The 226,423-nt window shown below is 49.7% G+C and overlaps 1 protein-coding gene across 4 annotated transcripts; it reads right to left on the reverse strand.

Moving 5' to 3' along the window:
* Window positions 1-11,663: 11,663 nt before the first annotated feature.
* ESRRB (estrogen related receptor beta) lies at window positions 11,664-173,386 on the reverse strand (the record flags this gene model as incomplete). Of its 4 annotated transcripts, none has more annotated exons than XM_084240794.1 (7): window positions 11,664-11,908; window positions 16,578-16,847; window positions 24,628-24,789; window positions 25,242-25,352; window positions 43,645-43,761; window positions 65,711-66,120; window positions 173,248-173,386. In XM_084240794.1, coding segments are annotated over 7 exons (1,317 nt in total). The 4 variants fall into 4 exon arrangements, with proteins under 4 accessions (XP_084096920.1, XP_084096918.1, XP_084096921.1 ...); XM_084240792.1 differs by lacking the exon at window positions 173,248-173,386 and adding an exon at window positions 114,462-114,623; XM_084240795.1 differs by lacking the exon at window positions 173,248-173,386 and having other exon boundaries at window positions 24,628-24,819; window positions 65,711-66,116.
* Between the last annotated feature and the right edge of the window lie 53,037 nt (window positions 173,387-226,423).

Here is a 226,423-nt window from a genome sequence, read left to right on the forward strand (position 1 = left end):
TCCAGAATTTTCAATCTTTGTGGTAAAGTCAAAGACACACTGAGAGTTTGAGGCTGCTGAATGAACTGGAGTGGAGGCTGAAGAGGCAGAGGGCGGGCTGAGGTGGGTCATCTGCACGGATGCCTCTGAAGGAGGGTCTGGCCTGGCCTGGTGGCTGCCTCCTCTTGGGGGTCAAGAGGAACCATGGTGGTCCATTGCTGGCCTCTCTCTCTTTGCCTCCTCAACCCTCATGGAAAAGCAGACATTTTGTTGGGAGTAATTACCATCGCCATTATCAACAAACATGTACTACAACTACGAACTTTGGAAAGATGGGGTTATAATTAAAATGAAAGACACTGGTAAATCAGAATTTCGTCTCTGAACCTCCAGTTATGTGGGCCAGTTGTTTGGAAATACAGGTGGTATATCACCACTGTCCCAGAGGAACCTGGGCCTAACTTGAAAAATAAGTTAATGCCTCCTCCCATTAGGTACCTTGTCTATTTGATGCATGAAGTTGACCTGACTATAGATGAATACAAATTCTGAACACCCAGAATTTGTATTCATTTCTCAGAATTACTTGGAAATGGTCTTTCTCCTGTTGGCAGGGTTATTAATTTACTACTGGGGAGAGGTTGCAACTTCTGTCCAGGTGGCTACCGATTGCTTTCCATGGTCTTCTGAGATGTCCCTTTGCCTACGACAGTGTCTCTGAAGACAATTTCATTGATGTCAAAGTTCAGCCCACTGGAGACCCTCTCCAGCTCACTGTGTGAGTGACTGCATGGAATTTCAGAGGCAGGCTTGCTGGCTACCTGAGAGTCAGACAGACTGCACTCACCTGTGCAGTACTTTGGGCTGTCAAATGGCTTCACTATTGTTACCAGCGCTCAGATGCACAGAGCTGTGTCCTGGTTAATTAATTCCCTTGTATTGACATGTATTTTTAAAGATTTATTATTTATGTATACAAGAACTGGGGTACAGGCCAGAGGTGCAGGGGGTGAGAGGATTCACCAGAGAGGGAGCAGAACAGGCAGATATACTGAAATACACTGCTGAGGGGAGCAGCAGGTGAGGGGAGAGGTCTGCTGTGCTATATGGGTTAGCTTCCTGGCCAGCCAGGGATCTAAGTCAGGCTGCAGTGAATGGCAATAGCTTGATAGCACTGTGTTTTTAATCCCTGCACCACCAAAGAGGCTCTCTGTATTGATATTTTTTATAATCCATGGCAAATTCTGACATGTCCTGCTTCTATAGACTTATAGAGTGGGTTGCAGAGCCTTACGACAGGTAAGTGTAGCTCTGTGGGATTTGGGTTGGTGTCTATTCTTTTCATGTCAAATTGAAAGAGCTATAGCATGGACTGTAGTCATCCAAAGGACAGTGCCCAGTGGAGGACAGGTCACTGCCTGGGTTCTTCACACATGTGCACAATTGCAGGATCTTTCAGGTTCATGGAACAACAACAATGGGGTTTATTGAACAGACAGAGGAATCAAAGTGCTCTCAAGACCACAATGGCTGGCTAGCTCACCCCAGATAGTGTCCACTGTGTCCAAAATTCCCAAGCAAAAGATCACTTATCTAAGATGGTGCCGTCCTGCCAACAAGCCTAGAGCTCATGGCACACAGGCAAGCAATGGGCCAAGATTCGACTCACCAAAGCTGGAGGTGCTCAGAGGTGGGGCCCCTGAGATGACACTGCAGCAGCCACAGCCACAGACTGAAGGTCAGGATGGGCAGCCCCGGACCCTGGACCAGACAGCAATGGAGGCAGTAACACCAGGAGGTGGTGCTGGATGATCAGAAGCAGTTATCAGCTCTCAGAGGTGACCGGGTGTAGGGGCAGGAAGACCACAGTGCAGGCTTTCTAGGATCAGCAGACCCGGTAAAGAAGGAATCTGAGTCCTCAGTAGTTTTTGCAGGTCTTTTATTGGGATTTAGCAGGTGCACGGCAGGCAGGGGTGCTGGCTGGGGGGCTGGGAGGCTGGCAGTCCTCCCAGCCCCCAGCAAATCGTCACTTTATCTGTGCTCTCTGGTGTTCTCTCTGCTTCTCTTCTTCTTCTCTCAGCTTCCATTCAATCTTGGCTTCTTCTTGGCTTCTGCTGGAGTGCCCATGACGCTGCCCTTAAAAACCCAGTCTCTCAGCCCAGGTGTATCCACTTCAGGTGCCCGCCATCAGGATGCATTCAGGAGCACAGGGTTCCCTCATCTGTCCTAATGGCGGGAGGGCAGGAAAGCCTGACATTTTTTCCTTACCCTACACCGGGGCAGAGTGTCAAGCACCCATCAACAGTGATGGACAGCACTGGCCAATGTGCCGGTCACCCAGTCTCCAAGAGGTGTCAGAAACACCATGTTAACAGCACTTCATGAGTTGTTGGCCACACAAACAACAAACAGCTCTTTGAGGTCCCGGGCCCAGGGCCTCTGGTTCTTCTTCCAGGTCAGAGGCAGGGCTGGAGGGCGGCAGCCCCCAGCCTCAGTGAAGCTCTTTGGCTTCTCTGTGAAGCTTTTCAGCCCCTCTTCTTTCTTCGGAGGCCAGGGACAGAGTGAGCGAGTCCCAGTCTCAGAGAGAGTGAGTAAATCAGTATCCCAAGGTCACTCCTGCCCTCCCTGATAACCTCTTTCCGGGTCCCCCACCTACAAGTCTGATTGGACCAGCTTCAATCCTATGGCTGATTGGGCCATTTGCCAATCAGCTCATAGCTCACACCTGATCCTCCATTCTGCGATCCAGACACCAAATCCACAGGCCTCTCTACTGCCTGCAGCTGGAGGAGCTGCAGCACTGGAGCTGGCCCTGTGGGCCCCATGCTCCCCGCTGAAGCCCTGAATCAAGGGCTGCATGCCCTGGGGTGGCGTGGTAGGGGAACCACTGCTGTCCACCATCACTGCTGCCCTCTGCCTGCACCCCAGCAGGACCGCTGGTGGCAGATGGTAAAATGCCCATCACCCAATGCTGCTTGCACTGCCCACAGGCTGTGCTCTGGGGCTGAGAGCCAGAGGAGGGGCTGCCCACAGGCAGCAACTCTGGCATCCCAGGTTTCAAAATTATTTTACAACTGAGGCAAAATAAAATACAGGAGTAGGTGAGGTTTTCAGTCTGCCTCCACCCTACACACTGTGCTAACAAAGGGTTTACTCACTGGCTCAGCTGCCGGCTCTTCATGACATGTGCCGATCGAGTCCTAGAAATTCACTGATGTGTGTGTAAGGTCAGGGCTGGATACAGTGCAGGTTTTCTGATCCCATGCAGACTCTGAGGAGTCAGAGTCCTCAGTAGTTTTGCAGGTTTTTTATTTTGGGGTTCACCAGGCATATGGCAGGCAGGGGTGCTGGCTGGGGGGCTGGGAGGCTGGCAGGCCTCCCAGCCCCCCAGCAAGTCTTCACAATATCTGGGCTCTCTAGCGTTCGTTCTGCTGCTTCTCGGCTTCGGCTTCTACTACTGCTGCTGCTGCTTCTGCTGCTGCTGGCGTCCCCATGACGCCGCCCTTAAAAGCACAGTCTTAACTCAGCTGAATCCCATCTACCTATGCCCACACCCTATTTCAGGTGCCTGCCGTCAGGCATGCATTCAGGACAAGGATCCATCATCTATCCTGATGGCGGAAGGGCAGAAAAGCCTGATATTTTCTTTACCCTACAGTGTGTTTGAGGATGTCTATGTGAGTGTGTCTCATCATGTTTAAAAACTCACAACTACAGGCACAGTCTGAGAAACCAAGGGATTTGTACATAGTGACATTCAGTACTAGCAGCAGGCTCACACTCAGGCTCCTGAACCCAGCCTACCATTGATGTGCAAGAAGCTACTGGAGAAGATCCAAGAGCTCAGGATCTAGAACCCCAAGGGAATCTGATTGCTGAGCTTGGTTCCATTACTGAAGGTTTGTGGAGAGAACTGAAGGGTAGGCTTATTGCATCCATAAGGCAGAACCAGGATGGGGGGGTAGGGTAGGCAGAAATGAAAGGATGGCAGAGGCGGGTTCAACTCAGGACTCAGTGGTTAGTTGTTTTTAAAGTTAGAATGGGAACAGCCTTTACAAAAAAGCTCAGATCATTCAAAAGTCTTAAGAAGATTATTTGAAATACAAATTTACGTCTTCAATCATTGCTGATAAAAGCTACTCTGTATAGATGGTGCTGTAAAATATTTAAAATTTATAACAGTCTGAACCCTACAAACAGTTATCCTGTACACCAGGCAAAGACTTTAAAAATCACATTGAAATGGATTGTTCCAGGTGTAGGGTTGCCAAATTTTCAGATAAATAACAAATAATCCTGTGCAATGTTTGGGACAGGCTTATACTAAAAAAAAAAAAAAAAAAAAAATTATTCCTGTTTATCTAAGGTTCAAATTTAAGTGGGCATCTTGAATTTTACCGGGAAATCTCACCAGGATAAGTCTTGTCTATGAAGCTACGCAAGCCGAGTCTGGAGTGCTGTGTGGAAGGCTCTGGCAAGATGATTGATGGAGATATCAGAGGGTGGGCTTGTGTTGAAGAGCCCCATCCCACCCACCCCACCCAGCATTCTGTTTCCCCCATTTCCCTGGGGCAGAGTGTTCAAGGGAGAGCACTCACCCACTTACTGGGGAAAGATTTAATTCACTGTCCCTGAGCCCAGCAGCTCCTAGTTTAGAGTTTTGTCCTTCAATCACCCGCAATAGTGGCTTGCAGCCCGTAGCCCACACCCAAGAGCAGCTACCCTGGGGGCAGGGTGCAGGTGGCTGAGCTGGTCCCCATCACTGGGCACAGATGTGCCCCCCCTCCCCGGCTGAGCTCCCTCCATCACCACCCCTTATCAAGCCCCTCTTGTGGGTGGCGAGCTGTCACCCACCCCTGCACTGCTCCCCGGGCCTGCCATCACCACACACTCGATTAGGGGATCGGGTGACTTACAGGGGCTTCTCTTCCCCAGGGTCATTATTTGCATAGGGTGATGGATGCAGAGATGTCATCTAAACACATCTGCACTTTGCATTTTAAACAAAGCAATTTCCAGAGGAAGCTGGAGGAGCTTTGTCTCCTTCCAAGAAGTTTCCTCTGAGTCAAATTCTCTTTCCTCTTGGCCAGTTCACTCCACATCTGCCCCAGGTGTGCCTCCTCCGCTGGCCTCCTGCTCGCTCCCACATCCCACTCCACCCCAGGGTGGAGGCCCCAGCATGGAGCCAGGCAAGGACCTACCAGCTCCCTCCTCTGTGCTTGACTCTGGTACCCCCTTCCCATGTCCACCCTGCAGGAGACCTTAGCCAGTACCAAATGCCTATGAGACATGGTTTGAGGGACACAGTGTGAGCTCCAGACACCTCTGTCTGCCTTCACCACCCAAGACGCAAGCCAAGGATTGCCCACTGAGATCCTCTGTGTCATGTCTGGGGACATAGGACCCCTCTGCCTACGCTCTGACCTCTGATGGTACTGCTGAGAGTCCTCTTAATGAGGTTAAGCCTCCTCCCAACCCCCACCCCTCCGGGGACCTGCCGGATGCTGATAGAAATGTCACCTTAATATTGGCCCATAAGGTTAGGCTGATGGTTTTTTTCTCCAGATAAGTGAGAAGGAATTTGTAGGCAGTCCCCAAAATTTTGTCCCCCGCAATGTGACGGCCAACGTGTTTCATCCCAGGTCAGTTAGGCTCCTTTCTTTCAACTGTCAAAAAGTGGCATGAGAGCCTCAGTGGTGGTGCAGGGTTAAAGTCTCAGGCTCTCAAGCTATCACCAGCCACTACAGCTTGAGCTTGATCCCCAGCCAGGGAGCTACCCACGTGGCGCACCAGACCTCTCCTGTCTCGCCTGCTGCTCCCCTCAGCAGTGTATTTCAGTCAGTCTGCCTGTTCTGCTCCCCACTCTGTCTCTGGTGAATCCTCTCAGTCCCCACACCTCTGGCCTGTACCCAGTTATTGTATGCACAAATAATTTTTTTAAAAGTGGCTTTAAAAGGTGATTACTTGCCCTCTTTGCTCTCAAAATCAAGTTTCTGAGATGAATTTTACTATACTGCCTTTGAGACTAGAGGGTGATGGAGGGCGTTGGCTAAGTGTGAGGAGAACTCACAATTGGTAAAGACGATCAGCGAGAACATGAATCTTTGAGGGAAGTTCATTCCTTGTTTTCCAGTTGGCCAAGCCTATGTATGCCTCCTTGGTGTCTCCCCCTGGACATTCTATAGCTTCTTAAAGTTATCAAGCTTGATTTCCCACCCAGCCCCCAGCTTGTCTTCCAGAGCCTCTCAACCTCAATGGATGACAAACCTACTCTTCTCGCTGCTGGGGCCAAAAAACTTTGGAATCACACACGTCTCCTCTCTTCCTCCCGTGTTCCACACCTAACTTACCAGCAAGTTCTGGTGCCTTTGAAATAGATGCAAGACCCATGCACTTCTTAACAGCTACTCTTCTGGCCCTGGCCCAAGCCACAATCTCCTCACCAGCGGTGTTCTAGTTGGTTTTCCTGCCTCCTGGTCTGTTATGCTCACAGCAGCTGAAGGCGCCTTTTGACGTATGTGACCATGTTGCTCCTTTGGCCAAAATCTTCCTCTTAGGAGTTGAAAGCCACACTTACCATGGCTGCATGCCCCATGTGATTTACCCCACTCCCTTCACATCACCCATTCCACTTCAGCCATACTTGTTTCCTATACTTGTGTCCTTGAAGCTCACCGGACACTCTCCTACCTCAGGACCTTTGCACGAGCCAGCCCCTCTGCTTGGGGAGCTGTTCCTTGTAACATCTTCCTTGAGGAAGCTCTGACCTCCCCTTTCAATGTTATATCTCACCCCCCATTCCTGATCTCTTATATTCTGCTTTTTTCCCCTCATGGAACTTATCACATTCTAACAAAGTATATGATTTGGTTACTTATTGCACTTATGGTCTCTCTTCCTCCCACCAGACTTCATGTTCCACTAAGACAGAGTGTGCTTGTTCCTTTTACTGATAGTCTCCAAAGCCAGAACATGCCTGGCACAGGGCAGACCCTCAGAATATATTTGTTGAATGAATGAATGACCTTTTGTTGTGCTTTTCCCTTTTCTTAGAAGATTTTGCTAACACAAAAGGGAGGATATTTGGAGAATGAATATATATATATATATATAGTCTTTTTTTAAAAAATGAGGTAATCTGATCACAATTATCTGTAGGAATGGAAGTGGTATAAAGAAAACCCTAAAATACAGAGAATTCAGTAAATGTTTCTATTTTGATTGCATTGTATGTTATGTTGACCCTCTTTCCTAAAATTATTTTTTAAGATAATAGCATGAATACCAGATGTATTTGTCTAGGCATGTGTGCATGTGTGTGTGTGCATGTGCGTGTGTGTGCCCATAGGTAAACATACACATGCAGATGTAGCAAAGATGACTGGGAAATTGCCTAAAAATAATCCATACTGGGAATGTTCATTCCCCAACACTTAATACATTTTATATGTGAAGGTTGCTAAGTATTTAATTTAAAGACTACCACGTGGGGCTTACCTTCCAGGAAGGTCCTATCTTCCTGATATCTGCCCTCCCTGGCTGAAGCTTCCAAAAGCTTCAGGAAACTTATAAACTCATTGAAAGTCAACCAGATGCTGAGCTGTCCACGTTTGCGGACTATGTGGGTATCAAGCTTGGCTGGCTATCTCCTGTGTGGCCAAGGCTGCCAACCCTACCCTTCTTGTGTAGCAAGCAGCTAGACTGGAGTGGGACCAGACCTTCCCCAAGCTAATCACAGTGATCCATCAAGAGATAGGCACAAAACCACTGGGGTTCAGAACAAAGCTCAGATAATGCCCATAGTTGTAAAAAGAGATTTTCTCAGCCCATGATATGAATTAAAAAGCTGGCAGCCATACTGTTACCATGAAGACTAGGTTGAGGACAAAATACACAGAACAGGGTGGGACTGAGACTCAGAAAAGTAAAATCAGAGCCCTCCCTGGTGGCGCAAGGGGTTAAGCACCGCACTATGAAGCAATCCGCAGCCTCTGCAGCATGAGTTCGATCCCCTGCCGGTCAGGGAGCAACCCACATGGTGCAGCAGACCTCTCCTGTTGTGCCCACTGCTCCCCTCAGCAGTGTATTTCGGTCAATCTGCCTGTTCTGTTCCCCACTCTGTCTCTGGTGAATCCTCTCACCCCCTGCATCTCTGGCCTGTACCCCAGTTCTTGTATGCATAAATAAATAAATCTTTTTTTAAAAAAAAAGTAAAATCATAGTCCTGTTGACCTTGTGAACCCCTGAATCAAACCCTGCCTGATGCCTGCCCCATATCGGACTTCACATATATTCAAGGCAATAAGCCCATTAGTCATTAGAAACCGGGTCCCTTTTACTTGTAACAAAAGGAATGCTGATACAGTCCTCTTTAGAGGATTTCTCCCAGGCCCTTTTCAGCTTCTCATGGTCCTGAGTATGCCTAGTACACGTGGGCCTGTGCTGTCAGCTGTAAGTGAACCTGAGCACAGATGCATTTCAAAATCCTCAGGCAATGCTTTGTTTTGGTTCATGACACTATTTCTCTGGCATTGATGAAAATGAGTGCCACACCCTTAACAGTCACAGGAAGCTGCTCAGACTGGGAGCAGGTGCACTTCTCAAGCCGTGTGCCTGGGTTTTACTATTGAACATGTCTTTTGGTGCCCACATGAACACACAGAGAACGCTGAAGCCGAGCGGGTTCTCCCACGGGCCTCTGCTAGCATCAGCCTGGGACCTGGGGCAGCGCCGTCCAGGGGACAGCAAGGCTGGCAAGATAATGTGTGAAGACACTCTCAAGTAGGCCGTTCCTTATTTATTAGATTCCAGATACATGGGGCCAGGGCGGAAGAATCCTAGGGTGTTTGATTTACATGGCAGGGGGTGGGAGGGGGTCTTTGGGAGAACACACACAGAGGCAGAAACAGGTACAGGTGGGTGATGCAATGAGGGACTGCCATTTTAAAAAATATATACATCTTAAGAAGCCATTCCAGCCACATTATCATCATCAGAAAATAAAACAATCTTTCCACATAGTGCTTTTCTTTGGTGCTGTTCCGTGGCCTTGGGCCCGTGTCTTCCTACCACGAGCTTGTCACCACTTCCCCCACCCCCCAGGACCAAGTTCTCCCATCCGCTGGGGCGGGGCGGAGGGAGTCTGGAGGAAAGGGTTGCAGTGTAGGTGCAGTGTCTCTGCCAGGGACTCCCAACCAATGTCTTGCTCTGATTTTGTGACATTTCTACTTGATTTTTAAATCGTGGCCCGGGAAATAGCCAGTTTTCCTGGATGCAAAAACTGGGGGCCACTATCGAGGTTTGCATGTGACAAAACCAGTCTGAAAGCTTTAGAGGGAGGGCATGGGGACCAAACAAAACCCAGCCAATACCACCTTCTCCAGGGTTGGATTTTTACATTTTATTTCTTGGTTCGTTTCAATGATCTGTATCGTGAGAGTACAACCGAGAAGGGCTATTTCTTCTTACAGATTTTCCAGGAACAGATGTAGGGGGGTCCACTGGAGTTTCATTGTTTGGGGTGTCAGGGTGTCCTAAACTCTCCTGTCGCCATCCCCCACTGACAGAGCCTCCTTCCAGGGAGGGCCTGAAGCTGCTGAGGCTGCAAGTTGGCTCCTAAACTCCCTCTGAGCATCCAACACATGGAGCATGCACCAGGGCCTTACCATGGACAGTCCCCAAGTCTAGTGCAAAAGCAGCCTTTGCCTCCCTGGCAACAGGCCTTCATCAGGACCACGGTCCCCTGCTAGCGGGGCTCTAATCCCAGGGTACTCACAGAAGCACTAGGTGCATCAAAGCAGAGCGTGCCAAGTGCCCACACTCTTCAAGCCAGTGTTACTCCAATAGTCACAGATGCTTCTAGGAAAGATGGGCAAATGCTGGTGGTGCAGGAGCCCCTGCCATGGCTGACAACCCCAGTCCTCATGCCAGGGCAGGAAGTGACACTGCAGAGCACAGGGTCACCAGGGAGGGTGCTGCCCCACACCGTCTCAAGCACACAGCACCATGACTCAGGAGGCTCCCACAGAGCCAGCCCCCAGTTTTCTCACCATGAGGGGGCTTTCTGGTTCAGACCTCAAGGGGTAAAGACTCAACACTAACTGTCAGTGACTCTGGACTCGGAGAAGGGCGTATGTGTGGGGACTCCTGACATCTGACGTGTTCTAGTGAAGACATCAAAGCACCAGTCTGCAGCTGCTGGGCTTCAGCCAACCCTCCTGCCCAGGTAACCGTGGCACGTCGCAACATGGAAATTTGGGAGGAGAGGTGTCTGGGGGCACAAGCCTGGTGAGGCAGAACCAACAGCAGCTGTTGTCCACGGAAAATCTGGGAGGCCATGGAACATGGCACCTGGCCCCCTGGTGTACCAGTGATGCTGGGCGGGCGGGCTCCACAGGCCTCTCAGGTGAGGGGCATTGGGCTAGGATAGGTGTGGAGTCCGCAGCAAAGTGTCTCAGATGTGGGTGCCCTGATCCCTAAAATAGCTGCTCTGAAGGGGCATTTTCCTTCAGGCCTAAAACCCCTTCACCCTTGGGAGGTCTTCTCTGCTGCTCTCAGCCAGTGGGGAGCCATGATGAGGGTGCAGGGCTGCCTCTTAAATAGGTTGGAATAGACTTTCATGATCAGCCCCAGAAATCTGGTGTTCACCTCTCTATTTGCCCAGGACTGAGGGGTTTCCTGGAACACAGGCCTTTCAGCACTAAAACCAGGAAAATCTGGAAAAACTAGGGTGGCCAATCCAGAAAGCTAGGCCTTTCCATGCTTGGCAGACATTGGCACGGCTCCCCCCGCCATTCTAGGACTGCCGGTCTAGAATCGCGTGCCCAGGGTACACTCAGATGGGGCCAGGCCCCACACATTCCCACCTGCCGCCTGCTCCGGACCTGCCCTGGAGTTGACAGAGGGAGAGAAGCAAGCAGAGGAGGAATCTGGGGTGTTGTCTGGAGGCCCTCTTTTCTGTGCCAGCACCATTCCCAGCTGCAGGCTCTGAAGTCATCCTGGCTGGCTGAACCCACTTCCAGTGAGCCCTGAGGTAGGGGCAGGAGCAGCAGGGGACTCCAGGGACAGGCGACAGGGCAGGGGCCGGTGCACCGAGGGCCAGGTGCCCAGGGCAACAGCAAGCCAAGGCAGCTACTCTTCTGTTGGGGAGCCCAGGCTGGAGTGAGAGGAAGGATGGAGTGAGGGAGTCCTCTGGACTGTGGAAGGCGATGAGCTTCTTGAGGGGCCCCAAAAGCCCTCAGAGTAGACAGGACGTTTGGAAGAAAGTACCTGCTGTCTGGCCCAGGCGGTACCAACCGGAGTGTGCCTGAGCCCTGGGCACTGAGCACTGCCCACCCAGGCCCTAGGGTGGGGGTGGAGTGAGGAAACGCATATGGTTGGTGGAGAGAGGGGGTGCTGTCTCGGGGGTCTCCAGTCTCAGGGGAGTCAACCCTGGCCCAGACCTAAGCACTGCCCATGGAGAAGGAAAAACACCCCAAAGAAAAAGCCAGTGATGGATGAGCCCAGGCCCCACCTCCCGCCCGATCTCCCAGAAGTCTGCACGCAGCGGGAGGCGAGAATCCCCTTCCTCTGGGACAGCTGGAGGCCACGATACAGGGCTTGAAGGGCGAGGCTGGTGGCCGTGGAGGGCTCCGCGGGGGCCATCCGTTTGTCTGTCTGGGGGAGCGGGTCCGTGTGCCGGGCCATCAGACCTTGGCCTCCAGCATCTCCAGGAAGAGTTTGTGCATGGGCACCTTGCCCTGCAGCTTGACGCTGTAGAAGTGCTGCACGGCCTTGGCGGCCGTCTGCCGCAGCAGGGGCAGCGTCAGCAGCAGCTTGCCCGTCCTCCGGGGCTCCTCATGGCGCTGGCTCAGCTCGTAGTCCTGCAGCGCCTCGTGCAGCAGGTCCTGCAGCTTCTGGACGGCCTCCAGGTCCTCAATGTACATGGAATCTACGGGCACAAGGGCAGGTCAGTGGCGGCCCTGGAGGCTGGGGTGCCTCGGGCCTCTGCTTTGCAGCCTTCAAAAGCCTCACTTTACAGAAAAGGAAACTGAGGCTCAGCATAGTTAAGCTACCCATCGAGGTCACCGAGGCCAGTGATGAAACCGGGCTCTCTATCTGCAAAGGACCGTTGGTTGGTGAGAAATCGCCACAAGGAGGCAGAAGACCCCGAGGGGCTTGACTGTCAACAAACCAGGCACTACCCCGAAGGTGCCAGGTAGACTCCAGAGGCAAACTGGGGAGCTGGAATCCTGCAGCCCTCATTTTAGGCAAATTCTGTAATTTCTCTGACTCATTTTTCTCATTTGTGAAATGAAACAGTCATGCCTCCCTCCAGGGGTTAAAACAGTTATTAGAGGTCAGGATTTAAATGAGAATTTGTCACAAAGCAAGTGCCTGTGTAGTAGTATCATCACCATGACCGCCACCACCATCACCAATGCCACCACTACCACCGCTGCCACCATCACCATCACCACTGTCATCACTGCTATTAATGCTGCTACTGCTGCCAGACGCCAGCTCTTCGGTGCAGTCAATCACCTTACAAAACAAGGGTTATGGAATACAGAGATAAAGGGACCCTGTGTCTGGGGGCCCTGTGGTAGGGTACATGGTGATGGGCTGAGATGGCATGGATGACATGTGGGACACAGGGGTAGAGGAATCTGGGTGGGGGCTGGTGGTGTTGAACTCAGGCTATAAAGGTTCAAAAGAAATTTACCTAATACTCAGCAGGTCAGGGAGGCACCCTTTGACAGCTCAGGTGAAGCCAACAGAATCTCCTAGAACCCACTTCCTAGCCTTGGAGAAAATAATGCACCACTCTGAACTGCAGTTCCTGGTGCTCACCAAAGGTGGGTGGGTAAGGGTGCATGTGAGCCCAGTGAACTTTAAGTTCTGAGTGGATGTCCAAGGAAGGCGGGTGACCTACAGGTATTTGTCCACAAGAGCAGGGCGACCGCTGTGCACGCGAGGCTGGTGTATGAGCATAGACTGCAAAGGGCAGCTGCACCAACTGGCTGACCTCAGTGATGCCCTCTAAGCGTCCGTATCCACACTCAGGCCCTGCCTCCTGCCTCTCTCTTGGGGGGTCGGGGTAAAATGCTAGATAAGGCTTCGGAGTCTTAGATGTTGTGACTCAGGTTCTCTGAGATTATATCCTCTTTTGTAAACTGCTGCAAATAAGACCATATACTCGATTACCAGACCCCTAGTAAAAGGTACCTAATAAGTGTGGGCTATTAGTGTAATTGTGACGGCAGATCAGAACTAGTGCTCTTGCAGGCCTGGGGTATTACTGGCCCCATATCCAAGACGCCTCCCCATTATTCTGCCACTTGTTCCTTTGTGTGTTGGAGAGGAAGCCGGGCTCCACTCCACACTCCCGGCTGTTCATGGAGCGTGCACCCACGACGGTCCCTGTGAGGCTGGGAGCCCCCACCGAGGCTCGCCGCCTGCCTCCAGTCATTCTTCTCCAACCCCCACGCTCCCCAAGGAGGCCAAAATTGGCAGCTGCCTTCGACCAAAAATGAAATAAAATAACATTGTAAGATTAATTTCTTCGCAATCCATCAGCAAGTCTGTATCGATGGCATTGATAAACTGTTAATTACAAAATCAATAGCTATGAATTTTTTCTGCTGTCAGGGAGTCTTGGAGATGGCCAGGGCTGGGGAGTGAAAGACGACCATGGCAGGGTCCCACGGGGCTGTGCTTTGGGGCCACAGCCATCTCCTGTGCTCCCCCAGCCTCACGTCAACCCCTGCATCACACCGAGTGGTCCTATCCTGTGTACCAGCTGTGACACCCATGGTGGTCTTTGGGGCTGCAAGGACCTCTCCAAAGACCTGCGCGGGCCCATCTCTCCTCTGTCACCACTGCCTGGTTGACTTCCCCACCCCTCTGCCTGGACGGGTCACTCCCCATACCCCTCATAGCTTCCTGCCTTGTCCCTATCACATCACAACCCACAGCCCTGGAGCCTCCGCTCTGACCCCAGACGCTTTGTTAGCCTAAGCCCCCAAAGGGCTGCTCTTGACCTGTTTCCTGCCTGCACCTAATTGTTCAACATTGCAGCGAGGGCCTCGAGGGGCACCAACTCCTCCTCCTCCCCCTTGAGCCTCCTTGTACCTGCATGTAAGCTCCAGAATGGCCTGGTAGATGCCACAGGGGCAAGGAGTCCAGCTTCCAGGAGCCCCATCTTCCCTGACAAAGTGTGTTGCCAGACAAAGCTCCTGGTGAGCTGAAATTCAAGGTGTGCTCGTGCTCCGAGCCACCCTGCCATGCTATGGGACTGTCTGGAAGGTTTGGCACTGAGGGTGGGTGGAGGAGATAGCTGAGTGGCCTCCTACCTCATCACGATCCTCTCCCAGCCTGGACAACTTAATCTCCAGGGCTGGAGTGAAGGGGTCAGGAGGGTCCAAAATCAAGGCCATGCCCTCTGGGCCCTGGCCAGCCTGGCTGCCTCTGGCTGTGCTACCCTGGCCCTCTGCCCTCACTGTGTCCCCGCGTCTGCCCATCCCAGCTTCTGGCCCCGTGGCAAGGGCTGCTTCAGATGCAACCCTCTGAAGAGGTGAGCACTGGGGACGGTGAGGCGGTGAGACCCTTCTGTGTGTCACGAAAAGGTAAAGACCTGTCACTGCATTTGTCAAAAATCTACAGAACTAAACAGAGTAAGGTGGGGTGGAAACGATGGACTTTTGTTAATAATAATGTATCAATATTGACTCATTAATTGTAATAAATTGCCACACTAAGGCAAGATGTTAATAATTGGGGAAATTATGTACGGGGCGGGGTGATATAGGGACTCTATAGTATGACCTGCTTGATTATTCTGTCAGTCTAAACTCAAAAAAAAAAAAAAAAAAAAAAAAAAAGCCAATAGCACTAGCATTCTCCAGCAAAGAATACATTCCAATTTCGGGATTTTAAGGTGTAAATGGTCTCTGTGGAAGCATGTAAAAGCTTGATTATTATTTTGCCTAAGTTTATTCATGAAAGAGATTGGAGCTAAAAAATAAAATGCTTCATTCTCTGTATTGGCCCAGGCTCCCCTGCAGCAGAATCTTAGATGGTGTTTCTGTGTGTGGGATTTATGGAAGGCTCACTTTCCAGAAGAGAGGGAGGCGGGTAAGGGCGCGGGGTGGGGAAAAGGCAAGGTAAGGACACAGCCCAGGGGAGTTGAGGGCAGGGAGGGGAGGGGAGGTCTCTGATGAAGAGGGCCGCTACGAGCTGTTGGCAGCAAGACTCAGCAGCTGGGACATGGGTGCACTAACCCGTAAAGGGGTTCTAAGAGGGACACCAACAATGCCCCTGAGTTTGCTATGAAGCCATGTTAGGGGGAACCAGCTGTCCAGTTCTGCCAGGGGCTAAGGCTTTTCCAGACAGGGGCTTTGGTAAAAGCATGATACATCAAGCACACTGGCTGGTTACCCCACAGTCTGTTCCCCACCTCCGGAACCAGCTCTCCCTTGTCTGTGTGATTATGCTTTGTTCCCCGATATCAATAACGATAACAATTGATATTTATTGAACATTTCCTGTAGGCCAAGCACTGGGCTCAAGTGTTTTACATTCAGTGCTTGGAGGGGGTCCTGACTATCCCCACTTAACACACAGTACAAAGAAGGTGGCCAACTTGCCCAAGCTCACGCTCCTACTAAACTTGAGTCCACCTGACCCAGATGTGGAAAATCAACTCTACCACACGCTGCCCCACAGAATGGCATGTGTTTGATGTCATTCTCCTCCTTCTGCATGCCCCCCCAGCACCCAGCATGGTGCCCTACCTAGTGGACACCCTCTAAAAGTGGACATAGTCTACATTCAAGCTCACTCACCACATTCCCCAATGCCCAGGTCCACTCCCCAGATGGTCAAGTCAGAAGTCAGTGGGTGCTGGGGAGACGGAGGAAGGCCTCCTTTGAAGGCCAGACTACACAAGTCAGTTGGAAAAGCTCTCCCCTGCTGCCTGCCTGAGCAGTAGGATTGGGAGATTCAGGGAATGGCATAAAGGGTTGGTTTTGGAATCAGAGGATCTGCATTCTAGATCTGACACTCTTTATCTATGTGGTTCTGTGCAATTTGCTTTTCTTTTTCAAGTCTTCACTTCCATATCCATAAAATGGGGTTAAATTAATAAGAACTTTGCTCACAGAATTTGTGAGAATTAAGTAAATTCATGGCTCATTTAACAAGCTGAGCACTTAACATGTGCCAGGCGTATTGTATGTATGATATAAATAAATCCCTTCCATCGTCTTGTGGATGACTGTCCCTATTTTGCTGGAGAAGAGCTAGCACAGAATGAAACAGCTTGTCCAAGTGGTAGAGGTGGGGCTTGACTCCTAGCAACCGGACTGTAGAATCTGTGTCCTTGGCCAGGCCACTGGCCTGGACGTCAAGGGCTCAACATAGCATGCTGCAAACTAGGGCTTAGGAAGCTCTCCACCAACGCTGGCCTGCAGCACCACTGTTTGCACTCCAGGCCACCCCTGATGCAAGAAGCTCTAGCAGCTTCATGCCCGCTCTACCACTCACAGACCCAGAGCTGTGCTCCCAGCCCACAAAGACCCCCTTAAAGCTCTCCCTGTATGTCCCACACCCACCCTTACCTGAGTTGGCCAGGGCCAGGGCCTTGAGGGTCACAAACTCTTCCTTCTCCACCTTGAGCTTCTTGTACCTACGCACCAGCTGCAGGATAGCCCGGTAGAGCTCTAGCAGCCCTGCGAGGCGGGAGTGCTCCTCGTCCATGATGTAGTCCTCTGCATACACCAGCTTGTCATCATAGGGCAGTGAGCGGTACACGATGCCAAGGATGAGGATCTCCATCCAGGCACTCTGCAGCAAGCTCATCTGGTCCCCCAGGGAGAGGTTTGAGAAGCCTGCAAGGAGTGGGGGAGGGAGATGGTAAGAAGAGGGCAGGTCAGGGCCCCCCCTGGGACCTGACTGGCTTGGGGGGTAGGTTCCCAGGCACCTCTGGATCCTGCCCCTCCTCCCTCTGTTCCTGCTGGACTCAGTGTCCTTCCCGTGGAGAATGACTCAGACCTGAAATTCATGGAAAAGGCTTACATAATAAGGGCTCAGTCAATGTTGACAGTTACTATCATTATTATTGTTAGTTCTGTGGTATTTTTCAAATGTCTGGAGAGGCTTTTTGATTAATTAAATGCACTTGTAATTTAAGAAGTTATTGAATTATAGTAGAATCGGAGGCAGTAGCCTAGAGGACCCTCCTGTCTGAGGGTGGGGGTAGGTGGCCCCGGCTTGCCTCTGTTCAAACCAGGGTTAGTTTTGATGTTTTAAAGTGACACTTGATCTTCGATGCAGTCTCAGCTGTGGGAGACCACGGGTTCCAACCGGAACTGAGGACTCAGCTGTTCCCGGCTACAGAAGGCCCCAGTGACCACAGCCTGGGGCAGCTAAGAGCTCCGGAGCCCCCAGGATCAGGGGTCACTTTCTCACAGGGCAGCTTGTTCTCCCAGGGGTCAGACCTCACTGCCCTGACCATTATTCTCCATCTAATGATGACCCAGCAACCCACGTCTTGTAAGCCTGGACTCACAGAGCTGCCTCCTCACGCTGACTCCAGAGGGGGTGGGTGGGGGTGGAGATGGCTCCAGAATTGTGAGTCTGTCTTGTGCCCTGTGCTGGGATTGCCTGGACTTGAAACTCACACCCCACTCGCCATCTGTAGACCGACCTTGTGAAAGCTGTGCAACTTCCCCTGCCTCAGCTTGCTCATCTAGGAAATGGGTATCTGGGTGCCAGCATCAGAGTCTGAGTGAGACAGTGATCACAGCACAGCAAGGCGCTTACTGAGCTGACTGTTATTAAGAACGAGGGGATGAAAGCCTTCATTTGCAAAATAATAAACTGGAATTGCATGACAACTAGGCAAAGTCAATGAAAATTGAGAGAGCAAGAGGCGGAGGAGGGGAGGAGGAGGAAGCTGATTTTCAAACCTATTGGTCACTAAACACAAGGCTTCAGCCAGAAGTTCCATGGCTGATTCCAGCAGTGACCATGGCCGATGTCCTGGAGGAAGGAAAGTATCAACAGAGCCATTTGATCCTTGTGACATGGGCAGCTGAAATTTCCAGAGAATTTTGCCTCCGAAACCCCGTCTGCTGCAGGGCTCTGGGGCTGGACCTTGAGGACGAAGAGAGACACGAGGGAGGCGGTGCTGCAGGATCCTGAGCAGGGAGGCTGATGGCTGGGGCTGCTACTATGGCTGCTGTCACCAGGGGCTGTGGCATGGCTCTTGTGCCCCCCGGACATGTCGGGGCCTGAGATGGCCCATCACTCTGAGTACCCCACCCTCCCTCATCAGCTACCCTGTGTCTGTAAAAATCATTGTCCCTCCTATTTTCCCATCTGTGAGTGTTTCACCTTGGGGGGCCCTCCTGGGGCGCTCCCTTCACTTGGCAGGCCACCCTCTCCCGTGAGCATCCCCTTAGTCTGCTGATCGACCTGTTCCACCCAAGCCACGGATCACCACCTGGCGGCTGGCATTGTGGGTGAGCGACAAAAGGGCTGGCACAGTTCCACTGACTGACACGGAGTGAGCCTGGATTGATGTGCCTTCTAGGGGACAGGCTGTGACACAGAGGGGTCAGGATCCCCTTGTGGGGAGGGTGTGTGGCTGCCTGTGGTGGCAGGGAGAGCCGGGAGGTAATAAAAGATAGATAGAAATGGACATCCAATTTCCCTTATCGGGCCTCTGAGCAGGAGAGGCCTTGGGCGACATTAATTAACAGATACCAATCAGCCAGCACATGGGGGGTGTGGATGTAGGAAGTGTGGGGCTGCACTGGGGGGTCTGAGAGCAGACAGACTGGGAGGGAAGATGTAGGAGGTGGACAAGCGAAATGAATAGACAATTGAATTGGAAGGAGGCAGAGCGGGAGGGTGAGGTGGGAGCTAGACTTCTGGAAATGAAGACGGAAAGACCTGAGAGGCATCACGGTCACCAGGAGAAGGGCAACAGCAAGTTTCTGCCCCTTCATTCATTCATCTGCTGAGCACCAAAGTGCAAGCCACGGGGGGCATAATGGCAGCTCAGCCGGGGACTGGCTGCTGTGTTCAGCAGCTTACAGTCAAGAGGGAAAGACAGCAAGTACTACGTTACCATGAAGTTTGAGTGTGAGAAAGCTGCGGCAAGATGGAGAGTTCTATAAAAGCATGCAAGGGGAGGGAGGGGATGTCTGGTCCCAATGCAAGAGTTATTAAAGGCTCATGGCGGGAGGGACTTCTGAGGAGCACACAGCAAGCACAGTACGACTGGAAGGACATGGCAGAGCTGGCTGCTCTAAGCTCCCTGGATGGGAGCACGGTCTCCAGATGCTCATCTTCCAGCCTGCTGCTGAGCACTTTTATTGGTGCAAAGGGGCCCAATAAAAGCTCGTAGCAAAGAAAACATGGACAGACGCCCATGAAGCTTGACTCCAGAGTGACAAGGAAAAGCACCAAAAGAACATGGCTGGACCCATGTAGCCCCTTAGACGCAAGTTGGGGTTCAGCAACCTTTACCTGTCTTGTAGGCAAACAGAATCAGGAGCAGGATAGGTGCAGAAGGAGGGAGGGCAGGAGGGTAGCAGTGCCTGGCTGAGTTTTGTGCCACCACCAAAGGAGGTCCTGCAGGCCTGGGTCCAAACCTCTCTTGCTAGGCTGGTTTGAGTAGGTGACTCAGCCCCTGCACCCACCTTCAGCTTCTTCAAAAGAAGCTGGAAATAGCTTTGCAAAACCAAATGCACACACCAAGGTGCTGAATAACGAACAGAAGCAGCTTCATTTTATGCAAGAAAAGCGAGAGATACTTGATATTTTTCTAACATTTGAAAAAAGAAACACGAAGGAAAAATGAGAAACAAAAACTATTATTTGTAGAAGGAAGGAAGGAGGAGCAGGGGAGAGGGACAGAGGCCAGGATTCTGGGCATACATTTCTGTCTAGCTTTGGTTTATGAACCTGTCCGTATTTAACACGTCCAAAAATAAAATCACATCAAGCATAAAATAAAAGTTATGCTCCCTTCAACCTAGCAATCCTACAGCTAGGAATTTCTCCAAGTAAAGTATGTGTAAATACACAAAGATAAATGTGAGGGGGTGTTTGTTAGATCACTTTGAAATGACCCAAATGAGGAAACCACCTCACTGCTAGCGTCATATGGGTACTTGTTAAATAAACGTAGTAAAGGTTATTATTAGTTAAATGAACGGCAGCTCAGAAGTCCATACACAGAGTGAGGGAGGACTGTTGGAGGTGGGGAGAGGCCCAGGAGTGTAAGGAGAGGGTGGCAACCAGCCCAGATGGCCTATCAGAACCTTGTTTCTGGGAACTACTGGCTGTGACCCCAAGCAAGCCCACCCACCTTGCCTGTTGCTGCATCTGTGAATGGGAATGACAATACTACTGACCTCATAAGGGTTGTTTGGATTAAATAAGCTAATATATGAAACATTTAGAACACCGTTTAACATTAATAAGAGCTGCTATTTTATATAGTTCAATGAAAAAAGGAGAGAATACGAATGAAAACACACACACACACACACACACACACACACGTTTCCCAGAAGGATGTGTAATAGGAGGGATTTGCAACAACTCATTCCCAGCCCTCACACTTTCCTTTATTTAAATCCAAACAAAGGCTGAAAGGGGTCCTCCAGGGGTCCTCCCTGCCCTTCAGCAAAGCAACCTGCACTTCTGCTTTTCTAAGCTGGGCTGGGTCTCTGCCTCCATCAAGTAATTAGCAATTCTGGGAAGAAATGGTGCTGCAGGCAGAGGCCGGACTGTGGCCCTGGGAAGGCAGGACTGTCCCCCGCCTGGCTGACCCCAGCTGGAGCTGCCTCAATGCGCATGGGCCCTGCCCAAGCAGGCTGCTCAGTGCCCTTCTCCACAGGGTCTCCTCCTGGACCCCAGTGGCCACAGGAAAGTTGCTTTATCTGCACCAACAGATCTAATAACATTCAGAATCTTCCCAAGCCCCATCCCCCAGTGATTTGACAGCATGAGCTCCTGGAATTTAAAAAAAAAAAAAAAAAAAAAAAAAAAGCACATAATTTGTGGCAAGTGGAGTTCATAATCTGTTAATTTATTATCGTTTCTGTCGACCTGGAGGGCCATTAGCAGAGGTAATAAAGGGAGATGTAATTATAGGATCTGAGGCCACTCCAGACACAGCTGCTGTCACTCGGCAGCCCATATTTCATTGGCCGCTGGCGTTCTTCTCTCCCCAGGGTGAGCCAGACGGCAGCTACCTGGGAGCAGGGTCGCTGGGGGACCCTCCATGAGGAGGCCTCAGGGGGTCCCCTGCAGAGGCCGTGCACTTGTCAGTCTGGGCAGAGCTGGGTTAGTGTGACTCCCCAGGGCCTGCAGGAGGAGGGGCTCCTGGCTAGAGCCACCCCGTGGCTGCCCAGGATGGGAGGAGAATCAGCTAATAACATCTGGATCCTGCCATTCATCAAATGATACCCACTGCCTAACCACGGCACTGCTGGCTCTTGTTCCCATTTCTCAATCATGGGGAATAAGCAGTGGACTTGGGCTTGTCCTCTGGGCAACCGATACTTGGAAAACCAGCCCAAGGCACAAACCAGCACCGCGATTGACTCAAATAAGAATGGCGGCTGCTCTGAGCAAATCCTACTCAGCCCCAAGTTCCTCTCAGAACTCGCCCTTGTGAAAGTGTCCTCCGTGTGTAAAAGGGAGGGGAGTGCGGGGAGGGAGTTTGTGCTCAGATGATCTTTCCTTCTGGCTAAGCCGGTGGCTTAGTGCCCGCATGAATATGTCAGCAGCAGTGTGCAAACTGGTGTCCACAACAGCCGAGTGACCTTCTGGAATCTACCTCCATGGCCCTTGCTCATGGATCCTGAAGGTCTAACTTATGTTCTTCTCTCCCTCTGCAGCTCACAGTGCTCCTCCTAACTCTCCCTGCATTCCAAGGTCAGTCGGTCCTCACTGAAGGTCATGAATAAGATTGTTTTTTTTCTCATCAATATTATAATGAAACATATTGAAGGAAACTACTGGAGCTGCTGTACTGGCCTTATGGCATAGGATAAACAGGAGATGGGAAAAGGGTAGGAGGAGAGGAAATAAGACTGGCTGTAGGGTGACAAACTATTAAAGCAGGGTATGGGGAGTTAATATATTTAATCTACACTTGTCTATTTGAAATTTTTCATGAAAAGATTTTTGGTGTTTTATACATCTCCACCTTATTTCCAAATGGGATACTTGGGGCCAAAATTTACCTAATTCTTTATGGTTAGCAGACACAACTTCTAGCAAGAGACTGTGCATACAGTGAGTGCTCAATAACTGCATGCAACAGCAACAATGAAGTGTTCTCTGTGTGCCAGGCTCCAGGCTAGAAGGCAGAGGGTGCTGAGGAATGAGACGTCATGTCCTGAGCTTCAGGAAAGAGGCATGAACTCCTGGTCAGCTCGACTCCTGAGCAGTCTTAAGGAGTCCGTCATTCTGTCTGTCTGTCTGTCCAGCTACCACAAGGGGCAGGAATCCACACAAATCCTGGGATCTTTGAATGTTATCAATTGTATATCCAATTGTATATCAATTGTATATCCTGGCTTGCATCCTTCCCACTCAATCTCTCTCTGTAAGGGCTAGTGAACAGGTCTTCAGGAGTTTAACTCAATTTGTTTAACTGTATCAGACACTTGATGGGTCACTGTCCTTAATATGAGATTTACATGCAGTGGCAGGAGAATCTGCTAATTCATTTTACCTTTAACAAGGTCAGGCCCAAATAATTTGGCATGCAGATTTATGCAAAATAGGCAAATTAGCGTGTGAGCCAGAAAAATAAGCCCCTATGTTTATTTTCTTGATCATCCTTTATTAAGCACCCACTACATGCTGGGTCTGGGTGAAGTGTCAGCCAGGAACCTGGCGACAGAGGCTCCATTGTGATTGTCATTTCACAAGCCCTGACACTGAAGCTCAGAAAAGTGAAATATCTCGTGCATAGGCCAGGAAAAGGCCAGGACAGGGCTGGGATCTGAGCCAGGTCTGTCTGAATTCAGTTTGAGTCCTTAACCCCCATTCTGCTCTACCCACTGCCCTGTAGCTTTCCCACAGACAAGAGACGACGCTGGGGGAAGCCCGGAAAGGTGCATGCAGGGAAGACAATGCCTCTTCAATTCCACCCCCTCAGGTGCTGTGGGCACGGGTGGTAGAAAGAAGCAGTGGCCCAGGGCACCGCCAGGGGCCACTCCAGAGCCACGGGTCCTGGCAGATCTGCTCAACCCTGAAGAGGAGGGTGTGTGTGGGGAGGGGTGGGGGGCAAGAGTAAGGGGAGCCGTGCCCGATTTGGCCCTGGGTTAGTAGAGCAATCCAGGCTGAGGGGCCTTAAGTACTGGCCTGACCCCACATGTGTGCTGAATCAGCCCAGGGCCGATTGAAAAACTACTGAGTGTGTAATCTCAAGAGGCTGAGCTCCTTAGTAAGGGTGCTCTAGCCAGATTCCCAGTGGGGCCCTCCTGAGTCAGGATGCCCAAAGGCCCCCCAGGGAGTGCCTGCGGAGGGAATTCTAGGCTCCCTACTGCCTACTGGACACCTCCAAGCCCCTCTGCCAGGAAGCTCCCTCCGGTAAGCTGTGCGCACAAAGTCTGAGGTAAGGACTTTCTCACGCACCGCAACCAACAGTGGGTCCTGGCATCTAAAGTCTAGGACCCCGCATTACATAACCACACCCACTATCTTCATCTCAGAGTGAGGACAAGCACAAGGGATCTCCGGGCAGGAAGATGAACTGCCCTGTGTCCCACAGATCGTCAGCCTCCCGAGCCCACGGCGGTGGCTGCCCAGAGACAGCAGGTCATCTCCAGCACATGGAGCCAGGGTGTCAGGACCTAAAAATCAGCTCACATCATTTAGCCAAAACCAGAAAAAACTGAAGGAGGGGTGCTGAGCCACAGGCTTGAGAGAGAAGTCCGTATTACCCACAACATGTTCATGATACCTACTTCCCAAGCCAGAATGACCTTGAATCACAGAATCCAAATCAAGAGACAGGCCTCCCTTAGAGATCAGGCAGGTGGTCTTAGTGCCATTAGCACCGGCGAGAGTTAGCATGCACCAAACACTTCACACGCAGACTCGAATTTCGTCTTCACATATGAAGAAAGCCCTGCTGCTAGCCTGGTTTGCAGGGGTAGGATGACCGGCCCCCAAGATTTGCAGCGAGTATGCAGCTGACAGAGAACCAGAATCCCAACCTGATTCCCAAGTCCATGTCCTTAGCCACTCCACTCCCCCTGCCTCTTTTAGGAAGCAAGAAAGTCGATTCCTCTTCTGCATCATTTGCCAGCATAATTCCCATGAGGTCTGTAAGAAAACTCTGCTCTTTGGCTTTTAAGGATTCACAGAATGTGCTCTTTGAATGTTATCAATTGTATATCCAATCACGCCCCCTCAAGAGTGATAACTGGTTCTGAAGAAGAACAAGCAGTTCCAGAACTCAGCAGCTCAGGAACAGGACCAAACCTTGGGAACACCTGCCACCTCCACCTGCACAGGACGAGGAGCCCAGGATAAAACAGGTCTGGAAGGTGTCACAGGCCTCTGGTTCCCGGCCCCAGGGAGAGGGGCTGAGATTCCCTGGCCAGCCTGTCCCCTGACCCACTGGCTCACCTGGGATGTGCTTGGCCCAGCCAATGATGACCACAAGCTCCCTGTCCGCCAGGTCACAGAGCGTGGTCAGGGCCTTGATGTCGCCCTCTGGCATGCCGGGGGGAGGCATGGCATAGAGCTTGTCCGGCTCTGCCACCAGCAGGTAGGAGACGATCTTGGTCACTGCAACAACCAAAGGGGGAAAGTCAAGGCCTGGGAAAAGACGAAAGGATCAGAGTGGGAAAAGTGGGGGTTCCAAGGAGCCCCAGGAAAGTCAAATGTGGTTGTAATCTCCCCTTTCTGACCGCACAAGGGTGCTGGCGGTAGTGACTGGGCAACTGAGAACTTTCTCTTCAGAGGAAGTTTCCTGGTGAGTTCTCCCAAGCGGAACGTGATTTAGAGGCGGGGCTCATGCTTGCCAGCACTGTGCATCGTTTGCGTCATTCTGTGACGTCCCCTATGGAAAGGTCTTCTGAAGGAAGCCTGATGTATCGACACCAACTCCAGGCACCGATGTCCCCTCCCCGAGACCCACAGTGTCCCACAGCCCAACGGTGGGAAAATGGCATTTCCCCAAGAGATGCGGATGCCCCTGGCACAGATGCTGACAATAGATGGGCCGCCCTGGCACTCACATGGCTTTTTAGTAGGTGGAGAAATCTGTAAGCTCAGGTACGGGCTGCTCTCTGAGTCCAGTCGCCGCTTGTACTTCTGACGGCCTCCACGCACCCGGTCAAGGCGCACACCTGTTGGGGAGGAAAGAGAGACCACTCAGAGCTGTTCAGCGTCACCGGGGTATAAGCACTGACTTTGCACTTCAACACTGGTTGAAGTTGACTCCTTGAGGGGTCATGTCCAGATGGCCTTTCTCAGTCGCCCCTGGCGGGCATCAGGCTAGGTGGTTAGGCCATCCTAAAACAACTGCGTAAGAGTAATGGCCCATCAGGGCGGTCCAGCCTGGTCCTACCTGTCTGGATTCAGGATCCTCCTGAAATCCACCCCAAGCAACTTTCATCCCTTGAGACTTTCTGTCTCCAGAAGGGACTGTACAACAAAAGCATCCTCCCAGAGCTGGGGAAAGAGAACACACTGTACCAGATCGGTGGGCGACTAGGGGGTGCAGTTAAGCTGCCGAGAGAAAAGACATCCTGGCAACACCGCAAAAGACCTACAAGGATTTCAAACATTCTACATTAGAAGCATAAATCTGGGTGGACACTGCTAACTAGAGTCAGTTTCTTGGAGATTCTAGCATGGAGCTCGGGAGTGTCATCCATCTACACCAAGTTCCCTGGACAGGAAAGCAGGTGCCCCTGGTTATATCTGGAAAATCAACCTGAAGTCCTTTGACAGCAGGTGCAAAAACAGGTGTGGCCACCTCCATTTCCAGAAGTGAGGCCCTGTCCTGGAGAGATTGTGAGGTCACCTCATGATGTCCACACTACCTTCTAGAAACCTTTTCCTTTTATTCCTTACCATAAAATAAGTCTTGATTAAAACCCATAAAGGCTCAGAGACAGAGACAGAGTTCTAAGAGAAAGAAGGCTTGGTGATGCCTTCAGTCCCTAAGGGACTGTTACTAGTCAAGTTAGACTTCTGTTCCTGTCCTCAAAAGTCAACAGCAGCACCTTAGCACCCAGTCTTGGCTCTGGCACCTCCCCTGCCAGCCCTATCAGTTCAGGCCTTCCTTGGGAAGAGGCAAGAGAAAGGCAGGAATAACTTGACAACAGGATTTAGATCCTACTCATACTGCTGATGGTTTCTGGTTATTTCTTGGAATGCGCAACTACTAAATTTAAGTTTCTGGATCAAAAAAGGAAGTTTCCAAGAGTCTGAGAGCAACTGAAAGTAAAGTTACCTTGTTTACTGAAAGGACAGGGACAGTCTCTTTAAATGTGATTGCCCTAAAGGCACTTGGGATGGGAAGTGGTGACATTGTTGCCCCCTAGTGCTTCCCATCAGGGTTCAGAGCACACCCTCCCTCTGGAGGGCAGGAGGAGGCAGAGCATCCATGCCCAGCCCAGCGGACTGCCTGAGGGAACTTCTCTTTGGGGTCAGGCGCTGCTTTGCATTGTCATCAGCAGCCTCTTCATTACCCCCAGGTCTGGAGCTTTTGTACTTGAGGTTGAACTTGACCACAGTGAAATATTTTCAAGATGAAGGTCAACCCAGCATCCCACCCCTGCTTCCTATTTAAGGCAGTTCCCCTATTGTGATTGATTTTGTTGGGTGCCTGCGCCCAGCCACCTCAGTGCGGGAGAGGCTTTCCGGTCTACTCTGGAACATAAAGCATGCACTAGTAACAAGTACAGCCAGCTGGCCTAGAATCAGGATCAAATGGCACAAAGACGGAGAAAGGATGAGGATTGGGAGTGGCGCAGGGGGCAACAGCGGTGCCCCAGCAGCAGTAGTCGTGCGGAAAGCCCTGGACCAGACTCCAAAATAGCACATCTCCTGCGCCTGGGCTCTCCAGGGCTCCCTCTGACCCTTGTCTTGTAACAGGGTGGTCCCCAGGAAAGGGGGAGGTTCCAGGTTCCCTGCCCCACCCAAGGGAGAGTGGAGCTGAGCAGGAAGAGGAGAAGCTGCAGAGGAGACTGAGGAAGGAAGCAGGATGGAGCCAGAAGGAGACCTGGAGGAGGCGCATGGAGCCTAGAGACATTTGAAGAAATTGCGCTTGTCTCTTGGTCGTGGACTGTGGTGAGACCCGTGGGGAGGTGACCATGGCAGCTTTTATCTTGATGTTGATTTTGCTCTTTTCCTTCCGGGCTTGTCTGGTTGTTTCTGACCCTTTTCTGTGGGTCCCCACTGGAAGATGCTTTAGACTTGGGGCAGGCTTTGGGGCCTTGCTCTGGGCCAATCCCATTTGGACGGAGTTTTACCCACGAGGGGACGGGTAACTTTGGGTGCTTCACTTAGAAACTAGATTCTTTGCCTTTCCTGTATTGTTTCCAAATTGTATTAAAGTTCCTTCCCATTAAAGTCTCATATGTTTTGTGTTGATGTGGCGGATGGCAGAACCCTACATAGAATAGGCAGGTTTGCGGGGTTTGGGCTGCCCCTCTCCCTGTCCTATAACAGTCTGACTTCCAAGCATGGTCCTTGAACCTCCTGCCATGTTTCCAATGAGCTTCCCTTCTGCTGTGTGAGTCAGAATGTTTGAGGTCACAACTGACCACACCTCTGATTGCATTCTCCAGGGATCCAAGGATATGCAGGCAGGCAGCTTATCGGGGAGGTGGTCTCAGGAAGAAACTCAATGACAAGTTAGGTTCCTGAGGTTCCCATTGCGGGCAACTAAAGTTTAACTTCACTGATGAGCGGAGAAGACAGAGCACTTCGTCACCCTGCAGCAGATGAGGACGTTGGGGTATCTGGTCACCTCTCCCAGCAGTCACTGGCACTTGACATGTCCAGGCTGAGCAGATGGTGGTGAGACAAAGCCTGGGGCAGCATGCACCGGATGGAGTGTGTGTGCTGCCTTCCTTCTCAAATGTGGTCCAAGGCCAGCAGCTTCAGCAGTGTGTGGGAGCTTAGAAATGCAAAAATCTCAGGCCTGGCCTGGTGGCATCAGAGTCAGCATTTGAACAAGGTGATGGTGCATGAGCATCTGAGGAGTGCTGCGCTGCAGCATCCTAGTGGGTGGGGCTGTCTGATCAACTCCGTCAACCTTGGACCTGGAAGGGGACTCCCATCCAGCACAAGACCTAACAGAGCTGCGTGCCTGGAGGACTTGGGCTCACAGCTGCCCCCCTCATCCTCCCAGCCCCTTCGGGAGGGCAGAAGGGACAGGCACACAAAGGTGGGAAGATGCTTTGTCCTTTGAAAGAGTTCAGGGAAGAGCTCCCTGTTTAAAGGACCCCACCCATGCCACGGTCTCAAAGCAGCTCATCCCTGCTTGCTACACCCAATGACCCAAACCTCCCCTGAGCTCTGCTCTTCCACTTGGAAAGCTCACCAGACCAACAGTGAAAATGCTAAGCTTCAAAGTTTGTAAAGGACGGTAAGAATGGCTATTTCCGGAGTCCCTACCACGGGCCATGACCTGCTGTGGATTCACTTTCATGAGGCAGGACGGGCCCCTGCCTGCCCCACCTCACCGACTTCCTCTCCTAGAAACAGTCTCGTGGATGGTCCCCTCCCACCCAGCCCACCAGGCCCAGGCAGTTGTCAGCAAGAGGAGCCCGTCCCTTAGCAAGGAGATGGGCAGTTGCAGGAAGCACAGAACAGTCCTGCCTGCTCCTCCCAGTCCTCGGCACAAATGCTCCAGCCCATGGGATCCCATGATCCAATTACCCCGGGCTCATTCCCATCTTTATGGGTGATGCGGCATTGGCAAGGTTGGCCCTCTCGGTCTTGGTTTTACCAAGTACAGAGGCAATGGTGAGACCAGCTCACCTCACTATGTATGGCTTTGGTGTCAATCAAATGACATAACTATGAGAAAAGTCTTAGTACCTTGGGAAGTGATTCCAGTAGACCAGATACTGTCACCACTGTCCTGGGCACTCACCTGCCGGGGCCTGTAATATCATCAGTTCTTTGATCCAGTAAGTCCTAGAGGGCAGGACCCAGGTCTGCTACGTTTTTCTGAGCTCTCCCTCCCCCCATACTATCCCACAGTCGGGGCTGCTAATGATCATTTAGGGTGGAGGGGTCCTGTGGCATAGACCTGTGGCTCCCCATCCCAAGGACCCTCCTCCCACAGGTGGAGACTGGAACAGCATTGCCACCACCTGAGTAAAGTGGCCTTATCCTTCTGCCCACAGAAATTTTAGAGATTCCCAAAGGCGATTCATACCCTGGCTTCATCTTTGGTGGCCCAGGTTAATAGGGAGCAGCCTTTCCATACTGCCCCTGGCAGAGATGGCCACACCCTTCTTGGGTTCCATCTGTAATGTTCTATTACAGCTACAATGGTCAAAACAACCACCCTTCATAATGCATGTCTTCCTGATGAGTTGTGGACACCTCTTGGGCAAGGACTTTATCATTTATCTTTCTAGCCCAGACTCAGCACCCAGCCCATAGAAGGCATTCAAACGTCTGAATTAAAATACGCCCAGTTAAAATGAAGCCCTTGGTCTCAGAAGTGAAAGCCTTGTGTTCAGTCTTTCCCCAGCTTGCATTTGTTCTTTGAGCCTCCATAAATTCACTCCCTCAGGGCAGCTCATTCCTCAAGCAAGCTTCCGCTGTACTGAGCTCAGTCTGTCTCCGGATCACTTCTTACTTTCCATTCCATCCACTAAAAACTATTTCCCTTCCACAAGCAACACTGTGGATGTGAGCAACCTTGGACACTTCCCTTTCGTGGCCAAGCACCCTTTATTTTCTACACTTACAGTGTGTTCAGGCCGATCACCTCCCTATCTTCATGCATTTGTCTTTATTGATGTGGTATGGTCTGAACTGAGAACAGTCAGGTCCTCAAAAGCAAAGACAATGAACAGAGAACTGAATTCCCTGCACTCACCTAAACAAACATTGGTCAACTATGTTGATACTATCTGCCAATGGGTTTTTATATTTTCTCAGTATGATAGTCACAACTTTAGTGAATAATAAGCCCCTCCCTGAGGTCGTGGTACAGACTAGAGTCTCATGCTGAGTACTGCAGAAAGAGGTTACAGCATGGATCCTTTTAGAAGTAAATCAGCAATTCTGGGCCTCCCCGGTGGCGCAGCGGTTGAGCGATGGGTTGCGAAGCTGCCCACAGCCTCTGCGGCGCCGGTTCGATCCCCGGCTGCTCCCCGGCCACTGGAGGAGGGTCCCACATGGCGCGCAGACCTCTCCTGCTGCCCGCTGCTCCCCTCAGCAGTGTACTTCGGTCCTTCTGCCTGCTCTGCTCCCCGCTCTGGCTCTGGTGAGTTCTCTCACCCTCCCACGCTTCGGACTGTACCCAGTGCTTGTATAAACAAAACAAACAAACAAACAAATAAATAAATAAAACATGCCTCTATAAAAAAAAATAAAAATAAAATAAAAAATAAAAAAAAAGAAGTAAATCAGCAATTCTGATAGCTAGGTGTGACAGACATTATCTATCCAATTTTCATTCCGGTCCCCCCTTCCATGCTAACAGAACCCAGAATCTGTTCATGGAGACAATGTACACTTTACACTGCATCTCTCTGTTCCCCAGTTTCCCAGGTACACAGGACAGATCTTATGACCTGCTTCTGGCCAGTGGGATGTAAGGGGAAATCCATGACAGGGGTGTTCTAGAAATATCATAGCTTTTCTCATAAAGGAAGCAATGTTTGGTGCAGCTATTTTTGCCTTTGTCCTGTCCTAACCTGGAAGGTGAAGCCTGGAACTATGGCAACCACCACGCAATCATGAGGCAACTATGTGAGGACACCAGAGAACACTAGAGAAGAAAGACAGAAAAACTCTGAGCCTTTGACACTACAGCTGAGGAGCCAGTGCGGTGGCAGTGACTGGCACCTCCAAACTCTGGTAGTGAAGCAATGGATCTCGTTCTCCATGCTTAAGCCACTGGCAGGCAAGTCCTCTCTAACTTGGAGCAGAAAGCAATTCTACTGATACAACAGGCAATTACTTTTTAAATTAGACACGTAAGTCTTATAGACACATGCACAGAGAGGAACCTTGAAGTGAGGGTTGCCTTGTTGTGCCTGTTCTTATGTTAGTAAAATCTCTACAAAGTAGACTCAGGAAGTACATGAAAATACTAGTTATTTACAGTTGCTTTCCGGGGATTATTAGATAGCATCATCTTTTAATACTCGCTGGATTTAAAAGTAATAACACTTATGTGTAAAATAGAATTTTATATTTAATAATGCTTATATGTAAAATGTTCCAGATCATTCCAAATACTGTAGTAAGTACATACCATGTCTTAACCACTGCTGAACACTGCTCCATTCCTTAATATTTGCAGGCCAAAATTACAATATTCATGAGTGTGCCATGAATACAAAAGAAATTAAAAATCACTATTATACCGTTCCTAGGAAAATAGTCCTTTGAGCCCAGGACCAGATAAGGAGCTGCCTCCTCCATGGCCAACATAAACCACCCCCTCTCATTCTTTTTTTTTTTTTTTAAGATTTATTTTTTTATTTATGTATACAAGCATTGGGTACAGCCAGAAGCGCGGGAGGGTGAGAGAATTCACCAGAGCCAGAGCGGGGAGCAGAGCAGGCAGAAGGACCGAAGTACACTGCTGAGGGGAGCAGCGGGCGGCAGGAGAGGTCTGCGCGCCATGCGGGACCCTCCTCTGGTGGCCAGGGAGCAGCCAGGGATCGAACCGGTGCTGCAGAGGCTGCGGGCAGCTTCGCAACCCAGCACTCAACCGCTGCGCCACCGGGGAGGCCCCCCTCTCATTCTTATGGACACAAGTAGAAGCAAAAATTCACATCTACTGATTAACTGTCACCTGGTTCAGGCTTCTAAGCATTGCGTGCGTACTGTTTCACTTAGGACTGCAGCAATCTATAAGGGAGTTTCTGTTATTATCCCATTTCACACGGGCAGGGTGAGGCTAAGAGACATTCATTAACTTGCCAAGGCCACACAGGTAGAAACGCAGCCTGACACCAGAGCCCATATTGCCAACCACCCTGTCATCCTGTATCTCTCAAAGTGCCAAGGTCTCCATGGCCAAAGAAAAGCAGCCGAGAGACCCTGAGCCAGGCCCACACTGCACAGCCCAGGAGCATGGCTCACAGCAAATAGGCTTTCGTGGCGCCAGGGGCTGTGCTTCAGAGCAGGGACTGGAGGCAGGGACTCAGCCTTGAAGGGATGGTCTCCTCTGTCGCTGGAGGGAGGATTCTGCCCAGCGGCAGTTTGAAAACGCTGTGTATAATCTGCAGAAAGCCCCTACTATGGGTTCCCTGAAGTCAGAGCCAGGTTCAGAGCTGAGCAAGCAGCCTTGTGCGCTGGTGGGGGGCTGGCTGTTGTCAGTGGTGCCTCCAGTTCCCCACTCTACTCTGCCTCAATCCATCACTGGGGTTCCTAGCCCTCTGGCTTCCAACTAGAATTGCTGCTGGGAGGCACTGCAGAAGATCAGGGCCCAGGAAAGTTGGGGTATTTATTCCTCATTGCGGCCCCCACCTCCCTCCCATTCTGCTGGGCCGCAGTGTGACCAAGACTTTAAACTCTAAATACAGCCACAGTTCTCATGGGTTTCTTGGAGCAATTCCCACCCCATCTCTTCAGACTGGGGTTAAAGCCCCCCCCCCTTAGTTCCGGGGTACATCACCACCTCTGGTTGGTTTCCCCAATCCCACCCACCCCTCTGTAAATAGTTCCTTTCTGGGGATCCCTGGGTGGAGCTGTCTGTTCCTGCCTACTCCTGACCAACAGAGGAGGGAGCTGGGGTGTGCCTGACTACCCTGCAAGGAACGGGGGGGAGGGGGGGGGGTGGGGGGGTGGGGGCGCAAGATCACGTGAACAGGAAGAGTAACCCAGGCCTGGAAGTAAACGCCCAGGCCTTTCTGGCTGTGGCTGTGTTTGTTAAGAGTAGCCACTGTGACATGATCTAAGAGAGCTCTGAGGCAGATGAAAGAAGCACTAGGCTCAGGGTCAGGCCTGGACATAATCCCTGACTCTGCTCCTTACTGCCTAAGTGACCTTGAACAAGTTTCTTCGCCTCTCTGTGCCTTCACTTCCACATCTGTGAAACGGGGATAATAGTACTTATCTCCCAGGATGAAATGAGTCAATACCTGTAAAAGTCTTAAAATATTGTAGACGGCACACAGTAAGTGCTCAACAAATACTAGCTAATGTTACTATTATTAAATACTTTTCCTTTAAGCTATTCTGTGCCTTGACTATATCAGTGTCAATAACCTGGTTGTGATATTGTACTAGATGCAAGATATTACCACTGAGAGAAGTTAGGTAAAGGATATGTAGGAGCTATTATTTCTTATAATTGTATGTGAATTTATAATTACCTCAAAGTAGAAGTTTAATTAAGTATTTAGCTACTTGTGGAAATATAAAATGATGCAACCATTGTGGAAAACAGCTGGGTAGCTCTTCAAAAAAGCAAAATTATAATGACCTAGCAATTCTAGTCCTAGGTGTAATACCCAAAAGAAGTGAAACCAGGAACTAGGACAGGTACCTGTATGCCAATGTTCACTTCATCCAACATTACTCAACAATAACAAAATGGTAGAAGCAATCCAAGTATCCATCAAGAGATGAAGTGATAATCAATGGAATATTATTCACTCCTGAAAAGGAATGAAGTTCTGATACAACTTACCACATGGATGTACCTTCAAAGCATAGGGTAAATGAAATGAACAAGACACAGCAGGACAGATGTATGATTCCACATCCATGAGATATCTAAAACAGGCAAATTTATAGAGAAAGTAGATAGGAAGTTATGAGGGGCTGGGAAGAAGGAGAATGGGGAAATATTGTTAATAAGTACAAAGTTTGTTTTTGAGATAATGAAATAGTTTTGGAAAGAGAGTGGTAATGGTTGTAAAATAATGAATATACTTAATGCCTAACCCTATATACTTAACCCTAACCCTGAATTGCACACTTCAAACTGGTTTTCAGAACGGCAAATTGTGTTATATATATTTGCTACAATTAAAAAAAAAAACTAATAATAATAATATATCTAAAGCCATTGAGTTGTACACTTTAAATGGGTACACTGAATCTCAAGGGGTGAAATTTTTATCTCAGTAAAGCAGTTTAAAAAATTAAAACATACTTCACCTTTCTTGAGAGTAGTGGATGAAATAACATAAAATATGTGTAACAGCAAAATGCTAGGTACTCCATAGTAATTTTTCCCCTTTTATCTGCCTGTTGAAGGTGGTAGGGTCTGGCTTGAACTGCCAGCTTTCTCCAGGGAAGAGAAACACATCCTCTTGGTTACAACCACCAAGGTCAGGTATGCTAAAGAAAACCCCTTAAGATAGGCAGGTTCAGAGAGGTTAAGTATTGTACCCAGGGGCACACAGCTTCTCCTGAATATACCCACCAGGCACTGCAGCTGCATCTGTACAACTGGAGACACACTCTGCCCACTGGCTGCAGTGCCACAGGGCTGGCGTGCTTGTAGCCACTAGGTCCACCCCACTTCCCCACTTAGGATACAGGAAACAGCAAAGAAACTGCAGGGCCAGTCCAGGGCAGAAACTCCTTGGGAGGAGGCAAGTCAGGTTCCCCAGGTCCACAGTCCCTGTGCTGACCTCTAACCCACAGCAGGCACATCAGGGAATCCAGAGCCAGCGGCTGCCACGTCCTGGATCAGATGTCCACTTGCTGACTCGATAAGATCAGGCTTCTGACTTTTTTCTTAATGGCAGTAAAATAAGTCCTGCTTCCCTCCACCTCCCTCCTTTCATCTCGTTTTCCCTCCCAAAGCTGGATGCGATCCCAGTCTTTCGGAAGTAAAAATAGCCAAGTGTGCAGGCAGTTTAGGTTTCTTTCTTTTATACCCAGGCACTAAAAATAACTGGCTAAAGCTCTGCACCTGGCCAGGAGCCTGACCCCGGCTCTGCCCGCACATTTCTCTGCCCTCAGAAAAGGCTGAGATGGGCCAGGGAGGGAAGGGACTCTGAGCTTGCCGCTGTCCAGGTCCAAGAGCAGGCTCCCTCCTGACGCTGCAGTTTTCACAGTCAAGACCCTTCTTTCCCCACTACCCAGACACGCCCCTCACCCCCAATTCAACATCCTTGGTTTACTCGGATGTCAGCAGGCCTGTGTTTGTGCAAGGCTTCACCGTTTACAAAGCTATTTCCAGATCTCCCTTGTCGTGCTTGACAACGCAGAGGGAGGGGAGCACACGCTTATTATTCCCATGTGGGAACTAAGGCTCAGGAAAGTCAGGTGCTCGCTCAAAGTCACACAGCCAGGAAACGTCAGAGGGAGGAGCTGAACCTTGATCTCCAAGTATTTATCTCTTTACCCTTTCACTTGAGACCACAGTCCTGAGGATCATCAGCATGCCTGGAAAGCTTCAAAACTGCAGACTTTGAAGACTTACCCCTTCGAGGTTCTGAGGCGATGTCCAGGAATGGACAATTTTTTGAAATATTCTCTAATAATTCTGATGACCTGCCAGGTCTGGGCAGCACTTGCTCAATCTATTTTACTACGGATACTTATTCATCCCAGAGAACTCAGGGGCTGGTTCCCTACTTACAAGTTCTACTAAACTACAGATGACCTTTCTCCAGGAAGAAGAGAGAACTACTAAAAGGTGACTTGGTACCCTGGACTCCTGGGGCCCAGAAGCTGTAGGTCATGGAGTGAAGGATGCCACAACCCATCAAATACCATAAGCACTGGTCCACACCCCTTGCACTTTATGGGCTTTCCTTTGCCCACCTGCCCTGCAGGGGCTTCTAGGTGACAGGTGAGCTCACCTTGCTGCCTCAGACAGGATGACTTTTTGGTGGTTGCCTCTTTCCCTGGTGCCATATCATCATAATGGCTAAGTGTGCCTCATGCCTGTTCACTAAAAGTCAAGAAAATAGAGCCTTGGGGGTGGATAAACACACCTGCCACTAATACCATCAGGCAAACATTACAGCGTGTAACTATACAGACCCAGGCAGAACAGCTACCACACACCTGGCCTGCACAGTGTGGCCTAGTGGCCCAGCTGTCACACATGCATCTGCCATTAATAGAAACATCTTCAAGCAACAGACTGTATGTCAGGACATAGGCCAACTGCTCCAGGATGAGTACAATCTTCTGAAGTTCTGTGCTTTATACACTTCTCTCCAGGTACTATGTCTCCACATTTCAGCAAGACTGTGCTACCCCTATATTCCCAGCTGCCAAGAAGTCTTCAGAACTGTATATCTGACAAGGGTAGTTATCTCAGTCCAGTTCTCCTGGTCCTTCCTTCCTTCCCTGCCCCTTTGAGGAAGGACTATGAGCTTTGCTACTGGCCAGGCCATCTACACTGGGTTGGGATAGGCTTCTTAGAAGGAATTCTAGCATAACCAAGAAGACTAGATTCCATGCAGCTCTGCAATTTGCTGGCTCTATGGCCTTGGGCAAACCACTTAATTCAGTTGCACCAGATGAGGTATGAAAAACACCCGGCAGATGTACCACTGCCCTCTATTCCCTAGTTGGTGGCAGACATTGCTAATCAACCACCGTTCTTTGGCCTCCTGGTCCCCAGCACTGTCTGGGAAACCATTCAACTCTAGGATGGGAGACTGCCTACCACCGTAGAGCTGACAGCCCAAGGAAAGGCAACTTGCCATCTTGCCTACTGGCTCCTTGGGTCCTCTGAATTCCACCTCTAAAAGTACTTCTACAAGGACAGATCTTAATCTGGTTTCAGGAACCTTGTAGGAATCATTAAGACAAAGGAAAAATAATTTGAGAGGGGCCTCCCTGTTGGCACAAGGGGTTAAGTCTCAGCACGATGAAGCTATTGGCAGCTACTGCAGCATAAATTTGATCCCCAGCAAGGGAGGTGACCCACATGGCGCAGCAGACCTCTCCTGTCTCGCCTGCTGCTCCCCTCAGCAGTGTATTTCAGTCAGTCTGCCTGTTCTGCTCCCCACTCTGTCTCTGGTGAATCCTCTCACCCCCTGCACCTCTGGTCAACACCCCAGCTCTTGTACACATAAATAAATAAAATAAATCTTTAAAAAAAAAATTCAAGATCAGGGTACTGATGGTAATTTTTTTTTTTCTTAAACTGGGAGAAAGGTTATTGGTTGTCTTCATATCGTACATATATTGTTGACAAGTTAAAATGCCTTTCCTCTAAAATATATTATTCCCTTCTTCCAGACTAATGGAGTTTTAGCCAAGCAGATACCGCCCCAGATAAAGACTTCAATTCCCAAACTTCTTTGCAGAGAGGTGGCCGTGAGACTCGCTGTGAATAGAAGGATCATGGGCCACTCTGGGTGGCCCATGATCTGGCCTCAGCATGTCTTCCTCCTGGCTGAGAGATGGAGATAACCGTGTCCACAGATGGAATCCACTTGCTAAGGATGCCAAAGCTGCCAATGCCTGGAACACATGTGACTTTTGAACTGTCAAATGTGGCATAAGAACAAACTTTATCCTGCCTAAGTTTCTGTGTGGGTTTTTTGTTTGTTGGGGAGGTTTCTTTTTTTTTTTTTAACAAAAGCTTAGCCTTAACCCAAATAAAATATACATTAACTATTCCTCTGGATCTACTCAATGTTTACACTCCAGGGATTTTATTTTGTTTTGAAATGGATGCGGGAAGGAGGTTTATTATAGAAAGTGCTTTCAACTTTGGGGGAAAGTTTTACTGAGAAGCAGGAAGGCAAGGTCGCAGTTGTTGGATGAAGACGAGGGGTCAAAATTCAGTATGGGTTTCTCAATTTTATTTGTGTGCTGGCGAAAATGATCCCATAGCAAGAAAGAGGCTGGTGATGCTGGCATGAGAGTAACATCCTTGATAAAGAGAGAGCCGTAGAGGTCAGAGATGAGAGACGACTTGCCTTTAAAAATTCTTTTTCTTTTCCAAAGTACATGAGTGTTCTGAAACAAACCAGCTCTCAGCACTTGAGAGAACAGCTTTGAACAGGAGCTCAAGAACACAGATGTGTGGTGTCAGGTGTGTCCATATCCAGCACCCCAAACACTTTCCTCATTACACACCCATGTGCACATTCACACATTTGGCAGCTCACGAGGTCTTCCCGGGTGGCCTCTGGGGAAGCAGGTAAGTTTGTGGATTTTTTAAAAAAAGATTTATTTATTTATGCATACAAGAACTGGGGCACAGGCCAGAGGTGTTGTGGGTGAGAGGATTCACCAGAGACAGAGTGGGGAACAGAACAGGCAGACGGACTGAAGTACACTGCTGAGGGGAGCAGTGGGCAAGACAGGAGAGGTCTGCTGCACCATATGGGTTGCACCCTGGCTGGCCGAGGATCGAACTCGTGCTGCAGAGGCTGCAGACAGCTTCATAGGTTGTGTCTTAACCCCTGCTTTGTTTTCAGCAAAAGGGTAAACGATTCCCCACTTGACTGCTTCTGTTTTCTCAAGAAAATGTGAGGCAAGTTCATTGGTCAAAGAGTGAGGAGAGAAGTCATAGCAGCTTCAAAACTGCCTTCTGGATCACAGAAGAAAATCAATTCTTTAACATGATAAGGAATATCTACCTCCAACAGTGGCCAACATGCACTTTGTGGCAGAGAGTCAAGAACAAGACAAAAATGGCCACTATTATTTTTCCCAATTTACAGCAGAGGAAGGGGAGAGGTTTAAGCACAAGGCCCAAGGCGCTGCTGAGGGGGGATGTGATGCTGGGGTTTTACAGCATCTGTGTAGCCACTGAAACTGTCACCCAAGGTGGACCTCCCCAGTGGCACAGCGGGTTGAGCGCTGCGCTGTGAAGCTGTCCGCGGCCTCTGCAGTGTGGGTTCGATCCCGGCCAGCTGGTGAGAATCCCACATGGCACAGCAGACCTCTCATGTCACACTCGCTGCTCCCCTCAGCAGTGTATTTCTGTCGTCTGCCTGTTCTGCTCCCTGCTCTGTTTCTGGTGAATCCTCTCACCCTCCTGCACCTCTGGCCTGTACCCCAGCTCTTGTATAAAAATAAATAAATCTTTTTTTAAAAAAAAAAAAAAACTGTCCCCCAAGGCGCTGACACCCCAAACCCCAAATGAGCAGTGAGAATTCGGCACAGACCAGGCCAGAAGTATGACTTCATCCAGTCACCACTCCCCCGAGGGGCCATCAGGTCCACATCCTGAGTGCCCCAGAGGCCACCGGGGAAGACCTCGTGAGCCACCAGACGTGTGAATGTGCACGTGGGTGCGTAAAGAAGAAAGTGTTTGGGGTGCTGGATATGCACACGCCTGACACCACACGTCTATGTTCTCGAGCTCCATTTCAAAGCTGTTCTCTCAAGTGCCGAGAGCTGGTTTGTTTCAGAACACTCATGTACTTTGGAAAAGAAAAAGAATTTTTAAAGGCAAGTCGTCTCTCATCTTCATTCTCTCTTCATTCACAGGGCCAGAAAAGTGGTATTTCTGGCATGGGCTAGAGGCAGAATACTCTATAAATACAAAGCCATTAAATCCCATGCAGCGGGAACCTGATCGGGGCCTCCTTTTAATTTCCTGACATGAGCTGGCCACTAACCCAATTACCCAGAATCCCCGGAGGAGTCCCTCGCCTGCCCAACAAGCACAAAGAGAGTGAGAGCATATTGCATGGATGTCAGCCCAGCTTTCCCTGAAATCAAATATCTTTTAGAAAACACTTGGGGAAAGGCAGGCAGGGGCTGAAGGGAGGAGGAAATGGAGCAGGTCTGGGGGGCGGTGACTTAAGGGAGGTGAAGTGAGGTGAGGAGAAAGTGAAGCATGCTGGGGAAAGCTGCTAAAACCCCCAAACTGTGAAGACTTGGGGGGCCTCCATGAAAGGCAGTGAATGGTGTGCCTCCCTCAAAGATTCCCGGCAGTAAATCCAGGAAGGTTTATGCGGGCAGCTGGGCACTTAACAACGGGCGGCTGCTGAAAGTGGAGTGCAGAGGAAGACCCGGAAGCAATATGCAACACGGCCAGAAAGCTGACGTCTGCGGGGAGACTGCCCCAGGTTGTCCTATCTGGTCCCCGCTGTGACTTGGAAATGGAGAGCAGGTTTTAACACACCTGTTCCGCAGGTGAAGGAGGAGGCCCAGGACTGCAAGTGGGGAGTAATACACAGCAAGAATACCTTCGGAGGCAGGGGTAGGGCAGACACCAGTCCAATAACCTCTTTTCCCTGCAGATACAGACTCTCATCCCCTGGATCTTCTCGAAGCGAAATAGACCCTTGAGCAACACCTGCCTCCCACAGCCACAGATGCTAGAACCAACAGCTGCCTCACGGCAGAGGGTCAGCCAAAGGAAGCCAGCTTCTCACCTCTTTCCCATAGCCCTCGAATCATGTAGCTGTGTCTCAGGTTATTTTACTTTACAAATAGACCCTTCTGTAAGTAGCACTCGGACCACAGCCTCTGGCCAGCAGGAAGCAACAGGATTCAGATGTGGGGGGGAGGTGAGCAGGGAAGCAGCCTTCACATTGTCCGCATCCCCAGCCCCCCCCACCCCCAAGACCCGGGTCCCCAGCCCCTATATTCCATGCCCGAGGCCCACTATGGAACCTTAAAGCGAGGGACTGCCTGGGGAAGGCTGGATTTGCCTTTCAGCATCGTGTTAGAGTCTGACGACAGGCAGAGGGAGTCAGGGAGCCTGTGGTGATTGCGGGTGGGGAGTGGGTGTTAGTGGAAAGGATGGGGAAGGTGGGGGGCTGGGCTCCTGCAAAGGGAGGGGGCACACAAACAAAAGTAGGAGCCAGGGCTGCTGCCAAGTTCCCTGGCAAGGACCCAGGCGCCTCAAAGAGGCTCAGTCCTCCTGAGGGGCTGGTCCCCTCGGAGTTCCAGATCCCAGGATCTCGCCAGGGCTTTGCTGCGGGGGTGGGAACTGAATGGAAGCGCTCGGCTTTGTCCACCGTGGAGCCTCTGTGACATCTCCCTTTGCATTTAGAAATGCCAGCACGGGGTGGGAGAGGGCATTCTGGTGACCACCTTCCTTCTCAGGCAGAGCTCTTGGAAGGGCCTCTTCAGGCTGGGCCCTGGGCATTTACCTCAACATCTGCCCAGCTCCTGCCAGAGGCCCCAGATGAGTGGCTGCCACCCTAGGGTCCCCCGTTTTGCATCCTGTGTCCTGCTCCTGGTCAACCACAGGGTTGTTTACAGCGGGGAGGGGGTCAGTGATAGGACCCACCCTGCAGGTCCTCTCCCCTGCCACTTGTTTCCCTAGGCCGCACCCCGCCGAGTTTCTTTATATTTCAGTATAAATTTGACGGAACATATGGGGGGAGGCAGGATGCTGCCCCTGTGGCTGGGGTCAGCCCTGGAGTCCTCTCTAAGACCCACCAGTGGACACAGCATCCCACTCCCTTCTCTGAGTGGCCAGGCCAGTACCTGCTGTTGCCAATGAATTGGCCACCAGCTTCTCAGACATGAAAGGGTCCCCCATGTCATTTCTCCTTTCTGGGGGCACCACTAGGAAGTCCCCACACTCTCCTCCCAGCACCAGGTGGCCCCTAAATATTCTGTTCAGCATTACAAGATGGTTTAGGGATTTCAAATGGTATCCACTGCTTCCTTATCTCTCCTCCTCCCTCCCCTGCTGTTTAGCTCATAGCAGTGGGGGGCTGAGGGGAGAAAGCCTAGTATTAGAAGCGTCTCCTATCCGGGATCTAGGCCTTTGAGGTCAGCTCGTTTTGGAGACTCTAACTTTTGGGCCCAACTCCCCTCAGACCAGAGCATGACTAAGGGTGGGAGAGTCATCTTGCCCCAACCGCCATGGCCCTACACTCTCACCCTTACAATTCAGGAATACATTGGTTGCCAGGCAACCTCCTTGTACTCTGACTTCCTCAGATACTAGAAAGAAAGCAGACAGGCCACATGGTCCAGCCAGCCCAGGCTGGAGGAGAGCTGGCCCCAGCTCCACTCAGCATCCTGACACCAGCCTCCCAAAACAAGGTGTGGCCCCTGTCCTCACAGACTTCAAAGCAAGGAGTCTTGCCAAGGCTTAGAATTAGAAGCCCTTCTGTTCCCAGCACTTCAAGGGGGAAGGTGGGAGATCAGCCCTAAAGCATGCTTCTGAGGGCCTTTCGGCCTCAGTTTCCTCATCTGTGAAACCAAGGCTGCTTTGCCAGAGGATTCAAGGGACCAATTCAGCCACTAGCTTGGACGACCCTATACTGCAATAAGACCAAAAGTGTGTGATGTTAAAATGGGCCTTCATACATTTTTCTGCAGCTCCCAAACAGCTCATTTTTATTCTAGAAAGAGGGTTCATTCTCAAGTTGACCTCCCGTGAGGCAGCTGGCAAGTGTCTGAAGAGCTGAGTGGCCACCTCCATCTCAAAGGGGTTGAATGAAGCAGATAATGAGAGGCATTTAAAGGCCAACATGCCAGACAGACATAGGGTAGCTGAATTGCTTCAAGAGTTTCTGTTTACAGGTTCAGGCACTGGACAGAGGGAGTGGGGGGCCCTCAACTTCCACACCACAGCAAAGTCCAATTTGTCAGACGGAACATCATAAATTCAGACCTCTCCTCCAGAGGAGGTGGGAGAAATGCCCTGGGGCTCCTACTGGCTGGGCTGGGCTCCAGAAGCCCCCTCCCAGGGAGCAGCTGCATTCCAGACCCACCCCTTCCTTTTCTCCCCCAGCCCCTCCCCATCATCCCATTTCCTGCACACACCTCTTCTCCAGCCTCTCCCACTTCTAGAAAGATTCCAGGGCCCGGAATCCCATAACGTCACTCTGTTCTGTTTTAACCCAAATATCCAGAATATACCATCTCAACATGCAATCTTTCTAAAAACATTATTACTACAATATTTTTTGCATTTCTTCTCCTTTTAGTGAATTTTCAAAATCTGTAACTCACTCTTAGGCTAGAGCTGCTGGTGGGAGGACACACCTCGAGGAGGGGCACCTGGTGGGGGTCGGGGGGCCATACTCCAGGAGGCAGGATGCCGTGTGAGCCCTCCCAGGGCAGAGGCTGCCCCTCACTGCCTCGCTGGGAGGACACGTTAGATGTCCTGGGCAGCAAGTCCTGCTCCTCACACCCCACTTGCTCCAGCCCCTAAGAGGTCAAAGGGTCTCTTAAGCCTTCCCCTGTCAGGGTGGAAGAGGCTTGCCTCCAAACCGTGGCCTTCCCTAGAGTGCCACACCAGCTTTCTGGGGCCATCTGGATTCCCCAAAGGATCCTTCATGGAGAACTTGTAACTTCCGAACCCTGTGTCTCCTTCAGGAATTGGAGAGCCACACAGGAGCCGGAGGCCACAGCTTTCGCGGGGTGTGAGAAAGAGAGGCACCCAGGGGCAGCAGGGTCTTAACCTGGGATGCTCAAGGGGCTGCTCAGCCCCTGCAGAGCCCCTGCAAGGGGCTGTATGCTGAGAAGCTCCATGGCTCTGCATCCTCACAGGGGGCTCAGGACTCCCAACAAGAAGAGTCCTCCCCAGGCTCCTGGCCAACGTGACCCTCCACATGTGGGGGGGCTGCTTACCTTCCTTCAGCATCCCCACTTTGAGGCATTTCATGAAGCGGCAGGCCTGACAGGACTTGCGTCTCCGCTTTGTGATCTCACACTCGTTGGTGGCCGGACAGCTGTACTCGATGTTCCCTGCAACCAGACACAGAGTTGCCAGAGGCTGGACGCGTGAAATGGCCCCTCCCCTCAATGCACACACAGTCCCGGAGTTCTCACAGGTTCTCCAAGTAGGTACTCTGAGGTACCTGTCAATGTGTTTCCGACTCTCCTAAACACGTCCAGGCCTGGGTGGGCCAGGCAGCCACAGCTGGGAAGAATGGTCACGCTCAGTTCTGATGCCACTGCAGGGCTGAGACATCAGTATTCACTAGGCTGGGATTTTATCCCGGGAGAGGACACCCCTGGGCTGTCCAGAAGACCAAGCCTACCACTGTCCTTCAGCCCACCCACCTGGGCCCAACTCATGGGAAAAGCCCTCACATGCCCTGAGTCCTAGGGCCCAGGGTCCAGGACCCAGATCCTGAATCTCACTGCAGAGGCCCAGCCTCCCTGGTTCTGCTGACCTTGAGTTAGTCACTCTCCTCTCACCCATGTCTGTTTCTTCATCTGCAAAACAGGGTGCTAACAACTAAAAGATGACGTAAAATTATGTCTGTAAAACTGCTTTAAAAATTGTAAAGTGGGGGCCTCCCCTGTGGCGCAGCAGTTGAGCGCTGGGTTGCGAAGCTCCCCGCGGCCTCTGCAGCGCCGGTTCGATCCCCGGCTGTTCCCCAGTCACCGGAGGAGGGTCCCGCATGGCGCACAGACCTCTCCTGCCGCCCGCTGCTCCCCTCAGCAGTGTACTTCGGTCCTTCTGCCTGCTCTGCTCCCAGCTCTGGCTCTGGTGAATTCTCTCACCCTCCCGCGCTTCTGACTGTACCCAGTGCGTAAATAAATAAATAAATCTTAAAAAAAAAAAAAAATTGTAAAGTGGGGGCCTCCCTGGTGGTGCAAGGGGTTAAGCACCGCACTATGAAGCAATTTGTAGCCTCTGTAGCACAAGTTCAATCCCCGGTCAGCCAGGGAGCAACCCACATGGCGCAGCAGACCTCTCCTGACTCTCCCGCTGCTCCCCTCAGCAGTGTACTTCGGTCAGTCCTCCTGTTCTGTTCCCCACTCTCTCTGGTGAATCCTCTCACCACCCCCTCCCCATACCTCTGGACTGCACACCAGTTCTTGTATGCATAAATAAATAAATCTTAAAAATAAAAACAAAAAATTGTGAGATGCTACTATTCTATGTGAATGAATGAGTCCAGGAGACAGTTCATTACCACAGAGGGGATTTGCGATTAATTTCCCATGTTACCCCTTAAGTGGATTATGATGATGGTCTGACCCCGAGCTCCCCATAGGCTGTGCGCTCCAACAAGGTAAGAGTGGGTGCTGCCCACCCACCCATCTCCAGTCACACTGAGATCCACCCTGCCACACAGAAGCACACGAGGAAAACAAATGACTATTGAATCCTCATAGCAATTCCATGAAGTAGGTGCTGAGACCCACTGTGGAGATTTGCAGAGTGGTTCTGTGCACTGTAAATATGCAGGTCTTACTGAGGTGGACCCAACCTTCAAGTGCTCCTTGGAGGACACTGTTCTTTTTCGGGGTCTCTTGCTGCAAAGCTCACAGGATGGTTAGGACAGGCTGAGGCTGCCTTTCTTAATGAATATGAGGGTACATCGTCCTGGGTCCTCACCAGTCTACACCCATCTCACAAAACACCTGGTAACACTCCTGGAAGTGAAAGGAAAGGCAAGTGGGGAGGGGAAAGAGGGGGGTCAACAACAGTAGGAGGTACAGACCACACATGGTACTTCTTCATTGTCTCCTTGACTCCTCAGATCTGTCTGAGCCTATAGTTTCCAGACACCAGATTCTCTAGGCTAGTGCTAAGCCCATGTCCACCCACACCCGGACACCCACCTCCAGAGGGAGCAGGGAGAAGTGATGCCCAGACGCTGCCCAAATCCCCCTCCTCGGGCCCAGGACCCTGCTCTGAGACAGGGGTGCTCTGGGGCCCACCTCACCCAGCAAGGAGGCCACCGAGCTCAGAGGGAGCCCCTGAAAAGCCCGCTGGCCCTGGGTCACCCACACAGCCTGGGTCACTCACACAGCCATCCACATTAGCAGAACCCCAGCTACCTTCACTGCGCACCTACTGTGTGCACAATCTGCATCAGCTACCTCAAATCTCAACGCCCCTCTGAGGCAGGCCCATCTGTGCCCCACCTCACAGCTCTAAGTCCCAAGACTTGGAGCGCTGAAGTAAGTTAACCCAAGGTCACACAGAGCCCCTGTGTCAACCCTGCACCCCACAAGGAGATTGGGGAAATCACAGGCCTCTGCTGCTGACCCAGCAGCTGAGGTTGTCAGGTGGCATCTAAAAATCTCCAACGCCTGGATTTTCTGAGAACGAGCACAGCAAAGTGCTTTGAAGTTATGAAATCACAAAGATGGATGATGGTGCTGAATTTAGGTCACCACTTCGACTTGTGTGGCTTCTTGGGAAATGACTCCAGTGGTCACATAATCATGGCAAAATCAAAACAAACAGAAGAGAGAAAACACATACATAACAAATTCACCCAAATCCATCTTGGCTTAAGAAGGCTCTGTAGAATGTGGCCCTGTTCCCCACCCCGCCCCTTCGGCCAGCCTCAGCATCCCACTGCTCTGCGTAAGGATCCGTTCCTGCTCCCCTGGGCTCCTCCCTCCTCACCTGGCTGGCTTAATCTTAATCTTCTCGAGCACCACTCAAGAAGGTGCTCCTCCTCCTCCCCCCTGGGCTGTGTCCTCCCCCTGGACCAGATCCTCTTTGATGTCCATGGCACACAGTAGGTGCTCAATACACGCTGAGAACTACTGCTAGGAGCGCTCACTATGAAGTAGTGTGGGTTCACTTCACATGTATTGAAACTTTAATTTTCCCAGCAACCCTGCAGGTCATCTTTTTCTCCACCTCACAGATGACAAAGAGCAATGACGTGAACCCAGGCAGTGTGGCTGGGTTGGGCCACACTGAGTGAGCTCTCAGGCCCGCCCTGGTGACTCCAGCTGCCCTGGATGCCACTGGCAACCTGTCATTTCACTGGGCTCAGCAGCTGCCTGTCACCCCTTGAGGGGGCATGAGGGATGGTTTCCCAGAGTTGCTGCTTAAGGGGGCTTTAAGTGTCTGCTGATTTGACCCCTATACTCTCCAGGACAAGAAAACTTAACTTTTGCAAGAACTCCAGCCATGTTCTTGAACGTGTGAGGGTCTGTGTGTGTGTGTGTGTGTGTACACCCACACACAAGACAGAGAGATATTTACTTTTGTTCCTTTCAATTTGTTTTATGGCTCTGGCGGCTGGCTGCCAGCAAAGCCGGGCTGGTGGCCTTGCCTTGTAATTTCTGTAAGTGCCTCCAGATAGTGATGAGATTAATTCATCAGAATTCCCGTGGCCTCTCCGGGCAGTCTGGGAGGTCTCAGGAACACACTCCCCATCAGCTGAACGTGGCAGGTTTGGGGATGGGCTCTCTGAAGACTGGGTCTTAGCAACGGCGAGCAGAATTCGGGGTTCTAACCTGGGAGTGCATACAGTAGAGACATACTCAGGCTCCACTGCCGGCAAGTCACCTAACTGCATTGGGCCCCAGTTTCCCCACCTGTAAAATGGACACAGTCCATTCCCAGCTCATAAAGTTGTACAGATTTGGTGACAGAAAGCACATGGGGCTCCCTGGTGGTGCAAGGGGTTAAGTCTCAGCACTACGAAGCTCTCTGCAGCCACTGCAGCTAAAGTTCGATCCCCAGCTAGGAAGCTGACCCACATGGCACAGCAGACCTCTCCTGACTCACCCGCTGCTCCCCTCAGCAGTGTGTTTCAGTGGATCTGCCTGTTCTGTTTCGCATTCTGTCTCTGGTGAATCCTCTCTCACATACACACGCCCGCACCTCTGGCCTGCACCCCAGCTCTTGTATGTATAAATAAAATAAATCTTTTTTTTTAAAGAAGGAACATTTTTTTATTTTTAAAGGCTTATCTTTTTGTGCAGGCCAGAGGTGTCAGGGGGTCGGGGGCAGTGAGAGGATTCACCATAGACAGATTGGGGAGCAGAACAGGCGGATCTACTGAAGTACACTGCTGAGGGGAGCAGCGGGCGAGACAGGAGAGGTCTGCTGCGCCATGTGGGTAGCTCCCTGGCAGGCCGGGGCTCGAACTCTTTTTGCAGAGGCTTTGACAGCTTCATAGGTTGCTTCTTAATGCCTTGCACCACCAGGGAGGCCCTAATAAAATAAATCTTTAAAAAAGAAAAGAAAGAAAGCACACAAAAGGCTTAGTGAGGTGCATGCATTGGCAAGCAAGTTACCGAGCCCCAGGCAGGCTGCCACAGTAGAAACACCAGAAGACTCCCGGGTAAGGATTCTTTCTAGGTGTCAGCCCTGACACTAGTTGCCCATTCTGACACTTACAGACTTTAAGATCACCCTCCCAGATCCTCCCAGATCCAAACCTGAGCATTGACGCTGTGTGCCCCGGGGAGACAGGAGCACTGAGAACCTGACCTGGGTTTCGGTGCAAGCTCAAGGCCAAGGGAAATACCCAGCATCAACTCTCTTTCATCCTGTGCCCAGGAGGAAATCCCAGGGGCAGCCTGATCAGTTGTCTCTGAACAGCTGCAAGGGCTCAGGGATGGGGGCTGCTGAGCTTGATAAAGGGTTCTTGGGGAACCCCCGGGTTCAGAGGCTGCTGGCTAACGTCAGAGCACCATTTTCAGCTGATGATGTGTTGGGGGGGCCAGGCTGGCAGTCACCTGGGTCTGCTCCCTTATTTATCTCCCTCCTAGAGGACAGAGTGTTCCCTTCACTTCCATGGGGCCCACAGTCCTCAACTCTCTGCCCTTCCCTCCTCCCCCCACCAGCTGGATGAGCTCACTCATGCCACTCACTTGCTTCCGCTCTCATTGGCAAGACGCACTGTCTGTGCCTCACCCACAGAAGCCTTCTGCCTGAAGGACAGTTCCACCTGGAAGCCCCTTGGACGTCCTCCACGGAGCCCCTCCGCTCCTCCTCCAACCTACCCGCCCCTCTTACTACATTCCCTGCCTCCGTGAGAGGGCCACTGTTCTGTTCCCCACTCCACTAGCTAGGTCAGAAACCAAGGCGGCATCTGGGATTCTGCTCTGTCCTTTACTCCTGAGATCCCTTCCTACTTTCTCAGCATTTCCTCCTGCCTTCCCCTTCTGCCGCAGCTCCAGCCCTCACCATCTCTTGCCTCAACTCCAATGCACCAGACTCCTCTCATCTCGACTTCCCTTTCAATCAATTTATTCCCCAGGCTGCTGCTGGAGGAACATTGATAGCTTTCCTGTGCAGGGCCTTCCTGGTGGCCTAGGAGTTAAGTCTCAGCACTATCACCCCTATGGCCTGAGTTCAATCCCCGACCAGGGAGCTGACCCACATAGGGTGCAGCAGACCTCTCCTATCTTGCCTGCTGCTCGCCTTAGCAGTGTATTTCAGTAGATCCACCTGTTCTGCTCCCCACTTTGTCTCTGGTGAATCCTCTCACCTCCCCTCTCCCCAGGTTCTCTGGCTAATACCCCAGTTCTCTATCAACCCCCCCCCAAAAAAAAAATCGCATACACAAGTTTTTCTTTGCAAAGCCTGAGCAGCCCTCTGTTCTGCCATGGTGCACAGAGCACATGTCTGCATGCCTGCCCCAAGTCCACCTGATGGCAGCCCAGGAGTAAGGACTGTCAGGAAGGACTAGCAGGACATTACAGACAAAAAATAAATTATTTGTTCTGTAGTACCTCAGAAAGCTTTGGCACTGAAGACTCAAGGGATGGTGGAAAATAGAGCAAGGTATGGGGCTAAAAACAGGGAAATTTGCTGGAATTCGCTATAGCAGGTTATCAAAATATTATTTTTTTCAACATCATTTCATTATGACATTGATGAGAAGAAATAGAACAGTCCAGTCAACATTGAACTAAATATTATTCAAGAACCTGGTTTCATTTTACAACATTTTTTTTTAAAGTCTTTTTTTTTTTTTAATAGAGGCATGTTTTATTTATTTATTTATTTGTTTGTTTTTTTGTTTATACATGCACTGGGTACAGTCAGAAGCGTGGGAGGGTGAGAGAATTCACCAGAGCCAGAGCGGGGAGCAGAACAGGCAGAAGGACCGAAGCACACTGCTGAGGGGAGCAGCGGGCGGCAGGAGAGGTCTGCGCGCCATGTGGGACCCTCCTCCGGTGGCCGGGAAGCAGCCGGGGATCGAACCGGCGCCGCAGAGGCCGCGGGCAGCTTCGCAACCCAGCGCTCAACCGCTGCGCCACCGGGGAGGCCCTCATTTTACAACATTTTACTTAGTCATAATTTCCAAGAACCTGACTATTTTTTAAGTGCTTAGCTACCCAGATCCCCAATCCCACTCCATGAGGCCACCAGTGTCTTCCCACAGCCTGCACAAGAGATACCAATATAATCTCTGAAGAATCTAAGCAAGTGAAGTTCTGGATTCAGGGACTCCTAGTTCAGAACTGAACCAGGGAAGCCGAGGTTGAAAAGAGGATGATTTGAATATTGTCCACCCAGCCCCATTCCCCAAGCCTACCCCCAGAATTCTAGCAGCCAGAGGCGTATTCCACCCCTCCCAATCTGAAGATAGGAATGGGTAGGATTTTTCTCTGGAGGAACAGCAATCAGAAAGAAGACCAACTGATAAAAAATAGCTAATGGAATGTTCCTCCTACACCTATCTGAATTCTTGTCCACCCACCCTACCTTCCAATGCATTTAAGTGAGCCAAGGATTTCCAATACATTTATGGAAAGTTTTCAATATAAAAAACTAATTGAGGGCTTCCCTGGTGGTGCAGGGGTTAAAGTCTCAGTGCTATCAAGCTATCACCAGTCACTGTGACATGAGTTCCATCCCCAGCCAGGGAGTTAACCCACACGGCACAGCAGACCTCTCCTGTTTCGCCCACTGCTCCCCTCGGCAGTGTATTTCAGTAGATCTGCCTGTTCCGCCTCCCACTCTTTCTCTGAGGAATCCTCACACACACACCCCACACACACACCTCTAGCCTACACCCCAGTTCTTGTATGCATAAATAAAAATAAATCTTTAAAAAAAAAAAACCAACTATGCTAGGGCCTCCTTGGTGAAGCAAGGGATTAAGACACAACCTTGAAGCTATCCGCAGCCACTGCAGCCTGAGTTTGATCTCTGGCCAGAGAGCTGCCCACATGGCGCAGCAGACCTCTCCTGACTCGCCCACTGCTCCCCTCAGCAGTGTATTTCAATGGATCTGTCTGTTCTGTTCCCCACTCTGTCTTTGGTGAATCCTCTCAACCCCCCACACCTCTGGCCTATACCCTAGTTCTTGTATGCATAAATAAATAAATCTTTAAAAAAAAAAAAACTAACCTAAATGGACAAACAGGGATAAAGAGGAGATTAATGTAATCAGGAGGAAACCAGGACAAAGCAGAAAGCAAAAACAAGTCTCACAAAGCAATAATCAATACAATGTCAATTTGAGAAGAAATATTGCATTTATAAAACAAGAACAGCATGCAAGAAAAAAAAGTATAAAATGAAGTTCAGAGAAATTAAAAATATGAAAGCCACAAAAAAAATCCCAAAGCATTGCTAAGGAGCTACTCTAGAATGGCACAAAAATCAAAAGAGCTGGATAAGAGGCTTAAAATATGTAAGAATTACATCTGATCAAATACAATGTGACCAATGTTTGGTTCAATATCCAACCATTAGGGGTTTTAGAAAGAGAAAAAGGAAGGAGGAAGGGAATAATGAAAAATTTTAAGATCTGAAGAACATGAATTTCTAAACCAAAAGGTTTGCTAAGAGCCCAGAAAAAAAAGCTGATAAAAGATCTGGACAAAATTACAGATGCAGAGAACAAACAAAGGTCAGGAAAGGGAGGAAAGAGGTAGGCGTGGCTATAAATGGTAGCACCAAGGCCTCTAAGCAATAGAACTAGAACTATATCTTGACACTGTACCTTGAGGGTGTCAGGGAACCTACACAGTGACTAAACTGCATAGAACAACTATATATACAAGAGCTGAAATATGAAAAAGGTTGGTGGATTCTATCCACATCAGTTTCCTGACTGTAACATCGTCCTATATACAAGATGTTACTCTGGGTGGAAGGCATGCAGGATCCTTCTGCATTATTACTACACTAATTCGTAACTCCCTGGGAATCGATAATCATTTAAAAGATAATCATTTAAAAATATAAACAGAAGAATAAAAAGATCTACAACAACAACATAGTGTTTCTAAAAATCATCAAATTTCAATCAGTGAAAAGAAAGTTTCTCAAAACCTTCAGGGAGAGCAAAAAGTAAGCCAAATACAAAAAGGATCAAGAATAAGACTAGTCTCCACATCAGAAACTCTAAGGGAAAAAGCCCCTTTGCATGCACACTCTCAAGCAAGTGTGTTCTCTCTCTCTCACACACACACACACACTCACACACTCACACCATTTTGTATATACTCCCTGCTCTTTTTTCTCCTTAGCCGTCATCACCTGCCTTCATTTATTTACAGACTGCTTGCTGTCTCTGTTCACTGCAGTTTCCTAGAACCTACAACCACATCTGGGAAAGAGGGAGACACTATGCTTTTTCTAAATGCAGGAATCTAGCTTCTGGACAGCAGCACTAGAAGTTACAAGACAAGCAGCAGTGGGTTCCACATTCTTGGGGGTGGGGACAATAATTCTCAACTAGACCTATGCCAGCCAAGTCATGGTATGCAGGTAATGTGTGAAGGGCATCAGTGCTTGACACTGCCACAGATGCCCTTCCAGCCTCCCTGGGAGTAGGTACTTCCCCTAAAATAACAAAGGAAGGGACCAACAAGGGAAGAGGTGGGATCCAGAAGGCAAGAGAAAAGTCCTGGAGAAAAGTCAAGGACAAATCAGGGAGGAAATGGCTGGAGGCAAAGATTTAACTAAGATTGTGATGTAGCCAGATTCTGACAAAAGCGTTGGGATGGTCTGCATGATTGGGATTAACCCTTCCATAACAGGAAGTCAAGAAGCAATGTCAAAATTGCTAAGTCAGTAAGTATAATTGTAAAACCATATTAGTAAGTTAAAAAAAAATAATAGAAGCTTTCTTAGACCCATAACTAAGGATTGAAGGTGGGAGGGTCAGGAGCTGTCATTTTTCAGCTTAAGATTTTTGCTTTTATTCTACTTTTTAAGCTAAGTGCACATGTCATTTTGATAAAAGAGTTAAAAATTTAATTTAAATTTTAACTTTCAGAAATCATCCAAGTTCTCCTCACTGTGTAAAGACTGAAATTTAATCTCCAGGAAAATTCCTACCAGGCCCTTTATTATCTGGCCATCCCTGACCAATCTAGCCTGGTCTCCACCCCGCCACCCTCCCCCTTAGGCACCCAGTTTGTAGGCTGCAGAAGCCACTTTGAGCCCCAGGCTCTCTCATTCTCCCCTCTACCTCCAACTCCTCCTGGCAAATTCTTCCATGTTCTCTGGGCCTCGGCTCTTACCTGGCCCCCACACTGATACCTTCTTCCCTTCTGTTCCAGGTAGGCCTGCCTGTTCCTTCCTGTCTATCCTCTCAGGCCTCATGCGCTACTCCCATCCCTCCGAACCTTAAAGCAACGAGCTTAGTGTCTCCTGGTGGGAATTCTGCGTGCTGTCCCCTCTTCTGAACTGTGTACTTACTAGGGTTAGAGGTTGTTAGGGTTTTCATTTTTATATCTCAAATACAGGGCTTGGCACTTGAAAATATATCAGTTGATCAAGCAAATGAATGGAAAGCAAGAACCTCCCATCCAGAGATTCTGAGAATTCAACAGCAATCTATCTCCCACTTCTCAAATACCATCAGCACCCCTGGGTGCTCCTGAGTCCTTCCTGATGCAGCAGACACCATCACCTCCTCTTAAAAACCACTCCTCTGTTCTATCTCATCTCCCTTACCTCCAAAGGGATGCTGCACCACCGCTGACCATGTGTATATTTGTCACACTGAATCTAAAATGATTGTGATAAGACTGCACCATGATTTTATACACCACCAAGGAAGAAAGAAAATAACCTCCAGGGCCTCCCTGGTGGCGCAAGGGATTGAGACACAACCTATGAAGCTATCTGCAGCCACTGCAGCATGAGTTCGATCCCCAGCCAGGGAGCTACCCACATGTTGCAGCAGACCCCTCCCGACTCACCCACTGCTCCCCTCAGCAGTGTATTTCAGTTAATCTGCCTGTTCTGTTCCCCACTCTGTCTCTGGTGAATCCTCTCATCCCCAACTCCTTTGGCCTGTACCCCAGTTCTTGTATGCATAAATAAATAAATCTAAAAAATAAAAGAAAGAAAATAACCTACAAATTACAAATGGGCCGCCTGTCACCTATCATCTTGGTCTTCTTATTAAAAGAGTTCTTTGTGATTTATTTAGATACAAATTTTGACCAAAGAGCATTCTTGTACTCACATAAGAGAGAAAATGTAAGAAAAACAAACGGATGAAGACTGCTAAATCTTGTGTGCCCGATGCCCCTGAATCCTTTTCAGTCATTGTTTGCATACTTCTCCACAGAAACATCCTCTGGGCCCAACAAGGAGCTGGCATGCTGGGTTCACACCTGTCTCGGATTTCCCCAGGCCACAGGTCCCTTTCTGCGAGTTTCGATGTGCACGTGAAAGCAGTGACACCCCCACATTCAGAGACACGCTTCTCCGAGCTGACAAAATATGAACCCCTCAGGCTCCTTCCAAGGCTCTGACCCCCATCCCATGGGGGTTGCTCCCCTCATCCTCCCGTTCCATCTCCTTGGGAGCTTTCCTCATCAAGGTCTCCAGGAGGGCAGATAAAATCAGATTATTGGGCCCACCTACCCTTCACCCCCAGTTCACAGGTTCAGTAGACCTGTGGTAGGCTGGGAATCTGCACTCCTCCAAGCTCTCAGGTGAAGCTCAGGCTGCCGGTCTGCAGGCCACACTTTGAGAACTACAGCTCTAGCACGTTTCAATAACCCCCATTCAGGTTCCATTCTTAGGTTGCAGGCCCCTGTTTCCAACTCTCTAAGGTAAGTCCTATAGAAATGGTGGCAAAAAGTGAAAGGGGGGAATTGTTAGGGGGAAAGGATGTCCTAAAGCTAATTCCATACAGGCTTTGTGGACTCCACCCCCACCCCAGGCCAAAGCCAAAGACACTGGGAACTCCAAATCCCATCCCCACCAAAGGGAAGGTGGCTGGGACCTGAGGGTGGGGTTAAGCCGCCAGGTTGGTAAAAAGCCAGACACGTGGGCTTTGGAGGGGTCCCCCATTTTCACTCTCCAAAGCTCGCAGCGTCCGGCCAGTTCTGAGAGTGCCTTTGGGTTTCCAGGTCGTGGGATCGGGTAGGACGCATTAAAGACTTTATTTCCCTATTTTCTCCCTGAGTTGTACATTTCCTTATTTCCTTTTCCCTTGTAAATAAACCTTTTATTACCCTTTTGTGTGTGCCTGTGGTGGAGTATTCATAAGTCCCTTGTAAGCGCGCGGGTGAGGACCCACAGCCAGGCAACCTGTTCAATATCGGGGTTGCCCTCTAACAAACCCATCAGATACAACTCATCCCAAACTTTATCCACATGCCAACCCCAGCTCACCCTTCCACTGGCAAAATTCTTCACTCTGAGCTTCTTTCCCCTAGTGGCTGGCCTCTCCCTAGTGGCTTCAATCAATTAGAAATGGAAGTCAGTCTCACATTATGGTCACCATACTCTTTATACTAAATCCACCTTCAAAAGTTTCTCAGACCTAACCTCTCCTTTTAACCCTTCTGTCACGGTTCCAATTCGGATGTCCCTAAATGGACATTAACTAGATCTCTTGACTGAACTGTTCAAATTGCCTCCTAATTGGCATGCCTGCCCCTAGATGCTCCCACTTCTAGAACATCCCCTATCATTGCCAGAATTATCTTGCTAAAAAAGGAGCTCCAACTCATACCCTGCTCAGACACCTTTCTGTTGGAAACTTCCTGTTAAGCTTAACAAAACAGTTGTTAGTTATTTCCCGGTTATCATATGCTGGCACTAGGCAACACACATTGTGTGCACGGCTCATTTAATTTCAACAAGTTCTAGGTGTGGGAACTATCATTATTAGTCCCATTTTACTGGAGGAAATTAAGGCCCAGAGAAACTAACTTGCCCAAGTTGACATACCTGAGAAATTGTAATGTCAGGATTCTAAACTAGGTAAAACACCTCTCAAATCTTAAATATTGCTCAATTCATCCTCAGCACTACCCAGGAAGTGCTTCTATTCCAGTCCCAAGCTGCTTTTCCAGTCTGTCCGCTACCACTGAGCCCCACCTTCCTGGGCCCAGGACTCTCCACTCCTCTGGACCTGGTCTTGCTGTTCTTTCTGCCAAGCAGGTTCACCTTTCACTCCTGCTTAAATGTCCCTTCCTCTCAGAAGCCCTCCTGGCACTTGTCTGGGCTCTGTGCCTCACCTAACTTGAACCCTGGATGAATAAATGAACTGGAATTTATTCTTCCCTTCACTCTCTCAGCACCCTGCAGACAGCAAACAGTATGTGGTTTTAATTGACTCTTGCATAGAAGTGGAAACTGAGGCCAGAGACTCAAGTCCCTGCCCAAGGTCAGTGCTGGCAGGCAGCAGGGCTGGGATAGCCTGGGGCTGTGGACTCCCGCCCATTTCAGGCTTTGTCTCTGCCTCCCCCCCCACCCCCCCATCCCCAGGGATCCCAGGCCTTATTCTCCAGAACAAAAGGCCTGGAGTCTGACCAAGGCAGGGTAACCCATCAATCATCCCCAGCCCCTCTCCTGTGGGAGTTCCCTAACAGGCCTGCACAGGCCCGCTGTGAGCAGAGGAAGTGCAGTGCCAGGGCCTCTTTCTTCCTTGCTCCTTAAGTCTTAGACCCAGGAGCTACTCCCAGTGACCTGCTACTCCCAGTGACCTGCTAGTCCCAGGGATTTGGGAACTTGGGATGGGGTACAGGTGACTTCACCCTCACACAGGCATAGTGGCCATGCATCCTGCATTCCTTAAGGGCTTCCTCTCCAACCAGGAGAAAATCCAAGTGGCTCTCTCCATGGTCAGCCTCCCAGCCCCGTCTCCTTCCACTTTGCCTGGCTTCGCACTCACACCTGCCACACTGGCCCGCCCTTCTGGCCCCGAAGGAGATCTGCTGTGTCCTCTGCTTGGAAGCTAGTCCCAGGGATCCTAAGTGCACCCCCTACCTGGACAGTCACCACCTCAGTGCAGCACACTCAAGCCCTCTGTCTAAATCAGATGCCCGTCCCAAACACCGTAGCCTCATCACTGGTTTCTCTTCTGCAGCACTGTCACTGTGCTTCTTCCTATCATCATACTCGTGGTCTGCCTTCCCCTCTCAGGCGAGTCCACCAGGGTAGGGGCGCTGCTTCCTCAGCGCCCAGCTCAATGGTGAGGACCCAATGTTCACCGAGCAGTGAACAACTGCTTCATGAGCTCAAATGCAAGGCAGGGGCCTTCTCCAAATACTGTGCCATAGAAAGAGAGGCAGCTGCTTTGTATGTGGGCCTCTGTGAGGTTCTCACAGGGAGGGTTCCTATCAACCATTTTATATTGAACAGCACCTTCTGTGGGGAAGACCCACTGCCCCCCAAAGATGGCAATCAATGCTAGTCACCTGACTGAATCAATAAGGAAGGGTGTGAAGAAATCTAGCACAAATTTAGTTATTCCTGGAAATATGGCCTCCAATTACAAAAGCTGAGTGTCAAAATCAATCTAGTAACTGACAGGTGTAGAAATCACAATTGTAAATTGACACAAATGAAGAACTGTTTAATACTCTGGAACTGTACTTAGTGCTCAAAGCAAACTTTTTTAGGGAAGGCAGCACTTCCTCATCCAGGAAGCCTCAGGTAACGTGATTGGAGAGAAGATGGTGTGCTCTTAAGTACTTTGTCAAATAACAAAAAAAGGCCCAGAGGAGGCAAAGGCTCTATCACAGCCATTTGATAACCCCCCTTCACAAAATGTGAATAGAGTAACTGTCACAAAAAATAAGTTTTATATAATGTGATTTAAAATATGCAACTTAAGGGCCTCCCTGGTGGCGCAAGGGGTTAAGCACAGCACTGTGAAGCAATCTGAAGCCACTGCAGCAAAAGTTCGATTGCTGGCCAGGGAGCTACCCACATGGTGCAGCAGACCTCTTGACTCGCCTGCTGCTCCCCTTAGCAGTGTGTTTCAGTCAATCCACCTGTTCTGTTCCCCACTCTGTCTCTCGTGAATCCTCTCATCCCCTGTATACCTCTGGCCTACACCCCAGTTGTCTACACAAAAATAAATAAATCTTTAAAAAAGATCATGTACGCAAACTGGCCAAACTTTTCTGGTATTCCTCATTATGCCCCAACGGTGGACATGGGGAATCACTCTGGGAATGGCCTTCTAGTCAGATTCTGAGAACTTCCTGTGTGCCAAGTACTATGGGAGGGTGTGGGGCTCTGTGAAAACCCAAGTAAATGGAACCCCATCCTTAGTAGCTTGTGCTCTTCTTGGAGGACCAGATAAGTAATACCAATAGGTGCTGGGGTGCTGGTCAAAGATTACAGAGCACCCAGGAGGGGGACGGCTGTGTCAAATGAGAAGAGGAAACCAGAGAAAGCTTCCAGGAGGAAATACTAGCTCATTTGAGACCTGATGCACCAAAATAGGGACCAGAGGCTGAAGGAGGGAAGCAGAGTAGATTATGTGCGAAGTCTAGAAAGGGTGTGACGGGATCCGTGAGAAGCAGGCGAAGAAAACACTTGGCCGACCCCCAGCCTGCAAGGGCGAGGGAAGCCGAGGCTGTGAGGTCAGCATGGGGCGATCCCAGCAGACATCCTCATAGTCATGTTCTGGAGCCTCGATCTTACCCACAGGCAAGCAACAAGAGTGACATGTTCAATTTTTGCACCCAATACTAATGATAAAGGACTGATCACAAAAATCTGCAAAGAGCTGATGAGACTCAACAACAACAAAGAAAATAACCCAGTCAAAAAATGGGCAGAAGAGCTAAAAAGAAACTTCTCTGAAGAGGAAATGCAAATGGCCAACAGACATATGAAAAAATGTTCAACATCACTTGTAATCAGGGAAATGCAAATCAAAACTACCATGAGATACCATCTTACACCAGTGAGAATGGCACATATTAAAAAAACTAGCAACAACAAATGCTGGCGAGGTTGTGGAGAAAAAGGAACTCTCCTGTACTCTTGGTGGGAGTGCAAACTGGTCCAACCACTATGGAGAGCTGTGTGGAGATTTCTGGACCTACTAAACATAGAGCTTCCATAGGATCCAGCAATTCCACTCCTAGGTATTTACCCAAAGGACACAGAAACATCAATTCCAAAGAGCACCTGCACCCCTATGTTTATAGCAGCACTGTTTGCAATAGCTAAGCTTTGGAAACAGCCCAAATGCCCAAAAATAGATGACTGGATCAAGAAGATGTGGTACATATACACCATGGAATATTACTCAGCATTCAAAAAAGATAAACACATGCAATTTGCAGCAACATGGATGGCGCTGGAAGGGATCATGCTCAGCGAAATAAGCCAGAAAGAAAAAGAAAAATACCACCGGATGGTCTCACTCATAGCAGGAATCTAGAAAACTTAAATAAGGGATCAGGAAAATGAATAACTATAAGAAAGTGAAAATCAAAATCAACAAAAAAACTATGAACCAGAGACACTTTTTGGGGGGTGGGGGCCAGGAGGGGAGGGATTGGGGTCAGAATGGGGCATGTGCAGTTGTATGGGGGAATATAAAAATAAAATTTATTATTTAAAAAAAAAAAAAGAGTGACATGTTCAGATGTGTGTAGAAAGGTCTCTCTGACAACTCTAACCAGACCCAGAGTGGACACTACTGTAGTAGTGTCAGTGGTCAGTGGTGGCCTGGACTGAAGCAGGGGCCATGGGCAGAAGCTGTTGGGTTAAGAGACATGGAGAAAGGAATATGAACAGGACATGGCTGCTGTGATGCTGGCTTGGGTTGGGGGGTGGTAGTGTGGGCAAGAAGAAAACTTAAGGGTAAGAACTGGGGTTCTGGCATGAATACTGGGGGAGTGAGACAGCAGAGATAAAGCTTCTGTTTAGGATGCACTGCTTTCTGGATGCTTCCAAGTTCCCCAAATGGAAATGTTCACTAAGTGTTAAAGGGACGTTGTTCAGGGGAGAGGTTGAGAGCAAGAGACACTGGGATTCATTCCAGAGGCAACTGAAGCCATGGGCAGATGTTTGCATTAAGACAGGTCAAGAACTGGGAGGATGAGAAGGGAGACACAGGAAGCTGAAGGTTAAGAGGATCCAGTGTTTATTTAAATCAGGAGATAGTAGAGGTATTTAAATGCTGATGGAAAGTAAGTGACTGTGGAAGAATAAGATAAAACAGAGGAGATGATGCGATGGAGGGTCTCTGGGAGTGGAGAGGAGTTGGATTCAATGCCTGGGAAGAGCTGAGTCTGCAGACAAGTCTTCCAGCACTGAGTGGGTGGTAAGAACTCAGTGTTCAATCGATGAATGATCCTGTGGGTGTGGGAGAGTGGGGAGGGTTGGGGGAAACAGGCTGAGGGAGTTCCCATCTGAGAACTTGTCGTGTCTCCATGAACAGCAGGCAGGGTCACTGCTGGGAATGAGAGAGTGCAAGAGGATGAAGGTTTGGGGGTACAGTTTGAAAAGACCCCCAAATTGACTCCCCAATAGGCCACCTCATCACTTTGGTCCTCATTACTGTTATAGGGCTGCCCCGATACAAAACGGAGTGCCTGCCTGTGGGTCCTCACCCGCGCGCTTAAAAGGACTTATCAATACTCTACTGCAGGCACACCGGGAAAGGTTAATAAAAGGTTTATTTACAAGGGAAGGGATTACCATGGGGGCAGTGTCATTGTCCAGCACCTGGCACTCAGCTCTAGGATCCCGTCACCAGAAAGGGTGCCAGCTCTCAGGGCAGACCCACAGGTGCAGGTTCAGGGACTGGCTGTATAAGCTCAGGAAGGCCCGTGCCCTCAAGTACAAGAATTGATCTGTGTAAACTGCAATCTGCCTAACCTGCAAATTCACTCCAAGCAAAAGTCCTAGAAGGGAACTAGATCATAATCAGAAAGATGTTAATCAGATAAATTGAATAGTTTAATCACATCAGGCTGACCCCAGGTCACTCCCTTCCCTAGGGGTGGTGCCTTGGCCAAGTTGGCCTTCTTTTTCTTTGCCCCCGGGGCTGATCAATCTTCAATGGGAGGGCCTCCCTGGTGGTGCAGTTGAGCACAGCGCTATGAAGCTGTCCACAGCCTCTGCAGTGCTGGTTCGATCCCAGCCAGCCAGCCACTGAGCAACCCACATGGCACAGCAGACCTCTCCTGTCTCGCCCACTGCTCCCCTCAGCCATGTATTTCAGTCAGTCTGCCTGTTCTGTTCCCCACTCTGTCTCTGGTGAATCCTCTCACCCTCCTGCACTTCTGGCCAGTACCCCAGTTCTTGTATAAATAAATCTTTAAAAATTTTTAAAAAGAGAGGAAAAAAATCTTCAATGGGAACATTTTTTCTTCAGATGTGCTAATAGATTCAGTGGGGCTGAGGGTTATTATCTCCTTGGGGTGGAGTCTTGCCCTCCCTTCAGAAAGGTGCCTTCTCGAACCCCCAGCACTGACAACAGACCCCTTTCACAGAACAGAATCATGCAGGCGAAGTTGAAGTAAACACTTGATATGAAGAATGATTTTGATATGAAGTTGATTTGAAGTACCCTCATCCCCCCAAAGTTGTGGTGTAACAAAGTGCAAATATTTTCTGTAAAAAGCAAGAAAACTGTTAAGTGTTTTTGGCCTTGTGGCCAATAGTTCCATGTCACCACTACTCAGCCGGGCACCAAAGCAGTCAGATGAGATGCAAAGGAACAGGTGTGGCTGTGTTGATCTGAAGTGATCTCAGCAGGGGAGGCGGGTGTGAGTGCCACCATTTCCAGAGCTTTCCAAACACATCTGTTTGTGAAAAGATCATTCTGGATAACTACAGGCCTTTGGCCCAAGTTATTGGACTTTTGAAAAATGGTCTGCAGAGCCTCCTTAGTTGGGTGGGTGTCTGGGACTGGACCCTGACACTGAGGCTCCATAGTCTTCCTGAAGACCTGGACCAAGTCTCTTTGGAACAAGGACTCAATAAAGGCTCACTTGGTTCTTAGCTTGTGTCTGTGGGTGTCGAGACAGGTCATATTTTTCCTCTCTATACTTTTCCTAATTTTCCCATGACTTCCATTCAGAAACAACAAAATCAAAATCATCATTAAAGCAAAAACAGTACTTAACAAATAAAAGTACAAGAGCAGGGGCCTCCCTGGTAGCGCAGGGGTTAAAGTCTCAGCACTATCAAGCTATCACCAGCCACTTATGGAATGAATTTGATCCCTAGCCAGAGCTGACCCAAATGGCACAGTGGACTTCCTCAGTCTTGCCGGCTGCTCCCCTCAGCAGTGCATTTCAGTAGATCTGCCTGTTCTGCTCCCCACTCTGCCTCTGGTGAAACCTTTTACACACACACACACCTGCCCCCGCACCTCTGGCCTATACCCCAGTTCTTATATGCATAAATAAATAAAATATATCTTTAAAAAACAAACAAAACAAATACAATTCTTAATAAAAGTACCAGAGCAATCTGTCAGCCTTACAGTTTCCTGTCCCCTGTCCTAGAGAAACCTGTTTCTGGTGATGAAAGTGAAGCTAACATAGAAGCAACAAGAACCGTTCAGTTCTGATTGTACAGGGCTGCTGTTTGATTTTTGACTTCTAGGAAGAGATCATTATCCTATTCAGGATAGCAAATAATTAAGACTATTTACAAAAGTGCTGAGGTCCTACAAAAACAGTGATTCAAAAGAGCACCTGTAAACCTATGTTTATTGCAGCACTATTTACAATAAGTAAAACCCGGAAACAACCCAAATGCCCAAAAATAAGATGACTGGATCAAGAAGATGTGGCATATATACACAATGGAATATTACTCAGCAATCAAAAAAGATAAACTCATGCCATTCGCAGCAACATGGATGGAACTAGAAGGAATTATGCTCAGTGAAATAAGCCAGAAGGAAAAAGAAAAATATCAGATGGTTTCACTTATAGCAGGAATATAGGGGAACCCAATAAGACATCAGTGTAAAAAATAATAACAATACAAAACACAACAAAGTAAAAATAAACAATTATAAACCAGAGACATCCTGCAGGGGAGGAGGAGGGAGAGGGATCGGAGGGAGGGAGGGAGAGAGGAGCACAGGGGAAGGAAATTCTATGGGGACTCAATCTGAGGGGGTGGGGAGAAGCAAAAATTGTCTAAAAAAATTTAAAAAATGATAAATGTTAACATAAAAAAGATGACTTAAAAAAATAAAATAAAGAAAGTGCTGAGGTCCTCCTGATTTGCTGAGGACATGCTCAACACCAGGCCTCTGTTGAGGGTACAGTTGGTTTTCTGGTCTACACCAGCCTCTGCTTTCATAAAAGTTGATCCAGAACTCTAGTTCATTAGGAACAAAATGGAGAGAAGAAAATGGACATGTTTCTTAAAAAGCAATTTTTCAAAAATTGACCTTCAATAATCTGAAATAATGGCAACCTCACCAGGCCATGTCCCATTTGGGAAGAAGACTGCTATTTCACCCACTTAACAGCTTAACCATTGCCTTAAACATCTCATGCTTACTTGTCAAATATCCAATGATATTTGATTGGATATGAGACTGAAGGTTTGCAACCCTGCCTGAAGCAAGACACTTGAAATACTATGTTGTGCTTTTCAAATAGAGACATTCCAGGGCTCCCTCCAGGCGTGGGGGCATAAAGGTGGTAGGAACCAGGATGCATTCATTCACTGTCCTGGAGATTAAAACTGGTACAGTGATGCAAACGATACTCAACAAATAGTTGCTGAAAGATGGTATTGTGGTTCTTTCGGGGGAAGGTACAGGGAACCAGGACCTAGGGAGGACTTCTTTTCTGTTTTGTTCTTTTGCACTGCTTGAATTCTTATCGTATTAATTTTTTTAAGGGTTAAGAAATAAATATTATGTGGCCTCCCTGGTGGCGCAAAGGGTTAAGCACAGCCCTATGAAGCAATCCGCAGCCTCTGCAGCACAAGTTCCATCCCCAGCTGGCCAGGGAGCAACCCACATGGCGCAGCAGACCTCTACCTACTCGCCCACTGCTCCCTTCAACAATGTACTTCGGTCAATCTGCCTGTTCTGTTCCCCACTCTGTCGCTGGTGGATCCTCTCACCCCAGCTCTCGTATGCATAAAATAAATAAATCTTTAAAAAAAAATAAGTATTATGTACAGCTAAAAATTTAAATCCTGTTAAGTCAAAATAATAATACACTGTTTTATTTAACTATATGTAATGACAAAAGCTGCTCTGTAAGATGAAGCAAATTATGCATCACTTATCTTAGTAATAATATTTCAAGTAATATTGTAAAAGTGAAAGTAATAGTTGCAAATGTTTATTTAGTACTTCCTAGTTGCCAGGCAATATTCTAAGTGCTGTGATATATATTAACTCAATCTCCTTAATCAGTACTATCACTTACAAAGGGGAAACTGAGGCAGCATGCCTCAGGGCATTTAGCTGTGAGGTAACAGATGGAGCTGGCTGACTCAGGAGCCTGGGTGGTTAACTATCTACCATATTGTCTTACGTAATATGTAAATATGGAAACCTGGCTAACCCCACTGCCTTCGACTGGCTTAATGAGTAAATGGTCTGCTGAAGAAATCTAAACAGATAAACGTTGAATGAATAAACTGAGTCATGCAGGGAAGCGCCACTGATGCAGAAGATACTCAACAGTATTTGCTGAGAGAAGTTGGGACCATGGCACCTTCTGGGGAGGGCACAGGGAAATGGGGGAGGGAAACACGGAGGACATCTTGGGGTAGCCAGGCAGGGCCAGGGCAGGCTGGGTTTTCCAGGGGGCTGCTGTTTTGGTGACAGCATGGGGTGGGGGTGGGGGTGGGGGGGGGTTAAGGGAGAGTGGGGCTGTTAGGGGGAAAGGATGTTCTGAGCTAATCCCATACAGGCTTTGTGGACCCCACCCCCACTCCAGACAAAAGCCATCAAGACATTGGGAAAGACAAATCCCGTCACCACCAAAGGGAAGGTGGCTGGGACCTGAGGGTGGAGTTAAGCAGCCAGGTTGGATATAAAAACCGTTTTGTATCGGGGCTGCCCTATAACAGGACCAGCTCATTTCAATTACCTGAGTGCGCAGGGCTTTCTATCTATCCTACTGCCAGCACCTAGAACAAAGGCTGAGCTTAGTAGATGCTTAGTAGATGGGAGACAATGAAAGAAGCCAGTTCTTGAGGCCAGCTGAGCGCTGACAGTTTCTCCAGGTGGGACCCTGTCTCCTGAACTTGGTAAAAGCCCTGTCCTTACCCCGGTTTATCTCTCCATGCCTTCATGAGAAGGATTCACTCCCCCAGCCAGTGAAGCCTTCAGCCACCCTGGTGTGGACATCTGGCTGGGCTGCCCTGCAGTGAAGAGGCTGAAGTCAGCCACGCCAATGGGACAGGCTTGACTCAGTCACAATTTAGAAAAATAATCATTTCACCAGCACAATTAACGATAAAACCAAGGCGATCCTCTCTATCTCAAGAGGCCTGGCATGGCAGGTCAAAAAATGCTATTTCCCCTGCAAAAATCAGTTTTTTGCAGGGCACACATTTGAAAGTGCACCCTACACCAGTCAGAGGTACACCTCTGGTGAGGCTTTTGGTGCAGCATCCTGGAGGAGGGTCGGGGTGCAAAAACAGGTGCAGGACTTACCCAGGATCCCAGAATGAGACCTTCCAGGAAACCGAAAAGGGGCCCAGAATGGGGAACCACTGGGTTCCTGTTGAGCCCGAGGGTCCAGGGTGCTAGGAGCTGCACCCGCACCCACACCCAGGCCCTCCCCCCTCGGCACACACCTTGGATGGTCCTCTTGAAGAACGCCTTGCAGGCCTCGCAGGAGGCCACGCCGTAGTGGTAGCCAGAGGCAATGTCCCCACACACCAGGCACAGACGCTTGGGGATGGCGTTGAGCATGTACTCGCACTTGATGGCCGAGTCCTCCATGATGCCGCCGGCACAGTCCTCGTAGCTCTTGCGGCACGGGGCGCCTCCCAGCCCGGCGCCCGCGAACATGGGCGGCGAGTCCAGACCGTTGGCGTGGGCGCCCAGGGCCAGGCCGAAGCCGCCGCTGGCGTCCGACGAGCCGCTGGGGCTGTGGTGGCTGAGGGCATCGATGCCCGAGGACGGGCTGGACGGCTCCGTCTTGATAAAGGAGCCGCAGCTGGAGCCCAGGTGCCGGTCGTCTGCGGACATCCTGCTGAGCAGCCTGCGGACAGAGGGCGGGAAGTCAGCTCCCAGGGCGCGGTGGGTGTGGCGCCCGCCCCAGGAATTAGCTCTGGGCTCCTGCACCATGGGAGGGTTGGCCCGAGGGCCTCTAGGCTGAAGCCCGGGAGATAAAATGCTGGCGGAGAAGGTCAAGTGGTCAAGAAACCGCACAGCCCCAGAGCAGGTTTCTGGTATTGTCACCTGGAACCTTCTGAGTTCTCAAAAAAAACCTACTTTTGATCAAGAAAGTCCAGCTTAGGCACCGCACCCCTTGGTTTGCAAACTGCTGGTTGGAGACAGGCACAAAACCGCTTCCAGAAAAACTATAAAATTGATAGATGGAGGCTACCATTGCTAGGCCCTGGACCAGACCTCACCACCCACTTCACCTGGCACCACTGGGGCATCAGATAAAACAAGCCCAAGCTTGGAAGTTCCCCTGAAGTTAGCCCCCATGGAGGGGGGACCTGAGGCGCCAAGTCACCTGCTGGGGCAAGAGGCAGGGCTGGGGAGGCTGCCCTTTGGGTTTTGGCTTTGCACGAGGCCCAGCTGGAATTGGCTCCCTCCCCGACACGCTCTCTCATTCCCCTTTCCAGCTCCAGCGCAGGCTGTTTCCATGCACCACCCCACCCCACCTCCACAAAGAACTCTGTTTCTCCATCAGGCAGCAGGGGGTACCTTCCCACCCTGACTCCCTGTAGTTCCTGGTGTTCTTTAACCCTATTTCAAACTTCAAGTCCCCCTGTCTCACCCAGAAAGGGGGGAGCATTACTGACAGGGCGGGTCACTGCACAGGGTCTTAGAATGAAAGCCCCTCCTCCCAGAGCCATGCTGGGTGGGTGAGCCGTGGCAGGGGTGTGACCCGACACCTCCCAGCTCTCGGGAGAGGCTAGAAAAGCTGTCAGGGAGGGCTAGAAAAGCTCGAAGTAGGAAAAAGGGGGTGTGCTGTCAGGAGCCTCCAGCTGTAGCCCACACCCAAGACCTCGGGTGAGCAGGGATGGGGGGGTTCAGGGCTTGGAGCGGGGTCCCCCCGGCCATGTGGCCCCAGTGGAGGCAGAGAGGAGGTCTAGTGCTGCCTGAGGAGCAGCTAAGAGGAGAGAGGGAGAGAGCCCAGAGAGGTCGGTAGGTAGGACACCCCATTAGTGGGGGGAGACGCCTCCCTGCTGGGAGGGAGGGTCTCAATGGAGGAGTGTCTACTGGGGCAGCAGTCCGGGTCCTGCTGCCAATGACACTAGGAGGTAGTCCCTGTTTTCTGAGCAGCCCCCTGAGGAAAGGGAAGAGGCTGCCTTACCATACTTACAAAGGCCCCGCCCACCCCAATACCAGCAAATGCAGAGGGAGGGGCCTCCAGTGTCCCTGGCCCCACTAATGATTTGGTACCTAACAGACCTCTCTCCCAGGGATGGAGTGGACCATCACACTTGCATATGTGAGACAAGGAACTCCCAGCCCATGGGGAGTTGTCACCAGAAGATGGGAGCGGCCTCTGATAAACAGAAGAGAGCAGGCAAGCTCTCGCTCTGAAGTTGGTTATCTCCTGGAATGTAGAGTTTGAAACAGAGGCACCTGGGACTCTTTGATTCAAATTGTATGTACCCAAGTCCCCCAAGATGCCTCTCCTCCAAGCCCCAAGTTTCCCTTGCATCTCAGAGGGTGCTCAGATTAGTCTCCATGGACCCTTCTACATCCTGACTCCTGTGCCCTCCTCTCCCTGGGTTCCTCAAGGCCACCTGCCTCCCCCCACCCACCGGCAGTGGTGGGTCCTCAGGAATCGTCATCAGCCTGCAGGGTATAATCCAGAGGGAAGACCTATCTGAGCAGCGTAGGGGGAACATGCACCTCAGGGTCATCTGCCAGAAGGCATCTTCCACAGGGCAGATGGAGGAGAGCCCAGCGGAGCTCTTTGCTATGTGAGCCCCTCCTGTTCGCAGCTTTGAGCTCTGCAGCTCAGATTGTCCCAGGGCCACTGTGATAAATCCTACAGGGCAAAAACACTCCCAGACTCCGGCCCCAAACTCACGAAATCTCCAGAGATTTTGGGAGATACATTTGACATAGACAATAATTATAGCAATGACTAATCAATGAGCATGTATTATATCTGCCTGCTTCAGATCTGTCCCTTAAAGCTGCAAGAAGCATGTTGTCCAGAGGAAGTAGACAGAGAGGCCGAAGCCACGTCCAGGGGGATGGTGGGCCACAGTTTCCCAACTGTTCACCCAGTTTATGGCTCAGCCAACCCTGAAGGACACCCAAAGTTGGCAGGGTTTTCATCCCTCAGCCTCAGTTTCCCCTCCTGCCCTTCTCCTTGGTTGGTTCAGAAGGACACAAAGCATTTTGCTGTGATCTTTGCAGTCAAGACACACCTTGTCTGGACCCCATCCCCAGTGGCTTCCAAAAGCTAAGAAGGAAGCAAAGTTGACCTTGATCTCAGTCAATGTGGAAAGCCAAGGTATGAATTTGGTGTCCTAGTCCCAGCTGAGGGGATCTAACAATCCCATCCCTGTAGCCCTCCCTGTCAATGACCATTATCTTTGTGCCACTAGAATGTCTTTCCAGGGAGAGTCAACACAGATTTGGGGCACCTACTATGTGCCAAGTGCTGATCAGATAACAGAAGATGGTGGGCATGGCCCCCAGTCTCAAGTTCATACTCTCACAGGAAGGAGAGACACAAGAATTGGAAGAAAGGTCTGACGTGAGTTCCCTGCTGTGCCCTTCTGGTCTTGCTTTACACACTCATATTGTAACAGGGTGGCCCCCAGGAAAGGGGGAGTTTCCCTGCCCCACCCAAGGGAGGGTGGAGCTGAGCAGGAAGAGGAGAAGCTGCAGAAGAGACTGAGGAAGGAAGGAGCAAGATGGAGCCAGGAGACCTGGAGGAGGCGCATGGAGCCTAGAGACACGTGAAGAAACTGCGCTTGTCTTTTGGTTGTGGACTGGGTGACACAGATGTGGGTAAGACCCATGGGGAGGTGACAGTGGAAGCTTTTATCTTGATGTTGATTTTGCTCTTTTCCTTCCGGGCTTGTCTGGTTGTTTCTGACCTTCTTCTGTGGGTCCCCACTGGAAGATGCTTTAGACTTGTGGCAGGCTTTGGGGCCTTGCTCTGGGCCAATCCCATTTGGATGGACTTTTACCCACGAGGGGACGGGTAACTTTGGGTGCTTCATTTAGAAACTAGACTCTTTGCCTTTCCTGTATTGTTTCCTAGTTTTATTAAAGATCCTTCCCATTAAAGTCTCATGTGTTTTGTGTTGATGCGGCGGATGGCAGAACCCATTTAAAATAGACAGGTTTGCGGGGTTTGGGCTGCCCCTCTCCCTGTCCTATAACAATTCACTCATTGATTCACTCACTCATTTGCTTGCTCATGCACTTGTTCATTCACTCATTCACTTATTCATTCATATTTGCAGACTGAATGGAGACCCTGAGGAGGACACAGCTTCTCTTCTGTGTTGAAAGTTCCTTCTAGGGACCTCCCTGGTGGCGCAGGGGTTAAAGTCTCAGGGCTATCAAGCTATTGCCAGCCACAGCAGCATGAGTTTGATCCCTGACCAGGGAGCTGACCCACATGGCGCAGCAGACCTCTCCTGTCTCGCCCACTGCTCCCCTCAGCAGTGTATTTCAGTAGATCCACCTGTTCTGCTCCCCACTATGTCTCTGGTGAATTCTCTTACTCCCTGTACCTCTGGCCTACACCCCAGTTCTTGTATGCATAAATAAATAAAAATAAATCCTTTTTTAAAAAAGAAAGTTCCTTCTAGGCTCTTCTTTTCACTCCCAGCTGGCCCTCTGCTGCAGGGCCAGTGGCCGAACCAGACCAGTGGCCACTCATCAAGCTCAGTCATATGCTGGACACCTTTTGTACCATCATCCTGAATCCTCACAGCTGACTGCCAGACACGAATATCCCCATTTTACAGAAGAGAAAAGCTAGAGTTTAAAATTTGTCCCAGGTCACCCGGGTGACAGGAGAAGCTGAGATTCAAATCAGCAGTTTGTCCCAGGCCCAGGTTCTTTGGGTCTTTTTTCTATAGTAGTCTGCTCCCCCAGGGCCAGGCTGCAGAAAGCATCATACTGGGCGGAGGCCCCATGTTTACAATCCACACAAATGCAGAGAAGAGCTCCCAAGTCCTGGACCCTCCTCACTGTCATGTCTGGATCCACAGTGTGAGAGCAGAGAACTTGGGGGCGGGGGGGGGGGGGCACCGAGTCCCTCTGGCAGCCTGGCTTCGCATGCACCCGGTAGGGGAGGGAAGGTGCTGCAGAGGCAGGACCCTCCAGGAAACCAGCCCACTCCCTTGCCATTCAAGATATTTGTTTATCCAGAAGCAAAATGCAAAGGAAGGATAGAGAGAAGGCAGTACCAGGAAAAGGTAGAGAAGCAGTCAGAGGCATCAGAGGAGGAGAAATAAGCCAGGTGTCCCTGGTTGGGACACCGGGTTAGGGAAGATTTCAGGAGTAGCCAAGGCTGAGGAAGGTGTGGCCCCAATGAGGGTGGCTGAGATGGGGTGCAGGGAGAGCACAGCCCGGGATAAGAGAGAGGGGTGGGGTGGCTGGCACTGTGCTCTGGGGAGGGAGACACGGCGAGATGCTCAGCTGTGGTGGCTGGGACACAGTTTCCAACGGGGCTGATGACTATTGACTTTACCAGGAGGCAACAGATACCCGATCTGAGTGGTCTTTGAAATGGCGTAGGCAGAGGCTAAAGTCCCTGAAGGCGCCATTTTCCCCTGGATCCATCTAACAGGAGAGCAGCCAGAGCTGCCCTGGCCTCAATTTCACCACCACCTGATTAGACTTGGCCTCTCTCCTGCCTCAGGGGTGGGCTCTCTGCCTTTGCCAGCAGCCAAGTGGGTTGAAGACTTTACTAACACAGGGAAGTTCTGAGTAAAACCCAAACTGTTGAGTTATGTTGCATAGATCTTGGGAGGAAAAGAAATTCCAGGCCACTAGCAAGAGACAATACATTTTTAAATGGGACCCCAGGAATCTAGCCCCTTCGAAGTGGCCTTCTGATGGGCAGGCAGTAGCAGAGAGGCTTCTGGAAGGGAGGGGCATGGACTGCCCTGATTAACTTGGGTGGCTTTTCTCTACTGACAGAGTTCACCCCACCAGGCGCAAGAAAAAAATCTCGCACCCCTCAAGCTCTCCTTTGCTTCTGTGCTGCGCCAGCCCTGGAGCAGAGGCAAGCAGCTGAGTCACTGAACTGGCACACGACTGGCCAGGTCTACCACCTGGAAGCTGCTCACTAAAGTAAACAGATGACCCTGTGTGGGCCTCAGGGTCCTCCTCTGCAAAATTGGCTCCATGTGGCCCTCCTTCAGAGGCTGCTCAGGGTGAGCATGAGTTAACGCAGGGGAAACAAGTAGGGGCTGGTGCCCAGCAAGCACTCAGTGCAAACTGGCTGCTCCATGATTCCCCAGGAAACGCCTTCCAGGAAACCCAGCGGCCCTTCCCGCAACCAAGGCTCGCAATCTGGAAGATAATTGCACGAGGAGCTTGCCATTTACCAGGAGGGCCAGAGGTTGGTTCAGCAAATTAAGAGGATAAATAAGCCTGAAACGGGAATCCACTCTACAGAAGAAAAATGGTTTCTGAACACGGAGGACTCTTCCATACATTTCTGTAATTAATGTGCCGAGCAGGGGCCACCAGTTCATTAAAGCAGACTGGGAGCCTCCAGCAAGGTTTTATTTGTTATCAACCTGCCCCTGGGGCTTCTGAAAGTAACACAGCTAAACTTCCTTTAAAAATATTATTAAATAATGCAGAATAGGGAAAAAAAATAATGCAGAATGGGCTTTTAATAGGGGGGCAGAAAAGACAGGATCATGTGGCTGGATGGGAATAACTGCCAAGGTCCTAGCATTCCTGAGGGATGTGGATTCCTGGGCATTTATTACCTAGGAGAAAGGAGGGAGAGGGGAGGAGGGAGGAGGGAGAGAGGAGGAGGGAGAGAGGAGGAAGGAGGGAGAGAGGAGGAGGGAGGAGGGAGAGAGGAGGGAAATGGGAGGAGGGAGATGGGAGGAGGGAGGAGGGAGAGAGGAGGGGGGAGGAGGGAGAGGGGAAGAGGAAGGGGGGAGGAGGGAGGAGGGGAGGAGGGAGGAGGGAGAGAGGAGGGGGGAGGAGGGAGGAGAGAGAGAAGAGGAGGGAGGAGGGAGAGGGGAGGAGGGAGAGAGGAGGGAGAGGGGAGGAGGGAGAGAGGTGGGAGAGGGGAGGAGGGAGGAGGGAGAGAGGAGGAGGGAGAGGGGAGGAGAGAGAGGAGGAGGGAGGAGGGAGAGGGGAGGAGGGAGAGAGGAGGAGGGAGGAGGGAGAGGGGAGGAGGGAGAGGGGAGGAGGGAGAGAGAAGGAGGGAGAGAGAAGGAGGGAGAAGAGAGTGGAAAAGAGAGGAAGGACGGGAGGAGGGAGAGGGCGAGAAGAAGAGGAAGGACGGGAGGAGGGAGAGGGCGAGAAGGAGAAGGGGGGAAGAGAAAGGGACGGAGGGAGGGAAGAGCAGCAGAGCAGAGAGGAGGGAAGTGACCGACGATAAGTTATAAACCAAAGGTCATGATTAATCCAGTCCTGTGCAGTCGGAGATCACTGATTACATATTTTTCTTAAACGCAGATATTTCTTTAATCCCCACTGACCTAACCCTGACGGTTCCGAATCAGCCACTGCAGTCCCTGAAATCTTGCACATGTGACTCTTTCAACAGCTGACCCTTCTCTGGACAGACACACGGCCGCACTGACCGAGAGCATCCGAAGCGCTCTGGGATTCTCCTGCAAGCCCTGCAGGCTTCCAGATGAGGAGCTGAGCTGCTCAAAGTCTCTACCCAGAGAGCCAGGCTGGGTGGGCTGGCTGGGGGCTTAGAGACACAGGAGTTGGCGATTGCCTGGGGACCAAGCTGACGCAGACAGAGGCCACTGGCCACGCTCCTGGCCACACCGCTGCCACCCTCAGAACCAGCGCAACCGATCCAGCCTACCTGGTCTCCTCAGGGGTACCCCTTCCGCCCACTTTTTCTCCCCTTGGGGGCCCCTCTGGGACCCAGGACTGCAAAATGACCCAATAGCAAACCGGCTTCAGTGACAGCCTGCCTTCCGCCTGCTAGAGCTCAGGCGAAAATCTGTAATTAAGCATCTTGTCGTTAGAAAGATTAGTCAAAACCAGGCTGATCCCGGACAACTGATTGAAATCTCGTTCCACACAAATTACGGCATAGAAAATAATGATGGGTAATTAGTGCCTTTCAATCGGGGCTTTTTATCCATGATTTTCCAGGCTGCATCCATCATAATGAGAAGAGAGAGACGCTGCCACAGCAGGAGGAGACAAATGGATGCCGGGGGCTGTCCCGCCAGGGTGGCTGGGAGGCCCCGGTCCAGGGACAGAGCTGGGCCACAGGGGACGCAGCTGCTGGCCCAGCCCACAGTTTTGCATGCAGTGGAAAAAGTGGACCTTCTAGGTGAGACCACTTGGAAACTCAGGCCCATCTCGGCGCTGTGGGTCAGCTGCTCCCTGCAAGACCCAGAGGCACCCGGTGACTTCCCTGGACAGACACATGGCCCCACTGACCACCCTGGGCTGGGATCACCACAAAGGGTGCGTGTGGAGGAAGGAGGGCATCACTCATTCAGAAATAGGCCCCTGGACACCCTCTGGGGTTCTCCCTTTCAGCAGTTCTTGGAGAGCTTGAGCCTTCCTGAACGTGTTTTTATTTTTGCCCTGGAGGAAGCATGTGGCACCCACATCCCACCCAGTGCCACGGATCAACAATTTCTAGGCAGTGTTTGCTCCCCACTGTAGCCCATGTGCAGCCACAGAGCTTCGTGGCTGGGGCCAGACTGCCTGGGCTTGCATCCCAGTTCTCTCTCTTACAAGTAATTTAACTTCTCAGTGCCTCAGTTTCCTTGTCTGTAAAGCAGAGATAATGACAGTATTCACTTCACAGGATGGTCCTGAGGATCAGTGAGTTCACAGAGAGGAGTTTGGAACAGTGCCTGGCATACAGTAAGTGCTCACTAAGTGAGCAGGTCTTACCGGCACTCCTTTCTATAACGTGGAGACGGCCTCCACTTACACTCTAAAAAGTTGGCTCCTGGGGCCTCCCTGGGGGCACAAGGGGTTAAGACGCAACCTATGAAGCTAGCCACAGCCACTGCAGCACGAGTTCGATCCCCGGCGAGGGAACTACCCACATTGTGAAACAGACCTCTCCTGACTCGCCTGCTTCTCCCCTTCAGTCAATCTGCCTGTTCTGTTCCCCACTCTGTCTCTGGTGAATCCTTCACCCCCCAGACCTCTGGCCTGCACCCCAGCTCTTGTATGCATAAATAAATAAATCTTTTTTTAAAAAAAAAAGTTGGATCCTACAGCAAGACTGTCTTGGTCCCTCTGTCCTATCATTCATCCATCCGTGCATCTCCCCTCCCACCCAAGTAGTCGTGCATTTGCGTGCCCGCTCTGCAAGCAGGAACGTCCACCAAGAAAGTCCTTTTTCAGGCAAGGGCCTCCTTAGTGGAGCACTATTAGCACCAACCACTTGAACTAAAGAAGCTCCCTCCTGGGAGCCGACATCCCACCCCAGCAGTCTCTCTCCTCCTTGCACCTGTGTGCTGCCGGGGCTCCCCCAGGAATTGCCACATTCTCACAGACCTCCACCCTGCGGACGCAGCTGACTGACCCAGGGGTGAGCACCTGACCCAAGCTGGACCAGTGGGTCTCTCTCATGAGGGCTGTGGTGTCAGGGCTGCCTCTCCAGGGACAGGAGCAGTAAGATGGACAGCTCAAAGGTGAGCAAGGTCACACTTCGCACCAATGTGCAGGGGGGAGAAGATTATCAGAGCTGGCAGCAGAGAAAAGTGCATAGCCCCAGGCCAGACGCCTGGGAGGCTTCGTAGCTACTGGCTGCGGCTTATGCTTCTGGAAGCACCTCTGCTCGGTGGAGTGAGACTGCCGGACTCCTTGGCACTGGAGCGCACCCAAGGGGGGCTCTGACACTTCACCACAAGAGCAGGTCACACACACCCATCCACTCCCCATCAGCCGTTCTCTGTTCTCTTACTCCCGAGTGCTGGGTGCCAGCCACTTCCCAGCCCGGGGAGGGGTTGGTGCGCCCACTGCACAGCCTCCTGCCCTCGAGCAGGGGCGCCATCATATTTCATTGACTTCAAGCTGCACCATTTCCTCCATGCGTTCCCATCTTGGCACTCAGAATGCCTCTGGAATTGATGGCATGCCGTAGGTTCATTTAATCAACGCTTCCAAAAATAATGGTGTCTCACAGTAGATGATGTCACAGATCCAATGAAACATGATAACTAAGACTAGCTGAGCCTGCTGTTGCGTTTACTAAACACAGTTTCATTTTCTTCCGAGGCACCGGAAGACTCATTCCCCATCACCCTCACTGGCCGTCGCAGCCTTGTAACTGGGTCCCGGCCGGGGGAATGTGGGCAAGAGGTGAATCCCTCTTCTGTCTGGCCCATAAAAACCTCCCCCATCAATTCCCACCTCCAGCCCCCTCTGGGTCTTTCCCGGTCTGAGCACACAGGGTCCAGGCAGAGGCTCCAAAGGATGGAGCTAAAGGATCCAGGAAGGGGATCCAAAGCCTTGGGGGTGGCAGAACCACAAACTGGAAGGGGCCTGGGCCCCTGAATGACCGCTTGACAGGCGACCCCACCGAAGTGTTATGGGGGCAAGATGTAAAGTTTTGTTGTGGTAAGCCACGGAAACTGAGCTGAGCTGTCTGTGATAGAGCGAAGGCTCCCACCGCAATGAGTGGAGTAAATAAACAACCAAAGTGTATACATTTGGTCAGTAGCTAATGCTATGAAGAAAGAACAGGGGAAGGGGAGAGAGCCAGAGAACCCTTCTCTAACGAGGTGACACTTAAGCAAGGCCAGAAGAAAGAGGAGGGAGGCATGTAGGAAAAGAAAGCTCTGGGGGCTCCCTGGTGGCCTAGGGGTTAAGTCTCAGCACTATCACTGCTATGGCCTGAGTTCAATCCCCGGCCAGGGAGGTGGCCCATGTGGTGCCGCAGACCTCTCCTGTCAACCCCGCTGCTCCCCTCAGCAGTGTATCTCAGTCAATCTGCCTGTTCTGCTCCCCACTCTGTCTCTGGTGAATCCTCTTACTCTCCCCTTCCCCCTGCACCTCTGGCCTGTACCCCAGTTCTTCTATGCATAAATTTTTTTAAAAGGCTTAAAAAAAAAGAAATGAAAGCTCTGTGGCAGAGGATCTGCAGGTGGCTGGTGTGGCTGGAGGGAGCGAGGGAAGGAGGGAGAGGGAGGTGGGGTAGGAAGGTGGCAGGACAGGAGAGGCAGGCAGGGCACTCAGGCCAGGCCGACATCAAAGGACTCTGGTCTGTCCCTGTCATCAAGCAGCTGCCTGCCTTTGTTGAAGATCCCAGGGACACCCGTGGTCAGAAGGCAGCTGTTTCCACCTCAGAACACTCCCCAATTTTTTTTAAAGTTAGTTGTCAAAATCCAAAATACTTCTTCCCTCTGAAGCTTCCAGATATAGTTCACACAACTCTTCCATTCAGGACCTGCAGAATAAGTCTAAGCTTTCCATACTACAGCCTTCCCTCCAGATTGCAGAAGGCAACTCCCTGCTCCCCGCTGAACCCTCTCCTCTCAGGGACCTACATTCTACCTCCTTAGGGAATAATCCATGGGCTCTGTCTACTCTTCCTAAAGAAGAGCATCAAGACTGAGCATAGTTCTTCAGGTAAGTTCGGACCAGTGCAGAGCAGAGCAGTGACTACACCTCCCTTTTCCTAGACATTATACTTCTGTTCATATAACCCGAAGATGGAATCTGTTGTTTTAAGAGGCTTGCTTACACGGCTGACTTCCACTCTACTCGAGCCATCACACATCTATCTCTTTTGTGTGCTGTTGCTGGGCTTCCCGGCATCCTTCCTTGTGTGATCCCACAGGCAGCATATAGACCCAGTGAGGGAGCCAACCCTTCCATCCACTGCCTGCTCACAGCACAGGCCTTTTCTCTTTGGCCTGATGCATGGCAGGAATGACACAGAAAGCTTAAGACTCCCAGCACCCCTGATACTTGACTCAGTTTTTCAACTTATGCTATCAGGTAGTCTGGGCAGATGAGAGAGACATTTTAACTCAGGAGCACATTTTAACTATTGCAGCTCCGCCCCGGTGATGGTGAAGATGCAGTGATGGTAAGGGCTTGCTCTGTGCAGGCACGGAATCACAGAAGGTGCCGTGCCAGGTTTCAGCCAGCGTGGCGCATCTGTGACAGCAGCGTGCCAAACCTGTACATCTAGGTTTATGTCAGCTCACTTGATGGCGCCCACACAACTCCAAATCACCTGAGGTTGCATTTCTCAGAATGTGCCCCCATTTTGCAGGTGAGGAAACTGAGGCCAGAAGGGGCTAAAGATTGTGGCAGGAGTCACACAGCTGCGAAGTACTGGAGTGAGGGGGAGGATGGTAAGTGACAAGACTCCTGCACTCTAGACAGCCAGGGGCTTCCTGACACACTCCCAGGAAAGCTACCGCAGTTCTGAAGCCTTGGGGGCTGCCTCGCCATCTCTGCGATGCTGCCCCCATCCTGTCCCCCTTGTCACGCCATGCCGGCCACACTGCTTACTGAGTGCATCCGTCATGTTTCCACCTTTGCCCTCTGGATCAAGGGCCAGGCTATGTCTGCTTCCTTCCTTTCTTTCTCTTCCACCGTTCTCCCCTGTCTGAATCACACACAATAGGTGCTCAATAAATATTTGTTGAGTGAACAAGTGAATGAGGCCGTTCGGTGGGTGGGAGATGAGTCCCTAAGACCTGCAGCCCCCCATGATATGACAGTCACAGACCTGAGGCACCCGACAGGCCGGTCTGAGCAAGGGAGCCAGCTGCTGCCATGGGGACGGAGCTGAGACCCGAGTCCAGGAGGCCCACCAAGAGGACCCACATCACCTTCCTGCCCCATAGAACCCCGCCAATCCTGCTTCAAAGTCTTTACGAATAACGAGTGGATTTTTCATACTTTCTGTTTTAGTTTTCAAAGCCCTCAAAACCCTGATTAATATGTTTGAAAGCAACTTAGAGAGGCTAGTGTTTGGGGCTAGTGTCTGAGGCCCTTCATCAAAACCTGGTTTTTGAAAGTTGAAAAGATATTTTAACACAAGAATGGGTGTACTTTATGAAATCCTGTAGGAAATGGGATTAGGAAAAGGTAGCTTTGATTTCAGAGTCAGAGCCCCCTGTAGCAAAGGGTCCAGCCACTCCCTGCCCTTGAGAGAGGGGACCGAATAGGACCCAGGTCACCAGGGTCTAACACACCAGACTTTCCACTTACTGGCTGTGCACCCAGCTGTTTAACCTCTCCATGCCTCAGGCTCCTCATCTGTAAAATGGGTAAAATGAAGATGCCAAGCCTTACAGACTCTTCCTGAGGATTAAAGGGCACCAGTGCTAGCGCATAGTAAGTGCTCAATAAACTTCAGCTGTTCCAATTATTTCTCAGGTCTGGGGAGGGGGGAGGGCAGCTCCTTTCAGTCACAGCAAGGAGGTTTGACAAAAACAACAGCCAAAAAGAAAAAAAAAAACCATACAAACAAAACAGGGTCTAAGAAGAAAATAAGCAAAGGGGAAGCAGAGGTGGGGCCATTCCCATGCTCCTTCCGCCCTGCCCTTCTTTAATCTGGGCCATCAGGAGGGCTGAATGGGCCTGCCCTTTGCAATGCAGTCACTTATCATGCTGCCTCCTCCAGGAGGGGCACTTTGACTATTGATTTGATAAATAAATGGCCTTCTGGCTCCATCAAAATGTTATTTTGCATTTCAATGTCCACTCACTAATGCAAACTTCACTCCTTCAAGATGCTGCTGGCAATGACACCAGCCCTGATGCTGGCTGGAGAGGGGCAGCACCCCCACCCCACCCCCTGCAGACTGAATTGGACTAGGGCCCTCCTTTCCCTGGCAAGTCAGGGGGGCGGGTGGGGAAGACAGCTGAGTCGGAGAGGTCAGGGAGGTGGATGAGCAGAATTGCTCTTGGGGAGTAGAGGGTGGCAGTGGGAAGGGGCTATTGTCATTCCTACCAGGGAAGGTCCTGGTGACTGCAGGGTGCCAGGGTGGGCCATCCCTAACCTAGACAGTGGCCTCCTAGCACCCCAGACCCTCCAGCCCCAGCTTTGTTGAGAGGCCTCCAGTCTCCGCTACATTTCCCTGCATCTCATTGCTGCCTCTGTAAACCAGATCCAAAAAGTCTCCTCAGCTTCATTGGGTAAGGACACCATTTGGAGGGAAAAAAAAAAGACATGAGCACTATTGTATTGTTGAATGGAATAATAATACTGTTAAATTTCCTGTCTTCATAAGCACAGCGCTTTCCATAATGGCCATATTTAATCCTCACAATGACTTTGGGGGTTTCATCCATTTTACAGATGGGAAAATCAATCAACGCAACATAGATTTTGAGTCTCATGGCTCACACAGTTTCTCTGGTATGTTGAAAAGTAAGATCTGGAATTTGAATCTATCCTGACATCCACTGAGGGTTCAGTTACCCTGGGATCTCCCCTCACCCCCCAACAAAATTCAAAGACCATTTCTGGAGAAGTGTGGTGACCCCAAATTCAGTTCCTTCTTTCCTTTCTTGGTCAATCTGGCCTTTAAAGGTGGCAAAGGAGAAAGAACCTCAGTCCTCTTCCTGGTGGGCGCAAGGAAGGACATGAGGTAGATAAAGCTGGTACCATATGTGTGTCCCCAAATTCATATGTTGAAACCCAACTGCCAATATGATGATATTGGGAGACAGGCCTTTGGGAGGTGATGAAGTTATGAGGGTAGAGCCCTCGTGCATGGATTCCTGTCCTTCTAGAAGAAACTCCAGACAGCTCCCTTGCTCCCTTCATCCCCCAGAGGACACAGGCAAGCAAGAGCCAGGAAGCAGGTCATCACCAGACACTGAACCTGCCGGCACCTGCATCTTGGACTTTCAGTCTCCAGAATTGTGAGAAACAAGTCTCTGTGGTTTATAAGTCACCCACTTGGTGCTCTCTTGCTATGGCAGCCCAAATGGACTAAGGCAACAGGCCTAGCAGAACTCTGGGCTGGACCCCCCGGGCTCAGTGACCAGTGTCCAGAGACCAGCCATCAGGACCAAAAGGACCGGGGGGCGGTGAACACAGCCTGCTGGTGGGACACCGGCCGTTCAGAGATCTGGAAACCTGGATACATCTCAGCACCGGGGACAGGCAGGAGATGTCACGGAGAGCAGGAGAGCTGCCAGAGCCATGTCACATGTGTGTGTTACTGGGGAGGGGGCTGCAGAGCTTTGAGTCCTAAATTTATAAAGTTCCAAGTGGATCGGTTAGGAGCTCCCAGTATCAAGGGGCTGGCTGTCACAGGCCACCCGGACCCTTTTTCAGAACCGCTGTGTCCCTTGTTTGAAATGAAGGTAAACCTGGGTATTTGGCTTAAGAGCCAAAATTCTTTATCCTTTGTCCTCACACTGCACTGACCTAAGGTGAGTTCTCCCACACCCAACATACACTCCTAGGTCCTCTGTAAAGGGTGGCTTTGCAATCTTGTAGCAAAATTATAGCTTACACTTCAGGCTTTTGCAAAAATAGTAAACAGCACAAGGGTCTTCCAAGTTCTTAATATGCCCCAGCTCCAAGACTGTGTGTCCTTGAGATATAGTCACTTGCCCTGTCTTGCCTCAGTCATGACTACGTCTCTTTCTGGAAAACGGAGACAGATCTAGCCATCTGCCAGAGAGGCCTGCAGACACACAGCACCTAGGGCAAATACCAAATGAGATAGGAGGGAACACACGGGCCCTCTAGAAAGAAGCCATATCTTGGGGTTTGCCCAGGAAGCAGAACACTAGTCATGAGCTTTTTACTCATGCTGGTTTCATAGGTAACTCAAGGGTTAAAAATGAAATCACCTAAAGAAAAAAAAAAATCCACACCACAAAATGAAGCACTCCTTGTAATACATTGGCCTGAGATAAGTATGACGTGTGCAGATGGGGGGACCCGGGGACCCATAACTCTCCAGTCTGTGTGTTTGCTGAGCCAAGCCCAGTCCTCCTGAAATGCAACAGATGCCTCCACCCCAGGAGCCAAGAGCAGGACTTTGCAATCCACATCCACCCAGAGCTGCCCATCCACCCAGCAGGCTCAGGCCAGGACACCCTGCAAGAACTCCAAACCCGGCTTCCCCAGGCTCCCCAAGTCCCAGCTCTGCCTCCAGCTTCCTCCATGACCTTCTGCAGGTTCCTTACCTTCCCTAAAGCAGGTGAACCCATCTCATTACCACACAGAGTAACTGTAACGATCAAATCAGGAGAATATTTTCCAAAGCTCTGCCAAATGCAGCCTCAAGCCAAATTGTCAGCTTCTCCCCGCGTTCCCCCCGGCCGCCAGCCCGCCCAGTCTGGTTGTTCATAACCCTGGCTCCTGGAGAGGGAGTGAACAGGTGAGTGAACTCCTGGCTCCTGGAGAGGGAGTGAACAGGCTTGGGCCAAGGGTGCCACCAGGAGCCCGGCCACAGATGAAACGGATGAGAACTGAGTCATGAGCACTCGTGGACATCCCAGCTGACAGGTGCCCTCGCCCCCACTGTCACGGGGGAGCACATGGGCTGCAAGTTTTCCTGGTTCAGTGTTACTTTTTGGTTGGGGACAGAGCCAGGATTTGAATCCAGGCCCCTTGGGCTCTTGAGTTCTGAGCTTGACCTCAACATTTCACAGCCTCAATATCTGGATTCCAAGTGGAAATAGGAAGTTTAGAAATGTAATTGCAGGGCCTCCCTGGTGGTGCAAGGGGTTGAGCACAGTGCTGTGAAGCTGTCCATAGCCTCTGCAATGCCAGTTCAATCCCTGACTGGCCAGGGAGCTACCCACATGGCGCAGCAGACCTCTCCTGCCTCACCCAGTGCTCCCCTCAGTAGTGTGTTTCAGTCAGTCTGCCTGTTCTGTTCCCCACTATGTCTCTGGTGGATCCTCTCACCCCCGACACCTCTGGCCTGTACCCCAGTTCTTGTATGCATAAATAAATAAATCTTAAAAAAAAAAAAAAGAAAGAAATGCAATAGCAAAATACCCAGGCAGCAGGCCTCAAAACTCTCAAGGTCATGAAGCTAAGGGGAGTTTGTGAAACTGTCAGAGAGAGAGGAAAGTAAAGAGCGTGACAACTAAATGCAGGGTGGGCTTGCAGCTGGGATCCTCGAAGGGGAAGGGCCAGCAGTGGAAACACGAGTGAAATCAGAATAAAGCACAGAGTTTAATTCATTGTCAGTTTCTTTTTTTTTTTAAAGATTTATTTATTTATTTATTTATGCAAGCACTGGGTTCAGTCAGAAGCGCGGGAGGGTGAGAGAATTCACCAGAGCCAGAGCGGGGAGCAGAGCAGGCAGAAGGACCGAAGTACACTGCTGAGGGGAGCAGCGGGTGGCAGGAGAGGTCTGTGCACCATGTGGGACCCTCCTCCGGTGGCCTGGGAGCAGCCAGGGATCGAATCGGCGCTGCAGAGGCCGCGGGCAGCTTCGCAACCCAGCGCTCAACAGCTGTGCCACCAGGGAGGCCCCATTGTCAGTTTCTTTGCTGTGACAAAAGTGACAAAACATAGATAGCAACAGAAGGATAGTGAGGAGGAAACCCAACAAGGGAGGTAGGACCAGTCTGGCCACTCCTAGTTCTGCTCTGCTCCTTTGCACACGGGCCGTGGCCTGGAAGGCCTTGTCTCCGCCCAAAGTCACAGTGTGACCTTCCTGGTCTAGAGCCACACTGACGATCAAACATTTGAAGTAGTTTTCTCACCCCTACCCACTGACCCCGAGATGAGATAGTTCATCAGAAGCAAAAGCCACGTACTCGGAAGGTGACCTGTGACTATTACAACACAGACATCTCAAACACACACGCGTGTGCACACACAAACATGGCTGGAAACAACCTCCGTGTTGGTAAAAGCGCTGCATCCACCAGCTCAAGTGATGGACTTGTGGAAAGCCCAATGGCAAAACAGCCTGCGAGAAAATCCAGTCCCTGGCTCCCTTTCCACTCTCTCTCCTGCTTCCCCGCCACATGGCCTCCTTGTTCTTCCCCCAGCACACCAAGAGCTTCCCTACCTCAGGACCTTGGCACTGGCTACACACGTCACAATATACAAAGGGTGTGTATGGAAGACAACATTCAAAAATGAAAAGAGATGTGATATTTGCAGAAAATTAGTTGACCTTTTAAAAAACCCTTCCTCAAATTATTTGATTGTGTAACATGGATGCTGGACGAAGCTGTATAAAGAGGATCCACTTCGGTATCATTCAGACTCCATTTCACTCACTTGCTGTGTGACTCCAGGCAAGTAACCTGGTTTCTCCAAGTCGTACATGTTTCCTCTGTAAAACTGATATCCCCTTATTCAGAGAGCTGCTGGGGGGAAGGGGGGGTTCAAAGAGAAAAAACGAGAAGGTGCTTGGCAGGGAGGGGTGACCTCCATCAAGGTCACTTCTCCTGTCAGTCTGTTCAGTTTTGCTTGTTATTTGTTTTGGGCTGAACCCCGACGACGTGGCCCCCTCAACGACTCTTCTGGATTAGGGACTCCCCTCCGAAGCTCTGTTGACCCCAGAACACACTGGAGTTATGAAAGCCGGGCTTGCTGGCAGTCCGTCTCCCCGGCCAGCTCCCCAAAGTCAGGGCTGCATCTTGCTTCTGTCTGGATCCAGCACCACCTGGCTAAGTGCTGGCCTGGCGCAGGCCTCTGGGATGCTGAATGAACGAATGATTCACAGACCACAGCAGGGGGCAGGGCTCTTAGATGGACAAAGCTCTTTTAGTTCAATCCCCTTTTTGCAGAGGAAGAAACTCAGGTTCTGAGAGGTAAATGAATCAAGGAAGGCTTCCTGGTCACTAACCCAGGTTAGAGGTCACTTGGCCCACCAAAGCCAGACACTTGGCTCACAGCCCACTGGGCCCCTACTGTGCACCCCTGGGGCAGAAGCCCTGGCGATGCCAGCAGCCAGCCTGGGTCCTCTCTGGGGGGAGATCCAGGTGGGGAGAGGAGAGGGTCACCAAGGATCACCTTTCAATCAGTGATTGTGCTAATCAATCAACTCAATTAAATCTAGATTTTTTTAAAAAAAGTAATAAACAAAAACAGCAGCAGAAAGTAATGACTAATAATCAAGTCAAATTGGATTAGTTCTGTGCTGACTCGTTGGTGTGGGTGGGGGAAGGGAGAAAGTTCACCGGAAAGAGGGAGAGAAACAGCAAGCTCAGCAATCTGAGGGCGCTGGGCCCTAGGGGGACCCACGGGGCAGAATTCCAGGGCCCTGGAGAATAAAACCCACAGCTGCAGACGGAATGAGTCCCAGCAGTGACCGTGCAGCACGCTTGGCTGATTTATTTTGTCTTCACAGCAACTCTAAGAGGTCAGAACTCTTACAATCCCATTTTAAAGATGGGGAAACTGAGGGGCAAAATAATTTGATCACACAGCTGGGGCAGGGCCAGAGCTTATTTGGACTCCTTGGTCTAACACCGAGGTCTGCTCTTCAGCACATGCCATATGCTTCTGGGGGAGAAGGGGTGTTCTATGTTCCCAGGGATGAAGCACATTGGCCTCATATAAAAACGAGTTACTACTGCCCTGTGTTTAATTTCATTTCCCACACATTTACAGAGTCAAACACAACAGGGACCCTGCCCCTAAAGCTCAGCGGTTCAAAGCAAATACAAACAAGCGGACAATAATAAAGTATTACAAAAGAGTCACACTCCCATATGCATGGGACACCTGAAGTAGCTAGAAGGCCTATCTAGTCCTCCTGAGGAGGTGGGAATCAAGGAAGGCTTCCTGGAGGCAGAGTCACCTAGGCTGTTCTAAAGGACAGGTAGGATGGGAACAAGGCCAATTGAAGAAGCAGGTGTGGAATGGCCTTTGAGGCAGTGATGCCATCATGTTCAAATCACATGAGATGTGAAAGAGCAATACATGTCCAGGGAAGTGGAGGGAGCTTGGGTGCAGCAGGACAGGGCTGTATGGCAGAGGGTAGAGCCAGGACAATGGTAGGTAAGGGCATCAGAGTACCTCTGGATGGAGGCATGTGCAAGGGTTGATTCCAGAAAATCCCTGGGTGCTAGATTAAAGGGGTTAAACACTGGAACTTCGGTAGGGTGGGGGTGCAATCCTGGAGTGTCTGCAGAGTTGGCACATCACACCCCAACCCATGCTGTGTGTCTGCCCCACCTCATGTGCCAGGACCCTGCAGCTGGAGCCACCACACACCTGCAGGGCCCTCCACATCCAGCAGCAGCATCTCAGCAGCAATGCCAGGACTGGATGAACTTCCATTTTCATCAAGGAAACTGAGGCTCCAAGGGATAAAATGACGGTCCTGCTGCTGGCTTAGCCACTTCCAGTCCTGTCCTCTGTTTTTCTCCCATCCACCTTTTCTTTGCAATACAAATGTGTTAGCCAAGCTAGCTATTTAAAGCAACCCCTGCAGCTGATCCTCGTGTAAACGAAAAATCTTTAAGCAAAGCTAATAATCGCCTATAATCCAGCTGTTACATAATTCTGGGATTTACAGCACAGCATCAGGGCCCAGTTATTCTTGTCACTACAAACCCTCCTTGTGGGCAGAGAAAGTCTATCCCTTTACCCGCTTGCCATTCCCCTACTCCCCCCGCCAACTCCCGCCAGGTCAGCCTGCAATTATTCTGCATTCTCAGTGGGTCTCCCCTATTTGATTATTAGCCTCTGGAGGGCAGGGTCCATGATCTTTATTTGTCTTTGTGTCCTCCCACATATAGCACAGTGCAGGTAAACAGCAGGTGCTCAGCAAATACGTTGAGTGAGAACTAAAACTGGTTCACTTTACAGAAATAAGCTTCAGAATATAGATAAGAGGGAACTGAGATCTTGATTTAAAGCAGATAAAATGAAGGGAACAAAAATGGGAAATCATGTTAATTAGGTGTCTCCTGTATGCCTGAAACGACACTAATTCTACTCAAAACCATTCTGCTATGGTTAGAATTATATTTTAATAATATTAGACACTAATAATACTGTGCTATAAGTACATAATAGTAGATACTATACTAGTAATATAAGAACAATCCTATTCTTATGTTCTAGTGGCGGTGACCTGCAGATAATAGATAGACCAGTAATGTACTAGAGGCTAGTAAGGCCAACAGGCACTAATATTTGAGAGTTAACCATGTGCCGGGGGCCATGCCAACCTCTCAACTCAGACCTCCCAAGCAATTGATGAGGTGGGTACTATTATTATAACCTGTAATGAAAGTGGGCATTGACTCTAGGTGCTGATGCCACACTTATTTTGCAGCACACACTGCCACTTGAGTGCACACACACATACACATAAACACACACACACACAGGGTAAGGAAGTGAGTGGAAGGAGGCCATCCACAAGATTCCCAGCAAGCAGGCAGGACTCACTCTCATTTGACTTTTTTATTATCCATGTGATTTTTTTTTCTTTTTAAAAAGGGCTTAAAATGAAATCTATATGCATATATATACACACAGAGATAGGGGCTCAGTTAAGTGGCAAGCATTACAATAACAAGTCCCCTGAACGTTTGCCTCACTCTCTTGGATTGGGTAAATTCATCTTTGGTAATTTTGGGCTACAACCCACCCAGGACCCAGACAGAAACCACCCCGTTCATTCCCTCAGCCTTCTCACCGTCTCCCTACCCCATCCCCCAAAAACCCTCTCCCCAAAGGAGCCCCTCAGCTTGTTGGGCTAATGTATTCGCAAACCAAATTAGGGGCCCTGGTTCCTGGGGAGGTCCCCAAGCCATTGCTAGATGCAGGGGGAATTAGATACCATCTAGTGCTCAAATCTGATTAGGTCCCACCCCCACTCCCCACCCCACATGCAAAAGCCCACTTTCTAATCAATTTTACAAAGGGCCCTCTCCAGATACACACTAATGGTATTGAGCTGAGATCTTTAAACCAAGTCTGCAAGAAGTCTGTGGAGATAAAATGTACACACTGTATGAAGGCAGAAGTCTGTCGCCACAGCATCCTTCCCTCAGGGAGAGGGGAGCAGCAACCCCCTCATCTTCTCTTCCTCCTTCCAAACTGAGTCTACCCCAACTCCTTCCCCTGAAGGTTTCTTGTCACTTAATCTGAGAGACACCATAAGTGTCCAGGGACCGGTGTGGCGTTCTTTCTCCGCTAATCCCTGCCCCCAGAGAGCTTCCCCGCAGTAACCACTATTTCCAAGTCCTCTGTGAATCCTGCCATCTTTCCCCAGATGTCCCATGTGCACAGCTTTCATGCCTCCAAGAAACTGCAAGGGACGCCTGGGTCGTCTAGTCCTATTCAGTGATTCCATCTTTCAGGCATTCCACAAAATGTACTGTGTGCTTTCTTAGAGGACCCAGAGGGATTAATACAGTCCCATCCTCAAGGAACCTAAATGATAAATGACGCCCCAAAGCACAAGAGGTTTACAGAGCAAGGAGCAACCCCTGGAGAAACTGAGGCTCAAGGTGAGAGTGAAAGCAAGAGGACCCATCCCAAGGGTTAAAGAGATGAGGGATGCAACGGGGGCTTAGAACAATGCCTGCTTGGAGCTGAGTACTCCATAAAAGTCACCTCTTTCTCGCTCTCCACTCCCACCAAATTTCTTGCCACTTCCTGAAAACTTAATGGCTTTCACACCTTTATCTGGAATGCCTTTTCTCTCTTCCTTCACGAAGTCTTCCCTGGCGAGTTTCTCACTGTCTACTCCATGTTCCCCCGCCATCTTGCTCAAGCAGCAAAGACTTACTGAGCACCTACTGTGTGTGAGCACTGTGCATGGAGGGGGTTGCTCCTCTTGTGCTTTGGGGCATCATTTATCGTTTAGGTTCCTTGAGGATGGGACTGTATTAATCCCTCTGGGTCCTCTAAGAAAGCACGCAGTACATTTTGTGGAATGCCTGAAAGATGGAATCACTGAATAGGACTAGACGACCCAGGCTACTACCAGCCTGGTCTTTTGCACTCCTTGTGGGTGAAGGCCAAATGGCCTTTCAAACCTGCCTGGTGGACAACTGCAGCCTGAAGCCCTGCCCTGGGAGATTGCCGGTGCATACATGGCCGCATGCCGTGTGCTGCTGGTGTCTGTCAGAGGCCATGAAGTCCGGCATCCACAGTCACCCACCCAGGAGCTGCACCCAGAGGATTCACAAGCCACTTGATACAAGCAAGTGGGAGGATCTAACTGCTTTGGAAATAGCAAACCCACACTGGGCTCATTGGCTTCAGGGCACTCAGCCCCCAATGCCAGAGGCAGAACCAGGCCTGGACTCCTAGTTCCAGCTCCACCCACTAGCCCAGCCATCCTAGGGAGACCCTGGACTTCTCCAGCCAACTCCTCTTCCTCCTCCACCCCTCTTCCTGCCCTTCCCCAGCCCTCTAGCTCCCCACCTCCCCCCACCCCCTTGCTGGAACAGGGTCAGCTCATCTAGTTCCCTAATGGACATGTTGAGGGGCCCCAGACCTCACAGTATGTGCCCAGACACAGAGCCTCTGGCCTGTGGATTTTCCCGAAGGTCTTTACATGATTGAAATAAATAAGAGTATTAATCCCCAAATATGAAAAGGAAAACAGCGAAATCAAAACCTTCTAAATGTTTGATTAAATGTCCTAAGGCATGGCATGAGGTCCACTTGCTTGGTTAACGGTGTCATCATAAACCTCATCATACCTGAAAATAACCAGCAGGGGAGCTCGCCTTGGTAAGAGTTTCTGAGTTGACCCGATGATTTCCAGGAAATCCAGTCAAGTTCAATAACTTCTTTGCATCCAAAAAATTCCAAATGATTTTTAACACTTACAGTCTTCACAATGAAGATCATATTAATGAGGCATTTAGCATGTGTGACAAAATTGGTGAAGATCTTAAAAAAGCCTTAGCTGAGTGTGTGTAGCTTACAGGGACACACTGCGCGTCAGGCTCCAGGCGCAGGGCCCGGGATCAGGGCCCCTGAGCATGGGCAGGAAGGGGCAGTGCTGCCCAGAGACTAGTGCAGGGGACAGAGCGAGAGATCTCCCCAGCAAGGTACAGTCTTCCAGGCAGGCTCAGCCCTTGTGTCCCACCCACCTGCACGCCAGCCCCTGCAGAGGCCAGCCCCCCAATGCTGCGTCCTGCTCCTCCAGGCGGGCTAGGACCCCAGGGTAGAGCAAGACGCCCACCCAGGGCAGGGCTGGGCTGGAGTACAGAGGAGAGGACATCAGTGCGGGGTCCCTGCCCAGGTCCGGGTGACACATGGTAAATTGGAGGGGCTCCGGGCTGAGGGTTGCTCAACCCTGAGGGTGGGCCACAGTCCTGAGCACAGCAGGGCCATGAAGATTCCAGGCTCTCTGCATCCCCTCGGGGATGTGTTCGCGCACACTCAGTGCCGCTCACCCCCTGGCTCTCTAGGAAGACCCGCCAGGCGCATCTGTCCTGCCCATGGCTCAGTGTCCAAATGAAGCTCCCCAGCGCCCTCACCAGGAAATCTGGATGGGTGCACCCTATCCTCTGGACACTGGTGGGCCTTCCTCAAAAAAAGATATTACTATTTTGTGAAAGAAGCCTGATGACTAAACCTCATGTATCGTTTCTGGACTAGCGAGCAGCTTGGCCAACAGACCACTCACGTGCTTGGTTCCAAATGACTTTTGTCTGTCAGAAAAAATGTCAAAAAACATCATTAAGGTTACTCAGGTGGCTGGGCTGGAGCCAGGGGAGACTGAAGATCCAGGAGGGGAAGGGATGGAGGGAGGAGGAGGAGAGTAACTGCAGCTTCCTGAGGGGCGCTGCTGAGGAGGTGGCAGCCCATTGGAAGGTGTAAATTGATCGAAAGCATTTCCTGAAAGCAGTGTGCTTGTTCTTTCATAAAATTGACTCAGTGCTGCGATGTTTTAGACACTGTCTGGCAAAGAAAATAAGGTTCCTGATCTCAGAGAATTTTTATTCTAATGGGAGGGACAAACGATTAACAAGGATAAGGTGAGGGCGGGTAACGTAATGGTAAAATAATGGAATGATATGGTCCGGTGTGGATGAAAGTGCTGTAAGTTGCAGGAATACATTTATTTGTGACACACACACACATCGGTGCAAGTGCACACATGAAATACACTACTGTGGTAACTCTGTGTCAGGGCCAGGCCCCTGGTGGGTGCTGGCTGCTGAAGACACACAATTATATCCACTCAGGCACGCGGGCACACACACACACACACACACACACATCCCTCTTCCTCCATGGCACACGGTCCTGTAAAATAGGACACAGCAACCTTGTTCACTAAGCAGGGAGGCAGACAGCGTGCCAGACACTTGAGAGCACCCAGGCTATGCCATGCCCAGCCATGCCCATCACTGGGCTGGAAGTCCTGCTCCCAATTAGCAGGGTTTTGCTGCCTGTTACCACCTCCACCAGCCTGCAGCTCTGGGATCACCCCTGAGGGCACGGGTCACTCATGCACCAAGAGAATGCGGGGCTGAGTGGGTGCTGTCACCAGCAAGGCAGAGATGGCCCAGGGCACCCCGAGTCGTGTTCTTCTGGAACACGAGCGCATTTTAGGAACACACACATTCTCTCTTCACTGACTGGCATTATGCCAGGCCTCCCAATTTTCCTTCTTTGCTATCAAATGGCATCTTGTCAGTGAACACTCTGTCTGGTTTCAAGTCACTTGTCTGGCTGGGCCTTGCTTCCTTTCTCTTAAAGGACACAGCAGGGAGCAGGCTGGTATGGTTAAGGACATGGTTCTGGAACAGACACCTGGGTACAAATCCTGCCTTCCCACTGGCTAGAAAGTCATAGAAACTCTCTGCCTATTTCTTCTCTGTAAAATGAGATTCCATTTCCTTCCTCAAGGGATGGCTGGGAAGATTAAATGAGAACAAGCACAGAGAGAGCTTAGCACTGAGCTTAGCACCGTTCATGCAGCCTCATGAGCACTCTCAGAAAGTTGTGCTTTGAGTCCTCTTACTTTTGGATGTGGTTTGACCGTGACCATGCAGGAAGGCTCCAACCTGGCCAGGCCACCTTTTCAGAGCTAGCACAGCAGAACGGACAGCGTAGAGAAGAGAGACCAAGAAGCCAGAATTAAGTGTTTGGGGGATGGAGGTCAAGGCAGGGGAAGTTCTGAGGAGCAGTGAGGCTGACCTGGATGTCTCCAGGGCAGTGTTCCCCAATGCATGGTCCTAGGAACCCCATTCCATGGCAGTTTAACAGTTGTCTTACTCCCTCCAGGCAAAAAACACAAAGTGGTTCCATCAACAAGGAAAACACTGGGATGAACAAGTCAAATAGATTTCTTCCCTGCAGGACTTCTCAGAAATTTTCTATACCAGCATGCTATACAGGAGGCCTACAACAGGGCAGAGTGTACTGTCCTAAACTCATGTGACCACAGTGCTGGCTAATTTTGTGTCAATTTGAATGGGCCCCGAGATGCTCAGATATTTAGTCAGACATTATTCTGGGTGTGTCCTTGAGAGTTTCTAGAGGAGGCTGGTATATAAGTCGGCAGACTGTACCCCCTAAGGTGGGTGGGGCTCATCCAGTAGAAAGCATGAGAAGAACAAAAAGGCAGATCAGATCTTCTCCAAAGTGAGAGAGATTTGGACCTCCCTGGTGGCGCGAGGGGTTAAGATGCAGCACTATGAAGCTATCCACAACCACTGCAGTAGGAGGAGTTCAATCCCTGGCCAGGGAGCTACCCACATGGCGCAGCAGACCCCTCCTGACTTGCCCGCTGCTCCCCTCAGCAGTGTATTTCAGTCAGTCTGCCCGTTCTGTTCCCCACTCTGTCTCTGGTGGATCCTCTCACCCAACCACCCCACCCCCCACACCTCTGGCCTGTACCCAGTTCTTGTGTGCATAGATAAATAGATCTTCAAAGATAACAACAACAACAACAACAAAAAAAAAAAACAAAGTGAGAGTCCCTCCTTCCAGCTGCCAGCTGGGACATGGGCTTGTTACTGGTTTTGTATCAAACTGAAACCTTGGCTCTTTCTGGGTCTTGAACCTGCTGGAAGCCGGAGAGCAACAACACCATGGGCACTGCTGGTTTTCAGGCCCGGCGACTTGTTGATTCACCACAGATCTTGGGATTAGTCAGCATCCACAATCACTAGAGCCAGTCCCTTGTAATAAATCTCTATCTGTACCTATACCTCTGGCTGTAAATACATATGCAGGTATAGCTACGTAAAGGGAGCGAGATTTATATACATTTATATATTCGGATGTATGCACGTGAGCGTATGTACACGCTGGATGTATACACACACGTATATTCTTGTTCTGTTGCTCTGGAGAACCCTGACTAACGCAACCACAGAAACTTCCCTTCCCCAAAGATGATCTCGAAGTACTTGAGTTCCTTGAAGCCTTCAGAAAATACTGTAGTTAAGGGTCGGAATCTGTAGGTCTCAAGTCCTACCCACTTCCAGAAAATGGAGCTACCCCCAGCCCAAGCGCCAGGGTGCTCTCTGAAGTATTATATATCACCGGGCAGCTCAGCTCAGCGTGGTATCTTTAATCTGAAGTCTTTCAGGCTGAAAAGATGGAAGCGGGGTTAAGAAGGCAGATTCTTTCACGAGCAACAATTCCCAGTGCCTTTCAGAGTTCCCTTTTTTGTTCCCTTCTCCTTTGACCCAAGTTGAGGGCTTTTTTCTTCTCGATTCCCCGTGAACATCTAGGCCTCTGCAGAGGCCTGGACCTGAACTGCAATCACCACGAAGTGAAGCGAAGCTGCAGGAGTCTTTTTCCTCAGACTCACAGCTGGAGGCTCCCTGCAGGAGGCCGAGCTCAGAGGAGGGTGAGGAAAGATGCTGAGGCCGCAAAGCAGGAAGAAATCTCCCACCTCCCTCTCCACCCTGCGGGAGCAGAGGAGCGCTCCTGGGGAGCTGGGCAGAGCCCCACCTCCTGGGCTCCCCCTTCATGAAGGACAGCAGGGGGGGACACTGTTCCTGTGTCTTCACCTGGTCCGAGCTTCTCTGCACAGCTTGAGGACACCTGGCCGCTGGGTTCTGGGTTCTATGTCAGGGATTCCTTGTCTTTCCATCCCGCGAGATAAACCCCATAGCCACTGAACTTGGGAAGCAATATGAGGGTGACTATTCCGTCAAGTGAGAACATGAAAGAAAAGAAGGACCTCGTGTAACCCTCATTTCAAAATCGAAAACCCCTTCTAACACCCCAGTGAGAAAGGCCCTCAGCTTGAAGAACAAGATTCCACTTGAGAGGAGGGTTTCTAAGAGGCTCGAGATGCTGCTCGATTCTGTTCATTCTGTTCTTATTTGAACAGTCTTTAGACGGGCCGTGGAGACCAGAGTGCGCGGCCCTTGCGCTCTCTCCCCAAACTATGCTCCAGGCTAGCAAGTCTTCAAACCTCTAAATCCCTGCCTTCCTGGCACAGCTTCTCCAGGAGTTTTCCAGGGGGTGGCAGCACAAGAAAAGGGGAATGAAGTAAGTGCCCACATTCAGGGCTCCTCCTGCCAGGCTAATTCTCAAGCGCAGAGGTGCCAGGCTGGGGCCGGGAGGGGTGGCCTCTTCTTTCCCACTTGCCTCCAATTGGACTTTCGGACATTCCAGTGTGTTTGACCCTCCCAGCTGAAGCAGCATGGATTCTGCTGGGTAATTTGCAGGTTTGCCTTGTAGGACAAGGAAGTTGGAGGCACCTGGCCGTGGCTTTAGCTGTTCTGTGCGGAGCAAGGCCTGAGTCTGACTGTGGCCATGTCAACTGACCGAGTCCCCCGACACCTGCATGTGCAGCTGGTTAGGAGCAGCGGGGAGTGAGCGTGAAGTCAGGAGACCCATTGTGACCAACTGATATTTATACACTCGGCAAGAGCTGTCCCCTTCAACCTGGTCACCTTGGGCCTCTCTACCCAGATCCTGGTGACACTGACTACAGTCAAAGCATTTTTGGAGCACAACTTGGGAACCCCCTTCAGAGCCAGGTTATCTAAGAAATAGAGTCACATCCTCACTTTTCGTTGTAATCGAGAATTGCTTTGCTCAGCTTTGTCACCCTGCTAATTCTCTACATGTGCTTCCAAATGACCTTGGCTGCATTAAAAATTAAATCCACCCCCAAGGAAGAAGATTTGCCACCAGTGAGTTTATTCAAAGAAGATGATGCCCATTCAGACACCCTAACAAGTTGTGGTTGATAGCGGCACTGCCAGAGCATGTGCCCCCGGGGGTCAGATCTCACACAACCCTGCCCTGTACCGAACCAGAAGCTGGGAGCTGTCATCTTCCTCCTGCACATGAGAAAATGGAGGTTCAGAGGCTCAGTGTACAGATCTACCAAAGAGGCCATGCTAGGACCTTGGACTCCTCCACTGCGAGCTTCCTGTCAGATTAGCCAAAACATTCATCCGTTTAAATAAAGATGTGTGCATTGATTTAAAATAACAAAGCGGCCATCCAACAAATCAGCCAGCCTCGTCCCCTTGCTCACGGCCCTGGGACCGTTCCCTGCCAGAGAACCAGCCTCCAGTGTTTGGGCCCATTGGCAACAAAGGCCAAGTGGAGCCAGGGGGTGCGGAGGGGCCAGGGGTCCACGCTGCCCCTAACTCCTGATGTCAGCAAGGCACTCTGGGGCCTCAAGGGCCCCATTTGGAAACGACGATTCGAATGATGCCTAACCCACCCCAGCGACTGCACCCTTTCTGTTCTCCCAGCATCCTCGCAACATGACAGCAACGCTGAACTGCAGAACTCAGGACTGCAAAGGTGAGAATGAGCTGAAGAGGCAGGCAGACCCTGACTTGAGTCTGACACAACGGTCCCCAAGCTGATCAACCTTGGGTAAATCTCGCAGCCTCTCTGGGCCTCGGTTTCAACATCTGTACAACGATCAGAAGAGGGTGTCAGCGATTAGAAAGGCTGATTCTGGTAAGATGCATCCCCTTCTCCAGATGGAGGCCCCCGCCTGCCTCAGGTGGTGCCTCTGAGGCTCCGGGGAAGCTCTGGCCTCCTGCCCACTGGACCTGCCAGGTGAGAGGCAGCAAAGCACAGTTTCTTGGCTGCCTTTAAACCCTGCGGGGTAAACTCTCAAAAGGAAGGGCCAGTTTCCACGAAAGAGAGGGAAGTACCCAGGGGAAGCGTGTGTCAGCTGCAGGTGTGCCAGCAGCGTACACAGAAGCGACTCCAGGTGCGAATTCCGGCTTTGCCTTTTATCAGCACTGTGACCTTTGGGGCTGCTACTCAAGCTCTGTGCCCCTGACTTTTCACTTGTAAAATGAAATATCTCTGTGCTTCCTCTGCAGGATGAAGATTCAAAGGCATAAAATGGGGAAAGGATGCAGTGCCGTGCCTGGCACATATCAACACGTAGACAGGGTTATTGACCCAGACTACCAAGTGCAAGCTGGGGCGGAGCCACTGGCCCAAAGTGGAAAGATCACAATGAAAAAGTGAGATGATGTCTCCGATGAGGCCCCACAAAGGCTACCCCTCTGCTCCCCACTGATACGAAATGAAGGAAATTATTCTAAAGAGACCAAGTGCTCAACCCCCTGCCCGAAGTTGTGTCCTCTCTGACATTCCACACGGGTCCACTGTCCACTTACACACCTCCTGCGCCGGGCAACTCACTGCTCCAAGCAGTCCATTTCCGAGCCCCAGACATTCAGGTTAATCCAAGACCCTCTCTTATGCCCAGGTTATTTTTTCCCAAGTAATTCTATTTTGGAATTACTCCAAAGCCAGCAACCTCAGCTTTCTTTAAGAAAATACAGATCTGTGACTAAAGCCGACATTCCTAGGGACGAGGCTGAACTCCACCCTTCTGCTGATGGCCCACACAGGGCATCTGGCGCTTGGCGGCCTTGCGCGGGAAGAGTCGGGATACAGAAAAGGAAATCACTGGGTGGTGCCAGTGATTCTGTTGTGGGGCCTGGCCCTGTGGGACTGGCCCACCAGGCGCAGTGGTCAGGGTCCTGCCCTCTAGGCTGTCCTGGGCCACCTTCTGCAAGGCCCTCCCAGAGGCCTCCCCAGGACGGGGAGGCCCCAGGCACCACAGGCAGCCCCTGGAGGCACCTGTCTGCCTGTGACCTTGAATCCTGAGGCCCTGCCAAAAGGAATAATGAGAAATGTCACCAGACGAGGTTCTTTTTGATGTGTCCCGACCTAGGGAATTGGTGTCAGAAGACACACAGAAAAGCCAGATGGCATTTCCAGGGTCACGATCCACCATGGAGAGACGCCCAGCGCCCCTTTCATGTCCTTTCCTGGGTTGGTCTCTGCCAGGGCGGCTGGAGTGGGGGGATGAGCAGCCGCGCAGACACAAGATTAATGGCTTCCTAGGTAGGGGGGCAGCTCCCATCGGCCAGGCACATCCCCCAGTGACTCCATCGGCCTCGCCATGTGAGGTGTGAAGTGTAGAAAGAACCAAGTGGAGAGGCCAACCCCTGCCAAGCTGGGCAGAGCCCGGCTGCCTCATCCACGGTGCCCAGCCCGAGGGCTAACTCCCTAGCGTGCTCCTCTGAGCAATGGCTAGTGGAGGCCCTGCGGGCTGGCTGGGAATGCAAGGCAGGAGGTGAAGGGGAGCTGGTGGGCAGACAAGACAGCCAGGGCAGAGAAAGGCCATTTCTGGAAGCCGCTAAGAACGCCGGCTTCTAACTTTGTATAAGGACCCTTTGCTTTCTGTTTTTCGTGGGAGGGATTATAAGTTGGCTTGCTTGCTTTGGTGCCCTTAAATTCTTTTTAAATTCAAATTGTTCTCATTATAGAATACATACTCACATACCATCAAAAGGGTAAAGTCAAAAGTAAAAAAATCTTCCCCAATTCCAGAATTCTCAAGCAGATTCCCCAGAGGTAACTCAAATGACAGCTTTCTGTGTCTCCTTCCAGAAGTTTCCAGCGTGTGCCCAGCATTTAGAACTTAAAAAAGCCATGCATGTGACTTTACGATATATTCTGTTCAGCCACCTGCATTTTTTCTACTTAACTCTATTTTGCCTATATTTCTGTTATAGTCCAGAGGGGCCCGTAAGGGCTTCCTTTTAATAGAAAACATTCCTTGATTTCCCATATCATGACCTTGGTGCCTTTATTCCTCATTAATGGGAAAGCTATGTAACAAACTCATACTTCAGGGATACTTTAAAATGAATCTGCATTGTTTCCTTCAACGGCCACAGCAACAGTTTATAGAGCATGCTTGGGGCATGTGGGACTTTGTGAGGGCCTGACAGCACCCTGTGTGAGCATTTTATGAGCGTTACTTTATTAAAACTTCCCAAAACGCTTGAAGCCAGCATGGCACAGAAAGGTTGGGGACTCACCCAAAGCTGCACAGCAAGGCAGGAGGTCAGAGGTGCCAGGTGGCTTCAGCCCCGTCTGACATCCAAAGTCCCACCTCCTCCAGCGTCCCACACGGGGGCTGTCTGTTCTGTGTGTCCACCTGGTGCAGGTGGGAGCCCCTCTCCTTCCTCCTGGGAGTCCTGCTGCTGCCTCCCGGCTCAGCTGTGTTTACCCGCGTGGGAATATTGCCGGGCCCTGACACTGACCTCAGATCAGGGATGGCCAGCTGGGTGCTGACCTTGGACGTGGGCTGCAGTAGCTGGATGCTGCCTGGGGGCACCCACAGGCTGGCAGCAGGGCTTTGCATTCTTATTTCCATGCCAACCATGACTGAGGCAAGAGGACACCAGTCTGAGCCGGAAAACACAGTCCTTACTGCCTCTCTCCTGTCTCCTCCTCTCACGCACTGAGAGACAAGCACCTCACCGCGTGTTTCCACTTTGGTCACCAAGAGCAGAAAACAGCCACGAGAGGCGATCCCAGAAGAGGTGCGTGAAGGGCGCTACAAGCCCGCCTGGGGATGGACAGCAGAAGAGCCTTTCAGAGGAGGAGGCCACTGTGCCGGGGACAATCAGCTCCTCTCCTACCAGTCTCCACCTGTGGAAATGCTTCCAATTCTTTGATGTTGCATTTTCTCATTTACTTTATTGAGAGGATATTGGTTCACAACACTGTAAATGATTGAGGGTAACAGAAGTTCTTTGACTTTTTAAAATCAGAATTGTTTGTCAGTCTGTCCAGCCCGGTGCTGGTTTCAGTCTGGCTCCTGCACTTCAGATGCCACGCCTGGCCTGAGGCAGGTGCGCCGTGTGACAACAGACAGTGGCACGTGGGGTCAGTGATCTGCAGCGCTTGTTCCCAGGGCTCAAGGTCAGGTCCTCAGGACCAGTCCGTGTTGGCCCTTAAAGCAGCTGAGGGCAAAGACAAATGGGGTGAGGTCAACAGGTTCAGAGGGCTTAGTTCCTCACAGAGGGGCAGGCCTGAAGACTCGGCCCGCCTGCTCTGCGCCTCAGCCTCTATCTGTAAAATGAGGGCTGAGGCTCTGAGGAGCCTCTCACGGTGTTGTTCCCCCTTCTCCCTCGGAGAGGTAGGAAGTCCTGCACAGCAGCCACGGGGGCTCCCAGGAGTGAGTCTTTATTACTGTTGTCATAGCAGCAGGAAGAGAAAACTACAAAGGAGCAGGCCTAGGATGACAGAGGCAGAGAAAAGGATGAGAAGAAAGTATGATGGAGGAAGAGAAAAGAGCTGCTGAATCAGAGAGAAACTGGTTTAGCCTGGCGTGGCTACGTCTGCCAGTCTGGCCTCACCTGCATGGCCAGGAGCTGAGGTGACTTTGGAAAGTGAGATCTCAGGCAAGAATAGGAGCACTAGACTGAGCTACCTGGGCACCTGCGGGTCCACCTGCCCTACGTGGGCACCTGCTCCTGGCACATCCTCCAGCTTGGGTCTGTGCGTGTGGGCACAGATTCACCCATACACAGCTGCCTACCAGGGCCACACCCTCCACTTGGGCACTGGGCCTGGCCTCCACCCTCCCTGAGGCATGGTGTGACTGCCTGGGGTTCCTGTTTTCTGGGACTGCACTGATCCTAGGTAACCTTTCTCTTTGCAGTAAAATACCTTTACCTTTATGCAATGTCTACATATCCTATAATGTAAAGCATTTTAGATAAAAACATTTGCAGACCAAAAAATGATCCATGGTCAGGCCACGTGTAACTATTTTTATTACAATTACCACAGGCAAGCAAGCGTCTGGCACAGAGTAAAAACTTGGGTGGTTGCAGGGCCTGAGCAAGTCTAACCACCACTGCTACACATGGGATATCTACTAGAGCCATGTTAGGACACTGTAGGTTAATGAGAACATTTTGATGAGGGGTGCCTGGGAGAGCTAGGAGGTTCCCTACTGTGGTCCCAAGTCAAGCACACAGGGACTCCTCCTGGGACTGTTCTATTGAACAGGCATGGAGTTGTGGGGGGGGGGGACTTGGGGTACACAAGGAAGATAATATCACCACCCCAGGTCTGCTAGCATCTGGCCACAGCACCACCCTGACCACAGGAGGCCTTCCTCTCCACTGTGCCCCAGGGTCAGAGGAAACCAGGCCCTGGTCACACAGGCCCAAGTTCCAGCTCAAACATGCTGACAGCTGTCAAGCGGCTCCTCTCTGCAAAGGCCAAGGCCATCCGGAGAACTGACCCAGAGCTTGTCCCTCACTCTTCCCTGCTCCTCCCGTCTCAGCACAGCAGCCCACCTCACCACTTCTACGTGGCACAGCCATCCCAGGAGGAAGGCCAGGGGGACAGACTCATGAACCACATGCTCCCCCTTCCCGAGCCTAGGGTCAGCTGAGAGGTTCAATTTGGGTCACTCATTCACGTAGTGGGAAAAATGACAGCAGGCCTGGCCTGGAACTACAGGGGTTCCATGAGAGAAGCAGGGGCACATGGCACGTGGTTCTCCAGGCGCCTTGAGTTCGAAGCTATTTCAGGAAGACGGATTTAGACCCACTCTGAGTGGATCCATCATGTCACTTTGGACAAGTCACTTAACCCCTCCAGTCCCCAGGTTCTTCCTCCCTAACGTGGGGTCGGGATCCCCTACTTCGGTGTTACTCTAAAACTAGAGCTCATGCCTTCGAACACCCAATAAATACAGCGCTTCCCTTCCCCTCCTGCACCCCCTGAGGTGCTCAACTCCAGTTACTTAAAATCTATTCACAGAGGCCCTTGGAGCCCAGGACCATGGGACACTGTCCACCAGGCCCCTGGCTTGCCCACACCCACACCCACAACACCTGGCAGGGTAGGTCTGAGAATACAGAGCCCCAGCATGTCTCTGCTCCCTTGGGCATCCTGATTTAACAGCAGCAGCAAGAGCAGGGCCTGGGTGCCCCTTCCTGCTTCGTGCCTGCTGAGAAACACAAAGCCTGAAAAATTATCAGGCTGCAGGCATGGTGCTGGGCAGACAGACACAGAGGGGGTAGAGAATCAGAGTATTTGTTAGTCAAGGAGGCCAGGCCCAATGCATGAGTCTGAGTCTGGGGTCCCTCAACCCCCATCTAGGTCCCAAACCCCTTGGGTACTCACCCTCTCTCTCCCCTGCCTCATGGGCCTCAACATGAATTCGGTTAAGACATTACCTACCCTCTCACCCAGGCACTCTTGATCAGTAAACAACCTGTACAACTATGCAGGGGACGCACCAAACACTCAGCCCAAAGTGCAAATTTTCTCAAAATGTATCCAAGATGGCCCCCCCATGCCGGCCTGTGCTGCACATTCACAAATGAATCAGATCCAGATCGGCCCTTGAGGAGCTCAGGGACAACTCTCATGAAGAGCTGGCAGAGAGGCTGTCTCCTCGGCAAGGCCATTTTCAAGGGCATTTCTCTACAGACCAAGGATTCAGAGAAGGAAATGAGACCTCAGGTGACAAGATGCACCTTCTGGCCCAGAAAGCTGTGCAGCTCCAGCCATAACCTGGTGTCTCTGGGCTGGCAGTAAGCTTCACCCTAAAGCTTGACGGGTCTTAGCATCTGCACTGGCCCTCTCCTGACCTCCCTGTGCCACCCTCGCCTGTCCAATCATGGAGGTGGCTGCTGGGGTCCCATTCCCACACAGTTCACTTAGCATTGAAAGCACTGGGCTGGTCAGGTAGCTGTACGCACAGGAGTCACCGAGCTGGGCCTCCTGATGTCAAAGCCTGTAGCTGCCTATGCAAAGACTTCTGTGGAGGGCAGAGTTGGGTGAGGCCCAAGGAGGAATCTTGGGGAGCTCCAGCTCACTCTGACCTCTCCTGGGCTCTGCTCTCCTGGGAGCTGCAGGCCAGAGCCTCTCAACTTCCCACTTCCCTGGGCCATCCCCAGCATCGGCAGCACGGCCAATGCAATCCCAACTCAACCCGTTCACAGCACATGCACAAACTTGGGAATAAGCCAGAATATTCCCCTCAATGCCAGAGGGACCCTTGGCTGTGCTCCCTAGCATTTTCAGGGAGAGCAGCTGCCCCCTCACATGGTCTTAGGGACCCACTGCAGCCACCTTCAGAGCCTCCCTTCACCCTGAAGCTTGACGGGTCTTAGCATCTGCACTGGCCCTCTCCTGACCTCCCTGTGCCACCCTTGCCTGTCCAGTCATGGACGTGGCTGCTAGGGTCCTATTCCCACACATCGTCCAAACCCACATGCCCTATGTCTGGGGCATCGTCCTCACCACTAGGGCCTCTCCCCTTGGAAAAGTAACGTGTTCTGCTTTCTGTTCTGAGCTACTTCAGTAAGCCCTGGGGGCAAAGGCCAAGCAGGGAAAGGTAATAGCCTCACATTCTGAGCATGAAACGTATATACTGCTCTCTGGAAGGTCATCTGTTTGGGAGGATTTTCAATAGGGACAACGAAGAAGGTTGAAAAGAACCAAACTTATTGAACACTTACTGTGTTCCAGTCTCTGCTTCAAAGACTTTATGTTTATTCATTTTTAATCTTTACAGCAACCCAACAAAAGGAATCGAGGACTCTGAGGCAGAGAGACACTAAGTCACTTGTCCAGGGCACAGGGCTGGACTTGAGGCAGACAGGCCATGCTGTGGGGCCAAACACTTAACAACTGGTTGGGTGAAGGGGACTGACCATAGCAGCTGCCAGTTTCCACGGTGGGAACACTCCCAGCCTGGCCGGTTTCAAGGTAGCAACGTGGCCTCATGGATGCCCAACTGGGAAGAGAAGGGCCATAACTCACCACCCCCTTGCATGCCCACCATGCAGGCACCTTAGATGTAAAATTACTCCAAAAACATAGAATTAAATGTAGTAAAACATTAGGAAGTGATGAGTACTTATTGCCCCACTTTCTAATACACTGTGTATTTGCATACATTTGTGTTAATGGTTGTGTTTAACGATTGACTCACAAAATTCCTGGCTCTCCCAAGCCAGTTTGAGCTGGTTCCAGCACACATTGGACACCAAGAGTTAGATTCAAGTTAACCTGGAGCTCAAGCTTCTCCTCTGACCACTGCATTTACTGCCCAGGGAAGGCCCGGATGCCCAATGGCCAGCTAGACCTGTCCCGTGGGCCAGCAAAGCAACAGACTCGCAGATATAGCCCTTGCAGCTTCCCCCAAAGCTTTCTACCTCCCTCCCTCTTTTTACTCCCTGAAGCTCCCTTTAACCCACTTCTAAGGCCCCTGGAGTAGCCCCACAAGCATTTATTAAGCACCTACTCTGTGCCAGGTGCTGTTGTAGGCACCAGGGACATGGGCACAGACTCACACCCTGTCGGCACATGATCTGGTGGGGAAAGATAGGCACATATGCCAAAATAACAGATTACATTCCAGGCAGGGACACAGGCTAGATTGTGGCTGCAATGAGAGATTAACTCCTTCCAGAAGGGGTCAGAGCAAGGATGGCTTCAGTCCAAGGGGATTACACGAGCAGGATTTTAAAGAATAAATAGAAGTTTTCCAGGCAGGAGGAGTGAGAGGAGGAAGAAACAATAGGAAAGAATAGATCTGGGGTGTATGTTTAGATAACAGTTGTCCAGCCCAAGGAGAGAAGGCTGAAGATAGCTCCATGCCTCGCCTGGGGGCCCTGTGTCAAGGGAAGGAGAAACAGGAAGACATAGGGCATGTGGGTTTGGAGTGTGATGCTGCCATCCGACTTTGTATTGCTGGTGTGAGGAAGCCCTGGGAATGCAAGTCAGACACGGGAGTGGGAGGCTGAGATTCGCATTTAGGAATCATTGGCAAGTTGGTGAAGAGGGAATGAGAGGAGAGGCTGGGTGGGAGAAAATACAGGCTGAGAAGCTGAGATTCAGCTGCCAAGTATGGTGAGGACAGACTCAAAGGCCCAGACCATCTGGGGGCCTCAGGGATCCTGGCTGTGCTGCTGTGTGACCTTGGGTAAGTGACCTAATGTCTCTGTGTCTCTGCTTCTTTGCCCATGAAATGGGGATGGTAATAGGACCTATTTTGCAGGGTTGCTGTGAGCAAGAAATGAGCTAATATAGGAAGTGTTCTTAGGACAAATCTTGGTACATACTAAGTGCTCACTAAATGTCAGTTACTACCATTGTTATTACAATCCACAGTTTGCTTGTGCTAACGCAGCTGGAGGGCTTTTCTCAGACCAAGTTGCCAGGAGATTGGACAAGCCACAGAGGCAGTGAGTGTGTATGTAGGTGTGCACGTGTGGGTAGGGAGGGGTTGCACACTGCACTAGAAGGCAGCTACAGTGCGAAGGAGCATGGAGCATGGCTCCGAGAGGCAGTTCCAAAACCAGGGCTGCTTTCTGAAGCCTGAGTCTGTGCTCACTTCTCCAGGAGCCTGCGTTTCTGCAGGCTCACCTGCTGGGTAGCTCCACAGAGGAAGGCTCTGTCCTGGGACCAGCACCCAGGAGGTGCAATGTCACCGAGGGCCTGTAGGGGGCTCTAGAGCTCTTCCCATACGCTGAGCTATTGAGGGTGCCTCTCTTAAAACAATGGTTGTGAGCCTTTGCTGCTCTGAGAGGCGAGTGCAGAGAGGCTGGGGTTCGCTAGCCCATGGTCAGTGAGCCCCAGTTCATCCACGCTCTTGGCTGGTTCCATTTCAGTTTCAGCCCATTGTCCTAAACTGAGTGGTTTACCTCGCAGCCTCCTAGGGAATGTCTCCAAAGGGTCAGTCTCCTGTCCTCTGTGGGCTTGCAGGGGGAGACCCCTGCTTGACCTTGCTCCACAGTGCAAAGGGAGCTTTCAATTGCAGGAGTCTCTAGTTCTAGCAGTTCAGCAACTCAGGTTCCCAAAACGACTCCACTTACCCCTGTTCTTCCCTAAGGTGGACTTCAGTAGCTGTGGGTGCTATGCTGGGAGACTCAGCATAGCAGATTTATTTACCTCATTGCAGATTTATTTACCTCATTGCAACTCTATCACTAGATCTGGAAATTACTCGAATGCTCTAACTTCTAAGGACATGGTCAACTTAACAAGTCAATATTGGCAAAAAGTTAAGGATTTTCATTTAAAAAACAACTTGAAAAAATTAAACACAATTGTTCTTTTGGCTTTTGTGAAAAGCAGAAAAACTAAGGGAAATGTGTTTCTGAATCAGTGCAATACGAAAAACACCTATGGGTAAGGATGCCAGATTTAGCAAATACTGTATAATAAACCTATGTTAAAAAATTCTTGTTTGAGATCCAAATAACTGGCCGTCCTGTATTTGTTGCACAACTCTACCTAGGAGGATATAGGGATTTATTCAGAGGAAATTTCCTGTTTATCATGCCCTCCTTAACCTGTAACTCCTTCTCTAATGCCCTTGTGTTACCTAGGGAAACCCAAGCCACACTGATCACATTAAACAGAGTAATCAGATCAAGCACCCCAAACCCACTGCTGAGGAAGGCTCTCATTGTGAGATGAAGTCAAAGGGATGAAAAATTACTTCCAAAAGATAACATCTAAAAAGTAATCATATTGAACATTTAATGTGTACCTACTATGTGTCTGGTCCTTGTAAATTACTTATTTAAACTTCACAACAATCCTGGGAGATAGATACTATTAGTGGAAACTAAAGAGTATTTACAAATCTAATTTCTGTAGTTCTTGAAAAGGTATGTACATTTCTGGTCTATTACATCCTAGAAAGGGGGGGCGGGAAACCAAGGACTACATTTTATCAACAACCTGACTTATTCATAATGCAATGCCAGGTCTGTTGCTATTTCGTTATACGCCACTTATACAGCAAACTGTCCTAATTTCAATGAATTATAGCTGGCTTGGGGTATGGGATTAAGTGGGAGAAGCGGGTGGGAAACCCGAACCAAGCATCAGTAAATTCGCCTTACTGCTGAGGAAGACGTGACACCACGGATCACAAACAGCTCATTTGTTGTGAATAAAGACCCCACTCAAGCCACCTCGAACATTCGGTGACAATGACACGCAGATTCCAAATGTTCTCAGTGAGAAAAAACACCCTTTCTCCTAATCCTTCTTAAACTCAACAAGACTGATTGGTTTTTATTATTCATGAATTAATTTTTTACTCGGGATCCAGCGAGGGAATTGAAGCTATCACGTTTCTTGCGGATTGAAGGGAAAAGCAGATCTTGACCTGAGCAGCACAGCCCCATGGCCTGGCTGGGGCTCCTAAGGGGTGGGATGTTTTGTTTGTTAAATTGGTTAATAATCAATTAACAAACCAAAGCTTTAGAAATTTTTTTTCTTTTGAGCAAAAAAAATTGAGTAAGAACATGAGTAAGAATATTAAAGTAGAAATCAAAAAATGCAGATGACCATAGGACCCTGATATATTCCTGTTTATGCTTCCTAGTCTATTAGGCTGATGTATGAACTGCCTATTTCCAAGGTCCCACACCAAAAAGAGAGAGAGAGAGAGAGAGAGAGAGAGAGAGGAAATAGCAAAGGCAGCGCCAATTTCAAAAGCAATGGACAGAGGGGCTGGGAGTCACGGGAGGGGTTAGGGGAATCCAGAAGGGTCAGCCCCCAGTGCCCTCTGCTAATCTCTGGCCGCAGAGGACAGGCTGAGGCACCAGGCGCAGGGACAATGGCCTGGGAGAAGCTGAATGGCCAAGAAGGCGATCAAGGGTAGAGAGGTGACTTTGCCTCTCTCTTCACACCGTTCTTTTCCCAGCTATTCATATGTGCCAAGTCATAACCCCCTGTCCTCTGTGTGCCTTTGGTCTGCAAACCTCTCCAGAGAACTTGGCCAGAGGAACCAAGGAATGAAAGAGGTAAGGGTGTGTGTGTGTGGTGGGGGTGGGGACTGGGAGGCTGAGTATGGCGTGGGCTGGTGCCACCAGAAGCTGGTGGCAGTGGCGTCTGACCTGACACAGCGTCCTCAACAAGAATCATTTCTCCCTCCCTAGTTCAAAGGCAACACACCCAGTGTTTTTCAGGGGGGGGCAGGTGGCTAACACGGTATTCTCCTCAACCCGTCTGTTCATATTCCGAGAGCAGGCAATTTTAGCTCCTGGTTGAATACAGACATGCAACCTCAAGCCTGTGCATGTTCCCCGGAAGACATTTCTGTTCGGAGGGAAGACGCGGCAACCTTTGTCCAGTTGCTATAAGAGACCGGGGCAGAGAATTGCTTTGCGCTTTGGGGGGAGAAAAAGCTACAAGCTGTTCTTATCATTGTCATCATTATTACATCCATGGCATTATTGCTAATATTTCTGTAAAAGCAGTGTTTTTTCTGCCAAAGCTTGTTAGCTTGACTGCTTAGGTAGACAATGTGAACACACCCAAGAGACGAGTGACAAAGAGTAAAGCTAAACGGGAAAGGATAAATACTGCTCTCTGCGTGCGAGCCGAAGGGATATTTCACCATCAAAGGGAAAGGCTTTGTGCCTATCGATTAGGAAGGCAAAAACAAAAGCGTAGACTAGCTCATTTACTTGGCATCACTAAGACCCAAACTAGAGCTCAGAGCAGTAGCAGGTAAGATGAGAGAACTGAAAATTGGCTTTGAATAAAGTTTGGGGCTTCCTGAGCTCCTCACCACACCTCCAGCCCCTCTTACCTCTTTCCTCAGGCAACCGACACAGCCAGCCCGGAAACTGGATGTTAGTGAACAGGAGGTTTTCACCGTCTTTATTTCCACCAAAACACGAGCAGGCCATTGACAGCGGATCAAGGTATTGATGGCTGAACCAGAACAGAGTGGCCAGGAACAGGCGCTCCGCTTTGGGACTTCACCTGATCATGCTCAGCCTCTGGAAATAGCTCGGCCACTTCACACACTCAAACATGCACACACGGACCCATGGAGCCTACCCGTTTTCCCCTAAAACATCTGAAATCTCGGAAGGATGAAAGGCCAAGAGTCATCAAGAGTAAGCTGAATGAAAATAGAGGAAATTGAAGAAGTGGAGACAAAAGAAAATGTTACATTGTAAAATTTAAGCAACATCTCATCAGCCCCTTCCACCTGCCTCCTGCTCTCTGCCCTCAGAACCAGAACAGATGAAAAGGCCAGTGATGTTCAAAACTGCTTTTCCAGGTATCCTTTAAAAAATACACATCAGGTAAGGATGCCAAAAACATACATCTAAGTAATTAGAATTCAAATTTAAAAATTAATGACAAGAAGAATAACACAAGAAACTAATTTACGGATTCAAGTTAATTCCAGCACTTAAAAAAAAAAAAAAGACAGTCTAGTTAAAATAACACTCAGCACCTGGGGTTTTGAAATTCCTAGTTCTCCAGAAAGCTTGACTCTAATTGGGCACTTCACACGCCTGCAGTTTCCATGCAGTATCTCGGGAAACCCTGGTGTTCAGGCATGAGGCTGAGAGCGGGTGTGATTGGCAGGAGAGGACCCTGATATAGTTTTAAATGAAAATTGATCACATTTGAAACCCGAAGATTAAAAACAAAACCTTGTCAGAGTTTGTTTAACTGCCTTTTGACCTCTGGATGACATGACATTGAGAAATAAAATAACATTATTCAGAAAACCATTCCAAGAAAAGGCTCAACCCAGGGACACCGAATGGCAATATTGAACAGAATATTTTAAAGTCTAAGGGGGGGTGGGGGGGGGAGACGGGGGGGAATTCTTTGGGACTAAAAATGCATATAGATTAGAAAGCACAGCCAAATGAAGATAAAAAAAAATTATGTCTCTAACCCCTGGGAAAAACTTTGTTTTGAGTTTAACTGCAGCTCACACAACTCTGAATTTAAGATATTTAGCAGATAGATTTTTTTTCCCCATCTTGTCCAATTCCACACTAAAAGTCCCATGGGCAGATTAACCAGTATGACTTCAGAAACCATTTGACCCTCTAAGCTACAGCCTGTCGATGGCTATATCCAGGGAGAGAGTTGGGAGCCTGGAACAGAGCTGCCCCTCTGAGCGTGGCCATCTGTCATCCCAGAGACGGCAGGCTCCCTTCCCTGCCGGCGCGACCCAGGCCAGAGAGCTGGAGAGAGCCTCTTAAGAAAGCCTGAGCTCCTTCAGCTGCGGGGATAGCCAGTCCGCAGGTCCCTCAGTGTGGCTTTCACGCCATGGAAAAACCCCAAGGCTCAGCAGCCCCCGCTGGAATGTAGACATAGCTTGACCTCAGCCAGTAAGGGGTACAGTAGGCAGTGGAGGGCCGTGTTTAAGAGCAGAGCCCCCTTCCCCTCTTACCCCCACCCTAAAGAGGAACACCCACAGCAATACACCTTCACACACGTGAAACACGCAGACCTTCTTCGGTGAAATCTCTCTTAGGCCCAGATGCAGCTTTTGATGTTTGGGGTTCAGAGATATCCTCTCCGCGAAGGGCTTCAACAGCAACAAGAAAGGGCTTGATACCCCCTTAAGCCATTGCTTATAAACAAAGGTGCTGTTAAGATCCTTTCTATTCTAATCCTGATCAGAACGGAAAGGGAGTCCAGAGGCAGATTCAAGTGCACATGCAGGAGGGGACAGGGGGACAAAAAATCCCCGGAGACCCCATGTTTCCATGTCTGGTTTTTCGGTGTCCTTTGTTGGTTGCTTGGCTGGGGAGGTCTCTGCTCTCGGAAACAAACTGCGCCACGCTTACCGATGGCAGCCTCCCCACACATCCGAGTGGACCTCCCTCCCCAAGCTGGCGGCCCTGCCGCTCACCCACAGAGCCTGGGCCAGCAGGCATCGCTTTCTACTGCCCACTGGGCCTTGGGGACCACGCTGGAGTCCTGAGGCATCCGCTGGAGAACCTTGCTTTCTCCCACTAGGCCCCCGAGCCCCAGGCCAGCGTGCACCCAAAGTCTCCCATCAGATCCTGCCAGTGTCTGGGAAAGAGAAGGAGAAAATGCCCAGCGCAGCCTGCCTTGCAGGGTCACCCTGTCACAAGAAGCCAGGGTCACTTGCCCAGTGGCCAAAGGAAGGAACCCTCCCAGCACCACCACCAGCTACTGGCTTCTCCCACTCACTGCCCCGACAACCCCGCTGAGGAAGGGGACTGGCCCTGCCATGGGTTACCCGGGACGTCTATTTTCCGTGAAAGGTCAGGGGCCTCGCCAGAGCAGGGGGCTGGCTGGCCCGCTGAGGGTTAATCTGCCCGGCTAGCCATCACAGGGGTCACCGTGATGTGCAGAGAAGTTGAGCATCCCGTCCCCCAGAGCTGGTCTGCTAATTACATTTGCAATTATAAATACCACAACCTCCCTGCACAGGGACCAGACCACACCAGCCCGATGGGGCAACCGGGATGTAATCCCGCCCCAGGCCACCCCAGCCACGCCAGGAGACCCTGGGGTCAGGGGAAGCCTGTGGGCCCCTCCCCTGTGAATAACCAGGTGAATGATGGTGCCTGAGGTGTGAGCCGCCAGAGCTGAGGAAGGGGAAACTCACCAGAGAGGAAGCCCAGTCAGGGGTCATCCATCAGCTCTTATGGCACTAAAATGATCTTTGATTTATCCCTAGAAATCAGTGAACGGCTTCAAGGGCAAACAGGTGGAACGTGGGCTCCGATTTACCTGATCCAAACACATCCCCAAGTTGTAGCCTTCATGGCTTCTGTGGTCTAATGACCCCACATTCACAGCCCCCTCCTGGGTCCACATATCCTCCAGAAACTACAGAGACTACAGCAGGCACAAGAGACCAAGCACTCGAGCTAAGCTGGGGCCCCCATGGAATGTTCAGGCAAGAACCATCAGGCTCTAAGATAGAGGCTCCCAACAGAGCTGTGCTGAGTCCTGGCTGATTCTGGTCAAGCTGGTCTGTACCCCAAGGGCCTCACTTCCTGGAGGGACAGAGCACTAAGATTGCAGGTAGGTGTGGGAAGGGATGCAGACAGGGTTTGGGGTGTGGATTGGTCTTAACCTTGCAATAGTGGGTTATGGTCTAAATATCTGCTATTCCTTCCTCTTCCATTAGAACCATAAAAATTTTAATCATGCTGAGGACACCACTGACAGCATCTGGAAAGCAAGTTTTAAAGAGGGGACACTGCAGGACAGCATCAAAAGCATCCTGTCTCTTGTCCAACCCTTTGACCATCTTCCGAATTCCTGCTCATGTACACACCCAACTCCACTGCCCACCCTTCCCACCCTCCCAAATCCCTGCAAAGCTCAGCCTCTCTCTCTCTCTCACCCCTTTTCTTTGGCTGGCTACATCTGCACAGCTCTGTTGAATTCCAAGCACTCAAAAGAAAGTAGGCATTTGCAGGGGACTGAGGAGGGAGATAAACTTTTTCAATGAGTTTAGATTATCTTTCAAAACCCAAGGGCCAGATGTCAAGGACCAGGCATCAAACATTCAAGACCAAGTTCCAGGGGCCCCGGAGCTAGGCTTGGGGACATTCTGAGAAGGCAGAGTTGTGACATGAAATCTCTATCACAGCCACTTCCCCCGCAGCGCTTTCCCCGAAAGTCCCCTCTGTCCCTCCTCTCCCAGCCTAAATGGAATATTTATTGATTACTCCAAATCAATAGAATGAAAAGATTCCTGTTTGGTGGGTCAGGCTGTTTCATCATTGTAAGAATATTTTGAAGAAACATGTTTTCCTGCGTCCTAATTATGGGTCGAGCAGACAGTTGTTTCTAAAATGAAGGGAGCTGGGGAAATTATAAGTTCCAAGAGGAAATTTCCAGTTACCAGGATCTCACTGAGCTGGAAAGGGCCTTCCCAGGAGTAGGGCCTCCTCATTGACCTAATGTTTCCTCCTAGTTTATGGCCTGGGGGTGCTACACGAGTCCAGCCTCCTATCACCCCATTCCCGTCCACAGCCGCCTGCCCGCGCCTGCAGAAGAGCAGCATGCACAGAGAGCTTTATCTCCTAGAGCCCCTCCCTTGGAAAACCAAGACTGATGTCCTCACTCTGATTTATTTTTAAATGTACCATTAAAAATTAATTTCCCCCTTTGTTTTTCTCTGGGTCACTGATTCTGAATTACCATGTGGCATTTTTCCTACGTGTGAACCCACATATTTTACCTGCAGGACAGTTTGTTCTTTGTTTCTTTAACAACAGCAAAGTGGTTATCGGAAGGTGGGGGGCAACCCCCCTGCTCCCTGGGTTTGGTGTCGGGGTCTCCAGCTGTCCCGTCACGGACACATTTATACACCGGTGCTCGCAGGCCAGCGCTCCCACTCCCGTGCTGGCTGATTATATATGTACATAAAATATTGATTAGAAATGGTAATGGAGTCACCTACAGGGGTGGCTACAGGAAAATGAAAATGAAGGAGAGAGAGGTATGAAGGGACAGACGCATCTGTGTGCATGTTTGTGTGTGTGACTGTTTCTCACCTGAGAAAGTGAGAATAACTCCAAAGCGCTAAGAATGCTCTCTGTATGTTAGCAGGGGAGAAGCAGGTCTGGAGAGTTCTTTCTCACTCAAGCATGGTCTGCATAGCCTTTAAGTCTAGGAATGTCATGAAGCCATATGAGTAGAAACACGGAAACCCCCTCAGGTAGAGGTTCCCTGAGAAACACCCATCCTACTGTTCCTCCCACAAACCAAAGAACCCCGTCCTCTGTTTTGCTACTCTGCTGCCAGCTACTTGTCACAAAGCTCTGGGGTTGAGGTCAGAAAGACACGCACCCCCAAACCCACCACACACACTGAGGGCCACAAGCTTGTCCTTGGAAATTCTGCACCCCTGTACCGCAGCAGCTGCAAACCTTCAGCAGGTGGGGGCAGACATACATCTGTATATGGGGCGAGCTCATCAGTGCTTGGGGCTGCTGCCCAGCACATTCCGGGGCTTGGAGAAATGGCATCTCATGGGACACTTAGTTCCTCACCAGAAATAGCAGGTATAATTCTGTTTTTTCCTGTGCCCCGTGGAGTGAGAAGCTAATATTTTGCAAAGAAACCAGGAAAGGCAGGGACTCCAAACCCTTGTCAGTTTGCCTTTATAAATGATTTCCACATCAAACCCTTCCCAGATACTCAGGGCCTCGGTTTCCTCATTCCCCTCTGCTGCTTCCCGACAGTCCCCGTTTGCCCCTATTTCTCCTCAAACTCAGGTCACAGTTGCCCTCAACTCCATGAATTACCCAGCTGCGGAATCCTCCATCTCCCTCTGCTTTCCTGGCGGACACAATGAAAGAACGGACTTCCCCCCTACAAATTCCATATTTATTGTCTGTGACTTCCACCAGGGACAAATACACAGAGATATATTTCAAGTCCAAGTAAAGAAGTCACCTCTGGAGAGAGGGAACCTAAATAATTTAAATATCCAATATTTGTCATACTGGTAATTTTATGTGAGGAAATGTCCCACCAGGGTCAAACATTATTCACAGCCTCACTTCCCCACACCTGAGGTTTCTCTAGGCTGCCTCCCACTATGCTTTAGGACGAGCGGTGCCTGGCACTACCCCCCCACTCCCACCCCGGCCATCCAGGCTGAGAGCCCTGCAACCTCTAAAGAAAATGAAAAGCCACTTTTCAAGCTGATGGAAATCTGAATCCATTATAATTAGGAATTTCCCTTATCACCCAGCTCAATCGCCTTTTTTGGACACTGTCTCAGTATTGGCATCCTCTGTCCAGGGAGATCCTAAAACTAGACCCCAAAGGTCATCGTGGCGACGGGCTCGGGCAGGCCAGCGGCTGGAGACGCTGCTGTGAAGTTGCCCCCTCTCGGGCTGATTCCCCCCGGGTGGAGGTCAGGTCGTCTGCGCAGGGAGGGGAGGTTTAAGGACGCGCGCTGAACCCCACATCATCCAGGGTGTTTGCTTTGTGCATGTGGTGGTTCTCTGGGGAGGGGCCAATGGGACAAACACGCGTGTAGGAGCTGGAACTGACTGTGTTAGCTTAGTTTGCCTCAAAAAAAAAAAAAAAAAAAAAGAGGAGCAAGAAAAGCACAAAGTTAAGCGAGTCCCCAGAACCTAGCGTTACTATTATTATCATCACTATTATTTTCAGCCGTCGGAGGGGCCGCTGCTCGCGCCCGCCCGCAGCAGAAGCCGGGAACCTCCCGGAGCGCAGCGGGGCGCGGGCGCCCGAGGGGGAGCCGGGGCCGGTACCTGGTCAGGTGGGGCGGCGGCGCGACCGCGGGGGGCACCGCCGGGGAAGCCTTAGGGGGGCCGGGGCAGGACTCCAGAGAGCCGGGAATGGTGCCCCGGGCAGCTCCCCGCCTTTGGGCGGGCGGACGGCTGAGTTCGCCACTTTCCCACCCTGCGCGCTCTGCGCATCCCCCGAGCGCGGAATTCAGGGTTCCGGGGAGCTGGGTCCCGCACTCCCGCCGCGGCCCAAACCCGCGCGGCTCGGACAACCGCGGCTGAGCGCGCGGCGAGCGCAGAGCCGCCCCCTCCCCGGCACGGAAACAGCGCCCGCGGCTCCGCCGGGGCGGCCTCCCCAAAAGCCGAGCACCAACTTTGCGGCCGCCACCGCGCCCGGCCGGCCGTCCCCGCTCCCGGCGCCACGCGGGCTCTCTCGGAGGGGCGTGCGGGGCGCACTGCGGGCCCGCCCGCTGCCCGCGCCCCCGGAGCGCCGGGGGAGACCGCGCGCCGCGCTCCCTCGGGGCGCCCCACGGAGATCGCGGGGCGCGCGCAGCGCTGGCCGCCCGCAGTTTCCAAACCGCTGAGGTACGTCCGATTTCGGCCCCAGGCCGGGATCCTTTTTTAGTCCCCAGCAAGGAAATAAATGTTCCAGTCGAAGGGCCGACGGGAGGCTTTCGCGGGCGGGCGGGCCGGGACAGCCCCGCGCACCCCGCACCTGTTCTGGGCTGCGCCTCCCCGGCCGCTGAGACGCAAACATCGTCCGGCCGAGGGGGACGCGCAGACGGGACGAGCGCCTGCGAGAGCGCTGCTCGAGCCTAAAAGTGAGGTTTATAAAACGGGGTGCGGGAGAAGTCGGGGCGCGGGAGAAGTTGGAGTCCGGTGTACCCCCGAGAAGGAAACCCAGCCAGCGCGCGGCTCCCCTGCTCAGAAGCCCCCCGAGTGCCCCCAGCTCCTGCCTGGGAGGAACGCGACACCCACGACAGACAGACACCCTGGGACGGCAGAAGGACAGACAGACGCGCCGAGAGGCTGGGCACCTACTGGTTGTGGTAGCCGAGGGGGTCCGGGAGGCAGAGTTCTGACGCGTCCATCAGTCCCGCGTTGGCATTCCCGGCGGGCGGCGGCGGGCGGCGGGGAGCTGGCCGGGAGCGGGTGAAGGGCACGGCCGGCGCGGGCCGGCGGGGGCAGGGGTGCGGGAGCGCGGGGCGCGCGGCGCGGGGCCGGCGAGAGGGAGCAGAGCCGCGCGCACAGCCCGGCGCGCCCACTCGTGCCCACACTCGAGCCGGCGGTGGGGACGCGAAGCCGCGGCGCGGGCGCGGGCGCCGGGACCTGAGCCCGCTCACCCCACTGTAGCTTTAAGGCTGGAGACTGATGCGCGGGGTGGCTGCGATTGGCTCTCTCCCGGGGGCTGGACTTAAAGTGGCAGAATCGAGCTGGGGAGGGGAGGGGGGAGGGGGGGAGCCGGGGAGCCTTCCCTGGATCAGGCGCCCGCGCGAGGTCCCCACCTCCTGAGGAGCAGGAAGGCGGACTGGGCTGTGCAGCCGCAGGGCCTGCCCTCTTGCCATTAAAGAAAAAAAAAAAATTGCCCAAGTTGCTGGTGGTGGGACTGAGGCAGAGGGGTAGGGGGTGGTTTGATAGATTTGCAGCTTACAGATCTGCCCACCACCTTGTCTCTGCCCTGCCAGGCCCGGAGAACTCACCTCTCAGCCTTTTGGAAGGCATTGGTTTTGCACATTTGGAATGAATGGCATCTCTCCACCCCCAGACCAAGGACAAGAACTCCCTGCACCCCCCCCAACACACACCCACCCCACCACCACTCCTGTCTTAGAAAGTCACTGGCTCAAACTCAGGTTTGGTGCCCGGAAGTGCAAAGGGTAAGTAAGGCCAGCAGGTGAAAGCCAGCGGGACAGCAGAAGAGCAAGATTCCCTTCGCAGCTGTCCTCACCTGGGCCTTGGATTCTGCGCCCCTCTCCTATGCCTAGACGCAGGGGCGCATCTGTGAACCGCTCTCCCTAGGTGTCCACCATGTTGCTCTCTTCTTTGGCAACTCTCAGAAAAGCACCCGGGACGTGGACACAGCAAATAAATTTTCTGTCTGCTTAGAAAAATGCAGTTGTGATGAAAACCACCAACTTCCCTGCCACCTCCACTTCGAGGCGCGAGTAGAAGCTTCAGCACACACACCTGAGTCCCTGGCTACGACACACCTGCAGCCCTGTCTGCTGCTCCCTCCATGAACCCGAGTATTATGGGCTGCCACTGTACCAAAACAAGCTATTTGTCAAGCCCCATCCTTCTTCTGGGGCTTTTCATCTTTTGAGAGGCGCCAGCCACCAGGATAATAATCAATTGGATGATTCAAATGAGTGCGGAAGGTGGGAGGTACAGAATTATTTCAAGGGGGGACAAGCCCCTCGGAGAGACCACCTCCCCCTTCTATATTCTGCAGAAGACAATGAGCAGTAGGGGGATGACATCATTTTATCATCAAAATAATGTCTACATGGAATGTCACTGCAGGCCCGGCTCCAGCACTTGGGGTAAAAGCAGGATGGCCGGGAGTCGCCCAGGTGGGGTCAGCCGCTGGGGAGGGGCTGGGGAGTGGGCAGCGGGGCCGCAGATGATGCTTGACTTGGATAAATGGAGGCGCGTGCAGGCTGGGAAACAGAACCGTGATTTTTCACGTGTGCGGGAGTAGAGGAACGCGTGGGCTTCTCGGGCGTGGGGCTCGGCATCTCACAGAGGGACCGATGAAGATGTCTGTCAGCAGAAACCCCAGCAGCCCCGGATTTTTTTTTTTTTTAACCATATAGGTGCTCCGTTGCATTAGAGACAGAAAGAAGGGCGTGAAGACACTTTGCTCCAGCCTGGCTTCAACATGCCACCATCCTTGCCCACAGCTCAGTGACTGGCTTCCTGGCCTCCTTCTGACCCCCCGAGATCCATTCTCTAAGCAAACAGCAGCCAAGGGGTGCTGGGGAAACACACATCCAGTGGGCCCTCCTCGTTGCACTTAGGGAAGAGGCCCCAGTTTCCCTGGTAGCCCACAAGGAAGGCTTCTGAGGACAGGCTCCGCGTGGCCCTCTGCCTCCCTTCTTAGTCTTGGCACCTGCGTCTAGAGCACCCCACCTCAGACTGCCCCAAACCTTCTGCTGCTCACTGTGCTTCAGGTCATGTATCAGTTTGCAATGACGCATATATAGGGATGAAAGATACCCCCCTCCCCCCTTGGACTGTAAGCTCCACGAGGGCAGGGACCCTGCCTGTTTTTGTTCACTGGAGAACCCCCATGCTTAACGGTACCTGGGGCAGTTGCGCAGTTGCTAGATAACGATTTTGTTCAATGAATCATTAAAGGACAGTAGCTTGGGGTAGAGCGTCAGAGCCTACTAAGGGACGGGCTGGCTGTCCCAGAAGGGAGGTAGACGTCACAGGTTTATGGGATCACTCGGGTCCTTGTTTTGGGGTCGGGGGGCCATTTTAAACTGGAGCCAGAGCATCTTTGGTGAAGCATGAAAAGAAAGAAAGCCTCACAGCCCAAAGGAATGGATCCAAAGGCACTGGGAGCAAGTGAACAAAAGTAAGAGGTCTTGTTGGTGAAAAATCTAGACTAATGCAGGAATGAAGGGAACTGAGATCCTCGCTCTGGGGCACTAGCTGGGGGTCCTCCAGGTGGGAATGGGGTGTCCCCTTTCATACTGTCCTCTACGATGCCAGTCCAGCCTTCTCCCACACCGTCCTGGGGTCCAGCTCTTTCTCCTGCCCTCCCTGGCAAGAGTGAGTCTGTAGACTCTACTAGAAGGGAGATGAGGGCACCCTGAGGACCTAACCCAGTCTGGTAGGTGGTTCCAGGCAGACTTGACCAAGTCACACACTGCTCATGCGCCAGCCTTTCCCCCTCTCTGTTCTCAGCCCGCTCAAGGAGGCGGATGGGACCCTCCCCAAAGCCAGGTCTGTCTCCATCCCTCCAGCCGGAGAAGCAGCAGCGTGGGAGAGCACGGAGGACTCTGGGGCCAGGTCCCAACTACTGCCTGGGACCTTGCCAAAGTCATCTCTGCTCCAGAAAACAAAGGTGGTGCATGTGGGGGACACAGGGTACAGTGGGGTGGGGAGAGCTCTTGGGTTCCTTCAGTATTGAAAATCATTCCATCCATTATCATTTCCTACTTTCACCACTGGCCTACGACAGGTGCTCTTTGTAATCTCTCCCTTGCAAAAAGCCACCCCTCCATTAGCCTATGAATCAGTACTGGCACCCCCAGATGGACGAGTTAGCCGAAAGGGAAGGTGTAAAGGGACAGCAGCTCACTTTGTTCTTATGACAAACCCTTAAAACAGGTATTTATTCCATTCACAGAACCTCACAGCTAAGAGGTGCTCAGGGAACCCTCAAGAACCATCATGAGATTTTCACAAGGAAGGAAATATGTAAATTTGCCTCTGTGGTGAAGTGACCTACCCAAGGTCACAGAGAATAACTGGCAAAGCACGCCGCTGTGGGCTCCGATTTCTACTGGCTCAACTCCTGAATTTTGGTGCATAAGTCTCTTCACTTCTCTCTCCTTCTTGAGTTCGAGCTCCTTCCTCAGGAATATGAAGCCAACAAAAGCAGTGCCATCAGCAACGCACTCCACATTCACACTCGCGCGCGCACACACACATACATACACACACATCACTGGTGTCCACACCCTTCCCCGAATGGTTTCCTGGGGGGTGGGGGTGGGAAGGAAGGACAGGGCGGACACCAGATCCATGACCTGCTGTCCAGTCACCATTAACGCCCCAGGCAGCAGAGAAGCTGAGAGACACCCCCAGACATAATCCAGCCCACTCTGTTCTCCAAACCTGTGTCTCAAAGTCCAGAAACCCCAAAAGGGTGGTAGGTAGCAGAACACAGGTCCCCACTAGCCGGGTTCCCTCCCAGCCGGGTTGGACTGAGTCCTGAGAATAGGCCGCTGCAGCCTGCATCTAGATCTCAGGCTCACCCCTGCACCTTGTGCTCTGTGCTGCCCACCCAGCTCATGCCTGCTGCCACAGATTGGGGGAATGTCTCCACCTTGACAGAGCCTGGCCTTGGCATGCAGTCTCCCTGTCTTTCTGCAGCATCCCCCCCCCCCACTCCCCTACCCCCAGGCCATTTCTGCAAATGTAAGGCAGCAGCCAGCAGCATCTCTGGGGCCTCGAATCCCCTCCAGGGGTGGTGTTGCTCTAAGTCCCAGGGCAAGAGGAGGCTTTTCTCACTGGACAACTGGGCAGAAGCCGAGGGACAGAGTGTGGGCTTGGGGAGAACACAAGGCTTGATGGTTTTGTCACCAAAAGTTAAGACCCAAAAGGAATTTTTGGAGAGCCCCCCACATGCCGCCTAAGTTCAGTGAATGTCAGGCGCTGCCTGAGTGGTCGTGCTATCCCCGTCCCTCATCCATGTTCCCTGGACCCTGGGTCCTAGGTGGGAAGGATTCCTGGAAACACACCAGGTGTGCAGCCACTTCTTACCACCTGCCCGGGGAGGAGAGGTTGGCTCCGTGGAACTGTCTGGATCACCATCCAAGCTCGTGTCTGTTCCACCCCAGGGTGAAGGCTGGGGGAGGCGAGTCCAGGAAGTGCATCCATGGACAGTCCATGATGGTTACAGTGGCCCTGGCCTGCACAGTGAGCCTAACTGGTGCATCTCTGGGGACAGGACTCCGTAGACTCCAGGCCAGGGGAAATATCCCTGACTACATACCTCTGTGGGCCCCCTCTTTTCTCACATGCTCGAATTTGGGGTGTGGAGTTATATCCGTGAGTGGTGGTCAACAGACTGCCAGCCCATTGGCTGGCACACATCCCAAGGCTCGTAATTAACTGATAACACTAATACAATGTCAGTTTGTGCTCTCATAATAGTCTCCTGCTGACAGATAAATGCGGTGCAAATAGGATGGCTTTTCCTGAAGCTGTAACGGGCCATTATTGGGGCAGGAAGGCCCATGTCCTATTAGCACGGGCACCATGACACCGAAGATAAACTAGGAAGGAGATGTCTTCAGTGGAAAATGCTTGGCTCCCTGGCACCGCCACCCTTACCCGTCTCATTCTCTGAAATCCCCACCAGGGGCCTTGGGGTAACTTCCAAGTATCTCAGGGCTCCATTTTTGTCCCTCGAACCTCAGGATTCCGTTATCACCGAACACGACTGAATAGTATATTAAAGTTCTCTGTTCGCCAAAACAACTCCTTCTTCCCGCAGGTCCTAGGCAAGGCGGCAGCTGCGGGGAGCAGACAGGTGGCGGGTCAGGGAGGAACAAAGATCTTTTCCCTCCCAGTCACCAGGAGCATAGGAGCACATCAGAGCTGTAGCGGCTGTGTCCCCTGCTGCAATTTCTAGAAGAAAAAAGAGGAGGAGCAAGAGAGAGAAGAGGGAGGAGGGAAGAGGGAGAGGAGAAGCCGATAAAGGAAGGAGAGGGAAAGAAGACTCTGCCTTGACAGCGCTGGCACCTGAGAGTCACTGAACAACCAGCTCCTGAGCGCATGATCTGCCCAAGGAAATATTTTCCATTACATTAGGTTGTGGGTTTTTTTTTCCCTGTACCAAGAAATTTGACCTTATTTTCTTCTGTGTCACATATTAATTTATCATCCAATTGCTTTTGATTTTTGCCTCAATTTAAGCATAAAACTCAGTTGGTTTCAAATGGCAGCACAAGCAATTTGTTCCTCGCATCTCCTCGTTGGTGAAAGGAAGACTTCTTTTTGGTGGAAGATGGTTTCAACTGCGAATCTCATGGCGAGCATGGTCCCAGCAAGAAGGAACGATTTGTTTTGCAAAGTCACAAACCAAGCCTCTGTGTCCATTTCAGCCCCCCAGGAGAATTATCTCACGGAAACCACACAAGACATGAAACTTTTTGGCGAGTACGCACACATGTAAAGCGTTGTCATTTAGTGAGAAGTATGTCGGCTTCGTCTGTCTTGTTAATATTAATTAAAATTAATTCATTAACATTCCAAAGTGGGAGCATTCAAATGTGTTTTCATTGCCTGATGACTCAATCAAGGTAGAACCCATTTCATGATTTTTCAGGACGCGATGCTTTTATTTTTTGCTCTAATATGTTTTGTGGTAAGGGAAAAATTCAGCAAATGCATCAAGGTTTTAGAAAAAAATCAAATGTTAGAGTTCTATAAACTGTAAAGTGCCGAGCCTCCAGAAGACGTGATTAGCACGACAGCTTTGACTGTGTTCTTTTTTTTTTTTTAAAGATTTATTTATTTATACAAGCCCTGGGTACAGTCAGAAGCGCGAGAGGGTGAGAGAATTCGCCAGAGCCAGAGCGGGGAGCAGAGCAGGCAGAAGGACCGAAGTACACTGCTGAGGGGAGCAGCGGGCGGCAGGAGAGGTCTGTGCGCCATGTGGGACCCTCCTCTGGTGGCCGGGGAGCAGCCGGGGATCGAACCAGCGCTGCAGAGGCTGCGGGCAGCTTCGCCACCCAGCGCTCAACCACTGCGCCACCATGTATGCTCTTACATGAGAAAAGCACTAGCCAGCCGCTGCCTTCCCAGCTCTATATTGGAATGAAGCCGCGCGTATTGGTGTGCCCCCACTCCCCGCTGCCTTGAACCCCGTAATTATGAATGGGTCAGAACCAATTCCACATGAAGGCTCAAGCTTTGTAGCAACACAGCACTTCGGTAGAATTCCCGAAAGTGTTTGCCTCTCCAAGAAGGGCAAGACAAGGCAAGAAGGGGAGCCACAGAAGAAGTAAAGAGAGTTTAGAAAAATGGGGGAGAGGCCATCAACAGTACAAGATTTAATATGGATAAACACCGGTAATACACTTGTCAGCAGTGACCCCACGACGAGGCGGACGGTGGACGAGCTGGGGAGAGCAGCGAAGCAGACAGACATCTGGGGTCAGAGCAGATAGCACATTAAACACGGGCCTCCAGCTCAATGGCATGATAAACACTGCTTTGGGGTAATTCTACAAAACCCAGCCGAGCAAGGCGCAGCAATAATTCCTTTTTACTCCCCCTTACTAAAGGCACAGATGGAATTTTATGCTCAACCCTAAGGGGCTTGCTCTGAAAGCAAACTGGAAGGGTGATGTGGAAAGGGCTTGCAGAAAAGTGGGGAACTGAGAGGCATCTGAACCCCACAAGAGGGACGAGTGCAGGGCAGGCTGGTGCGGGGTGGCCCTGCATCCTTCAAGACAAAGACTTGGGGCACCACCTCCCGGTCGGTGTGGCCCTGGGCCCCTTTGACAGCCTCCTTTTTCTCTTGGTGGGTACTCCCTGCGGGCCCCCAGGGCCACCCCCAAGTCTCCTGCAGAACCTGAAATCTGGCTTCCTGGAGCTCCAGATGATGCACCCCAGGAATTCAGGAGGGTAGCTCCCCGAATCCCTCCTTTCTTGCGCCTTCTGTGCACTGGTCTGATTTCTTATTTATAGACTCTCAGAAAAGGCGCCTGCGCGGCGCCCGCCTGCTCCAGGGAGCCTCCCAGGAGGTGGCCGCAAAGCCGGGGTCCTCCTCGGTGGCACCTCTGCGCGCCTCCCTTTCCCTCTTTCATCGTCCTCAGCGCCCTGCCCTTACCCTCTCAGAGGAAGAGTCAGCAGCTTAATGCTGGCCTCAGGCCCTGTTTTCTAGGGTCCAGGGCTAAGATAAAAACTGAATCAGCAAACGGCTCAGGGCCACTGACTTTCTCTCAATTTAAACCATTTTCTTATTTCCCACCCCCTTCTGTGGTGGGGAGGGACAGCACACAAGGACAACGGCTGGTGGGTCACTTCGGGGAGTCACTACACCAGGTGCAGACTCACTGCTCACAAAGGCCCAGGTGGAGCCTGCCCCAGCCTCCCGCTCAACCCCCCACCCGCCCCGACAGGGGGGCTCGGGTCCAGTTGCCAAGATGTCCACGTCAATGGTGCCCCCCGAATCCCACTGACGTGACCATCTGACCCAACATCCCTTCCCCACGCCCTCTACTTCCTTCTCCCTGGGGGCCCGGAGACCAAGGGGTCAGCACATGCCCTGCTCTCCCTTCTCTGGGGTTTTCTCCCTTCTGAGCTAAGCTGCTTTCTCAGGCGAGCGTCTTCTCTCCACCTCACACCCACCCAGCAACAGCCCCTGTGCTTCTGGCTTCAAGGGCAGGAGAGTCCAGTGGCTTCAGGAGAAGGAGCCGTGATCTCGTACAGCAAAGCTTCTGGAAGCCAGGACTTTCAAATCTCTTTGCTCTGTCATCCTTAGCAGTCCGGCTTTCACCTGCGGCTCGTTGCCTCCTGGCCTAGGTAGCTCCCTCCTGCACCGTGTCCCACTCCAGGCGGGGTGTGCAAGTACACGGGAGGGGGGTTGTCGCTCCTGTGTCTCTCGCTTGCTTTTCATTACTTTGTTTTGACTTGAAGTCAGTCTGGAGGAAGGAGTCCCGCCCCCATGCAGCAGGCCTCCTCACACCTTGGGCCAAATCCAGTCACGTGCCTCCCCTCCCCCAACCCTGTCACTGTCTGAGGAGAACGGAGCCCCGGATTGGGTTAGCTATGTCTACTCCCGGAAGCTGGGGGCCAGACTCACTTTTCCTGAGTTCACTGATATTCAGTGTCAAACAAATCCCTGTTAGAAGAGTTGCTGGGACCAGGGGTGTCTGCCACACCTGGAGGTGTACGCTGCCAGGGGGTGGCGTCAGCCGTGGGTACAATAAGACAGCCATTACCTGTACTAACAAGCAATAATAAGACCTATGAAAACTCAGCTGCTTTTTTGTGTTATCCCCTTGCTTCATCAAGTCAAAATCATGTCAGTGATAAAATACTCCCATTCAAGAAATTCTCTTTGTTGGTCTAAGTCCTAAGCAATCATTGAAGCTACCGCTGAGTCATAAGAATACATGTAAGCGTCAACCTAGCATGTTCTCTTGACCTAGTCTTTAAGACGAATTGGAACCCATGTGGAAGTTATAAAGTCAGCTGTACACACTTAGCTACATGGGTGTGTCAAGAGAAAGTTTGCAAGGCACAGAATCATTCAGGCTTGCTTCAGGTGGAAAGGACTTGCAGAAAAGTGGAGAAGTGGGAGGTATTTGAACCCCACAAGGAGAGAGATGAACATGGGACAGGCTGGGGTGGGTTGGCCCTGGTCTGTATCTTAGTGCTCCACTGGTGTGCAAACGGTATATCCCCAATCAATGAAGACAGCACAGAAAGAACTGGACTCACTTTGATGTGTTTTTCCATGTGATCCCTTGAAGTAATTTGCACTTAAAATTTTATTTATTTTTTTAAAGAGTTATTTATTTATGCATACAAGAGCTGGGGTACAGGCCAGAGATGTGGGGGGTGAGAGGATTCACCAGAGACAGAGTGGGGAACAAAACAGGCAGACTGACTGAAACACACTGCTGAGGGGAGCAGCGGGCGAAACAGGAGAGGTTTGCTGTGCCATGTGGGTTGCTCCCTGGCCGGGATCGAACTCATGCTGCAGAGGCTGCAGATTGCTTCATAGTGTGGTGCTTAACCCTTTGCACCACCAGGGAGGCCCCTGCACTTAAAATTTTAAACTGTGAAACATAGCAGAACTGAAGTGTATGATATCTGTAGGTTCAAACATTAGTTCATTTCTAGGTGACAAATTTTACTGAATTTCAATAGGATCTTTAACATAGAAATTTACTCTGTTTTGAATCGTTTTAGAATTAACAAATCAGGAAAATAATAATTCTAGTAATGATTTGGTTTTCATAATTATTTAATATGATGATTATTAATTATTCCATCATCATTGCCAAGTGTAATTCCATTATATGGAAGAGGCATGCAGGTGTCTAAAGTTCAAGGTCAGACACCACGCCTCCTTTTTTTGCCCAGTTGTTCTTTGTCTCTTTCCACTCACAGAGCGGCTGGTGGTCCTGAGAAACAGAAACAGGGGGACTGGGCCTCCCCTGGTGGCGCAGGTGGTTGAGTGCAGCGCTGTAAAGCTGTCTGCAGCCTCTGCAGCATGAGTTTGATCCCCGGGCAGGGAGCTACCCACATGGAGCAGACCTCTCCTGTCTCACCCGCTGCTCCTCTCAGCAGTGTATTTCGTCAGTCTGCCTGTTCTGTTCCCTGCTCTGTCTCTGGTGAATCCTCTTGCCCTCCTGCGAATCTGGCCTGTACCCTGGTTCTTGTATGCATGAATAAATCTTTAAAAAAAAAAAAAAAGCAACAGGGGGACTGCCCACATTTCTGTGGGATTTTTTTAAGGGAATTTGTCCCCAAGTAGATTAGTAGCAACCATCCCTGATGCCAAAAGTGTCCAGAAGTGCCCTCAGCATCTGTATCCTTCATCATGGCTCCATCTACTCCATCTTCCTGCAGCTGAGTGGGTCTGCCTTTTGTCCAATGCCAGCAATAGACAGAAACTCTACTTCCCATTCATCACATGGCGTGTTCTCTGTTTTGACCTGTCCCTGGTATTGTAGCATTTTCATTTTCTCTCTTTTTCGTTGTTCGGGTGGAGTCATGCTCTGTGCTGGGCGGGGCATTGTTCTGCCGGAGCCCCCTACCACGGAATAGTCAGGCCACTCTACATCCAGGTGGGTATCATCATTCTCGTTTTATCAATTGAGGAGAAAGTTGAAGCTCTGAGGGTAAGTGGTTCAAAACCAGATGACCATCAGAGATTTGAAGCCCATTCTCGCGTCCACCCTGTGCTCTCTGTCCATTCTACCAGGTCACCTCCCCCGAGCACATGCCAACATCACATCCCATGACTGAGGAAGAGGTGGGTAGCCTGGAAGCTTCACACAATGGGAAACTGGGCAAGTCCAGCCTCGGGGGAGTCCATACGGGCCAGACCTCTCCCACCTGCATCTAGCACGCCAGGCTCGTTCCTCAGAACTCTCAGATCAGAATGAGATGTGTTCTCAACACCAAAGGGAGGAACTGAGAGAAGGAATGTAACATGGGGGAGGAAACCAACTGATTTTATGGAATGATGCCAAAGGGCAAATTTTAACTTTCTGTGACTTGGAGAAGGTGAAGGGGAGCCGGAAGAAGAGGAGGAGGTGACGAAAAGAAAGACATCTACTGCCAAGTGAGATTCCCCATTAGGGCCAATTTGCTTGGTTGGAACAGGTTCAACTGGGCAGCATTCTGGAACCAGATGGATAGGCTTGAATGGTTTCTGTAAACACACCCCCAAAATTAGGAGGTCCCATCCAGAGGTAGAATACCTCCCCTTGTAAAATAAGGAGGGTGTGTTATCTCGTTTTCCTTTCCCTTATAGTTTGAAAGGCCAGGGGCTTCCCTGGTGGTGCAGGGGTTGAGATGCGACCTATGAAGCTGTCCGCAGCCACTGCAGCACGAGTTCAATCCCCGGCCAGGGAGCTACCCACATGGTGCAGCAGACCTCTCCTGTCTCACCTGCTGCTCCCCTCAGCAGTGTATTTCAGTCAATCTACCTGTTCTGTTCCCCACTCTGTCTCTGGTGTATCCTCTCACCCCACACCTCTGGCCTGTACCCCAGTTCTTGTATGCATAAATAAATATATATTTAAAGAAAAAAAATAGTTTGAAAGGCCACCATGAGACCCAGCAGCTGGTTTTATTTCCCCATTTCTTCAAACATCAACCAAGGCACATTCCTGTTTGTTCCTTGGGATCCTAGCTTACCTGGCCATTCAGCCAAGGAGCTTTATTTCTGGCCTCAACATGAAAGGATGGACTTGGGGGCGGTGTCTTTACAGAGACTTAGTTCCTTAATGACTCTTCAAGGACAGCCAATCTGCTGGTCAATGGAGAGACTCGCCCAAACACAGGAATGATTTATGCCTATGCAAAAGCATGATTTTAAAGCAATCGTTTTCAAACTTAAAAAAGAGTCTTTCTTCAGGTGAAATGGACATAGAAATATACTATAAGATGTAGCAAAAAAAAAAAAAAAGGCTGTTCTGGCTTAGACAAGTGGATCCTTCTCTTAGTTCTTTAAACCTGCACCCCCAGGAGGGCCATGAAACACTTCCACAGACCCCCAGGTCCTCCCGAAGCATCCATTGAAACTATTTCGAAAAGCAGTGTTCTCAAGCCAGTATGGAATCAACCAACTAACCAACCAACCAGCATCACTACCACCAATCAGACCAACACCTACATCGACATCCTCTTCGGAGGCCTGAAGCCAGGTGAGAGGAGACCAGGGTTGAGGGGCAGTAGAAGTTGCCCAAACACCCTTACTTTTTGGATTACTGTCCTCTCCAATCAGAATGAGGCCAGCCCTATTTAGGTGGCCAGCCTTGCAGCGTACTTGTGAGCAAAGGGCCAAACTTGTCATCACGGTAGTCTGGTTTGATGATCCTTCACCTGTGTCAGGATGTACTGGTGGGTTTCAAATAAGGAATGACATCAGCTCTCGGAAAGTTACATATTGAAAAGCACCCACATTTTGCAAGCGTAGTATCCTTTCTCACTAGGATAGTATTAAATAGCTGGATAGTATTAAATAGCCCTTAAGAATGTCACTTTTGGGCCTCCCCGGTGGCACAGCAGCTGAGCTCCCCGCCCGCTGCTCCCCTCAGCCGTGTACTTCGTCAGTCTACCTGTTCTGCTCCCTGTTCTGGCTCTGGTGAATTCTCTCACCACCACCACCCCTCCCCCGCGCTTCTGACTGTACCCAGTGCTTGTATAAATAAATAAATCTTTAAAAAAAAAAAAAGAACGTCACTTTCATGGGATGAGCTTTCCAGGGAGAATCAAGATAAACTAATGTTTGCAAATGACAAGAAACTCCATGTGCCGAACGGCGTGTCTCCAGGTAAATGTCTCCTGTAGACATGTCTCCCATTTCTTCCCTTGGGGAAAGCAGTTGAGAAGCAGAGCAAAGATGAGCACTGGCTTTGGAGTCTGCTGGACATAGGCCCAAACCCACTCTGGGCCGCACTCAGCTGTATGACACGGGGGCGATAGCTGGCCTCCCTGCCCGTTTCCTGGATCTTGAAAGTGGTTTGTTGCAGGGTGGTGCGTATAAAGCATTTTACACAGTGCCTGGCACATAATAGGTGGTTAAGACACCGATTCTACCCTGTCCTTTTCTGAAAGGAGTTTCTCACCTCAAGTCTGGGGAGGGGAGCCTGCATCTCATGGTGATCTTTGCTTCAATAATATACCTGTCCTTCATGTCACACTCATCTCTCTGCAGTGGAGGCGCGAGCCAGGGCTGACCTGTTCACTGTGATAGTCCCTGTAAGTCCTATTCGCATGTACCCCTGTCCCCCATCTCAGCTCCAGACCCCAGAGCCCCCCCAGAGGATCTGGAGCAGCATCTCAGCTGTGATCAAAGCATGACTCCTGGGAGCTCAAGCACCGCCCCGCTCACCATGAGCAACTACTGCATAGCCCAAGTGTGGAGCACCTGCCCATCACGGGGAGCTGCAGACTCTCATACAATGTCGGGGTCAAGGGCACACAGTCAGGAATATACATTAAAGAGGCCCCCAGGTGTGCTCTGTGTCTTCATGTGATGCAAACATGGAACGTGATGATGGTCAAACACCTCACTGGGATTTGGGTCCTTTGAATTGTCATTCCTGCAGCCTCTGAGGCTCATCCCATTCTTGGACATCCTCTCTTCTCCCACATACCTGTTAATAACACTAGGTGTAGCCCAGAAACCCACCAGATGTTTTTTACTCCCATCTCTTAATCTTGGAGGGAGTCAGCAATATGTAAAAACCTGAACATGGCCACGTCTGCTCCAAAGGACCTTTTGGTGGTACTGGAGAGACAAGGGTTATTTAATTCCCCACAGAGGAAGTCACCTCACTTCACCTCCCCTGCCTCCCATCTCAAGGGACATTGAACGCAGTCACCTTGAATGGCATCAGACAACAGCCCAGGTAGAGAGGGGTGTGGGTCCCTGTTCTACCTGTCTGGTCACTGGGCAGCCAAGTCATCCAGGAGGTGTTGAGCCACCTGCACTTAGGATGCTTGTCCAGGAGGAATCAGGTGATGGCGCCCCCTGCAGGGGGCAGTTGTGTGTGTGGCAGATGCCTTGCCATTCCCAAGCCATTGCCCTGAAGCCTCCTGGATCTTGCCAGCTCACTTGCAGAGGCAGAGGCAGAGGCAGAACAGTAACTCCCATCCCACAAGGGGAAATCAGGAAATCAATAAAGTCAATCTGCCTGCTGTGTGACACTCCTGGGTCCCTAATGGGTGGGGGGTTTGCAGAAGGAAGATATTGAAGATTAACAGCATGTCCTTGGAGTTCAGGATGGAACAGCCCAAACAGGTAGACAGGTGCTTACAGACCTGAGACCAGGGGTGCAGAGCAACAGAGGATCTTTATCATCTGTATGTCTCGTTTCACGCTACGCCATCTATCACAGCCATGCCCCAGATAAAGCAGTCTGAAGAGCAGGCTTGGTGAGGCACCCCAACAAACATAACAATGCACACTGAAGAGAAGGGAGACCTTCAGCCTCCCCCCAGGCCCCACACTGCCACCTCTGCCCACAAGCAAGCAAGAAGAGTTGTCCGTGCGAATGGTCAGTGCCCAGAACACCCACTGGCCCACACTCTGCTGGTGGCAGGGCCACTGCATGGCACAGGAGTCCCACCTGCCCGGGGCTCTCTCTTGCTCACTTGATCTCCAGGTGTCAGCCTTCCACGGGCAAAGCTGGCTTTTTCCCACTCTCCCTCTCTTCTTCCAATTCCCCCATCTGCAAGTGAGCAGGCATGGACCCCAGTATCTTGGAACTGTGGGGAGAGTAGGAAGCAGGAGGGACAAGAAGTTCCTACCAGGAGAAATGCCGTGGAACCAATAGGAGCGCTTCAAAAGCACACGGCCCGCAGTGAGATGCGCTGCCCAGGGCAGGAGTGCCGCCCTCACACACTCGCGGGACACAGATCAGCACCACAGGACTGCGCGGCAGCGAGGCAGGCTGCGGCGGGCACTCCCAACCTGTGGGATCCCCCAGGGAAGAGCGGGCCACTGCCACCCCAGGCCTCCAAGCACTTCATTGGACACTAGGCCCCTGGCCACCTGGCTTCAGCCCTTAGTTTTTCTTTATCTAGGATGTCCCTCGTGGAAAAGTGGAAAAGTAAGGAGAGGCGGAGTCCTAATGTCCTGAATCAGCTGCAGCTGAGGACAGGATCTGCAGACCAGTGAGCCCTGGGGGCGCCGGCCTGTGAGTTACTTTCCTGTCTTCTTGGAGTCCCTGCAAATGCAGTGGGTGCTGCCTCCTGTCTGGATCTTTTCCTGCACTTTCCTCTTCTTCGCTGCACATGCCCACCTACCCCCAAGCCTATTTCCATCCTTTCCCTGCTCTGCTCTTGCAAACAGCCCGGCATCACCCCTGCACTCTGTAGGTGGTTCCAAGAGAGGGCGATGGTGCTCATTGGCTCTACCATGCAGGGGTGTGGGCTCTGGACCTCGACTTCCGCCTTGACCCTTCCATGTAGGAGCCGTGTGTGACTCTGGGTGGGCTACTCAACTCTGTGGGCCCTGGGATAAAGACAGGTGCCCTGGGGATAAGCTGAGAGCTAGGAAACGTGGCATCAACATAGTGCCTGGCTGGGAGTCGGGGCTCAGTGAAGGCTTATTGGTTTTTTCCACCACTAGAAGGCATTTGCTTGTGTTTGAAGACACAAGGCCACGAGTTTTAATCTGCGCCCTCCCCATCCTTAAATGATGTTGCCTCTATGTCCCTGCCACACCTGACAACCCGAATAGCCAGAGGTTTGGGAGGTATCCGCGGGCCAGTAAAGATCAATTCATTCTGCACAGAGCAAGTGCCGGATGTTTGTGGGCACTTTCACCCTCTTGGATGATATAATTTTATCACCAAGACCGAACACCAGCTTCGGTTTTGCAGAAGGAAGACTATGTCTTGGTGCTCATCAGCCATGGTCCTCCCTACCACCAGGCTTGGGACTCTGGGGGGTTATTTTTTTAGGGCACTGGTTCTCAATGTGGGTTCTGCAGACAGCAGTATCCCTTTGTTAGAAATGCAAATTCTGCCCCCCTCCCAGACTTGAGAGGTGGGGCCCAGAAAGCTGTATTTATTTATTTATTTATTTATTTATTTTAAGATTTGTTTATTCATACAAGCACTGGGTACAGTCAGAAGCGCAGGAGGGTGAGAGAATTCACCAGAGCCAGAGCGGGGAGCAGAGCAGGCAAAAGGACCGAAGGACACTGCCGAGGGGAGCAGCGGGCGGCAGGAGAGGTCTGCGCGCCATGTGGGACCCTCCTTCGGTGGCCGGGGAGCAGCCGGGGATCGAACCCAGTGCTCAACCGCTGTGCTACCAGGGAGACCCCAGAAACCTGTATTTTAACAAACATTCAAGTCACCCAGAAGATTCTAATGCACGCGAGGGTTGGGGAATCACTGTTTTAGAGGTTTCACAAATATTGCATATGTAACATTTTTAAGTCTACCTTCTAGCAGCTTGCTCCTCAATCCCAGAGAAAAAGACTTTTAAAAACAATCACGACTTATTTTTAATAAAAGGGCCTGTTGGGGGAAATGCTTCTCGACGGCTGCAGGCTGCAGGTCACGCAAGATCATCACCCTTTTTGCTCTTAAAATTTCTTTTTTTTCCCCCCAACTTTTCATTGAAGTCACAAAGACAGAAGTGCTCACATACCCTAAGTGTAGTGTGCACTGAATTTGCATAAAATGAACACATCCGTATACCCAGCATATGCGACATCACCGGCACCCCAGAGGCCCCCCTTCTAACCACTAACCCTGCCCTCATTGGTTGCTTTTTTTTTAACTGCAGGAATACTCCAAACAAGGAAAATTATTTTGAAGAAGGAAAGTCCCCACCGTGACCACCTCAGTTACACTGGAATCACTTGTTGCTCATCCCTTCCCGCATGTCTCATGCAGGTTTGCACTGTGTGCAGGCACCATGCACACGTGCCCCACGCTGCGCCCTCATCCCCAGAAGCATCAGTTAAAGGGGTCCCACATTCTGTCTCCTCATCAGAGCATCTAGTCACCAGCCCCCCAAATTTAGGCTGTTTCTATTTTTTCATGTCTGCAATGGACTGTTTGGTCCCTTGTTCTTTGGAATTACTACTTTTTAAAAACCAGCTCTCAGAAATGAAGTTGCTGCATCAAAGACCCTGACTGTTTTATTGAAGTTTAAAAAAAATGATTATTTGCACTTTAAAAAATATATAAATCCCATTTCATTTTTGTAATACTTTTGTGCTCCTCCTGCCATTTTAAAATTCTGGATAGAATCAGATCTTTTCCTTCCATCCTCTGTGAACTCAGAAAAACGCTTTGGGTAACATTGGGTGGGAGTGGCAAATGCTGGTAAAATACCCCAGTTCAATGGGTAGCGGCTGGGCAGGGACATCAGGCGTGTGGGGACAAGAGGGGTGTCAAGGAGAGCATAGCCTTCTCTGGGGACCACATCAGGAGGTAGCCACCAAATTCGCAGTAAAGCCCTTTCCTCTCCTCAGAAGCAGCCAAGGTCACCGTGCAGGCTGCAGTGAGGGCGCGTGGGGGTAGACAAAGGAAAGCCTGAGGTAAGTACCCAGGCTGTCCAGGGCCGGCACAGGCCCAGCACGAATGGGGCTGGACAGCAGCACTTATTTATTCATGTGCTGCTGGATCCCCACTCCCAGCGGACTCTCCTCTTCCCCTGGAAATGTGGGCAGCTCGAGTGGCTAGAACATGTCTGACACGCACCCAGAGCTGAGAATCTGAGGAGAGAGCAGTCACCTGGGCCCCGTGAGACTGGCAGGCCCACTGGGCCATGCACCGGAAAGGCAGGCTGGGATTTCGAGAAGTCAGGCTGTGGGTTTACCTGAAAATGTTTGTCATTCTGGAGCGTCTGACGGCGGTACAGAGCCCAGGCTGCAGAGCTAGAGTCTCTGTTTCCTTATCTGTCAAATGTGGGAAATACAGTACCTAGCTCATAGGGTTGCTGTGGGAGCAAATGAGCTAAACCGAGAAAACACTGAGGCGCACTGAATACACCCGCCCCTCCCACACTGTGGGAGAGCTGCTCGGGCTTGAAGACAGTCAGCGGAGACGCAGGGCCTCCTGACCCGTGTGCTGTTACTCACGGCACAGCAGGTGCCCAGCAAGAAATCCCAACCCCTCTCCCAACTCCTGCTTGCGTCCACTCATCCATCCATTTATGGGGAGGCGGGGTGGGGCCCTGGAACATGCCACACCCACAACATCTACCCAGAGCTCTTCGGGGCTCCAACTGGGCAGCGGGCATGGGTGGGACAACCAAGACCCAACTTCTGCTTTGCTGGAGCCCAGCAAGTCTCCTGACCTTCTCCTCCAGCCTCCCAAGGTGGGGCTGGGGAGGAGGCTGCAGAGGAGAGGGCATCTGAACCCTTGAATCCCAGCCACCTGCACCCAGGGTAGAGGGAGAGAAAGCATGTGCCGTGGGCCCCTAGAATTAGAGTGGGGGGCTGAGCTGGCCTGTGTTGACGGGAAAGATGGGAAATGAATGAACAATGGTCTCCTGTGGGCGCCTGCGCCAGGTACCCCGATGCACAGTCTCCCGTATGTAGATTCGGTGCCCCATTCTGCAGGGGAGGAGCCTAGGTAAGTGCGAGTACAGTGCTGGCCAGGCGGGGCAGGCAGAAGGGATCTAGGGAGCGGTGGGGCTCCCCGATGTGGTTCTAGGAACGTGGTGGAGGCGGCGCGGAGGAGACAGCCGCAGAGCAGGAAGAGGAGTCTTGGCTTGGCTGTGAAGAGGGGCAACAGCCAGGAGGAGGCGGTGAGGGGACAAAGGGCCAGGGGGGTCGTGAGAGATGCCAGCCCCTGAACAGACACCACCGGCCCCGTGGGCCCCCCCCCCCCAGCCCCAAGGCTGTTCCTACCTTCCTTCTCCACTCCTCCAGCCCCACCGGTGCCCCGCAGCCTCTGCTCACGTGGCCCCTGCCTCAGCCTGCAGAGAGGCTGCTGGGAAAGGAGGTGCATCCGGGGAGAAAGATGTGCCCAAGATCGGAAAATTAAAGCAAAGGTTGACTTCAAATTCTCTCTGCCTCGGGTCATGCAGACCAAGCCCGGGCCCCCACATGAGTGCCCCTCCCCTCCCAGCTCCAGGGCGTCCCCACGGGCTCTCGTGGGTCCGGCTCTCACCCCCTCTGCGCAGAACGAGCGCAGAACTGTAGCAGGAACATCTCCATCTCGCATTGCGCTCCCTGTGTGGAGGTGGCTGCGTCCCTGACCCCGTGACCTCAGAGTTTCTAGACTGGCACTGACATACCTTTCCTCCCCCGTCAGAAGGCAACGGTGAGCTGTGTCTTCTGGAAAAGGCTGCTGCTGTTTGAGCCTGACTCACCCAGTGAGCCCCTGCTGTGGGCCGGAGCAGCCAGCCAGCAGGCCCAGCCGCCAGGCACCCACACTGTCAGCAGAGGCAAACCCCGGGCAACAGGGGTGACAGGCAGGTGGAGAGACAAAGGTGGAGGCAGGTCCTGGGGGTCACAGGGGGGCAGGGCAGGACTCCAGAAGAGTCTGCAAGCAGATGTCCTGGGTGAATTCTAGATGGAGAGATGGGGGCTGGGGGATGGGGTGGAGGAGCAGGACCCGTTACCCGAATTCAAAAGCAGGGTGCAGCAGGGCAGTGAGGTAGAGACAGCTCAGAGCCAGGACCCAGGTCCCCCTCCTGTGTGACCTCCCCCAGTCACCTGCCTCTCTGCTTCAGCTTCCTCTCAGGTGCTGCTGTGCTTCCAGGTACTGCTGCTGTCAGGATGGAAGGAGCCATACACAGAAAGCTCTAGAACAGCGCCTGGCAGCAACCTCGTGCTGCATAGATGTTAGAGATGAGGACGATGACATCCCCAGGGTGGCGTGCAACACCGGGTCACACAACGGCAGACACGGCCGGGACTCTAGGCCCCGAGCCCTGCGGGAGAAAACCACTGGGATGTCCAAGATGTACTTGTGAAACGGAAGACGTCAAATTGGCAGAGATTTGGCCCTTTCAGCTGCCCGGTTGGTTTCAACATTCTCCTAAGGGGGAAAGCAGTGGGGCGGGGGCCTGCTCAGAGCCGCTGCTCGCTCTGCTGTCTCCTTCTGGCAGGGACCAGGGGGGCACACCTTGGCTCAGGGGCCCGGCTGTCCTCTCTCTCTCTCTTCTCTCCCCTTTGCCTTCCCCAAGCTGGGTTCCGCTGGGTGCCACCGGACAGAGGAAGCGGCAGAGCCAAAGATTTTCTTACAGAAACGACGCCAGGAGGAAGGCCAGGCCGCGGGCACCTGCCAGTGCGCGTGAGGACCCCAGGGCCAGCCCGGCAGGTGGTGAGCGCGGCAGGGCCCGGGCGCGGCGGATTCCAGGCCAGGCGCCACCAGAGGGCGCAGCGGGCCTCAGAGTGCGCAGAGCCGGCCCGCCAGGTGGGCGCAGGTGCGGGCGCGGGTCGGGCGCGGGAGGCCTGGTGCGCCATGGGACCAGGGCAGGAGGAGACACCGGGTTCTCAGAAAGCAGCGCAGAGCTCGAGGGTTACATTTTCCAGTGATCTAGCCCCGAGCAGCGGGGACAGAGAGCTTAGAAAAGTGACAGGAATAATGAAATGTACACATTTCTCATGCGGGAGACACTGTCAGTCAGTCCTCACCACAGCCCCACCAGCTAGGGGCTCTTATTACCCCCACGTTGCAGGTGGAGAAACTGAGCCTCAGTGTGCCAGGGTTGCAGCGCTGGCAAGGGCCGAAGCTGGGACCTCCCAGGGGCCAGTCCCAGAGTCCCGTCTCCTCCCTCCACCTGCGGTGAACCACCCCCTCACTAGCAGATCACTGGTTAAAGCAGCTCGGCTCTCCCTTGCACGGAAGGAGTGCTGTGTGGCTCCATTTCACCTGGCAGGTGGCACCATCCCAGCTGTCCAAAAACCCTCCAAAGGGAGGGTTTGACCTCCACCAGATTCTGATTAACTCACATTTATTAACCACTTAATATGTGCCAGGAGCTGAGCCAACGCATTTGTATAGGTTCTCCTGCAAGATTCCCAGTAATAGAGGAGTGATGCCTGCTCCTTCTCAGGCCCATTTCACAGGAGAGGAAATCTCCCTGGGCCACACACTTAACGTGTAACTCAGCTTCCAGAGCTGCCATCACCATATTCTTTTGTACATTGCACAGACCTTTATGGAGCATCTACTCTGAAGCCCGCACTGTCCTCCAGGACAGATAAAACCCCTTGCCTTCTTGGAGCTTCTGTTCTTCATCAGCTATAGGTAGCCCCTGGGTCATAACGCCATTCTGGTTTCAAGAGAGCTGGTGAGGAGAGGCCACATGCACTGAACAGACAGTAAAATAAGCTTTTCATCTAAGGTCACCCTCTGTGATCATCCTCCTGACCTTCACCTGGAAGGTGGCATATTGGTGATGGTTAAGGGTAGAATTGTGCTCGCCCAGAAGATACGTCAGCCCCCACCCCTAGTGCTGTGAACCTGACCTCATTTGGCAAATGGTCTTTGCAGATATACTCAGTTAAGATGAAGTCATACTGGAGTAGAATGGGCCCTAATCCAATAGGACTAGTGTCCTTACAAAAGAGGCGCACACACACACGCATACATGCACCCACACTTGCACACACACGACAAAGGGACAACACTGTGCAACAATAGAAGCAGAGACTGAACTGCGGCAACTATAAACCAAGGTGTTCCTACGATTGGCGGCCACCCCCAGAAGCCAGAAGAGGTAAGGGAGGATTCTCCCATGAGCCAGCGTGATCCTGCTGATACCTTGACTTCACACTTGTAGGTTCCAGAAGTATGGCACAATTAATTTCTGATGGTTTAAGTCACCCAGCGAGCGTGCTGTGTCATGGCTGCTCCAGGAAACTACTCTAATGTTATTAACTACTTTTTCTCACTGCACCTGGCTTACCCACCCACTTTCCCTCCATCCCCTTGCCACGATGGCCAGGTCAGGGGCATTGTTGTCGCCTGCATTGGCACAAAGCCTGCGGTCTCAGCGTCGCTGACCTCTGCCTGTTCGTGTTCCCCATCAGGATGACAAAGGTGTATCCAGTTGGCAGAGGCAGGGCAGAGAGCAGGCAGGTGTGCCTCCACAACTCACCTGCCAGCCCCAGCTCTGCCAGCCTCACCTGACATCGCCAGAGCCCCACAGCTCTCAAGGGCGAAGGCAGAGGCAGTGCCACGCTCGTCCATCCAGCTGTGTCCAGGTGGCCCATGGCAGTGGCAGACAGAGGCCATCAGCCCCGTGGGGAGTCACACATGGCCTGGTCCCTCTCACCCAACAGTTACCCCATAAAGTGCCTCGTACAGCTGTCCTCATGCCAGGTTCATCCACAGGCTCCAGGTTCTGGGAAGGAGAATATCGATTCACTTGGCTGAGAATATTCTGGCTTGGAAACGCACAAAGTGCCAAATCTGTAAGCTGTGGCGGGACCTGATCCTTCACTGTGAAGCTGCAGTCAGACGTCATGGTGACTTCCGTCCTGGAGGCCGAGGCCCCTGTGGCCCTCACTTTGGATCTCTTGGGGCGCCTGGCTGGCATTGCTGTTACCCTCCAGCCCACTGGGCACATAGGCTTTTTCACGGGCAGATGCCCTGCTCGCTAGGAAGGCAGCAGACTTTGGGAGGGCAGGGGCTGTGGGAATCGGCCCACGTTGGTCAGCGGCTCCCAGTCACAGGAGCCTTCCCACAGCCCCTGCTGCTGAGCCAGAAGACGTAATTCAGGGGAAGCAGAGGTGCCCTCTGGATTGTCTGGTCCTGCTAAGGAGGGAGGGAAGGCGCAGAGTCCATGAAGAAGTCCTTCTGGGCCCGGAGCTAAGCACTGGGCTGGAACCCCCACTGGGGTGGTTCTTCAGAAATGGAACAGGTTGGTGGGTGGCAGCAAGAGTTAGCAGAAGAAAGTCCCATGACACTCACTAAGGGAACACTTGTCTCCCACGTGAACAGGTGCCCAAGAATGGGGAGAAGGTAGAGAGAGTAGTATTGCCTGCACCCGGCTGGCCTGGTTTTCATTAGATCCACCCCAGTCACACGGGTCTCCCTCCCCACCCCCTCCCCCTGCCTCCACTCATGTGTTATTTCATGAAGACTTGATGGTCACCTACTCTGAGCCAGGTATGGTTCCAGGCAAGGGATCCAGCAGTGAGAAAACAGGGAAAAAAATCCTACCTTGGGGGAGTTTACATTCTAGTGGACAAAAGAATCTCTCCCTTTTAACAACTCATTTCTCTTTATTCTTGTCTTACCACCCTCCCAATCAGGAGCCTGAATCATTCATTCTTTGAAGATCTGTCGCTTGAGCACCTACAGTGCGTTGGGCACCATTCTAGGCTATGCACATCTTGGGCCTCCATTACGTGGCCTTACCTTCCTGGGTGAATCGCAACCCAAGAGAACTCCCCTTCTGCCAGACCAGGTCACCTCACTGCGCACAGAGAAGCCACAGGAACCTCTCGATTATGTGAGAATATTGTGTGCAGAATGGAAAGTGGGGGTTGCCAGTAAGCCAAAGTGGTGAGCTAGCATGGAGAGCCCCTGAGAACTTGACATCTCTCCTTGTTTCCCCCTCCACATGCTTTTGGGGACCATACCCCCTGATGCACCCTTTGGAACCCAGTGCCTTCCCTGGTAGGAGTTTCCCCTCCCTCTCCCTCACCCCCAGGCTCTGGACTCCAGCTGCCCCCACCAGGCTCGCCTGCCTGAGCTTTAATTAACTCCACCGGATGCGCTGACTCACTCGTGGGCTCCGTGACCCGCCTGGTCACAGAGGACACCTCCTCAGACGCAATTACATTTGAGGATGAAGCATTTCCTCTGGGCACAGATCGAGCCAGTGAAAGCTTTTCTGGGGGAGTGGTAGGGGGGCCTGTTTGGGGATGACTCACAGAACAAGCCTGGCGGATACCAGTTCCCCAAAGGGCAGCGACTCTCAAACGTTCTCTGTCCTGTGGGTCTCAGGACTCTGGAAGTTTCTCTTCTTGGGAGAAGGAAGGAAGTGTGTCTACCTTGCCAGGTAAAAGGGGCCTGACACATACCTCTCCATAGGCATGGTCAGGCTCTGCTAAAACAGGTAGAAGTTCTTAGCCCTCAGTGGCAACCACAGGCTCCGCTAGCATCACCCACACTGATTGAACACGCTCTCTGTGCCTGTCAAGACAGACGAGATGAAACATGGTCCTTCATCCTAGCCTTGGGGGAAGAGCCAAGCTTCAGCATCCCGATGAGAATGGTATTCTTGGTCCCATTTAATGGATCAGAAAATCAAGGCTCTGGAAGGATGGTGTGAACTGCTTCCCCAGGAGCCTTAGAATAAAATTGGTCAAAAATGATCCTGAGGTCCAGCACAGGTGGCTGGGAGAACAGTCCAGAAAAAAATGGAAGCTGGGGTTCCCTTTCCTAACTTGTAGTTTGAAGACACAAGGGAAAAAAGAAAAGAAACCAGTCTGCTGTGGCTGCGAAGGAAGTGATGTTCAGGTGGGGAATGCGCTGGCCTGGTTGTCCCACATTCAGCCCTTGTGAGCCTCGGGGGCCACCAGGGTCCAGCCTCAACAGCCTGGGGCTGGGGCAGCCCCGTGCCCAGGAGGGCAGTGGGGAGAGGTCATTGTCTGCTTGCTTTGGTGGGATCCAGCCTCTCCTTAAATTGCAACAGAGGAGTTTTCATTTTAATGTTGATTTCCCCAGGTCTGTGCCTTCTCATATCGGTTGTCATTAAAGAACACTGACAAGAGAGTCAGTGGGAAGGAGGGTGTATATTTCATTTTAAATGCTCTCACTTGTCTTATAAAGTTAGTAGGGACATCTCCATCCATCCACCCTTCATCTGCCTTCCATCCACCAACCCATCTACCCATCCATCCATCCTTTCTCCCACCCACCCTACCCTCCTCCATCCATCATCCATCATCCATCCATCCATCCATCCATCCATCCATCCATCCATCCATCCATCCATCCAGATCCTTCCTGTCTAATTATCAGGTGTGCACTGACACAGGCTAGTTTAGGGTCTGCACTCATTCTTAAGCCCCAGAAATTAACCCCAAGTTGGATGAGAAAAGTGATTCTGGAGGGAACAGTCTCCCCAGAGTCCAAGGCTGCTGTGCAGGCAACCAGACCCTCTGCTGACTGTGCAGAGGCCAGGCCAGCAGGGAGGGGTGAGGAAGCCTCACACCCTGCTACAGCCTGGACAGTGGCATCTGGAGATCCAGCAGGCTCGGCTCCGCAGGCAGTGTTTGCACAGGCACGTGCCTGTGAGCGTGTGTGTTGGGGTGATGTTATTCACAGCCGCTGGCCAGCAGTAAATAAGACAGTGGGGCTTGATTCATGAGTTCTGACAGGAAATCTATAGCATGTGGTGTCTATAATCCGCACGCTACGACGGGGCAAAATGAAAGAACAACAGTCCAATTACGAGATCCTGGTTGATCCGGGGGGTATGCCTCAGACCTTGCAGGGCCTTGGCTCAGCCTGGCTGGAGCGGTTGTCGCTGAGTAGGGGGCCCTGGGGGTCTGGCCCTATGGCTAGCAGCCCCCCAGAGCAGCAGCCTAGTGGAGGTGCCCAGGCAGAGCTGGGCCCCCTGGGATTGGGAAAGAGTGTATGGAACTGGCATTCTGTGTTGTTGGGATTTATAAGTATTTATTTGGTCTTTGTCCCTTTCTGGCACAGAACTCCTAAAACTCCTGGAATTCCTATATGATGATAGCAATAAAGGTGTGGGTTGTTATGTTAATAAGGTGACTTGGGAGAACCCCTAAGTCTGGAGGCCAGTTGCCCATGGGGCTGATCTCCTGATAAGAGGGTTGGAACTTTCAGCCTCACCATCACCCCACCCCCCACCTCTGGGGGGAAGAGGGGCTGGAGATTTGAGTCCAAGCATCAGTGGTCAGTCAGGCTGATTTAATCAATCTTGGCCTAAGGAATGAAACTCAGAGAGACCCAAAAGATCCTAAGGCATGAAACCTCATGAAGACCCAAAAGGATAGGGCTCAGAGAGCTTCCAAGCTGATGGTCACGTGGAGATTCGGGGTGAGTGGCACGCCCAGGACCACAGCAGCTCTGTGTCCTTTCTCCATACCTTGCCCCCAGCACCTCTCCCATCTGGCTGTTGTCCTTTCATAATGACCAGTGACCTGGTGCGTGCGACGTTTCTCTGAGTTCTCTGTGAGCTGCTCTAGCTAATTAATCACACCCAAGGAGGAGCTGGTGGGAAGCGCTGACGTACAGGCAGTCGGTCAGAGCGCAGATAACAACTGGCCTTGTGACTGGGCTCTGTGCGAGGGTGGCTGTGGGACACTGAGCCCTCTCCCATGGGGTGTGATGCTCTTCCCCGTAGATGGTGTCAGGATTGAGTTGAACTTAGGACAGCCCGCTGGTGTCCAGAGCATTGTTTGTGGGGTGGGTGGTAAACCCCGCCCTGCATTGAAACTGGGGTACCACAACCTCTTTGCAGTCCCGGTCTGCTCTCCAGGCCCAGGTCAGTTTGCTCAGCACCCAGGCCCCTGGGCATCTTGAGGCCTAGCCCCAGAGTAGTCCCACTGGCAGACAGAAGCCTGCACACTCCATGCTCTCTGCTCCCTGGTTTAAAGCCCCCCAAATCAAGTGTGTTGCCCTGTTGGAGCCAAGGGAGGACACTCTTAGGAGGGGTCATTTCAGAGTCTGACCTTTGGGGTATTCAGAGAAGTCGGGTTCTAAAGAGCTGCTGGTTCTGGTGTGACAGTCCCTTCTGGGACACACGGCAGTTGTTGCCAGGTGCTACAATCACCCGTGTGGCACTTTCCTTCACCCTGGGGACAGGATGGGCAACTAGTCCATCCCTTGACCCGTGACAACAGCCCTGGCAGTGAACTAGATTAACTACATATAGCCAAAATCCATGCCCACCTTAAGAACATGACCTTATTTAGATTTATTTATTTATACATGCACTGGGTACAGTCAGAAGCGCGGGAGGGTGAGAGAATTCACCAGAGCCAGAGCGGGGAGCAGAGCAGACAAAAGGACCAAAGTACACTGCTGAGGGGAGCAGCGGGCGGCAGGAGAGGTCTGCACGCCATGTGGGACCCCAGCCCGGCGGCCGGGGATCAAACCAGCGCTGCAGAGGCTGCGGGCAGCTTCACAACCCAGCGCTCAACCGCTGCGCCACCGGGGAGGCCAAGAACATAACCTTATTTAAAAGTAAGCTTTTTGCAGATGTAACCAAGTAAAGATTAGGTCACATCGGATTAGGATGAGCCCCAGTGTTCTTATAAAAAGAGGGAAATTTGGGGCTCCCTGGTGGTGCAGGGGTTAAAGACAGCGCTATCAAGCTATCGCCAACCACTGCAGCATGAATTCGATAAGCAACCCACATGGCGCAGCAGACCTCTCCTGTCTCGCTCGCTGCTCCCCTCAGCAGTGTATTTCAGTCGATCTGCCTTTTCTGCTCCCCGCTCTGTCTCTGGTGAGTCCTCTCACCCCCCATACCTCTGGCCTGTACCCCAGCTCTTATATGCTTAAATAAATAAATATTAAAAAAAAAAAAAAAAAAAAGATGAGGGAAATTTGCACAGAGACGCAGACACGCAGACAAGAATGCCACAGGAAGCCAGAGGCAGAGACTGGAGCGACAGCTCCTCCAAGGAACCAGGCAAAGCCTAGGGCGCTGGCAACGAGCAGCAGCTTCCAGAGAGGCAGGTACCGATCTGGCCCTGCCAGACACCTTGATTTTGAACCTCTGGCCTCCTGAACTGTAAGAGAATAAATTTCTGTTGTTCGTTTTAAATCACTCGTTTGTGGTAATTTGTTACAACAGCTCCAGGAAACTAACATAGCATCTGGCACAAGTAAGTGCCTGTCAAATGAATGCGCAGAACCCCTGCAAGGTCTGGATCCAAGTCGTGGCTCTCCCATAGAATCAGGCCCCTGATCCTACTCAAGTCGCCCTACAATGCCTTCTCTACTCGGGGGCCAGAGCTAGTGTTTAAAAGCACATATCCAGGGCCTCCCTGGTGGCGCAGCGGTTGAGCGCTGGGTTGCGAAGCTGCCCGCAGCCTCTGCAGCACCGGTTCAATCCCCGGCTGCTCCCTGGCCACCGGAGGAGGGTCCCACATGGCGCACAGACCTCTCCTGCCACCCGCTGCTCCCCTCAGCAGTGTGCTTTGGTCCTTCTGCCTGCTCTGCTCCCCGCTCTGGCTCTGGTGAATTCTCTCACCTTCCTGCGCTTCTGACTGTACCCAGTGCTTATATAAATAAATAAAAATAAATATTTAAAATAAATAAATAAATAAAAGCACATATCCAGGCTCTTCCTCTTAGCGATCTCTGAAAATGGTTCTCTACCCACTTGATTCAGAAAACCCTACAAGTTGTGCAAATCAAGAGGTTCAAATCTCCACGTTCACTTTGAGAACACTCGTGAAGCTGCCCTGGCCATCCAGGGTGCGCACATCTGAATAGCAACCAGGTGTCTGAGGGCGTCCCTCCACAGAAGCAGTGGCTGCCACGCCACTGCGCCAGTGGTGGGTTGGTGGGTGTGCCCAGGCCAACCAGTGGGCCAGTCGCAGGGTCAGTGGCCCGAGAAGAATGCTGAATTTTTACTGCACGGGCGCAAAAATGCAAAATGAAGGCCGAACTTAAGGGTTTAGCTGTAGAGTCTCTGGTCATTGAGGTGAAAAAAAAAAAAAAAGCCTCAAAATGCATCGCAGAACTTACAGAGCACAAGGTCAGATGAACCCCACATGAGCTCCCCCTGCTGTGCTGAGACGATCCTTATTGGGAAAGTGCAGCTCGTTTTGACACCACAAGAGAAGGTTACATAGAAGAAAAAGATGCCCCAGAAGAAGCTGAAGAAACAAAAATGTACGGCTTGGAAATAAATTTGGCATCAAATAAATGCAAATAAAAGTAAAAGCAAAATAAAATAAAATAAAAGCACAAATCTAATTGCAACAGGGAACCTCTTAAGCATATACTGTGTGTCTACACTCTTCCAGTCCTTTACATGAACTAAATTGATTTCATCCTTACAACAAGCTGTGTGGCAGGTGCTGTTACTGACCCCATCTTAAGGATGAGAAAACGGAACCCAGAGAGGTTATGAAACCTATCCAAAGTCGGGGCCTCCCTGATGGCGCAAGGGGTTAAGCACCACACTATGAAGCAATCCGCAGCCTCTGAAGCACGAGTTCGATCCCAGGCCGGCCAGGGAGCAACCCACATGGCGCAGCAGACCTCTCCTGACTCGCCCGCTGCTCCCCTCAGCAGTGTATTTCAGTCAGTCTGCCTGTTCTGTTCCCCACTCTGTCTCTGGTGAATCCTCTCACCCCCCACCACATCTCTGGCCTGTACCCCAGCTCTTGTATGCATAAATAAATAAATCTTAAAAAAAAAAAAGAAACCTATCCAAGGTCACACAGCTGATAAGTGGCGCAGGCACCATTGCAATCCAGATAGACTCATTCCAGAATGTATGCCTTCACCCACTGCATTCACCATCACCCTGTACTTACAATCACATCCTCCGCTGACTTCAATTGCACTTAGAATAAAATAAAACCATGACCAACAAGGTTTTTTTTACATGTTCTGTCTCTGACCTACCGTAGTACATGGCCACAAATTCTTTTATCACTCATCCTACTGAGAATGGAATGGAATTCATGCTGCCCTTGAATTTGGGCTGGCTTAGTGACTAGCTTAACCAGCAGAATGAAGTGGTTCCACTGCTAGATCAGAAGCCAAGCAGCTTGGGATATTTGCACTTGGAACTCATATGCCATGCTGTGAGGGAGCCCAAGCAGTCCTGTGAATAGGCCCAGGTAGAGAGGAACCGAGGCCCTGGCTGCCACTCTCCTCAACCAAGGGCTCAGGCAGCAGCCAGAAGCCTTGCTGGAGATGTGAGCAAGCCATCGGCGCCAGCTCCACCCAGCTTGACAGTATGGGGGGCAGTGACAAACCATCCTCCCCTGGCCTGCCCACATTGCAGATTTGTGAACAAAAGAAATCATTATTGCTATTGAGACACTGTTTTGTTTTTTCCTTTGGGGGAGAGGTTACCCAGGTGGTGTAGGTTACCCAGGACGCAGGTAGTCATGCCTTGGACACCCGCATCATGCCATCAAGGACTTAGAATAAACCACCGGCTCCTCACCATGACTTAGTCACAAGGCCTGGCCTCATCTTTCTGTCCAGCTATCTGGGCCACCCACTCCTCACTTGGCTCCACTCACTTCTGGTCCTCTGAGGTTCAAAGACCCCAGGCCTTTGCACTTGCTGTGCCCTCTCCCTGGGCTGCTCCTGGCACTGCTGAGTGATTCCCATGCTACAGGCCTGAGGTCAAAACGTTCTGCACGGTCTTCCCTGAACACCTGTCTGGAAGCGCCTTGATCTCCCCCGTCCACTCTCTCTGCATCACCCTCTTTATTTCCTTTGTCACCAGTTATTCCATTTGTAATGCTCATTCTTTGTTTACTCAGCCACTGCCCATCTCACAGGCCTCACAGACCTGCCTCACACACCTCACTGCGGGGCGTGGCCACTGCACTCCTGCCAGCGGGGAACTAGGCCCATTTAGCAGTGAAGGCAGCTGAGCCCAAAGAGGCTAAGCCACTTGCCTAAAGTTGCATGAACTGACTGACTGGAGTGAAAGTGGCCAAATTATAGGATCAAAACTAGATTTTTTCTGGCTCTTTCTATGATGGTATGAGAAACACTGAGCAAAAATGAAATTCAGATCGAAAGAAAAGAAAGAATGAGCTGTCAGGAGCACAGGCCAGGGGCGAGGGGGCAGGGCTGGAGGATCCTTCTGTCCATCTGCTGCCCTGGCCGTTCTCCACACCTCAAGCCGCAATCCCTCTGAGGGCACATCAGAGCCTCGGCCCGTCTCTGCCCCTGGTCTCGGGTCTCGGAGTCGGAGCTGCTCCTGCAGGCTGTCTGGGAAGGACGCTCTCCTCAGGTGGCTGGCCACTCTCTGGGCTCTGCCGTCCTTTCCCTGCCTCCTGGGCTCCCCATCCTGCCCCCCAATTGTTATCTGTTAGTACATAGTAATTAGAGATAGGGCATGCTTGATAAAGATTGCCGCCTGCCCCAAGATGGAACTGCCCTCTCGGACGTGTCTAATTAAAGTCCTGATTGATAAGATGAAGAAATCCCACCCGGATGGATGTGGGCGCGCCTCTCCCCTCCTCTGCACACTCAGCCTCTTCATTACGGTGACGAGGGACAGAGATATAAAGGACCCCAGGAAACGCTCCCACAAACCAATCAATATGTCCTTTCGTGCGACGTGCGGGCACGTGGCACAGCTTTCTGAACAGCTCCTGGGGCGCTGGAGACAGCCGCCTGTGCAGCTGCAAGAGGCCCCTGCCTTGGGGGGCCACACGGGGGGAGGGGGGAGGAGCTGCTGCGCTGCTGAGGAGACCCCGCCTGGGTCTTCTCAAGGGCTGCTGGGCCAAGGAGCTAGACAGGCCCAACGCTCCACCTGGCCTGCTTTCAGCTCGACGAGCCGGGGTATTCCAGGCTTGCTTGCTGGGCTCATGTGGACACCGTGTACCCCACACATACTTAAGTTGCCTGAGCTTGGGTGGGCATGGACATAGACATCTGAGGTGCTGCCTGGAAGCCATATGGGACCCCCAATGAGGTGCAGGTGGAAGGAGGAGATGGTGCTCATGGCCACACCCAGCATTCGTGAGCACTTACCACGTGCCAGGCGCTAAGTGTTCAGTTTTCCCATTTCATCCTCACAACGGACCTCTAAGGTAGGTGCTGTTATTCTCCCACTTTAGAAGCGGGGAGCCTGAGGCACAGGGAAGCTAGGAAACTTGCCCAAGCTCACAGAGCTGCAAGTATGGAGAAGGCAATCTGATACCACTGCACATGCTGATGCCCAGGGAGTGGCAGAGTGGACATGAGTGACCTCACCCCATAGCCTGCACCATCCTTAAATAATACACTATTGAAAAGCATTTCTAAGGACCTAGAGAGGTAGACACTAAGTTCATGATTCTCTTGTGGGGAAGGGTGGGCATGCACCGGGGAGACTGCGAGGGATGCATAGAAGCCTCTCTTCTGTGATGTTGCTACTGTTCTAACAACATGTGATCAGTTGTTGGTTTGGGGTGGTAGCTGCGTAGTATTTTCTGTAGCATGCGCTTTAAAATACTATTTTCTTTTAAAAACCTACTCCCCAAAGGAAAACAAAATAGTCTCTCTCTCTGCCAAGGTGGGGGAGAATGCATGTTCTTGGAAAGACACTGCCGGTCCTTCTCAGTTCTGCCCAGGACAGGCAGCCCCGGGCTGAGCTGTGCACTCCAGCGACGAGGACACGCAGGCCCCTACCAAGAGCCCTCGCCGGTCAGTAACAGGTGACCACGGTGTGGGCATGCCAACGCCTTGTCTTGGCCCTCACGCTTGGCTGGGGGCAGAGAGGCCAGGCAGCAGGCTGCCCACCCAGCACTGCCCTCCTCTGGTCGCCAGAGCTCCGGAGGGCTTGTTTCATGCCCACCCTGGCCGGAGCCAGGATCAGGGCCTGATGGAATGACACACTACTGTACCAGCTAATAAATAGAAGTAATTTGATTAGCTTTCTCTAACTGGTGATAAGATCCTGACAAACCCTTTTTAAAGCGTTTCTGGAGCAGGATGAAATTGTTTCATTCGGAGAGTAGGGCCCCCAGGGAGTCGCCTTGAAGCTCCTTTAGTGAGAGGTAAAAATATGCCAATCATTAATGAGGGGAGAATTACGGAGACTTTAATACAATCAGAAAGAGGAGCCCAGAGGCAGCTCGGGAATAAAACCTGCCCTTAAATCAGAGAGAGGCGCTGGAGGGCGGAAGGAGGAGGAGACAGAGCACAGAGAGCAGCAGCCTCGGGCTCAGCTGGGCTGAATGTCCTGAGCCCTGTGGCTTGGTCCCCAGCTCCCCTTAGGGGCTTCTCCCCAAGGCTGAAAGCAAGAGGCAGGGTAGGGTGAGAATGCAGCCCCGGGCATGGAGGGTGACTCCTGGCACAGTCCCCCTTGAAACTATAACCAGGGTCTCAAAACTTCCCAGGAAAGTCAGTGATAGGCTAAGGCCTCCTTTCTAGGGCAGCTGTGGGAACATGAACTCTTAAAAAGTCGTGTCCTGGAGCAAAGAGAACGATCTTTTCTGTTGTATAGAATTCCAGACGAAAAATAGCACCTGCCCCAACACGCACTCCGGTCACCCATGTCCCAGAAAGCTCTGTGGGTCCCAGCGACAGAAGCACAGAGGCTGAGAGGAAGACAGGATGAAGGTGGCACAGGATTTTTCTGGAACGTCCTTGGTGAAGAGGCAGGGGTTGGAAAGAGCAGAAACATCTGCCCCTAACCACCTGCCAGTGACTTTCACAAACCCTGTTGTGCATCTGGAGCCAACAGGGCAGACAGCTCAGGGAGGCAGACTCCATGGTGAGCGCGCTGTCCCTGCCCAGTCAGATGCCAAATATGCCTTCTTCTCTCACTAGGAGGGGAAGCCTCAACCCCAGCAGGGTCTGGGTCATTGCAAGTAATTTCTGCCTCTCATTGACACCTTTGGTCAGGGCATCAGAGGGTGCCCATCCCGAGGGTCTCACTCTCTCACTACATCTCCTTCTATGCTTCCCCTTGTTTGCTGCACACCAGCTATTGATCTTGCTGTGCCCTGAACACACTGATTCCATTCCTACCTCAGGACCTTTGCACTTGCTGCGTGTTCCCTATGGCTGACATGTTCTTCTCCAGACTTTCGCAGGGCTTTCTCCCTCCCCTCTTTCAGGTCTTGCCTCCTCTGTAGTGAGGTCCCCTGGCTCCTTTGCATTCCTGCTTGTCCATGGTACTTTCTTAATTAGTATACAAAATGTACATATTATCTTAGACTTGGGGTTTTTTTTTTAAGATTTATTTTATTTATTTATACATATAAGAGCTGGGGTGCAGGCCAGAGGTAAGGGGTGAGAAGATTCACCAGAGACAGAGTGGGGAGCAGAACAGGCAGATCTACTGAAATACACTGCTGAGGGGAGCAGCAGGTGAGACAGGAGAGGTCTGCTGCGCCATGTGGGTCAGCTCCCTGGCCAGGGATTGAACTCGTGCTGCAGTGGCTGCAGATAGCTTCATAGTGCTTAGACTTAACCCCTTGCACCACCAGGAGGCCCTGGTTTTGTTTTTGACTGTTCCACCACCCCCCAAAATGCACATGAAGGTAAGAGCCATGAAGGCAGGACCTTTTGTCTGTCTTATTCATGACTGTATCCCCCCCACAGAACATACTAGAGCATGTTGGAATAAACAAATAAATGAAGAGTGAGGAGAGACTCAGGCAGAGCCCTCAGTGGCTCTCCTCTCCCCACACTCCTACTCTGGGTGACTGGCTGCTGGTGTCTGTTATCCCAGAGGGGAAGACAATGGAAAAGAGGGAGAGGTGTCAGCTATGAAGAGGGTGATATAGAGCAAGTGGGTAGGGGGCAGTGGGCCCAAGACCCTAGGAATAAAGGCCCTTGAAGTTTTGAGGACCACTGATAGGGAGGTGCAGCTTCAGGAGGTCGGGGTGCTCATGGGTCTTTCTGCCCGTCCACGAGTCCAGTCATCTGCCACCCAATCGCTATGAAACCAGTGGCAATGATGCTCAGAAGTTGGTCTGGGCTGCAGATGACCTGGGCCAGGAGACACGCTCAGCCAAGACTTGGTCTTGAGTCCTTCTGCCAGTTCCTTCCCATCCCTGTACCTCAGTTTCCTCAGATCAAGCAGGGGAGTACCTCTGAGGATGCCCACACTACCTGGACATACACAGCAATGGCTCTCTGTCAATAGGCAAAAAGTTTCTGCAAACGGTGTGAAAATAGTCTCTTTGACCAGTTCGCTGCAGGATAGGAGGCCCCCACAAGGTGACACGGTGTGGGGTAGCGAATGACTCTGGGACCAGACTCCCTGGATTATAACTCAGCCCTACGCATTACATGCTGTGCAACCTCAGGCAAGTGACTTAACCTTTCTGTATCTGATTTTCCTCTTTGGTAAAGTGACTTGAATGCTATTTAATTAATAGTTGATTAAATTAGCTTGTGTTACCTATATCAGCAAAGCTCCTAGCACCGGGCACAAAATGAGCACTGAATAAATGGTGGTGGTGGTGATTATTCACTACACCATGATCAGAGCTAATGGACTCAGAGCAGGGACTTTGTAGTGGGGACCAACCTCATAAACCAACCTCATAAACATAGAGCTAGACAGTGACACAGCAATTACCAACTCAGAACCAACTGGCCAGTGAGCATTGCTGAGCACCTGCTGTATACAAGACACAGAAAGGATATAAAAAGAACCACAAGTTACCTGTGGGTTTCTTTAATCTCCCTCTAACCTCTCTGAAGGTGGAACTAGTCTGTCTTCTTCGGCACTGGAGCTGTGGCACCCAGCACAGGGCCCAGGACATAGTAGGTCCTTCATAAATGTTGGTTGGGAAAATAACGTACACACTAAAGGGTACTGGCCCTGTGCCCTAACACAGCACTTTCCATAGAGTTAAGAGTTGATGGGCTGCCTGCTTGCCTTTCCACGAGACTGAGCAGGAAACACAGTAGCTGGTGTATCCTGGGCACTCAGAGATTGAGCGGATGGACAGAAGGACGGTCCAAAGGCAGTAGAAGTGCAAGAGAGTGGGTAATATGGGTGGAAAGAGTTGATGGAGGCGGCCGTATGGTTGGGTACCCAGGGAAGGCTCACAGAGGAGAGGGGATTCTAGCCCAGCCCCCAAAGGTATAAGGAAGTGTGAAGGAGAACATTCCAGAGAGACTCTGCAAAACTACAAACAGGCCAGGACTCATTGGCAGGTAAAAGATGAACCAACAGAGACCTAAAGGGCACCTCAATCAGGTAGGGGCAGCCAATCACCAAGAAGCACTAAGACCAGACCAACCCAGAAAGTGCCTGTCTGGCTCAGGTATACCCAACCCAAAGTTTGACAGAGGCTCAGAGAATGAAGACTGGCTCCAGGCTTGGAGAAAGGGCAGGTAGAATCATCTGGAACCTCCCTATCCACATGGCCTCTCTTCTCTCCTCTGGTGCTTGCCTTTCCCCACCGTGAACCAACTGGAAGCCTTAGGGAGTGCAAGTCTCTGTTCTCCCCTCTCCTACCAGCCATAGTCAGGGGCACCCATATATTTCTGCTTCCCCCAACCCAGCAGCCCCCTTTTGAAAAGGAGTCACAGCTCAGAAAGAACTACTGGGAGAGCCTGGCAGGCCAGAGGCTGGGCCTGGCCTGTGGCAGGCCACAGCTAGGTCCTCTGTAAAGCTGGGAAGCTGTCTTGGCCAGAATGGCAAGTGCCTTGTGGGCTGGGAAGCCAGCTCCCCTCCCCCAGACCCTTGGGGTGGGGGGGGGCTAGCATGCAGGGGCTGCCTTCCTGCAAATGACTCCCTTTGTCATTCTGTTTTGTTATGATTAAAAATGCATGTCGCTGGCGAGGCCCTGGAGTGGAACCCAGTTGAAAATTGAATCATTAATATTCCCCCTCCAGCTGATGCCCCGGTGCTTCCCAGGCGGCTGTGTGGGAGGCATGCAACAGTTTAGGAGTCAGAGCAAGATGGGGAAGGCTGAGGGTACACCGGGCACCCCTCCCAGGGCTTACATCCCAGCCCTTGAGACTGGAACAGGTGTCAGGCAAAATTTTCTAAAATTTTCTCTTTGGTTCTCAGGCTCTGTGTATGGAGCTGAAAGGGAAACCAAGTTCTTCAGAGCTGGATGTGATGACAGCTCCATCACCCCCTGGGGCTCCTCTGCTGCCCCTCCCCACCTCCACAGAGGACCCTATCATGTCCTCCCCCTGCCTTCTACCTCCCACCTCTATCTACCCTCCTACTCTTCCTTCTGCTCACTCTTCCTTTCTGCCTTGACTGTTCTCCCTTCGGAGATTTATTAGTCTCGTTTTTCTAATTCTCCTTATTAACAGCTCGCATTTCCATAGCACTTGCTGCCTGCCAGGCACTATTTTAGTCTTTTGTGTTTACGAGTTTATTTAATTCTCATAACAACTCCAAAAGGTAAGTTCTAGGACGACCCCCATTTTACAGAGAAAGCAATTGAGGCACAGAGTGGTTCAGCAACTTGCCCAAGGTCACACAGCTGGGTAGTGGCTCTGGAGTTTGTGTTCTTCACCTCTAGATTGGTGCTGTTCAATCAGTAGCCACATATGGCCACAGAGGCCCTAAAAGGTGGTCAGTCTGAGTCAGAATTGCTGTGAGTGTACCAGAGTTCAAGGAACCATCACTGAGCCAGAGTTCAACCATGTGGGACAGAAAACAGAATGTAAAATCTATCAGCAATATTTTTTTATATTGAGTATATGTTGAAATGATAATATCTTGATACATTGGGTTAACTGCATTATCAAAATGAATTTTAACTTGTCCCTTTAACTTTTTAAAAATGTGGTTCCTAGGCAATTGCAAACTACCTGAGGGGCTCCCATTTCTGCCTCGCACGCTACCCTCACCTGCCAGCGCTGCTCCGGCCCATGCAGATTCTAAGCGAGTGCTTCCTCGGTCACTCTGGCCAAAGCTTAAATGTCACCTCCTCCAGAGACAGGCCTTCTCCCTCCCAAGAGAGAGAGAGGCCGCCCCATCACTCTCTTTTACTTGTGTCCCACCAGATTTCCCCACCAGGCACATTTTAGGTGCTGCACAAATATTTGTTGAAATGCTGTAAACCAGGACTGGGAAATTGGATTTTTGGTTTTCCTCATTCTTAAGCAAGGATGAGAGACAGAGGCCAAAGCCACAATATCCCAAGGGAATGACCACTGAGGGGGCTGGGGGCTGGGCACTGGGTCTCCCTAAGTCTGTTCTGTGGCCATGGCCAGCGGGCTTCCAGGTAGCCTTCTGCAAAGCCCAGGAACCAGCCTCACGGCTACCCATCTGAACCCCACAGAGAGGGGCAGGGCTGAGAGAGACTGCTGGGCCTCAGCCTTCAAGTAGATGTGGAGAGACTTCCTCCAAGTTAGCCCCCTGGGCAGGAGGACAGGCTGCTGCAGGGCACCCCTCCTCCACTCAGCATGCTTCAACTGGAGGACCTCAGATGGTCCAAGTTCATACTCCCTCATCCTGCTTCACAGATGAGGGGAAAATGGGTGAAAGAAGGAGCAGCGAAGCCCCGACAGCCTCCCTCGCACACCCCATTTCCAGGTGTCTAAGGAACTAAGAGAGTGGGAGCCCTCGCCACAGCCAGCACGATGCTGTGCACCTCACAAAGGGTCACTCATGAGACAGGGACTCCTTCCATCCCCATTTCACAGATGAGAAAACTGAGGCACAAAGAGGTGAATTAACTGCTGGAACTAGGATTTGCTCCCAGGTCTTCTGATTTTGCAGTCCACAACCCTAACAACTGGGTGGTCACAGGGCACTAAGGCCAGGGGAATGCCTGGGCCCAGAGACCCTGTAAGAAGTCCAGGCTTCCTTCTCTAGTGTTGGGAAGCAAGTGCCACCTAGCAAGGATTCGAGATTGTAGCTCTGGGGAGAGGGCAGAGTCTGGGGAGCCAATTCCTTTCCCTTTGGTCCACTTTAAGTTGCCTGTCCTGGTTCAGGCCAGCCTGTCCCTCAAGGCCAGCCTGGGCAAGGACTGCACCCTGGGTGTACAGCAAGGCCATCACAGGCTCCAGAGCAGGGGCTACTATTGACTTGGGGGCCCAAGAGATAGTCTGAGTCCTTAGGCCACCAGTCAGACCCTCCTTAGGACGGCCTCAGCCCCATGTCCAGAATCTGCCATGAGTCCTCAGTACAGCCCCCGCCCATCCCCCATTCCACAAGACCTCCTTCCTTCTACTGCCAACCCCAGGGTTCACCGGTGCCTGTGCCTTTCCGCATGCTGCTTCCTCACCTGGACACCCTTGCTTCTGCCCCTATACCTGCATTTTGTTTTGGAGGGAGGCTAAGCTAGAAAGCCAACTCCTGCACAAAATCAACTTGTGTCGTAGCCCACACACCTCTGTCTACCCCTGCCCTCCCCTGCCAGACAGGGGTCTCCACCTCCTACTCACCAGACCCTACTGCCTGTGGGAGAAACAGTCAGGGCAGCCCCCAGGGCCTGTCAGGCTGCAGGAAGGCAGCCCTGGCCAGGGAACACAGAGCCTGGTTTCGGCATCTACCTCTGGTGTCAGCAAGAGTGGAAGGTGCTCTGGGGCATTCTAACTGGCTACTCTCTCCACTTACCGGGCAGGTGTTGGTCCAGGTCCCTGACGTTGCGGGACTTAAGCCTTTGGAGACAGAAGCCAGAAGCCTGGCTCTCAGGGGCCCCATGGACCGCCAGACCCTAAACTTCTTGGGACCTCAGGCCCTGAGAGTGTCACTGAGCATGTGTGTCTGAGTCCTCAGGTGCCTCAGAGGCCAGGGCTCCCCATGTGGTAGGAATATGGACTCCTGGGCCCTGGAGGCCACAGTCCTGTCACTCACCGGCGGTGGCCAGTGGGTGCAGCAAGGGGCTGGCAGCCCACACATTCATTTGCTCTTCTGCCTCCCACCTCCCACCCCTTGGCCCCCTGGCCCTCACCCGGCCCCACCCTCAGCCACACTCAGCCTCTCCCGCCCTCCGCATCCCCTCCCCCACCCCCACCTCCCCAAGGACGAGCAAAGTTATTACAATAATGAATTAGCCAGCCCGCTTACTGCCGCCACTGGCGAAGACAATTATCCACCCCCCGCACATCCCTAGCCGCTGCTGGCTCCCTCATAAAGACAGGCTTTTGGGGCCGCTTTGTGCTTTGATTGGAAATGAAGAGATTGCTAATTAGGGAACACCTGCTGGGACCGGGCTGGCAGGAACAACGACAGGACGGGCTGCGCGGCCATTTAAGGCAGGGCCGCATGTGCACGTCCACAAAGGGGGGAGCAGAGCAGGGAAGGGAAGAGTCAGCGCCACACAGGCACCCCAGCGCTTGCATCCAACTCGCTGTCACCCCCGCCTCTAAGCTGTAAACAAAACCCAGGCATTTTATGGAGCGTTTCACCTTTTAAAGGATGCTAATTTGTTTATGGTGGCTGCGGTTCTGCTAGTGTTTGCATAGGTCAGTGCTGTGTGTGCTGTGAAGTGTTTGTGCTATGCACAGCTGTTTCAGGCCGGGTAGACCCTTGTTGGGGTGCACAGAGCTTCCCAGTTCCCTGCAGAGGAACAGGGATGGAGAATTGGCACCCAGAGGTGACCTGCTGGCACCAGGACCCCTCTGGCCTCGAACAGGGATGTGTCCAAGGGGAATAAAATCTGAAATTGACTTGATTGTTTATACTTGGGCCCAGCGCCATGCCTGTTATTTCACTCCTTCCTGGGCCCCGAGAAGAAACAAGTTTATTGGTGGTCTCCTTACCAGAATGAAAATCCAGAAATACCACGCTTTCACTGGAGCGTGGTAGCCAAACAGTAACCACTTGCTTTTTCTTAAAATATGGACTATGAGCCCCCTACTCTACCCATGCTGAACACTCAACTCCCCTCAGCCTGACCCTACTCATTGCTCCCTCTCTGAACGAGCTACACAAACATGCATGAAGCTACTATTGTGTGCCCTGAGGATCACACACACATACACACTCGTGTTTTTTTTTTTTTTTTTTTTTCAGGACATTCTTTTGAATGTTTGCAACAAAGTGAGCATGGAGCCTGGGAGATATGCTGGGGGCAAAGCGAGGCCCTGGCCATGGAAGAGGTGCAGCGTTTACACTCAGGTGCATGCACACCCTTTAAGACTGCCTGATGCACTTGTGCATGGATTGGGGGGTACCACCCAGCAATTGGAGGTCCTAGATCCTGACTTGGGGTTTCAGTGGTCTCCCACCTAGCACATCTCACTCCTGGGTCAATTCACAATGCTGCTTCTCTCCTCTATCATCTATACTGTAAAGTTTTAAAACTCATGAATGTATTTGCCCACAGGAGAGAACATTAGCTAAAATGCATGAAAAGTATATCAACAACCCCTGAGCTCACCCAGGAGGCAAGGACCCTCACAGAGGTCCTGTATTGGCACAAGCCCTGGGTCAAATGTCCTCTGACCACTGACCTCAGTTTTCCCACCTAGACAATAGGAAGGTATTCCTCACTAGTGAGTCTCCTGCAGCTCTGTCCATAATTCCACTAAGTATTGCAAGGTGCTGAGATACCATGCAAGAAAGCATTAACAGCACAGGTATTGCCAGGAACAAGCCTTAGCCTATGTGGTCAAATGATTTTTGACAAAGGTGTCAAGACTGTTTTCTGGGAAAAGGACAATCTTTTCAACAAACGGTATTAAGAAAACTGAGAGGTAAGTTGGCCCTTTACCTAACACCACATATAAAATTATATATGGATCAAAGACCTAAATGCGAGACCCAAAACTATAAAACTCTTTGAAGAAAATAAAGGGCAAAAACTTCACAACACTGGATTTCACAATGATTTCTTGGACATGACACCAAAGGCTCAGAGGAAAGAGGAAAGAGAAAAGAAAGGGAAAAATTGGATTTCATGAAAATTAAAATTTTCTGTGCATCAAAAATATATCAACAGAGGGCCTCACCCGTGGCGCAGCAGGTTGCTCACTGCACTGTGAAGCTGTCCGCAGTCTCTACAGCGCGGGTTCGATTCCCAGCCGGCCAGGGAGAAACCCACAAGGCGTGGCAGACCTCTCCTGCCTCGCCCGCTGCTCCCCTCAGCAACGTCTTCAGTCCATCTCCCTGTTCTGTTCCCTGCTCTGTCTCTGATGAATTCTCTCACCCTCCCGTGCCTCTCTGACTCTACCCTGTTTCTTGTATAAACAAATAAATCTTATATATATATATAATATATATATTATATATATATAAAAAACAGAGTGAAAAGGCAGTCTACAGATGGGGGAGAATGTTTGTAAGTCATCTATCTGCTAGGAATTCATGTCTAGTATATATACAGAGTTCCTAAAATTCTTCACCCCCATGCAAACCAATGAAAGACATGAGCAAAGAACTTGAGTAGATTTTTCTCCAAAGTAGATACACAAATGGCCAACACGCCTGTGAAGAAGTGTCCGACAGAGAAGTGCAGAGCAAAAGCACAGTGAGAACCCAACTCACATACATTACAACAGTCACCAATAAAAAAGCCCTGAAAATAACACCGTGTGGAGAAGCTGGAACCTTGCTCAGGCTGGGTGGGAATGGCAAGTGGCACAGGCATGGAATGTGTGGAAAACAGTTTGTTTCCTCAAAATAATAATAATACAGTTTCTCTTTGATCCACCAGTTCCACTTCTGGGGACACATCCAAAAGAACTGAAGAGTGATTTGTACACCCATGTTCACAGCAGCATGATTCAACAGCAGCAAGTGTGGAGACACAACCAGGCGTCCATTGGCAGATACTGATGCACACGCGCCTGGGCCCACACATACCATGGAACTCCGTTCAAGCTTTAAAAGGAAGGAAATACGGGCACGCGACAGCAGGGTGAAGCTCGGGCACCTGACGCTAACTGAATTAAGCCAATCACAAAGACTAGGACTGCAGGCTGCAGGGACAGCGACGGTTCCCCTTCTGTATCATACAGCTCCCCTAAGAGCAGTAAAATTCCCAGGGGTACAAAGTGAAGCCCTGGCAACAGGGCCTGTGGGGATAGGACTGAGGATGGGATTGACTGCATTTCCGTGTTACAAGGTGAGAGGAGGTCTGTCTGGAGGTGGTGGTGAGCGCGAGACACACAGCAACAGGAGTGAACTTGCCCCTGAGCCGCACGCACGCTGACACGTGACTGAGATGGTGAATTTTATCACACACACAAATTGACAAACAAAAGCGAGAAACTGCTTTGAAAATTGTCCCTTCATTTTATGCACCTCTTTACGTTTTTGGTCATATGATGTGTACTTGGTGTTCCTGTACAGACCTTGTCCAAATGCCAGCGCGGCCTCTCAGAGCTGTCTGGCGAGGGCAAGTCACCGAGCTCTGTGTCCTCATATTTCTCGTCTGTGAAATGGGGGAAATTTCAGCTCCTGCTCCCTCGGCCGCTGAGTGTGAGAAGGAACAACAGGAGCAGAGCGCTATGCACGACGACTACCTCACAGGGTATCTGCTCCTTCCTCCTCCCCCTTCACCAGAGCCACCTATGCCATGTTCCCTTTTGACTCATCTGAGCATAGGTAGCTTTCCAGGTGTTTCCAGACCTGTCAGAGAGAAACAGGAAAGCTGGCAGATCCCCATCCCAACTCGGAGTCCGTGCCCCTGGTGGCACAAGCAGCAGCCATGGATGCCAGAGACATAGGGCCACTTGGTTAAGAAGCCTTTGCCAACTGCCGGCACAGCTGGCCCTGGGAGCCACTAGGAGTGAAGGACAGTGGGCCTTCTGCCCAGCAGCCGGCCAGACCCCTGAGAGAGCCGGAAACACAAGCCCCCTCGGGGCTGAAGCACAGCTGTGAGGTCATCCAGCCCAGGCCTGGGCTCTCCCAGCTTAGGCAGCTGCCAAAGGCTGGAGATGGGGTCCTGGAGGCTGGGCTAGTGCTGGGCCCAGCACGGTGACTCTAGCAGATGGTGGCCCAGGCACCCTAGAGCCCTCCCTGTACCCAGGGAAGCAAATGTGCCAGGTGCTGGAAAAAGCTACTGGCAGGAAGGGGCTTAACTTGCCCACTCTGTGCAAGGGAGTGCCAGGAAAGAAAGTCCTGTGGCCTTTTAAAAGTGTCATTGGTACTGAGGGTAGAGGGAGAGCAGGGCTTGTAAGGCCCCAAACATCTTCCAAAGCAAACCTCATTCCTACTCTCTTCCCACCTCTGTAATCGCACACTTGAGCCAGCAAGCTTTCGATTAGACTGAAGTTCTGACTGGTACCGTCAGAACTTCCCCCACTGACCGGTCCTGTCCAGAAAAACCTACATTTATTGTCCATGAACTTCAGCCACCTAGTCATCAGGGGAGCAGAGCTCCTGGGCCCAGCCCCAACTGCCACTTCCTCTGCTCCATCTCAATCCCCAGAACAACCCTGACACTGGATTTGATCATCTCCTTTGCATTCCTGAGAAAACAGAAGCGAAAAGAGGGATTAACTTGCCTGAGATCTTAAAGCAAATAAACAGCGGAGCCAGAGTTTGCACCCAGGCTTGTCCTAGACCACAGTCGGGACTGTTGCCACCTCCCATGCTGGCAGTGGGCCACCAGGTCCCCATGCAGGTGCAGGTTCCTGCAGCCAGGGACATCACTGTGTCTTGAAGTTCTTTTTTGGTTTCAACCATGCCGAGCACAGAGCAGGCGTTCGGGGCAGACTTGGGAGTGGGTATGAAGAAAGGGTGAGCAGGCCACACGCAGCGTGCCCCATGTCCATGAGCCTGGGCATGCGGGGCTGTGTGTGCGGGGTGCATGGACACCCGTGGAGGTCAGCCAAGGTCACTGGGTGTGCAGTAAGGGGGCATTTTACTCTCCGGCTTGATGCGCCAAGGCACCGTCAGGGAGGATGCGCACTACAGAGAGTAGAGCAGAGACGAGGCGAGGCTTGAGGAGGGAGGAGGCGCCCAGGCAGGAGAAATTCATGCTCTCCAAGACTGGATCCGTGGGGCAACCTGGACTCCTGGGCTGACTCCCGGGCCAGCACAACCTCAGGGACCTGACCTGTTGCTCCCAGAGTTAGCTGCCCAAGCCCAGCTGGTTTGGGGAGGAGATGGCGTGGACTATGGTATCGTCAGGCTTGAGTTAGAAACTCATTTCTACCATTTCCTGGGTATGCAAAACCCTCGGTAGGTGGATGTGGGAACCTTTGCACCCTCAGCTATGAAGTGGAGGTAGCAAGTGCCTGGAGAGTCTGCCGTGGCCACCTGACGCATGCTACACGTAGAACCCGGCCCACACTGTAGCCTGGTGCTCCACCACACGGCTCCCCCAGGCCTGCCTTCCTCACACACGTCCTGTCCTTCCCCTTGAGGTAGAAAAGGGACAACCACATATAAGCTTGCAGGTAACCTCTGCCCCACGCTCAATTAATTTCTTTTTTGTAATTTTCATTGGGGGTTGTAATTTTGCTCTTCTGCATGAGCTCATGTTCCACCCATTCGCACCAAACTACTACACCAATACCCCTCTGCTTCCCGCCCCATCTTTTTCTCTCTCCCCCCTGTTGCCCCTGGTAACCATTACATTCTTTCACTAAGTCCAAGATTTATTCCTGCCATATATTACCTGTGTGTTTTTCTGTTTGGTATTTATAGTCCACAGATGAATGAAACCATTTGATATCTATCTTTGACTTTCTGACTTATTTCATTTAATATAATCACCTCAAGGGCCATCCATTTTGTCTCCAAAGCCACTATTTCATCTTTTTTTCCACAGCTATGTAGTATTCCATTTCAAACTCAAAAAACACAGGAAGTAATCTTCCTGTAGTTTCTCCATACAGAGCCAGGCGCATGGCCATTTATTTATTTTTTTATTTAAAGATTTATTTTTATTTATTTATGCATACAAGAACTGGGGTGTAGGCCAGAAGTGTGGGGGTGTGAGAGGATTCACGTGAGAGGATTCACTGGGAAGCAGAACAGGCGGATCTACTGAAATACACTGCTGAGGGGAGCAGCGGGAGACAGGCGAGGTCTGCTGCACCATGTGGGTCAGCTCTCTGGCCGGGGATCGAACTCATGCCACAGTGGCTGGCCATAGCTTGATAGTGTTGAGTCTCTAACCCCTGCGCCAGCAGGGAGGCCCTCATGGCCATTTATAATGAATATGCCCTGGTAGTAGATAATGCTGTACACCGAATCTTTGACTTTGGTTGACTGCAAAGGAACTGGGAGGGCAGCCATCCTCTGTAGAAGAGGAAGAGGCTATCTCTTACTCTGCCTCCAGTTCCCATGAGTGAACACTCAGTAGGCAGTGAGAGGTTCCCGCTCCCTCTGTCTTTGGGAGCAGACAAGCAGCAGAGAGAGGGGCGCGGGCAGGCCATCTCTGGGCTGCAGCATCTTCAGAGCCCCTGCTTTGTAAGCTGCCTCTTCTACTCCCATTGCCTCCCACAGCCTCTCTGTGGCAGATGTTGTTGGTGACTGTTCCACCCTCTGCCCACGGGCGCACCCATCCCAGCTGCTGGTGGCCACAGCCTGCTCTGACACCTGCCCTTTTCCCTCAGTTCAGAAATGCCTGGGGTTACTCCCTCACCGTGAGCAGCTCTCAGTCAATTCCTGACTGATGTGGGGGTACAACTGGCCAATCTCCTAGCCTCAAGGTGGGATGACTCTGGTGTCATTATGTTCCAGAGCTCCCATGGGGTCTGGCTGAAGGTAGACTCCAGTTGAAGCCACATCCTTACTCCGCTCCCTGCTCCGCCCCATCTCTCTCTCTGCTCACTCCCTCACAGGTTTCTGCGGAGAGCACGCCCTCAATACATGTCTTGCCCAGGATCCTGGTTGCAGGCGTTGCTTTTAGAGACACTGAGGAAAACATTCTCCTCCCCCAACTCAAAGCTATGGCCAGCCACTGTGGCATGAGTTCGATCCCTGGCCAGGGAGCTGACCCACATGGTGCAGCAGACCTCTCCTGTCTCTCCCACTGCTCCCCTCAGCAGTGGATTTCAGTAGATCCAGGCTGGCAGTGAGTGGAGCACTCACCCAAGGGGGATGCCAAACTCCACCCAGCAGAGGCCCCTGCATGTGGCCCAGGGAGATGCTACAAAGAAGCAGCACACTCACTGATCTGGGGAAACTGACTGCAGAGGCCCTGGGAATAGGAGACAGCACCATTCTGGAGAGACAGAGCCTGGGTCAAGGCCAGGGCTCAGGAAGCCAAAAGATGCTGCCAATAGCCCTGACACCCTGCCCCGGAGTCTCCACTGAGAACTAACAGCACATCAAATAGTGCCCCCTCCAGCCCTCTCGGCCTGCACAGGAGACTTTTGTATTCTCCCCACAAAATGAAAACCTCAGACTAGGCAGGAAACAAGGCCCCGAGAAAGAGGTTACTCCAGAGGCAGAGAAGTCCCCCACTGCATGGGCTAAGCAACTTCAGTGATCCTACGGGTTTTCAGTGTGAGGCCCTGGCTTAGCGGACAGGGATGAGGAAGCACAGCAGGGGTCCTATCAGTGATTGTCAAACCTCCACTACCATTTTGTGGCAGACCAGGTGAACTCCCCCAACCCAGCAGCCCCCCTCCCACTGTATCCACAAAGCAGACTGCAGGCTGTGGGTCCCTTAAGAGAAAGGTAAACCAGAGGACAGGCAGGGGCCTGCTGAACCTGTACCCACGGAAGGTCACGGACAGGGAGATGACAAACACTTTGTCCCAAACAGTGAGCGCATGCTGGATGCCATCCAAGGTGGGGAGATGTTACAACTCCACTCCAGAGACCGTGATTAGCATCCGAGCACCAAGGGTGTGTGGCTGGAGGAAGAGGAGACAAGGTCATAGGAGACTCGGTAGGGAGTCCAGCCCCCAGGCCAAGGCCTTGGCATTGTATGAGGCCCCTTCCTTTCTCATTGTGCCCTCATGAGAAAAAAATGTGTGGACTGTTGCGGAACACACGAAAAGTCATTTCTGGGAGGTGGAGCCACGTTCTGTGGCCACAACATAGAGGTGACTGGTGGATCTGGGAAGCTGGTTTTCAGGGAGTTGGTGAGGTCCATGATAAGCAGATTCCATCAGCTGACCCACAGTTCCAGCAGCTCACCCGAGTGCATGACCAGGTCTATTCTGAGTTTCTGGAATGTTTTGAGAAACTGGGATAGGTGTTGTGACCCCAAAAGAGGACAAACCAGAATCAGCTGAAGCGAAATGGTAGCTTGTGGCAAGCACAAGAAGGGAGAGCTTGGGGATCCTGCAAAAGCCAGGATGCTGGAGATAGGGGCGGTGACATAGCACTGGCACCAGAGGAAGATCCCGGAAGACAAAGTCACGAAGGACAGCGTGCAGAAAGCGCATGGTGGGGAAAGACAAAAGGGGATGAAGACACTGTCTGTGGCCAGGTGGAAGAAGGCTAAAACGCCAGAGGAAGGCGAGGTGATGGGCAGGTGGGGAGCACAGGGGAGGGGCAGTCCTTCCAAAGCAGGAGGAACAGGAACGTGCTTTCTGGAAGAGGCCCCTGCCTCCCTGGCGCTTGTAAAGTCTGTCCATCTTAGCCACAGACTAGGTCTACATTTTACCCACACGGCTACCAGCTCCTCTGGAGAGATTTAAAATATTGATTTAGGGGGAAGCAAGATGGGGAGCAGTGGCAGAGCAGAGCAGAGGATGATGAACAGAGGGCTCGCTGGATGGAAGCATCTGTGTTGTAATATTTACAAGGATTCAGGGACTTGGGGAATAGAAGCTGGAGACGCAGGCTTCCTCTCTCAGATGGGTCTAAGGGGACGCCCGACACTTCTCAAATAAATAAAAACACTAAACTTTGAAAATGTTGGACCAATTTCAGTATTTATGAAAATGATACAGAGGGGTATTGGTGTGGTTTTTATTGGCTGCCTGCTTGCCCTGGGCCCTGCAGTATACGGTGGCAGGTGATATCAGACTGTGCTGCTTGCTACCTGGGGACCTCAAGCAAGATCCGGAAGCTGCTTCCTCTTCTGTAAAATGGGCAGAAGTAAGGGAGGGGGTAGGATGCAGGAGGGGACGGGGGAGAAGGAGAAAAGAGGAAGAAGACAACAGCTTACTTGACTTTCAGTTGTTACAAGGATCAAATGAGATAAAATAAGCAAAGTTTCCAGCACATAACAGGCCATTGATAAAAATGCCTCTTCCTTCTCCCCTCCTCACAAGAATAGTGGCAGAGCTGGGACACATGAAACAGGCAAGAAACCAGGCAAGCACTAGACGACAGTGGAAGAGACAGTGAAGAAGTGTCTCAAGGAAATGTCACGCGGGGTGTCGGGTGGCACCGTTAACATGCATCAAGATTATTGTCAGGGTCCTTCACACGAAGGTGTGAGGGAGAGAAGCTGAATACTTTTAAGGCTTTAAATTTGCAACGTGGTTCATCTGCAATGTGAAAACTGCTGGTTAAAGAAAATATGAGATTTTAAGGATAGAGAACAAAGCATGTCCCCAGGCTCAGTATGGAAATGACAGAGAACCAAGCCCACCTGAACTGCGAGTCCAATGGTAAGAGCCGTTCTTCTGGGAAATTTTGGTGGAGGACTAGGAAAGGCTGAGATCAAGGGTCTCGTACATAAAGGACCCCTTTATAAGGCTTATGAAACGGCAAAGACAGAGTGGAAAGAGGCACAAGGGATCAATAGATGTAGAGGTGGGACCTAAGGAAGAATATTTTAGAAATAAGTCAGATGCAGTGGAAAGAATTGTCATGGCGATTGGTGATAAAATCAAGGCCATTTAGTAAAAAATAAGAAAAGTTTTTTACAAGGAAGCACACAGGGACCCAGAAAATGGATAAGGGATATTTTGTGCTCTGAGGTCTCTTTATTTAGCAAGTCTCCAAATGTAATATTTTTAAATTAATAGCATCTGATAGAAGGGAGGGGAGGGGTGAGCAGAAGGAGACAGTAGAATTGTCATGGAAAGAACTAGGGATGGGACTTGGAAATAACGTCACTCCTAAAAGGCCTTGTTCTAGGTAACTCAATTTACATGTTGCTGAAATATTTTCCAGTCATCCCATGAAGGCAAGAAGCCCCACTTCTGACCAGTGAGGGAGCCCAGAAAGCAGAACCAAGGCCCACCAGCTGGGCCCATGGCATCCTGGAGAGTCAAGTCGCTACTGGGCTGGGGGCATTGGTATTCACTTGTCATTTCTTTCATTAGTACATTCCCAGGTGTGTTGGGTGCCTGTTATTTCCAGGCACTGTGCTAGGTCATGGGGTCACCCATCCCTGCCCATTGAGCCTTCATTCTGGAGGTGAGATGGCCAGACACAAGTTCTGACGCAAGGTGAGCACTGACTGGAGGAGGGGGGCAATTCGGGGCCAGGCCCAAAACAGCACACACAGGTCATCTCGTCTACCCAGTCCTTTCACAGGTAAAGAAACAGAGGCAGGGAGAAAGAAGCAGCCTGGACAAAGTCATCAGGCAGTGGCGGGGCTAGGACTAGAACTGGGGCTCTGGAAGCTAATCTTAGGGTTTGCTCAATGTGCTACTGTAAAAGTCAGTTTTATTTCTAGAAACAATTTGGTGGCTTCCATGGTAGTGTCAAACTACATCAGTGGAGTGTCATCCTCAAGGTAATATTTTCACCAAATAGTTTCCATAGGTTTCATTAAGTACATCCACTTGCCTATCTTCTGTCCCAATTCCCCACCTTCAATGATTAGACAAATTCATCAATTCATCTCCATAAATGAAAGGAGAAAGAAAGCAAGGGAGGACCTGAGACAGCCAAAGCCAGCACGTGCACTTGGCAGATGGATATAGAGAAAACACTAATCAGCACATCCCTCCTCTCCCGAAGTTGGGGTTTCTCATTCCCATGCACGTCTTGTGTCTGATCGTTAGGGATGGATGCACAACTGTTTTAAACCTGTATGTAAAATGCTATGGTCCCCTTTATAATTTTCTAAAAGCCTTTCTCTCATCGGTGCTACTGACTGTCCAATCCACCAAGGCTGCTCATCAGATTAATGGTTAGCTCTGTTTCAAAACTATAACTAAGGCCAGAGATCTGGGTGAAGATTCTGTATAAGAAAGATGTCACCACCATATTTCTGTTGCCTCAGAGTAAAGCCTGAACTTGCAAGGACTAATCTCCATCTCCTAATATTTCCCCCTGGCTAAAAATGGCTCTTGGCTCTCTCTGGTTTCTGAAAGAGCAAGAGCAGATGGGCATCTGAAGGCAGAATTAACTCAAGAGTCATTACATGAGGGTGTTCTCAATTGAGTGCCCTAGAGTAAATAGTAATTACACGATCCTTCAAGATTACTCTCAGCCTGAGACAGGGAAGGAAGAGAGTCATGGATGACTGACCACAATACCCTGAACGTGCAGAGGAACACAGGCTGGCCGCGCATGGAGTAGGGGTTTTCCCCTAAGAGCACCAAGACGGTTCTATGAGTCCCTTGAAATATACAAATTGGGCCCCCTTGGAGGGATCAGAAATTGCCCTTACCTGTTCCCATTCTTTTTTCCTTGCTAAGTACCCCCTAAAGATGCGCCATCAAATATGAGGAAAAATAGGCAATCCCTGCTCAGTTGTGCTGTGCAAGGGGAAGGAACTGCTCCAATGCAGGACACGCATTCCAGGGACATCACGGGCTTGTGGACACACAAGACAGCCCATCTTAACTGGCTCCAACCTTCACTCTGGGATGTTAGCAAGCATCTAGGCTAGGCCATGGAGAGCAGATTTCCACAAGGGGTGAAAGATTTGGCCAGATCACCCCACGCCCTAGGCAAGCACTGGGAGGAAACTTACTTGGTTGTGGGATGTGAAAATGTAGGGACTTGAGAAGGACCAGGGTAGGTCTTAAACCACCTCTAGAGTAGCACCCTCTGCCTGATCTGGAAGTTGTCTAGGGGAATTTGGGAGGACTGTAGGGACTTTGAAAATTTCTTTTCTTTTGACCTTTTTGGCATGGTGTCCTAGAAAATGATTACAACAGCCAAAATATCATTATCAACAACCGCAACAATAATAATGGCTTTGAGAGTTTATTATCTAGAAGGCACTATTCAGAAGTCTTTACATGGGCCTCTAATCTCCACAACTCCTTGAGAAAGGTGCTCGTTTGTCCATTACACACACAAGGAAGCCAAGTGTGGCGTGGAGAAGCTAGGAAACTTGCCCAAGGTCACAGCTAGTACAGGGTGAACTTGAGTCCAGCAATGCAGCTCTAATCCCTGTTTAGTCATCACCCAAACCACTTCATGGAGATCACTGTGCAGGGGGATAAGCTGAAAACTGGTAAGCACTGCCATTTTTAAAGGCGTGCTTATGCTCTGATTTTTATTTTAGCTTCAGGACAATCTTGCAAGGTACTCAGAGTGGGGTGTAGCTCCTTTTGTGGGTGAAGAAAGCAAGGTAAATCAGTACGGACTCTTGGAAGTCACCCTGATTGGTGACTCTCCTCCCAAACCCCAGCCATGCCCTTCTCAAGAGGCTGTTGAAGGACGTGGGGCAAACCCCAAGCTGCAGATGCAGGGGGTAGAATCTTAGCTGCAACTTCCAGGGTGGAGTGTTGCGAGGGGAAGTGTATTAGGACCAGAGAGGCATGAAACAATGGTCTCTACAAACTAAAAGCAAAATCGTAAAAATGAAGTTTATGTACTTGCTTCTGAACAAAGGGTTCTGACCAGTGTTCACTCCCTGCCCAGACGTCCTACGGGCACGCAAGGGTGGAGAGAAGAACAAGGCAAGGGAAGTGACACCAGTAGGGCCTGACTGCAGAGAGTAAACAGACAAAGCCCAAGACCAGCCAGGTCTGGCCTGAGGCCTTGGAGTGAAGGGAGAGGCTGGCTGACCACGGACTTGATGTTATGTCAAGAGCATAACGCAGCGGGTCCGTGGTCGAGAACAGTTCTAAAACATAAACTTTGAGAGCTGGAAGACCTAAGAGACCCCCCTACTATGCTCAGTTTAGGATCAGGGACTGAGGTCTTGAAAGCCCACATATCTGAGTCACCACTGACCGGGAGGCAGGAACAGTCACCACCTGGTACCTGCCTCCACGTGGCACCGGTTGCCCCGCTCCACCAGGGCCTAGACGGACACCGCCCTAGACATCTGACTTCATCTTTTAAATTTTCCCGTCACGTAGCTCTAGATTCCCGGCACATAGCACAGAAAATGCTCAGGGAGGCCCTGTGAATGCTCATGCCTCCCTCTCCATCTGACTTGCACACAGGCAAAGTCCTAACATAGCCGCGGACATGAAGGGCTGCTGGGTCGCTTCCTGAGGCTGACTTAGGAGCCAACAATCCAGAAAAGTTCTTTCTCAGAACTTATCTCCCCTCATTATCATGAACCCCCCACACACACACACACATACACCAGCTTCATCAGCAATAATTTCACTCCTGAACATTGCCAGAAAGTTCACTAAGCCAAGCGAATCAATTGTCTCAGCCAGCCACTAGTCCCCAAGAGATGCTTAGACTTTTCACTGCTATCCTTTAACCTTCAACAGTCTGAGTTTTTATCCCTGTCTTCCAAAAGAGCAGAAATGCTGTTCTGGAAGAACCCAGGACCTAGGGTGATGTTCCTATTTTGCTACCTTACAAAAGCCTTGTCAGTGCTAATGGAAGCAGACACTCTGGAGCACTTCAGAGGGAAGGTGTCCCTCTTATGTGCACCCCCAGGAGCAGCCCTGTGCAAGCCAGAGGAAGCAGATGGAACCCAGAGAGGGGGAAGGAGGGGTGTGTCAAGTGAGGGGCACAGTCACAGGAGAGGCCAGCTTAGCAATTACATTCAATTCAACTTCAACAAACCTTTGAACAGAATAAAATTCCTAGAAATGTTCGTGCTTTTCTCCCTTCCCTACCCCCCACCCCCCTCCTCCTTCTCCCCTCCCCTCTCATCTTTCTGGGGAAGGAAACCTGAAAGCAAAAGGGACCAAGCAAATGGATCATGATTACAGGTCATGAGTGGAGGTGCAAAGGCACCTGGTCATCCAAATTGCCCTGGGATTCCTCTGTCAAATGATCAGGTTGAGAGAGAGGCCAGGGCAGGCCCCTGCTGCCTAGGAACACCCCTTTGGCATCACAGCCAGGAATGTCTGGCCAGTTTGTGGATGGAGCCCAAGGTGCCCCCTGAGAATGTAGGGTCGAGGGGGCACTGCCATGACTCGGAGACCCAAGAACAGAAAGGCCCACTGCAGTGTACGCGAGGGTCAGGAGAGGTGACGAAACTGTTTCTACAAAGCAGAAGCGAACCAGGCCTCCTCCGCTCAACTTAGGACTCCTGTCCAAAACCTTGCTCACATCCTCTGCTCTCCCACAGAGGTTTAAAAGCCCCAAATTCTTTTCAGGTTGGTGGGGGGTGATTTCCAGATATGCCTTGATCTCTGGCTTCCTAGTGGAATAGCCTGTTGGAGGATGAAGCTGGAAGTCTGTCTGGCTCACACAGCACTCCGTTGGGCCATCCCGCAGGGAGAATGGCCTTTATGGACTGGAAGTTTATATTAAACATTCCCCACCCACCACCACCAAAATCATACCTTGAAGCTCTAATCTCCATGGCAACGGCATCTGGAGGTAGGGCCTTTGGGAAGTCATTAGGTTTCCATGAGGTCATGAGGCTGGAGGCCCCTGGCGGGATTAGCATCCTTATAAAACAACCCAGAACTCCCCTCTGGCCTCCAGGCCTCCAGGTGCAGCACAGTGAGTGGGTGGCCATTTCTATACACCAGAACCCCACCCTGCTGGCCAGAAAATGCATTTCTGTTGTTTAAACCACCCACCCGGTCTGGGGGTCTTTTGTCATGGCAGCCTGAGCTGACTAAGCTATGACCCCCTAGTGGGAGGTGCAGGAGCCAGCCTTTAGTGGGGTGACTTGTGCTGAGCACACAACAGTGCTGACACTCACCAGGAGAAGGGCGAACACTTCCCATCCGCTCATCTCCCCAGCATCCCTGTGAGGCAGCTTCTCTAATTGCTCCCAGTTAACAGATGAGGAAAATCAAGACCCTGAATGGTTAAGTAGCTCAAGTCTCCCAGCTGGAACCCAGGCTGCTGGCCCACGTGCATGCTCTTACCGCAGCCCCAGCACTGTCCAGGAGAGGCCTGGACCCGGCAATGGGGAGAGACTAACCATGTGCTGGGTGTACAGGGCTCTGCCCCTAGGGAGCTCCCAGCCTAGTGAGGGAGGCCCAGGGAACCATCATACCACAGGGGATGAATGCAGTACTAAGGGGGGCCTGTGGGGCTCCCAGGAGGGGGATGCTAACCTTGTGAGGAAGGCTTCACAGAAAAGCTGGTGCAGGCATATTCCAAAGGCCATCTTGACATGAGAAAGAGCAAATGCAAGGGACTCATGAGTCATGAGCACTAAGAGAAAGACCTAAACCCATGTACAGAGTGGGTGCAAAAGGCCAGAGGGCCCCGGGGGTAGAAAGTCAGCCTCAGGGCCCTCTGTTGACCTGGTGTAGCAGGAAGAGGTCCAAGGGACAGGACCAGAAACTGCTCACTCAGTGGGTGACAGGAAGAAGGACAAGTGATGACAGAACATCCAGAAACTTCTGTGTCAAGGGCCCCTACCCTGCCCTTCTAAGGGAGCACCCCAGCAACAAGCCCGGGTACCATCGGGCTGACTTTCTCTCCCCTCCACCAGACCCCAGCAAATGAGGAGAGAGAGCAGCCCTGAATCTCAGGGAGGACATGGACTTCTGACCTCAGCTCTGGCTTGACATTGCCTGACCTTGGCCAACCTGCTCCTCACCTTTTCTGGCTGGGAGTCGGGGCGTTCTACACCTGCCTTCTCCTGGGCCCCGTGAACCAGATGGGCTTGAGGTCTTGGTGGGCAGAGAGCCAAGCAGGGCCACCCAGCTCAGGTCCTGCCACCTGGACCCAGTCACGGCCAAGGGGACTGTGGCGAGGTGCGTTTGCTCTCGGCAGGGCAGCCAGAGCCCTCAGCGTGTCAGAAGCGGGGCCAAAGAGGCCAGAGAATCCTCTCCACTCGCTCCACCAGGCGGCAGGGGAACTCTCCAGCTGCCGGTAAATTGAGCCGTCCTCCTGTCTGCAAGCTCACCCCCGGACTAGAGGAGGAGAATTGATTTGGGGAGTTGAAGGCTCACAGCCCTCCAGGCCCGTGGTGAGCGGAGGAGCATGTCTGCTAAGGGGGCTTTTCTGCGAATACGGCCGCTGACTCTGGCGGCAGAGCCCGCCACTGTTTCCATTTTCGCTTTGTGAAATGCTCCCCCTCTCTCCCCCAGCTCCACCCAGCCTTCAGCTCTGCCGGGCACCTCAGCCTTCGCAGTCCTGCAGCGGCCTGAAAATGCTGATGGCTTAACTGGTTTAATTTTTTTCCTCAGCAGCCCTGAGGGGTTTTAACTCTTTCCTCCTGCAGAAACCCAGCTTTTGGAGTTGAATGTTTAAACTCTCACTGGGAGACTCATAAATATTCGGAGTCACTCTCTCCCTCTCTGTTTGATTAGGAAATGAGCCTTTAACTCAATGTAATCCCAAGCCATTAACAAAAAAGCCCTCAACAGCTCCACTATTAGAATTTCACTCTTAACCCGCTGAGGATTGAATTAGATTAACATAACTACCCACAATCTGAGTTTATTTTCTGTGCCAGATAGAAATGTGTTTTTCAGGGAAGGCGACAAGGGGAAGGGAGGGAGACAGGAGGGAGAGAACAGAGGATAATGAAATGTAAAAATAGAGATAAGAAAACGATGGACAGATACAGGGTGGGAGTGGAGTGGCGGGGAGGGGGCTGTGCGTGGCCTTTGGTTTAAAAATCTTGCCAGCTGCCATTTTTTATTTACGAGCATTCACAGAGAGACCTCAGCTTTGCAAAATTGTGTGAGTTAGGGGAGTGCTTTTCAGGTATTTGCCATTCCTTCTTCCTGGAGATTGATGGTCCTGCACCTGAGGCGGCGGGATTCCAAAGCACCTGCTCATCGGCCCCTGTGTCCCCAATTTGGGAGGAGGTCAAGGTTGGGTTTTCCCGTGCTGGGGTGGGGGCATAAAGCAGCGGGGCATGCACGCAGGCGACTGTGCATTTACATTCAGATAAATAAACAACGACAAGGATGGAATGGGCTAGATTTTGCAGTCATGAAGTCACAGACAGCCCCGTGACCAATTGCATTTAAGAAATCAGTTTGGGGAAAAATGAGTTTGACGGGAGCTCCGTCTACATAAAATTAATCGTTATTGAAGCAGAAACTAAGTAATCAGAGGCTGCCTTATGCACATGCATTGAAGTTTCTCCCAACTGTTTCTAAGTCCAAACCATGTCCCAACCTTGAGCATGAAACCCAGGCCCCCCATCACACTGTCAAACAGGCCCTTATCCCACCTAAAAGCACCCAGTGCCAAAGGGAGGAGCAATTCTTGCATAAATGTGCCAACAAATATTCTCTCTCAACTGTCACCACTAATGAGAACACAGGACTTGTTAAGAAATGCAGGTCTCTTTCTCTGCACTTCCTCGTGGGCCAGCAGGTTCCAGTGTGCGTACTGAAGAGGGGCGGGAATGGTTTGCTCTCGGATTAAAAGGTTCAGAAATGTCACGCTTTCTCTCAAAAGTCATTGAGAACTGAAAGTCCTGGGATAGAAGTTCAGTTTTGCAAACAGCTGACGGCTGCAACTTCTAAATGCAATGTCTCACTCACTTAATTCACTGGAGTTTTAATTAACAATAACCCAGCAAGTCCCACTTCAGCATTATTGCGGGAAACCTTAGCAGGATATTCTTATCAAAATAGGGTCTTTGGAACAGACAAAATTAAAATGCTGCAAATATATATGCTCAGCTCCTGAGTGCTTTTTGCTTGATTTCTTGCACTTTACTTACTGGGTTTCAAATACTGGTATTATCCCCATTTTATACCGATCTCCTTATTCTGAATTTCTCCAGCAATCAATGCAGTCTTATAACCTAAACAAGTGAAGTTTACTGTCTAATATCTTATGTCTTCCTGATTCCCATTCTCACCTTCAAATTAGTCAATGAATGGATGAAAGACATCCCTAACTCTAAATAAATACACAAGTACCAATAAAGAACTAAAAGAAGGACAGCTAGGATTTTATAAGGGTCAAAATAAAGATGAAACTTATTAATTCACTCTTATCAAGTTGGATTTGCTGCTAAAACTATTTTGTTGAACAAAAGCAATACAGATTTATCTGTTTTGTTTAATGCTTTTCACAGATCTTTGGGTGGCAGAAAGATTATTTCTTTGCCAGGATATCGTTTTCCCAAACAAATCAAGAAATAGTCTTTAGCAATTGCAGTGACCATTATCTTAATAGATAAATGGAAACCTGGGCATTATTAGACTCTTAAGAAGAATGAGATACATTTTAAAAGTGGTAAATAATATATATTAAGCATCCCCCAAATTTAGGGCTACTACTCCTTGGTAAATAATATAAAGCAAATCTTCCCAAGTGTAGGATTTTTAGCTAATGTGGCACATGGTCAAAAACTAAGCCCTCAGATGTTTCACAGGAAGCTCATAGCATGGACCCCCAGACCACGTCTGGGGACTGTCGTGTCTGGAAGCCACCAATGTGCGCACAATACCTGCTTTCTGTCTGAAACAAGCCCAGTTTTGAAAGAATCGTGATATTAAGTTTCTTTCTGCGGGAGGATGCAGAGCTATGTACCAACAGCAGCCACACCTGGTCTGGAACTTTCAAAGAGACTTCCTCCCTCAGCCCCCACCCCAACTCCGCTTTCAGGGTGAAGAAAACACACTTAATGAGTGAGCCCATGAGAGCCTGAAAGGCAATACAGATGTCAGTTCTCATCTGACTTCTCAAAGCAAACTCCCTCCACGGAGAAAAACTCATTTTCCTGTGCTATAGAAAAGCTGGTCTTTGGGGCTTGGCATAGCTCCCCCTGGCCCTGAGAGCGCCCAGGTTGAGCCCATATCTCCTGGGGGAGCCCTCCATTGTCACCTGTCCCATGTGAACCGGGTCTTGCCGCCAGCTCACCCAACACCAGCTCACCCAACACCAGCTCACCCAATTCTGGAGCTGCCAGCAAATAAAAGTTTTCACACTGGGAGACATAAGCACCCCACCGAGCCGCAGGTAACTTTCCCTTGCCCTTTGGATTGACTTACTTTTTCTGGGTGAAAACAAGTAGAAATAAAAGGGAGATAGTGATTCCAAATGAGTAGGTGTACCTGTCCCACCAGCCATTCCTGGTCCCTCCAAATTCCCAAGAGGGTCTGCAAAGGGCAACATTTTTCTCCCTGGTCACGCAAAGATGCTTTACAGTGCAGAGCAGCAGCATGAAAGAACAGGACAGTGAGATATTTTTATCCTTATAAAGGTGGGAGGGGGGAGTGTAGGAAAAGGGACAGGAAGGTGCAGGGCAGAGAGAGGGAGAAGTTGCCTTACTTACATGCTCAGGCTGGGGAGCACAGGGGCTGGCGGAAGGTCTACCCCTCAGGTGTTTCCAGTGGCCGATGACTCGGTGCTCAGCTCCTCCGGCACCAGCTGACAGTCCCCTGTCTGTGTCTCTTTGTGACTAAGGACACAGTACTCCCAACCTATAAATAGATCCCGACTCCGTGATTGATATAACAGGCAGCTGACAAAAAAAAAAAAAAAAAAAAATCCCACAACCATAACCAGGTCTTAAACAAAACAGGGGAAAGCTCTAGACTTTCAACTCTGCCGAGCCCCATGCAGACGACAGTCACTGACGGGCACCGGCCAGAGAGGAAGGAAAATGCACCATGGAAGACAGGAGGAAGCTGGAGGACAGAAAAGGCAGGAAAGTGTGAAAGCCTGCTACTTCTCCAGCAGTGCCTGTCCCTTGGGGTCTGGGAGAGTGAGGAGGGAGAGAGAGTGAGGAGGGGAGCTGGGGTGGGGGTTCCTGACCAGCGGGCAGAGGCCCTGATCCTGAGCCCGGCTCTGTCAGGGAGAGTCAAAGTTCTGACATGGGAGCATTCGTCAGCGTGAGCGCTTTCCACGAAAGTTTCCACTCTTCTTGCCAGATCAGGAGGAAGGGAGCAGGACAGAGCTTTCCTAGCTCAGGGGCTGGGAGGGCTGCGTGGGGGGCAGGTGGAAAGTGGGGAGGGGAGACCAACAGGCGAGGGAGGGATGGCCTGAGCGAAGGAGAGACCTGCCTAAGGTACTCATCAGAGTCACTCCTTTGGACCAAGACACCTTTCTCGAAATGTCTGTGGTATGAGTGTCCCTGGGCAGGTGGAGAACTGGGGGTCAGATTTTAGGCTCACCCTGTAGGTATAAGTACAGGAATAGGGCCTCCCCTGGTGGCGCAGCAGTTGAGCGCTAGACTGCAAAGCTGCTCGCAGCCTCTGCAGCGCTGGTTCGATCCTGGCTGCCGGCGAGGGTCCCACATGGCGCGCAGACCTCTCCTGCCGCCCGCTGCTCCCCTCAGCAGTGTACTTCGGTCCTTCTGCCTGCTCTGCTCCCCGCTCTGGATCTGGTGAATCCTCTCACCCTCCCGCGCTTCTGACTGTACCCAGTGCTTGTATAAATAAATAAATAAATCTTTAAAAAAAAAAAAGGGTACAGGAATAGAGACAAACATAGAGATGGAGATAGGTATAGATATAGGTATACGGAGAGATGCAGATAAAATCCACATCACCAAGCCCTACCCTTTAATCAGACTCGACCACACATGGGGTTCTCCAAAGTTTAGTTGCAGGCTCTAGAAGCACTCGTGCTGATGACAGCCAGCCTCCTTTCTAGAGAAAACCTTTTTCTTCTGGTGCAAGCTGAGGACTTTCCTTCATTATTTGCTTTTTCCTCAAATTCTCTAACTATGCCCATTTGGATTCTTGCTCACACCTCTCTGATTTCTGGCAGGATTCATACACGAGTCTTTCTCCCCATGGCTATAGCCCCTGCTGCAGTTTCCCTAGTCCCCAGCATGGTTCTTGTCTATGGGGACAGCTCAGTGAGTAGGCTGAACAAGTCACCCCTCCCAGAAGGCATCCTCCTTGGAAGGCCCTTGTGGGACCCTGGCTTTTTACCTCTGGTCACCTGGAGCTCTCTTAAAAGGTTGCTTCATCACGGGAGAACTTGCTTCCAAGAGCTTCAAGGGCCAGTCCCCCAGGGCCCCTTAGAGCAGATGTACACACAGATGCACACACAGATGTACATGCAGATGCACACTCGGATGCACATGTGGATGCACACTCAGATGTACCCATGGATGCACACTCAGATGCACAGTCAGACGCATACATGGATGCACACACATATGCACAGGCGGATGCACACCCCTAGCAGGAACTTTCCCACTTACTCTTGGGAAACTGATGGAATCCTATGGCTTGCTCTGAGCTTCGGTTTCCCTAACTGCCATATAAATTCTAAGCTTCTACCTCCTGAGATTGTCATAGGACAAAATGACTCAGTGCAGAGGGATGTTTGGAACAGACTCAGCATGCAGAGAGTCCTCGGTACCTGCCCCTCCACGCACCCTGCACTCATGCTGGGAGTGGCTCCTGCTACCCGAGCCACATCACTTAAACTTGCTCTGGTCCTTTCTCCAAAGCTAGAGACAGCAAACAAGCATCTGACCATGAGAAGTGCTGTGACCGGAGGTCAGAGGTCAGGGAGAGATGTCTGTGGGCTTTTGGGTTGTTAGTGGATGAGCCCAGAGAGAGGTGAGATAAGAACAGGAAGACCAGTGGACCCTGACCACTGACCTCTCCCCTGGCCACACCCACCAGTCAGGTTCAGAACCCCATCCACTGGCCTTTCATCACCCCCTCCATCTTCCCCAAAGATACTCTGTCCCCTGAGTACTCAGGCATCTCGAAGACCTGAGTACCCCATCATGAGTCCACCATCCAGCAGCTAAAGAGAAAATGGCTTTTTTAAAAAGTGACCATAACATCATTGCAACCCCAATTATTTTAGCTATTTTCTATAAGATCATGACCTCTACCTCCTCCTTCAAAGGTGACTTCAACTCTGGGATTCTTTGATTTTCTGTCCTAAACTTTCCTGCAGTATGCAGTATGTACTTTTTCTTAATATTGCAACATTCACAGGACATAAAATTCACCATTTTTAACCACGTTAAAGTGTGCAATCCAGTGGCATTTTATACATTCACATGTTGTACAACCATCCCCATTATCTAGTTCCAGAAAATTTTCGTCACTCCAAAAGGAGACACTATACCCATTAAGCAGCCACTTTCTACTTCTTCCCTCACCCCAGTCCCTGCCAACTACTCCCCTGTGTCCTGTCTCTATGGATCTGCCTATTCTGGATATTTTAGAGGAACAGGGCCACACAGCATGTGGCTCCCTCCTAACCTCTTAACCCCCGTCTGTCCTCTTCCTCCTCCTCCTCTTATATGATCCACTGGCTTCAACTCCCACTCTTGCCCTTCATGTCTTGAAATGAGCCTGGCTTACAAATTTGATTATTTGTGAGCACCCCTTATGCGCCAGCCGCTACTCAGAGGTTTTCTTGTTACACCCTCACGGCAAGCCCACAGTGCGGGATATTATCTCCCTCTATTCATTTGCTAGGGCTGCCAAAACTGGGTGGATTACAACAGAAACGTATCATCTCACAGTTCCGGAAGCCAGAAGTCCAAGATCCAGTTGTTGGCAGGGCGGGTTGCCTCCAAGGGAATGAAGGAGGCCGTGCCGAGGCACTGCCCTGCTGCTGCTGCTGGCTAGCGAGCTTTGCTGCCCCGTGGTTTGTGGTTTGTAGAAACATCGCCCTGATCTCCACCTTCACGTTTGCTTGACGTTCTCCCTGTGTTGGTCAATGTGTGCAAATTTTCTATTCTTTTTATTAGAACATGGTCGTATCAGATTAGGCCCCCCCCAATCAACCTCGTCTTAAGTTGATCTTCTACGGAAGCCTATTTCCAAATAAAGGTTCCTTCTCAGGTCCCGGAGCTCAGGACTTCCACATCCCTGAGGGGGACACAGTTCAACTTATAACATCCCCTCTCACAGAAGAGGCCATGCAAGTCAGGAAGCCTTGCACTCCGCAGGCAACAGAGCCTAGTGAGCGTCGCTATGGAAGAGACGTGGGCAGAGGGAAGGGAGGCCTTGACAGCCCCTCTGTGTGCCGCAGGGACCCCGTTCCTGCCTGGCTCCACGCCACCAGTCTGCACTTGGCTTGCTCCGGCATCATTAGGCCCGCACATCAAGGTGACTTTACACTGTTTACAAGGGCCACTGGAGGTCCAGCCATCCCCGCCCCCACCGGCTTATCAACTCATTTACCTTCCAGAGCTCCCTAGCAGACTGTGAAAGGGGAGGGGCGGGCAGGGACCCGCAGCCCAGGGAGGGCCTGCATTCGTTTTATCTGGAAAGAAAAATCTATCTGCTTAGCAATAGACCTAAATACAACACACAGGTATAGCCAGGCCATTAATCATCTCCCGCCAGGACACAGGAAACCAGGGCGGGGCCGTCACGGGGCAAGAGATTTCCACACCAGGGCCAGGTGGAGCAGGGACGCCAGCGAGCTCTTCCCTTTGGAGGGTGCTCTACAGGAATTTGGGGTGCTGTGACACACAGCTCAGGGCTGCTCCCATTTTGCATAGCAGGGGGAGGTAGGAAGGGCAGCCTGACCCCTTCGTGGGTGGTTGGGTGCTCCCATCAGAGCGAACGCCCAGCACTGGGCATGGTAGATGGGTGGACAGGGAATTCCTCTTGACTAGGGACACCATTTGCCAGGGAACTGCTAAGCCTGGAGGTTTGACATGTCTGCAACTCCCTTGGGGAATCCTACACACTTCTTAGAGGACAGGGAGCTACCTGAGCAAGGGACAGAAGAGACCTATGGTGGGGCCAAGTTAACAAGTGAAAGGCCCCAGAGCCAGCCTCCCTCTCCCAATTTTTTCTATTCCTTTACCCCGAAAGACCCCTGCCTGCTGTTTCCCAGCCTGCACTGCTGCATCCCTAGCTCTACTGCCTTCCCCCTCGCCCCCCACCCCGACCCTGCTCTCACCTAATTTCAATTCATTCTTCAAGGTCCCGCTCAAGTGTGATGTCCTCCCTGCCCACTCCCTGCCCACCAGGTCCTGACCGCGGCTCTTCCCGCCATCTGACCACGGGGGATCTCACTGAACCACCTCTCCCATCCCCTCTGCCTTGTGCACTTGCTGTCTTCACACCTGGATTTGCTTCATGCTACATCCAAGCAGTGATCATGGAGACAAGTCATCACAGGCTGGGCATCCACAGGGCATCCACTGTGTGCCAGGGTCGCTCTAATGCACCTGACCAGCATCGCTTTAGTCAGTCCTTACAACTGCCCTAATGAGCAGGGATGTCCCCCTGTTCATCATCCGGGGCAGTGGCAGTCGGAGAGGCAAGGTGGAGTGCCCGTGGCTGTGTAGTAGGCAAGTAGGTAAAATTTGAATTCACATCTGCCTGACTTAAAAGTCACTGCTTAACCATCTCTGCTGTGTCTCCCCACCCACCGCACAACCCCACCCCCCATCTACTTTACATGGGATGAAACCCAAGTCTTTCCTGGCTCTAACCTATATTTAATAATTCTGCTCTAGCTGATACTCCTGGTCACATCTCTCACCAAGCCCGGCCATGTGGAGCTTTTTCTTCTCTAGCACTGTGTTCTCTTTCCGACCTCTGCCTGGAACACACCATCTGGCCCTCAGGACTAGCTTCAATGTCATTTCCTCTAGAAGTTTTCCCCCGCTGTCAACCACACCTTCGTCTGTACTACAGTTTTCTAAATATTTGTTCACATATCAGTCTCCATCCCTGGGATGTAGCTCCCCAGGGCGAGGACTTGCTTTATTTTCATGTATATATCACCCTCTGTCCCACTGGCAACCAACACCTTTTCATGTCCTGGCGTTCAGTAGGTGACCAATTAATGTTTATTGAACGAGTGCATGTAAGCTAATGAATTTTAAGAAATATAGACTAAGAGGACAAGGAGTGTGGTAAGAGATCAATACAGGATGAGAGAAGTGGTCGCAGGGCTGACTTAGAAGGCGGTGCTCTATACAACTCCAGGGGGCGCTGTTCACGAGGTGGTCCACACCTATGTCCCTGAATAGGCAGATCACAACCTGGGAGGTGAATGCACCAGCCCCAAACAAAGAACAGGCATCAGTCCTCTTCCTGTTGGCTCATACGACTAGAAGGGACCCTGAGAAAAGGGGGGTATGGATGAGAATTCTAGAGATGAGTGTGAGTTTGTAGACTGGCTGTCTACCCTATGGTCTTCCTGCTGCATTTCCAGGCTGACTGGGCCCGCCAAAAACTACAGAGGCTGAAAATACCATTTGTTTTCCCAGCCTCCCTTGCAGTCAGAGAATGCCAGGTGTCCCAGCCAGACAATGAGACTTAAGGGGGACTTGTGGGGATGGGGTGTTTGGGCAATATTTTCCTCCATGATGGACAGGAGAGACATGGGAAAAGTCCAAGAAGCCATCCTGGCACCATGAGGAAAGGGGCTGAGAAGCAAAGCCAGCCTTTGGAGGATGGCAGAACACAGGAAGGAAAAAGACCCTAGTCCTTGATAGCACTGGTGACCCGTTGCACCAAAGCTGACCCTGGAACCACATGCTTCCTGTTGCAGGAGATGGTGTGTGTTCTTATTGCTTAAATCTCTGCACTTGTTCTTCTCCAGAGCATTCTAGCTGATGTGCTGGGGGAAGGAGTCATGCCATACGGCAATGCAAGCTGGGAGCCGGTCCACTAATGTGGCCTGCATGTAAGCGAGCAGGAAAGGCCTGAGACCTCAAATGTTAAGATCCCTAAATGCAGCTTGGTCAGTGTCAGTGGTGTGAATTCAATTTCGTATTTTTGGTTATTCTGTTTCTTTCTGACTTAAGTATAAGTTGGCACTGTCTCTCCACAGCTATAGTCCAAATCCCCCTTTCAAAAAAATGGTTAATCTTTGGGCTGGGGAAAAAAAAACCTGCACAGTTCGTAGAACTTTGCAAAGTGAGTTTCCAGTAGCTCCCAGGCAAATGGGACAGGGTGAGGAAATAGCCAGGGTGAGGAAACAGCCAGGACATAAGTGGCAACGGCAAAGATCACCCTTTCTCTAAATCAGTTGGGCTGCAAGAGTGAGTTTCTACAGAGTTCCTACTGTTTCTAGAGAATTCCGACTGTACTTCCTGTGTGCCAGGCATTGTTCTAAACACGTCACATGAGTTAACTCATATAATCCTCACAGCAACCCTATGAAGTAGAGACACTGTTCGCAACCCCATTTTACAGATGAGGAAACTGAGGCAGAGGGAGGGCTTATAAAATTCCCACCATGAAAGAGCCATAATATCCACTAAGTCATTCCCCATCCAGACCTACAAGTCCCCCCACCCCCAGCCTGTTCAAGGATGGTCCCAAGTCCTTTCTGGTTATGAATCTGTGTCCCCCCAGGAAGAACCCTAGAGCTTTGGGAGGCACTAAGAGACCTCTGTTCTGGCTGACCTTTACATGAGGACTCCCCAACCTTGTGCAGGCTAAAGCCAGGCTCTAAACTTTTCTCATTGGCCTTCCGTCCTAGCGCTGACACCCACCAGGTGGAGGTGAGGATTGGGGCACCGTCACCACCCCAAGGACTACATGAGGGAGACTTAATAAATAACCTGGAACTCCATAATCTTTTCCTGTAGATTGCTTGGTATTTGCCTTCAGTAGATTCAGAAGTAATTAAATTACCGTGCAACCAGCCTCCAACTCTCAGGAAAAAACTTGAACTAAAGTAAGGCCTTACTAACTCAGACAAATGGGGGAGGGGGAGGGGTAAGCCAGAAGGAACTGTGGCTTTCCTTTGAAAAGAAACACATTTTTTATATTTCTAGTACTTACAGTAAATCACACTAAACATTAATAGCAGCTAAATGGAGTTCTTGCTGAGTTTGTGTGAATGAATAAATTAAACTAATTTTAATTAGCATATTCCTTGTATACAAATATCTTCTGTTAATATTCTGTTGTGAGCTGGTTGTTTGAAGGTTAAACAGTCATTCATTCATCCAACAGGCATCACGGAGGATCATTATTGAGAATCTACAGTGTGCAACTATGTGCCCTGTGCCAGAAGTCAAGGAACAAGAAATGAACCACAGTCAGAGAATGCCTTGAAAGAATATACACAAGCAAAGAAAGAAACTGTAATGCAATGTTCTAGGGCTTATTAGAGATGTATAAGCAAAGTACTGAGCAACCACGTTCATGGAACTACTAACTCCCCCTCAGAGGAGGTATAGGAAGTCTTTGCTGAGAAGATATTTAACTGGGTTTTGAAGGATGGATAAGGGTCTGCCAAGAAGAGAAAGAAAAAGATAGGGTATCCACAAGACAAGGGCCAGAGAGTCATTCAGCAATGATACTCCGAAGTTGCTACTCATCATTCAGATGAGCTCTGGCATAGGTGTCACAAGTTGTGAACGAACTTGTGACACATGAACAAATGTTAGCTAGCCTTACGTCATTAGCTACAGGTTTTTTTCTTTTAGAAAGAAATTTTTATGAAGACACTGACACTCACAGGGTGTCATGTCTCCCCCCAGACCACCTTCCCCAGAACAGAACCCTCTCCTCTCTTCTCTGTGGGGGCCCTCTGCCTATTTCCCTCATGACATCTCCCACAGTTTCAGGTCACCTTGCTGATTTGTGGTTTGTCCCCCATGAGAAGGTCAGCTCTGTAAAAGAGACACCTGGAATGTCTTATTACCATAGGCCTCTCTGGGCCTGCCATATATTAGGTGCTCAATAAATACTACTGAAGAAAGGAGGGCTGGAGGGAGGGAAGGAAATGAGTTATTGGTTGGTGTGAACTCTTTTTGGAGGCAGAAACAGAGTCTTCAAACAAAGGGACCTTAGCAGAAGAATGGAACACAGTTTAGTCTAGTTCCCAAGAACTCTTTGACATCCCCAGGACAGGCTCCATGGGCCGCACAGTACACAATGCCCCATGGATCCTGCCCTAGAGGAATGCCCACTCTTACTAGGAGCTGGTATGGGGTGGCTTGGGGGGTGGTTTGGGATGTGTCTGGAGGATGGATTTGAGAAGTGCGGTCCTGGTGAGGTGGCTGGGGCTGGGTGGCAAAGCCGTTGTCTGTCAACATGGAGCGAAGGGAGCTAGGCTTATGGCAAGTTTGCAGTGGAACTGGAACTGCACGTCGTAACCAAGGAGACAGAGCAAGGTGAAAGTGTTATAGGCAAATAAAAGAAATTGACATTCAGGAAAGGTGACAAGTTACACATTAAACCATGGAATGGGAGCGGGCCTACCTTCCCCCACCACATATCCCCAAAGACCTGCTTTTGCGCTCAGCACGTAGAAGAAAGTCTCTCCCTTTCCGACATTATTAACATCTCCCTTCCTGGCATTGCTGGGGTTGAGACTTTGAGCTTGGGGTGTGAGGACTTGGTAGCAAGTGACTTAGGAAGGGGAGCCAGCCCTGGCCCATTATCCTGACTAGTCTGCCCTTCCCTGCCCAGTCCCTGACACCACTCACTGAACAAAGTGTATGGAACACCTACTGGGAGCCAGACATTGGGCCAAGACCAGGGATACAGGGATGAGCAGGCTTCTGAAGAAGGAAAACAAGAAATGACCAAATATAATACAGCAGCATCAAAAATGAGGCAAAGGTAGGGCTGAGGGCCTTGGCCGCCCAGAGTACTTAGAGTTGTTGGAAGTATTTATGAGGAGCTGGGCTTTGAGGCCTGCAGAAGAGAGGGCTGAACATGGAGGAGGGCAAGAGTTGTTGTCCAGGTACACACGCAAAAAGATAAAGGGCTCTGGCATGCCTGGAGGAGGAGCAGGAGGGAGTGTCCAGAACTAGTCCTTGGGCCTAGAACATGCAACCTCACCTGGCAGCCTCCTCAACTGTGGTCACCTCCTCAGGAGGCCTCCCCGGCTGCCCACACCTTAGACTGCCCTTAAAAGACCCAGCACGTCAGTGTGATTTTATGTGTGTGTGACTTAGGTTAAGCTATAACCCAGGACTGCCAGCCTTTCAACCAAGAATGCAGGGTGCAGGGTGAGGCTGGTACTTGGCAAGAAGGCCCACATCAGAGTATCTGGCATTTGGGTCTAGAACAAAGGGCAGTACTTGGCCAAGTAGCATAGTGGTGTCAGAAACAGATTTCATGGGTAAATCAGAAGTGAATTCTGTGAGATTTTCAAAATCGGCTGTGAGAAGCCACTGCAGCTGCCCTACCCGATAACACCTCTGCCCATCTGGGTTCACCTGCATCTGAGGTACTCAGTGTCCAGCATTCTGGCTGCTGGGTCCTCTCTTTCTGCCACACTATTTTCTCCTCCACTGCTGGAGCTTGTTCTGCTCAAAGCAGGTCCCACCAGGAGAGTTAATGCCCCCAGGGGCCATCCTCAACCAACAGAGGGTGGGAGGCCTTACTTGAAGACCCAGGTCTCCCAGTTCTTGGTTTCTGAAGTTTGCCTCAGAAGGTTCCCACAAAGGTTAAAGTCCAACTCTCTCCTGAGTACACCCTTGCTCTCTTCCCTCTTTCACAGCACCTGCCCCCTCACTTATGCTTCCTGAAATCAACTCCCAAATAAAATAGCTGCACCTAAGTTCTTGTCTTAGGCTTAGAGGGTGAGGAGGGGACCCAAACTCAGTCATCAGCTGGGCCAGTTAAAGTTATTTGTAAACATTTAACTTCCCTTGTATGCACAGTGCTTAAGAATCCAGTGGAGCCTGTAGACTTCCTTACCCATTGGGGTAATGGGCTAAGCCAAATCTCAAGTGGTTCTATCATTAGCTAGCTATGAACTCTGGAAGATTCCGGTGTCTGATGGGCTATCGAGGTATTTAAGAATCCTGCCTCTGGAATTGGTGTCTTGGTGTTTGCCTGAGTGGATCCTTCAAGCAAGATGTAGATGGAGCACTTAGCAGGACAGAAAGCCGGGGTTTCCACAGGCCTGCCGACAAGTGTAGGAACTGGCCTTATGCTTGCCTCTTGGTAGACGTTTAAGCTCATGAATGTAAGAGGGCGCAATTTGCTCTATAGTTGTTTCTCTTATAACATGGTTGTTAGCTATGGGAAGTAGCTAATACTCATCTTCTTCAACTTCTTTGCCATTTCCATTATCAACCAAAAAGAGTCTCTAAATTTGTTACTAATAAATCAGCTAGTTCAGTGTATAACACCACCCAAAGTAGCCACCTTCGGGCCTCCCCTGGTGGCGCAGCGGTTGAGAGCTGGGCTGCGAAGCTGCCTGCAGCTTCTGCAGTCCCGGTTCAATCCCCTGCCACAAGCGAGGGTCCCACATGGCATGACAGACCTCTCCTGCCATGCCCGGTGCTCCCCTCAGTAGTGTATTTCTTCGGCAGTCTGCCTGTTCTGTTCCCCGCTCTGGCTCTGGTGAATTCCCTCACACTCCTGCGCTTCTGACTGTACCCAGTGCTTGTATAAATAAATAAATTAATTAAAAAAAAAACAAACAAAGTAGCCACCTTCTTGCATTCTGACTTAAATTCCCCAATTGTACTGATTGGGTTTTTTTTTTTTTTTAATTTTCTTTTGTTTTTTTTTTTTGATATTTGTTTTCTATCTTCATTTACTCTCCAACCGCAGGCATTCATGAACGGTAAGGCCCATGTCTATCTCCCCAAGCACGCACCTGGTGCTTGATGCTAAGTAAGTGCTCTACAAATATTCTGTTAAATATTGGAGAAAACAGTTATGAATGGAGGTCAAATAATGGAGGACCTTGTATTTGAAAGAAGAAAGTTTTCACATCACCATTCAAGCTTGTGAGGCTCAGGCAGTGCAGGCCATGGATATCTCTGAGCTCCGAAAAAAGGCTACGAGGCAATGCTATCCCCAAAGACAAGCACACATGATGATACACATAACATACCCCTGGGATTACAGAGAACGCGTACACCTCCTGGGTTCAAAATTCCTGCCTCTAGACATGGGCAAGCCAGAACAGTCTTTTAAACAGCTACATAACAGGTCCAGCTTTTTCATTTTCTAATAAAAAAATTATATTTAGAATCAGCCAGCTGGACTCAGTTTAGATGATTCTAGGGTTGTGGCAACATCCAAAGCCTCATCGTCAGGAGCCAGTTGAACATAAGCCTTCTTCTATCAGGTCTGATCAGGGTACTGACCTTGATCACATCAATAGATTAGAGCTTCTTCACAGCCTGTGTGATCCAGTGCTTGTTGGCCTTGACACAACTGTGTGTTGTCCTGTCTTCTTCATGGCCTACTTGGTGGTCAGGGGTAACTTGATGATGGCCTAGTGGTAAAGCTTGTTTCTCCTGAAAAAAGATTATGAGGCACGGACTTCCCAGAGACTGTTAAATCCTAGATTAGTCATGTCAGTCTCATGCTTTGAACCCTCCAATGGCTTCTCACTATTCTCCTGATGACCTCCGAGTTCCTTCATAAATTTCCCCCACTTCCTGAATCTAACACTCTCCTTTAAATCATCTGCTCCAGTCACACCAGCCTCCTTGCTATTCCTTAAACATCCTGGGAGTGCCTCTGTCATGTGGTTTTGCATTTACTGTTCCCTCTGCCTGAAATGTTCTTCCCCCAGATATCTGCATGATTTATTCTCCCACCTCTTTCAGGTCTTTATGTGTGTGTCACCTTTCTGGTGAGACTTTAGCTGCCTATTCTATGTAAAATTATAACTCACTCCCCTAGATATTTTATATTTTCCTTTTTTCATGTATTTTCCCTGCCACTTTATATTGTTTAACACGCTAAATATTTTACTTAATTATTTTGCTAAATTTCTCTTTCCCACTAAATATGTGCACCACATGTACAGTGATTTTCCTCTTTGTTCATTGTTACCATTCCAAAACAGTGCCTGAAATGGCAAGTAGAAACTCAGTGAACATTATTCAGAAAATGTATGAATTCTAGTTTTGGAATTCAGAGCTTAAATGACAGTTCTATAGGTTATAGAAAGAATATTTGCCACTTTGTGTTTCTCACTAGAATGGAGTATCTTCTATGAGACTAGTGCTCCCACCAAGTACAAGATGAAAAGCTATATAAAATAAAAAATTCTGTTTGAGGGCACTGGAAAGCTTTCAAAGCAGCTGGGCATTGAGGAGGGGTCTTGAAACATCTTGAGCTCCTAGTTAGAATCTTTGGAAGGTTATACCATATGAGTAAGGAACGGTAGGGCTAGATCAGGACTTAAAAAGCCTAAACCCACCTTTGAGTTATCTCTGTCCCAAAGTGTATTGCAGTAATCTGCCTGACCTACTACCTTCCAGAGGACAGAGTAAAACCTTCCTTTAGGAAGCTAACATTGTCCAGAGCCTACGCAATTATTCTCACACATATCTGGTATTGATAAAATTTCCTGATTGAAGAGGACAAAAACAATAGAAACAGATCCACATGGCCAGATATTAGCATCATTAGACCTGGACTTTAAAATACATGTGATGACTTGTCATCAGGGAAATGCAAATCAAAACTACCATGAGATACCATCTTACACCAGTGAGAATGGCACATATTAAAAAAACTAGCAACAACAAATGTTGGCGAGGGTGTGGAGAAAAAGGAACTCTTCTGCACTGTTGGTGGGAGTGCAAACTGGTCCAACCACTGTGGAAAGCTGTGTGGAGATTTCTGGACCTACTAAACATAGAGCTTCCATATGACCCAGCAATTCCACTCCTAGGTATTTACCCAAAGGACACAGAAACATCAATTCCAAAGAACACCTGCACCCCTATGTTTATAGCAGCACTGTTTACAATAGCTAAGCTTTGGAAACAACCCAAATGCCCAAAAATAGATGACTGGATCAAGAAGATGTGGTACATATATACCATGGAATATTACTCAGCATTCAAAAAAGATAAACACATGCAATTTGCTGCAACATGGATGGCGCTGGAAGGGATCATGCTCAGCGAAATAAGCCAAAAAGAAAAAGAAAAATACCGGATGGTCTCACTCATAGCAGGAATCTAGAAAACTTAAATAAGGGACCAGGAAAATGAATAACTATAAGAAAGTGAAAATCAAAATCAACAAAAAACTATGAACCAGAGACACTTTTAGGGGGGCGGGGGCGGGAGGGGAGGGATTGGGGTCAGAATGGGGGGCTGCAATTGTATGGGGAATATAACAATAAAATTTAAAAAAAAAAAAAATAAAATACATGTGATGAAAATGTTCAAAAAATAATTGGCAAGACAAAAACTTTCATCTGAAAATTGTAATGTATTAAAAACTTTGGAGAATCTATCACTGGAAAAAGTCAAAGTAAGAACTCAATACACGGATTTTAAAGACGAATAAATTAAAAAATGAGGAGATGATTTTACTGAATGATAGGTCATCAGAAAAAAATCAGACTTAAACACAAAGAGAAAAAAGGAGAAAACAAGCATGAGATTTTGTGAAAAGCTCTAAAATGTGTGGATCTATAGTACTGGAAGTTGAAAAGAGAGAATTAATCGATGTAATACCTGAAGATAAATACTTAAATTTTTCAAAATTGATAAATAATATCAAACTAAATACTCAAGAATCACTACAAACCCAAGCAGAATAAATACAAAAGGAAATCACACCTAAGAACATTGTAGTCAAAATTCTGAAAATTAAAAAGGAAAAGGAAACCTTAAAAGCAGCCACAGTAAAAAGACATTATATTCAAAGGAGCAACAACCAGTCTGACAGGTGCTTCAGGAAAGAACAGCCAGCCTAGAATACTTAGTGACTGTATGCTTTAAAAGTGAAGCAAAATAAAGAGATTTCCAGACAAATAAAAATAAGTATTTTGTTCTAAGTATTGTGGAATAGCAAACAAAAGACTGTTAAGAAAAATGATTCCAAGGGCCTACCTGGTGGCACAGGCGGTTCAGCGCCACACTGTGAAGCTGTCCGCAGCCTCTGCAGTGAGGGTTCGATCCCGGCCGGCCGGCAAGAATTCCACATGGCGAAGCAGACCTCTCCTGTCTCGTCCGCTGCTCCCCTCAGCAGTGTATTTCGTCAGTCTGCCTATTCTGTTGCCCACTCTGTCTCTGGTGAATCCTCTCACCCTCCCGCGCATCTGGCTTAGACCCCGGTTCTTGTATAAATAAATCTTTAAAAAAAAAAAAAAAAGAAAAATGATTCCATAGGTAAACATGGAAATTAAAAAACTATGAAAAATAGAAAGGATATATATGCACATCTAAAAAGATCATTGAATATGAAAAACATTAGTTGTAATAGGACAAGCAGACAAAAAAATTAGTAAGAATAAGGAAACTCTGTTAATATTATTAACAAACATAACTAATGGACATATATTGGATACTTTATCCAACAATGTCAGAACATACATTTTTAAAAATGTACATGAAATGTCTACAAAAATTGACCTTACGCTAAACAATAAAAGCAACTCTCAATCAATTTTAAGACTAAAATATATCAGAATATTTTCTCTGATCACAGCATAATTAAGCTAGAAATCAAATACAAGGATAAACAGGTAATTCCCCATGTTCAGAAATTAAGTAAAACATTATTAAACAACCAATAAGTGAAAGAAGAAATTGCAATGAAAATCAGAAAACTTTACTAATTGAATGATAATATAAATGTGGTAAAGCAAAAATTATGAGGTGAATTTAAGACTGCATTTAGAAAAAAATTATATCCCTAATTGTATATATTGAAAAAAAAGAGCCTGAAAGCAAATGACCTAACTATTCATCTCAAGAATTTAAAAATCAACAGTCCTAAGAAAATAGAAGGAAGTAAATAATAGAGATTAGAGTAGAAGTTGTTTACATAGAAAGTAAAGGTATCTGAGAAAATCAACACAGTCAAATATTGGTTCTTGGAAAAGACTAATAAGCTGAAAAACCCTTAGCAAGATCCAAAGAAAACAAAATAAAACAAAACCCAACATATCAGGACTGAAAAGGGAAACAACAAAACAGATCCTACAGACTTTATAAAGATCAGAGAATATTATAACTTTGTGTTGACACAGTTGAAAATTTTAACGAAATATACTCCTTTAAAAATAAAACTTAAAACCTACATAGGAAAAAAAAAAAAACAAAACCTAAATAGTTCTTTTACATAGTAAAAAAAAATTAAATCTGCAACGGCTTCCTTGGTGGATACTTCCAAAGATGCCAGGAAAAAGAATTTGTTCTTTGGGAGAAGCATTATCTGGCCAGCACAATCAAAAACAAAATATGAGAAATTTTAAAAAAGAAAAGTAAAAGTCAGTAACCCTCACAAATACAGATGCAAGGAATCTAAAATGAAATGCTGGCCAACCAAACACAGTTATACACACAGAAAAACATCACAACTACTTAGTTATTATAGGAAAGCAAGGTTAACATTCAAAAATCAATGTAATTCCTATATTCACAGAATAAGAGAGAGAAAACATGATTATTTTAACAAATGCCAATACAATTTGATAAAAAAAAAGAATTATCCCATGATTTAAAAAACCTCTTAGCAAACTAAGAATAAATGGAACTTTATACTTTAAAAATGGATATCGGGCCTCCCCGGTGGTGCAGCGGTTCAGCGCTGGGCTGCGAAGCTGCCCGCAGCCTCTGCTGCGCCGGTTCGACCCCCGGTTGCTCCCCAGCCACCGGAGGAGGGTCCCACATGGCGCGCAGACCTCTCCTGCCGCCCGCTGCTCCCCTCAGCAGTGTCCTTCGGTCCTTCTGCCTGCTCTGCTCCCCGCTCTGGTGAATTCTCTCACCCTCCCGTGCTTCTGACTGTACCCAGTGCTTGTATAAATAAATTAATTAATTAACAAAATATATATATTTTAAAAAATGGATATCTGTGAAAAATATATGACAAAGCTTATGTTTGATCATAAATTATTAAAACCTTTTTCTCTATAAAATTGGGAATGAAACAAGTGTTTTCACTTTTGTTGAACGCTGTAGTGAGGTACTAGTCATAACAGTAAGGTAAAGAAAAGGTATAAGAATTGAAAATGAGGAAATAAAATTTGTTACTATTTGCAGACAACATGCTTGCTTCTGCAGAAAATACAAAAAAAAAAAAAAAAGCAGATAAACTGTTAGCAAGGTATTCAATACAAGATTAATACAAAACCAGTTGCACCTTTAAAAACTAGGTCCAAACAATAGAAAACACTCTTCTAGAAAAGATATCACTTCTAATGACACTTAAAATTTGCATACCTGCAAAATAAATGTAACAAAAGACGTACAAAATTTTTCATATAGAAAATTATTATAAGGGGTTAAGCACCGCACTATGAAGCAATTCACAGCCTCTGCAGCACGAGTTCAATCCCCAGCAGCCAGGGAGCAACCCACATGGCGCAGCAGACCTCTCCTGTCTCGCCCGCTGCTCCCCTCAGCAGTATATTTCAGTCAGTCTGCCTCTTCTGTTCCCTGCTCTGTCTCTGGTGAGTCCTCTCACTCCCCGCATCTCTGGCCTATACCCCGGTTCTTGTATGCATAAATAAATAAATCTTTTTTAAAAAAAGAAAAGAAAATTATAGAAATTTGAGAGAAAATAAAATCCAAATCAAAGTAGGATGCACAATGTTCATGAATTGCAATTGCTATTGTAAAGAGGTAAATTGTTGATGAATTCACTTATATATGCAGTGTAATCCCAATCATAACATCTTTGGCTCTGACCCTCTTGCTCTCCTCTTATTTTTATTTATTTATTTTTTCTTGCTCTCCTCTTAAAAGGACCCTAGTGCTTATATTAGGCCCACCGGTCACCTGGGAAATGAGCCTCATTTCAAGATCCTTCATGAGTCATCTACAAAGTTTCTGTTACCCCGAAACATATCCAAAGGTTTTCAGGACATGGACATCTTGGGGAAGCCATTATTCAATCTACCACAGTGCCTTTGAATGAACAAAAGTTGATGGCCTTATTAGGGTTCTCCAGGGAAACAGAGCCAACAGAAGATTTAAACAGATAGATAGATGGAGAAATATAAATCTATAGATACAGAAATACATAAATATTGATTAATTTTAAGGGATTGTTGGCTCATGTGATTGTGGAAGCTAAGAAGTTCCAAGATCTGCAGAGTGAGTTGGCAAGCTAAAGAGGTAGGACAGGCGATAGCGTAATTCCAGTTTGAAAGTCCCTGGCTTAGGAGCCAGAAAGAGCTGTGTCAGTTCAAGTCTAGAGCAAGAAAACTCCATTGTCTCAGCTCAAAGATAGTCAAGCAGGAGGAATTCTCTTACTCAAGGAAATGTCAGCCTTTTGGTTCTCTTCAGTTCTTCGCCTGTTGGATGAGGCCCACCCACATGAGGAAAGGTGCTTTGCTTTCCTCAGCCTACCAATGTAAAGGTTAAATCTTATCCAAAAACATCCTCATAGATAGACACAGAATGATGTTTGACCAACTATCTGGGTTTCCCATGGTCCTATCAAGTTGACCCATAAAATCAATCAACACCTGGTTTCTCATCTATTTTGAGTTAATTTCTGTCTGTGGTTTGAGGTAAGAACTAAGGTCTTTGTTTTGTTTTTCCAAATGCATATCCAGATGTCACAGCAATATTCGTTGAAAAAATACTATCCTTTTCTCTGCTGAAAGACTTGACACCTATGTAGAAAATCAACTGGCCACATATGTCCATGGGTGTACATTTGAATTCTGTTCTAGGTCCTTCGATAGCTCAGCTGGTAGAGCGGAGGACTGTAGCTGACCTCTCCATTCTAATTCATTTCATCAGTATGCCTGCTGCTATGCCAATACTTTATTGCTGTAACTTTATAGTGAGTCTTGAAATCTGGTAGTATAAATCTTCCAACTTTGATCTTTTAAAAATTTTTCTTGGGCCTCCCCGGTGGCGCAGCGGTTGAGCGCTGGGTTGGGAAGCTGCCTGTGGCCTCTGCAGCGCCGGGTCGATCCCCGGCTGCTCCCCGGCCACCGGAGGAGGGTCCCACATGGCGCGCAGACCTCTCCTGCCGCCCGCTGCTCCCCTCGGCAGTGTACTTCGGTCCTTCTGCCTGCTCTGCTCCCCGCTCTGGCTCTGGTGAATTCTCTCACCCTCCCACGCTTCTGACTGTACCCACTGCTTGTATAAATAAATAAATAAATAAATAAATAAAAATAAATAAATAAATAAATCTTTAAAAAAAAATAAAAATAAAAATTTTTCTTCATTTATTACAAGACCTTTGCATTTCCATGTAAATTTTGATTAAAATAGCCACTGTTATTTTGATCAGAATTGCATTAAATCCATTGATTGATGTCAGGTAAACTGGCATCTTTGAGTTCATATTTAAAGTAATATTCTGTTAATAATCTTATGATCCTCATTCTTGATAATATTCATGACAAATGATAATAGAAAGAAAAATAGCTGTAATTTCTTGAATCCAGAATTGTATAGGTACTCTGGATATATTATTTCCCAGATTTCCTCTGAGATGGACTAATGATACCTATTGTAAAATTTACAGATGGGGACACTGAGAATCTGAGAAGTGAAGTAACTTGCCTGAGGCTACAGCGATGCAAGCAGCAGAGCTAGGAAATGAACCTATGGCAACCTGGCACTAAAATCCATCCCTTTTCTTCAGAAATACTATGACCTGTTTTATGATACTCCTTGTTCCTTGCCTTCTCCTGCACTGACTTCAATTCCAATCTAATTAACTGCTTAGTTAACAATCATTAAGCACCTACTATGTGTGCCTGATACTGGGTGACTTATGCACAGGATCGCACCCACCCCCTCAGAGAGATGCATAAACATGTGTATCCCTGTGCATGGGTGTCCATACACCGGGGGAGGCAGGTGCTGCTGGGCACATCCACCTCTATCCCACCCCCATCCCCAGCCAGCCTCTGGGCCTCAGGAAATTCTCACTCAGCTCACTTGTCAGGTTGCCCATTGTCAAGGCGGGTGCAGACTTCCACCTTCAGGTGAGTGATTTTATCCTTTTTGCTGACTCGATAAATAAGCAAACTCGCACAAAGCAGCCAAGACAAATCACAGAGGACCCATCTCTAACCGTGGGAAACCAGCACTGCTATTTTTAGGTAACCCACTTGCTCTGCTCTCTCTCCCTCTGTGGGTACACTCCTGCTCATGCAGGGCTCACTGAGAGGAAGCAGGTTTTCCGGGACACTCTTTCATTCCCGGCCATTCGGATGCTTCTCCCCATCCCATCCCTGGGCATCCCCATGCCCAGTCCCTCAAGCCTAGATCTGACCTCCAGGGGACTGGTCTCCACGGCAGTGGTACCTTCCTTCCAGTCTGTCTGCAGCAGTAGCAAAGTCTCCACTTGTGTAATGTTTACAGGAAAGTAAAATAGCACCTTGGGGCGCTGTCATTTTCCCACTCTACTTAGCAGGGAGTACTTAAGACACCCACTACTGCAGAGGGGTGTCTGGAGCAGCAATAGAAATTAGGAGAATGTTTAGAGGAAAGCTAGTTGCAAGCCTAATAGATGATTGTCTAGGCACTAGTCCCTCATTCAGCAAAATTCACTAGGCCCCTGTATGACACTAAGTGCGGGGACACAAAGGTGAGGAAGACACAGGCCTTTACCTCAAAACACATGCAAGCCAGCACACAGCTAGAGACAGCTGCGTCAATGGCGGGAGCAGTGTGACAGCAGCGAGCTCTGAGGAAGGAAAGAAAGTACAGTGCAGACAGGACTTGCCAGGCAGGCGGCTCAGCCCAGAGAGCCATGTGGCGCCCTGTGCCCCTGCTCTGTTCACGAGGAAAGGGCGGAGGGAGGGGGGTGGGCCCATCCAGGAGAAGGGTGGCCAGGGCCCTCTTCGCCCAGCAGCTGCTCGCTGCCCGCTCTCCAGTGAAGAAGGGGCGACAGGAAGCTGGCAGATCCACATGGGCACAATGTAGACAGCCTGGTGGTGCCCCTCCTGCCTTTCAGGATCTCTAATTTAGGAAACTAGATGACAACTGCCAAGTCTCAGACCTCGGAGAAAATGGTGGTGCCCCTCCTGCAGCGCAGGAAGATTCCAGCATGTGGCTACTGAAGAATATTCCTTAAGAACTTTGGACAGCGTTAGGGGACTTAGGAACTCACAGAAGAGAATGTGTGTTGCTGAATGAGCTTCCTCCACTAAGCAGTGGCTAAGGGCTAAGGGCTAAGGGCAAGGCCGGAGTCCAGCTGACCTCAGCTTCAAAACTCAGCCTCACCACTTCTTACTTGCTGTGTGTTTCCCAGAAAGTTGTTAAACCTCTCTGGGCCCCAATTTCCTCATCAATAAAAAAGAACTAACAATACCTTCCCTGTTGTTGTGAGAATCAGTGTATACTAACCTGCCAAGCCCCGTCCACCTTGAGTGAGTGAAGGTGATGTGTTACCTGACAGGTGGTGGACAGCCAATGGGCACCATCATCATGATTAGCTTCATCCAGATTCTTATGCCACTGACGTCTGTCCCGCTCGAAGCCCACCGGCCATGAATGGTGCAAGTTTTCAAAGCATTTCTAGAAAGCCATGAAATACAAGCACAAATGGATGTCTCCTCATTGGCACATGGCTTCACTTCTTTCACCTCCCCTTTGGGTTTCGGGCCCAGTCTCCTTCCTAATCTCAGCCAACAATTTTCTACAGTGAGCAGAGAGGCTCCTGGCCTGTATCTCTATCTCTGTCTCTGTTCCTCTCCCCCCTCCCCCGCCTTTATTTTGGCCCAGGAGCGTGTCCCCAGCATGTCAACAGCAGTGGGAAGTAACCTAATTAGTAGTTATTTGATAGACTGCCCACCCTCGTGTCCCACTGGCAATCCAGCAGCCTTTTTCTGCAGACAGGAAAATATTTCCTTGCTAATTAATCTGAGCACAGGGATTTGAGTTTGGAGCAAGGCAGGGAAATCCATCTCCACGAGTCTTGTTCAATTGCATCTGTTTCTCCCACAATCATTTCCTTCCCCGTGACTCCCCCTGCTCCAACCCACCCCTCTCGCATCTCATCTTTTACCTTTATTAAGGCTGGTTACCCTGATGACTTCCCCACGTGCCCCCCTGGCCCCTCTCATGAAGAGGCTGTTCTCTGAGGACTTGCTTTGGGTTGATTTTCCTTCAGCACCGCGTACTACCCAAGGATCGGCAAGTTCACGTCCCCGGCTTGGGGTGGATGAGACACCAACGGCCCTATCTGTTCTGCTCCCAGGCCCCATTAGAATAACATACACCTCACCACAGTGGCCCCTGGCCCTGCATTCTGCATCCCCAAACAAATACAGACATCTCGCTGTCGTTTTAAATAAGGTTCAGCTCCTGTCCCTGGGCCCTGCCCTGGTCCTCTGTAGAATCATCTATTTGCATCTGAAGAGGTTCCTAAGAAAGGGGCAACTGTACACATTATTTCACATGAGTTTCCACCCTGGTAGCTTCTCCCTCGTCCTGCTTATTGCGTCTCCAGTACACACAGTGGACACGGGCAGTGGGAAGAGGACACTGGTGTGGATGGGAGTCTATGAAGGGAAGGACGGTCCTGCATGATCACATGGTAATGATCTCATTTCCACGGATGAGCTTGAGATCAATGGAAAGAAAGCTGTCTTGGTCAGATACTAACTTATTGCATGTGTGTGTGTGTGTGTGTTGTAACGTAGCAGATAATCTATTGCTTTTGTCTGCTGAACATACCCTTTCCCTGCAACTTCACTCCAGTTCTGCTGGGGGAGCTGCCCCACACCCATTCAGTGGCCCCTTGGTGTTGCTGCCAGTCACAGGGCTCAAGCTAGGCCAATCTGATGCTCTCTCTGTAGGTGGTGAATCTTGATCCAGGTGCCTGAAAGGCTGAAAATAGCCAAGCGTACCCAAATCTTTAGTTTCCTGGCCCTTGGCCTCTTGCAGCTTGCCCTTCCTGTACTTCTCCAGCCTTCCAGTACACTCCAGTTTTACTTAAGTTAGCTCATCCCATTTTATATTTCTTGTAACCAGACAATTATAGAGCTGGTAAGGTGCCCCAGTCTATCTCTTCCCTTGTAGCCTCCCCTCCTGTCAACCAAGGCCAGATTTGTGGCCTTTTCTTTATTCAGGGGTTGAACAATTTTAGAATGAAATTATAATAGAAGGGGCTAAAGGTTCATGTTCTTTTGTTATCATGTCCTTGAGTCTCTTTCTTCTTGGACTATTTCTCAGCAGCTTTCTCTACCTTCCTACTTGCCTTGAAAACCACTGTCTACACAGGAGGGCTCCCTCCCCCAGCCCCCAGCCCTTTGCCGTGCCACGCTCCCACTCTGACCTTATCCTTCTGTTCTGGAATAGAACACCAGGCCTTGAGCAGGAGTCAGGATGGGCTTGAATGCACCCGTGTGACCCACCCTCGTTAGCAGGGAAAAGGCACTCTGAGCCCTGAGGTGGGTGTGAGTCCTTCTAGATGGAAACCCTCTTCTACACTATCAGCATAAGCTGCAGGATGGCCGGCTGCCTCGTCTTCTGAACCATTGAAGCAGGCACGTACTGCTTAGTTATGGTCTTAGTTGGGAGGGATAACGCAGCCTTCAACCCAACCTGGAAATGGTCACGTTTTCTCAATGATCAAGGCACCATCCCCTCCCTCAAATGGTGCTTTCGGTTCTTTTAGCTTCAGCAGCGTCCTCCCTATGAAATAAATGCACTGCACTGACCTTAATCTTGATTTTCTTTTTTACTCAAGAATGAGCTCTGGACTCCACTGAATTCTAAAGATCTATAGTCTCCCTCCGGAACACTTAGCCAGTCTTTCCAGAGCTGACGGGAGCTATTCATTCTAAAGGAAGAATAATATCCTAATGACAAGTTTAAGTTGTCCCTACTTCCAGGAGAGAAAGAGCAGACTTTCACTAGTTAAAGTACGTAGTAAGTCCAGATTAGTTCCATTTATTTCCAGTATCAGTGAGGTAAAACCTGGATTGTTTTCCTGTGGTAGACAAAGTTTTACTAACCCTCGTGGCTGGGCCTTGCATAGACAAGGCTTCCTGGGTGTGGAAGCATTTTTCGGGAACACTATTGGGGATTATCCTTAGTTGTTGTGGGCCTGAGAGTCCCCAGATGACACCACCTTTCTTTCCTCACCCACCACCTACCTAAGGAATAAAGCTCCTCCAGGCCCACAGGTCATATATTTCTCAGGTTTCTCTTGTCAAGATCAAGTTAATCCTATGTGAGAAAGGACATTTTCTGAGTGATAATTACAAATGGCGTTACACCAAGACATGACTTCAGTCTCGTCTGAATGCGTGTCTAAGGGGATGCACATCTTGGTCTGAATGCACGTCTAAGGCTTCCCCACAGCACAGCTCACAACCTGGCAGCTCACGTCCTCGGAGTGTTGACCTCACCTGTGGCACCTCCTGAGTCTTCCCATGTCCTAGAAGCTGTGTGAACCCACACACATTACCTCACTTCGTCACCACAACACCCTGGTGAAGTCAGGCTAGACCTGCCCTCAATTTGCAGACTGTACATTCCTACGGGGAGCACTGCAAAGTGGGGATTTAGAGGTTGAAGACTGAAGCTGAGAGGTTGGGAAACTTGCCTGGGGTCACAGTTCTGAAGTGGCAGAGAGGGGCCCAGCTTACATTCTGTCCAGCCCAGAGCCCACCCCGTGTCCTGAGGTGGCCAGAGGACAGAACACACAGCATCTCACTCTCGCACTTTGAATCCCATTCCCTGGCCTCCCTGGTGTGACAAGCAGGTTATCTGGTCTCCCTAGATGTGCACAGGCCTTGTCCAGCCTCCCCTCCCCGTCCCTGCAACTCAAACGTGACCCACAGTGAGGTCGGACTCCAGACCACCTGACTCAGCCTGTTGGGGGCCTCTCACACGCCCTGACTGAGCAGCAACACCCCAGCATCATTGTTAGAATCCTGTCTGCTCTTCAGAGCTCTCACAGTTGGCGCTCCGACCCACAGGCTTCCCAAAGTCACCTTCCTCCTCCACCTCATATTAAACCTCTTTCTTCACATAATGTTCATCTATCTTGAGCTCACAGGATGGCCCCGCTGACCCCTAATTCCTCCAAATTCCCTCCCACCAAGCATGAGCTCCAGATCCCGTATCACACTCCCCCGAGCCACACCAAGAGATGCCCACTGCCCTGGCCAGCGGCCCTCCTGGAGGGGAGAATTTTCTCTGCCCTGTCACCAAGATGGAAGAGAAGACCAGAGGCCCACAAGAGAGAGGAGAGAATGATGGAGACCGAGGTGTGGGCGCCAGGGGAGAGAGTGTGCTCCAGGGGGGCTATAAATTCCCTTCTAATTCCAAATAATTCCGATTACATGGATGAGTAGTTTTCAATCAGGAAGATAATCTCAGAGATAGATGGCAGGATAATTGTTCGTAGCGCCGACGTAAATATTGTGTCGTTTCTATTAATCTCCGCGAATCGGCTGTCAGAGGTGTCACTCATTCATCACAACAAATTAAAAATAAAATTTTAAGAGAGAAAATCACGCCTGGGGGTGGGGTGGATCAGGCTGGAGTTGCTGAGGGAACGACGAATAAGAGGGGGAGGTGTAGCCAGCAAGCTGTGGCCAGAAATAAATTTGGCTTACCTATTTAATGTATTTATTTATGAAAGCCAGTGGTAACGAGGGTAGTAGATCTCTATTAAACCTCTCAGTAGGGTGTACACACATGTGAGCGTGCATGGGTGCACACATATTGGGGGCTGCCCTGTTAACATTGTCCTCCAGAAAGCGAGACAGGGCTTCAGATCCCCTGGACTGGAGCAGGTACCACCAAGAAGCAGCTCACCTGTGTTCTGCACACCCCAGCCTCACCCAGTCAACAACAGCCAGTGAGGTGGGGAGAAGAGGGGGGATCTGGGCAGTAGAGCCCCCATTCATGCAAAGATCTACCATTGCAAGAAGCAGTCACTGGACCTGAGCTGCTGTTTCTGAAACCAGGTGGTGACATTCTGCCATGCTGTGGTCTTGCGGGGTTACTCCAGCCCCTAGGGGCATGGAGCCAGAGGAAAGAAAGCTTTGAAAGATGCCTGAGAGGTAATAAGAAGAATTCTCTCTCATTTAGATTCCATAAGAAGGCACACATTTCCCAGAACCCTCCCTTCCACACTGTGCCCCTCCATGCCCAACCACCCATGATACATATACTAAGACACCCCCAGAATTTTGTCATTGCAAGAAGATATTCTCCAGCATCAGTTAAATCCAATCCTCCCTGCCATTTGAGTAGAGAAAGTGTCTTCAGTGGCTTGCGTACCTGTCAGTTCTCACGTTCCTGCTCCCTCCTTCTGTGTCTCCTTGACAAGAGCAGCTGGACACAGTGGTGGGAAGGTGGCTCCATGCCTTCTCCGACGCCAGGGGAGTTCTGCCTTGAGAATCTGTGCCCTGAGGGCCACTGGGACATGTTAGTGACCATGAAGAATCATCAAAACACAGAGGTGGGGAGGGTCTCTCATCCTTAGGCTGATAAGCCAGGTGAGGGTAGCCTTTTCTCCTGTGGGCTCAGATCTAAAACGTGTCAGGCATCTCAGACCTCTAGCTGCCCATCACTCCATCAGCAGACTTCACGGCCCAGGACATGGCCTCTCTGGGAACTCAGTTCTTCATATGTGTCCTGGGATTAAGAATGCCTACCGCACCCTGTTGTCGTGAGGGTTAAAGTTGACAAGGTGAAGTGCCAGGCACAACGCCTGAAATCTGCAGCTCCCCATCTCTGCTCCCCACAGGCCGACCTTCATTCTTTTTTTTTTTTAAGATTTTTATTTATTTATTTATACAAGAACCGGGGTACAGGCCAGATGCGTGGAAGGGTGAGAGGATTCACCAGAGACAGAGCGGGGAACAGAACAGGCAGACTGACGAAATGCACTGCTGAGGGGAGCAGCAGGCATGACAGGAGAGGTCTGGCATGCCATGTGGGACCCTCACTGGCTGGCCGGGATCGAACCGGCACTGCAGAGGCTGCAAACGGCTTCACAGCACTGAGCTCAACCATCTGCGCCACCAGGGGTGGCCCCCGACCTTCTTTCTATGGGATCTCAGACCATGATTCTCTCCCCACAGAACCTTCCACCCCTCCACATCACCCCAGTACAGAATGTGTAATGTGTTCTCCTCAGCACCTGTGTCCTCCTTCTGGAGCCCCGTCCTGCTCCCCTGGTTAGTATGAGATGCGGGTGAGGCTTGCAGCAGCGATGCTCCCGACTCCTTGATGCTAAAGCTGTAAATCAAAACTTCAGCTTTCCCCAAGAGCATCCTCCAATCAGCCTCCATCACCTCCATGATCATTACTATTTTCACAGTTTCTCAGGCGCATTTCACTCTGCTGTCCTAACAGTCATTAATGTGAGGAATAAATCTTCTGGAAGTCGGCAGGCAACGCTTCCAGGACACAAATGGTATCACTTCAGGTGATTCCGCAGTTTTTACAACAATGAATGAGTATTTTTCCAAATATCAAGGTGGAAAAAGTCACAGGCATCGCACCCGGCTCCCTCTGGGCCTTTGTCTTTCCATTTACTTGAGGGAAGACTGAGCTTAACAGGCGACTATATTTTTCAGACTTGGTTTACAAGTGATGAGGACTCCTGGCAATAAATCAGAACATCTTCATTCCTCAAAACTGGCCTAAGCTGTGGAATCATCATTTCATTGGCTGCCTGGCATGCAACCCCCTTCCTGCCACATCCCAATACGGGAAATCCCCACTGGGTGTCTTCTTGAGAGCACCTGCCCAGCACTAAGAGAGAAACTCCCATCTCCCATGGGTGACATCCTGGGGTTAGGAAGCACTGACCCACCATTCTAGGAACCCCCCATGGGTGACATTGCAGGAAGGGAGCACCTTCAGTTAGGAAACTGGAGTTCTTTCCTGACTCTTCCAGCCCATGCCCAACAGTGGGCAAGAATGTGAGTCTGAGCTGGCTAATCAGACACTCTCCCTGGAGCAAGTAGACATGGAAATGGGAAGGTTGGAAGTCGCATTTTTATCAGTAGTCACTGCAGAGCACAAAGCAGCCAGCTCTTGCTCAGGCAAAGCTCTGCCTGCTGCTCCCTCCTTAAAGCGGCTCTGGGACTTGGCTCCTGACATTCCCAGCCCTGGCTCTCCTTTCTCCTCACCCATTTGTGAGTCCTCGCTGTCCCTTTAGGAAATTCCCTTTTACCCATAGGAGAGTCAGATGCATTTTCTGTTGCTTGCAGCCAAGAATCCTGCCTGATATAATTTGCATTATAATAGTTACCATTTATGTAGTACTTTCTGGATGTGGAATATTGTCTATTTCATGGTATGTCTAAAACAAACTTTGTGTGAAGTACAAGACAGCCCCTCAGGGTAGAAAACTTGGAAGGAGTTACCCCTCCGGCAGGCAGATGATAAGAGACACAGCCCCACTTGGGGACACTGGGCAGCAGAGTGGCCCCGGGTCCTTCCGGGCACATGAAATGTGCAAAGTCACACCTGGCAGCCGTGGGGTAATTCCTACAATGACTCTTCTGGGTAGTTGCTTTTAATAATTTATAGGAAACCAAGGCTTAGAGGCATGAAGGAACTTGCTTAAGTCACTCAGTAAGTGGGAGAGCCAGGGACAGACCAAATCCACCTCACTCCAGAGCTTGTCAGTCATACAAGGGCAGCTTTGTGCAGCCAGAGCAGCAGGCACAATGGATGAGCTGGGTGATGGGCCCACCTGTTGGAGTTAAAGTAAAAATGGACAAGGAATGACGTCAAGGAAAGACGGTTTTAGGGCAAAAGCCAACCATTCTAGAAATCGGTGGCACCCTGCTGACCTGCACCTACTGGTGTTTGTTCAGGGCTACCTGGTCAGCACCAGAGTGGAGGCTAGACATAAAAACCCTGTTCGCACTGAATTTTGTCACAAAGGACCACAAAACTGTGAACAGATGAGAGTACATCTCCCTGCTGCTTATTTCCAATATAAACTAGTAAAGGTCCATGAAATACAACTTCCCCGTGAGCCAGAAATTCCACCCCTAGATATTTACCAGGAAAAATGAAAATCCAGACCTATAAAACCATTTCAACACAGATGTTCATAGTTTCATTCACAGTAGCCCCTGAAACAACCCAATGTCCACCAATTAAAACCTGATAAACAAATTACGTTGTAGCCATACAAATAAATCCTATTCTGCAATAAAAAGGAACCACCCCCTGATAAAGGCAACAAGGTGGATGAGTGTCATAAATATTAGGTGAGTGACAGTAGCCAGACACAGCATACTGCATGGTTCTCGTAGACAAAATCCAAGCCCAGACCAAAGCAAGCTGTGGTGATAATAGTCAGAAGACTGGTTTTCTATGGTAGGGTGGGAGCCAGGGATTGACTGGAAAGGGGAGCAAAAGAATTTTCTGGAACCATGGAAACGTTCTGTCTTGTTCAGGGTGGGAGTTTTGTAGGTGCGAACATTGTCATCATTCATGGAGCTGAACTCAAGAGTCGTGCATTTTAGTTCATGTACATTAGACTTGGCTTTTCTTTTATGTCAGCTAAAAAGACAAAAAGAATACAGGTAAGAAGCTGCTCTTCTGTGGGGTTTAGCCATCAGGCCTCCCCTCCCCCAAGCATGGATGTCCTGCAGGTGATACCTGGTTCCCAGACCTGTACATTCTTCCTCAGCCTCCAGCCTTATCATCCCTTCCCCTGGCTGGTGATGGGATTATCTCTGCAGGCTTCTAGCTAGAGCTAAAGGGACTGAAGAAACCTCTCAACATCCAAAGGAACTCCTGGTCTTTGGTTACTATTGCTCCCCATTTAAGCCGCCCATCCATCAGGACCTCGGCCAGACAGACAAAGCCTGGGAGAGCGGTGTGAGTACCTGGGGTCTTCTGGTCCAGGCGTCTCTCTGGGAAAGAGAAAGACCCGTTTGTCTTGGCCTGAACTGAAGAAGGCAGCTGAAATTCCAACCACCTGCTGAGAAGCACTTGATGAAGTATTGGGAATTTAAGGGGGTGGGTGAGGTAGAAAGTTCCCTTTTCCTCAGAGGCCCTGTAGGGTAAGAGACAGAGGCACTTTTTTAAAGACAGACCTGGGTTCAAATCCCAGCTGTGCTAGCTGTGCAGGGCATGTGACTGGAAGCAGGTGATAGGCTCTCCGCCGGGAATGATGCACACTTAGGACCCTGTCAATGATGTCCTCATGGGCCCCCAGCCTGAGCTGAGCACAGGTGTGCTGACACGCAGACCTGCAGTCTCACCTGGCAGGGTGAACACCTGCATGTGTGTGAACAGGCAACGTCTTGGCCTATCTACATCTCAGCCTAATGGCAGCTCCTCTGAGACACCGTCCCAGATCCCTCGCGAACTAAATTAAATGCCCCACCCATACTTACTCTCAAGCCACATCCCAAATTATTACTACATATTCATTTGGGCTGACTTACCTCCTGTCTCCCTTGCCCCCAGGCTTCTAGCCTATGGAGGTCCAGAACCCGTGTGCTGTCTTTACCAGTATTTTCACAAACCCAGCACAGTGTGGGGCACAGAATGAGCCTTCTGTAACATTTGTGAACAAACAAATTCACAGCCATAGTAAAAGCAGTTTGAAGCTTATTCTTCCCAGAATCTGGACTGTGACGAAACCTGAAATGAGCATACTGCATCTGGAGACAGAGGTGTTTCTATACAAAGACATGTGTTCAGACATTATTATTAAAGAGAAACCCACAGAACTTAATTCCCAGCGGGGATCCAGCAATAAACCAGCATCTGGCAAAAGCATTTTTCATTCAAATGCCCTGCGTCTGTAAGCAGCATGCATCCCTAACAGTACATACACTTTTTTACTTTTCAAATTTCAATAAATCATTTGTGATATCTTTAATGGAGATTAAATTAAATCAATGCTATCAGCTTTTATTTTTGATGCAGTTCACATTTTCAACATTTATTTTAAACTAGTTCAAGGTATGTGAAATCCAATGCTTTGAAATGGTCTGGGTTTCAGGGTTAATTTCCATATTAATTTAAGCTACAAACATGATTAAGAAGTAAGTCTACTGCCAAAATGTATATAAATGCATTCTGAAATGAAAGGCGCATTTGGGATGATCAGTGAGTATAGATTTCATTGGCAAAGGAGACCTCGATTAATATGGGGGGATATAAAATTGCTCCCTTCTTACTAGTTAAATTTTTATGAAGGTCAGCTTTTGAAGTGTCATGCTACCTATTAAGCAGAAACTTCCCTTCCTTAAAACCATTCCTTATGACTCACCTCTTCTAAGAAGTCTATTCTAAGCCCTCTTCAAGGAAAGCAAACTCTGACGTAGCCCCGACTACCTACCTATGACCTCTCTCCCAAAGGACGCAATGACTGTGATGACATTCAGGGAGGTCTGAACAAGGAGAGAGCTCGCCTCTGCACCCCGGGGTCTCTGCTCTGAGTGAGCAGCCCCTGTCCGGCCAGGCTTCCCAACCTTGAGCGAGAATACCTGGCGCCTTTATAGCTGAACACAGACAGTACTGGGTACTGTCCTTATCGCTTTGGTAGATAATGAGGCCAATTTCTTTCTCTTATCTTACAGATAAAGAAATTGAAGCTCATTTTGACAGTTATTTCTCCCAAACCAAGATCATTGCAGCACTACTTACAATAGCCAAGTTATGGAAACAACCTAAGTGCCCAAACACAAGTGACTGGATTAAGAAGATGCAATACATATACACGAGGGAATACTAGCCAACTATAAAAAAGAATGAACTCCTGCCATTGTGACATTTATAGATGGAATTGGAAGGGGTAATGCTAACTGAAATAAGGCAGTGGGAGAGAGACAAATACTAGATGGTTTTATTCATGTGTGGAATATAGAGAAACAGAACCAAGCAACTGACAGAACTAAACCAAAATAAAGTCCAAAAATGACTGCAGAATTGAGGCTACTAAAGGAGGGGTGGTGAGAACAAAGTGGGGAGGGGGCCCAATGGTATACAATAAAGGCATATGGTACTCTGGGGGTGGTGAGGTGTGGTAATGTAATCTGAGGAGGTGTGACCCTATACCTCTGAAAGTAAACCGATGTTACTGAAAACAAATAAATTAAAAAAGAAACTGAAGCCGGGAGAGGTTCATTAACTGGCCACAGTCACACAGCAACTAAGTGGCAGAGTCAGGCACACCATGTCCAGGGGGATCTCTTAATCGCTCAGCTGCAGTGAGCTGAGCAATCTCTGAATTGAATGTCTAGTGTTTGGACATCAGGAAAGGTGTCGGCAAAGAGGAAGAACAGAGGAGGAAGGGTCTGAAGGAGACACGCAGACCTGCCTTCACTTACTTGTACAGCGAAACCCAAATCTTGGTAGGGAAAAATTGGAATCAGCAGGAAGTCAGATTGCTGGCTTCTTGTCCCAGCCCTGACTTCCCGGTCTTATGACAAGTGACTCAGACTCTCTTGACCTTTTGCTTTTGTATAAATGGGAATGATACTATCCCTGCCTTGTGGGTCTGTTGTGAATTTAAATGAGCAAACAGAAGTAATACATCTGGACTCTACGTCATGTAATTAGTCAATGTCTTGGTTAGCATTAGCACCATCACTACTGATAGCACTATTACTAGCAACACACAGTCAAGGAGAGGTACTAACCCATATAAGTGGCAGTAGAGTTTCCTGCATCTGTTCTGTCTGCTCTTGACCTCTCTCCCCCTAGTGTACCCACAAAAGTACTGGGTTACTTTCCCCTCTTCTCCCCCAGGGCCCTGGAATTAGCAGTCAAAGCTCAACCTCATCTTTCTCAGAATCAGCTAAAGGGCCACTATTAGTATCTGAGTTATCATGCCAATGTCCTGTACATAGTAGGTGCTCAATAAATGTCTGCTCAACAAATGGCAAATAAGGAGGTGGGAATGGGGATCAGTGAGTACGTGCACAGAGCAAACCACAATCAGGTGGGGAAACCTGTGAGCCCACAACTACATCTAGACACCGAGGGTCCAGCTGTCTTTAGCTGCCACTCCCTTTCTCGGCCCCAATCTTTGTTCTTCCCTCTTCTTCATCCTGCTCAAGCCTGCTGCCCACCCAGACCAGGGGTCACATCGTGATCAGCTGAGCCACCTACTGCTCAAAGGGCGGTGTGAGGGAGTCACTATTTATCTTTGTTACTGCTGCAAGTGTCCAAGAAAAACAGCTGCAAAGATCACGTCTGTTGGGATAACCTATTGATTTGTGTCACATTTCTCCCAATCCCCATTTTATTGTTGTTCAAGACAGGGTCAGGGTAGGTCAAAAATAACTCTTTCCCATGGAGGCAACAGACTGAGGAATTCTAACAGGAATTCTAAATTCTCTAAAGGGTGTGGGGTGGGGAAGTAATGGAAGACTGTGGTGGCCCCGCACCAAATTGAAGACAGCAGGGGCGGGGGCAGTCAGAGTGAGGTCTGTGATCTATATGCTTAGGGAGAAAAGACAAAAATGCGGAGGAAGAGAGACTAGATTACAACTTAGGAGCCACACCCAGCACGAGGTTTTAAAGGATTTTTTAAAATTACTTTTTCATATTGGTCAAACCAATTTGCTGAAGATGGTGTAAGTGTTAGCTGACTACCCTGTGATGGGTGGAAAGGCAGACACTTCATATCTGTGATACTAGGTCATTTGCCAAATACTTCATCTATAGCAGGGGTCTGCGAACTGTGATCAAGCCAGCTATGGGCTTTGTTTGTAAATAAAATTTTCTTGGATCACAGTCATGACCATTCTTTTATGTATTGTCTATGGCTCTTTTGGTACAACAGTGGAGTTGAGACGTGACCTCGGAAATTACCTGGCTTGCAAAGCCCTAGGTATTTACTACCTAACCTGTTGCAGAAAAAGACTATAGGATCTTAGTTAATTCTCATTTCTTTATTTTACATAAGGCAATTTTAACCCATAAATGTTAAATAATTTGCTCAAGAACCGGATCTAAGGATGGTACTAGGATTTGAATACAGATATGCTTGATGCCAAAAACTTCCCCCTAGATGTGCTACTTTCCAAAGGAGAAGAAGCTATGGTCACTCTTAATAATACCACCAGTGTAAGTCAAACACCCGTATGAATCATATCTAGACATCAAGTTTGGGCCCAGAACTCTTCAAACCCTACTGTCATGCTAGACTGTCATTCAGTTGAGTAGCTTTCCATGTTAAGGAGGATCTCACCTTGGGGTTAGAAATCTTTTGGTTATACTGACATTTCAGGGTAATGCCATTTGTCATCAAGTTAACTTATGGTACACTTCATCTGAGCAGCTCCAACTTCTGCCTTAGTCTTGAGCTGCTGGGTGGGGGACAAATATGAACCCTCTCTTACAGGAGGCGAAGTAGAGGCATGAAAAAGCAATTAACTTTTAGCTTTTAGTAGCAATTAGCTACTCTCTAAGCTAATGCATGGAGATTTAGGAATAAAGCCCACGCTTTCTACGAGCATGTTGTGCGACTTCACTCCCTTCCCAGGCATCAGAGTCGTTCCCCAGACACTGGGCACCCCTGGCACAAAGGTGCATGATGAGGGAGGTGGGGAATGGTAGAAATATTCGGAATCCAAAGTGCTCTCCAAGGAATCTGATTTTCTGTACAACTGGGGGGGGAGAAGCCCTCACAGTGTTCAGAATGGAATGAGGAGGTATACTACTGCTTAACTTCAACTCGAGGAGAAAGGTAAATACAGACACAAAGCACAGGGCATTATAGAAGCATCTTGAGATTGTTTAAGGGCAACTAGAGAGATGACAATTCATTCAATGTGATTTTTGTGTTTTTTTTGTTTGTTTTTAAAGATTTATTTTATTTGTTTATGTATACAAGAACTGAGGTATAGGCCAGAGGTGCAGGGGGTGAGAGGACTCACCAGAGACAGAGGGGGGAGCAGAGCAGACAGATTCACTGACATACACTGCTGAGGGGAGCAGTGCGTGAGACGGGAGAGGTCTGCTGCACCATGTAGGTCAGCTTCCTGGCCGGGGATTGAACTCAGGTTGCAGTGACTGGCGATGGCTTTATAGTTCAAGACTTAACTCCTGTGCCACCAGGGAGAACCACAATGTGATTTTTGAACAGCTACGAGTTCCAAAGAACTCCAGGGCAACCCAGGTCCCAGGGGCCCTGCAGCTGCATTATTCCAGAGCCATCTGTACAATGCTGTGAGTAGCATAGCCACAGGCTGCAAGGAACCACGCCTGGGGTAGGGTGTGGTGACATCCATCTGGAGAGGTGTCAGCCTATCCTGCTAAATCACATACAGTGTTGTAAACCAATGTTACCTCAATACAAAAAGAAGATAAGAATGGTGCCTGGCACTTGCAAGAGGCTCTCAAAGCTAAGAAAAGAATGATCACGGGAATATTTCATTGGCTAATGTGGAATAAAAGCCACCAATACAAGTGATGGCCAGTTCCCCATCACCCCCAACCCTAACTGAAGCAAAATAGCTGCAGGAATGTGATGGTATTTGGATTCAAGCCAGGGACCTCAAGAGACACTAGCCTTTCTCTCTGGAGTAGGGTCGCCCTGGACTAAGCCAGCCTTCGTCCAGCTGTCCCAGGCTTCCTGGCTCTCCCCCTACAATTTTGTCCCTCCCTCAGATGCTCCTGGAACCACCTTCTCTTCCCACCTTCCCACTCCCCACGAGCTTAAGGGCATGCTCTGGTGCCCACCTCCTTGCAGCTGCCCTCACAGGGTCGCTGGCCAGAGGGCAGCCCTGGGACTCTGCCCTCTTGAAACCCTAGGGGAAGTTTTTAGTCATATCGACAGGAAAATAAGGAAGGCAAAGCCCATGTAAGTGACAAACACCCATGGAAAAGACACAAGATTGAGACAGTGAAGTCACCACTGAAAAAAACCTCAGTTTACTTGTTTGTTCAAACTCCCCACTGCAGTATTAAAAGAGAAAAACCATTAAATGAGAAAAAAAAGCAAATACACATTATGATGGAAAATGATACACATTTTTACTATTAAACCAGATCTTGTTTGCCCTCCTCCTTAAGACAATCCATTAGACACGGTCCCCTAGTTTGTCTTTATACACCGCTGTGGGTGTGCAGAAATTAGCAGTGGCTCTGGTCCCAGCCAGAGGCGCCTCAGGAGTTAACCAGGGGTATTTATTTACAGGTTAAAGAGGCAGACTCCGGGGTGCAGCCGTGCTGAGGAGCTGCTGAGCGCGCGCTAACAAGACGCTCTCTCTGGCGGCATTCTGGGCGATTACTCCCGAGCACCCAGCCATACCAAAATCAATAAACAATTTCAGCGCAGCCCAGGGAACTTTGCCACACTTAATAAAAGTCTCCAGCTGCAGTTATGGCTTCATTTCACCTTAACGTCTTCTTTAACTGTCCCTTCTTTTCAAGATCAATTAGAGGTACATGCAAAGAGAATAAAGAAATACCCACGCGCAGGTGCGCACACGCTAACACCACACACCCTCAGCAAACAAGGTCAAGACTAGTCATGTGCATGGGTGGGCTCTCCTGCCCACTCGTAATTAAGATGGTCAGCAGTGACTAAACCTGGAGTGCCACTGGGAGGGCAAAATTGGGGTTTGGGGGGTAAGGAAGGGGGCAGCTGAGGAGTTGTCCCTGTATTTCCCAAGTACATATAACTAACCCCGGAGTGAAAGACACTCCAGCTCTGTTGATAGACTTCCAGGTTCTCTTGCTCTCTGAAAATCAAGCAAGATGCTTTGTTTTTGACTGGTTCTTACTCCCCCAGGATATTCATTTAAGACTGGATCTAAAAAAGAGAAGAGGGTCTCCCTGGTGGCACAAGGAATTAAGACGCAAGCTATGAAGCTATCTGCAGCCACTGCAACACCAGTTCAATCCCTGGCCAGGGAGCTACACACATGGTACAGCAGACTGCTCCTGTCTCGCCCACTGCTCCCCTCAGCAGTGGATTTCCATCGATATGCCTGTTCTGCTCCCCGCTCTGTCTCTGGCGAGTCCTCTCACCCACCACACCTCTGGCCTGTACCCCAGTTCTTGTATGCATAAATAAATAAATCTTAAAAAAAAAGCAAAATTGTTTAAAAAAAATAAAAAAGAGAAGAAACGAGGCCCGAATGTATTCAAGTTATTGTTGGTGCCTTGAATTGAGTTGCGAGGTATTGCCTGGAGTAGGGGGGTTGGAGGGAGAAGAGAAGCTGCTCAGTCTGGTGCGTGTGTTGTTGTGTTGCTGTATTGCTTGCTCATGTCTCACATAGAGCCAGGGCCAGTGCTATACAACTGGTGGTCTCACCAGCCTTCTTCTAGGCTTGATCGGATGTGTGAGCATCTGCTTAACTTTTTAAGACCGTGTGTCACATTCGAGATATTTGAAAGTTCATTATATATGCACCTCTCCATGTGCACAAACCCTATCCTTTAGAAAATTACTGGTCTCTGTGAGATGAACTGTTCACCCTTTTAGGAAGGTCAATAAAACTAATTAATTCATCATCTTCTTGGATTCTTTGGCCTAATGTGAGGTTAGAAATAGAAAATTCCATGTTTGGGAAGCACAAAGATAAAGACCTTTCATGAAACAAACACACTTTACAAAAACAAAAGAAGTCACCCAGACAACAGGGATCATGATGGCATTGGGCATGTGGAATGGATCCAGAAATGGTGGCCTCCCTCTCCTTTTACTTCTGCCAACCTTAACCAACACTGAGCAGTAAGCTCCAAGCCCAGATCAACTGGGCTTCCTCCTTTCAGGTAGAAAAATACCTTTGGAGCAGGAACAGTGGCTCTGATTGCTTAATTAATGACCTCATTTCCCTAGACTGCAAAGGCACCCTTGTTATAGGCTATGTGAAATGTGCCCTGAGCAGGAAGGGCAAGGTTTTTACCAAGGGCTCTTAGTCCCAGAATCCTCTTAGCCTCAGAACACCAGCTGGCCCTCTGAGCTACAGCCTTTCTCTCCTGTTTTCTGAGGAATTGACTCCATCACTGAAATAGCTGCATCGTCGGCCTTCTTTCTCCAACTCCAAATATTTTCATTCCCACCAGACTCTCACCTTCACAAAGTGTAACTTTCAAGCAAACTCTGGGCAACCTCAAACATTTGGAGGATAGAAGACATTAGAGGAGTAATTATAGCAAAGTTCACATTTCCTGCTGCCAGTGTAGAAAGTTGCCTTGTTAATAAGTTACATTCATTGGGGTTAAAAGAATAATTGCAAGGTGTTTGGCAACCTTTAATGCCTTTGCAACAGGTTGGAATACTAAAAATTGGGTTTGGTAGAACATTCTTTAGCGGTTTAGAATAAAGAATAAAGACATACCAGACACCAAAAGAAAGCAGACTTTCCACATTTGTCTATTTTTGCTTCAAGACCAAACTAGTTATGTCAACAAGTCTATCGTGGGGCTGCCCACGTGCTAGGCTTTTCCTCCGGTGCCAGTGGCCTTCTATCACTTACTAGGTGTGATGGGTTCATGACACCCGGTTAACACATCAGGCAGGAAATCCTAAGCCTACTGGTAGCTAACACAGGACAAACCCCAGGTACCCCTACCTTTCTAAAACTCAGTCAATAAACACATTTGTAAAAATATTCCACAAAATGAAGACAGATCTGCAGGTTCCGGTAGAAAAACACAACTACAAAGGTGTGTGTTCTTGTGCCTTCCTCATGTCTCTATCCTATTTAATATTTTCATGGTGAGCACAGAGGGGGAGGCTCATGTCTAATTCTGTCTTTTGATGTCCTGCAGGAGCCCGGGATGTGCGACTACCTTTATAAACAACCTTCACAAGCACATGAGTTTAAAAAATAATCAACTGGGATTCTGGCTAGAGCAATGCTTGGTTATTGAGGACTAAGAAAGGCAACATAGAGATTAATACTAAAGTTATTAGGGAGCTAAGGAGGAGGGGTGATTGGACCTCCAGGTACCTGAAGAGCTCCTTTATTTCAAGAGATACATAAGACTCATAAGACAACAAAACCTTCAAGAGGTGACTCAACTGGTAAAATTCACCAAATTCACAAATGACAAGATCTGATCTTTGTATGACTTCTGATCTCTACATGGTTCTGTGTATCACACAGGGCTTTGAAATATATATTTGGAACCAAGCAACATACATAAAAACTGACTTCAGTTATAAATCAATTCCTGGTTTACTGATTACCGCTTAAGGAAATTACCCAAAAATTAAGTGCATCTATAAGCCATAAGTGGTGCTCAAAGATCTTTCTGTAGTAAAAGAGAAGATTGAAAATAGACCATGTACTGACCTGGTTTCTCTCAGGCTAGGCCACCTCCACACCGACACTCAACTCCCACCATAACATACATGGTAATGACAGTCTCACACCCAAGTCTCGGCCGGACTCACTTGATGGCTAATACTCCAGGTCCTACATCCTCGCGATCACTGCTGCACATGGATGGTCCTTCAGGACATGGATTTTAACTCATTCATGTCACCCAAGCCCTACAAGACTTAACAGGCTGCCTGAAGAAGACTGAAGCCCCCATCCAACTTAGCAATATACAGCCTGATTCTCAGTTGGTGTATGGCCCACTGCTGGGCAGTGCGAGTTGCCCTCTTGGACCAAGAACTTCTAAAATGAGCGAGATAGCTGCCATGATTCTAGAAATCACACATACACAGATAATGTTCAGAACAACATTATCTTTTTTTTACAGCTTAAAAAAAAAGCCTTTTCCCAGAATCTGACATTTCCTCCTGATTCACTGGCCAGCACTACCTCCCACAACCACTGCCCAGAGCTGAGGACGGATGAGCGGACAAACTCAGAGCTGCACAGCAGGAACGGGAGGGGAAGGCTATGGTGGGCTTCCACCAGGAGCACAGAGCACAACAGGGGTCTGAATGAAGAGGGTAACATCTGCTTGGGAGACTCAAAGACAGTTTCATGAAGAAGGTGACTTTGGAGACAGGACCTGGAGGATGCAAAGATATTTAAAGATGGATGTGAGAGCTGGTGGGCAAAGGTGAGGAAGTCTGAGGGGTGTTTGGGCACAGAATAGTTCAGCTGGTCTGTTTTGGGAAGTTGTGGGCGATGGTGTGGGAGGGTCTTGGTCATCTAACTGAGCAGGGGACACTTAATTTGAAAGAAGGAAGAGCCACTGAAAGTTTCTCAGTAGGAATGTAACAGATCAGCCTTAGTAGAGAGGGCGTAAAGACTCTCTTAATACAACATACTAGTTTTCTGCTACTTGTAACGAACTAACCCAAAACTTGGTGCTTAAAACAACATACTTTTATTATCTCACAGTTTCTGTGGGTCAAGGATTTAGAGCTGCTTACCTGGGAAAGGTTTCTCATGTGGGTACAGGACAAACATTGTCTGGGCTTGCAGTCACCGGAGATTTGCCGGGGTCAAAGGATCCACTTCTGAGGTTGCTCAGTCCCAGACTGCTGGCAGGAGGCTTCCTTCCATGTGGCCTCTCCACAGGGCTGCTTGAAGGGCCTCACAGCTGGTTTACCTCAGACTGGTGGATACTAGGGAATGGGAAGGGAGGGAGGAAGCTGCAATGCCTTTTATGACCTACCTTCAGAAGTTATCAAGTTTCTGACAAAATATGGCTTAAACCATATTGTAGTCATTATCCTAAGTACAGCCAACACTCAAGGGATGAGAAATTAATCTCCACCCCCTGCAAGGAAGAGTATCAAAGGACAGGCAGGCAAATTCTGGAACCAGCACAGGTGTATTCTGATGCCCCACTCTGGACTTAACTTGCAAGAGTAGCAGATCCACAGAAGATAAACCAGCAAAGGCTGCCAACTAGTCCTCGGTGCCCAGGTGTTACGTGGCTATCAAGTTTGATCCCTCCTTGTTCCCTTAAACTCTCTTTGAGTGACGACAGTTTTCAAACTCTGGCCAAAATGGATGTCGACTAGCAGGTGCTTTTAGTTTCAATGTCAGTTGGTGGCAACCTGAGTTTTTACTCAGAAGAATCAGAGCTTTTGCCTGCCACCTATGTTGACATATTCACCAAACACTCGGATAATGTTTATCTAATTTTCAGAACATTCTCAGGCATCTGAGCGGCACAACATGGCGTTTTTCCCACATGAAAACTGGAAAACCCAAGACTATGAAACAGAATATAACAGAGAAGAGGACAGGATGGCATAGTATACAACATGCAAGCTTACAAGGTCCACATTTTTGCTTCTTTCTCACTCCAGTGTGTGCTGCTCTAAATCCTACCCAGCCAAATTTCTAGTTTGAATTCAGAATAAAGCCAAAAGAGGAAGGTTATTTTTGACTAGTTCAGGTTGGAAAAAAAACAAGATGTGAACTCGCAAATAGATCCAACTAGCTGCTCATCTTTTCTTTTAAGTTTATTTTTTTTAATTTTTACATCATTGTTCATTTTTAAACAATAGTTGCTTCCGCCCACTCCACAGATGTAGTCCACATAGTTTCCTTCCCCAAGGCACCCGGGCACCATCACCTCAGTCCCCTGTGCTCCTCCCTCCCTCCCTCTGATCCCTCTCCCGCCTCCTCCCCTGCAGGATGTCTCTGTTTATGATCGTGTTTTTGCTTTGTTGTGTTTTGTGCTCTTATTATTTTTTTTACACTGATGTCTTATTGGGTTCCCCTATATACCTGCTATAAGTGAAACCATCCGATATTTTTCTTTTACCTTCTGGCTTATTTCACTGAGCATAATTCCTTCTTGTTCCATCCACGTTGCTGCAAATGGCATGAGTTTATCTTTTTTGATGGCTCAATAATATGCCATTGTGTATTGTAGTGCCAGGATGTGCCACTGAGCAGGTTTTCTGTGATCAGAGCAGACCCAATAAAGGAGAGCCCTGGAGCCCTGGGTGGCTTTCTCAGGCTTTTACTGAGCTCTTACATGTAGTGCAGCAACCAGGTACACAGCAGGCAGGTGTTCCAGGGGCCCAGGAAGCCTGCAGGCCTCCAAGCCCTCAGCAAGTCTTCACTCTGGGCTTCTCTGGCTTTCTTTCTCCCCTTCTCTCTCTCCTGCCTCTTTCTCCTGCCCCTGCTTCTCTTGGGGACTATCTCAATACTCTTCCCATGGCCCACAGAGGTAAATAAGACAGCTTACAACAACATAACAACTGCAGGTGCCCCACCAGGCAGGCCAATCCTAATGGTCGGAATGCAGAAAAGCCTGAAAACAATTTACCCTACATGTATGTATACCCATCTTAAGAGGGGTTAGAGGAAAGAAGTTTCCTTTTAGAACAGTGGTTCTCAAAGCGTGATCTCCAGGTGAACAGCAACACCACCACCCAGAAACCTGTTGAAATGCAACTTTTCACATCCACCCCAGAACCTACTAGCCAGAAACTCGAGGTGGGGTTAACAATCTGTGTTTTAAAAGATTCTGTCATAGGCTCAAGTTTGAGAATCATTGCTTCTAATCCTACCCCCAACTCACTACATCTAATTTAATTAGTAAATTGATAAGGTAGGTGGGCTGGATACTTTCATTTATTATTTTTTGTTCATTTTTAAAAATTTCATTATTTTTTCTCCACTACCATCCCTTATATTCCCTTTGACCTTTTCTCCCTTCTGCCTCCCTCTTAATCTCATATTTTACTTCATCTAATGGCCCACTATGTGTAAATGTCCAGTATTTGTCTTTATTGTTCTGGCTTGATTTACTACATATAATTCCATCAGACGCTTTCCATTTTGCTGTCAATGGCAACATTTTGTCTTTCCTTGTGGCTGAATAGTATTCCTTTGTGTGGATAGACCCTATCTTTTTGATCCATTCCCTGTTGATAGACATTTAACTTGCCTTCATGTTGTAACTACGGTAAATAATGCTGCAGTATGCATTGTAGAGCATATAGGGTTTTATTTATTTATTTATTTATTTATTTAGAGTTGCTGGTTTTAAATCCCTTACAGAGATGCCCGGGAGTGGGGTTGCTGGGTTATACAGCACTTTCATTTTTAAGGTAAATTCAGATTACTTCCCAAACACAGTGTAACAGGGGTTTTCTCCACATCCTCTCCAACACTTGCAACTGGGGATGTTTTCAGCATGTGTCATTATCACAGGTATGAAAAGATGTCTCATGGTTTTCATCTTATTAAAAGTGATGTTGAACTCTTCCATATACCTATTGGTCTTCTGGATATCCTTTTTGGTGAATGTCTGGTCATATCTGCTGTCCATTTATTAATTGGGTTGTTTTTTAATTGTTAAGTTCTGTAAGTTTTTTGTGTATCTTGGATACATATGCAGATGTGTAATATGTAATTATTTTCGCACATTTGGTAGGATGTCTTTTTTAATCTACTTATATTTTCTTTCACTGTGAAAAAGCTTTTAAATTTGAGGTAATCCCAATTATTTATTTTTGTTTTTATATCCACTGCCATGAAGGCTGAGTCTCCAAAAATAGCTATCACTGATGCCATGGAATATATTGCTCATGTTTTCTACTATATATTTTTGTTGTTGTTGCAGGTATTGTATCTAAGTCTTTAATCTATTTGGAATTGACTTCCGTGCATGTAGTGATCCAACTTCATTCTTCATCCAACTTCACCCAACTTCTCATTTTCTCCCTGTACCATTTGTTAAGGAGACTCTCCTTTCTCCATTGTATAGTCATAGTTGCCTTATTATAAATTAAAAGTTGATATGTATGTGGATTTATTTCTGGGCTTTTGATTCTGTTCCACTGTCCCATGTGTCGATAGCTTGGTCAATGCCATATTGATTTTATTATAGTCAGGTAATACGATGCCTCTGATTCTCTTTTTTCTCAGTATTACTTTTGCTATTTAAGACCTTTCATGGTTCCATATAAATTTCAATACTTTTTGGTTAATTTTTGTGAAGATGTTTGTTGTTATTTTGATGGTTATTGTATTAAATTTGTATATTGCTTTAAGTAAAATAGTAAGTTTTTATTCTATTTATTCTCCCCAACCATGAGCACAGAATATCTTCTCATATCTTCAGGTCATGATCTAAATCCTTTAATAACATGTAGTTCTTGTTGTATAGGTCTTCATTCACCTCTGGTTAATTCCAAGATATTTGATTCTTTTTGAAGCAATTATGAGTGGAATTATTTTCATAATTTCTTTTTCTTCTCACCTGTCATGTATAAAAATGCAATGGATTTTTGTGTGTTGATTTTGCAACCTATCAGTTGGCTATACTCATATATTGTTTCTAACAGCTTTTTAGTGAAGTCTTTAGGGTTTTCTATATGTAATATAATATAGCTGGCACATTGTGATAGTTTTACTTCTTTTCTGACTTGAATTTCTTTTTTTTCCTGTTGTCTATTGTTCAAGCTAAAACCTGTAATACAAAATTAAGCAGAAGTGGTGAGAGCAGGCATCTTTGTCTTGTTCCTGATCTAAAATTTTCATTTATTCTTAATCACATATAAATACACAATCACAGAAACACGCACAGAGAAATCTGAATCCACACGGTGCAATAAAACCACTTATAGAGACTGTATCAGAGCTCAGGTTCCCCGATTCCAAAAGGCAGAAAATATTGAGTGTTCTCTCAGTAAAAATAAGGATGAGCTGGGGGAGGGAGAGGAGAAGGAAAAGGGAGAGAAAGGGGAATAAAGAAAGAAATTGTCTATTTTCAAACTTGATTCCATAAAACATCAATTAGTCCTAAGAACAGTTACAGAATTCAAACACCATTCATCTTCACAAAAGCCTTATTAAGAAAGTTAAGCATTTAAAATAATTTTATTCCCCATAAAACTCAGCATTATTGAGAGCTGTTCACATCTTTAAAAGAACAAACATTCCCACCAGAGATGTATCTGGTACCTCAGAACTTTCTCCCAAACAACTAGTTTGCTTTTATCTTGTAGATACTGTGAAGGGAATAGTCAATTATGTTTTCTTCTTTCAGAAAACTCAGATCCAAATTAGCAAGTGAACATCAATCAGCCTTTAATATAAGAGCCTCATGTGATGATCCTACTTCTTTTGCCTTTATTTCCCCTCCCTAATGTGTGCCCCCTCCCCCCACTACCTTGTCATACCATTTGTATTTTTGCCAGACATTTCAAATCCTTTTACAAATGAGTCTGGCCATAAGTAAATTTAAAGTGTTGGGGTCCGGGGCGGGGGGGATTCTTTCCCTAAGCAAACTGAAAATCTGGGAGAGAGGCAGACAGTAAAAGCAGTCAGGCCAAAGGCACCTTCCCTGACCCACTGATCCATGGGGTGGGCGCAGCAATCAGGGTTAGTTTCTGAAAAAGCAGGAGCAAAGAGAGGGGAAGAACAGTAGTTAGTGGCAGAAACTTGTACATTTTTTCTGGGGCTAAGAAAAGGGAATAAGGAGAGAAAACTGAGATCTAGCTTCTCTGTCTTATGAGATGGACCTATTTCTGTCTTCCATAGTCTTCTCATTTTAAGAGTAAGTCAACATCCAAACAGGCTTGGCAAACTTCATGCAGGTCCCCCAGATCCCAAGCATGTCTCCCTTTAGACATAATGCACCACCTATAAATATACAGTAGCCCCCCCTTATCCACAGAGGATAAATTCTAAGACCCTAGTGGATGCCTGAAGCCATGGATAATACCAAGTCCTGTATACACTATTATGCTCTTTTTGTGCTACACTTGCATCCCTATGATAAAGTTTAATTTATAAATTAGGCACAGTAAAAGGTTAACAATAATAAAACAGAATAATTACACTGGAATAAAAATTCTGTGACTGTGATCTCTTTCTAAATATGTGATTGTACTCATTACTGGACTGCAGTTGAGCACAGATCATGAATTGCAGAGAGTGAAGGGGGGAAAAAGGAGGTATGACTGTCGATCACCCTGATTCCACCCTGCTCAGGGTTCCCAGGGACATGGGCCAGTGTCTTCAGGACAGGAAAGCATAGACAATAAGGTACATTCGATTCAGGTGTATTGCAAAACTGAAAGGGCACTTACTCTTTGGATTTCCTGTCTATCGAGTGTGAACAGGTTGAGGGTACTTTCCTTGGGTAGCCATCTGGGAGGGACTAATTTTAGTTACAAGACAGGCTGACTGGAAAGGAATTGGGAATTAGGCATAGGGGTATTTGAAGCTCCAGTCCACCAGCGAGCAGTGCCTCCAGAGAAATTTCCATAAACAGCTCCGTGAGGACTGCAGTGCCAACCTTGACCAGTCACTTTTGAGCCCAGTTACATCCATAATGACACGTCTCCACCTCGCCCTCCCCCAAGAGTATGACAGATGAGGGGCTTCACGGAACAAGCCCCTGAGCTGTGATGGGAATCCGTCTCGCTCCACTGCAGGAAAAATATATATCCCTGAACAGCTGTGAAGAATTCTTTCATTATTCATCTGCAATCTTACTAATCCTTTTTTCCTCTTTTTACAATAAAAAATGAAAACAGATTAAATGGCATATTCTGACAATGATTGTGTTTAAACACCTGGCTGGAATATAGGTGGTAGCAGAGAGAAAACAGAGAGAAGGGAGGGTTTGTGAAGCCCTGGAGACAAAGAGGAAGCACCCTGCATGGTGGAAGGGACAGGAAGCACCCTAGGGTGGCCTGTCTGCCGGTGACCCCATAGGCTGAGCTCAAGGCTACATGTTATGATCACTCAGAAGCTTTTTGGTGGGGGCACTTTATAACCATCAGGGGTCGGATTGGGGAATCAAATTATGTAGAGAGGAAAAGAAGAAATATTGGCAGTGTGAAGAGAGTTCAGACAGACGCCCCCCCCAAAACCCATGTGCTCAGTGTTTCCACATTAGGTCTACTGAGGAGGTACAGACTCTCATGAGGGCACTTATGTCTCCAGAGACTCATCCTCCTGTCAGTGTAAGCCTAGCCAAGAGGAGGTCAGGAGAGGGGGTGCAGGATGGAGTGAGGCACTGCTGTGGGGGTGCACCACAGTGTACGTTGGGGCCACTTCCAGGTCAATGCTAACAGCTTCAGTCCTTAGTGAGGCAACAAAGTCTTGACTGATATAGCGCCTAAGATACTTCCCTAAACAACTCCTCATCTATTCTCATGGACTCTGTTCTTCAAAATCTTGACAGAGTGGATGTGAATAAAGACTCAATAAACAAGATAGGCTTAGGTTAAAGCATGTCAGAAAGCTGAAGCCAGCAATGAGTCGGGACATGCAAGAAAACCAAGGGCATAAAAAATGGCTTCTGTCTTTTAAAGTTAAGTTCAGGGCAAGTAAAAACACAAAAACAAAAACAGCTGACATGGGCCACTCTTTAGGAATGGTAATGATTTTTATCAGAAAGAATGCAAAGCTTCTACATCCCTAATTTGCTTCCATCTTTTCTGTCAAATAAAGCCTTTTACCGTGAAATAGGTAACACAAATGTTGATAAGAGAGTTAAAGCCCAGAGTGAAGAGATTATAAAAGTGCACCTGTTTTCTAGATACTCTAATGAATTAAAGTCGCTTACCTTGATGAATTACTTTCCAGGTTGTTGATAACCCTTGCAAATGGATTACTAAATTATTGTCAGGGATCTTGGAGACAACCAAGAGAATAGAAGATTCTAGAAGATGAGGGCTGGAGCTTTTACAGCAGACTGTAGCCTGATAAAATGCATTGCACTCCACTAAGTATTTTCACACAAATTCTTATTTGTTTTTTGCAATAAACAGTATGGTTGGATCAAATGAGAAGATAAATGCTAATAAATGCAATGGGGCTAAATTGTAAAACCCCATACAGAGTCTTGGAATTATAATTGTGGTGCATGTTATTACTCCATCCATTTTATTTTTTTTTTATTTTTTTTTATAAAGCTTTTTTTTTTTAATAGAGGCATGCTTTATTTATTTGTTTGCTGGTTTGCTTGTTTGTTTTTGTTTATACATGCACTGGGTACAGTCAGAAGCGCGGGAGGGTGAGAGAATTCACCAGAGCCAGAGCGGGGAGCAGAGCAGGCAGAAGGACCGAAGTACACTGCTGAGGGGAGCAGCGGGCGCAGGAGAGGTCTGCGCGCCATGTGGGACCCTCCTCCGGTGGCCGGGGAGCAGCCGGGGATCGAACCGGCGCCGCAGAGGCCGCGGAGCAGCTTCGCAACCCAGCGCTCAACCGCTGCGCCACCGGGGAGGCCCACTCCATCCATTTTAGAGGAAGAAGCTTAGATTCAAAAAGATCCTCCCAAGGTCCTGCTACTGGTTAATTCTGAAAATACTGGAGGTCATTATTGAGCCCCAAGAGTTTCAGATACTAAACAACCTTTGAGCACTTAGAAAACAAAATGGTGAATACTGGGGTGTTGTATGGATTCATTTACAAAACATGCGATATAATATCAGATTGACACTATTTCTATCAGTGTCATGATTATGACACTCCTGGATGTGGTCAATAGAGGATTCCCTAATTTCCTCCCATTGGGCACAGTCTTATGGGTGATAGAAGCATGTCAGAAAAGGTGTCGATCAGGAAACCTGGGAAGTTGTGGTAATGGGTCTAAGAGAAGCTGAGTTGGAGTAGGCTGGGATCAAGCCTGATAATTATCAAAACCTGGCATTTCATTCCTCTTACAATTATATAGCTAGAAGCAATAGACTCTCTCGTACAGCATGGGGAGGGGTGGGCTTTACCTGGAAGTACTAGAAAAATGATAGACCGTGGGAGGTGACAGGCAGCGCAAGGTGTGGCAGGACTCAGAGGGTCAGAGCGGATCTGTCAGGGCACGGCCACTGGGCGGTGGGGGGCATGGATACTGACATGGGCATCCTTGGGGGTGGGGCCATCTTTATATCACACTACTCAAGATTGAAAGTTTGAGGCCCACTGCATAGCTGTTTAGCATACCCTTCCCTTGAGGTTAGAGGAAGAGATGAAATTTCACCCAAACACATGAGATGAGAGTGGAGGAGATGACAGAGAAGGGGTGCAGATACCTAAGAGAAAACCAGGGCTATTGCTAGAAGTAAGGTGAATGAACTATGCCTGGGTCTTAGGGTAACTTGTTTCCAGGGCCAACATAGACTCTACGGAGGACTCTCAATGAGAAAATACCCCTCCCAGCAAACACAGTTGAGGCAGGGCTGCATGAGAATGAACGGCAAAGTGCTTCATCAATGGATAAGCACCAAGAGGGCTGGGATGGGAGGAGGAGGAACTCTGATGGGTGCATTTCCAGAAGGAACACAGTGTGTGCTGCTCTGTGCCCTATCTGAGCTCCCGCTTGAGGTCGCCTGCCCAGAGGGAGTATGTAGTGACTGCTCTGTCTCAGAGGAACTTAGTGGGGCGGGCTCTGTCCCTGCAACAAAAAGCCTGCCTTCCAGAAGGAGAATACAGCTTAGCAATCCACTTGACAAATCTAAAGCCCTGCACTGCACTCCATTCAGTTTTAAAGCTGACATCTAGGCCCCCATCTCTCTGATTACTGGGTTTATCTCTCAGTCGGTTCCCAAGTTGAGAAAGAAAACGGATCTTATCAATCCACCAGACCCTCCCCAACTCAACTGCAGGGAAGCCAGAGGATTCATTGAGCCAGAAATAGTGATGAGGGCAGGTGGAAGGCAGACTGGAAGGGGCACCCAAGGTGGGACACTCATGTTCATGGTGGCTTGATCCAGCTCTCTCTGGCTTGTGTGATTCACAGCTGCTGAAAGGTCCAGAATGCACAGGTACACTAGGAATTTCACACTGTAGTGGGGGAGGTAGAGATGGAATGGTGTGGACACTAAGTCAGAACACTTGGTTCAAATCTTGGCTCTGTCACTTCATAGCTCTATGGGCTCAGACTATCTCTTTGTACCTCACCTGTTAAATGAGAATAATAATAGTAATAACTCCACTGGGTTATTTACGCAGATGTAAATGAAACCATACACTTCAAGTGCGCAGACCATTGTCTGGCATATAAAAGGCTCAATAAACAATCTTCTTCATTAATAATACAGCATAAATGTTAGTTTAACTAGGGGGTGAGTAACTACCACACCTAATGAGAATACCTCATAAATATTAATCTAAAGACAGGTTTCTAAAGGTTATTAGAGGGCTTGCCCTGGATCCTATCCTCTCATTTTGTCAGTGCTGGAGACCAAGACTGGAAAGATATGCTTATCAAATTTGCAGATTAACCAAAGCTGCAAATGAAAGGAAATGCTTTCAGTGGCAAAATCTGATTTAAAAGACTGGAGCAATGAACCAATATAACAAGATACTACATAACAGCAATAGTTGTATTGTTTTTGCATGTAGATCCAAAGGCAGCCAAAATAAGACTTTAGCTAAAGCATGCATCAAAAACACGAAAGAGATTTTAGTTTAGATCTATCCTAAAACAAGTTCAAAATGTATCTTCTGAAGTCCGCTAAGTGTGTTTTTAGTGAAGTGAATACAAACACAGAAAACAGAAGATGCTCCCTATGTGCTTCTGGACTGAAGGGTGTGGGGCTAGGCAGGTACAGGGCGGCTACCCAAAGAATTTGAAAGGAGAAGGGCCAATGGGCAGGTTTCCGAGCCAGAGCCTTTGATGAATAACTAAATATAAGAATTAAATCTAAAGGAGCTTAGCAGTATTGTGAATGGGAGAGTGGAGAATGGGAACCAAATTGGAACTGGATCTAAGTGAGAGAGGTGAAAGTATTTGGAGTAGATACTATGAGAGGCAAACTTGAGCCCCAGAAAATACATTTTGGTTAAGTATAAGAAAATACTCCCTCAAAGTTGAACTTTGTGACAATGGAGGTACAGCACTGGGAGGCAGCAGTGTTCAGGCAACCACTGAATTTACCAGGAGATTGTAGCAAATTCAGACACCAGATGGGAAACAGGCTAGACCACAGATGTAAGTGCCTGTCAATTCTGCATTTCTGGGATTCTATCAAAAATAGTGACTACATAGCCTTGCTCTGACTGTAGGCACAGTACCCACACTAGGGAACATCAACCCATTGTGTAACCCAGAAATTACAGTTCAGGAAAGCCTCTCCTAAGCTGCCATGGTTGATAGCTAGCTGAGCTCCTGACATGAGTTCAAAGAAATTGTTTTACTTGATACCCAAGGAGTGTGTGCAACCACCTGGCCGTGGGCTGCAGTCTTCTGGATGGAAAGTAAGTCTGAGAGAGCGTCTGTGTCAGGAGACAGATGGAAGCTGACCACATGACCCCTGGCCCCACATCCATTCCACCAAATGGAGAGACATGACAAGCCTTTTATTTCCAGGACAGAGCATCATCGATTATTCCCTGTTAATGTTTCCCTGTTGATGGTGAACAGGGACGAGAGGGAAATGGAAGGATGTGATATCCAGGCCCCCCAAAGGGAAAATCAATGTGATATGGTTTGTATTTCATCCTAGGATAACCTCATTCTCTGAGAGCCAAGCCACAGGCAACTGTCTCTCTCCACCAACTCCTCCAAACCCCGTCACATCCTTTCACGTTCACTAAAGGACAGGTCGGGAGAAGGCAGGAGATAAGGGATGGGGATCAGGAATTACAGAACTCTGCTTTCATTTCCTTGCAGGAATTTACAGTCACTAAACAGCGTACAGGAGACACTAAAATTTCCTCAGCCAGTTCAGATCAGAGAAGAAATCCTACGAAGTCAGCTGAAGAAACTGTCGTCTGACTTATTACAGATGCATCCAGCAGTCAACGAATCTCAAAGGATGACCTTGGGAAACCGACAACCTAGAAACTAACTGCATGCCCCCTGGCACAACGCTGAAAGTGACAAGTTCAGAGAAAAAGGCAGACTTGTATGCAGGGAGGTGAGAGGAAGAAGCTACCTTTTTCTGTGTATGTACACACACACACGTACACACACACACACACACACACACATCAAACACAAAAATGTTTATGTTCCTCCTTCTCCAAAAGGAGCCCAACATTAGAAACAAAATGCTTGGATCTAATGGAAAGGGGAAATTTTGTCTCCTCTGGGGCTTTAAGGTGAAGAGAAAGCTGTTCTACTTCATTGTCTTTTAAGTGGGGATGCAAACCAGAAAATATCCTGATACCTAGAGCTGTACTCACCTTTTGGTTCAGACAGAGCTCTTTATTAGCATTTAACTCCCTGATATTCCAGCGACATAGGCCTAGAAAGTCATGTTGCTTCTGGGAAACTCCAGGACTATTGCTATTTCCCTCTTCACATAGGAGTCGCCCAGGAGAAGTGAGTAAATGATTTTTTCCATTTAACTTGCTCTTTGGGATGAGGGATGCTAGCCTCTCTGGGGACAGGCTAGCACAGGTCACCCCCAATGGAAAGTCTAGTTCTCAGACCCTGTGTTACAGACTGGATTTTCCAGGCCTATGGAAACGATTTACTATGTAGTAGATAAAATTAAGCAACTTGTGTTTTACACACCTACACAATGTGGAAATCAATTCTAGAATAATAAGCAGTCCTTTTCCCAATGCATTCTAGATAGATTGGGTTGTATCTGTATGATAAACGTGAGCAACTTTTTCAATATCTTGGAATAACAGATTCTAAGAAAAGATAGCAGAACAGGATTCATTTGTTATTCAATTCACAAATGGCCTGCAAGCCGGCTACCAGTGAGACTGTGAAACAGGCATCCTAGAATGGTCTTGAGGGTCGCGTCTCCACAAGTCCCTGAGTTCATCTCCCCAGAGAGGATCAACTTGATGCCTTGGGCTCTGTCCCCATCAGCTGGTCACAGACACTGCTGCCCCTAAATCCTTTTCCCTTGGGTGCTGGGGCTCGATGGGTCTCACTTCCCTGGCCTCTTTCCTCTCTCTTCCACACTGGCCAGACAGATGCGCAAGCATCTCATGAGAGCCTCCCACAGGCTCTGTGTAGGCAGTCATGTGGGCCCGCAGCTGGGCTGTCCTTTGGGAAAACAGGTATACTAATTAGAATAGCTGATGGCTAGAAGATCCAGGGCAGAGTCCAGCATGGCCTTTGCTGTGAAAGCGCCTGTTCAAATAATGTGGAGAAATCTATCTGATCCCATGGCCTTTACTAAAAGGAAATGCCAAGGCTCTCAAAGACTTTCTGGGCATTCCAAGAGGGAGGGTCTCTGTGCAGTATGCCCTGGCCAGATAGGTTTGAAATCACTGCCAGTATCTAATACCCCAAATAACCTCTATACCTATTAGCAGTCATTCCCCATTACCTTCTCTCTCCAACCTCTCCTGGCCACTAATCTATGTTGTTTCTATAGTTTACATATTCTGGATGTTTCACGGGTGGAATCATATACTATGTGGTCTTCCGTGTCTGATCACTTTGATTTAGCATAATGTTCTCAAAATTCATCCATGTTGCAGAATGAATCAAAACTTCATCCCTTCTCATGGATGAATTCTATTCCATCACAAAGATTTACAGTCATTTTTGCTTACTACTGTTGATCAACAACAGATGTGACAGGGTCCCAATAGGCTGGTATGCCATATAACCTAGATGTGTAATTAGCTATACCATCTAGGTTTGTGTAATTACACTCTATGACTTGCACACAACAAAATCACCTCTAATAATTCTTGTCTTGGAATGTCATCATTAGGTGACATATGACTCTACAGTTTGTTTACCCATTCATCAGCTGATGGAGGTTTGGGTTTCTTTGTTTTCATTTTTTAGTCATTATAAATAATGCTGCGGGCCTCCCTAGTGGCGCAAGGGGTTAAGCACAGCACTATGAAGCTATCTGTAGCCTTTGTAGCATGAGTTCGATCCCCATCCCCAGCCAGCCAGGGAGCTAACCCACATGGCGCAGCAGACCTCTCCTGTCTCGCCCGCTGTTCCCCTC

The sequence above is a fragment of the Talpa europaea genome, assembly GCF_964194135.1.
Source record: "Talpa europaea genome assembly, chromosome: 8".
NCBI lineage: Eukaryota > Metazoa > Chordata > Mammalia > Eulipotyphla > Talpidae > Talpa > Talpa europaea.